General features: G+C 41.5%; 3 protein-coding genes across 18 annotated transcripts; all 3 read left to right on the top strand.

Annotated features, from left to right (window-relative positions):
* Positions 1 to 26,478: 26,478 nt before the first annotated feature.
* LOC127048273 (spondin-2-like) lies at positions 26,479 to 129,943 on the top strand. Of its 13 annotated transcripts, XR_007773582.1 has the most exons (10): positions 26,479 to 26,721; positions 71,532 to 72,017; positions 120,638 to 120,701; positions 121,149 to 121,208; positions 121,380 to 121,606; positions 121,980 to 122,203; positions 122,535 to 122,726; positions 123,213 to 123,387; positions 127,082 to 127,316; positions 128,674 to 129,943. XR_007773582.1 is itself a non-coding variant. In XM_050947926.1 (9 exons), the coding sequence occupies exons 4-9, from the start codon at positions 121,192 to 121,194 to the stop codon at positions 127,258 to 127,260; spliced, it is 1,014 nt and encodes a 337-aa protein (XP_050803883.1). In that variant the 5' UTR covers positions 26,480 to 26,721; positions 47,231 to 47,370; positions 120,638 to 120,701; positions 121,149 to 121,191; the 3' UTR covers positions 127,261 to 128,157. The 13 variants fall into 13 exon arrangements, 12 of the variants coding, with proteins under 12 accessions (XP_050803883.1, XP_050803880.1, XP_050803882.1 ...); XM_050947926.1 differs by lacking the exons at positions 71,532 to 72,017; positions 128,674 to 129,943 and adding an exon at positions 47,231 to 47,370 and having other exon boundaries at positions 26,480 to 26,721; positions 127,082 to 128,157; XM_050947923.1 differs by lacking the exon at positions 128,674 to 129,943 and having other exon boundaries at positions 26,480 to 26,721; positions 127,082 to 128,157.
* On the top strand, positions 129,944 to 142,799 carry LOC127048331 (transmembrane emp24 domain-containing protein 11-like). Of its 4 annotated transcripts, XM_050948072.1 has the most exons (7): positions 129,944 to 130,615; positions 131,125 to 131,341; positions 137,357 to 137,413; positions 138,609 to 138,709; positions 139,570 to 139,695; positions 141,258 to 141,404; positions 142,589 to 142,799. In XM_050948072.1, the coding sequence occupies exons 4-7, from the start codon at positions 138,677 to 138,679 to the stop codon at positions 142,736 to 142,738; spliced, it is 456 nt and encodes a 151-aa protein (XP_050804029.1). In that variant the 5' UTR covers positions 129,944 to 130,615; positions 131,125 to 131,341; positions 137,357 to 137,413; positions 138,609 to 138,676; the 3' UTR covers positions 142,739 to 142,799. The 4 variants fall into 4 exon arrangements, with proteins under 4 accessions (XP_050804029.1, XP_050804028.1, XP_050804030.1 ...); XM_050948071.1 differs by having other exon boundaries at positions 129,944 to 131,341; XM_050948073.1 differs by lacking the exon at positions 131,125 to 131,341.
* Positions 142,800 to 149,650: 6,851 nt separating this feature from the next.
* RNF212 (ring finger protein 212) lies at positions 149,651 to 178,602 on the top strand. The gene is made up of 12 exons (XM_050948045.1): positions 149,651 to 149,762; positions 152,955 to 153,016; positions 158,921 to 158,995; positions 162,196 to 162,252; positions 165,645 to 165,703; positions 166,651 to 166,715; positions 166,813 to 166,873; positions 168,166 to 168,211; positions 170,790 to 170,853; positions 173,567 to 173,639; positions 174,860 to 175,056; positions 178,565 to 178,602. The coding sequence occupies exons 1-12, from the start codon at positions 149,651 to 149,653 to the stop codon at positions 178,600 to 178,602; spliced, it is 909 nt and encodes a 302-aa protein (XP_050804002.1).
* The last annotated feature ends 109,756 nt before the right edge of the window (positions 178,603 to 288,358 follow it).

Here is a 288,358-nt window from a genome sequence, read left to right on the forward strand (position 1 = left end):
TGGTGGCTAATCTCCCATAGGATTTACCAAACCAGCAACAAAAGTAAATTTCTGCTTCACCACACTGGCTAACAAGAAGTCATAAAAGCAGTTTCCTTGGCCATTCTAGTTCTTGTAGTACCACCGAAAACACTAGACTTAGAGATGTGTGGTTCTTTAAAACCAATCTCTTCAAATAAAAGGTTCTTCTGATCCCAAAGTACCAGCCACACACTCAGGTCAATATATAACTTAGATCTTAGCCAAAAATCACGCTGATGCCAATGGTTTAAATCTAAAGATTTATTCAAAGAAAGAAAGGTGAAAGTTAAAATTGGTTAAAGGAATCAAATACATACAATAATTGCAAAGTTCTTAGTTCAGGCTTGTAGCAGTGATGGAATAAACTGCTGGCTTAAGTCAAGTCTTTGGCTGCTTCCAAATCAGTGGAAGGTTCTCAATTCCTTGGTTAGAATGCTTCTATTACTATACATTCATAGTCCAGAGGCTGGAGCAGAAAAGAGGCTGGGACAGGAAAGAGACCAATATTCATAACTTCAAATACAAAAATGATACATGCAAACAAATAGCATAAGCATAACCAGCAAATCATAACCTTTTCATAGACATCTTACATGACACATTTTGTACAAGATTTATTGCAAATAGATAAGCGGTTGCAACAGTTATTTATAATGGTCATATTTTAATCAGATAATGTCACAATCAGTATTAGCTTGATTTGGAGATACTGTGTTAGCCAGCAAAACCCTAATTTGATAGGTGGAGCCAGACCCCTGTGTCTGTCCTGGGAGGTGGTATAGACTCCAAATTATTTCCTTGTTTCAGGGAAGGGGATGACATGGATGTGTTTCTAAATGCTTTTGAAATGGGGTGTGAATTAAATAAAGTGGGGCAGGAGAACATGGTACGATATTTGGCTCCACTACTGTTGAGGATGAAGACATTAAACATTTTCACCCATATGGAAAGAGAGGACCATAAAGGCTATAGGTTGTGTAAACAAGCTTTGTCGCAAAAGTTTAAATTGACCTCTCAAGTGTATGGGAGGATGTTTCAGGGAATTTGACTGACGCTGAGGTGTCATCCCAAATTAGGGGTTACACAAGAAAATGGGGAATTGGTTGGGGACTTACCATGGTTAATGAGGCCTATGAATTAATGGGTTTAGAACAATTCTATAAATTCTGCCACCCTGGCCTAAAATCATGGTTAATAGTCAAAGACTATTATGTGGATAGTTGGCCTGGGTTTGACAGAATATCTGATAGGGTTGGAATGGGATCAGAGGCCAGGGGGGAAGAAAGCCAACTTTGAAGAACTCCAGGAGGAGTGGGGAAAAGTGGTGTCCCATCTGTAGCCAACTGGGATTGTCTACTCTGACCACTGAGGACCACTACGGGGCTGGAAAGGCCAGCTGCACCCTAGCCTCATGGAATTAACTGTGTAACTGCATCTCTGATGGGAGGGAATTGGAGTCACTTAGCCAATCCACCAATGGCCAAGCCATTCACACCCTAAAGCATCACCCACTTGTGACGCTGCACCCTCCTGGGTGCAGATCCCTCTTATCCCAGTGGCAGAGGAAGGTAGTAGTGAATAGGGAGACATTTATTGAATGGAGAGAGACTGGGATTGCTAAGACTACAGTTAAACCCCATGTTGTGAAGCCCCAACAAACATTCCCAGGAATGAAATCTGGGTTAAAGCTCCCAGTGCAAAAGATTGCTAGGTGTCACCCATCCTTCTACTGGTGCCCTATTAGGCCAAAGTCCCAGCAACCCTTCAGCAAGATTGGGGACACTTGGACAAGGAGTTCATGAACATTTGCTGAACTGGAAAGAAGGCCCCATTTTCATACCAAAAGCCCTTTCTTTGAGTCTCTGGAAAGCCCAATTTGAACCTGTCTATGCAAACCTCCCTAGAGATGTTTAGCCTCAATGATTTGCAATGATCATCTGTGTCTCCCCCGCGCCCCACTACTTTTGGTTCCTGGAGGAGCTGTGGTAAATCTTCCCCATAATCATGCATCAATCATTCATAAATGTAATACGGTGGTCCTCAAAGATACTACATGGGGTTGCAATATCTGCCATGAGTACTTAGGCTATCTGAGAGTGTAACACATGACAGCAGGATACATTCTGGTCTCTTTGCTTCCTTAAAGTCTGACTGTCAGTTATACCATCTGTTACCCACTTGTTATATTTCTAGAGTTTTTGTTTTAAATCATCTATTGAGTCAGAGGTTTATTTTTTACAAGTGATTCTGAGCCAGCTCTCGGAACTGCATTGGCACCAACCTGTGAAGCAAGAAAAAACAGGGAGTATGCAATGCAATGTTCTCTGCTGTCAAGGCAGTCATCTAGATGAGTGAAACAAAATTCAGCATTTGCTCATAGTATGTAAAATCTCCAGGTGCCCTCTTGTAATTCTGAAAGAAAATCTCGTTGTTGTATATATGGGTTGTGGCAATCAGCTATGCTGTGCTCTACAAGTTCTTGGAATGGAAGTACATGCTAACTGTAGTTCTTCAAAATTGTGCCCACTGTATAGTCTCTCTTGGGGGATGTGGCCCCTGAAGACATTCAGGGACCTTTCTTAAAACAGTATTAGAAAAAGGCTGTATGTATCATCACCACTAACGTGTCATGGGTAAAATCCTGGCCCCACTGAAGTCAGTGGCAAAATCCCTATTGACTTAAATAAGGCCAGGATTTCACCCAATATATCTCTAAGCACAGTTTAAGCCACTCTGACAAGTACAGAGTAGAAATGGCATTCTGTTTACACTCCTCTCTGAAGACTACTAAATAGCTAAGATATATTTCTAAATAATTTAGTTCCATCAAAACAAAAATTCAAAGCCCTTTTGCTATCTGAGCCCTGGCATCTTCCTGGTGAGAAATAACTTTCAGAAAAAAATACCAAAATACCATGTGATTAATGGTCTGATTTAGGAGGTGTTCAGATGACACTTTGATATAAATTTGGGATAAGATACAGGACAACTGTGCCTTAGTGAAGTACACAGAAAGGAGGATCAGTCATTAAATGGGCAGCCAACTCACTTTTCATGAAGATGTTACCATAATTTAAAATGCTATTTTATTAACAGGCTTAGAAGGCAAGTCTGGCAAATGTCAACACCAGGATGAGATTCCCTGCTGAAACGGGCTCTCTAATTGGCAGAAAGACACTAATCTGTCCTTTAAGGAAACCTAGGGCAGTTGGGTGCTTGACTCAATTGCGAATGAGTCCAGCATTGGTCACTATCTCCCACTATTAACTTCAGTGGGAGATAAGAAAAATCATGGAGCAGGTCCTCAAGAAATCCATTTGGAAGCACTTGCAGGAGAGGAAGGTGATCAGGAACAGCCAACATGGATTCACCAAGGGCAAGTCATGCCTGACCAGACTGATTGCCTTCTATGATGAGATAACTGGCTCTGTGGATATGGGGGAAGTGGTGGACGTGATATATCTTGACTTTAGCAAACCTTTTGATACAGTCTCCCACAATATTCTTGCCAGCAAGTTAAAGTAGTATGGATTGGATGAATGGACTATAAGGTGGATAGAAAGCTGGCTAGATTGTCAGACTCAATGGGTAGTGATCAACAGCTTGATGTCTGGTTGGCAACCTGTGGAGTGCCGCAGGGGTCGGTCATGGGGATGGTTTTGTTCAACATCTTCATTAATGATCTGGATGATGGGATGGATTGCATCCTCAGCAAGTTTGCATATGACATTAAACTGGGGGAGAGGTAGATATGCTGGAGGGTAGGATTAGGGTTCAGAGTGACCTAGATAAATTAGAGGATTGGGTCAAAAGAAATCTGATGAGGCTCAACAAGGACAAGTGCACAGTCCTGTACTTAGGAAGGAAGAATCCCATGCACTGCTACAGGCTGGGGACCTACTAGCTAAGCAGTAGTTCTGCAGAAAAGGACCTGGGGACTACAATGGACGAGAAGCTGGATATGTGTCAACAGTGTGCCCTTGTAGCCAAGAAGGCTAATAGCTTATTGGGCTGCATTAGTAGGAGCATTGCAAGCAGATTGAGGGAAGTGATTATTCCCCTCTATTCGGCACTGGTGAGGCCACATCTGGAATATTGCATCCAGTTTTGTCTCCTCCCCCACACTACAGAAAGGATGTGGACAAATTGGAGGGACTCCAGTGGAAGGCAACTAAAATGATTAGAGGATTGGGGCACATGTCTTATGAGGAGAGGCTGAGGGAACTGAGATTATTCAGTCTGCAGAAGAGAAGAGTGAGGGGGGATTTGATAGCAGCCTTCAACTACCTGAAGGGGGTTCCAAAGAGGATGGAGCTAGGTTGTTCTCAGTGGTGGCAGATGACAGAACAAGGAGCAATAGTCTCAAGTTGCAGTGGGGGAGGTCTAGGTTGGATATTAGGAAAAGCTATTTCACTGGGAGAGTAGTGAAGCAGTGGAATGGGTTACCTAGGGAGATGGTGGAATCTCCATCCTTAGAGGTTTTTAAGGTCCGGCTTGACAAAGCCCTGGCTGGGATGATTTAGTTGGGGATTGGTCCTGCTTTGAGCACGGGTTTGGCCTAGATGACCTCCAGAGGTCCTTTCCAACCCTAATATTCTATGATAAGGCACCTCCTTAGAAAGGCTAATTTAATTACAATTTGTGAATGGAGTTAAAGAACCATTGCATCTGCTGTATTTATTTCTTTGAGTTCTCAGTGATTATGCCGTATTACTTATGAATAACAAAAAAATAAACTTAAAAGGTAGAAAAGAAGCCCTGCTTACAAGATATGAAGCTAATCTTTGTATTTCATGCCTTAGACACATTCTGTTAGGCTGTTGGTTACAAAAGATTGCACAATGATTTAACCAAGCAAAGTTTCTAGCATTTTTTTTGCCATATAGTACAATACTCCACAAAACAAAAAAATAAAGCAAGTTGGCTAATACTGGAATTGCACTGGTGTGTGCTCAGACAGCAGAATGACAAATTATTTTCTTTGACTTTGCTGAAAAATGTGACCCTGATATTTCATATGGGATTTATGTAAACAACTGCAAAATCATCTGAGCCAAACAGAGAGGCTATTTCTTGGAAACCTGCAGGAAATGCACATGGGAAATTCCCATATGCTGTGGCAATCTTAAATACTTCTGTGCTACCCCCACAGTGTGAAAGATTAACCCATGGAACTCAGGTTTTGCAGACTTCTAGTTATATGCCAAGTGATTTGTGTGTGCATTGTATATACAAGTCAAGTAATTAAAACTGTAATTTTCCACTTGTAGTAGTTCATATTTACCAAATTATGTGCAGCATTTCCCAGTGAAATGTGCAAATAACATAGTAGGCAAATATGGAGGTGTGCAGAATGTCAGCGTTTTCAAGCTGCGTACTGTTCTCCATAGTGCCTCCTTCCATTGTATGAAAACAAGTCCATTCACGTTTATACTGCTCGTCACATGCTGTGCAGTGTGTGGCTCTAAAGTTCATCAACTCAATCCCAGATGTTTCAGGTAAGATGTTGGCTGTCATGGAAGTGGGGGCTTGTCCAGGATTCAAACTGGTTTGGACCTCAGATGCTTGGGGTTGAGTTTGCTCTATCTAAAGGAAGTAGGCAGTCAACAAGTCAGCGTGTTACATGTCTCTCTCAGCCTTTTCACTCTGGAGGTCCCCAAGAGAAACGCCCAGTTTCATCCAAGGCATCTGTCACGCTGACTTTTTAAAAGGTTTCTCTCCATCTAATTTCTGGCACCAAACTCATGATCTCTTCTCCCCATTCAAAATGGCTTCACTTTCCCATTCCTTTCCCATTTCTTTCACTGAAGCCAGAGGATGCCCTGAGTCAAGATGCTAGACACTTGCCTAAGGAAAAGGCACTATAAAATATACTATTGGGAAAAATCCTGCATTGACTGACAGACTAACTATACCCAACAGATTTTTTCCACCTCTAACCTCTATGAATATTTTACTAATATATATTATAGCTGCTTGTATAAAACACTAAATATTGCAAAATAACGTGGAGAAACTTGGCATAAAGAATGAGGTGTGCACATATCAAAATATGGAAATATGATTTTGTATTATCTTATTTAGTAGTCGACTAATGGAGTCGCTGTACAATACAGGACATTACAGCAGCTTCACCTTGCTACCAATGTAGGGCTGGAAGGGATCTTAAGAGGTCATCCAGTCCATCTCTGCACTGAGTCAGGATTAAGCATACTTAGAGAGTTGTTTGTCATGGAGATTCGAGAGAGAGAAAGAAGACCTACTAAATGAGCTGGTCTATCCACCTTACCAATGCAGGCTTGTTACGAATAGTACATTTTTTCTAGGAATGTGTCCAATCAGTCTTTTTAAATAATTTGCCTAAGAGGAAATTCCTTCATGGTCCCAGGCAATTGGTGACAGACTTTTGTTTTGAAGCCTGGGAACTGATCTTCTTTATCCAGTGATGAGCTGCTAAAATCTTAACAACTGGTTCCCTGTAAGAAGTTCTGATTTAAGGGATGTGCCACAGTATGTATTTTTTGTACCAATAGGGTTACCATACGTCCGTATTTTCCCAGGAGGGCAGACAGCGATTTAAGAATCGAAAAGCCTGACATGTCCAGGAAAATACAGATGTATGTTAACCCTACCTAAAGTTATTTTTAAAAAAGATGGGCCTGAACTAGAAATGAGCTCCTTTTCACATGTATGGGTCCCTGCCACTCCCTTGGGGTGTGCTAGGGTGACCAGATGTCCTAATTTTATAGGGACAGTCTCAATTTTGGGGTCTTTTTCTTATATAGGCTCCTATTACCCCTCACCCCATCTCGATTTTTCACACTTGCTGTCTGGTCACCCTAGGGTGTGCACATGTGTGGGTCCCAGCTGCTCCCAGCCCCCCCACTCATTGAAGCAGGTGTGCAGGGTTACTGCCCTGAGAACTGCAGGGCACCAGTGGACATGGGGCTGGCTGCAGACCGGGGCGTGGGGCAGGCCTAGCTGGAGGCAGGGAGTGTGACACGGGCTGGCTGCAACAGGGGCTGGCTGCAGGCAGGTGGTGCAGACGGGCTGGCTGTGGTCAGGGGGTGGCTGCGGGCAGGGGATGTGGAAGGGGCTGGCTGCAGGCAGGTGGTGCAGACGGGCTGGCTGCGGTCAGGGGGTGGCTGCGGGCAGGGGATCTGGAAGGGGCTGGCTGCGGGCGGCTGTGGGCAGGGGGTGCGGGCAGGGGCTGGCTGCGGGCAGGGGCTGGCTGGGGGGCAGGTACTCACACGGGGAGAGCGGCTGGGAGCAGCCCAAGCAGCAGGACGCAGCCGGGGACCCACCAGGCAGCAGCAGGAGCCCCAGGGCCAGAGATCCAAGGAGCAGCAACAGGGCCAAGAGGCAGCCCATATGGCTCCTGCAGCGCAGGACCGCCCGCCGGCCTGGAGGAGGAATTACACCCTTCGCAGCCGGAGCCCATCAAAGCTTCCTTCGCAGGGAAGCCAGTTAACAAGCGGTTCTAAAACCGGTTCTAAGTTTAACAACCGGTTCCTGCGAACCGGCTCCAGCTCACCCCTGCCTTTATCCATTTTTATCCCAGTTAGTGGAACTGCAGATAGTCTAATTTGTAAATGTCTAGTCCTCTTTTGAATGCTGCTGAACTCTTGGCCTTCGTGATATTTCATAGCAACAAGTTCCACAAGTTAATTACACATTGTGTCAATTATGTCTTTGAATCATTTTTATTTCATTTAAATGTAACTGGGGTCTTTTTGTCCTTATATTCTAGAAATAGATAAACAGGTGATTTCAATCTATCTTCTCTAAACTGTTTTACATACTTCTATCCTGTTACCTCTTATTTTCTCCTTCTTAACCTAAGCCCTATTTTTATATTTTTTTTCTTGCTATGGAAGGGTTTCCAGTCTGCTATTAATTTTAATGCCCTTTTTTACTGGACCTTCCAAGTTTTGCTTTATCCTTATTTGAAGTGAGGACTAGCAATGAAAATAATGTTCCAGGTGAGGGCACACCAGTGACTTGTAGAATATTATATTACATATTATTTGCCTTTTTTGACCACCATGTCAGGTGGCCAACCTAATTTTTTTTCCTGTATGTTTTGCCAAAGTTTTCAAAAGTGATTGGTGCTTTTGGTCACTCATCTTGAGATACTTTAAAGAAGCATGGTTTTCAAAGGGTGGATGCTTAGCGCTTTCTGGAAACTTTGTAAGGTATCTGAGGTTGAGCACCCAAAAATTCAGGCACCCCAACTTGACATTTGACTGACTATGGCTACATTTGGAGGGGAGGGGAGATTCCCTGCCTGCTTAGAAGTGCCCACACTCGCTCTACTTGAGCTAGCGTGCTGAAAAATAATAGTGTAGCTGTGCTGGCAGCAGAAGCATGCGCTAGCTGCCCCATGAATGTACCCAAGGAGTCTGGGCAGGTTTGTACTTGGGGTGGCTAGCCCATATCATCACTTGCCATGGCCCATGCTACTGCAGCTGCACTATTTTTAGAGCAATAGCTTGAGCAGAGCTAGCACGCCTATGTCTGCAAGAACTGGGAACACCCTCCCTAGCGCCACCTGTAGATGTAGCCTTATTCTGAAGGAGGAATTTGTGTTTGATTACTACAAGTCACATTTTTTATATTTAAGGCTGTGGTAAACATGAGCCTTTCACACACAACCACTTGGCTAGTCAAAGGTTACATAGCATCAAATGACTTGTGTGCGCTCTTGAGTTTCATTTTACATTTTGTAAGATGTCAAATAGTGGTAGCATGCTGTAGTGGTTACTTCACAAGACTAAGTGGTAAAAATTGCAGTGTAATGTAGAAACTAAATTAATTAGATTGCATGGAGAATACACATTAAACAGAGAATCTTCTGAAAAGCGATTTAATGGTTATTGCAGAAGGATCCTTAAAGCTATCCACCCACTGGTTGCAATAGTTGCAATAAAGAACGCAGACAGGCCACTGGTATGAACTAACAGAGAGATAGGCTAAAAATCTTGAAGAATCAATTTGATTACTCATGTAAATGAAGCACTGGCTAGTTAGACCTCATTAAAGCACAGGGTGTTCAGTTGGGTCACCTCTTATAGAAGAGGTATGTTGACTGAGCAAATCACCTAGGGCAACCAGAAGTACTTGAGATTTTCAGAATACTTATGAAGAAAAGCAAAAGAGATGCCACCAGAGAAATCTCTGAAGCTACATAATCAAGATGTATGAAATTACAAATGGTGATATGATGCTCAGTACCTACAGAATTTCTGGACAGTTTAGCTGTCTGACACTAACATGTCTCTACTGAGAGTGTGCAAGCTAAGATTTTTCAGAAGCTCATAACTTGGCCAAATTTGGATAGATTTTTACGGGGACAGCAAAAGGCACATCAATAAATCCTGGGCAAAATGCCTGCCAAATTTCAAGTTCAAGTTCCTGCTTTTTAGAGTTTCTCAATTAAATGATTGATAGAATACTTTTAACATGGGCAAAACAACATATTTTCCCCTAACTGTGTTCTTAGAAACAGCTGAACTGTTTTTTTGCTTTGTTTTCTGGGGAAAAAAAAAATCAGTCCAAGGCAGACACCTGGCATGGAAAGTTTCAGCTCCAACAATTAAAGTTTGGCAGTTACAAGCAACAAAAAAGCCCAGGTTTCAGAGTTGTAGCCATGTTTAGTCTGTATCAGCAAACAATGAGGAGTACTTGTGGCACCTTAGAGACTAACAAATTGATTTGAGCATAAGCTTTCGTGGGCTACAGCCCACTTCATCAGATGCACAGAAGTGGGCTGTAGCCCACGAAAGCTTATGTTCAAATCAATTTGTTATTCTCTAAGGTGCCACAAGTTCTCCTGCTCTTTTTGCGGATACAGATTAACACAGCCGCTACTCTGAAACATATCTTTAGCAGAATCCCTCTTTTTTTCTTTGCGTATGGTCCCTAATTCTGATATATTTATTTGAAGAAATAAGCAAGGGAAAAGCTAATTTAGACAGTATTTACGTAAAGCTATTTCTAAAAAACATTTAACAGTCCTATAATTTGCATACACAAGAGCTTCAAGAAACGAGATGTTGAAATAATCACAAGCCCTATGAGTGAGACCAAAGTGCACCTGTTGTACTGCACTTGGCCTTGGTTAAGTCTACAAAGAGGAAATTGAAGATTTTTATGATTCCATTAAAGTTACTGCTCAACACATTCAAGGGGACGATAGTGAAACATAAAGGGCAGTGTCTCACACATTAATGTTAACCCGGCAATATCATTTATATTGAAATTTGACTTGACTTTCAAGCACCATTTGAAAGGTTATTGCATGTGAAACGGAATTAAGCAATGCAGTCAGTTTGCCCTTTGATAATTTAAAATCTAAATTAGATTTTTCTTTTTCTAAAAGAGAACCTCCCCAAACCCTAGAGCAATAAAAAAGACACAGCTCGCCAAAGAAACACGCAGACCTAAGAAACAGAAATATACAGGGTGCCAGAATCTGATCTCATTTACACTAGTACTAACTTTAATGAGGCTGCTTCATCTTTACGCTGGTGGAGCTCAGGTCAGAGTCTGGCCTCTGGGAGCATAATACTTTATAGCCAGTAAGCTGTATCCACATCCTATTCATTTTCAAAGCCAGCTAGATCTTTCCGTGCTCCATCCCTGGCTGCCCTTTCTCAAATAGTTTCTGAATCTCTCCATTCATAGGACGTTGCATTCTCAGATTGATATTTGCCCTCTATGTGCACATAAGATGGACCAAATAACCCCTGTTCGCTCTCTTACACCTTGAAGTTTTGGCAGGAGTTTTCCTGACACCCAACCTCTTCCTCTCTAAGGTCTCCACTGTATAGTGTCAACAGGTGTATCTGTTTTTGCTAGGCTGGCTAGACGCTTTCAGATGTTGTAGGTCCAGAGCATCCCTGGGTTGGAGGCAACCCAGAATATATTGCATCCCTCTTATCCTGAGAAAGCCCCAGAAAAAGCAACACTTAGAGAAGCTAGTTCAACACCATCAGACTTTTTTTTTTGGGGGGGGAGGGAGCAATGGTGGCATCAGGAAGTCATGAATTTTTTTTACTTCAAATAAGGGGGTCACCAGTCTGAAAGATTGAGCTGCAAGGTCCAGAACCCAGGCCTGTAGAGCTGCCAGGCAGCTAGTAGCTCCAGGCTGCCATCCATAACCAGCTTGTGTGCTACTTTCCATGACCTGCTGTGGACACAGACTATGGAACGTTCTGCCTCAAGGGGTTTGACAGGCAGCTGTCTCACAGCTCCTGATTAGCTCCCTGCCTTGTATAAACACAAGGGGTGGATGTCCTGTAGCTGCTATTGCCATTCCTGCTCTCAAATTCCTGGCTTTGATCTTGGCTTATTTGGACTTTGCCTCCTGCCCCAGATCTTGAAACCAGACTTGGACTTTGACCATTGGTATTGACCCTGGCCTGGAATCTGATGCTGAACTCCTCCGCTATTCCCATCTTCGGCTTTGACCTGGCTCTGGCCCTTGGTCCTGACTGTCCTTATTAGGATCCTGACATTGGCTAAGGTATAGGAAGGTTCTTATTTTCTGATAAATTCATATAAGTTAGTAGAAAAGATCTATTAAATGTATGCAATTCATCTCCCTGCCAAAACTTTTAAAATTGCCATTGTATATGTCTACATCTGTATCTATATTTATCTCCATATATTCAACTTCTACTGGAACTTAAAATAGAGAGCAGGAACCAAACGAGAATGTGGAGAGTCAGTTATAACCTTCGCATCTTTGAGTCAGGCCATGGTAAGCCATATTGACTGATTCTTGTTCCTTGCATCCTTCATTATTGATGGAACTGTGGTCTGTTGTGCCTCTAGGACTCTCCAGACACCTGCTGCATCTGTGGATTTCGTTGTTTCCTTGAGTCTCACCATGCACATGCTGCCTCCAAACTGTTTTCTTAGTCTGATACCTTGTGCTGCATTCTGTGAAAACATATTTAAAAAATAGTCATTCCACCATTTACTTTTGATTCAAATGAATTAGTTAGAGGAAGGAAGAGATAATATCCTCAAGATTATACAGGTAAATTTACATAAACAGGTATACAGAACACATGTGAACTTACACAGCCAAATCACGCAAACAGGAATTACCACAGTGATGTAAAAGTGCATTGCTACATTGGTGACTGGAAGTCAAGTTGCTATTTGGTGATGCAAACCTAGGTGGTGACTTTCTAATTTTCCAGGGGGTGGGGGAGCGTTCTCGACCTCCTGCTCTTTGCCAGCCTTAGAGCACCCATCGAGTCAGCGCCTATGCAAACCTATCTGTAAACAAGTAGGAGTCAGAGGTTAGCCAGGTTATATGCAAAACTTGGTGTGACATTATTATACATAAGTAGGTACTTAATAGGTTTGGTATAGCTACTGTCAAACTCTAGTAGCTTGTGGTCTTCTGTACTAATTCCCTAATTAGCTGAGAAGTAGTAGCTCCAGAATGACGTCTTCTTTGACTCATCTACATTTTTTATCATAAAGTGGCAACCTGTGTAATTTGGGTTTGTTTGTTTTTTTGCTGATGCATACTTAGCAGTATCTTACACATTTGCTGTTTGCCTAGTTCAAGTTCAGCTAGTTCAAGTTTTCCATCAGTTGTTTTAGGAGCTGTGAAAGTGGCTAGAATAACTTTTACTTCAGTCTAGGAGAGTGCTGCAAAGTGCTGCATTATTAAAAATATAATTGAATAACAAAGTGCACTTGGCAGCACAGTCTCATTTAGTGCCCAAGACTGCTATGGCTTGGCTATACTCACTGGCCCTAACAAGTACAACGGAGCACTGACAGCTACCCAAAGCAACATAGACACATGCTCCTTCACATATAAGAAGAATAATGTTCTGCAGCACTGACATCTTGTGGCTGATTGGAGATGACACAAACATGAGAGATCACTTGCAAATGTATCTATGTCCATTGTGTATTCTGCATTCCACAAAGTATGGTGGTGCTTAAAGGGATAAATACTAGGATTTGAGAAACCTACAGGCTGAGAGGCAGCCAACACAAAGATACTGTTTTATTAGTTGACTAAACTGTGTGTGTGAATAATCCTACTGCATGTTAATCCTTTTCACTAATCTTCTCTGTGTGAATGATTCTCTCCAGAGAGCAGGGATATCGCCTGGAATGTTTGACTCAGTGAACACAGCCTGCTGCTCCCTGTAGCTGATCTTTATATTTTTTTTCTCTCTGTGTGTTGAGAAACTGGGACAGAAAAGCCTTCTGCAAGATTCTCTTACTTCAGGAGGAGTCTGCTGTAGTTCCTATCACGGCAGCCATTAGAAGGAGCTCCAAAAATGGACCCTGATTCTGCATCCTGTAGTTAGTGGAAATCTTGGCAAATTAAGGATTTTCCTGCTGAAAACAATTTGCAGTATTGGCCATCATTTTCAGGAAATTCTGCAAATAAGTCTGTACATTCTAACATATTTGGCCATGAATGCCTATATCCACTCTGTACTCTATCTTCTATACAACATTCCTGATACAGCATGGTGAAAAAAGGCTACTCTGGGAGATGCTGGAAAGGAGACATTTCTCCCCTGAGGCTAGAACCATCTGTGGCTGTGGTAGAGCAGAGGTGGACCTTGGCATTTAGTAAGGTTTTTGATACTGTCTCGCATGACCTTCTCATAAACAAACTAGGGAAATGCAACCTAGATGGAGCTACACATACACAATGGGAAATGACCGCCTAGGAAGGAATACTGCAGAAATAGGTCTGGGGGTCATAGTGAACCACCTGCTTAATATAAGTCAACAGTGTAACACTGTTGCAAAAAAAAAAAAAAAAAAAGCAAACATCATTCTCGGATGTATTAGTGGGAGTGTTGTAAGCAGGACATGAGAAGTAATTCTTCTGCTCTACTCTGTGCTGATTAGGCCTCAACTGAAGTATTGTGTCCAGCTCTGGGCACCACATTTCAGGAAAGATGTGGACAAATTGGAGAAAGTCCAGAGAAAAGCAACAAAAATGATTAGAGGTCTAGAAAACATGACCTATGAGGGAAGATTGAAAAAATTGGGTTTGCTTAGTCTGGGGAAGAGAAGATTGAGAGGGAACATGATAACAGTTTTCAAGTACATAAACGGTTGTTACAAGGAGGAGGGAGAAAAATTGTTCTTCTCAACCTCTGAGGATAGGACAAGAAACAATGGTCTTAAATTGCAGCAAGGGCGGTTTAGGTTGGACATTAGGAAAAACTTCCTAACTGTCAGGGTGGTTAAGTGCTGAAATAAGTTGCCCAGGGAGGTTGTAGACTGTCCATCATTGGAATTTTTTTAAGAGCAGGTTAGACTAGTGCCTGTCAGGGATGGTCTAGATAATACTTAGTCCTGTCTTTAGTGCAGGGGAGTGGACTAGAAGACCTCTCGAGGTCCCTTCCAGTCCGACAATTTTATGATTTACGCATGATGGCAGCTGTGAAGTGCCTTGCATTCCTCATTTGGATCCTTATTCCAATTACATGCTTGCACTGTTTTTGAGTGTCAGTATCTGCCTTAAGAAATGAATCCAGTAAAAGAGTGTGAATGAACATCAGGTTAAACAGTGTATTCTGGGGTGAGTTTTTGTTTTTGTTTTTTTGTAACTAACTAGAGGAAGAACCTCAGCACTTTGTTATGGGTGATTGAGCTGGCAATGAACTGAGCACCAACCATTTTACACAACTACAGTGTACAAGTTACCACCTTAAGGATCAGTTCTGCTCTCATACCCTTTGCAAGTCCAAGGAAATCAAAGCAATTGCTAGGCGATGTGAGCAGGAGTGGACCCATGCTACATAAAATCCTGCATGAAACCTATGGATAGAACTGGCTACTTGTTGGGGTTTTTTTGTTTTTATAATTACGAAATTCTAGATAGTTGTGTTTTTGAAAATCCAAGAACAGAGCTAGTTCAGACAGGGGGTGCTATTGAATCACCGCTCCCTCCCCACCAGAATTTGGGAAGCAGTTGTGTAAAGAGTTTCTGGTTTGGTACTTCTCTTTATCTAATGCTGACATCACCAAAGGTGCGTTCCTTTGGATTATTAAATAAATAATCTGTAGAAGCACCTAGAGGCCCCATGTCAGGATTGTGATCCTACAGGGTTAGGTGCTGCACACATGCAGAGGGGAGACAGACTACCTGCTCCAAAGAGCATCTCCTTGCATGTGCTGACAAATGTTTGTGTATTTAAAAAACCCTCTGGAAAATTCAATAAAGACACAACTAGGTCTATGTAAGAGTAGAGGTAGCATTGTTTTCCTCCTCACTGAACTAGTTTATTTATTCCCAGTGAATGAGACTGACACAAATCAGACTGAGAACCAGTAAAATGGGAGCTTTCTACTGAATGTGAGGTGTCCCTCTCAACAGGGTCTAACCAAAAGTTATATATACATTTTACATTTCATTTAACTCATTAAAGTGATCAAAATCTCCTCCACCCAACTAATATTTTGTTTTGGTGCAATAAGTCAAAATTTCAATCTAAAATGGTACTCTCTTATGAGTGGGAGGGGAAATCCCTTTGTAGGCTCTGATGTCACTTATTATAAATAAATATTCTGAATAGATGGTAGCAATCTAGAGTGAAAGCGATTGTTCATTATAATGTGAAAAGTGAGTGTTCTAGAACTAGCGAGCAGCAGTTATTCATACTGATGAATGTTTCCCCCCCCCGAAACATCTTGCTCTGTTATCTGTATATTAAAATCTATTGCACTGAATCATAGATGTGTTTCAAAGAATAAAAAAGTGCGAAGTTCAGCAGGAAACTTGAGGCAGTGTGCTGAGTTTGCAAATTTCAAAATGTCAGCCAACTTAATGTACTGTTTGTCTCTTAAATCTATTACAATGCATTTTAGGAGAGAAAAGATCTTAAATCTGATTCTCTCTCTCCTCTCCCTCCCCCACCGCCCCATGCTCCCCTTCAACATATTTTTCCCCATATTTGATTACAAATATTTCCTCTTAGTTCTACTCCACATTGGCCTAATTTTCCAATGTGCAGTCAGCCAGTGACTCATTCATTAAATAGTAAAGATTTGCCAGTGTTCACCACGATACTTTCCTATTCTACATATTGGGATAATACTGTTTTTTCATAAATTGCTGGGTAGTAAATGTTGGCACAGGCTGCTCGCCATTAAAACATCAATGTAGGTTGAGCCTGTAAAATGTATATGTACAACATTAGTGTGCTGAAATCAAAGAATCACAGAAGACTAAGGTTGGAAGAGACCTCAGAAAGTCATCTAGTCCAACCCCCTGCTCAATGCAGGACCAGCCCCAACTAAATCATCCCAGCCAAGGCTTTGCCAAGCTGGGCCTTAAACTTTTTAAGGATGGAGATTCCACCACCTCCCTAGGTAAAACATTCCAGTGCTTCACCACCCTCCTAGTGAAACGGTTTTTCCTAATATCCAACCGAGACCTCCCCACTGAAACTTGCGACGATTGCTCCTTCTTCTGTCATCTGCCACCACTGAGAACAGCCTAGCTCCATCCTCTTTGGAACCCCCTTCAGGTAGTTGAAGGCTGCTATCAAATCCCCCCTTACTCTTCTCTTCTGCAGACTAAATAAGCCCAGTTCCCTCAGCCTCGCCTCGTAAATCATGTGTCTCAATCCCCTAATCAGTTTTTGCCCTCCGCTGGACTCTCTTCAGTTTCTCCACATCCCTTCTTTAGTGAGGGACCCAAAACTGGATGCAATACTCCAGATATGGCCTCACCAGTGCCGAATAAAGGGGAATAATCACTTCCCTCGATCTGCTGGAAATACTCCTACTAATTCAGCCCAATATGCCATTAGCCTTCTTGGCTACAAGGACACACTGCTGACTCATATCCAGCTTCTCGTCCGCTGTAGTCCCCAGGTCCTTTTCTGCAGAACTGCCACTTAGCCAGTCGGTCCCCAGCCTGTAGCAGTGCATGGGATTCTTCCTTCTTAAGTGCAGGACTCTGCACTTGTCCTTGTTGAACCTCATCAGATTTCTTTTAGCACAAACCTCCAATTTGTCTCGGTCACTCAGGACCCTGTCTCTACCCTCTAGCATATCTACCTGTCCCTCTGTTTAGTGTCATCTGCGAACTTGCTGAGGGTGCAATCTGTCCCATCATTCAGTTTATTAATGAAGATGTTGAACAAAACCGACCCTTGCAGCACTCCACTTGACACCCGCTGCAAACTAGTCATCGAGCTGTTGATCACTACCCATTAAGCCTGATGGTCTAGCCAGATTTATATCTACCTTGTAGTCCATTCTTCCAATCCATACTTTTTTAACTTGCTGGCAAGAATGCTGTTAGCTATCCAAAGCTTTGCTAAAGTCAAGGTATGTCACGTCCACCACTTTTCCCATATTCACAGATCCAGTTATCTCATTATAGAAGGCAATCAGGTTGGTGAGGCATGACTTGTCCTTGGTGAATCCTTGTTGACTGTTCCTGATCAGCTTCCTCTCCTCCAAGTGCTTCAAAATGGATTCCTTGAGGACTTGTGTCATAATTTTTCCAGGGACTGAGATGAGGCTGACCAGTCTGTAGTTCCCTAGATTCTCCTCCTTCCCTTTTTTAAAGATGGGCACTATATTTGCCTTTTTCCAATCATCCGGGACCTCCCCTGATGGCCATGAGTTTTCAAAGATAATGACCAATAGCTCTGCAATCACATCAGCCAACTCCCTCAGCACCCTTGGATGCATTATATCTGGCCCCACGGACTTCAGCTTTTCTATATAGTCCTTAACCTGTTCTTTCACTACTGAGGGCTGCTCACTTCCTCCCCATACTGTGCTGCCCAGTGCCTCAGTCTGGGATCTGACGTTGTCACTGAAATGGGTAACTGCATTTATTTACTGCTTGTGACCACAACTTTGGCATCAGCATTTGAAAGTTTGTCCTTGCACAGATTGTTTAGTTAGAAGATTCAGTACCTTTCATGAGAACAATTCATGAGAATTTTAAATACATTGGCATTAGTACATTAATCTGAGTTACAAACGCTCTGAAAATTGGAGCTTATACTGGTTTTATAGTATCAAAACTAGCAGAACCAGCTGAATGCTCTAATAATTACTCATGGAGGGTTTTGCAAAGATTTACTATTGGTAACTCCTCTCCCCTTGTATAGATAGGGAAACAAGCAGAGAAGTTAAGGAGAGTTACTGAGCTGTCAACTGTGTGCCTGAAGTCAGTTGTAGTTGTTGGGTGCTCATCACCTCTGAAAATCATAGACTAAGTAACTTGCCCAAGAACACTAGAAAGTTGGTGTTAGGATCAGAAACCTGGAATTCTTGGCATCTGGTCACCTAGTCAACCCACTACTGTGCTTCTCTCACAGTATGTTTTTATAACATCTGTCTTCCAGCTGTTAACCGTATGGTACACAGGCAAGTTATAGTCAGTTATCTAGCCAATCAAAAAACATTTAAACACTTCTACAGAAAATAATGTTGCTGCTTTCATACCTTTAGTCAAAGCATATTTACCATTTATAATCATAACTTAAAACAATATCTGTATCTTGCCTAACCATACAAACAGCTGTAGTTTATTTGTTAAGTAATGGGCAAGCAATGAAACAGCTGTTTAAACATTGCACTGGGCTTTTCTTCTCCCAAGCTGAGCAACAAAATTTGCCAGGTCATTTAATCAATTTCATACTGATTTAAAGTTGATAAAGTCAGTCATGTTAACTCATAGATTTGGTAGCTGGAAAGATTATATATCCCTGGACCATAATGCTATATCTAAATCACTTTTCAATTAAAAAAACTTCTTGCTGGAATAACTTTCCTGTAGTTGTAATCTTTGCAACCCAACAGCTGCCCAATTTTTGCATGAGACCATTGAAGCCTACAGTTTAAAGTGCTCGTAATTTGTAAAGCTAAATGATCTTGTGAAAGGATTAATCAAGAGATGGACCTGAATGGTCAATTGTCTTCCTTCCTTGAATTGAGATGAGATGGTTTAATCAATAAATAAACAGTGGAGGAAATTCCATGCTGGGTTTACGGCTTTTTTTAGTTTAATTAGTCACCTGCTTTTTATATAGGTAGGCTACCCAAGCACTGATGGAGGTTTCCCTTACTAGTTTCAGTTTAAGTCAAGAGCAATATGGATTATTTTTAAGGTATGGTACAAAATAATTGATATTTTCAACAAATGAAGTTGGTATTAGGGAATATTCTGCCTTATTAGGAGGCTGGACTGGCTTAAGATCCAAGAGTACATTTTTCCTTGTCGTAATCAAACAACACTCCCTTGAATTTAATGGGAGTTGTGCTCAGTTAAGGACTGTGGAATTTGATGCACAATCAATCAGATTCAGAATATGCACCCATTGAAATCAGTGGCAGGATTCCTAGTTTTATAAAGCCCATGTAGAGGTTAAGCTTGTTATGTGCTATCTGAGTGCCATTATCCTACGACAAATATCCTCTTAGGGGCCCGATTCTGACACTCTTACTGCAACAGGGTCAGCACCCACCTCTCATGAGTGCCCCCTCTGGTTGGGTGTGTCCACAATCTATAAACCAGTCCAGCTCTGGTATGGGGCTTCCTCCCTGGGGATACTATTTTCCTGCAGCCCTACCAAGTCTGAATCCATACTCGGTCCCCACAGCCAGCCAGGAGCTCCCTCAATGCTCCCCTGGTCCATGTCCCTGCCCCCAGTTAGCTGTCCGTGATCCTGCTGCTTTTCCAGCTAAGCACACAGTCCTTTCTTCTCCAGCTCCAAGCAGCTACTAACTGCTGCTCTGTTCTGCAGCTCCTTTTATATTGTCCTCCTGGGCCTTGATTGGCTGCTTCCCCCTCCAGCCATTCTAGTCTGCTTGGAGGACCTCTTCACTGCTCCCTTCCTGGGATGGGTATGGCAGAACCCTGAGGCCTCCAGCAGGGGGCCTTTGGGCCTAGTCCACCCCTCACACTTACTCAACAGGGTTCCTTCCTGAGTACTAAAAGTGAGTAAGGTCAGGAGAATTAGTACTTAGGAGAGAGACAAGTGAGAGAACATTTTCAGAGGATAACAGCACTCCATACCATGGTGATGGGCATGAATGGTACTCACTGATAGGATATCTGTCTCCTGCTCCTTTTAAATGAATACCTTAAAAGCAGGGAACATTCAATCTTTTATTGGTGTTTAATAATATATTCACAAGCTGTTGTGCATCACTCCCCATCAGAGAAAATGATTGTTTAAAATAGTGATTTGGGCTAAAAGGAATAATATAATTGGAACAGAACATTAAAATAACTTTTGACAGGTAGGGCTGGATTCACAAAGGGACTTGGCGTTGCGATGCTCCGCGTCAGACTGCTTAACTTTTAGGTGCCTAGAAAATCACAGGAACAACACGGTGATTCACAAAGCCTGAGTTAAGTGCCCAGGCTCTCTGTACAATGAATGGGGAGAGAGAGGTGCTTAAGAACGGGATCCACAAAGCAGCATGCTAGGGGGGAAGCTGTCTAAGCTAATCACAGTGTAGAGTAGAGCGGAAGAGTGACTTCTTGTGTCTTTCTCACAACATACCTGTTAATGCATCCCAGAATCACGTTTGCTTTTTTTGCAACAGCATCACACTGTTGACTCATATTTAGCTTGGGTCCACTATCACCCCTAGATCCCTTTCTGCTGTACTCCTTCCTAGACAGTCTCTTCCCATTTTGTATGTGTGAAACTGATTGTTCCTTCCTAAGTGGAGCACTTTGCATTTGTCTTTGTCAAACTTCATCCTGTTACCTCAGACCATTTCTCCAATTTGTCCAGATCATTTTGAATTATGACCCTGTCCTCCAAAGCTGTTGCAATCCCTCCCAGTTTGGTATCATCTGCAAACTTAAGCGTACTTTCTATGCCAGTATCTAAGTCATTGATGAAGATATTGAACCGAGCCAGTCCCAAAACAGACCCCTGCGGAACCCCACTTGTTATACCTTTCCAGCAGGATTGGGAACCGCTCTGAGTATGGTTATCCAGCCAGTTATGCACCCATCTAAATTGTATTTGCCTAGTTTATCCATAAGAATACCATGCAAGACCATATCAAATGCCTTACTAAGTCTAGGTATACCACATCCACCACTTCTCCCTTATCCACAGGACTCGTTATCCTATCAAAGAAAGCTATCAGTTTGGTTTGACATGATTTGTTCTTTACAAATCCATGCTGGCTATTCCCTATCACCTTACCACCTTCCTAGTGTTTGCAGATGATTTCTTTAATTACTTGCTCCGTTATCTCCCCTGGCACAGAAGTTAAACTAACTGGTCTGTAGTTTCCTGGGTTGTTTTCATTTCCCTTTTTATAGATGGGCACCATATTTGCCCTTTTCCAGTCTTCCGGAATCTCTCCCATCTCCCATGATTTTCCAAAGATAATAGCTAGAGGCTCAGATACCTCCTCTATTAGCTCCTTGAGTATTCTAGGATGCATTTCATCAGGCCCTGGTGACTTGCAGCATCTAACTTTTCTAAGTGATTTTTAACTTGTTCTTTTTTTTATTTTATCTTCTCATTAGCATTCACTATGTTAGGCATTCCTTCAGATTTCTCGGTGAAGACCAAAACAAAGAAATAATTAAGCATCTCTGCCATTTCCAAGTTTCCTGCTACTGTTTCTCCCTCCTCACTGAGCAGTGGACCTACCTGGTCCTTGGTCTTCCTCTTGCTTCTAATGTATTGATAAAAAGTATTCTTGTTTCCCTTTATTCCTGTAGCTAGTTTGAGCTCATTTTGTACCTTTGACTTTCTAATCTTGCCCCTGCATTTCTGTGTTGTTTGCCTATATTCATCCTTTGTAATCTGTCCTAGTTTCCATTTTTTATATGACTCCTTTTTATTTTTTACATCATGCAAGATCTTGTGGTTAAGCCAAGGTGGTCTTTTGCCACATTTTCTATCTTTCCTACACAGTGGAATAGCTTGCTTTTGGTCCCTTAATAGTGTCCCTTTGAAAAACTGCCAACTCTCCTCAGTTGTTTTTCCCCTCAGTCTTGATTCCCATGAGATCTTACCTATCAACTCTCTGAGCTTACCAAAATCCGCCTTTCTGAAATCCATTGTATTTATTTTCCTGTACTCCCTTCTACCCTTCCTTAGAATTGCAAACTCTGAGATTTCATGATCACTTTCATCCAAGCTGCCTTCTGCTTTCAAATTCTCAATGAGTTCCTCCCTATTTGTTAAAATCAAGTCTAGAACAGCTTCCCCCAGTAGCTTTTTCAACCTTCAGAAATAAAAAGTTGTTTGCAATGCAGTCCAAGAACTTATTGGGTAGTCTGTGCCCCGCTGTGTTATTTTTCCAACATATATCTGTATAGCTGAAGTCCCCCATTTCCACCAAATCTTGGGCTTTGGATGATTTTGTTAGTTGTTTAAAAAAAGCCTCATCCACCTCTTCCACCTGGTTAGGTGGCCTGTAGTAGACTCCTAGCACGACATCACCCTTGTTTTTTATCCCTTTTAGCCTAACCCAGAGACTCTCAACGCTTCCATCTCCTATATCCATCTCCACCTCAGTCCAAGTGTGTACATTTTTAATATATAAGGCAACATCTCCTCCCTTTTTCCCCTGTCTATCCTTCCTGAGCAAGCTGTACCCATCCACACCAACATTCCAATCGTGTATTATCCCACCAAGTTTCAGTGATGCCAACAATGTCATAGTTGTATTTATTTATCAGCACTTCCAGTTCTTCCTGCTTATTACCCATACTTCTCGCATTTGTATATAGGCATCTAAAATACTGGTTTAATCTTGCCTCCCAGTTTTGCCCTGACCCTCCTTTCTCTCTGCCATTATAGCCCATGCTCCATCTTGTTTCCAACCCATCTCCCAGGTCTCCATGTTCCCCACTTACCTGTGGGCTTTGCTCACCTGTCCCAGTCAAACCTAGTTTAAAGCCCGCCTCACTAGGTTAGCCAGTCTGTGTCCAAATAGGGTCTTTCCCCTCCTTGAAAGGTGAACGCCATCTCTGCCTAGCAATCCTTCCTCAAATAGCATCCCGTTGTTGAGGAAGCCAAAGCCCTCCTGGCAACACCATCTTTGCAGCCAGGCATTCACCTCCATGATGCACCTGTCTCTGCCCAGGCCCCTACCTTTGACAGGAAGAATCGAAGCGAATACCACCTGCGCTCCAGACTCCTTCACCAGTACTCCCAGAGCCCAGTAGTCACTCTTGATCTGCTCAGCGTCACACCTCGCAGTATCATTTGTGCCCACAAGGATGAGTAGCATGGGGTAGTAGTCAAAGGGCTGGATAATCCTCGACAATGCCTCTGTAACATTTTGGATACGGGCCCCCGGCAGGCAGCATACCTCCTGAGATGAAATGTCAGGGTGACAGATGGGCGCCTCCATTCCCCTCAGCAGAGAGTCTGCGACCACCACTACCCTACGTTTCCTATTCGCAGTGGTGGCAGCAGACCTCCCAGCCTTAGGGGTGCGAGGCTTCTCCTCCTTTACTGTAGGGGGTGATTCCTTCTCTCCTGTATCAAGAAGAGCATGACAGTTACCTATTACCACAGAGGGAGGGTTCGGAGCAGGGGTGGAGCACTGCCTGCTGCCAGAAGTAACCAGCTGCCAGTGTCCACCCTGAGCCATCTCCTCCTCTACTAGTGGTGTGTCAGCAGTCCTGTGCACAGGGACACAGCTGTCTCTACATGGACACTGTCCAGGAATTGCTCATGGATTCGGATGCTCCTCAGCCTAGCCACCTCCTCTTGTAGCTCTCCCACCTGTTGCCTGAGAGATACCACCAGTAGGCACCTTTCACGTGGATGCCTGCCCCAGCCTGGATATCAGTAAATGGAAATTGCAAGTTACAGTCCCTGCAAAACCACACCAGGATCTGGGTAGAAGCATCCATGCTCAGGTGCTCTGTCTGGCTACAGGCGCAGGTGGAGGAGAGAGAGGCAATGCTGGCACAGGTGTTGCGGGTCTTCCTAACTATTGTAAGCCTCCCTCTGTCAAACTCCCTCTCAAACTCCTCTATCTGCAGTCCCCTGTCTGCTCTCGATGAGGTGAAGGGATCTGAACAGGGATCTGCTACCTCTCAAGTGAGGAACCTAGCCACTGGGCTATAGAGTTCTCATTTGCTCTCTCTTAATATTTAATTAAAGTGGAAAACTCTAGTGGGAGAGACTGAAGGAGCTCCACCCCTGCATATCCCAGTAGTTAGAGCACTCCCCTAAGAGGCGATAGAGCCCTATTCAAGTCTATTGTCCTTATCAGGCAGAAGGGGGAGGCCTTTCACAACCTGATGAGAGCCAACCACTGGGCTAAATGTTACGTAGAAGGTGGGCTTCTCCCCCCACCATGTAGTTCGATGTGGCCTCTGAGCATGCCTGCCAAATTGGAAAATAGAAATTGCTGGACTGGATCAGACAAATAGTCCATTTAGTCCAGTGTCCTGTCTTCAGGAGTGACCATTTCTATTGGAGGAAAGGAATGAAATAGGAACTCTGCAACAGGATATCCTGCTCCCAGGTAATGTTTCCTCCTCCCTCCCAATAGCCAGAGTCTGACTCATACCCTGTAGCTTATTATGAAAAGATGGATACCCATTAGGTTAGCCAGGGATCATAATTCAAAGAGGAGCTTGTCTTCTGCTCTGTCCCACTTCTTGACCTTGGCTAGGGTTGCAGGGTCACATCATGGCTCAGAGCTATGGTTGTCCCACTTCCATGCTCTGGAAAAGTCCTTGTCTTAAGGCTGCTCAAAGGAGAGGAAGACACATTCTAACCCCAAGGTACTAGGGAATGCTCATAAAGGTTGTGGCTTTGTTTTGCCTTTGTCTTAGCCCTAGTTTAGACAGTCCAATAGGAAAACTGAACAAAGTTTAGATAGTCCACTAGGAAAACTGAATTTATAGCATATACCAGATCCCATCAAAAGTGCTTGAAAATGGTCTTCAGACCCCTGAATGTTACTTTGTGTTGGAGCATACCTGTAAATACACAACTGGTTGGTTTTTATCTCTGGTAGTTCCTTTCATATCCTCTACTGGATTTTGATCTCTGTAATATATTTAAGTCACTGGATACCTGAATATAAGAATAACTTCATAAATTATTACAATATAACAATATATGAACACTTAGCACTTCATAAAGTCCACATCATCGCCTTGCCCAAGCACAATGTCCTTTAATCGTCCAGGCTTTACATCACATATCCATCCTAGTCAGGTTATAAATCCCAGCCCACAATAACACATAAACTTTACATTTAGAAGAATGGACCCCAAAGATACTTATCCTTGAAAAACCTAGCTGAATTACGTTTAAGGTAAAAAAAAATTGAAAAACCTAGCTGAATTACGTTTAAGGTAAAAAAAATTTCCCTATCTGTTACAGGGGCACTTCAAAACCAAGCTTATTTCCACATTCATGGAAATGCAACTGGAGCATCTCATCTCTGTTTTGTACTATGTTAGTGTTAGCATTGTTGCAAGAACAGCTTAGGTACAGGAGAGAGTTCCCAGCTGGGGATTGCAAGTAGAGATAGGCGCACGCTAAACTTAGGTGAGACGAAGGCTATGTCTACACTTAAAACGCTACAGCGGCACAACTGCAACGGCATCACTGTAGCATTTCAGTGTAGACTCCCACTACAGCGATGGGAGGGGTCCTCCTGTCACTGTAGTTAATCCACCTCCCTGAGCGGTGAAGACAAATTCTTCTGTTGACCAAGTGGTGTTTAAACTGGGGGTTAGGTCATCTTAACTACATCATTGAGGCGGGTGGATTTTTCATACCCCTGAGTGATGTAGCTGGGTCATCCTAACTCTTTAGTGTAGACTTAGCCTAACTCTGAGAGAGAGAGAAGGGGCTTAGGCTAGGGTTGCCAACTGTCTAATCACACAAACCCAAACACCTTTGCTCTGCCTCCTTCCCCTTCCCTTGCTTGAAGCCCTGCCCCTTCTCTGAGGCTCTGTCCCCTCCCACCATCTGTCACTCACTTTCCCCCCACTCACTCACTTTCACCTGTGACTCTGGGGGGGCCAGGGGTCTCTGCACACTGCCCCTGTCTGCAGGCATTGTCCCTGCAGTTCCCATTAGCCACAGTTCCTGGCCAATGGGAGCTGTGGAGTTGGCACTCAAGGCAGGGCAGTGCGCAGAGACCCCTGGCCCCCCCAGGGTGTGGCAGCCCCTTTCGGTAGTGGTGCAGGGCCAATGCAGGCAGGGAGCCTGCCTTAGACCTGCTGTGCCGCTGGACTTTAGCAGCCTAAAATCTCCCTGTTTGGCTTCAGTAACCTCTGGGACATAAAGCCCGATTCGGGGAGACTACCAGCGAAACAAGGAGGGTTGGCAATCCTACTTAAGACACACCTCTCTTTGATGGTGGCCTCTATTGGCTAGCTTAGGTGACTGCTCACCTAGTGTTCTGGCTTTTGTGTATCCCATTCTCAGATGCATCTCTCTCTATGTGTTGTATAGGGAGCCTATGTGCCAGACCCAGGGTTTGTGGATTCCCATGATTTTCAGGGCACCTAAAAGTTAGGTGTAGCAAAACCGAATCCCCTTGTGGATCTGGATCTACCTCTTCTCAGTTAGTTGTCTTTTTACAGGATCCTTTTCTCCAGCATGTCTTTTTGGGGCTGCCCCTTTAAAATGGGCAGAACCAAGAAGCTGCAGCCATTTTGTTACTGACTGCTGCTTGCTGCATCTCCCTGCCCTCCATCTGGTAAGTATTAACTTCTGTTATATTATTTCCCTTTATTACAGAAAAGGTGGTATGTTTTTACGATGTTATGTATGCTTATGATCATAGCCACATGCATGCAGTAGCATCCTGACTAAATTTGTGTCACTCTTTTATTAAGTGCTAAATTGTTGGTAAGGCAAAGGAACATATTTTAAGGAGCAAAAAGGCAAGAAGTGAAATGACTCCGGGCAGAAGATGATGAATTTTTCAGAAATCTGTCATTGTTATCATTACAGTAGAATCCCACCCAAGACTGAGGTCTGATTGCATAGGTCTGATTGCATATGTGCCTAGAACAATCACATAGTAAGAAATGTTGTCTGCCCTGAAGAAACTTACAATCTAAATAGACAGGTGGGTGGAAGGAAAACAGTGATTTGCCTGAGGTCCCACAGCAGTTCTGTGGCAGAGCCAGAAATAGAAGCCAGCTTTTCTGAATTTCCAATGCTCTAGCCACTGAACCATATTTTCTCAGTTCAGTCCCTGGGGTTGATCGAAAGCACCACTAAGCTACATAGGTATTGCTGGAGAAGGCACTAAGTACAAATAATAGGATCCAGGAGTAGATTGATTGCTGTGTGTGTTTGCTTTTTTGACCTGTTCTACAAAGTACCTCTATTGCATTCCTATGCCATGTTGCAGCAGTTAAGGCAATAGACCTGTTCATAAATGTTTGTGCAATCAAGTTACGCATTTAACTTAACTTAGCTGTGTGAACCTTGTTCTAGAAAACACATGCACATAAGATTTCTATTCTGGCAGTTGGCTGTATTTATTCAAAATGAGCAGTGGCCCACAGGCTTCTGGTAAGTTGCCAGCGCTGCTCCTGAATGGGTATATCTTGGGTATTTTCAGTCTAACAGGATGTAAGAAGAGGTTTATTTGCAAAACTGATTTCAGCTGAGGAACACTGCTATGAAAACTGTACTTTTCTCAGTGGCCCACAACTTTAAAATATACTGCAAATATTGAATAACTTACTTCAAAGGAGATTCATACTTCTTCTAAAATGAAGACAAATAAAACATTGACCCAATTCACATACACAGTGCCTTTGGATTTGTTTTTTCTTTAATAATTAAAAACATGGCTTGCACTAATATATTTTACAAAAGCATTCTGGGGATTCATGAATGTAAAAAAAACAAAAAAAAACTAGACTTGAATAATTCATACTCCAGTAGTTCTGGACCAAGATATTACTTCATTGTTTCCAAGTATGCAGATTTTACTCAGACTTTAAGAGAATAATAAAAACGAGGCTGTTTTATCACACTTGGATTAATCAATTATGTGCCTGAAGCACCGTTGGTAATAAATGATCCATTTTAGCTTAAAACGTTTGTAAATCTATGTTTATTGTAAGAGAATAATAAAAATCTTCAAAATAAAGATTTTTGAGCCATAAAAACAGTAATATATTTATGAGATTTTAAGGCAATAATGTTTCCAAATAAACAGGAGATAGGGTTCCTTCTCTTAATTACTGCTGTTCATCAGATTTTCACTCCCTATTAAGATACTCTTTGTGAAATATTTTTACATTACACTTCATGATGTAATTTGAATATATTAGAATTAATTTGCCAATAAACTACAGGGGAAGTATCGAATCTATCCCCAAATGTTTCTGAGCTCTCTGCTTAGATTGGGTCACATTCCCAAGGGTTTCACATGTAAAGTTTGCAAAGATAAAAATGACTCTTATTAAGGGCCTTCCTCTGCAAAGCTTTACTCAGGTGAGTATTTTTTATATTAGGGTGAAATCAACACCATCTGCACACAGCCCCAGTGCTCATGATCTATGCATATGGAGTACAGTGCAGCTAGCAAAGTCCAACCCAGAATTAGAGTATAGGGCTGCTGCACAGCCCCCTAGAGTAGCTACTCCAGCCTAGGAGCTGGAAGAGTGGCTGTAGTACTTCTGCACCAGTTGCATAGGGTCAGGAGTTTACTGGAGCATTGCCAAAGTGATTCTGTGGATCTTCTGGCCTGACCCCCAGCCTACTTCAACTGTGGGGCCAGAGACCCTTTCTGTGAATCATAGCGCATGGAGGCATCTCCTGTGTGACTGGCAGGGGCGGCTCCAGGCACCAGCATGCCAAGCACATGCCTGGGGTGGCAAGCAACGGGGGGCTTTCTGCCGGTCGCCACGAGGGCGGCAGGCAGATTGCCTTCGGCAGCATGCCTGTGGAGGGTCTGCTGGTCCTGTGGCTTTGGCGGACCTCCCACAAGCGGGCCACCGAATCCGTGGGACCGGGGACCTCCCATAGGCAAGCCGCTGAAGACATTCTGCCTGCCGTGCTTGGGGTGGCAAAATACCTAGAGCCGCCCCTGGTGGTTGGTATTCAGGACCAGCCCATAACATTTTGGTACCTGAGGCGGGGAGCTGAAATGACGCCCCCGTACCCTCTCACTTGGGCCAAAACTTCGAAAGGTCTCAATTCTGCCTTCTTCCTGTTCTTCTCCTCTCATGGTACTGCTCTGCTACCTACACCAATAAAGGAGAACTAAAATTTTTGAACATGGCATTTTAAGTTGTTAAGTAACACTTATATTTGCTGTTCAGCCGTTTGAAAGTTAACTTTTCTTGTCTGCATAGTGTAAACTGGCATTTGTATCTGTTTGAATAATCAAAGTAGTGCTTTCCGTGCCTTCTTGGTTGCAAAGCTTTGAACTGCTTCCTGCTGAAGGTCCACAGTGCGGGCCAGCTTATGCTCTATTGAGATTGTTGCAAGTCCGACCAGCCTCACCTATGTCATTGTGGAACATAGATGTGTTTTTATTAACTTCATCTTGGAGAAGCTACGTTTTCCGCTGGCAACTGTTACAGGAAGTGCTAGAAGTATGCACAGAGCATTTGGAAAGAGGGTGGTCATCTTATTTGTGCACATATATTCCAGAACAGCCTTTGGAGTTGATCTGCTGAAATCTATCTTGAAAAGGCTTTCAATTCATAACCTAAATCACTTGCATCAATATCGCGGATGTTATAGTGTGTCAGCACTGTCTCTACTGCCCTGCATTGCTGGTGTAGGTCTTCTTTATATATAGTGAGGAGTTTTGGAATATCATACAACATCCCAAATATACTGTTTTCCTTGAGCTGCATGAAATGTTCTTCAACTGACTGTATTTCACAATCTAGCACCTGGTTAAAGAATTCAACTTTGAATTGTTGTTTAAGATCTCTTATGGGATTATCCTGTGCCTCGTAATCAAAATGTCATCTTTTTCGGTGACTTGTATTTTTGAATGGGTGGGAAAATAGCTTCAGTCTGAAGTTCCTCTGCCAACTTCTGTGCACTCTTCAGAAACATTTTGAAATCCTTCATCTGACCGGTAGGACTGTAGGTATGACTTTACTTTGTCCAGTTGTTCCATTGCACCAGATATATCAAGGTCAACACCTTGGAGTCTCTTGCTTACAACATTTCAAACAGTATGTCATGCCACAACACTAAGCCACACAGAAATTTGAAGTTATGTATGTTTCTGGTGATTCCATTTCCTTCTACCACTGTTCTCCCATGAACAGTTCCTGTCATAGCATTATCCTCCATAATGGCAACTATGGCATCATCTATCTTCCCAATTTGGTGCTTGATAGACTTTATTGCCTCCACTCGACTTTCTCATCGTGTGGCACTCAGTGGTTTCAGTGTCAGAGAGGATGTTCCCAGATATTGCTTCAAAATTTGCCATTGATGAGTTGATGCAGAGAAAAATACATAGATGCTTTGAATTACATTAAAAAAATTCAGCACACTCAGTAGAAGATGCATCACTGACCACCTTGTTCAATGAATAAGAACTGCATGGGACAAAAAAACCTCGAGGGTTTAACTCTCAGATCCATGTCTGCACTCCTCTGTTCTTTCTTCTCATGTTGGCACAATTATCATAGCCCTGAATTCTCATGTCAGCTATCGCAATTCCCATATCTTCCTGCTTTTTAAGAAGCACATTTGTCATACCAGCTCCTGTAGTCATCAATGTCAATATGTTCTAGAAAATGCTCTCTGACAGCCACCATTACAGGGACATTTTCACTAGGTTCTGTTACAATATACACCATTAAAGTCTTTTGTTCCATATGGCTGATGTCAGGCTTGCAGTCCAGAATAACAGAGTAATATCTTGCTGACTTCAGAACTGCCGCAATCTTCTGTTTGACTTTTGTTGCCAGTAACTGTATGATCTCATTTTGAATTTTTTTTTCCCCAAGGTAGAGGTGTGTGTACATTTCTTGGTTGGTGACTCTTCTTAGATGTTCCTGGAGTACAGCATCAAACTCAGCCGTCAGCTCCACAATTTTAAGCAAGTTTCCATTGTTTGGCATATATAGCTGATCTGAAGTGCCATGCAGTGTTAAGTTTTTGGTAGCAAGCATTCTCACAATGACAATGGGCCTTTTCAGAACATTTTGCCAGTAAAGAGACTTTGATGCTGATCATCTATGGTGGCCTTTAACCTTAGTCTCATCTCAAGTGCTTTCCACCTATGGAATGCTCTCTGGTGATTTGCTGCCTTCTCATGGCATGCCAGATTTCTAGCCAGATTTTTCCAGTCCTTTGTTCTTGTAGAACCCAGTGTGGCTGGAACATTAGAGTGGAAGAGTTTGCAACAAAAACAGTATGCAGCATTCTGGGTTTTTGAGTACATAAGCCATGGCCTCTCCACTCTGTTTCCTGCTACTGGGGTCTTCTGCCAGAAGCTCTGCTAGAAGAAGACCCTGGTATGAATCCGGCCCAAGGTCTAGAACATTTCAGATGATGGTGTATGTGAGATAGTGGTCCTATCATTTAATGCTCTTCAACATGAAAGATCGAGGTTTGATTCTTTTGTTCCTCAGGGCAGGAAAAACCATGGAGCTATTTGGAGGCAACACATTATGCTCCAGGGAAAAGGAAGTACTTTCAGTCACTCTCTAGTTAATTGTTTCATCTCCTATAGGACCAGCACTACAGAGCTTTGAAAGGAATCTCATCTAACCTTCCTTGGCTAAAGTAGGATTAGTGCAGTAAAAGGTGTAAAATCAGGGACATTTTTTGGTTACAGGAGAGAGGGGTTTTTTTCTGAGATCATGGAACTGTTCCAACTTTAAAAATTAAACATTCTTTCTTCTTGAAAATTTGCAAAAATATTTGGCACCAATGTAAAACCAGTGTCCCAGGTATCAGTCCTTTAAAGTAGAGGCCTAAAATAGAAAGATTGATGCAATCTTAAACTATAATATTGCAAACATCACCATTATGATTTTCAGTTCTGATTACAGGTTACAAAACCACTATCATATACCTCAGGGGTCGGCAACCTCTGGAACGCGGCTCGCCAGGGTAAGTTTGTTTGTTTAACGGCTGCGTCTGCAAGTTCGGCCAATCATGGCTCCCTCGGGCCGCGGTTTGCCACTCCAGGCCAATGGGGGCAGTGGGAAGTGGCGGCCAGCACATCCCTTGGCCCGTGCCACTTCCTGCAGCCCCCATTGGCCTGGAGCAGTGAACTGCAGCCAGTAGGAGCCGCGATCAGCCAAACTTGTGGACGTAGCAGGTAAACAGACTGGCCTGGCCCTCCAGGGTGCATACCCTGGTGAGCTGTGTGCCAGAGGTTGCTGACCCTTGTGTTAAAGTATGAATGGATGAAATCCTGACCCCACTGAATGGCAAAACTCTCATTGATTTCCATGTGGTCAGAATTTCATTTAAGGCACCCAGACAACCTTAACTCTGCCCTGTAGTGACACTGGGCAATCATTATACAATTATGATTAAGAAATTTTAGTGTTTGTTGTCCCTGATTAGATAACTTATTTTTAAAGACACATTAGCATTTTCTCTCTCTCATACATTTTCCCCCTCAAGTGTCACTACAGGGCAGACTTGAATGTTAGGGATCTAAACCTTATTAAAACTTTTATCTCTTATATAATATCGGATCCTCACAGTTCTAAAATTTTATTTCTATTTTATAGATATGAATAGAGGGACAGAGAAAGTAAGTCACTGAGGGTCTAAAGTCAGACACCTAAATAAGGGTTCTTTATTTTTAGAGATTCTGAGTATCCATAACTCCAGCAGAGTTTATCAAAGAGACGATCAGTTGCTTCAGTGGGAGGTGTTGGTGCTTGGCACCTCTGAAAAATGCAGGGCCCTTATTTAATCCCCAAAATATGGATTTAGGGCCCTAGCATTAGAATCCTGAGATTTAATATTTTAGCCTAAATGACTTTCCCAAGGGCCATACTGCCTTTGGAAAAGAACCCAGGCATTCTGCTTGTGAATCATCTGTTTTAGCCCTTAAATACTAGCGCCATAACATGAAAAGTTAGGTTAACTATGCTGCTTTGGAGCCCAAAGGTCATTTGGTTGGAAATTTTGCTCCCAAGCAAAGACCACGAAATAAAAAGTACTCACAGGCCCGCAGATTGACTTTATTGGTTCTCACTTGTTTGTTTGGCTTGAATTCTGTAAGCTTCTTCACAGCAGTGATGTGATTCTAAACACACTAAACTGCAGTCAGGAAGGATGAGGGCAGCATGTGTAGCTTTGAGGGAGCTAGCTCGCTAAAAATAGTAGTGTAGCTGTGACAGCATGGGCAGCGGCATAGGTTACGCTCAAGTATGCAGGTCGTACTTGGACAACTAGTCCAAACCACCACCCATGCTGTGTATGCCCACGAGTGCTGCAAATGCACCTCTCAATTGCAGTGTAGACGTACCCTTAGTGTAACTGAGAATCGGACTCTATGGAATCTAGCAATATCTACAATACTTCCTTGCTGTTTTTTTTTCAGTCAAAATCTTGCTAAACCAGTAGCTTGTCTTCATCCAACTGTAATTCTCTGGATTGATGTTACGCTCTGAACTCATCCTTCCCCTGCACAGATCAGTTTTATACAGGCTTCAGCATGCCAAAAATAATTCTTTAATTTTCTATAAATCATGATCATCCATCTGATTTTCTCCAGGTTACTTACTATTTGGCATGTCTTTTCAGATTCTACAGTTGTACAATGGTTCTCTACTCAGATACAAGGGGATGGATGCAATGTGACAGATACTATACAGCAAAGTACTTAGATGTTGGAAAGCTCCCTGGAAATCTCAGGATGAGAAAACTTTTGAGAATAATAGGACAACTGACTCCAGAATGATTTTAGTTATAAAAACTGACAATCTCATAATGAACTTTTTTCATACCGTAAGATGCTTTTGTTAAGGGGTCAATGCTGTTGATTCTAAGTGACCTTTAGTAACAACTATATATTTCAGGGCACACCTATTTATTCTTTTTTTAAATTGTTTTAAAAAACTGAGAAGTCCATACAAACAATCTTGAAAATCACTTTCCCAGCAAAACTCAGCTGCATTTATTTCCTAGCATTTTAAAAAGAAAGGACGACTTGTCCTAAGTGTTTACTGAAGGCGTGAATGCCAGAATTGGAGGATGTTATTAAAATACGCTTTCTCTGGACTTGTCTCTTAGGGAAAGAAGAGAATTCTCCTTGATCAAAAATACCCCAGTAATAAACTTTGAAGACTGAGTTAATTTGCTCTGTGCTGGCACCAATATGAGTTTAAATTATGCGCTTCTCCCCTTATTCCTAGCCAGTGTCCCTCTGTAATTGTGCACTTCAGTCCATTTGTAAATATCATAACTAAATTTGGAAGTATCATTTAGTAACTCTATTTAAAGGTTAGGAAAAAATAAAAACATTACTTAGAGTCATACATAACGTTTTTGTTTAGTTGATTGTACGTGCTCTGAATGCCTTATCTTTCAGTCACTACCCACTTCAGCTCTCAGTTTGAGATATTTGGGATATTACTGATATGTGCTATTGAAAAATTGGCCAAACATTAGTTCCTTTACAAAATAAAGTCTGTGTATGTGTATATATCTATATTATATTCACATAATAATGAATGTATTTAGAGAGGGGAAAAGACACATTGGATCATTTTATCTATGCTCCTGCTTGATCAAATTTAGGACTGCACAGAGGATATTATTAGGGATTCCACTTGATCATATTAGCTGACTTTACCAAGGACACCATAGAGTTAAATGATGCTTCTAAAAAGAAACATGGTCAGTGCATGAGTCTATTATTATTCTTTGTTTTCTGAAGAGGATAATTTTTTGTATTTTGACTTTTCATGGGCTGTTCACAAGTTTTAACCTCTGATTTAGGTATCTGATGTTGGGTTAAATTGAAGAGAGATACTGATTTTTTTTTAATGTTACTATTACTCATGGTGAGTCCATGATGCAACACCTTCCCAACTAGTTTCATCCATACCTTTTCCTTTCTTCAACTTTTGCTACAGATAAGGGGTAATTAAGTAGTTTTAAAGCTCCAAGCAGCTGTTTTTAAAAATACTCTATCTGGTTTTGATTTTTTTCTCCATATTTGTCCATAGCCATGTTTTTTATTTATGTGAAATCATAACCAGTTTTAAATGCATGCACTATGTTGTCAAATAGTGAATAAACATAATCTTCAATGCATACACTTCAAAAGCAGCGTGGAGCAGATCCTCAGCTTGTGTAAATTGCCAGTTTGTGAGTTTGTTTGTAAGTATCAGACTCAAAACAGAGTCTTCAATTATAAGAATAAATCCTTTAGCTCACTAACTATAAATCAATAAAGTATTACAGAAGACCCACTTACCTTTTTGCCAATGTCCTGCCTAGCAAGGACACAAGGAGAAGCACATAAAAGATTAATATCGTAAGGGTACCAGGCAGAGCAAAGATACATCATAAAACATTATAGTACACTTAACAACAGCTAGATTTGAAAAAGCTGTCAGTTATGTAAAAAGCAGAAGCTCGAAATCTGGAAGCCTGAAATAGGGCTAAACGACATATCACTCAACTCCAGAAAATATTCCTTCAACAGACTAAATTCCCATCCAGTGCCCAGGAACAAATCCCCGTACATAAACAAATCCTCCAGCACAACAGGAAATAAGGAACAAAAATAGCAATACATCATTTCACAAGAAGTGCAGATTCCAAGCCAGCAATGGCCCCCGAAGCAGCAGTCATTTTAAACAGAGAATCAAAAGTTTTAAAAAAGAAAGAATATTAGGATCATTGTTTCTGAACAGAGTTGCAAGAAAAATGCCAGCAAAACATACAGGACACACGAATCAACATTTCTAAAGGATGTGTCCTGAATCAGAAAGCATACTATAGTCCAAAAAGGGGAGAAGTTTCATAGAAACGTTCAGTCTGGTACAGATTTCAGTTCATTAGGTAATTGGCTCCATAGCATCATCAAGTACAACTTTCTTTAAGATCTAAAAATCTTTTAGCCTCCTTGTCATTTGTGGTGCATGGATGTGTGTTGTATTTATGGCTTGATCCATCTCTTATTAAAATCAGTGGAAAGACTTCCACAGCCTTCATTTTGGCTGGAGAAATTACAGCATTACTTGCACCGTGGTCCTTGAAGTCCAGATTTAATTTTTTAAGACACTTCACTGCCTTGACAAGAGAAGGAATAGCATCTTCTAAGAAAGACCATTACTATCTTCTTGACAATGTTCCTTGCAGGTTACAAAGTATGGTCTGGTACTTAGATGAAGGGACTTGGAATCAGGACTACCAGGCGTCTATTTGCCTCTGCAAATCAAGCTGCTGAACTTCTAAGTGCATGCAATTGGGATGTAAATAATTGCACCAGAAATTTTGCCCCCACATTTCATTACAGGCAGAGAATTGTGCTGGCAATATTCGAGGCTAGATTGAGAGCTAGCTTAAAAATAGGGACCAAATGGTCTACAATTTGATGCTAAGAACTAATTCTAATTAGGCTTATGATGATGATTTCAGTTGCTGGCAGTAAGTAACTTGTCTAATTATCTTAGTAAATGATGTGTAGTACAATCCTCTAATCAACAATAGCTAAAACAACTGCATCTACTGAAAGAAGATGTATGTTGGCTTATTTAGTTAGGGTCTGTTCCAACTCCTATTGAAACCAACTCTCCATTAATTTCAATGGGAATTGGGTCAGGCCCCAAACTCCACAGTATATAGTAGATGGTATCTCAGCGTTTAGAATCTGGTGTTAGGCTCCTATGCGGTAATTTAAATAATTAATGCATTAAACTGGTTTATCTTTAACTGTGGGATTGTGTTATGACATCTGCATAACAGATAATACCCTTAGTTTCTAAGAGTGATAGTATAACTAAGTGAATGGTTTGTCATGGTAAAGGATACAAAAATCAGTTGAGGAAGACCAAGGACAGGGTAGGCCCACTGCTCAGTGAGGAAGGGGAAACAGTAACAGGAGACTTGGAAATGGCAGAGATGCTTAATGACTTCTTTGTTTCGGTCTTCACTGAGAAGTCTGAAGGAATGTCTAATACAGTGAATGCTTACGGGAAGAGGGTAGGTTTAGAAGATAAAATAAAAAAAGAGCAAGTAAAAAACCACTTAGAAAAGTTAGATGCCTGCAAGTCACCAGGGCCTGATGAAATGCATCCTAGAATACTCAAGGAGTTAATAGAGGAGGTATCTGAGCCTCTAGCTATTATCTTTGGGAAATCATGGGAGACAGGGGAGATTCTAGAAGACTGGAAGGGGGCAAATATAGTGCCCATCTATAAAAAGAGAAATGAAAACACCCCAGGAAACTACAGACCAGTTAGTTTAACTTCTGTGCCAGGGAAGATAACGGAGCAGGTAATTAAAGAAATCATCTGCAAACACTTGGAAGGTGGTAAGGTGATAGGGAATAGCCAGCATGGATTTGTAAAGAACAAATCGTGTCAGACTAATCTGATAGCATTCTTTGATAGGATAACGAGCCTTGTGGATAAGGGAGAAGCGGTGGATGTGATATACCTAGACTTTAGTAAGGCATTTGATACGGACTCGCATGATATTCTTATAGATAAACTAGGAAAGTACAACTTAGATGGGCTACTGTAAGGTGAGTGCATAACTGGCTGGATAACCGAACTCAGAGAGTAGTTATTAATGGCTCCCAATCCTGCTGGAAAGGTATAACAAGTGGGGTTCCACAGGGGTCTGTTTTGGGACCGGCTCTGTTCAATATCTTCATCAACGATTTAGATGTTGGCATAGAAAGTACGCTTATTAAGTTTGCAGACGATACCAAACTGGGAGGGATTGCAACTGCTTTGGAAGACAGGGTCAAAATTCAAAATGATCTGGACAAATTGGAGAAATGGTCTGAGGTAAACAGGATGAAGTTCAATAAAGATAAATGCAAAGTGCTCCACTTAGGAAGGAACAATCAGTTTCACACATACAGAATGGGAGGAGACTGTTTAGGAAGGAGTATGGCAGAAAGAGATCTAGAGGTCATAGTAGACCACAAGCTTAATATGAGTCAACAGTGTGATACTGTTGCAAAAAAAGCAAACGTGATTCTGGGATGCATTAACAGGTGTGTTGTAAACAAGACATGAGAAGTCATTCTTCCGCTTTACTCTGCGCTGGTTAGGCCTCAACTGGAGTATTGTGTCCAGTTCTGGGCACCACATTTCAAGAAAGATGTGGAGAAATTGGAGAGGGTCCAGAGAAGAGCAACAAGAATGATTAAAGGTCTTGAGAACATGACCTATGAAGGAAGGCTGAAGGAATTGGGTTTGTTTAGTTTGGAAAAGAGAAGACTGAGAGGGGACATGATAGCAGTTTTCAGGTATCTAAAAGGGTGTCATCAGGAGGAGGGAGAAAACTTGTTCACCTTAGCCTCCAATGATAGAACAAGAAGCAATGGGCTTAAACTGCAGCAAGGGAGATTTAGGTTGGACATTAGGAAAAAGTTCCTAACTGTCAGGGTAGTTAAACACTGGAATAGATTGCCTAGGGAGGTTGTGGAATCTCCATCTCTGGAGATATTTAAGAGTAAGTTAGATAAATGTCTATTAGGGATGGTCTAGATAGTATTTGGTCCTGCCATGAGGGCAGGGGACTGGACTCGATGACCTCTCGAGGTCCCTTCCAGTCCTAGAGTCTATGAGTCTATGTAACACAACATTAGCCTTAACAAATGAATAGAGATTTGGAGTAAAATTTTTACAACCATCTAGGCTCTTGTGTGCTTTTGGGAGTGCTTAAATCCCATTTTCAAAACAGACTTAGGCACTTAAGAGCCCAAGTCACATCGTAACACAATGGGACTGAAGCTTCTAAATGCCTGTCTCTTTTGAAAGTGGGACCTTTGAAAACTGAACCTTGAATCTGAGAATAGGACAATTGTATAACTGCATTGTCAGACTGATTGCAGATCAAGACTAGATTTGCAACCACTATGGCACTGACAGAGACCAGAGGCGGCTCTAGGCACCAGCAAAGCAAGCAGCTGCTTGGGGCAGCCCATTTGCAGGGGCGGCAGCTGGCAGGGATCCAGCCTGGGAGCTGAGAACCAACAGGGTGCCCTGGGAGCTGTAGTTCCTTGGTTAGCTCCCTGCCTATAGAGCCAGGCTCGGAGCAGGGAAAGAACTACATTTCCCAGCAATCCCTTGGCCATGAACAACAGGAAACGGGGAGGGAGTATGGTAGCTGAAACTTCATGCTGCAGCTTGAGCTCACTGCTAGAGTGGGATGGCACTGGGAATGCGGAACAAGTATCCCAAGGAGTAGAAGGCTTTGGCCCAAATATCCCCTTCAGAAGACATTCCCAGACTGGATTAGAGATACTGGTCTGACCTCAACTTGCAGCCCCCAAAGAAGGAATTGGGGGACTAAATGGATAGTGCCCCTCTCTATCTGAAGTCTAGCAAGGGAGGTACGTGGATCCCACTAGAATTTAAAATTAAAAGTAAGGGAAGGGAGGCTCTACTGGAGCTGGGAAGCTTTAGATACAGTACCAGGCACTTAGGATTTCCACTTCTGAGCCATGGAAGCAGAAATTGACTTTTCCTTTCCAAATTTAGCTAATATTCAGAAAGGGAATCTAGAACCTGCCTTCCAGATTTGAACACCTCAAAATTCAGGAGTGCTCAAGCTCAATTTGGGCAGGTGTTACTTCATTTCTCCCAAATCAAATATACTGATCCACTGTAATTTGCTGTAGAAAAAGTAGGATAAAATTGAGCAAGAAATGCTTCCCAGTGGTTTTTAGAACTGGAACTGCTATTTTCAACAGCCATTGCTTTTCTTTGTTTGTTTCCTTTTGTTTTGTTTAAAAGGAAGACAGTGATATTGCATTTGCAAATTCCCCATAGAAACAAAGAGTGGAACAAAAGAATAATAAAGGCACCTGGACTTTTCCTCATTTATGGAGGACAGTCTTATAAGAGGCATCTAAATATCCTCCAATCACACAAGCTGAAAATGGTTCCACTTTACTACAGTTCTGTAACCATATGGGAACCAATCCTGTCTGTGTTCTGTGCATATCCAAAATTCCTGCTGAATGACCCTCCCTGGGAGCAAGTTCCCAGTGACCCAGGGCTGGGGCAGAAGGAGGATGCAGTTGTGGGGGGAAGAGCTCAGGGCTGGGGCAGCAGGGGCTGTGTCGGGGGGGGGGCACTGGTGGGGGGGAAGGGAGGAGCCCAGAGCTGGTGCAGCAGGGGTGTGGTGGGTGGGGAGGGAGAGCTCAGGGCTGGGACGGCAGGGGGGTGTGGGTCGGGGGGGCAGAACTGGGGTGGCAGGGGGTGCAGATGGTGGGGGAGAGCCCAGAGCTGGGGTAGGGGCAGCCAAATTTTATTTTGCTTGAGGCGGCAAAAAACCTAGAGCCGGCCCTGCCAGAGACTGATCTGTGTCACTGTTCCATACTCTACCGTAATGGATGATTAGGTCAATATTTTCACTCTTGGATGTCTAAAGCTATGCACCTAAATAACAGTGCTTGAATGTCAAAGGTGCATGGGAGTTGCAAGTACTGAGCGCCTTGGAAAATCAATTCACTTTGACAGTATTTAGGTGTCTACGTGTGGTTTTAGCTCCCTAAGTATTTATTAATTTAACATTTTTTAAATATTTGGGCCATGATCCATTCCATTTATTAAAATGATAAATGCTGGACATGGCTGGCATTCTGTATCCTAAAGGTCGCCATATTAACTGAGTGAATTTAACCTGCCTGCACTCAGCATAATGAAGAGACCCAGGAGCTGATGGAAATATGTTACCGCACATTTGAATATCGCATCTAGCACCTTCAATACACGAATAAGCTTTATATTTAATTACATGGTCTCTTTGTGGGTGGGTGTCATCAGGCACCATCTCCAAAAAGCCACTCGTGAGTTCATTTAAAAAAAAAAAGTATTCTTTATTCAACCACAACAGTGAAGTCCTCAACATAAGCATGCTGGTTCAACATCTGTTGTCTCTTTAAAAAGTTTTAAACAAAAGCCTCTTTCACAAAAAAATAATGTTCAAATAGTTGCCGGTCCCAGGAAGTAATGAATGAAAGGTTGCTCAATCCAGCCCTATCTTGGGTTTGGGTTACACTCAGCCTAAAAACACTTGGCTAAATGGTGGGAGGACATAATAGTCTACAAGAATGCACCAAGAATTAGGTCGGTAAAAGGCAGTAATAGGAGTAATAAAATTAAACAGAGGAAAATGCAGCTGAATACTGGGAACTGTTACTCAATGATAATATCAACAATATATTCCTTCTGCTTGAGCCATTTAAAAGTAGACTATACAAAGCCCTAGACGGTATATTGGAATAAATACTTCTGTAGCAAGGGTGAGATGGACTACAGGTCCTACGTGATCTTCATGGGAGTGGAAAAACTAAATGAAAGCATCTGTGGTACTGGCATGATGGATCTCTGTAGAGATCCCCTTAGAGCGAAGGGTTATCAGCCTTGAGACCATTTTCCTCATGCTATACAGTTTCCCAGTATCTATAGGACTGTCCTAATGACTACCTCAGGGCACTGGTTTGTAGGCCTTCCCTCCAGAGGTGGTGCTTTGATTTGATGACTGCATCCCCTGTGTAGGAGAACCAGACGCAGTGGAGAGGATTTTTCAGGAGTTAATATTGCTTTTAGCATCAACTCCTGGATGGATTTTTGGGGAGAAGGGGAGAGAATCCATGGGAATCTTAAGAAGTGTCTGTTGTGGACAGTAGCTGCTCCCCAGTTCCACTCACAGTCAGTTTGCAGGGGTGGTCACAAGGCCTGGGATGGAGAGAGAATACCCAATTGGTTCTGTTCTCAACCTTCTGCAGGTTTAGAACATCTTGTGAGTTAATCCCTCTCCTTTGTTCCTCTTCAGGCTGCCTAGTGGACTGTACGGTTCCACTCAATCTGAAGTATTGGTTTTTAAGGTTCCTTTTGCTAGAAGCGGGAGGATGGGTTAGTGGTTAGGGTGCTAGCCTAGTATTGGGGATTCCCTGCTCTGCCACTGACTCTGCATGTGACCTTTGAGCAAATGATCTACAAATAATTTTTTAAAGGTATCTAGGCATCTAAAGATGCAGCTAGACCCCTAATGCCTGCAAATTCCACTGGATGCCTAGATGAATCTTTAGGTGCCTCATTACATCTTAAAAATCTGGTCTTTAATCTCTTTCTTCCTTTGTCCCCATTTGGCAAGGGGGTAACTATCTACCTCACAGAAGTATTATAAGTATACTCCAAGATTGTGAGGGGCTTGGATGCAATGGGGACTGTATAAGCACATGGGACAGGATAGCTAAGTGCTGTTGGTGCCTGTGAACTGTGCACCCCTAAACTCCAGAGCTTTTCCTGAGCTGATGTAATATCCAACCCCTGTAGCTTCCTTTCAGATAAACACAACCCATTGAGATGTGCTACTGATTTAGGGCCTGATCCAGAGCCCATGGAAAGAGACTCAAAGATTTCAGTGGGCATTGGAGTGCAGCCTTACTGACAGAGGAGAAAATAATCATGCTCCGATTTCCACTCCCTCTGCCACCTCCCGTACTACTTCATTTAGTTAATGCATCCAGAGGGCATGCTGGATCTAAAGGAATGATTGAAGAGGTGACCTGTCTTTCAGTAGAGCTGCTAATTAAAATCATCTGGCTCAGGTGTAATGCAGTAGTCCTGATCAGGCTTCAATTTTATGTGAAGAACAACCTTCTTTTTGTATCTGAAGAGATAATTTATGGCTTCTGCTTAATAAGGCTGAAGTCTGTTTGGAGAGTAAACAATGGTATAATATTTATAGCAGTTTTGTGATTCACAGAGTTCTGTTTTTTGGATTAATTTGACAATATAGTTTCCTATTTAAATACAAAAGTTGACATTAACAAGAAAAAAGTGCCTATGACAGGCAAAATTAAAAAATATGAGAAGGAAAGCTGTCATGTGGAAAATATCTAAATATCTAAACCAGAGCTAGAGAAATCAATACCCTCTAACAGAATGAAGGGAAAGAGCCAGGCTGAATAAGGGATTCGCTACTAAGGTCATGATGGTTTTTGTTTTGCTCTTTAAGTTTAGTTCCAAAAGAAATGGCATTTTTTTAAAGCCTGTAGCTCAGTGTTTAACTATGTATGTTGTGTGACAATGATAAAGGAGAGCAAAGTCTTGCATGGCTAGGTCCTGTGCCCCCACCCCTGCAACTCTCCTTGTCGTTACCTTTCTTTGATTATTGTTGTGCTGAATTATTGATTCGTGCACCGGATGTGTATTCGGGATTATCGAAAAGAGGTCAGTGCACTTTATGCTTTATTTTCCTTTTACTGTATTTTAAGCACAAATACCTTTTAGAAGAGTTTATTGGTAAATTTCAAGGGCCAAATTCCAGAGGTCCTACTCATTCCTTTCTCAGGCAAAAGTAACATTAACGTTTTGGGATAGAACTTCTAGAATGTCTGCACGTGACTCTGCAATCGTTATTCAGTTGAGATGGGTCAGTACCTTAAATCTTATTAAATCCATCAATTTTCAGGGAGGTCTGGATTTGAACCCCGCTTCATTTCCATCCTTCCCCCACCAAAAATAAGACCTCCTGTCCCTATTATGTTGGTTCTGTCACATGCTCAGAACCAGAAAAGGTCACTTTTGTCTTTCTGGCCACAGACAAGAACAGCCTCCTCCCCAGATGGCTAAAATAATGCCGAGACATCCGATCTCACAGGATTTCTGTCACTTTTAGGCAAATTTTTACAAGTACAGTTTGCAAGATTTCAGTGCAATTGAATGGAAGCCTGAACCCTACACCTGATTCATTCTGGGCCTCTGAGTCTGAATTCTACCCTGAAATTGAATCCAATCTAGAGCTGAAAAATGGAAAAGATTTTCAAAGTGGTTAACTGACTCGGGATCACAAGTTTCTAATGGGACCTTCAATGTCACTTGTACTCTTAGTGCTTTTGAAAATCCCTCCCATGTCCCTTCTGATCATCTTTTTTTTTTTTAGTGTTTGTTGTAGCCCATGATATGAAAGAGACAAGGTGAGTGGGGTAATCTTTTATTAGGGTGGTGAAAGAGACAAGCCTTTGACTTCCACAGAGCTTTCCTTCAGGTCTGGGAAAGGTAGTCAGTGTCACAGCCAAATACAAGATGGAACAAATTGTTAAGTAACACATTTTGCAAGAAACCATTCAAAATAAATATGCCAACCTCTTCATGGACCCCCTTGAGGAATAATTTCTGGAAAAATGCAACACAAAACCAGTGATATACCTGAGCTATATCAATATTTTCATCCTCTAGACAGACAAGCTAAGTACCCATCATAATTTCAACAACCACCACCCATCCATCAAACTTTCTAAAACCTCTCACACAGCATCAACTTCAGGATACCATAATCAGCTTCAACAATATAACCCTACAGACTGCCATATACAACAAAACAATGGATCACCACACCTACCTTAATAGATCCTGTAACCCCCCACAAAACACCACGAATTCTGATATCTACAGCCAGGCACTCAGACACCACAGAATATGCTCTGAAGAGAAAATCCAGGATATACACCTTAACACACTCAAAACTTTCACCAAAGAGGACACTCCACCAGAGAAGTAGATTGCATCAGGGATGGGCCATTGAAATACCCTGAGAGAACTTGCTTCAATACAGGGTTAAAAACCCATTGACAGAATACCCCTATTTTTCATCTACCACCCCATACTGCAACCTCTACATAAGGTATCATCAAACAGTTCCAACCCATACTTGAAGGGGACCACATCCTGAAACAAATCTTTCCTGAACCCCCCTCTTCTGGCTTCAAACAAGTCCTACAGACCAGAACATACCAACACTCTGGTTACCTTTCCCAGACCTGAGGAAGAGCTCTGTGGAACTCAGAAGCTTGTCTCTTTCACCAACAGAAGCTGGTGCAATAAAATACATTGCTTCCCATTTTCTTCAGTGGGACATTTTGCCACCTCAGCTCAGACAAATTTGCAGATGATACAAAACTACTCAAGATAGTTAAGTCCCAAGCAGACTGCAAAGAGCTACAAACAGATCTCACAAATCTGGGTGATTGGGCAACAAAATGGCAGATGAAATTCAGTGTTGATAAATGCAAAGTAATGCACATTGAAAAACATAATCCCAACTATACATACAAAATGATTGGGTCTAAATTAGCTGTTACCACTCAAGAAAGAGATCTTGGGGTCATTGTGGATAGTTCTCTGAAAACATGCACTCAATGTGCAGCAGCAGTCAAAAAAGCGAACAGAATGTTGGGAATCATTAAGAAAGGGATAGGTAATAAGGCAGAAAATATCATATATCCTCTATATAAATCCACGGTACACCCACATCTTGAATACTGTGTGCAGATGTGGTCACTCCATCTCAAAAAAGATATATTGGAACTGGAAAAGATTCAGAAAAGGGCAACAAAAATGATTAGGGGTATGGAATGGCTTCCGTATGAGAAGAGATTAATAAGACTGGGACTTTTGAGCTTGGAAAAGAGACAACTAAGGGGGGATATGATTGAGGTCTATAAAATCATGACTGTTGTGGAGAAAGTAGATAAGGAAGTGTTGTTTACTACTTCTAATAACACAAGAACTAGGGGTCACCAAATGAAATTAATAGGCAGCAGGTTTAAAACAAAGAAAAGGAAGTATTTTTTTCACACAATGCACAGTCAGTCTGTGGAACTCTTTCCCAGAGGATGTTGTGAAGGCCAAGACTATAAAAGAGTTCAAAAAAGAATTAGATAAATTCATGGAGGATAGGTCCATCAATGGCTATTAGCCACGATAGGCAAAGATGGTGTCCCTAGCCTCTCTTTGCCAGAAGCTGAGAACGGGTGACAAGGGATGGATCACTTGATGATAACCTGTTCTGTTTATTCGCTCTTGGGCATCTGGCATTGGTGATGGATCTTTGGTCTGACCCAGTATGGCCGTTCTTATGAGTTAGGACTAGGCCCTGTCTCTTTGTTTGCAGACAGATTTCCAGCTGACTAAAACTGCAAGATTATATCAATATTTAGCTGTCAAATTTGTTGGTCCAGAGAAAGCAAATATGTCTTTGGAATGATATTCCTGTGAGAGAAGCTTTCACAACTGCTTATCTGAATGCATGGAAAGATAAATGCCAGGGTTCAAATTTTCCCTCAAGAGAGTCTCTGTTCTTCAGGAAAAATCAAAACACTAGGGGCAGACTCAACAGATTTTATAAAATATGACATAAACTACAAAGAATTTCTAGCAGTGGCTCTCTGTAGACAGATTTATGGAAGATGTAGGAATTGAGGATTAAACTTCTTGTTGGCTAGTGTAAGTCAACCTGATTACTGTGTCCATCTGGAAAAGGAACTTGTAGTAAGGTCCATCTCAAGAAAATTAATCAACTTAAATGGCGCAATGCAGTCTTCATCTTACAGCAGATGGGCAGCAGTGAATGCAAACAGAGATTATGATTTCATGAAAGAATAAGATGCAGCAAGAAAAAGGTACTCTGTGTGTTGAATCCTTCCTGTAGGAAACTGCATAAAGGGAACAAAGTAAATAGGAAACTATCACATTCCAGGGTGCAATCCAGACCAGTGAGTAGTTGTGTCCACCTGCCCTGCAGTCTTGGGTGCCTCACAATGCTTCAATGCTGTAACTCCCAACCTGGGCCCATCAAAAACAGATCACCCCGAGTGTCTTAAGTTTTCAAAACCAAGGTCTACATGGAGAGGGAGTCTATCTTCATTAAAGGGTAATAAATAATAAGAAGAATGGTCTAGATCATCCTCTCCTACAACAAAACCCATGTGGGGGGGAGTTTCTAGAGAAGGAAATATGTGAGCATCCCCCAAATCATCATCTTCTCAGGGGCTGAGGTTTGCCTCACTGTGGAAAATGCCACAGACTCTGTCCCCAAACCTTGTAGATCCCAAGATATAAATGTAGGTGGCCAGGGTCATCCAAATGGTATGTCTGTGTATCCACACCATTTCTGGCCTCCACCTTTCCTTGTAGAAGTCAATTGCTACTCTCCTTGGCAGCTGCTGCTTCAGGATGCAGATGGGATAGGGAGAGGGGTATAGTTCCATGGAAACAATACAGTCTGAAGCAATATTATCTTTTCTGATTCAGTTCCACAGGGGCAGTAGAAGGGATAAAGTCTGTGCTCACCAACCCTGCCCATAGCCTGGACACCAGAGGGTCAGAAGGGGAAGTGAAGGTGCTGTGGAGGTGACTGAGCCCTCTTCCTGTGTGGAAGTGGTGAAATCCATGTGTGTAGAGTTCTCCACATCTGTGCACCTCTGAGGGATAATCTGGGCTAATTATAATGAGTAATTTACACCTGAAAAGTGATTTATAGATACTAATAATTCAAAATTTCTTGTTCTTATATGGCACTTTTCATCAGTAAACACCAAAGCACCTTTCAAAGGAGGTCAGTATAATTATCTCCATTTTACAGATGGAGAAACAGAGACATGGGCAGCTTAAAGGCTTGATTCTGCAACTTGCTGAGCACCAATTTCCATTTTCTTCAGTAGGAATTGAGGGCTTCAGCACCTCAGTGTTGAGCCCAATGTTACTTACCTAAAGTTTAAAAGCAAGTCCCAGGCAGCTGCAGGATTAGAAAAAGGGTTTCCTAGTTTTCAGTCCTGTGCTCTTTCCACTAGACCATACTGGGCCTCTGAAGTGCCAGAAGTGTGGAAGGAAAGGAGGGATTATGACCCTTGAAGCATATAGTGTAACAAATAAAACGCTTGGGTGATTTCAAACTTCTCCTATGTTAAGGAAAATAAATCATACTAAAGCAACTGGAAAGTGTATTATTTTACATTGTATCCTTAGATTCCATACCAAACCTGAAGATGATAAAGCATCTACTACTGAATGATTACAAAAGAGAACGTCATCTAAACACACAGTAAAACAAGCTGAATACACTTATTTTAGACTCTGTTGCTTATATGAAACCACGGTCACCTTGTTTAGCTTGAGTAATTAATCACATAAACAAATTCTTTTAAATGCCAAAGTCAAGTTACTACAAATGCTGGATTTAAAAACTCAAATATTGGTGTCTAGTCTTTCACACCTCCATAGCAGTTACCTATCTTAAATGGAAATATGTCAATATTTTGAGTTAAAAACTGGAAAATGGCTGTCAATTGCTCCCTGCAGTCGATGAGTATACATAGATGAAGCTAAACTACAGTTAAAATAAAATGTAGGCAGTGTTTTAACATTTCTTATGATTCCCAAATATTTCTGTTAAAAAAAAAATCTTTATTTTACTTGGTAGTTCCACAGAAGGATTCTGCTTTGCTAGCCCAGAGGTCTGTCCCTGGAAATCTTTCCTGCTGCTTACTTGGGGCATGCCTTAAGGGTTCCAGATTCCCCCATGCAGGGATAACCCATGTAAAGGTCTGAAAAGGCCATGAGCACTCACAGATTCCCATCCTAATTCTTCTGCTGGACAGAGGTAGAGTTTGTCTTGTGAGGCCTTGTCTGACTACATGACAGTACTTTGTGTTTCCAGCACCATTTTAACCTCCTAGTAAGCCTGTAACATACTATGTCTGTACACACCTGCTTGCAGCCATTCACGAGCGTTATGGGTTGCTTTTGCTCTGAGCAAGGCCAAGCACTGTTTTCCTGCCCATTCTCACTGTATTATTCTAGTGTAGACAAGAAATGCAAGAAAGTGCTGGTGCTGCAACAATGCAGTTGACTTATCTGGTGCTATCCCACAAGGCTGCTGCCTTGACTTTTCGAGAATGTAAAATTATTTTTCTAATACAAATGTTGCAACTGGGCCTCTCCACTCCTCCTCATTTTGTTTTTTAACCATAAACTAACTGAAGCTCATAGAGATGCAGGACTCAATCTCTTCTCTTTGGAATCAGACCACTTCCATCTCAGCATCCAAGAAAAGAGAAGGAAAGTCTTACTTCAATAAAAGTCAAAATCACAGAAGAGGAAAAAGTAAAGCAAAACAAATGAAGGATTAACTAAAAACAAATCACCTGTAATAAAAAAACCCACAAGCTCATAGACTCATAGGTCAGAAGGGACCAATATGATCATCTAGTCTGACCTCCTGCACAAGGCAGGCCACAGAACCCTACCCATCCACTTTTATAACAACCCCTAACCCAGGACTGAGTTATTGAAATCCTCAAAATTGGTTTGAGGACCTCAAGCTGCGGAGGATCCACCAGCAAGCGACCCATGCCCCACGCTGCAGGGGAAGGCAAAAAACCTCCAGGGCCCCTGCCAATCCGCCTTGGAGGAAAATTCCTTCCCGACCCCAAATATGGCGATCAGCTAAACCCTGAGCATGTGGGCAAGACTCACCAGCCAGCACCCAAGAAGGAATTCTCTGCAGTAACTCAGTTCCCATCCCATCCAACATCTCCCCGCAGACCATTGAGCAGACTTATCTGGTGATAATCCAAGATCAATTGCCCAAATTAAACTATCCTATCATAACATCCCCTCCATATACTTATCAAGCTTAGTCTTAAAGCCAGATAAGTCTTTTGCCCCCACTACTTCCCTCGGAAGGCTGTCCCAGAACTTCACTCCCCTAATGGTTAGAAACCTTAGTCTAATTTCAAGTCTAAACTTCCTAATATCCAGTTTGTACCCATTAGTCCTCGTGCCTACATTAGTACTAAACTGAAATAATTCCTCTCCCTCCTTAATGTTAACCCCCCTGATATATTTATATAGAGCAAGCATATCCCCCCGCAGCCTTCTTTTGGCCAGGCTAAACAAGTCAAGCTCTTTGAGTCTCCTTTCATAAGGCAGGTTTTCCATTCCTCGGATCATCCTAGTAGCCCGTCTCTGGACCTGTTCCAGTTTGAATTCATCCTTCTTGAACATGGGACACCAGAACTGCACACAATATTCCAGATGGGGTCTCACCAGCGCCTTATATAACGGTACTAACACCTCCTTATCCCTGCTGGAAATACCTCGCCTGATCCTAAAATCGCATTTGCGTTTTTAACAGCCGTATCACATTGGCGGCTCATAGTCATCCTGCTATCAACCAATACCCCAAGGTCCTTTTCCTCTGTTGCTTCCAACTGATGCGTCCCCAACGTATATCTAAAATTCTTATTATTAATCCCTAAGTGCATGACCTTGCACTTTTCACTATTGTATTTCATCCTATTACTATTACTCCAGTTTACAAGGTGGTCCAGATCTTCCTGAATATTATCCCTGTCCTTCTCCATGTTAGCAATACCCCCCAGCTTTGTGTCATCCGCAAACGTTATTAACACATTCCCGCTCTTTGTGCCAAGGTCAGTAATAAAAAGGTTAAATAAGATCGGTCCCAGAACCGATCCTTGAGGGACTCCACTAGTGACCTCCTTCCAGCCTGACAGTTCACCCTTCAATACGACCCGCTGGAGTCTCCCCTTTAACCAGTTCCTTATCCACCTTACAACTTTCATATTCATCCCCATCTTTTCCAATTTAACTAACAGTTCCCCATGTGGAACCATGTCAAACGCCTTACTGAACTCGAGGTAAATTATATCTACCGCATTTCCTTTATCTAAGTAATCCATCACCTTCTCAAAGAAGGAGATCAGATTGGTTTGGCACGATCTACCTTTAGTAAATCCATGTTGCAATTCGTCCCAATTACCATTGACCTCTATGTCCTTAACTACTTTCTCCCTTAAAATTTTTTCCAAGACCTTACATACTACAGACGTCAAGCTAACAGGCCTATAATTACCCAGATCACTTTTATTCCCTTTCTTAAAAATAGGAACTACGTTAGCAATCCTCCAGTCGTACGGCACAACCCCTGAGTTTATCGATTGCTTAAAAATTCTCGCTAACGGGCTCGCAATTTCATGCTCCAGTTCCTTTAATATCCTCGGATGGAGATTGTCCGGGCCCTCCGATTTTGTCCCATTAAGCTGTTCAAGTTTGGCCTCTACCTCAGTTGCGGTAATATCCACCTCCATATCCACATTCCCGTTGATCATCTCTCCATCATCGCTAAACTCCTCACTAGTCTTATTAAAAACTGAGGCAAAGTACTTGTTTAGATATTGGGCCATGCCTAGGTTATCCTTAACCTCCATTCCATCCTCAGTGTATAGTGGCCCCACTTCTTCTTTCTTTGTTTTCTTCTTATTTATGTGGCTGTAGAACCTTTTACTATTGGTTTTGATTCCCTTTGCAAGGTCCAGTTCAATGCGGCTTTTAGCCTTCCTCACTCTATCCCTACATGTTCTGACCTCACCAAGGTAGCTTCCCTTGCTAATCCCGCCTTTCTTCCACTCCCTGTAAGCTTTCTGCTTTTTCCTAATCCCCCTTCTGAGTTGCTTGCTCATCCAGCTCCTGACCTCCTTGAGCATTGCCTATTACCAGTCATTGTTAGGTTTTTCAGTTACTCATCGTGCAAATCATGGTGTTCACTTGAATATGCTGAAAAGCTGCCCTCAGAAGAAGGTGAAGACAGGGGCAGCTATGAGGCACAAATTCTTACAAAGTTTCCTATGCAGCCAGTTGCTCGCTGACATAAATGGGGCACTGTTTCAACCCACTAGCCTGCAACAACTGGAACACAAAGGATCATAAAACAATCCCAGCACAGTAAAATAAAAAAAGGTGAATCAGAAGAGAGGGCATTTGTAAGAAAGATTTGTATTTTTGTAACTTTTGACTAAGCTTTGTTATGGACCATCTAAGTGCAAGTTGATAAAAAGAGTTTGTTTTCTTAAATGCTTTTAGATATCATCTAAGTTGATACTGTGGGGCTTGATTATTCAGTGCTCTCCTGTTCCCTGTATTATACTCAGAGGTGTACATGGGAAAACTGGCCCTTGGGGTACATCCCCTGACTAGGGTGGTGCCCTGGGAATGACTAGCACATTTATTCACATATGTACTAACACAGTTTTTAGACACACAGGTTAGGCTATCTTTGCGATGTCCTTATTCCTGCATCTAGCATATCTGAGGAGAAAGAGAAAATTGTGGCCCTATATGTCCACCTATCTAGATATCCCCAGTCACCATAGCATCCCATACCTGCCAAGTATTTTAAAATGGACATAATTTGCTCTTTCTTTCTTTGCTCCTATTTCTTTAGGAGAAATAGCTTCATTATTGAATAGCATTGTTTGTGTGTATTCTCAATCTCAATCACTAGCTTATTTCTTGTAGGAGTCAGTTCCACAGGCCTGGTCCAGTCCCTGTGAAAATTCTGTTTTTGTTTATGAAGTGTCCCTTAGTGGCCAATAGTTTCATAGTTCCACTGGAATGTAGCTGTCCTTTGAGAGGAGAGCCGATATCTCAGGTAGCTAGGGTAAAATCTATGAAGGGCCTTGAATATCAGGGCAGAGACTTTGATCCAGGCCTCTGTATTCAATGATGAACTGGTGCAGAGTGAAGCAACAAGGTGGTGCTTACCATAACTTGTGCTGCTAAACATATGGGAAGTTGCCTTTTTAAAAAAAATCACTTAGAGCTTTTTGTGGGTTAGAATTGCAATAACAAAGCCTGGAGCTGATGTCACAAATGTGTGGATCACTGTGGATGGGTCTGTGACTGTATAATAGATGAGATCTTCAGTCCAGTCTCAGACTGAAGTCTGTTTTTTGCTACTGTCCCTATTTGAGATTCCAGTAGCATTAAGGAGTCTAAAAGGACCTCAAGGCTATAGATCAACTTATAAATCTGAGGACAGTTGCCCTAAAAACTAGGGGGTGATACGAATGAGGAAAATTATTTTAAAGGCTTTCTTCTTACTAGTATTCCCTCAGTGTTGTCTGTGTTCAGCTTTAGCCAGATATTATTCGTCCAGGTGCTGATTTTGGCTAATCACTGAGAAATCTGGGAGATGATGCTGTTTTCATATGATATGAAAGAGACAGAGAGCTATACATCAACTGCTGGCCCTTCAGTCCTATCTCATGTTGTCTCACTACCTCTCGCAATGGCTTAATACACATGTTGAATAATACGGAGTAGATCAACGATTCTCAGATCTCAAAAGAGCCACAGTAGTGTGAATTTATTGTTTCATTTACTATCTATCTATCAATCTATATACATTCTCACAGCAAAATAACTGACGAAGTATTATTATTTTATCAACTACAATTTGGTTAAAAACATAGTAAAAGCATCCTGATTGGTTAATAACTAAATCATGTGGTATTTTAATATCCTGTTTTGCAAACTATGATTATTACAATGTTAAAATGGATTACGTTTGTTGTGTTATCCCTGTGACATCTGTGCAATTGATATATAACAATAATTATACTTTGTTATGTAGAACTTTACATGTGAAGTGAAGGAAAAGCATCATTATTTCCATTTTTGTAGGGTTACATATTAATCTCTGCATTTGTCATAAAGCCTGGAAGAGTTTCAGAAATGTTTTCTCAGTTTGTCCATTGAAATGTAAAATAAACAATGAAAGTTCATATATCCTAAAGAGCAGGAAAAATAGAGGACCTGGCTGGCTGAGGGCAGTTAGTAATAGGATACATTATGTAGCTTTTTATCGCTAGGGCCAGATTCTGATGTCATTTACTCCAGTGTCAAGGTACAGTAACTGCGTGTGATTACTCTCTTTACACTGGAGTAAATGACATCAGAATTTGTCCCCAATGTTGCTTGTTTGAATTCATTGCTGCTCAATATTGTTTTAAAATCATTATCAAATGACATCTATTTTCTAGCCTATGTGGGACAAGTTGATGACCTTGTAGAGAGGTGCCTTCAACATAACTAGCACTGTTGATCTCAACAGAGAGTTCAAGGTTTGAACAGACACAGAAAGCAAAGTCCTCTTGCTTGTCATGTACTGATCCTACAAGAAGTGGATTGAGATACACTGGGACAGGTGATGCCATGTCAATTCAGAGTAAAACTGTTGAAGTTTACTGTACATTTGCATTGGTGTTGCTGAGATTGGAATATGTTGATATTAGGGCAGTGCTGGGAACGCATATATTAACCCTGTCCATATGCTACCTGTTCCAGTGCCTTAAGTTACGTCTGTGTTTGAGCTGGGAGGTGTGACTCCCAGCTCTCATAGATGTTACCCTAAGATAACTAGCTCTCTGCCAGCTAGTGCCTATCAACAGTAGTGCATTCACAGCAGCCTGGGCAGTGCCTTGCCACCTGAGAACATAGCTGGGGAGTCAAGTGGGATTGTACTTGGGGTGGTGAGCTCAAGTGCCCACCTGTGCTGCTGCGGACAAACTGCTAGTTCAAGCAGCGCCAGCATGGCTACTTCTACATGGGTGGGAATCACCACTCCCAGCTCATACCCTAAAGTCTTGATGGCTGCCAGTCAAGACCTTTCATGAGCTGGAAACTCACTTAAATTTAAAAGATGAATAAAAATGAATCTGAATCCTGACTGTGGGTCAGAACCTGCCTGGCCCTTACATGTATGTCGTCACCCTGTCCCTCATGAGATTCACTTGAGTGCCAGGCAGAACTACAGCCTGTATGCAGAAGGGCATGGGGGCTTGTAGGCCTCACCCCGGTACAGAGGGAGTTAACTCACCTTGTTTGGCACAGATCACCCCACCCACTTTGCAGGAAGTGCCAGAAGTATAAAAACAGAGCCCTATAGCTCAGTTGGAGTTAGACCAAGGAAAGGGGCAGACATTCCTACCACATAGCTGAGCCACCAACAGAGTCCACGGCTGGATTCAGGAGAAGGTAGGAAGTCTCTGTATGTATAGAATACCTCCCAGCATGGCATATATGAGCTGGGTCTCAATGGCACATGATACCTGCAAGCTCTTAGCTGGTGCAATATGTGGATAATACATTATTTTTGCTTGTACTTTCTCCATTTATTCACTTGCAATGAATCATCATGACATGATTTTTCTGTTTTAAATGCAGTCAGAATGATATTTTCCAGATAGAGTCCAGTTTATATTTCTTATGTGTGTGATGGGAACTGCACTTGATGTTTACTGACTTCCCAAAAACAAAAAACCCCTCACAACCACAACTATCCAGACTGTTATTGCACACAAGTCAAACACGTCTGTACTAAACATGAGTCTCAGCAAGAATGCAAGTGAGGGAAGGAGGATCTGCAGGCACTGCTCCCTGGATGAAGATTATGTATTTGCTACACTATCTAAGCTTTCTTTCCCATGAGCTATAAATCCATGTTAATTGGAGAATTCACAACCAGGAGTAAAATTTGGGCCAAATGGCCCAGAAATATTTTGTGCAGGCAGCAAATTGTCAGTTCCTAAAGAGAATGTGTACTTTAATTTGCAACATTATTTATTATTATTTTATTTATTTATTATTTGCATTATGGTAGCACTCAGAGGCCCAACTGCGATCAAGACCCCACTGTGCTAGGTTCTGTACAAACACAAAAAATGTAGAGTCTGTTTAGACAAATCAGAAAAAGGATAGGACAGGAAACAGTCACAGAAAAGTGACCGTAGGTTGCTAAATACGTGCCATTGTTACTGTAGAACTGGGGGAAAAGAGAAACAACTGTTTGAAAAAAGGCTGCTTTGTGAGGTTTCAAGAGCTTGCTTGAGCTGGATAAACTAATCCTACAATATTTATGGATCCAGTCTGCTTCCCTCTCTGCCTCTGGATTTTAATGGAGAAACCTCAGAGTGGTGTCAGGGGCAAAATAGCAACACAAACACCTCAAAAATAGAAAATATGCCAGCAAACAGACATGGTGTGTATTTCGTAATGTGGACCCCACAAAAGAAAGTGCTTTATGTTGTACTGGGGTGTGGCTGGAACTTTTGGGTTCTCTTTCCAAACTTCAGTGAGGTGCCTTGAGGGCAGTAGATTCTCTTCCTAGGGATGGTTTAAAAATATTAAATGGTATTTTTCCATGAGATGCAAATAAAACAGTAGTAAAATATGAAAAGAGCTTATTATGCAAGGGTGTTACATTTAAAGAAACTGGCTGTGGCTAGAGTCAAAAATTAAGACTCCAAACGTTCCAGAAAAAGAATACCAATTAAAAGGGCACAAAGCATATGGAAACCTCCTAACTCTGGATTGACAGTACGTAACTTCCACTCAATATCAGACAGTACCAGCTTGACTGCCACTCAGGTTGAACTGATGCTGTTGTACTGAGTATCTCCAGATACTCCAGAAACAAAAAACTACATTTGTTTGTATCTATCTTATGCATCACCACCATGGTATTTGAGCATCTTTGAAAACCTATGAACAAAGGGATGCTCCAAATATTATGGCTTGAGCTCATTTTGTATCTGTAATATATGGAGAAGGAAAAAGAACTAGACTGAAAATCATAAGGTGGTATAGGTACATTCTTGGGAGAAGTATGGGATGTCAAAACTAGAGATGAAGTATGATTGTAACCTGGCTAATCTGATAGGAGGAGTAGACTGCAGTGAGCATAGAAAAGTGTTTTAAACCTTAGCCTGCTACAATGATAGGCTTTTGTCTGAGCAAGATTGATCTAAACTACTATAGATTTCTCTGTTGAAACTTTTAATGAACTGGGAATTTCCAAAGCAATAGCAGAAGAAAGCAAAGGTCCTTGATTGCTTCAAAGGAAGTAGTGAGGGAAAGCACACAGTGGAGACTGTTGGTTTGTTTTGATTTTGTTTCTTGGGATATTATGGTAATGGGGTACTGCAGAAAAGGATATGGGTGTTAGAGGATCACAAACTAAATATGAGTCATTTCAAAAAAAGTGATGTGTTAGCAGGAATGTTGTAAGCAAGATACAAGATGTAAGTCTTTCACTCTTCTCAGCACGGATAAGGCCTCAATTTGGCGTCCTTTTCTGGGCACCACATGTTGGGAAAGATGTGGACAAATTAGAAAAAGGCAAGTGAAGAGCATCAAAAATAATTGAAGAAAAATATGACTTATAAGGAAAGATTGAAAAAATTGGGATTGTTTAGTCTGGAGAAGAGAAGTCTGAGGGGAGACGTGATAACAGTCTTCAAGTATGTAAGAGGTTGTTTGAAAGAGGAAAGTGATAAATTGTTCTCCTTATCCACTCAGGACAGAACAAGAAGTAATGCGTTTAAATTACAGTAAGAGAGATTTAGTCTACACATTAGGAAAATATTCTTAACTATAAGGGTAGCTAAGCACTGGAACAAATTACCTAGGGAGAGTGTGGAATTTCCATCATTGCAAGATTTTAAAAGCAACTTAGAAAAACACCTGTCAGGGATGGTGTATACAATATTAAGTTCTGTCCGCGCAGGAGACTGGACTAGATGACCTGTTGCGGTCCCTTCCAGTCCTACACTTCTATGATTCTGTTTGGTAGGATATAAATAGGGTGTAAATTGATACATTTTGGATATACATTCTAAAGAAGTGGAGGTGGTCAGTTGGACAGGGATGTACTAACTGATATGAACTAGAGCAAGGATCGGCAACCTTTGGCAGGCGGCCCATCAGGGACAGTTTGTTTACCTGTAGTGTCCAAAGGTTTGGCTGATCGCAGTTCCCCCGGGCTGTGGTTCACCATTCCAGGCCAATGGGGGCTGTAGGAAGTGACGTGGGATGTGCTGGCCACCGTGTACCAAAGGTTGCCAATCCCTGAACTAGACCCTTTGGGATTTTCATTGGGTTACTATAATTTAACCTGAGAGCAGATCTGGAGGACCCTGGATGAAGTGGGCAGAGAAGGGCATTTTTGTGATTGTCCCTCACTCGGTTCCGCTATGCTGAGCCCTGTCTTAAAATTGTTTGTTTAAAAAGGTCAAGTAGCTGCAAAAATAATCCCTGAATGGATCCAAAGAGCTTTCCTAAAAATAAATAGAAATTAGCTGAAATGAGAAGAGGGGAAATAGGTGTATCTGGTTGATGTATCCCTTTTTTCTCTATAAAAGTTACCTATCACTAACAGACCAGTAAAATCCATGCTAGAGCTATATAATTAAAGATGTAGGTACTCCAATACTAGGGAAGTGAGAAAAGTAGCAGACTCATGAAGTCCACTAGGGAAGGACATTGCCCTGCAGGTGTAATTTACTTGGGAAGTACTTACATACTACATGGCTGGGGACTATAGAAAACCCTAAGATAGAATTTATGTAACAAGACATGTAACCAAATGAGTTAATTATGAACTCTAAACAGGCCACAGTTTCCTCCCTTTCTTTGCACACTGAAAACATCCACTCCATGTGAAGCAGCAGTCAAAAAAGCTAACAGTGTTAGGAACCATTAGAAAAGGGATAAATAATAAGATGAAACGTATCATAATGCGTCTATATAAATCCATGAAATGCCCACTAAGTGCAGATCAAGTTGCCCCATCTCAAAAAAAAAAATATTGGAATTGGAAAAGATACAGAGAAGGGCAACAAAAATGATTAGTGGTATAGATCAGCTTCCTTATGAGGAGAGTTTACAAAGTCTAGGACTTTGGCAAAGAGAGGATATGCTAAAGGTCTCTAAAATATTGACTTGTGTGGAGAAAGTGAATAAGGAAGTGTAATTTACTCCTTCATGTAACACATGAACTAGGAGGCACGCTGAAATGAATAGGCAGCAGGTTTAAAACAAACAAAAGGAAGTATTTCTTCATACAACGCACAGTCAACCTGTGGAACTCCTTGCCAGGTGATGTTGTGAAGGCCAAAACTATAATAGGGTTAAAAAAACAAGCTAGATAAGTTCATGGAGGATAGGTTTAGGATAGCAATACTATACTTGCATTTCATATAGTGGATCTAAAAGTATTTTACTTCTAAACAAGGAAGTAGGTACTAAATGTCTCTGAATGCACACACAACTCCTCTGTGGAGTGGAAAATATCACCTTGCATTCCTCAGCCGTCCTGCCTGCCCATTGACTCCAGTGAGTTTTGGATAAAACCCTGAATGCACTGGTTACGGTTATTTGGTTATATCATATCTGGTTTCTATCTATGTTTTAATCCAACCCTGCTAACTCCTCTCTCTGTCCATCAAACACTGATCTTTTCAAGTCAAAGCAAATATTTTTTTTAAAGTCATAGTTGTGCCAAGTGGAATTCTGACTTCTTGGAGTTTCAGGGAAACCCCCCCCAATAACCTGGATTCATAATTTCACAGTATCGGTTAAAAGCAAACAAACAAGGTTTTACTTTGCTAACCCGTATTCTCACCCACTTCCTGCTTCCTGTGTTGCAAAATCTACCTAATTAACCTCCTCCCAAAAAAACCCCAAGCCCTTAAAAACAAAACAAACATTTCCAGGTCTGTTCTTCTGAGGTAGAGACCGTTGCTCTGTGTGTGTGTGTGGTGTGTGTGTGTGTGTGTGAAATTTAAAAGACAAAATGTCCCTGTTTTGCATTGTGTGCAGCAAACATATCTCAGTGATTTATTAGTAGGTGAGGAAGTAAAGGAAATTTCATCATTAAGCTGATTCTTGGCTCTGGATATTCAATAACTTCCCTGTCAGGGACTTTATCGGGCCTTTTCTCTTTATGGACTTGGTCCTGCAAGGTATTGAACATTCTGGACCCAATCCAAATCACTTAAGCTGTGCCTAGCTTTAAGTACATGGGTAGTCATCAGTGGACCTACTTGTGTTTAAAGCTAAGAATGCTCTTTGTTAGATTGGTGCAAGAGTGCTCAGCATTTTGCAGGCTAAAACATTTTCTTTGGCTTGGGCAATTTTGTGCTCAGTATTTTGTGACGCACCATTTACCTCAGTTGAGTAATTTCTGTAGGAATTTCACAAATCTGTTACTATGCAATGGTATGTGTGAGCTGCTCTTGGCTATTTGTTTCTTTAAACGTTTTTTGAGGCACACTCTTGTAAATCCTTGCTGTTTACATACAGCGTAAGAGAGACAAGGTAGCAGATCATTCTGTGAACCTGAATTTCTGGAAGGGCTGTATATCTTGACAAAAATATAATGTCCGAGTTACAAAAAGTAGTTAATGGATGTTGTTTGTGCTCTCCACATATTGTGCAAAGTGCTGGTCAAGCTGTACTTGACCAGCAGCCAACAAATGGGAAAGTCATTAGTGACGAGATCTGAACTACAACTGCTTTTTGTGTTTACAAAGTTCTGTACAGGATCTGGACATTAACGAGTTGTAAATTGAATGGGAAAATGCATTATGTGTCTCCAGCGTGCAACCAGTGTGAAAATGAAAGTAATCAACATACAATTGATTTAGTGCTCTGCAGGAATCCTGTCCAGCATATGGCTGAAGACTGTAATAGCCATTTGAAAAAGGGACAGTTCTGTGGGGAAAGAACAGAAGCCATCTAGCATAACTGTAGAAGAATACCAATTTGTGAATAGTACACGTACATCTTCACAAAAGCCTGGGAGCTACTTGTACTTTCATTAAAATCAATGACAAAATTCCTATTGATCTCAGAAGGTGCAGGAATGGGGACCTAGGTGCATAAATTATACCCACATCCAAAGCTGATAATCTGTGCTCTGGAAATTCTTGGCAGTGTTACTAGAGGAGTATATTTTAAGGATAAACTGTGTTTTGGACAATCTCTAGAAATTACTAGGCCCAAATAGATGTTTAATTAACAGGGTTGGCGTTGCCTTTTTTCCTCCTATCTAGTTCCTTGAAGAAATTAACACTGGATTAAATTCATCTCTAATTTCAGTGGAATTAGGCTAAAAGATGAATTTGGCCCTTTGTGACTAATTTATTATAATGGAATCTCTGGTTTTTTACCTTTAAATATTTCCCTTTGCTATAACAACAAACTGTTCCCTCTGTAGTCTTGTTCAGTGACCCAGGTTAATCTGTTTGGATGCTCTGTCAAGATGCCAGTGGCATTGTGTTGTTGGAGGTGACATCTTTCAAGTGAGAGTAAGACTGACTTGATCACTGTTAAGCATTAAAGATCATATGGCACTTTTGCATTCTAATCAAGTGGATTTTGATCCATATAGATCAACTATCCATTTAGATATTGAACCACTTGAAGATGTACAGTAAATCCACAAGGAATAAGGGAAGATTTTTGAAGGCACAAATGGGAGATGTGTGTCCAACTCTAAGTGCACTTCATGCTTTTGAAAATCTCCCCCATAATTCAGAATATCCCTCCCTCCTCCCTTCTTCTTAAAGCCAAAAATGTGATTTGTGAGAGAGATGATGCCTGAGATGTGTGAGATCTTCAAAAGACTATGATATTTAAATATGCCAGATGGTCATGAACGTTTGTGACAATATTAAGTGTTAAATATGTTTTCAGGAGTTCTGGCTTGCTGAGCTTGTTTTCCTGGGGAGTTCCAAGGGGGCAGGAGGGAGTGGATGATGCAAATCTTCCAAAAATGGTTATGCAGCCCAATCTTTGAAGGAGAGGAGGCATTGACTAAGTTACCGGTTACAGGAGGTCAGAGATCAAAGACCCAAACTGTGTAAAGATCAGCTGAGCTGCTTGTGATGGGATGTTCACCTTACACTTGCCCTGAAAGGGTTAATGAGGACTAAAAAGAGGTCTAATTAACTCAACAGGCCACAGCAGAGAGGAATCAGGTAGCTAAGTAATCCCCTGACTGAGTGAGAGAGTCCAGCTGAGGAGACTGAGCTGGTCTGGATTTATAAAAGCAGGAAATTGAAAGCTGAGGGGGCTGCTGAGAAAGTCTGCAATCGCTTCTTGGAGGTTACAGGGACTGGTCGCCTACAGTTGCTCCCTAGAAGGGAGTGGGGAGTTAGGATACTGGCAAACCACGAGGAATGAGCAGAGCTAGGCGGTATGGAAGTGGTTCACGGAACAGTAGCAAGGTGCAGGGAATGGAGAGCAATACAGCAGTGCACAGACGATCCAGGAAGTTTTTGGAAACTGTTGGGGACAACTTCCTGGTGCAAGTGCTGGAGGAACAAACTAGGGGCCAGGGAACAATTGGTAGGGGAAGCAGAAGTGGGTGGCAACCTGAGCAGCAGTGGCTATGAGATGGTCGAATTAAGGATTTTGACAAAAGGAAGAAAGGAGAGCAGCAGAATACAGAGCCTGGACATCAGGAAAGCAGACTTTGGCTCCCTCAGGGAACTGATGGGCAGGATCCCCTGGGAGGCTAATATGAGGGGGAAAGGAGTCCAGGAGACCTGGCTGTATTTTAAAGAAGCCTTATTGAGGATGCAGGGGCAAACCATCCCGATGAGCAGAAAGAATAGCAAATATGGCAGGTGATCAGCTTGGCTTAACAGAGAAATCTTCAGTGAGCTTATACACGAAAAGGAAGCTTACAAGAAGTGGAAACTTGGACAGATGACTAGGGAGGAGTATAAAAATATTACCTGAGCATGCTGGGGTGTAATCAGGAAGGCCAAAGCACAATTAGAGTTGCAGCTAGCAAGGGATGTGAATGGTAACAAGAAGGGTTTCTACAGGTATGTTAGCAACAAGAAGGTGGTCAGGGAAAGTGTGAGACCCTTACTGAATGGAGGAGGCAACCTAGTGACAGATGATGTTGAAAAAGTTGAAGTACTCAATACTTTTTTTGCCTTGGTCTTCACAGACAAGGTCAGCTCCCAAACTGCTGCACTGGGCAGCACAGTATGGAGAGGAGGTGAGCCGCCCTCAGTAGTGAAAGAACAGGCTAAGAACTATTTAGAAAAGTTGGATATGCCCAAGTCCATGTGGCCAGATCTAATGCATCCAAGGGTGCTGTGGGAGTTGGCTGGTGTGATTGCAGAGCCATTGGCCATTATCTTTGAAAACTTTTGGTGAATGCGGGAGGTCCCGGATGGCTGGAAAAAGGCAAATATAGTGCCCATCTTTTAAAAAGGGAAGAAGAAGAAACTGGGAAACTACACACTGGTCAGCCTCATCTCAGTCCCTGGAAAAATCATGGAGCCGCTCTTCAAGGAATCCATTTTGAAGCACTTAGAGGAGAGGAAGGTGGTCAGGAACAGTCAACATGGATTCACCAAGGATGAGTCATGCCTGGCTATCCTAATTGCCTCTTATGATGAGATTACTGTCTCTGTGGATATGGGGAAAGTTGTGGACGTGTTATTCCTTGAGGCGGTCGAAAAAGCAAACAAGATGTTAGGAATCATTAAAAAGGGGATAGAGAATAAGACTGAGAATATATTATAGCCCTTATATAAATCCATGGTATGCCCGCATCTCAAATACTGTGTACAGATGTGGTCTCCTCACCTCAAAAAAGATATTCTAGCACTAGAAAAGGTTTAGAAAAGGGCAACTAAAATGATTAGGGGTTTGGAGAGGGTCCCATATGAGGAAAGATTAAAGAGGCTAGGCCTCTTCAGCTTGGAAAAGAGGAGACTAAGGGGGATATGATAGAGGTATATAAAATCATGAGTGATGTAGAGAAAGTGGATAAGGAAAAGTTATTTACTTATTCCCATAATATAAGCACTAGGGGTCACCAAATGAAATTAATAGGTAGCAGGTTTAAAACAAATAAAAGGAAGTTCTTCTTCACACAGCGCACAGTCAACTTGTGGAACTCCTTACCTGAGGAGGTTGTGAAGGCTGGGACTATAACAATATTTAAAAGGGAACTGGATAAATTCATGGTGGCTAAGTACATAAATGGCTATTAGTCAGGAAGGGTAAAGAATGGTGTCCCTAGCCTCTGTTCATCAGAGGATGGAGATGGATGGCAGGAGAGAGATCACTTGATCATTGCCTGTTAGCTTCACTCCCTCTGGGGCACCTGGCATTGGCCACTGTCGGTAGACAGATACTGGGCTAGATGGACCTTTGGTCTGACCCGGTATGGCCGTTCTTATGTTCTTATGATTTTAGCAAAGCTTTTAATATGGTCTCCCACAGACTTCTTCAACTTGCTGGGAAGAATAATGAATTGGATGAATGGACTATAAGGTGGATAGAAAGCTGGCTAGATTTTCAGGCACAGCGTGTAGTGATCAGTGGCTCGATGTCTAGTTGGCAGCCAGTATCAAGTGGAGTGCCTCGGGTCTGTCTTGGGGGCAGTTTTATTCAACGTCTTCATTAATGATCTGGATGATGGGATGGATTGCACCCTCAGCAAGTTCGCGGATGACACTAAGCTGGGGGGAGAGGTAGATTTGCTGGAGTGTAGGGTTAGGGTCCAGAATGACCTAGACAAATTGGAGGATTGGATCAAAAGAAATCTGATGAGGTTCAACAAGGACAAGTGCAGAGACCTGCACTTAGGACGGAGGAATCCCATGCATTGCTACAGGCTGGGGAACGACTGGCTAAGTGGCAGTTCTGCAGAAAAGGACCTGGTGATTATAGTGGACGAGAAGTTGGATATGAGTCAACAGTGTGCCCTTGTTGCCAAGAAGGCTAATAGCATATTGGGCTGCATTAGCTGTAGGAGACTGCAAGCAGATCGAGGGAAGTGATTATTCCCCTCTATTTGGCACTGATGAGGCCACATCTGGAGTACTGCGTCCAGTTTTGGGCCCACACTACAATAAGGATGTGGATAAATTGGAGAGAGTCTAGTGGAGATCAACTAAACTGATTAGGGGGGTGGGGCACATGACTTATTAGGAGAGGCTGAGGGAACTGGGTTTATTCAGGCTTCAAAAGAGAAGAGTAAGGGGGGATTTGGTAGCAGCCTTCAACCACCTGAAGGGGGTTTCCAAAGAGGATGGAGTTAGGCTGTTTTCAGTGGTGGCAGATGACAGAACAAGAAGTAATAGTCTCAAGTCGCAGTGGGGGAGGTCTAGGTTGGATTTTAGGAAAAACTATTTCACTTGGAGGGTGGTGAAGCACTAGAATGTGTTACCTACGGTGGTGGTGGAATCTCCATCCTGAGAAGTTTTTAAGGCCTGGCTTGACAAAGCCCTGGCTGAGATGATTTAATTGGGGTTGGTCCTGCTTTGAGCAGGGGGTTGGACTAGATGACCTCCTGGAGGTCTCCACCAACCCTAATCTTCTATGATTCTATGACCTGGGCTGCTGTATAGAGGGTCCATGAGCCAGAACCTGAGTAGAGGGTGGACCTACGTTCCCCTGTCAGCCACTGAGAGAGTGCCAATGTGAGGCAGTGAAATGGAAGACTGCTGAAGAGTGGGAACCTTGATACACTCCCCCTAAAAGGAGAAACCACAATAGTGACCTAGCCGGAGGGCTGAGTCATGAAGAGGACACTGCGATTCCAGGAGTGAGAGGGGCTGCAGAGGAGAAACTTCCAGGGTGTAACTGTTGGAAGGGGTGTTGACCAGACCTAGCTAATCCCTAGCACCTCCAGGTGGCAGTGCCATCCAGTGGTGAGTAGAGCAACCCCATCACCCCTGACATGAACTTCTAAACAAAAAAAGCAAACCCGGTTGAGAGGTTTGAAAGTTTGACCCCCTACTAGAGTCCTGTTTTGGAGATAGGGGTGACCTCTAGTAAGCTTTTAGGATATGGGTAGGTCTATTTGTTGTTTTATATGTTTTCTTTGTGATGCTTCGCCTGAAGAATAAATGGACTTTGCTTTGTGAAGGCTGGTTGGTAACTGATTATAGGCTGTTTGAGCCTGGGGAGAAAGATTAACCATAGGTGCTGGACTCCAGTCAGACTGCTGGGAAATCACAGTGAGATGCAGTGCCAATGAAGTACCAGTAAGAATAGTAGCATTTTAACCCACTTTGCACATGTGTCAGTGATGACACAAGGTGCCAGGCAAAAGAGTCAGCCCCAGGATGTTTCAGGAAACATCCCCAGATGGAATATTTTAACTTTTCTGTCCCATTCTGTTTTGAATATCTTACTCTGAGCTATGTAAAGATCAGTTTACTTCCTTAAAAACAAACAAGAAAGGTCATTCATTGGTTTGCTGTAGACATTAGCTGTTAATGGCAAATCCAGTTGTAGAAAGAGGAGCTTCATCTTTTCACAGTATATCAATAGTTTTTCTAAAATCAGGATCCAGGAAATGTGTTGGAAAATATGACTTAGCTTTCCCGCCAGGATCCTGCCAAATGATGATATTAGGTATGACAGCTCAGCATAGTAGTGAAAAAGAACTGGAAAATTAGAAAACCAAATTCCCCTGTGTTGTGGGGGTGTCTGTGTATGTGTACAAGTGGTTTTTTTCCCCTCTCTGTATATAAAATTAAAAATTTCTTAACATCTACAAACAACTAAAAAAACTGCTCCTGATTTTTGCACCGTTAAAATCAAGGAGAGCTTTGCCAATGACTTCAGTGAGGACAGGATCAAGCCTTTAGTCAGCAAAAATGCATATAGTGTACTGAACTAATAAGCATCACACATATTCAGTCATTAAAGTAGTTTCTCACGTGTGATGGGGGGAACTTTCAAATGCTCTGTATCAAACTTGAAGTATAAACCTAGAACTATATTACCTGATTCTCCACTGCCTTGCACCTGGTGTAGTCACTTACATCTGTGCAGAATGAGTGTAAAATAAGACCATTATGAGTACACAAACTTTGCACAGATGTGATAACATATGGTGGCAAGAAGTGGAAAATCAGGACCTATGTGTTGCTGGGATCAGGCCTCTAGTTATTTTTCACTTGTATGTCAAGATTTTTCTTGCCATATGTGTCAGTTAATTAAGTTTTTGTTTACAGAAGACCTTGTCCCATGCTCAGATGGGGGAACTGAGACAGAGTAATGAAGGGCCTTCCAGCAAGTTAATATCAGTCAGAATTAGAACTCGGGAGTTCCTTTTTCCATATCTTATGCTCATTCCTTCAAATCCTTAATTATATGTGAGCCAAAGGATATATTTTCCAACTGGTGATTTATGGGCTTTATATTTGTACCTCTAGCATCTTGCCTTGAAAATATATCCCAAATTACAGGGTGACACATTCACAGTCAGCTCAGTGACAATGAGCAATCAGATTGTTGAATAAGGAAAAAGAATATAAAGATAGGGTGTTTACTCAGAATCTGTATTTGTAGCTTTTTAATAAAATGATAGTTAGACACACATCACTGTGTCTAACCTAACCAAACACCATTCTTTTGGAAATTTCATATTTGGACCATAACTTTGGAACTGGCAGTAATCTCTAAAATGGGCAAAACCCAAATCTCAGCTCTAAATGCCTTGAATTTTGATAGAGCTTGAATTAGGCCTGAACTTTGTAGTATGGGCCTATCACTAGTTAGACATAGTAAAAGATCACCCAGTGTTGTTTTCTTTAATCTGTAACTTTTAAAAATAGATTTCCTCTGACCATATTTTCACCTTGATTTGGTACTTTATGGAGAAAACTCTTCCTCTGATGCCAACGTTGTTGTAATGTGCAGAACTGGTGGCAACTTGTCAGCCATCCTGCTATAGAAGAGAGAAGCAAATCATCCAGGTCTCAATCCTGTCATACTTTGTGTACATCCTGAGTACTCTGTCCATAATCCAGCAAAGTAGTTAAGCACATGCTTAATTTTCAGCACTTGAGTAGTCCCATTGACTCCAATATGATTACTTAAGGGTTTTGCTAGCTCAGGGCTAGAGAGCTCAGCAGCGTGCAGGATCAAGAGATTTAGATTAGGGGAGTCACAATGGCTGGTTCTGGTGGCCCCAGAGAGATGCTGACCTCCTGATCTTCATGAGTCCTGCACTTCATGAGGCAGAGAGCAAGATAATGTAGGATGATATTTCTGCACTCTTCTCCCTTGGGGCACGGTTTGTGTATGGGGCTGTGGAGATTACTGATGTGCCGAGGAGAGACTATTGTACATTAGAACTGTAATAAAAAAGAAGCCTGTATTTGGAGTGGCACTAACTTGGCACCATGAAAGGAAAAACTGCAGCTCCACTGGAAAGTATGGAGTAAAGGATTTAAAAGAATAAAATACCCGACAATTTTGCTTGATGTGAAATTCAACTATATTTTCCTCATGCAAAATGAAAAAGAATGCTGGCAATTGATACTGATTGTAGAACAAATTGAAACCATAGACAGAGAATTAAGTTATAGTTTTATGGAAAGAACAGAATGTGTTTAATAAGCGCTGGCAAGAGCCAACAGGTCTTGCACTGTGTAACTTGCAGGGTGTTTTAATTATGTTGAGGTCAGAATATCTGTTTCCGGCTTTAATCAGTTGATTCAGGTCTTTTATTGGGTCAGAACAAAGGTGCAACAGGGGTTTGGTGCATAGATTTATCTAGTATATTTAAAATATGAATTAGAGATAAAAAGGTAACATAGTCTATGGTACGCTAGTGATGCCAAGTTGGTTTATGACCAGACATTTAAGTTAAAGAAATATGGTTACATCTTTGAAAAATATGTTGTCTGAATTCTGAGTGTTGTGCAAATCTTGCGTTCTTAACCAGTGGCTCTTGCTATAATCTTGAGTCACAAAGCAGTTTAGTTTATATTACAAGGTGATAGTTAAATAAGAAGGAAACAAACTTTTCAAGCCCTCTTTGAACTCGCAGGGTCCTTTGCTGTAGGAGTTGAGCTATACTGATATGATTTGTAAATTGTGCTCTTTAATGTATATTCTCAAATACCAGTTCTTTGATGTCAAAGGTGAATTAAACAAGATAAACTCCTTGGTCTTCCTTTGTTGAATCTGCAGTTTTTACCAGTTTTACCAGTTTTTATGTAATTCTGTCTCTTTCTCTACATGGAAGATGGGTAAAGATGTGGGGGAGGGGGAATTGCCTATTTATATTTTTCTTAGTGGTGGACATCCAGTGGTCTGGACATCTCTTGGCACTTAGACCTACTCATTCCATCACAGTGGAGGCAATTTAGGCTTTTAAAAAAATCCTCCCCCACCCCGAGCTCAGAAAGGCTTTGCTGAATTCCAAAATTGAAACTACAAAAACTAGGTCCAAAAAAAAAAAAAGGAAGATTATTGAAACTAGGTAGAAACAAAAGGACCACTGAAGATTATTAGATTAATAGCTTTAAGGTACAACACAGACAAACTTAATTTTATAAAAGCTTTTTATATAGAGAGGGGCTTTTCAGACCACTGCATGCTTTTCATTATGAAATTAAAAGTTATAGGTAAAGAAACCATATTTTTTTCTTGTTGCCAGTCATCCACTGACCTGGACAATACTCAGGGGATGTATCCAGTAGTAAGAGCCAATTCTTACGAAGGGAACAAATATTAAATATATGGCAACATAAGCTCAGCTGGGAGAAATGAAAATGGAATGTATTCATTTACGTTCTCTAATTTTTGTTTCCTTGCTTAGTTTGGAAATCTCCAGTGGGCGTGTTGCAAATCCAACATGCAAAGACATAAGGTTCTCAGGAGCCTCTTGCAGAATACATTTCGACGATCCTATGAGGGAACTTATGGATGCTTGGAAAGGTCATGTAATCATAAAATATCAGGGTTGGAAGGGACCTCAGGAGGTCATCTAGTCCAACTCCTGCTCAAAGCAGGACCAACCCCAATTAAATCATCCCAGCCAGGGCTTCGTCAAGCCTGACCTTAAAAACCTCAGAGGAAGGAGATTCCATCACCTCCCTAAGTAATCCGTTTCAGTGCTTCACCACCCTCCTAGTGAAATAGTGTTTCCTAATATCCAATCTAAACCTCCCCCACTGCAACTTGAGACCAATGCTCCTACTTATACAGCCCAAAATTCCATTAGCCTTTTTGGCAACAAGGGCACACTGTTGACTCAAATCCAGCTTATCATCCACTGTAACCCCTAGGTCCTTTTCTGCAGAAATGCTACCTAGCTACTAGTCTGTAGCAGTGCATGGAATTCTTCAGGACTCTGCACTTGTCCTTGTTGAACCTCATCAGATTTCTTTTGACCCAATCCTCCAATTTGTCTAGGTCCCTCTGTATCAGATCCCTACCATCCAGTTTATCTACCACCCCTCCCAGTTTAGTGTCATCTGTGAATGCTGAGTGTGCAATCCACGCCTTCCTCCAGATCATTAATGAAGATATTGAACAAAACTGGCCACAGGACCAACCCTTGGGACACTCCACTTGATACCAGCTGCCGACTAGACATGGAGCCATTGATCACTACCTGTTGAACCCGATGATCTAGCCAGCTTTCTATTCACCTTATAGCCCATTCATCCAGCCCATGCTTCTTTAACTTGCTGGGAAGAATACTGTGGGAGACCGTATCAAAAGCTTTGCTAAAGTCAAGGAATAACACGTCCACTGCTTTCCTCTCATCCACAAAGCCAGTTATCTCTTCATAAAAGGCAATTAGATTAGTCAGACATGTTTGCCATATGTTCGATATGATCCATTGACTGCATTAATACTGGAGGCTCTCAAACATTTTGAGACCCTTGGAAGTATGAATAGACCCTTGGAGGTATAAGTATCTGATGTTCTCCACTCATTGGTCCAGTGTAGATAGATGAGAAAACTGTCTGTTTTTCTAAAAATATTTGATCTTGAAACAAATATAAGGGAGAGAAAGAAATTGTTTAAGTGGAACTCTTTGTTTTCTGGTTGTATACAAAGTCAGGATCCTAATTAAATATCATCATCTGCAAGACAAACTGAAGATACTTCTTTCATTGACAGAGGTCCCAGCTTCCTCACTCTCCTAACATAAGAAATTTCTGTAAGGAAGAAAAGAGACCAGGTATGGTGAGGTTTTCAGCAGAAAATTAAAAAGGAGGCTTGTGAGCATCTCTTTTGTGACAGCTATGATGAAATGGGAGAAGGAGGGGGCTATTACCTGAAATCTTGAATTAATAAGGCAAAGGAGCAGAGGATTGACTTTTTACAAAGTTTTGGTTGATAACTTATGGAACCCAGCCAGGGGGAAATTAGAGGGTGCCTGCAATAAACACTTGAAGATGGTTTAGACTGAGGTGTAGGTGTAAGCTGAATAAGTCCTCCAAATCCTCTTGTATGTTAGCATTATAGAAGTTTTCTGAGATTTTAAAAGAAATTTTACCTGCTTCAAAGTATTATATGCATGTTGCTGAACTTTCTGGTTCCACTTCATAAAATAAAATCTGTGAGTAATGTCCATACTAGTAGATACCTTTGTCAGAGAATAGCCCACAAAGAATATGGACTAGCAGCTAGCTCACTGAGCTGGAGTTAGGAGATCTATGGTTTGTTCTTTTGTCAGGTTATGTCACTTGGGATTTTGTAAAATGGAGATAATTATATTTGCAGGAGGATTATGAATAAAGCTGGGCAAAATATTTTGGCCAACTTTTTTTTTAGCCACTGAAAATTGCATATTTTGGTTGACCAAAACATTTTGTCTTATGCTTTTTGGACACGTCGCCAGAATGTCACAAGATGTGGCCTATCAAGTCCTTGCAGCCGCACAGGAACAGACCAAATGGCAAACTATCATTATGGCTGACTGTTTGGCTCAGCGTTGAAGAAGAAGAAGAAGAAGAAAACATTTTGTGAATTCATGTTGATGTTGTTGTATTGTTTCAGCTGGAAAAAAATCAGGAATGTTGAAATGATTAATTTTGACCTTTCAGAAATTTATTCTTTTGTTTTGAACACATCATTTGGACATTATCAAAACAAAACCTTTTGATATTTTTTTCAGACTAAATTCACATGGGAATTTAAGTGGCACTCAGAAAATGGAGAAGATGCCCTTATGCCCAATATGCTCTGTGGTTGGCCATTCACCAGGGATGTTGGAGATCCAGGTTTGAATCTGGAGCAGGGGCTGGAACCAGGTGTACTTCCTCTCAGGTGAGTGCCCTAACTACCAGGTTGTAGAGTCATTCTCTCTCAGGCCCAATGACTGTTCAAGTATGTTCTAAAAAGCGGAATTGATTCAACGTAGAGAGACCTACCTTAAAATAGCCAATAATTTGGTGGATAGGACATTCACCTGGGAGAGAAGAGAGCAGGGAAAGGAGGCCACCAACACTGCCTGCTCCTTGGTTTTGTGGATGGTGCCCTAAATCCCCATATGAATCTAGTCTGAAAATCAAAATGCTTTTACTGCAATTGGGCTATAATTGAGAAGGCTTTCATGCAAATAGAGCTCAGATTGTGTGAAGACAGAAGAGGCCACTAGTAGGTAAGTAGAAAGGGGAGTAGTGAAAGACTGAGGTGGGTTGAAGCAAACAATTGGTGGTTCTTAAAAACCTGGAGAGCAGTTTTTCACTGGGTGCCTAGTTGAGGATGTGTTCAGACATTGCTGCTTGTTAAGTAAGTAGCGTTTTGTTCCATTATGCTCTTGTGAGCCCACGGATGCTTTTGCAGGTGCTACCCCATGGGGTTCTGTGACCTTTTGGTCTGCAGCCGCAGCTTCCTATTCTGGAAGGGAAGTTCCAACTTGCCAGTGGCCATGTAAAGCCTTATATGGCCACTTGTGTGCTCCTCCTTTCTGCTTCCCTGGGGTGAAGTCACAGACTTTGTTCCACCCAAACCTTGGAAATGACAGTAAGAGAGGCAGCCAACATCCCTGAATGCTTCCTTCAGTGTCCAAGCCATGGAAACTTCTCGCAGGGGTCACACTCACAGCCAGCCAAGACAAGTTCTTAAAGAGGTCACCTACACATGGAGAAGAGACCTTCTGGGCATATTCTCCCATAGTGCTGATTGGAGGAGGAAGAGTTAAGAACACCTTTTCAATAGTGATAGGAACCCCTTGCTTTAGATAGGCAACAGAAGAGGAAAAGCTCCCTTAAGGAAACTTCGTGACTTCTTCCTCTTCCAAACACAGAGATTGTGAGATTGTTGTCATCAAACCTGTGTAAGATCATATTGATACTGTCAGCTTCAACTTCTGTGGACTCTTGTCTTATGCTCTCTGTGACATTGTGCAGTCTATATGTTTTTATAAAAATTTAATAATGAATATAATGTAACTGGAATATGCTTCATGCAAAAGGTCTTGTACAGTATCATCACAAAGCTTATAATCTACTGAATGTGGTCATCCTATTTGTATAAATGTACTACTCTTGTATGTGAAACTAGAAATATGAAATATAACTCTGAGGGCCTGTTGTAATTATGTAAAGTGTGGGCCATTAATGGTGGTTTGTAATCTTGAAGACTCCCATTAACTAGGACCATTGTCTGCAAATGGCTATGTTTTACCTGTAAGTCTTCCTGTATACTTGTGTGCTGGCAAGTGGGTAATGAAGTCTTGCAGTGACATATGATCATGTCACCTGAACTGGAATCCATCTTTAACCTGATGTCTTCGCATTGAGAAGGAGAGAGTGGCAACTCAGAGAGGGACAAAAGGATTCCTGCCTTATGCAAAAGATATATAAAGGGGTGGAAGAGACCAAAGGTGGAGAGGAGCCATCATGAAGAATCCCCAGGCCACCACCTGAGCTGGAACAAGGGCTGTACCGGGGAAAGAATTGTGCCCAGGGCTGGAAGGTGTCCAGTCTGAGAAAAAAACATAGTGAAGCATCTCTGAGGGTGAGATTATCCGTATTCAGTTTGATTAGATATAGATTTGTGCATTTTATTTCATTTTGCTTGGTGACTTACTTTGTTCTGTCTGTTACTACTTGGAACCACTTAAATCCTACTTTTTGTATTTAATAAAATCACTTTTTACTTATTCATTACCTCAGAGTATGTATTAATACCTGGGGGAGCAAACAACTGTGCGTATCTCTCTATCAGTGTTATAGAGGGCGAACAATTTATGAGTTTACCCTGCATAAGCTTTATACAGGGTAAAACAGATTTATTTGGGTTTAGACCCCATTGGGAGTTGGGCATCTGAGTGCTAAAGACAAGCACACTTTTGTGAGCTGTTTTCAGGTAAACCTGCAGTATTGAGGCAAGTAATTCAGACCCTCGGTCTTTGTTGGAGCAGATGGGAGTGTCTGGCTCAGCGAGACAGGGTGCTGGAGTCCTGAGCTGGCAGGGAAGACAGGAGCAGAGGTAGTCTTGGCACATCGATTGGCAGCTCCTGGGGGGTTTCTGTGATCCAACCCATCACACTCTCAAACTGTCCCCTGAAGCAGAGTTTGGGCTAGACATGAGTGGGGAAACCAGTGGGAGCATAACTTCAGAGGCAGCCGGCTGTTAGGGAAATAAGTTGTGCAGAGGCATGGGGCTAGCCTTCTAATGTACCAGACCTCTTCTGATACCCTGAAATGTGCAGAATTTCCCACTGAATCCTGAGACATCCACACACTAGGAGAGCCACTTTCCCAACTCATAGACTCATAGGTCAGAAGGGACCAATCTGATCATCTAGTCTGACCTCCTGCACAAGGCAGGCCACAGAACCCCACCCATCCAATTTTGTACAACCCCTATCCCAGGACCGAGTTATTGAAATCCTCAAAAATGGTTTGAAGACCTCAAGCTGCAGAGACACCACCAGCAAGCGACCCGTGCCCCACGCTGCAGGGGAAGGCGAAAAATCTCCAGGGCACCTGCCAATCCGCCCTGGAGGAAAATTCCTTCCCGACCCCAAATATGGCGATCAGCTAAACCCTGAGCATGTGCGCAAGAGTCACCAGCCAGCACCCAAGAAGGAGTTCTCCGCAGCAACTCAGTACCCATCGCATGCAACATCACCCCGCAGACCATTGAGCAGACCTGTCTGGTGGTAATTCAAGATCAATTGCCCAAATTAACGATCCTATCATAACATCCCCTCCATATACTTATCAAGCTTTGTCTTAAAGCCAGGAAAGTCTTTTGCCCCTACTACTTCCCTCGGAAGGCTATTCCAGAACTTCACTCCCCTAATGGTCAGAAACCTTCGTCTAATTTCAAGTCTAAACTTCCTAATATCCAGTTTATACCCATTCGTCCTCGTGGCTACATTAGTACTAAACTGAAATAATTCCTCTCCCTCCCTAACGTTAACCCCCTTGATATATTTATATAGGGCGAGCATATCCCCCCGCAGCCTTCTTTTGGCCAGGCTAAACAAGCCAAGCTCTTTGAGTCTCCTTTCATAAGGCAGTTTTTCCATTCCTCGGATCATCCTCGTAGCCCGTCTCTGAACCTGTTCCAGTTTGAATTCATCCTTCTTGAACATGGGACACCAGAACTGCACACAGTATTCCAGATGGGGTCTCACCAACGCCGTATACAACGGTACTAACACCTCCTTATCCTTGCAGGAAATACCCCGCCTGATGCATCCCAAAATCGCATTTGCTTTTTTAACAGCCGTATCACATTGGTGACTCATAGTCATCCTGCTATCAACCAGTACCCCAAGGTCCTTCTCTTCCTCCGTCGCTTCCAACTGATGCGCCCCCAACGTAAATCCAAAATTCTTATTATTAATTCCTAAATGCATGACCTTGCACTTTTCACTATTGTATTTCATCCTATTTCTATTACTCCAGTTTACAAGGTGGTTCAGATCTTCTTGAATAGTATCCCTGTCCTTCTCCGTGTTAGCAATACCCCCCATCTTAGTGTCATCCGCGAACTTTATTAGCACATTCCCGCTCTTTGTGCCAAGGTCAGTAATAAAAAGGTTAAATAAGATCGGTCCCAAAACCGATCCTTGAGGGACTCCACTGGTGACCTCCTTCCAGTCCGACAGTTCACCTTTCAATACGACCCTCTGGAGTCTCCCCTTTAACCAATTCCTTATCCACCTTACAACTTTCATATTCACTCCCAGCTTTTCCAATTTAACTAACAGCTCCCCGTGCGGAACCGTGTTGAACGCCTTACTGAAATCTAGGTAAATTATATCTACCGCATTTCCTTTATCTAAGTAATCCGTCACCTTCTCAAAGAAGGAGATCAGATTGGTTTGGCACGATCTACCTTTAGTAAATCCGTGTTGCAATTCGTCCCAATTACCATTGACCTCTATGTCCTTAACTACTTTCTCCCTTAAAATTTTTTCCAAGACCTTACATACTACAGACGTCAAGCTAACAGGCCTATAATTACCCGGATCACTCTTTTTCCCTTTCTTAAAAATAGGAACTACATTAGCAATCCTCCAGTCATACGGCACAACACCTGAGATTATCGATTGCTTAAAAATTCTCGCTAACGGGCTCGCAATTTCACGCGCCAGTTCCTTTAATATCCTCGGGTGGAGATTGTCCGGGCCCTCCGACTTCGACCCATCGAGCTGTTCAAGTACGGCCTCTACCTCAGTTGCAGTAATATCCACTTCCATATCCACATTCCCGTTTATCATCCCTCCATCATCGCAAGGTTCCTCACTAGTCTTATTAAAAACCGAGGCAAAGTACTTGTTTAGATGTTGGGCCATGCCTAGGTTATCCTTAACCTCCATTCCATCCTCAGTGTATAGCGGCCCCACTTCTTCTTTCTTTGTTTTCTTCTTATTTATGTGGCTGTAGAACCTTTTACTATTGGTTTTGATTCCCTTTGCAAGTTCCAGTTCAATGCGGCTTTTAGCCTTCCTCACTTTATCCCTACATGTTCTGACCTCAGCAAGGTAGCTTTCTTTACTGATCCTGCCTTCCTTCCACTCCCTGTAAGCTTTCTGCTTTTGTCTAATCCCCTCTCTGAGTTGCTTGCTCATCCAGTTTGGCCTGCAACTCCTGCCCATGGTTCTTTTCCCCTTTCTCGGGATGCAGGCTTCCGACAGTCTCCGCATCTGTGACTTAAAGTAATTCCAGGCCTCCTCCACATTTAAATCCACTAATTCCTCCGTCCAATCCACTTCCCTAACTAATTTTCTTAACTCTTTAAAATTAGCCCTCGAGAAGTCGAAAACCCTAATCGCAGATCTACATTTGTTTATCCTTCCATCTAGTTTGAACTGAATCAGCTCATGATCACTCGAACCAAGGTTGTCCCCTACCACCATTTCTTCTACGAGGTCCTCACTGCTCACCAACACCAAGTCTAAAATGGCATCCCCTCTCGTAGGTGCTTCAACTACTTGATGAAGAAATCCATCCGCTATCACATCCAGAAAAATCTGACCCCTATTATTTGTGCAAGTACTTGTCCTCCAGTCTATATCCGGGAAGTTGAAGTCCCCCATAATCACACATTTCCCCTTTGTGTTTACTTCATTAAAGACATTAAAGAGGTCTCTATCCATATCCCAATCCGATCCCGGCGGTCTGTAGCACACCCCAAGCACTATCTCAGGGGAAGCTCTAGTTGCTTTTTTACCCAGCGTGATTTTTGCCCAGACGGACTCCGTCTTATCCATTCCATCGCATCTTATTTCGCTACATTTAATTTCATCATTGATGTACAAGGCTACTCCCCCACCTTTGCCTTTCTTCCTGTCTTTTCTGAACAGCACATAGCCTTCAATACCCGTGCTCCAGTCATGAGTACTATTCCACCAGGTTTCGGTAATCCCTATAATATCCGGCTTCACTTCCTGCACGAGTAACTCCAGTTCCTCCATCTTGTTACCTAAGCTCCTCGCATTAGTGTACAAACCTTTTAATTTTCGGCGTTTGGCGTCAGTGACATTCTTTCCCCCGTCGTGCACAAACTAAACGACCCAATCTGGATGAAATGATTAGAGGAACTTCAGTGGCCTTGGTGCCGTGGATGCTATGCTAACTTTTGCCCACACTGTGGATTTTTACATAGAAGGCAATGGTTGGGCTAAAAATATTTTGTATACATTTTTATTGCATGATTAATAGAACAAAATAATCTAACCTGCGCTAGGAGGCAAACATTCCATTGTTAACTTTTTCACTGACAACAGTAGCTTTTTTTTTCTTGCGGAGCACGGTGTCTCAGGAAATGAAATATTACTGCCACTTGATATGTAGAAAAACTGTAACTGTATATTGGTTGATGGTCCGCTTTGCATGGACATACCAGACTTAGAGAGGAAGCTGTGGACCCCTTAGAATTTGGTTCAGTTTAGATAATGAGATTGAACTGAGAAGCAGAATGCTCCAATCAAGCACTCACATGCCGTGTATAAAGCATGTTTTCAAAAGTTACCATTAATACTAGAAACAGACCCATTTGTGATGAACTCCAGATGATTCCATGGATCTTAATATGAAAACCTGGAAGTAATTCAAAGATTCTTGCACTGTTAAAAGAAATTGTGACACACTTTGGAACTTGCAAAAATGAAAATGATTCATAGCATCTTTCCTAAGTGGGATTTTTTAAAATATTTATTTTGCAGTGGCTTTAAGTACAAGCCAGTTAGATAACAACATCAATTTTAATAAACAAATGTTTGTAGACAAAGTTTGGAATGGAACACATCTGCAGAACAGCATCAAAAGAACAATATTTGAGAGCTTTCCCTCAAACCTTCCCAAAAGGGATTTTATATTTTAATTTTAATTTTTTTACTCTTGAACTGTAAAGTGTTTGAGTGTTGGGCAGACAAACGGCTAATATTGGCTTCAGTTCAGTAAAGATCTGCAAGAAAGAAAGTATTGTGACTTTTTTTTATTGCTTTACCTGACGTTATTTCTCTCCCATCACTCAAGCAAAACTGTGATTGGTCTTCAGAGGATTTTTATTGAACAAAAAGCCTTTAGGAGAGGGAATGAGAGATCCTTGGCCCTCTTCTATCATGGCACTGTTGCCAGATGTTGTGGGGGGTGCAGTGTGAAGCAGCCACAAGGTACCCGAGGATCTGATGGTACATCGCAAGGAGCAATCCTGCAGCCAAAAAGGAGGGAACAGAGAAACTAAGAGGTGTTTTCCATCTCTAATATATTGGATTCCATGATTCATTCTACTAAATACTGGAAAACGTTTCACAGTTCAAAATCTTTCCATTGTCATCAGTGAGTGCATGCTGAAAAAATATCCATAAGCCAAAATGATCTTGCTCAGCCAACTTTTGCATTTAGGAAGGAGTAAAACGGGCAAAATAACAGTAAACACAGACCTCTGCCTTATGTCAGAAATAGGAAAGTTAATTTAAAATCACCTTCTCCTCTTTTGCACAGTTGTGCTTTTCCTGTATTTTCACAAATAGGGACTATCTGAACACAATTAGTTGAACTTTGGCACAGGGCTGAAAAGTTATATAGGTTGCAAGCATCATAGTAAACAAAGAAGATATCTTGTCAATCCTCTGCCAATGCAGGATTGTTCCCTACAATATATTTTCTAATGCTAGTCCAATTTTCCACAGACCAAGTAATCAGCCTTTTAGTTCCAATGGAATCTAAAAAGAAGAGTATTTAGTGTCAATTTTTTAGAACATACGTGTAGATCTCTAGATGAAATTTTCATTTGATATTTTTTCCCTCTGGAAGTTAGTGGTGTGTATGTCTGAGTTTCTAAATCAAACATTACTTTTTAATTTCCACATGTTGAAAAGTAAATTAACTTAATTATGCTGCCTAATTAAGCACTGTTATATTGCTAGCAAATTAGACTTCACATAACCACCCATAGCCCAGTTCTAGAATATTTTATCTTCATTGGAAAATGCCTTAAAAGTTTTGGAAATTTCTTAGCCCTTTCTTAGAAGTGTTGTATCTTAGAAGAAGAGGAGGCCTCTTTGAAAATATTCAGACAAGACAAGGCTTCCTCTGGAGCTTGTCAGTAGGGGCTTCTGAAATAAATTCCATCATACATGTACTTTTTCTGTGGTCTACATCAGTGATTCTCAACCAGGGTACGGAGCCCCCTGTGGGGGCCACAAGCAGGCTTCAGGGGATCCGCCAAGCAGGGCCAGCAATAGACTCTCTGGGGCCCAGGTCAGAAAGCCAAAGCCCCACTGCATAGGATTGAAGCCTGGGGATCTGAGCCCCACCACTCAGGGCTGAAGGTAAAGCCTAAGATATGTAGCTTCGTGGGGGAGCGGAAGGGGGCTGTATCATGGGGCTTTAGGCAGTTGCCCTACTTGTTGCCCCTAATGCCAGCCCTGGCTTTTATATGCAGAAAAACAGTTGTTTTGACACAGGTGGGCCGTGGAGTTTTTATAGCATACTGGAGAGGGCCTCAGAAAGAAAAAGGTTGAGAACCTCTGGTCTACATTATACAAGTAATATGAGCCAATAAGTAGAGAGGGGGCAATAAAGCTTGCATTGGGTGTGTGGGTCAAGAGACACAAAGGGGCCAGAGATGGTGCCCAGATTCTAGGCTGGAATGACAAGGAGGTTGGTGGGATGATCAATGGTGACAAAGCAGGGTGTGCTGGGAGGAGAGTACCAGTTACTTCAGAGAAAGGTGCAAGGATCTCTATAACAGAAAATTGTGGAATAACCTGTGCATTAGGGGAGTGTTTCTCTAACCTCTGTAATTAGTGGCTGATTTATGTTGTGCGGATTTATAGCCCTTACATAAATCATCCTACCCAATGTAACGGGGGATAGTCTCATTATCGTTATAACCGTCTAATCCTGTTCTGAATCCTGCTATATTCTTAACCTCAATGATATCTTGTGGCAGTGAATTCCTCAGGTTAATGTATATAAATCTCTTATCAGTTAACTTTCTACCTTTGTTTCATTGGATGCCTCCTTATTGTAGTGTTATAAGACAGTAAGTAAGAGCACCAGATTTACCTTCTCTACACCATTAATTGACAAGGTTTTATCATATCTACTCTCTAAATTAAATACTTTTCATGCTTTTAATCTCTCATCATCAGTATGAAGACCAGTAGTCTTCATGCTTGTTATCCAGGAGTTCTCAAACTGGGGGTCAGGAACCCTCAGGGGGTCACTAGGTTATTACATGGGGGGTTGCGAGCTGTCAACCTCCACCCCAAACCTTGCTTTGCCTACAACCTTTATAATGGTGTAAAATGCATAAAAAGTGTTTAATTGATGGATGGGGGGGCTTGCACTCAAAAGCTTGTTATGTGAAAGGGGCACCAGTACAAAAGTTTGAGAACCACTGTTCTATTCATTTTCACTGCCTACCTATTGCTGCCATTCCTTTTCTGAGATTTGGTGACCAGATCGGAACACAATATTCTAGGTGAGGGGATATCATCAATTTATATTTTACCATTAGAATGTTCTTATTTTCTATACCAGGGATAGGCAACCTTTGGCATGCGGCCCACCAGGATAAGCACCCTGACTGGCTGGGCCAGTTTGTTTACCTGCAGTGTCCGCAGGTTCGGCTGATCGCGGCTCCCCCTGGCTGCAGTTTGCCATCCCAGGCCAGGGCCACCCAGAGGATTCAGGGAGTCTGGGGTCCTTGGAGGCAGGGGGCCCCCGCTTCGGCGGTAATTCGGCGGTGGAGGGGTCCTGCGCCGGGACCCGCCACTGAAGTGCCCCGAAGACCCACGGCAGGGGGCCCCCGCTGCCAAATTACCGCCGAAGACCCCCCGCCACAGGTCTTCGGGGCACTTCGGCGGCAGTTCCCGGGGCGGAAGGATTCCCCACCGCCAAAGACCCTGAGTGGAAGAAGCTCCAGGGGCCCAGGCCCAGCGAGAGTTTTCCGGGGCCCCCGGAGTGAGTGAAGGACCCTGCTCCAGGGGCCCTGAAAAATTCTTGTGGGGATCCCTGTGGGACTTGGGGCCTGGGGCAAATTGCCCCAGTTGCCCCCCTCTCTGGGCAGCCCTGTTCCAGGCCAATAGGGGCTGTAGGAAGTGGTGTGGGCCGAGGGATGTGCTGACCACTGCTTCCTGCTGCATCCGTTGGCCTGGAGTGGTGAACCGTGGCCAGTGGAAGCTGCGATTGACCAAACCTTTGGCTGCAGCAGGTAAACAAACCAGACTGACCCGCCAGGGTAAGCATGCTAAAGTTTGCCAATCTCTGTTCTATACCATTCTTTATGCTTCCTTATTGTTTGGTTTTTTTTAACCCATCACTCTGCATTGAACAGAAGTTTATTGAGCTGCCACATAACATGAGTCTTTTCTCTGAGCTGAAATAATTAATTTAGAACTCAGTAAGGTATATGCGTAAGTCAAATGATTCCTTTCAATGTGTATTAGTTTGCTTTTGTCAGCAGTGAATTTCATCTGCCGTTGTGCAACTAGTTTTGCCAATTCCTTTTGCAGTCCCTCACAGTCTTTAATCTCAATTCTGTCATCTGCACATTTTGCCGCCTCCTCGTTCATCCCTCTTTCCAGGATCATTAAAAATATCTTAAGATTAGTCCAAGTATAGATCCTTTGGACTTACAGCTATATTTACACAAAAAGAATGTGCATCTTCATTGTTATATTATTAGAAAACATCCACATCTTTACTGATAAAGATAAATTCAAATTTACTGTAATGTCTAATAATATAGAATGATACAATAATGAAAACCAAAATATTGTTATTCACCTCTTAAACATACTTCTAACAAGTAATTTATAAAATCTTTATAGTGCTTTTTTTGTTTTTTTTAAAGCAATCATGCCACAATGAAAACAGTTAAGAGTCATTGAAACTTTCTGAAAAGCTCAGAGATTACTGTCCAAAGATACTCATGCTGAGTTACACTTCCATATTTGTTACTGTGTGTAACATACTGGTATATTGTTTATGTGAATATTCTTTCATCTAGCAACTCTGGAAAGTGAAAAAAGGCAGAAAATCTTAGCGTAAATCTCTCTTGATTGTTCTTGATTTCTCAGAAATCTAATATAGGGGAGTCCTGCTATGTTGAACTTTTCCACAGTGAATTCCCTAGAATTGTAAACTTTTCCTTAAGGTCTACTACCTTTCAGTCTATCCCACCAAATCACAAGTGCTTTGTAATGAGATATTGTTACAGTGAGAAATCATTGGCAACATAGACTGCTTGTCCAAGGAATAATGGACAAATTACACTTAATTAAGCTTTTACCATCTGTTCCATTCCCATTTAAGATTGCAAGAGGAACATATTTTACAATTACGTCAGTAAAAAAATTAAATGATTGGAGTACACAGTATGGATTATACATATTCATTTACACAGTATAACATGTAATGGTGATGTTTTCTCCTTGCTCTGGGCATCTATGAAGGAGAACAATTAATTTCTGACACAATACAGTTGGAGTTATTTTGATGCATTAAGTACATGAAAGACTTTTTTTTCTCTCTAGGTTTCATTGACTGTACATCTTTGTATCAGAGCATCCTGGTGGGATCCTGGAAGCAAAGCTTAGCTTGTTCTACAACATGTAGAGGATTAAAAGATATCAGAGGCATTAAAAACTGACAACTGTAATTTTAATATGCCAGATAAATGGAGCTATTTTGTATCACTTTCTGAAGTTGTTAACAGTTATGCCATCACCACGATTTACAGGAAAAGGACCTGTTTAGAAGGAAAACAAGGATTTTTCCTGCAAACTCATGCCCTGGTAAATTACAATAAAGACTGATAGAGCAGCAATTAAATGAAAGAAAATCCAGTGGCATCATTAAAGTGTGCAGTTAAGGGGAAACTTTGTGATAAATATGGCAAGGAAATCCTTTCCCTTCCATTCTCCCTTTCCACTGTTTCTTCCTCTCCAGGCTTTTAAAAAATTGTTTCAATATTTTAATTGCTATACAACACATACAAAATCTCTTTGCTGCTGTTTTTGAGTTCAAAATAAATTAATACCTGCAGCAGTAATGTACAGCAGATTTATCTCTGAATTAACTTCACAGTTACATTTGATCAAGAGAGCATCACTAGAACCAGTCTAAGACCAGTTGATCTACTTTCCTTGAAGGTTCTCTTTTCTGATCAAAAAGATTGGGCCAGATTCCGAACTTGGTTACTTTCATATACATTGATTGAAGTCCGGTGAAACTAAGATCCAGATTCTTATTATTGTAGCAACTAGGAGCCCTAGTCATAAATTACGACCCCCATTGTGCTAGGTGCTGTACAAACAGTCTGGTCTGCTGTCTGTTAATTACCAGTTCTGCCTATGTGCTTAGTCATGACAGATTTAATACTGCCTTTGTAGTGCTATAAGAGACTGACAGCAACCATTTGCAAGGGGGGGACTCTTCTGATGGTTTCAGGAGGCACTGACTTTAGAATGACTGACTCAGCCATATAAAGAATAGAAGTGGCAGGCCTAGCAGAACAAGACAAAATACATTAGAGAGAGATTTGTGGCAACCAGGAAAACCTGTAATAGAAATGGAAAAGTGGAAAGACAATCAAACCAAAATATACAGAAGCTGATTGCTGGATCATTCCTACAATTTTTTTCTTACTGAAGACAGATTTTAAAGTATGCTCAATATGAGCTATTTTCAATATCTCCTGGACCTACTTTTGGCTAGTACATTTCCCCTCAGTATACATAAGTACTTTTCTTGGGGGTATTTTTGTTTGTTTGTTTGTTGTTTTTTGGAAGAGAGGTGCCACAGAGGCTTATGTTTTTAGCTTAGAGAAGGCACGTTAGAATAAGTGAGTCCTGTGCTTGGCAAAGTCTGTGATGGTCCTTAGATCCTGTAGGAGTTTGTTCCACAGTCTCAGACAGTCCCCGAGAAAACTCTGTCTCCAGTGTAGACAAGCTTTATCATTATGATAGAAAATTCCACTGTGTCAGAGGAGTGGCATTGTTGACCATGGTCTTCATCTCAGAACATAACCCTTTCAAACCAAAATCTCCTGAACCCAATTATTCAATTATTTTCTTTCTGTAAATTACCTTTATGTTTCTGTCTGAGTGCCAGAGACCCCCACCAGTGGAGGCTGCCCCACTGTTTGATGTGTTCGGAGGTTTGGCTTGTTAATTGTCTGAGGAGAGATGGATTAGTGGGCAGAATACAGATGAGGTGGTTAAAAGTTTGTGATAAATACAGTGTATCATTTTGTTCTATAACTTATAACATGGATATAACCACTGTTTGCGGGGGGGAGCACGTGTATATACACATGAGGTATCTATAGATGTGGATTGTTTATGTATGGGTTCTGTAGTAAAAAAGAATTAAACAGTTGTAACTGTCTCTTAGTGGTAGCTGACATTTTGCTGATATAGTACAGAATCAGCCTGGGTCTCCTGTTTGGAAGTAGATAGCCTGACACAGGAAATGCATCCCACAATTGGAATGAATGGAAAAATCAGGAACTTTCAAAATCTTGAAAAGTTCAATTTTTTTTAAAGAAACTTGTTTTATTTAACAGTGATTTAACTGTATAACATTGCTTATTTTGCTGAAGTGAAGATTTTCTTCTAGTGGAAAAATCAAACTTCTTCTTTCTTCCTGTGTAGATTTTACATTTTATATTTAGGAGGTGATAACATTTGGGCCATACTGGCTATAGCTGTTCTTTACTGTGTCTCTTGGGAGTTCAAATTCTGGAATGAAACCAGAGCTGCAGCTGTGGCAGTAACCATGTGGCTTTTCTAATGAGAAACATCTTGCTGTTTTTTCCCCCCTCAGGGTAAACTTGTGCTCTACACAAAAAATAAAGACTCCAAATCATGGTTAGGCCACAATCTGCTGAAATCTTTTATTTGGCTCAAAGAGTGTATCCTTAAATTGGACTTAATGACAACTGTTTTTGGGAGTGGGGGAATGTTGGGCTATGAATGACGCGCTTGTATGTTGAGATGCCTCCTGTAGAAAAATATCGTCTTTCATTTATTCTGTGTTAATCCCCAAACCTCCTATGAAATAGAAACATTTTTTAAAAAAACAGTATTCTGTACGAATACATCATCTTTTTATGCAGATTGTAGATATTTAAATAAGTGGATTTATTGGAAAAAGTTTAAATTCTTCAGATTTAGCTTTGCCATAAAAAATTGGTTAATTTTCTGCAGAGTTTGGAAAGCACATACTGTTCATTAATTCTAATACATCATCCATTGATGGGTTAATTTTGTGTATATGGAATTCTAGACAATTTTGCTTTGGCAGTTGTATTTACTCCTGTAGGTTAATCGCTCGGAAATATTAAGATGAGTTTATGATGTGTTAGCAAAAACCAAAAAAATAGCTGTCAACCACACACTTTGTTTTCACGACTAAATTTATATTTTCTTGCAATTTTTTTCAGTGATGTTGAACTATTAGAACACAGAAGAATTCACTTAAAAGAACACTGTTTTGTTATAAAATAGTACTTTTAAAAATTTCTTTTGTACTACAATTTACTTAATATTTCTGTCTATAATACAGCTAAATGGAGTGAACTAGGTAAACCTAACATAATAGTCTATTTTTGTAGGTTCTTATATTGCCCTCATCACCATATTATCTGAACACCTTCCAGTACATCATTAAACAACATGACTAACATCTGTGATCATTCTCTCTCCCGTCCTATCTTATGCCACAAAGCTAAATTCTGATATTAGGGGCTCAATCTTTCAGGCAAAGGCATAAGAATAGCAAGTGGCTGGAAGATAAAGTTAGAAACATTCAAAATGGAAATAAGATGCAATTTTTTAACCATGTTAATCCGACTTATTTTTCTAGTTCTAAGACATCAAGAAGGCTGGGGTGTTTAATGCCTATTTTGTTTGTCTTCACTAAAAAGGTAAATTGTAACCAGATATTTAACACAATTATTATTAACATCAAGGGGAAAGGAAAGCAAGCCAAAATAGAGAAAGAACAGGTTAAAGGATATTTAGATAAATTAGATATATTCAAATCAGCATGGCCTAATGAAATGCACCCTATGGTACTTAAGGAGGCAGCTGAAATGATCTCGAATCCATAAATGATTACCTTTGAGAATTCATGGAGGATAGGTGAGGTCCCAGAGGACTGGGCAAACATAGTATCTATCTTTAGAAAGGAGAATGCAAGGGACTTGGGGAACTATAGATCAGTCGATACCTGGAAAGATACTGGAACAAATTATTAAACAATCAGTTTTTGAGCTCCTTGAGGATAATAGGGTTATAAGGAAGAGCTAACATGAATTTGCCAAGACAAATCATGCCAAACCAACCTAATTTCCTTCTTTGATGGAGTTATTGGCCTACTGGATAGGGGAAGCTGTAGAGGTGATATCTTAATTTTTAGTTAGACTTTTGACACTGTCCCATGTGATATTTTCATATGTAAACTGGCCTTAAAAGTCTGTGAATCGATAAAAAAGTTCCGATATAAATCTAAGCAAAGGGGGCCATCTCTCAAAATGTGCAGTCACGTTTTGGAAGCAGTTTGGTGTAACAGTTTTTACATGGGAAATGTAAATTCTAGGTTTTATTAGCTGATATACTATTGATTAGCAAGACATACTAGAATTTATCATCAAAAGATGGACGTGCAACTGATTCCTTAATTAGAACAGACGATTATAACTTCATTAGCAAATCATGCATGCACGTTTAGGCTTTGGCCTATATTTAATCATGATTTATTTATGCATAATCTGTCTCTAGGTACTTACATGGCCCCCATTACTCAATGTAATGCATTTATTCTCACAACATGCTTCTGAGATCGGAAAGTACTAACATCTCCATTTTACCCAAGTTATTGAGGTTCAGAGTATTCTATCAACTTCAGTGAACCTGGAGCTGAGGCCCAGAGATTAAGGGCTACATTCCCAAAGGTGTTTAGGCACCTAATGGGACTTTCAAAAGCACTTAAGCAGGTTAAATGCCCACTTCCCATTGAAATCAATTAAATCAACCTGCTTAGGCACTTTTGAAAATTCACCTAGGTGCCTAGCTGTATCTATAGGTACCAAAATACCTTTGAGAATCTGGCCCTAAATCTGTGATGGAAGACGGATGTTTGATTCTCTGATCTAAGACCCAGGCTGAAAGCCTAACCACTGTACCATCTTTCCACTCTACTGCTCTTGAAAACATTGGATTACTCCCCAAGAAGATGTGGGGTTTTCATTTCCTTGTCTACAAAGCTAAATCTTTTAGAAACCGTGTTGGGGAAGGTCAGACCTAGTATCTGGAGCTTGGGGTGGGAGGTCAGAACCAGAATCAGGAGCCCATGTGCTTTTGGACCAGGAGCAGGAGTGGAGCCAAGAACAAAGCTGGAGCCGGCTAAGGCTTGTGGGGTCAGTTACCACTAACAAGCGAGGGAGGTCCACCAGTCCTGTGCCTTCAGCGTACCTGCGCCAAATTGCCGCTGAAGCCACAGGAGCAGCGGACCTGCCGCAGAAATGCCGCTGAAGGCTGGCTGACTACCGCCCTCTCAGTGACCAGCAGGCCGCCCCCGCAGCTTGCCTCCCCAGGCACGCACTTGCTATGCTGGTGCCTGGAGCCACCCCTGCCTAGGAATGACACAGCAACACATGTGGCTTAATCAGGCTCTAGTTGCTTTTAAGAACATCTTATTGCCTTACAAGGCCTGCCAATGTGTGTGGGTTTGTTTTGTTTTGTTGGTCTAAAAAGATGTGGGAGGGTTGACTATAATATCTTCTCCAACCAGCTGTAAAGGAAGGGTTAATATTCTAATTAAATAATGGATTCGATAGATTCTATAGACATTTTAATCTGCTTTGAAGAACACAAAAACAGTAAACACATGTCCAACTTTGAAAATCTGGTCCTACCTTATGAGTCTTATAGCAAATATTCTGATGTTCTAGGAACCAGATTTGAGAGGAAACAAGTGATTCTTATCCCCTCTACTTTCTTGCTTTCCACCCACTCTTTTGCCTCTCTTGCTTTTTAAATAGTTTATTGTACGAGAAAACGAAAACTAAAAATGTCATTTTCTTTTTCTGAATTTATGTGAATCAGATTAAATTAAATTTAAACCTACTGATATGTTATGAGTTTAAAGAGACTGAGATTATAAAGAGGAAAACTGCCTCAGAATGAAAGGGGTGAATATTTCAAGGACCCCAAATAATTAGGAGAGAGCAAAGCTTATTATTTCATGCTATCACATTAATTCATGTCAACATTCTAATTTAATGACAACTTGCAAGAGATGTCACACATTAATGTGAATTACTGTGTCAGCGGAACAAAATTTCTAACCTGAATGTCTCATGTTATGTCACATCACCAATTTATCTGTTCCAGAATCTGCAGATATAATACTGGTTTCAGCGTAGCAGCCGTGTTAGTCTGTATCTGCAAAAGGAACAGAAGTACTTGTGGCACCTTAGAGACTAACAAATTTATTATACTATATATATATAAAATACTATGTGTATGAAATAAACTCTACTAACATTGTAAAGACAAAATCAAGCCTCTATCTCTGAGTTATCTGCTGCAGCAATATGAGTGCCATTAGGTCTCCTCCACCCACTTCCTCAGACACATTGGTTAATATTGACACATGGAAATAATGACTATATGTCAGTATCTACTCACGAGACCTCTGCAGAAGAATTTATAGTGGAAAACAACATTGAGTTTACAGCAGTGTCCTAATAAACTTTTCATGCACCAGAATATCATGCCAGTATTTTAGACATAGAGGATACAAACAGCAGATGCTGAAGTACTTAAATTAAAATCATTGTGTAGATCTTCAGCAGATGCATACAAAGTATCTAGAGGGATTTTAGAAGTAAAAAATAATTTCCCTCTCTAGTTATGTCAATTTTTTCTTTTTTTATTTCAAAGCCCGTGGTTATGATTCCAATTACCATTACTAGGAGTTTACACTATCTTGCTATGTTCCTTCATGCAAGGATTTTTTTTTAACTGACAGCCTTTTCTACTTTTCCTCTTGCTAAATATAAACTACTGGTATTATACCTGTATTTTAATATACATTTTTTACTGAGAATATGTATAATGATGACTTGCACAACATAGTATAGCTAACATGGGAGATATGCTTACATCAACTCTAGAAAATTAATCTGTTTCTAGAGATTTTCCAGATGCCACAATGATTTCTGGTATCATTAGAAGTTTGCCTGCTAGTCAGAATATATAAATTAGAGCAGATGGGATTTTAAAATTGTTTCCCCGTAGTGTTTTCTCTGAAAGTTACAGAACACCTCACTCATTCTTTTAGGATAAGTACAGTAGTTAATGTGCCTTCCGTCTGCCTCATTTGTGTAGCCTGGCATGTGATTTACAAGATTCAAAACGAATATTCCATATTAGTCCCATCTCATAAAAAATGTATTTAAAGTAAAAAAAATACATGTTCTTCCTTTATAATTGATAATTAAACTCATATTTTACTTTGTTTAATCTTCTAACATTTCCTAGATATTAGTCAGTTTGGCATATCTAATTTTTCCATGTTTTAAAACAAATCCTTTCATTAAATTTAAGTCTTCCAGATTTGGAGGCTGTATTAATCTTGCTGTCATTCTTTTCCTAACAGGGACCGAATTGCCCCCCATCTGCAAAGGGAGAAAAATAATTGAAACTCAGAATTTCCAAGGTCACTATTGCTTTGCCATTTGTAAATGACATGGCTATCCTGTACTTGTGACAATCAAACCTTTGTACTGCACAACTCCTTTGAAGAGGGAAATCTAATTCTCATTTTAAAACACTCAATCTGAACAATATTAAAGAAATTGCCACTGGATGCCAGTAACTTTGCAAACTATCACCCAGTTTCTAACCATCAAAGCAAATTAAATGAGAAGCTAGCTAAAAATACCCTTCAACACCACCATATACATCCAACAGCCTAAATCTCTCCTAATCAGGATTCAGACCAGGGCGAGGTACAGAGAAGGCACCTATTCTTTGGTGTCTACAATGGAAGTGCATCCTACTGGAACTGTCTGTCCCATTCAGGGGAACTGATCATCAGATACCTATTCTGCTTTCAAGAGGCTGCAAGAATGAACAGAAATGCTCTTAAATGGTTCAGGATCAGGTGCTTCCTCTCAGACTGAATCCACAGAGTTGTAATGAGTAAAATGTTCCTCCAACCCTATTGCATTCAGAACTAAATTTCAAACCCAGCTCTTTGGGTTTTCCTCCAATAGTACATACATCAGCTCACTCACACATTTTATATTTTAAAAAATTGTTTATCTCCGTCAAAGAGGGGGAGAGAGAGAGAGAGATCTTCATTATGTCTTTATAGTGGGAGGCACTCAGATGGTATGGCTTTGGGTGCTAAGGTTTGAAACTAGGCAGATAATTATTTTATAAAATCCTGTAAGAAGTAACTACAAGAATTGTACGAAACATCAACAACAGATGTTAAAATATCCATCCATTCTTTTGTGTATTGTCTAACATAGAGCCTATCTGGTGATGCTGGGTGCCCTTAACTCAGTCTTCACTAGAGCTTGAGGGTGCCTTATACTTCACACGGTCTGACCCTTAATTATGAGCTCTTTTGGGCAAAGACCTTGTATTTGTAAAGTACCATGTACATCTAAAGCACTTCAGAAATAAAGATAACTAATACTAATAAAAACTTCATGGTGTAACTTACTTGGTGAGGCTTGCTATGTGCTGGATTCTGTAGCAGGAGACGGGCAAATGCTACAATAGATAAGGGATCCTGGAAAGACACTTTGCTGGGTAAGTTCTACATGTTGTTCTAACTTGCAATGATACCTGTCAGAGACAGAGATTTAATAGCATACTCTTATGTTTCCCATTACCACTAACTTCGGTCTACTTGTTTATCTGTCTTCAGAATGTTAGCTCTTTGGGGCAGGGACTTTTATCTTTTTGCCTGTCTGGAACGAACCTAATATATAATAGGCAAAACCACGGACAAATAACAAACTGTGCCTTTCACTCTGTTCATCATGTAACTGGTTTGTAGCGGTTCTACAAATTCACATGCAAACTCCCAGTCACATAATGGGCCAAATCCTCTCCTAACCTGAGCCCCCATAGAATTCTACTGAAATCTTAGCAAAGTAAATGTATGAGTTACAGTACCAGTGTTGAATATTGCGTACCAGTGCATCAATATAATATTGCCCCCATCTCTTTAGGTAGCCACAGAAGCAGAGCCTAACCATCTCTCTCCCATCCAACTGTAAATGGATGACAGATAGCCTGATTGCACACAGTCAAAAGAGGATGGAGTTCCAGATTCCTGGCTCCCTTAAACATGCCACAGCTGTCTGTTCCGCAGAATTATTATATTTGATTGATCCCTTATGTGCCTATAGACTATATTGGTACTTCAGATTTTTTGCCAGCTATTTTGGAAACTGCAAAGATGCCTAATACTTTTCTTCTGCTTATCCCAGTTCAAGGTATGTCCCAAGGTGTTTGCAGATGATGGGAAGCTGCTTGGTACCCACAGAATGGTTGGCAATGAGTGGTTGATTCAGATTCACCCTGGCAGTCTGACTCCCAAAAACTGATGGTGTTGCCAAAGTGCCTGGCAAAGGAAGCATGTAAATAATTCCAAACTATGCAGTTACATCTGTGATATTGGGCTCAGCTTTAGTGACACAACATACCTACTTTTACCCACAAATTACTTTCCAGAGTCACATGTGGATTTAGCACACTATTATTTTCACAGATGTAAGTTTCATGTTAATTAACTTTATTATGATATGGGGGGGAAATCATATCAAGCACAACTATTTCCATATAAGTAGCACTGAATGCAGCTTCCTGTACTTGATGGTTATGGAAGGGCTACTTGGCTGTACAGACAAGGAATGTGTATTTTTATGTGACGCTATTTGTATAACTATTGGAATGGCTATTAGTGTAGAAACATTGATGTTGCTGCTGGGGATGCTGTACAGCTTGAAAAATCAATACTTTTCAAAATTATTCTGCTGTTTGTGTCCTGGTATTTCTGACACTTCCCTAGGGGAGTAATAGGGAAAAAGTCAGGGTGCTTCCATACTTACTCTAATTCACTGAAAGCTGTTTAGCCAAAAGAAATGCCAAAGTCAGTTTCAAGATATTTTAAAGACATTGGCCTTTGGATTGGAACAACAGGGAAAACAATAGCCAAAGTGAAAGGTAGGACATGCTGAGAGAAGACTGAGTTCAATTCATAGTGACTAGCAAGGCCTCTTATAAGGAGACAGGATACTTCAGGAATTCTTGAAAAAAAGGAAGAAAAAATTTCACATCATGACACATTATATTGTGCCGTACATAAGTGGATTTTCCTGGTGTTTGTTTTTCCCCTACAAAATGTGTTAAGAAGAATTAGAAAATTGTTTGCCATTTAGGTTACTTGTATCTTAACAAAAAAAAAAAGGCAAAAGGCTTGGTCCTACATTCCATGTATACACAAAACCCAGATTTATTTTGGTTGCAGTTTTGAGTGCTCACTATCCCTGAAAATTAGGCTATTTGTTTAGATGACTTATTTCAGGTATTTTAGGCACTCAGGCATTTTCATACTGCTCTACATTCATCTAAGTACTAGAGGCGTGCCAATTACATACAAGAGATTTTGGTACCAATTATAGTCCACATGGCTAACTAGGGAGGGGGTTGAGGAAGAGGGCAGTGTGAATCATCACTGAAGTCTCTTTATACAGTCTTTGTGCCTATCCAACCGTAGCAGTTATTAAATATTAATACTTGTTTGTTTCTAGTTATTCTTTTCATTCAAGGATCTCAAAGTGCTTTCCAAACATTTAGAAAGACAAGGTGGGTGAGGTAATATCTTTTACTGGACCAACGTCTGTTGGTGAGAGAGACACACTTTCGAGCCACACAGAGCTCTTCTTCAGGTCTGAGAAAGGTACTCCTAGCATCACAGCTAAATGCAATATGGAACACATTGTTTAGCATAAGTAGTTAGTACATATTCTAAGGGATCTTCAAGGTAGAGTGACCCATTAATACTTCTTCAGTCGTAGGAAAAAAGGGGGATTAGTGGGTTACAGATTGTTGTAATAAAACATATATATAGTGTCTCTATTCAGTCCATGATTTTTAGTGTCTATCAGAATTATGTGCTAACTACTTACGCTAAACAATCTGTTCCATCTTGCATGTAGCTGTGATGCTTGGAATACCTTTCCTAGGCCTGGTCTACAGTGGGGGGGGGGGCGGGGATTGATCTAAATTATGCAACTTCAGCTACATACTTAGATCAACTTACCATGGTGTCTTCACTGCGGTGAGTTGACTGCTGCCACTCCCCCGTCGCTGAGATCATAGAATCATAGAATGTCAGGGTTGGAAGGGACCCCAGGAGGTCATCTAGTCCAGCCCCCTGCTCAAAGCAGGACCAATTCCCAACTAAATGGAGATGGAGCACAGAAGTCGATGGGGGAGCACTCAGGGATCCATCGATTCAGCGGGTAGTGTAGACATACCCCTAGATCTAAAGAAGAGCTCTTTGTGGCTTGAAAGTTTCTCTCTCTCACCAACAGAAGTTGGTCCAATAAAAGATATTACCTCATTCACCGTGTCTTTCTAATATCCTGGGACTGAGATGCCTACAGCTGCATTCCAAACATTTGTTTGTTAAGCTTCACAACATGCATGTTAGGTATATAAGTGGAAGGGACTACATTGCCCAACCACTAAAATGCAGCCACTTCTAAAGTGAAATGCAATAGTAAACAGTGTGTCCACCAGGTTAGGTCAGGAAGTTTAAAAAAAGAATATCCTCTTTAACTGAATCTCAAGGAGGAAATCAGAGGTAGAATATTATCTAAATTACAGTGTGGCCAGGACAACTGAGGTATAATGTGTCTACTATGCAGAAAAGAGAGATGGAATCTTTACTGACAAAAGAAGTCAGGATCTCAGTTTTACATGTCATATGAAAGACAGCAGGCCAGATTCTGATCAGTTACGTTGCTGTAATCCTTGGGCACCTCTACTGAAGTAACTATATTTATATCAGAGTAACTGAATATAGAATCTAGTCCAGCACCAGACAGGCACATTGATTCAGAAATGACTCAGAAGTAAGAACTACTTGGTAAGTTATCAGAACTAATTCCTGCAGCACTTGAAGATTAATTTGGAATTTAAATTAACATCAGTTTCTATTTGCAATATATATAACTCACTGAGAAAATACAATTAATCATAAACCACTTTGATACATTCAGTTTTCATCACTAATAGGCAATGCCATCTTAAAATCAAAGTCAAAATTGTCAGTATTTTGTACTATTGCTGCTTAAGAAATATGTAATAATACAATAATGAGAGAGACAAGATAAGCAAGGTAATATCTTTTACTGGACCAGCTTCTGTTGGTGAAAGGTATAAGGTAGTGCACTAAAATATATTACCTTGCCTATCGTGTCTCTCTCATCCTTAGACCAACATGATTACAACTACACTGAAAGTACAATAACAACAGTTACAAGGAATTATGCAGCCTGTTGCTTTAATGGATAGTCCACTTTTTCCTCCATTTCAGAATTAAACATTGTTTAAAAAAAACCCCAAAACCTGGCAATAAATGCCTGGCATAATTCATTACCTAGAAAATATGACTTCTTCTTTCACAGTCCCCTGATTTTTGTTGGGAAGCAAAGGGCAGTTGGAAAAATTTCCCCAATAATTTTTTTCTGAAGCAGCACAAGTTGTTTTAGCTTAAGCTGCTGGACTAAGATCAGAAACAATATTTAGTTTCTGTTACATGATACTGTAGTTGCTCTTCTTCTTTACCACTTCTAAGACCTTCTCATGTTTTTGAATTTATGACATAACACAGTTCCTCCACTGTCTTATTCAGCTGGTCTCTCTGTTCAGAATTAACAAATGCTCTAACTTTTCTCAATGTATATTGGATCATTTTCATATCCAAGTAAAGCAGTGATGACATATATATATATATATATATATATATATATATATATATTGGCAGAATAGTCTGCCAATGGTAATCACATCGTTTAAGACATATATATATATATATAGATATATAATATGAAGTATCTGAACCTAAACTCCCAGCAGGAACCTCCCACATACAAAATGTATGGACTTTGTCTGATATCTGAATTTTTTTTTTAATATTTGCATATGCTCCAGGACTTTGTTTAGTCCAGTTTTAATGTCTTAAATGATGTGACTACCATTGGCAGACTATTCCAATCTAAAAAATCCAATGGCATATTGTTACCAGTCCTCTCAATTTTTATGAATATCAATTTGAAAGAAGCTGAGATTACAGCATGTTAAGATGCCCTGGTCATTCAGGCCTATGAAAATATCTGTGGGGGATGCTGATGTGATGAAAATTTCCTCAAGGATTTCCTCATGAGGTTTCTCACAAACTATTCTGAGGGGATGGAATTTGTCCACAGAATGGGCTGTGGTTCCCCCCCACACCACCTTCCCCTGAGGACAGAGTACTTTCTGGGATCCTCCTGAAGCATAATCCTAGAAAATTATGTCTGTTAAGATCTCTGATCTCCTTGGCAAATCAGGCCCCCTTTGCAAGCCATCCTCTGGTAATGACAGTCCCCAGAATCACTCTTGAAGGGACATTCCTTGCTGTGGAGAGGGCTTAAGAGAAATGTAATACAGACTACAGGTGAACTGCCTTTTCTGAGTAATCTCCATAGAGCTAGCGAGGAAAAATGTGTGGTCCTCCTGTTACTGGCCCAACCTTCCCCACTTCACGTTCATCCTCTATTCTGTATTGATTTTGATTCTTGAACAGGTACAGGAGGGTCAGTATATAATGGTGCATAAAACCCCCTTTATGCATGGATTAGATCTGTATCTAGATCCTCAGCCTATGAAAGAGCCAGTTAATTTTCCACAGTGCATTATTATTTGAGGTCTGAAACTGAATTGATTTTTTTTTAATATTGATCCCTCTCTTCTATAGTACTATTTAAGACTGGCTTTAAAAAGTGATGGCAACAAACTTAATTAGCCTGTAAAGCAAGAGATGTTCAACAGTGAAATGTGTTGTGGTAATGAGTGGATTAGCAATATAGATTAGCTTTGGTAGTCTTGTGGAGTGGTGCCAAAGAAATAAAGGACTGGCATAGTTTACTAAATAGCATATTTTGTGTATAAGTGGTATTATAAAGGTTCAATGGCAAAAAGGAGGTACAACATGTAACACCAGAGGCTTACTCCATTTCAACAAAGAAGTTTTTAGAAGACGAAACAGAAGTTGTCTACAAAAATACTTAACTTCAGCAACTTTTCTCTGTGTGAATGATCTTACAGTTATTTTCTGCCCTGCTATCTCTCACCACAAACTCATTTTGAGTTATCTTTTTTCCCCCAGACTATTTTGTAGAGTATCATCTCTGATGTACCTCATGAAATGACATTCCTGCCTTAGATTCAACTTGTGAATTTACAAACATATGAGACTTAGAAAGAAGGAAAATCCATTAGCAAGATGAGAATGTGAGAAAAGGGTGGAGGGAAAAAGCTGAACAAGGAAAACTAAACTTTAAAAAAAATTAAAATGATGCAGATGAAAAGCCAAACAATTACCCTCTTTAGCTGGTTCAGTGAATGCGAAAGCTACTATAGTGAAATAAAATAAATAAAATAAAAGGAATAAATTTTCCTTATACCATGCTGTTTGCCACGTCCAACCTAGAAATTATGGACATGAAATTTTTTATTAATCTTTATATCATGTTTACAATATGTGGATGTATGCTATTTTGAGTACCCTGTCAAGTTATTTTAATTAAGTTTCAATGCAAAACACTGAATTCTATCCAAATCTTTTTTCTTCAGTGAACTGTGCAAAACACATCTCTTCTAGTCTTTCAAACACAGCAAATTAAAAAATATGAGAGATTAGTGTCCCATTGGTCTTCACTCAGTTCTGTAATATTTAGCCTTCATCTTTGGAGCCATCTAAATGTTCAGTTCATTTCAGAGTTTTTCTAGGTCATCACAACATAACGCAGGATCTCCTTTTCATGTGATGTGCTTCTTAGGAGGCTCTAGTACTACACCATTATTTTTCATACAAAAATATTCTGCTGCTTACTTCACTCCTATTGAGGTTTTACTGTTTAACTCAGATTGAAGGACTCAGACTGAATGTAAACCTTTTGGCATTGTTGAGTATCCATAGTAGTATGTGTATCCATGGTAACTACAAGAGAAGGTATGGGTGTATAAGTGCTCTTAAGTAGTACAGATTTATGTTTCTATTGGAAGACAAGAAATGCTAGACATTTATAGACTTATTAAAACAGCTTGTGCATATTTAAGGATGTGCACACATTCTTCAGCAGCAAACTGGATTGTTATTGTAAATCTTTAAAATGTGACAATAGTTCAGGAATATGGGTAAAAACCAAAAGTGGATTTCTCATTCTATTGCTTTGGATGTTAGCAAGCAAACAAACCTAAGAAACGGCAGATCTTATTTAATCCGCATTTCCTTATTTTTGTCATATAATAAGTGTTATCATCACTATTTATGTCATTCCGCCTGTTGCTTCTTATATAAGAGGTACAACTATGCCTTCCATTTCATAGGTTCAGCTTATTTTGATCAAAGTAGAGCTTGCACCCTTTAATGTGATCTGCAGCCAGGTAACTGAGGTAGAAGTGATCTTACTGTGTTCACCCATTTTTTTTTCATAATGTAAAAATTGATTGTTGAAACACTGACTAAACACGATATTGGCTATTCTTACAAAGCTGTCCTGGATATTTTAAACTATTTTCTTGTTTTATTGCTATTTTAGGTTTATAAAAATAACCCAATGGTTTAGAATTAAAATGATGACTAGAGTTTAAATGTTTGTTACAGCAAAGTCACAAATTATCCACACATCATTTGATCATGTATTTTCCAACACTGATCTTGCAAAACTTTGTGTGCACAGCAGGAACTGCGACATTGCTGCTGTCCACCACCAGAATGAGCAGAAGCTGTGCGTGGTCACATATAAGCTAAAACACTAGGCATAGTCCTGTGTTGGAATAACCCTTAAACTTCTTGTGTGCCTACTCTCTTGCTCTCAAGAACTCAGGGTAAAAAGAGGGCTGGATATGAATGGAAGATAGGTATGCTGGAGCGAGACTTCAGTTTAAGAAATGAAATATTGTTCTGATGCGGAAGAGGAAAGAAAAAAACCCAAGAAAATATTATATACAGGCAAAAGGATTTCTAAATGGAAGATTTTTTTTCTAAGATCCATGAGGCTTCAGCTGCTCTTTAACTGGGCATAAAAACTGAAGAAGGAATGCAGGCATAGGTTCTGATCCCAGGGCCGTCCTTAGGATTTATGGGGCCCTACGCAGTATTATTAAACTGGTGCCCCTATGCTGGATGGCAGCCCAAGCTCACAGCCTGGTGGGGGAAGGGGAGGAGGGACTTGACAGCAAAGGATAATGAGATGCCCAGCCTGCCTCATGGTGGCGGAGAGTCACAGTTCCCCGCAGAGACTTCCATGCACTCTCCCTCATGCAGAATGGACATGAAGAAAGTACCTAATTAAAAGCACTAAAATTTGGGAATAAAAAATGTCAGTCACAGGTTTTTTGATATGCCCTGAAGTTTGTCAGAGATTTATTTGCAAAAACTTCATAGTAAGGGTGAGTCAGCTCTCCTGCTGAATACAACATTACATATAATGGAATACATGATGCAGCTCTTCTCTGTTTTACATTTTCTTCATCAGTATTTCTAAATTGAATTTATATTTTAAATGTACTCAAATCTTAAGCCAGCATTCCAGATTACTACATATTTAACTCACTGAAACAAAGACATTCTTTTAAATTAATCAGAGAGGTTTAGTTTGTTCATAACAATGTTCATTGCTTTTAGAAAAAGGGAACAGTAATTTACTTTGTGTGATCTCCATAACAAGAGACATGGTTATGAAATTTCACCAACTTTAAAAAAATATGTTTCCAAAGATTTTAAGTATAACAAGAATTTTGTCTTACTAAGGTACTGATTTTGCTGGAGGGTTCTTTTAAAACTAGTTTGTCGGATAGTCAGAAGTAAAGAAAGGGAACTCTTTGTCCAGCTATCTGGAAGGGAAGGACTGTTGTCCCTTTAAGGGCTCTCTTCAGTGGGGAGTGGGGGGAGAGGTGGTGAAGGGATGGACAGAAAGGACAGGAAGACTTGGAAGCACTTTTTTTTTAACTATAGTAATTAAAATGTGTATTTTAGATAAGGGAGGTCTTTTGAAGGATTTATTTAAAAAACTATGTGTGAAGATCCACACATTTAAGGCTAAAGATGATTGTGCATCTAAAACTCTATGCAAGCATTTTTTAGAAATGTGATTTTATAATCTTCACCAGCTCACTAATGAAATATTTTTAAAGCAAATTTTAAACTAAGGTCCTGTAGACTGACATGTTCTGTGTAAATATTACATTAATGCACAACTGTTTTTGTCGGTAAGGTCAGAAACTGACAGTATAAAAATTTATTTGGGCATAAGCTTTCGTGGACATCTGATGAAATGGATTCTAGTCCACAAAAGCTTATGCCCAAATAATTTGTTAGTCTTTGAGGTGACACAAGGACTCGTCCTTGTTTTTGCTGATACAGACTAACAGGACTACCACTCTGAACCTGTCAGTATATACCTTGGGGTTGGCAAATGCCTGTTAAATGGCTTTATTACCCCTTGAATGTCTCTTTAACAGTTTCAATGTTGTGCTAATAGGTCTGGCAGACTGGAGGTTTTTTCACTTTTAACTACTAGATTCCCTCCCAAGGAAGACTCACCAGGCTAGAGCAGCCATCTGTGGGAGCCTGCAGGAAGGGTCAGAACAGGGATAGGAAAACAAGAGGGTGGACACTAAGACCCAGTGGTGCCCCAAATTTTCAAGTGCCCTACGCAGCTGCCTATGTTGCCTATGCCTAAGGACGGCCCTGTCTGATCCCACACAAATTTTCTTCTGCAGCTGCTGACCTACAGAAATTTGGCATGCGTGGCTTTCCAGCCATGAATAGTAAACCCTATTCTTGAGTAGAAATCCACAATTTTCTGCAACTATGGAATGCTGAATTAAGCATTGTGAGAGATACGCTTTCACAAAACTAGAAAGTCTGATTGTGTCTAGCCCAATTGTTATTTAAGGGAATAAGACACAAGGACACTATAGTCAGCAGTCTCCTGACAGTCTAATGCTGGATGAGTTTTCCTCTGATTGATCAAACATCAGTCACCAGTGTGATGCTGTGTATAAGAAAGATGACCATTTGTATCTTTGTTGCTATCACTGTTATATAATTACAACAAATCATGTACAAAATATGTCATATAAGGTGTTGATGGAAAAGTTATGGTTTGCTCAGTATGATTATCCTGTGCGTATGCATGTATAATCATTGTATCTGAAGTTATGAATATTGGCTATATGCTTGTATCTTACACATGTGTTGTATTCCTGGGTGACACCCACTACCCCCCCCCAACTAGATTTACATCCAGACTAGACAATTATGTGCTGATGTCCCATTAAGAACACTTCACTCTAACAATGGACCAATGAAGAAAGTCATCGCACCCAGCAGTGTTCCCTCAAATGTTTTCCATCCATGTATGGAATGAATTTTGTTCTGTGCAGCAATATCAAATAAATGTGTGGATGTGCACCACCAGGAGCAACAAAAAAACCTAGATATAATATATATTTTTAAAAAGTTACTGTAGGGATTTTAGAACTTGCTACTCAAAGAATTAAATTTAAGCATAAGAGAGAAATAAAATTATGAAATGCATAGACAAGTCCAACTAAAATAACACACTTTGAAAGATTAAAGTTACAGAGAATATATGTGCATTGCAGGAAGTACCAAGAAGTAACAAGAATAATGCAAGTATGTGTTGTGAGGTGCGTGTGAAAGAGTGTGTGTGTGTCAGTCAGAGACAGGGTGTATGTGTTTCTCAGAGACAGTGTGTGTGCTGGCTGCTGGGGAAGTTTGAGAGACTTTGCGCTATCTCTTTAAGGCACTCACACACCAGAAGGCTTAGACCACAACATCTGAGCCCTATCCCCTCTCCCCCACACTGCAGAGATGGGGTACATGGATAGGCAGAGGTACGGGAGGGGACACTGACATCAGTGCCCCTCCTTTCCACACTCTGCACAGCAAGCAGAAGGGCCCCGGGAGCAGCTTGCCGGGGGCTCCAAGGCAGAGGCCAGGAGCAACGTGGCTGAAGAGCTGCATGGTGAGCGGGACTAGATTCACTCCTGAGTGGCTGTGTGACCGCGCAGCTTAGAGGAACACAGCCATACAGTAGGTCTTCCTGTAGATGCTTCAGACTCTGAGGGGGCCAATGGCCACCCCCTGTAATTCAGTAAACTATGTATGGATGTGTTATATGCTTATGTGACCCTGGACTCCATCTTGGACAGTAACTCTCCACAATGGGCTGTAGACTTTGTTTGGGGCAATAAATTTTCATGCACATGGCAGAAGATATAAAAAGACACCTGAGACATCTCCATTTGGTCTTCATTTCTCTGGACTGGATATCTAAGAAGGACTGATAACCCCTAATCTGTTTGGGTGATTCCAGAGAGACTTTTGCAAACTAGCAGTTTATTCCATCTCTGCTACAAACCTGATATAAGGACTTTGCAGTCACTTGTATGTATGTGACTTGTAATCACTTGTATGTATAATTGTCTTCTTTTTCTTTTTTCTTATTAAACCTTTAGTTTTTAGTAACTAGAGGATTGGCCTCAGCGTGATTATTATGAGCCCTATTCCAGGCACCCCATCACAGCCAGGTGGAAAAAAAATAGGTATTTGAAATAGTTATAGTTTTGCCTGAGTGACCATTTTGCAAGAGAAGCGTAAGAAAGGGACCATTGGCTGAATTCCCTGAGACTGGACCAAACTAAAAAGCACTTCCACTTGGCAGAATAGGGAGAGATGGTAGCGGGTTTTCTACTATTAAATCGGTCTAATTAAAGTGCTTCTGAACATCAACCTTCCTCCTCATCTAAACACAGAGATTCCATGCCACGAGGTACAGAGTGTTCAGTGTCAGGTGTCTGACTGTGGTGTTGAGTCAGGAAGGAGGGGAAGAGGTGTGGAAGGCCGAAGAGATAGACTATGACATTTGGAGAATCAACATTGTCTTGGCCAAGCTGGCACAATGAGTATCCATTTGGAATGATCTGCTTCAATTTGAGAATAACTTGAAGGATGAGTCGCTTGTGTGGGGAAGGCATGCAGCAGTGCTGATCCCCAATTCAGATGGACGGTGTTGGTTAAAAAGTCTGGACTGAGACTTGCTTGTGATCAAAATTGATGGCACTTCTTGGTTTTTTCTTTTTCTTTTATTGCAAACATGTCAACAGACACAATGTCCCATTCTCTGAAAATGGGCCTCAGAACACTGCACTTCAGGGGCTACTCATGATTCTGGGAGAAATTCCTGTTGAGGTGATCAGACAACTGATTCTGGCCCCTGGTAAGTGGGCAGCCATGAGAATAATGCATAAAAAGCCACAACTTCATTGCTTCTTGACAAAGCTGCTTGAAGTGAGCTTTCAAAGTCTCTAGATGCAGTCTCCAACCTATTGTGGAGATATCAGTAACTGTAGTCTTGATCAGTGGAGGATGGGCAAAGGATACATCCTATTATGCATTGTTTTGATCTGTCCACCCCTCTAGGGACTACAGGATCACCAGTGGAACTCGGACAAAGCTGTCCAATGACTGAGAACTCCAGAGACAGACATACAGATTTTAACCAGCTTTGAAGTGGATCTCCCATGGTGGACTAAATAAATGCTTGTGCCCAGGCGCACAGACTGTAGTTGAATGATGAGATTGGAGGGATAGACACAGGTGATGAATTGTTTGGAATCACTTGTGCAGGGGAAAAACTCTCAAACTTGTAGTCTAGTATGGCCCCAATGAACTCAATTTTTTCTGTTGACTTTCCCCTGTTCAAAATCAGTCCCAACAAATTGATGAGATTCAGCATGAAGTGAAGTTTAAGGACTTGGTCTTCAAACTTGCTGTTACTAACCAATCATCCAGGTATGGGAAGATATGAATCCTCATTCTCCTGAGATAGGCTGTGGCTGCAGTCATGCATTTGGTAAATAGGCATGGGGCAGAGGACTGTGTATTGATAATGTTTATCTGCCATTATAAGAAACTTCTTGTGACTTGGGAAAATCGCCATGTGCAAGTAGGAATTCTCAGATCGAGGTTGGCAAATGAGCACTTTGATCGAATGCAGGGAGGACTGTGGCTAGTGTTACCGTATAGAATCTGATATTTGATGTACTTGTTGATACCTCAGTGATCAAGAATAGGTCTCAGCTCTCTCTTGGACTTGGGGATCAGGAAATAGCATGAGTAGAATCCCTTTTCCCAAAACTGAAGGGTAACTTCTTCTATGGCTCCTGAATCTCAGAGTCTGAATCTGCTGACAAAGCAATGACTCATGAGAGAGGTCCCTGAAGAGGGACAGGGTAGAGGAGTGGGAAGGGGGCGGGGTGGACAAGAATTGGATGGCATCACCTGATCACAGTTCTTAGGACCCATTTGTCTGTGGTTATTGTTTCCCAAGTACTATAGAAGTGGGACAGCCTGTTCCCAAATGGAGGCAATACGGTCAGGAAGTTGGCGACTGGTATGCTGCCCTTGAGAGGACTCACAGACTCCTAGACTCCAGGACTGGAAGGGACCTCGAGAGGTCATCGAGTCCAGTCCCCTGCCCTCATGGCAGGACCAAATATTGTCTAGACCATCCCTAATAGACATTTATCTAACCTACTCTTAAATATTTCCAGAGATGGAGATTCCACAACTTCCCTAGGCAATCTATTCCAGTGTTTAATTACCCTGACAGTTAGGAACTTTTTCCTAATGTCCAACCTAAATCTCCCTTGCTGCAGTTTAAGCCCATTGCTTCTTGTTCTATCATTGGAGGCTAAGGTGAACAAGTTTTCTCCCTCCTCCTGATGACACCCTTTTAGATACCTGAAAACTGCTATCATGCCCCCTCTCAGTCTTCTCTTTTCCAAACTAAACAAACCCAATTCCTTCAGCCTTCCTTCATAGGTCATGTTCTCAAGACCTTTAATCATTCTTGTTGCTCTTCTCTGGACCCTCTCCAAATTCTCCACATCTTTCTTGAAATGCGGTGCCCAGAACTGGACACAATACTCCAGCTGAGGCCTGACCAGCGCAGAGTAAAGCGGAAGAATGACTTCTCGTGTCTTGTTTACAACACACCTGTTAATGCATCCCAGAATCATGTTTGCTTTTTTTGCAACAGTATCACACTGTTGACTCATATTAAGCTTGTGGTCCACTATGACCCCTAGATCTCTTTCTGCCATACTCCTTCCTAGACAGTCTCTTCCCATTCTGTATGTGTGAAACTGATTGTTCCTTCCTAAGTGGAGCACTTTGCATTTATCTTTATTGAACTTCATCCTGTTTACCTCAGACCATTTCTCCAATTTGTCCAGATCATTTTGAATTTTGACCCTGTCCTCCAAAGCAGTTGCAATCCCTCCCAGTTTGGTATCGTCCGCAAACTTAATAAGCGTACTTTCTATGCCAACATCTAAATCGTTGATGAAGATATTGAACAGAACCGGTCCCAAAACAGACCCCTGCGGAACCCCACTTGTTATACTTTTCCAGCAGGATTGGGAGCCATTAACAACTACTCTCTGAGTACGGTTATCCAGCCAATTATGTACCCACCTTATAGTAGCCCCATCTAAATTGTACTTTCCTAGTTTATCTATAAGAATATCATGCGAGACTGTATCAAATGCCTTACTAAAGTCTAGGTATATCACATCCACCGCTTCTCCCTTATCCACAAGGCTCGTTATCCTATCAAAGAATGCTATCAGATTAGTTTGACATGATTTGTTCTTTACAAATCCATGCTGGCTATTCCCTATCACCTTACCACCTTCCAAGTGTTTGCAGATGATTTCTTTAATTACCTGCTCCATTATCTTCCCTGGCACAGAAGTTAAACTAACTGGTCTGTAGTTTCCTGGATTGTTTTTATTTCCCTTTTTATAGATGGGCACTATATTTGCCCCCTTCCAGTCTTCTGGAATCTCCCCCGTCTCCCATGATTTCCCAAAGATAATAGCTAGAGGCTCAGATACCTCTTCTATTAACTCCTTGAGTATTCTAGGATGCATTTCATCAGGCCCTGGTGACTTGCAGGCATCTAACTTTTCTAAGTGATTTTTTACTTGCTCTTGGCAGTTTGTCCAAAGCTGATGGAGGATGAGCTGGTGGTTGGTTGAAGTTGGAACAAGAGGGCCTTCTCCTTTGTGTTGTGTCTCCTCAGGGAGAAGTTTTGCTGCCTATCAGGATAAGTATCTGCCTGAGTACTGCTGGGAATATTGACAGTATTGCTGCTGCTGTTGCTGAGCTCTATAGTAATGATTCTTAACTTCTGTTGTAACCCCTATGAACATACAGTGGCCGAAGAGTCCTTAAAGGAATGCAGCATCTCATTAGTCTTTTTGGAAAACAAGAACTGACCATTGAAGGGTAAGTCCTCTATGCTTTGTTGAACCTTGGGAGCTGTGGTATAGTTCTGTAACATAAGAACATAAGAATGACCCTACTGGGTCAGACCAAAGGTCCATCTAGCCCAGAATCCTGTCTTCCATAGTGGTCAGTGCCAGGTGCCCCAGAGGGAATGAACAGAACAGGTAATCATCAAGTGATCCATCCTCGTGTCACTCATTCCCAGCTTCTGGCAAACAGAGACTAGGGACACCATTCCTGCCCATCCTGGCTAATAGCCATTGATGAACTTATCCTCCATGAATTTATCTAGTTCTTTTTTGAACCCTGTTGTGGTCTTGGCCTTCACAACATCCTCTGGCAAGGAGTTCCACAGGTTGACTGTGCATTGTGTGAAGAAATACTTCCTTTTCTTTGTTTTAAACCTGCTGTCTATTAATTTCATTTGGTGACCCCTAGTTCTTGTTATGAGAAGTAGAAAACAACACTTCCTTATCTACTTTCTCTACACCAGTCATGATTTTATAGACTTCAATCATATCTCCCCTTAGCCGTCTCTTTTCCAAGCTGAAAAATCCCAGTCTTATTAATCTCTCCTCATATGGAAGTCGTTCCATACCTCTAATCATTTTTGTTGCCCTTTACTGAATCTTTTCCAATTCCAATATATCTTTTTTGAGATGGGGCGACCACATCTGCACACAGTATTCTAGATGTGGGCATACCATGGATTTATATAGAGGCAACATGATATTTTCTGTCCTATTATCTATCCCTTTCTTAATTATTCCCAGCATTCTGTTTGCTTTTTTGACTGCCGCTGCACATTGAGTGGATATTTTCAGAGAACTATCCACAATGACTCCAAGATTTCTTTCTTGAGTGGTAACAGCTAATTTAGACACCATAATTTTATATGTATAGTTGGGATTATGCTTTCCAATGTGCATTACTTTTCATTTATCAGCATTAAATTTCATCTGCCATTTTGTTGCCCAGTCATCCAGATTTGAGAGATCTTTTTGTAGCTTTTCGCAGTATGCCTGGGTCTTAACTATCTTTAGTAATTTTGTATCATTTGCAAATTTTGCCATCTCACTGTTTACCTCCTTTTCCAGATCATTTATGAATATGTTGAATAGGACTGGTCCCAGAACAGACCCCTGGCGGACACCACTATTTACCTCTCTCCATTCTGAAAACTGATCATTTTTATCTATCCTTTGTTTCCTATCTTTTAACCAGTTACCAATTTGTGAGAGCACCTTCCTTCTTATTCTGTGGCAGCCTACTTTAGGTAAGAGCCTTTGGTGAGGGACCTTGTCAAAGGCTTTCTGAAAATCTAAGTACACTATATCCACTGGATCCCCTTGTGCACGTGCTTGTTGACCCCCTTAGAGAATTCTAGTAGATTGGTGAGGCATGATTTCCATTTACTAAAACCATGTTGTCTCGTCCTCAACATATTATGTTTATCTGTATGACTGACAATATTGTTCTTTATTATAGTTTCAACCAGTTTGCCAGGTACTGAAGTCAGGCTTACAGACTAGTAATGGCCAGGATCATCTCTGGAGTCCTTTTTAAAAACTGGCGTCACGTTAGCTATCCTCCAGTCTTCTGGTACAGAAGCTGATTTAAATGATAGGTTAAAGATTACAGTTAGTAGTTCTGCAATTTCACATTTGAGTCTTGGTGATGTTCCAAAACCCCTCTAATGATACCTCAATCTGGCACAATTCCTCAGATCTATCACCTAAACAGAATGGCTCAGGTTTGGGACTCTCCCTCACATCCTCAGCCATGAAGACCAATGCAAATAATTAATTTAGTTTCTCTGCAGTGGCCTTATCATCCTTGAGTGCTACTTTAGCACCTTGATTTTCCAGTGGCCCTACTGTCTGTTTAGCAGGCTTTCTGCTTCTAATGTACTTAAACAAAAATTGCTATTACTTTTTGAGTCTTTGGCTACCTATTCCTCAAATTCTTTTATGGCCTTCCTAATTATATTTTTACACTTTATTTGCTGGTGTTTATGCTCCTTTATATTTTCCTCATTAGGATTTAACTTCTACTTTTTAAAGGATGCCTTTTTGCCTCTCACTGCTTCTTTTATGTTGTTTAGCCACAGTGGCTCTTTTTTGGTTCTCTTACTATATTTTTTAATTTGGGGTATACATTAAAGTTGAGCCTCTATTATGGTGTCTTTAAAAAAGTTTCCACACAGCTTGCAGAGATTTCATTTTTGGCGCTGTACCCTTTAATTTCTGTTTAACTAACCTCCTCATTTTTGTGTAGTTTCCCTTTCTGAAATTAAATGCTACAGTGCTGGGTCGCTGTAGTGTTTTTCCTGCCACAGGGATTTTAAATTTAATTATAATGGTCACTATTATCAAGCAATCCAGCTATACTCACCTCTTGGACCAGATCCTGTGCTCCACTTAGGACTTTATCAAGAATTGCCTCTCCTCTGTTGGGTTCCAGAACCAGCTGCTCCAAGAAGCAGTCATTTAAGGTGTCAAGAAACGTTATCTCTGCATACCATCCTGAGGTACATGTACCCAGTCAATATGGTGATGATTGAAATCCCCAGTATTATTATTGAGTTTTTTATTTTCGTATCCCCTCTGATCTCTCTGAGAATTTCACAGTAACTATCACCATCCTGGTCAGGTGGTCAGTAATCTATCCCTGCTAAATTCTTATTATTAGAGCATGCAATTTTTATCCATAGAGATTCTATGATACAGTTTGATTCATTTATGATTTTTACTTCATTTGATTCTGTGCTTTTTCACATATGCCACTCCCCCACCAGCACGACCTGTTCTGTCCTTCCGATATATTTTGTGCCCATTGATTAGCCTCATTCCACCAAGTTTCTGTGATACCTATTATATCGATCTGCTCATTTAATAGGAGGCACTCTATTTCACCCATTTCATTATTTAGACTTCTAGCTTTGGTATATAAGCACTTTAAAAACTTGTCTCCTTTTAGCTGTCTGCCATTACACAATGTAATTGAATGGGACTCTTTTTTATCTGACTGTTTCTGATCAGACCCTGCCTGTATTTTATCATTTTCCATCCTCTCATCCTCACTAGGACAGAGAGATTCTCTATTAATACATCCTCCCCTAAGCGATGTCTAAATCTTGTGCTCCTCCGCACCAGTCGGCTTTCCCCCAGCCCTTAGTTTAAAAACTGCTCTATGACATTTTTTATATTAAGTGCCAGCGATCTGGTTCCATTTTGGTTTAGGTGGAGCCCATCTTTCCTGTATAGGCTTCGCCTTTGCCCAAAGTTTCCCCAGTTCCTAATAAATCTAAACCCCTCCTCCCTATACGCATTGAGACTCTGCAGTTCTGGCCCTGCCAAGAGGCTCTTCTCATTGTTATCAGTGGGGCCATAGTCTGGAGGAAGTGTCCAGCACATCCAGTGCTGATTGGAGTGAGGTCTTGATAACTAGATGATCTTTCACAATGAAAGCCTTAGACTCTTCCCTGGAGGATTCTGGCAATTTATATGTAAATTTGGACACCGCATCCCAGTTGACAAAGTCATATGTTGATAATACATATTATTATTGATTAGCCTGTTGATTAGCAATGCACATCTATAGTAAGGAGATAAAATAAATCTTCCTTTTCATTAAATCTAACCTTTTAGACTTCTTTAGGTGTCAGCTTATGCCTCCCTTTTCACAACCTCTCATTTGCCACTGTTACAACAAGAGAATAAGGGGCCAAATGGGACTTAAAACACTGATATCCCTGCCTGGGGACATAGTACCACTTATCTATATGGTTCGCTATAGGAGGTAAGGAAGCTGGAGTATGCCACAAGGCCTTTGTGGGTTCCAAAATAGTTTGTGTATAGGAAGAGCTACTGTCAAGGTTTTTTCCCCCACTTTGAACTTTAGAGTTAAAATGTGGGGGATCTGCATGGACCCTTTTAACCTTAATTCCTAGCTTAGATCTGGTAACGCTGCCACCAGCCAGAAGTTTGTGTCTGGCACACTTCCGTTAACCCAAAACCTTCCCTGGGGAACCCAAGACCCTTAAAACAAGGAGAAATTAACCATCCCCTTCTTTTCCCCCCAGACTTTCCCCTCCCTGGGTTGCCTTGGGAAGCTTCACACCGATCCAAACTCCTTGGATCTTAAAACAAGGAGGAATTAATCATCTCCTCCTCCTTCCCCCCACCAATCCCTGGTGAGTTTAGACTCAATCCCTTGGATTCTAAAACAAGGAAAAACCAATCAGGTTCTTAAAAAAAAAGCTTTTAATTAAAGAAAGAAAAGGTAAAAATTATCTCTGTAAAATCAGGATGGAAAATGCTTTACAGGGTACTCAGATTTATATAGACTAGAGGGACTGCCCCAGCCTGAGATTCAAAGTTACAGCAAACAGAGGTAAAAATCCTTCCAGCAAAAAGACATATTTACAAGTTAAGAAAACAAACATAAGTCTAATCTGCCTTGCCTGGCTATAGTTACAATTTTGAAACATGAAAGACTGATTCAGAAAGATTGGGAAACCTGGGTGTACGTCTGGTCGCTCTTAGCCCCAAGAGCGAACAACGAACAAAACAAACAACACAAACAAAGACTTCCCTCCACCAAGATTTGAAAGGTTCTTGTCCCCCCATTGGTCCTCTGGTCAGGTGTCAGCCAGGTTCACTGAGCTTCTTAATTCTTTACAGGTAAAAGAGACATTAACCCTTAACCATCTGTTTATGACACGCCCCCCAAATCTCAGACGGTGTGGAACCACACTGGCAGTGATTTCTTCCTAGAACTTTAGAATAAACAGATTAATAAAACACATGCACCTTTATATATACTACTAACTATGTAAACCACAAGAGTTTTCACATTTTAAGGACAATATTTAACCAATTGATTCTGGGAAACTTTTACAGGAGAGTGGATCAGCTACTTTGTTAGAAGCTCCTGAAATGTGTTGATTTTCAAAATCAAAATCTTGGAGAGCTAAACTCCATCGAAGCAGTTTTTTGTTGTTTCCCTTGGCAGTATGAAGCCACTTTAGCGCAGCATGGTCGGTTTGTAGCTGGAACTGCCGTCCCCAAACGTATGGGCATAGCTTTTCCAGGGCAAACACAATGGCGTAGCATTCTTTTTCACTGATTGACCAGTGGCTTTCCCTCTCAGACAGTTTCTTGCTGAGAAACACGACAGGATGGAAGTTTTGATCCAGTCCTTCCTGCATTAAAACTGCTCCTGCACCACACTCAGATGCATCTGTGGTTACTAGGAATGGTTTGTCAAAGTCTGGGGCCCTTAGCACAAGGTCAGACATGAGTGTCGCCTTAAGATGAGTAAAGGCCTTCTGACACTCATCAGTCCACTTAACTGCATTTGGCTGGGTCTTTTTGGTCAGGTCTGTTAATGGGGCAGTGATTTGACTGTAGTGTGGTACAAATCGCCTGTAATACCCGGCCAAGCCTAAGAAGGATTGGACCTGTTTCTTTGACTTTGAGACAGGCCACTTTTGGATAGCATCCACCTTGGCCTGTAGGGGGTTTATCGTTCCTTGACCCACCTGGTGTCCAAGGTAAGTCACTCTGTTTTGGCCTATTTGACACTGTTTAGCCTTAACAGTTAGTCCTGCCTGCCTGATGGGCTCAAAGACTTTTTCCAGGTGTTCTAGGTGTTCTGCCCATGAATCAGAAAAAATAGCCACATCATCGAGGTAGGCAACTGCTTATTTTCCCAGTCCTGCTAGGAGACCATCTACAAGTCTTTGGAAGGTGGTGGGTGCATTTCGCAGCCCGAAAGGAAGCACATTAATTTCATACACCCCTGCATGAAGGCTGACCTCTCTTTGGCGGGTTCATCTAGCGGTACTTGCCAGTACCCCTTGGTTAAGTCTATTGTAGAGATGAACTGGGCACATCCCAATTTCCCCAAATAGCTCATTGGTGCATGGCATTGGATAGTTGTCGGGACGAGTTACCGCATTTAGTTTATGGTAGTCCATGCAAAAGCGTATTTCGCCATCTGGTTTGGGAACTAGAACCACTGGAGATGCCCTGCACTGGTAGAGGAGCGGATTATTCCCATCTGTGGCGTTTTGGATCTCCCATTCTATAGCAGCTTGGGCTTGAGGAGACACCCGGTAGGGTGGGGCTCTAATTGAGTGAGCATTACCTGTGTAAATGGAGTGGTATGCCTGTTCAGTCCATCCAGGGGTGACTGAGAACAATGGGGCGAAGCTAGTGCACAGCTTCTTGATCTGTTGCCACTGCAGACGTTCCAAGGTTGTGGAGAGGTTCCCCTCTTCTACGCCACTGTCACTTTTTCCTTCGTAGTAGACACCTTCAGGCCACTCAGTGTCATCTCCTCCCTGGGCTGTAAACTGACAAACTTTTAAGTCTCTGGAATAAAAGGGCTTGAGAGAATTAACATGGTACATTTTAGGCTTCAGGGTGGAGGTGGGGAATACTATGAGATAGTTAACAGCTCCCAGGCGCTCTTGGACTGTGAATGGCCCTTCCCATGACGCTTCCATCTTATGGGCCTGTTGCGCCTTCAAGACCATAACCTGGTCTCTTACTTTGAAGGAACACTCTCTGGTATGTTTATCATACCAGGCCTTTTGCTCTTCCTGAGCATCCTTTAGATTTTCTTTAGCAAGGGCTAAAGAGTGTCGGAGGGTGCTTTGTAGGTTGCTTACAAAGTCTAGAATGTTGGTTCCTGGAGAAGGCGTAAACCCCTCCCATTGCTACTTCACCAACTGTAATGGCCCCTTAACCTCGTGGCCACACAGAAGTTCAAATTGTGAAAACCCTAAACTGGGATGTGGTACAGCCCTGTAGGCAAAAAGCAACTGCTGCAACACTAGGTCCCAATCATTGGAGTGTTCATTTATGAATTTACGTGTGATGGCCCCCAAAGTTCCATTAAACCTCTCCACCAGGCCATTGGTTTGATGGTGGTAAGGGGTGGCAACCAAGTGATGCACCCCATGAGCTTCCCACAGATTTTTCGTGGTCCCTGCCAGGAAATTAGTACCCGAATCTGTAAGGATGTCGGAGGGCCAACCTACCCTGGCAAAAATGTCTGCTAAGGCCTGGCACACAGTTTTAGCCCTGGTGTTGCTTAGAGCTACTGCTTCCGGCCATCAGGTAGCAAAGTCCATGAAAGTCAGTATGTACTGCTTTCCTCTGGGGGTCTTTTTGGGAAAGGACCCAGAATATCCACAGCTACTCACTGAAGTGGGACCTCAGTTATGGGAGTGCCTGGAGAGGGGCTTTGACCTGGTCTTGGGGCTTTCCCACTCGTTGGCACACCTCACAAGACTGGACATAATTAGCAACGTCCTTGCCCATCCCCTCCCAGTGGAAGGACTTCCCCAACCTGTCTTTGGTTTTGCTCACCACAGAATGGCCACTGGGATGATCATGGGCTAAGCTTAAGAGCTTTCCCCGGTACTTAGTTGGAACTACCAACTGTTTTTGAGGATGCCAGTCTTCCTGGTGTCCACCAGAAAGAGTGTCCTTGTATAAAAGTCCTTGTTCTACAACAAACCGGGATCGGTTAGAAGAGCTGAGAGGCGGTAGGGTGCTCCATGCTGCCGCCCAAGCTTTCTGAAGGCTGTCATCTGCTTCCTGCTCAGTCTGGAACTGTTCCCTTGAGGCTAGAGACACCAGTTCCTCCTTAGACTGTGGACTTGGGCTTGGTCCCTCTGGAAGCAATGTAGGTGATGGGGTTGTTTTCGTTGATGGTGAACCACTTTCCGCTGGTGCACTATGCGATATTTCAGGCTCTGGCTGAGCCTTTTGGGTAGGGTGGTCTGCTGCTTCTGCCAGTTCAGACCCACTGGTGCCCTCTGGCGTTGGAGTAGTAGATGGGTTTGCAAGCACTGGCATCAGTGCTGGCAAGAGTTCTGGTATTGGTTGCTTGGTTGTTCTTCCAGTTCCAGTTCTGGGACTGGATGCACTATGGCTGTTGCAGTCGTTGGCAGGGGGTCCGGGTCCACCACCTCTGTCTGGGTCTCTGGTAACACAGATGGGGCCCTTGTGGACAGCTCAGAAACAGGGATGGGTCTGGAAGCTTGCCTGGCTTTGCTGCGTGTAACCATTCCCACCCTCTTGGCCTGCTTCACCTGGTTGGCCAAGTCTTCCCCCAGTAGCATGGGGATGGGATAATTGTCATAGACTGCAAAAGTCCACATTCCTGACCAGCCCTTGTACTGGACAGGCAGTTCAGCTGTAGGCAAGTTTACAGACTTTGACATGAATGGGTAAATTGTCACTTGGACCTCTCGGTTGATGAATTAGGGGTCCAGTAAGGATTGGTGGATAACTGACACTTGTGCCTTCTTGTCTCTCCACGCGATAACCTTCTTTCCGCGCACTCTCAAGGTTTTCCTTCACTCCGAGGGTATTTGAGAGGCATCTGGGCCTGGGGATCTTTGGTGTGATGGTGGTGTAATGAACTGTACTCGGTTGGGGTTCTTGAGGCAGTTGGCCTTTTTATGTCCCAGTTCATTACATTTAAAGCATCGCCCAGCTGACGGGTCACTGGGCCGAAGTGGGTTGCTGGAGACTGGTGAGGTGGGACAATAGGGTGGCTGGGGCTTTCCTTGGGTTGTGGGTGGGGTCTTGGGTTGCCCTCGGTGATAGGGTTTATTTTCTGTTTGTCCCCTGTGATATTCACTCCCCTTGCTAGTAGCTTTCTTCTTTTCTGCCACTTCCACCCATTTGGCTCCAATCTCCCCCGCCTCAGTTAGAAAGTACATCCTAGATGGGAAGCCCAAAACTATTTCCTCAGGAACCCCTCTAAGACCTGCTCCATTTGCATTAGGAAGGACAGCTCGGCCAGAGAGTTAGCGTTTGCTCCTGATATTCAGGCATCCCAATTCTTTTCAATGTGGTAGGCGTGTCGGGTTAATGACACATCTGGTTTCCACCTTAGGGCTCTGAACCGCTGACGGGCATGCTCAGGTGTTAGCCCCATTCTAATTCTGGCCTTGGTTTGAAAAAGTTTATAATTGTTCATGTTTTCCCTAGGCATTTCAGCCGCCGCCTCTGCTAAGGGTCCACTGAGCTGTGGCGTCCGCTCTATCATGTACTAGTCTGTAGAGATGTTGTACCCAAGGCAGACCCTTTCAAAATTTTCTAAGAAGGCCTCAGTATCATCACCTGCCTTGTAGGTGGGGAATTTCCTGGGATGGGAAACAGTACCTGGAGAAGGGTTGTTAGGGTTGGCTGGTACATCTGGCTTAGCCTTTGCTAATTCCCGGGCCTGCTTGTGGGCCTCCCTTTGGATCTCCAGCTCTTTTTGTTTCATCTCCATAGCTCTCCTGTGGGCAGCCTCTATGGCTTGCTCTTCTCTTTCTCTCCTCTCCATCTCTCTCCTGTGGTCAGCTGCTTTGGCTTTCTCCTCTGCTTCCAGCCTTGTCAGCTCCTGTTTAGTTGCTTTCTTGACACTCATTTTTCTGCTTCCTTGTGCTGCCCGAACCCCTCTGCAGCTCAGGCTGCTTGGTTAACAGAGATTTTCTAACTAGCTATACCCAAGAGATAGAAAGAAAGAAAAAACAATTCACTTGTAAATGCCTTTTGCTGGCCATCTGCTGGCTCACAGCTTGAAGCCTCCTCTTAACAAAGACCCTTGTTAAAAAAACTTAACACCTCTGCCCTCAGGCTGCTTTCCAAGCTGCTAGAAAGGAGAGAAAAAAAATCCTACTGTCTTTTGGTTCCTAGAAATCCCAATGCTGCTCACCATGTCAAGGTTTTTTCCGCCACTTTGAACTTTAGAGTTAAAATGTGGGGGACCTGCATGGACCCTTCTAACCTTAATTCCTAGCTTAGATCTGGTAACTCTGCCATCCGCCAGAAGTTTGTGTCTGGCACACTTCTGTTCCCCCAAAACCTTCCCTGGGGAACCCAAGACCCAAACCCCTTGGGTCTTAAAACAAGGAGAAATTAACCATCCCCTCCTTTTCCCCCCAGACTTTCCCCTCCCTGGGTTGCGTTGGGAAGCTTCACACCGATCCAAACTCCTTGGATCTTAAAACAAGGAGGAATTAACCATCCCCTCTTCCTTTCCCCCCACCAATCCCTGGTGAGTTTAGACTCAATCCCTTGGATTCTAAAACAAGGAAAAATCAATCATGTTCTTAAAAACAAAGCTTTTAATTAAAGAAAGAAAAGGTAAAAATTACACTGCTCTACAGCCCATATGCTTCTGAAATAAATGTAGTCCAACTTTACTAATTCTGGGTCACTGAGAACAAAAATGATGCTTAAAATTGTTGATTGGCTCTAGTTTTCAAGATATGCTATTGGGTCAGTATATACCACCCTTGACTTGGGAATGGTGGAGGATAAGTGAGTTATAAAGGGAAAGGATCTCAATTTAAACCAGAAATGACTACAATACATCTCTGACTGGATCTATGAATAAATCTATGACTGGATTTGGACAGTACTTGCTTTTTAGGCAAAACAATGAATGATGCAATCTGAAGCTGGTATTGCGTCATACATGATATGAATTGCATCATGTTATTCCTAGAAGTCATGGCAGATGCAATCATAACGAAGCTTACATCACTCTGCTGAACAAATTGCCCTATATCAGCTCTAGAAATCATACAGTGTTGTGCTCTCTTATTTGTCAGTGTTTGATTTTGCAAAGGGACACATTTCTGTTTAGCCAAAGTGAGCAGAGATGCCTCGTACTTGTGTGAACAGTGCAGATAACTTCTGCTATGTTTGTGGTGAAGTGACTATTGCATCACAAAAGCGCAGTATAACCACTATGGTTAAGAAAGCCTATCACCTTTATTTTGGCTGCAAAATTGGAGATCAGGACAAGAGGTGAGCCCCACACATATGCTGCAAGACTTGTGCAACGTATCTTCGCCAGTGGTTGAACAGGAAAAGGAAATCTATGCCTTTTGCAGTGCCAATGATTTGGAGAGAGCCAACAGATCATACCAGCAATTGTTACTTCTGCATGGTACCTCCAGTTGGGAAAGGTGTGTCAAAGAAGAAAAAGTGGACTGTGCATTATCCAAACATTCCATCAGCTATACGCTCAGTACCCCACGGAGAAGGACTACCGGTTCCTGATGCACTAGAATCATTCTCACTTGAGTCAGACGAGGAAGAGGAAGAGGAAGAGGATGAAACTTCTGGTCCTGAACCATCAATGTCACAAGACCCACATTTTCTCCCATCCTCTTCCTCTGAGCCACACCTCCTAACACAAGGTGAACTGAATGACCTTGTCAGGGATTTGGAACTACCCAAGAGTAAGGCAGAGCTGTTGGGCTGCAGACTACAGCAGTGGAATCTCCTGGCAGGCTATCAGGGCAAATGGAGCCCATCAATGCTTGCAGACTATTGCTGGACAGTGACAAGAGATGCTCCATTGAATGAATACAAGAGACAAGCCAAGAAGCGCCGAGTAGACACTGAATAGGACTAAACTATGTACATAATAGTTTTTTGCCTTTTGTTTCATAATAAATTTTATTGATATAACCCTTTTGCTGATTTTTAAAGTGTTACATAAAGAGGACAGGTGAAATATTATCATGTAAAGCAACCATAAACACATGAAAAGACCTAGGTTTACAATTTATGATTAAAACTCTACTATCTACACAATCTACATAGACATAAAATGTAAAAACTTAAATATCTTAGAAACAGTAGCCAATCAGTTGTTTTAATTGTCATATTTGAATTCAGCACATCAAAATACATAATAAATAGCACATTTTATCTCTGAAGCAGATGACTTCTCAAAAATTGTAGACCAGTGTTATCTCTGTAAAATCAGGATGGAAAATGCTTTACAGGGTACTCAGATTTATATAGACTAGAGGGACTTCCCCTGCCCCCAGCCTGAGATTCAAAGTTACAGCAAACAGAGGTAAAAATCCTTCCAGCAAAAAGACACATTTGCAAGTTAAGAAAACAAACATACGACTAATCTGCCTTGCCTGGTTATATTTACAATTTTGAAACATGAAAGACTGATTCAGAAAGATTTGGAAACCTGGGTGTACGTCTGGTCCCTCTTAGCCCCAAGAGCGAACAACGAACAAAACAAACAAAGACTTCTCTCCACCAAGATTTGAAAGTATCTTGTCCCCACATTGGTCCTCTGGTCAGGTGTCAGCCAGGTTCACTGAGCTTCTTAATCCTTTACAGGTAAAAGAGACATTAACCCTTAACCATCTGTTTATGACAGCTACCCTCCCTGGTGCCGAAAATTGAATAATGTCCTCCAATTTATGGCTATTCTATTGAACAAACTCGTCCTGAATGCCCAAAGTTGTAGCCATTTGCCTCAGGAGTTCTTGACAACACTTACAATCCTCAGACACAGGAGAAGACAAATCCAGCACTGCGAAATCATCTGGTGAGGAAGAAGATGGAGCCAATCGGATCTCCTGGATCAATACCCGCTCCTGAACAATGGTTCAGGCTGAACCAGTTCAGATGGAGCAACATCAATCTGTGTCTCCAGCTTGGGAGGCGAGATTACCAAAGAGTTTGTTGACCTTGCTCTGGACTGGGCAGAGGATCTCCAAGGCACAATAAGTACCGAGTGTTTAGGGATAACCACCCCACACAATAGGCAGTGCTTAAAACCTGGTGAGGGCATTGCACCAAGCTAAATTCTCCTTAACTAAATGACTACTAACTAAATACTAAGGGTGCTACTGTAACTTACTATAACTATGCACATGCATCACAGAAAAAGTACTGTGATAGCAAAACATGAGCTAAGCACTGGAATAAATTGCCCAAGGAGGTTGTGGAATCTCCATCATTGGAGATTTTTCAGAGCAGGTGAGACAAATACCTGTGAGGGATGGTCTATATAATACTTAGTCCTGCCAGGAGTGCAGGGGACTGGACTAGAAGACCTCTCAAGGTCCCTTCCAATCCTACCATTCTATGCCACATAGAATGCTCTGACTCAAGCCATAGGTGGTGAGAAAGAACTGAGGGGAGTTGGAGTGGTGTGGCCCTTAAGTAGCCATGGGAGAGGTTATGGGGTTCCAAGGGCGCATGTGTCGCCCGAACAGATACTGCTTAGCAAAGTTCTCTGGCTTTTGGCGCACTAGGCATGTGTATACCTTTGTGGAATACACATTTGCAATCAATCAAAGAAGATCATTACATGACACCCATTGGTGAACTAGAATGTAAATACCAGATCCAGGGGATTCTTGTAACCCTTATGCACCTCTGTGCCCTCTGCCAGTCAGCATCAAGAGGTCCTTGGATCACACCATGCACAGATGGCCCTAGCCTCCAGTGAATTCCATGAAATCCATCTACATGTTCAGGAATTGTGGGTACTGATGGCTGACACCTACACTGTTCATTATAAACCCCACTTCCCAGGCAGAATAATCTAGGTAAACTTCATGACAGAAATCTCAGTTTTTCTTCCCACTTCCCATAGGTTTTCCAAGGAAGGGGCAATCAATCCTTACTTTTAGTAGTGCCCTTAAGATAAAACTGGCTGTCTGCAAGCATATTTTGAGTATAAAATGCAGGGTTTAACCTATAAACCCATAATAACTGGAGTTTTGCTACCTGAGGAATAATTGCCTTTATCCCATGCTCTAATGTTTGTGATCAGAGGACATGCTCAAGCTAGATACCCCACAATTTCAATGGGAAGGTCTCCTGGCAGGTCATTTTTCAGGATGTGTACTTCACTCTTGATCAGTCATGCTTCCAGGCATTCGAACAAGCCCTTTTTTCCTAACGACATTTGGAAAGGCAGTGGGGAAAGAATTAAAAATGACTATTAACTGTTTAACTTAAGTGTACCTGGTATTTATAGATTTTTGCACAGAAAACAAATACATTTAGTGATGTGAGTGTAAGTACTTCACTAAAGAATATATATGATTTAACTACTACTAAGATGGTTATCTAGGATTTTTTACTTTGAAGAGGAGACAGCTAAGAAAAATGTCAAAGAAGCTTCCAAAAATCACACCTTCCAGATAAACCACAATATTACAGAGCCCTTTCATCATACAGTGTACAGTATTGTTGACAACAAAGATATATGACGTTCTATTTTAAATGAATCCGTGTTTGCAGGATAGATATGTGTTATTATATAAAATGATTTAATATTTGTTTAGCAGTTTTCACCTACTTATTTGAACATGTACATATGGTATGTGAGAGTGAGAATGCTCTCTGTAAATGTTTGGAAGGAGCATCTGTTAGACAATAAAACTTACAAGGAAATATGCTTCTCATTTAAAGCATTTCCACCAGAACAATTTCAATTTTGGACTCAGTTCATTTTTACAGCTTAAAAGCATTAATAAGTTGTACAGAGAACTATACAGTCATCAGAAAACCTGAGTTGTTGGTAATAATCTGAGATAATTTTAAAAAACATTCTGTGTCTAGTCAGCACCACAATTTTCCAATAGAAACCTGAAGTAACCAGCATACAGGAGCTTCTGGTAATGCATTAAAAAAATCAAGCAACAGTATGGAATTCATTTTGTTAAACTGGAAAGTCTAAAGGTTACGATAACTGTTGGACCAAAGGGACCCTCTTCAGGCATAAATAGCAAGACTCCTACTGTCCTCTCTTGCAGAACAGCTCAGCTGCCAGCAAAAGCAGGTGCTCTCACCATATCTGAGCTCCAGAGGAAATATTTAGTAAGTACTCAAAACTCTTTTAATGAACTACTGTATTATACAACTATTAGTGTTTGAATTATGTTTATGCAGTTTTCTCTAAGGGCAAAAGCATTTAAAAAGCAGGATTTTAAATAACAGTTTCAGTCTGATGCAAGAATGCTTGCAATTAAGTTAATTTTTAAATGTTTTTTCGTAGCAAATATGATCGCAAAGTAACATATTATATTTGTAATGTATTTGACTTTAAATCTGTTCTAAAATTTCTGCTTCAACTTTTATGTTGTTTCTTCGTGCTTTATTTAATTTTAGCTTTAAAATAATAAATGTATAATTAATGTTTTTAAAGAAACATTTACTAGTCTAATTAATTCAAGATTCTAATAAGATTCTAAAAGAAAATCAAAAACATATTTCCTCAAACTCATTACCATGAACAAGTTTAAGATATTTTTTATTTTCCATTAGAAACAGTTGTCCTAGATAGAGTTACAGCTTTGTAACACACTGCATGGAAACTTCAACTCTGTAAGTCCTATATGTTCTTAGATACATTCAGTTTTTAAATGCATTGGGTGTATTTTCTTCTAGTTCAAAACCTATACTATATTAAATTTCATTGGGTTACAGTTATTCAGTTTTGAATCTACAGTGACTAATAAGGCTAACATGGACACTTTTTTTTCTTTCCATGTGTAGGGAAATGGAAAACCTGATGCTTGGCTACAGTTCCTGTAAACTTATCTGGACACTGCTTATAACAATTTTAGGCTATACCAGCTGTCTGCCTGTGGGTGATGATTCTGTTTGCACAGCAGAGGAAATTGCTAAGTACAGCATAGTCTTTGTAGGGAAATGGAGTCAGGCTGCTTTCCCTAAGCAGTATCCCCTTTATAGGCCTCCAGCACAGTGGTCTTCCTTGCTAGGTAAGTGAAGTGTGCACAGTGTCAAGACCAGATAAAACTCTCTACGGTTGTGATTACATTTTTTTGTTTTTTATTTGAATTTATTGAGAATTCCCTTTAGTAAAATGAAAGTCAAAACTAATGTAGCTTGACAGATAAACAATAACATACAGAACTTGCAGCATCCAAAATACTTAGAGTCTACAACTGCTTTCAATTGGCTTCAGTTTTCAATCGGCTACAGCAGAAGTAAACAGTAATAAGTTAAATGTTTTAGAAAATCCTAAAGGTAAATACCCAAATTGTTGCACATCAGAAATAAAACAGAGAAACTGCAGCAATTAAGATAATCCAAAGCAGACTTTTATATTGAGCAATGTGTTCCCTTAAATAGGTGTTACCCATAGTTCTGACTATAACATGTGGAAAAAGGATGAATATGTCAGCAATGGTGTGCGTGATTTTGCTGAAAAGGGTGAAGCCTGGACATTAATGAAGGAAATAGAAGCAGCTGGAGAAAAAATTCAAAGTGTGCATGGAATCTTTTCAGCTCCTGCCATTTCCAGTGGTACAGGACAAACCTTCACGGAATTAGAAGCACATTCAAGGCACTCCTCAGTACGTACATTTACATTTTCATTTTAAGGGTCACTTACTAGTTTTATGCCAGCAGGATGCAAAAGGAGATATTTGAAATGCCACTGATAGTTATCAATATAATGCAAGAAATTGCTAAGAGAATCCACTTTTAAGGAACCTTATGAACATAAAATCAAATAAAAAAGCATACTGGAATATGTTCTTTTTAGAAACCCTCAAATAAAATAGTCAGAAATATGTTTGACCCATTGTCATACTAGAAATCAGACCCTGAAGTTCCTGCTACACAAGCCTGCAGAGACCGGCAGGGGACTGTTAATTATTATGATGTTTTTCTTTCACTTCCTAGGTTTCTTTTATTGTACGAATTGTGCCCAGCCCCGATTGGTTTGTGGGTGTTGACAGTCTAAATCTATGTGAAGGAGATCATTGGAAAGAACAAGAAACAGTAGATCTTTTTCCATATGATGCTGGAACAGACAGTGGTTTCACATTTTCCTCACCAAACTTTGCCACTATTCCACAGGATACTGTTACAGAGGTAAGTGTGTGTATGTTGTGTACATATAGTGCTTGCGGGAGTGGGAAAGAATAGAGAAGCTGAAGCACCACCCTCTGTGACCTCTTATAACAATTCTACATCTACAGCACCCATTATTCCCCAGTCAGTATCCTTGCCACTGCCAGCATTCCCTACTTACTTCTTGTCTCCTCCATCAACTTGCTCCAAGCATTATTGTGCGTGCTGACTACCCTCCATCCAGTATCTCCATCCAAAAATAGCCACAATTTCTTGTGTGATCTCAGTCCCAGAATTCTTCCATAAAAGTTAGTGCGATTATCTTCATGACAAGAAATCACAGCTTTTTTGTGTGGCCCGGATGCATAAAGACTGTGTACTCCCAATTCATATGAGTTTTTACTTGCCCAGAAACATAATTCAGATGTGATATTCTGTTTAAAACTTCTATCCTTACTAACATGGCAATACTATTTCTATCAACTTCCTTTTATTTTTAATTCATAGATCACTTGTTCCTCTCCAAGTCACCCAGCAAACTCATTTTATTATCCCAAGCTAAAAAGTTTGCCACCTATTGCTCGAGTAACCATTGTAAAACTTAAAAGAAACCAGCTGGGTCTTCCTGGTTCTCAGCCTAACCTGACTGCAGTAGGCAATGAAATAGATGACTCTGTCTCAGGTAAGTGGTTAATACTTTGATCAACTAGATCCTTTTGTTCCCATTCACAGAGCAGCAAAGGAGAGAAGCAAAATTTTAGAAAACTTCAAATCTGTCAGGCCATGTGGAAGAGAATATGGTTATGTAGAATATTCCTGCTACAGGTAGCAGCAACTTTTCCCTTTACAAAAGTGCTGCAGAGAAACCGGGGGCATGCCCAGATAAATAACAGCTAATCATTATATTTCTTTGTACCCTTTTCTGTGTGGAACAGCATTAACTATTCCTCTGTACTCTGGATCTAATTCTAATATCACTTACGCCTACATAAATTGGGAGTCATTCTACCAAACCAATGGAGTTACACAAGTGTAAATATAATATAGGTCAGATTAGAATTGGGCCTTCCGGGAGAGAGACCAGAGACCACAACAACAGTATAGGCAATAAACTAGTCCAAGTGTCATAGGAAAAGGATACTGAAAGAAACATGCGGGAGGAGCCTTCATGTCTGGCCAGGGATCCGCAGATTTGGGTTAGATCCACAGCATGTCTTATTCAAGCCGTAGAATTTCCATAGAGCCACCAGTCCTGTGTGAAAGGGATACTCTGTCAGACTCTCTGGGCTGGTCTACACTAGGGGAGGAGATCGAGCTAAGATACGCAACTTCAGCTGTGTGAATAACGTTGCTGAAGTCGAAGTATTTTAGATTGAGTTACCTACCGTCCTAACGGTGCGGGATCGATGTCAGCAGCTCCCCCGTCGACTCCGCTACTGCCGTTCGCGTTGGTGGAGTTCCGGACTCAACAGGAGCACGTTGGGGGATCAATATATCGTGTCTAGATGAGACGCGATATATCAATCCCCGAGATATTGATTGCTACCTGCCGATACGGCCGGTAGTGAAGACGTACCCTCAGCTCCCCAAATCCTGTGCAAATACTAAAGAAAGTGCTTCCTTCCTGTGTGTTCTTACATAATGGAGCAAAGCGATTATATTTACTATATCCTCCTTGGTAAGAAGTATTTTCATAGTGATATGAAATAAGAAAACAAAATTCACTTCACCAGCTTGAATAGAATTATGATAGCAACTGATACCTACAGAACGAGATACCCGAGGAGAGTTTGAATTTTTTACTGAAATGCTCAAATGAAGCCAAGATTTAATTTCAAACAATAATATATTTATCCCATCACAGCATTCTTTTTTTTTAAACTGTCTGTGAATGTTAGTGCTCATGTAGGTGAAGTTCATAGCACTGATTTGACCCAGTCTTAGTGACAAATTCTAAGTATAAATGCTACATCCCCTCTGACGAGGAAAGAAGACGGATGGTAGAGAGCCCCCGGCAGGCTTACTCTAGGCACTCTCTGGTAACTTTCTGTACAGGATTGTAGAAAAGGGGAATGTGGAGCACTTCTTAAGAAATGAGTGCAGAGACCAAAATCCTGCACAGGAGAGATCCGTGGGACACATTCCCTGCATATTCTGTAGTAGCAACCATGGCCCAAGTGCATGCCATCTGCTTCAGATTGGGACTGAAGAGTCTATTTCTCTGGCTTTGGCTCTGTGCCAGGAGTTTGGACCATAATGTGGACTTCGCAGATTTCCTCACAATAAATAAAGAAAGCTTACCTTCCCCATGGTTAATCAAGGCCTGACTTGTACATTTAAAACAAGCAGATTTCTAATTTAAAAAAATGTTTTCTCAATAAACAAGAGCTGATCATCCATCATTCAAATTGAGTGACACAAATCACACATAGAATAATATCCTTTCCTCCACAACGTTTGGGAAGGGTTTACTATTTAATCTGGCCCCAATTCAGGAAAGGCGCTCAAGTATGTACTTAAGTGCTTTCCTTACTAGGGATGGTCTTTAAAACATGCGTAAGTGCTTCCTGAACTGGATCCTTAGTATGCTACTTTGAAGATATTATGCAGGATTCTCATTCTTGGGTCTCAGCTCCATAGCCTAAGACAGATAGGTTTGTCTTGTCTTGAAAGCTTAAGATCCAAGAGTTGGAAGTCACCAATATGGTATTTTTAGATACTATTTATTTAATTAATATTTAATTTTTATTTAATTCCCCATAAATGTGAGTAACTGGAAGTGCTAGCTAGAGCAACATGCTGTATTAACTTCCCCACAAAGTTAGTTAATGTGCCTCAGTGTAGGTTAAAAACTCTCTCTGCCCACACCCTCAGGTGTTCCAATACTGGACATCCCTATAGCAGATACTGTGAATCAGTGGTTCTCAAACTTGAGGTCAGGACTCCTTGGGATCACGAGGTTATTACGTGAGGGATTGTGAGCTGTCAGCCTCCACCTCAAACCCCGCTTCGTCTCCAGCATTTATAATAGTGCTAAATATATTTTAAAAGTGTTTTTAATTTATAAGGAGCGGGAGTCGCACTTAGAGGCTTGCTCTGTGAAAGGGGTCACCAATACAAAAGTTTGAGAACCACTGCTGTAAATCGTACCAAACTATAACAAGTTATGTAATATATTTGTAATACATTTGATGAGATAATAGTCATTGTTTAGACAAACTACATATTTAGTTCTTTTAAGTTTTCTATACAAGTCCATTTCTCTACTCCATTAAAATGTTAGTAATTCAAGAGACATTATAAAATAAGAGCAACACATACTACATCAGAGCAATTCATTGTAAGTAAAGCATTTGTTGGACATTCCTAGTCTGAAGTCTCCACTTTGTGTATATACCAGTAACTTAATCCATATAAAAAACTTACTCCACAGGCATAAGGAAAGATTTAATTACCAAAGGTCAAACCATGTTCCCCATCCACTGAAGGTCTATAGAGATCCGTGACTACAGACATATTTCCTCCTAGCTGCTGAGGGAGAGAGTATCTGTATATTTTCTTCAAGAATTTTATAACTTACATATCATTCGTATATATATTCTGTATGTTTGTATATATTACTTTACAGAATTTCTGATTTATTTGGTTGTAGTAAATTTAAAGGATATTAGTATTAAAAAGCTTTTAGTTATACAATATATTTTATTGGCAAAAGGAAGACTGTATGTCTAAAAGGTGCTTTACCTTTTCTTGCCAAAAGCTAACTACAAGAAGATTTAGCCGTAAAAAGAATTAGCATTTTCTTTACTCATGAGGAAGAATAGAATAGGACTTAAATGGAAAATGAAATGAATAGGAACAATATATACAAAGTCGTCTCAGGGTATATAAATAAACTTGATAAAAATCTTAATCCTGGTATTATCCAGCAAGCCATGCAAGGGCAAATGAGTTAGTAGTAGTGAGATGACAGTAAAATACAATTCTATTTTCAGAGCATGCTCATTTTAAACAGTTTTCCATGAGAAGAACATTTTAAATTCTCAACTAAATAAGTGTTATACCATAACTAATGCAGTACTTCAAACAACCTCTACATTACAGTCTACCTTTTCAGGAGCTGAAAACAGATGTCTTTATTTACAGACAACATATGGCTTTTATTAAAATCATGTTAATTCTGTTTTTTCAAGTAGATCTTTTTAATATTATCTGTAATGTAACTGATAGTAAATTCTTCATGTATCAAAACAAACATCAGCCTTATATTTGTATAAGTAAGGACAATTTGATAATAGTTTTGAACATTTTGCCAACTATGTGTTTGCCTTAAGCACATATTTCTGTCACATCACCTCTTCTTATATATGTTACAGAAACGCCATTGGACTGTGAGATTTCACTGTGGTCTTCCTGGGGTCTTTGCAGAGGTACTTGTGGAAAGATAGGGACCAAAACCAGAACTCGTTATGTACGCCTTCAACCTGCCAATAATGGAACTCCTTGTCCAAACCTGGATGAAGAAACAGAATGTGAACCGGACAATTGTATCTGAAATCTCCTTTCCAATGGAATAAAGAATAGACAATAATCTAGATCATTTAAATTCAGGTTAGATTTAGTTGAATCTATACTCCATGTCAGTCACTATTCCTTATAATTCAGGTATGTTGTAATGTTTTATTGAAATGTTTAATTAGACTGGATAATGTTTCTATTGTTTGATATCAACACTTTTTTTAATTACTTAATTTTAGTCTGACAGTTCTTGATCATTTACAGGGAAAACAAAACAAAATCCACTGAACCCATTCCTTCCTACAAATATTGTGTAAGTTCTTGCAGTACCATCTAGTGGCAGAAAAGAAATTTTTGGACATACTGCAAAGTTCATTTATGTTAACAAATCTTTTGAATACAATCTAGATTATCACATACATTCTTAAATATTAGAATTTGTAGATTTAAATTTGTTTATTTATACCTATAAAGCTAATTATTATGTTGCTGTAAATTATGTTTTATTATAATTTATTGGCATTAATGTTGACTTCTTTTAATCATGTTTAATTGAGTACACTTCTTTGGAAAACACTCACATAAACCAGAGTGACCAGATATTGTAACATAGTTAGGACAATAAAATAACTGTGTAAACTTGTCTTGAATCCTATGCATGCAGAGCAGGAGGTTTGTTTTTCCTCAGACATTGGAAAAATGCCAAATACAAAACTACTCAGCTCAGAAGCTTCATATAAGCACTCAGAAGTCTGTATACTAATGGAGAGCCACTGAACTCAGTTGAGTTGAATCTCTTTTCAGATTTAAAAACTGACTGATCTTTTCTGTGGATCCCTATCAAATAAACTGACTGGGAAATAACTGGTGAAAAATTGTAAAGTCTGTTCAGATGACTATAAGTTATACCATTTTCTATGTGTAGGAAATAAATTTGTCCATGTTTCTCTAAAAGTGTATGTGGATGTGAATTATTTGTTTATGTAAAAGTCACAAATTTTTGAGGCATAAATGAGAAATTATAGATTTGTTTTTAAATGACTCAAAACAGAATTATGTATGGATTTCACAAAACATAATATATCAAAAGCTGTTCCAGACTCTGAGTTTTGTTACTCAAATAGCTAATTGGTTGAAAAAATGATAGCACGTGGGTTATGCAGAGTTTTTAGTTATAACCTAGGAAAAGGATTTTTAAAATATAAGCATTCAACAGAAAACTTTTAAGCTAGTTGGGTGTTCATAAGTCTACAGTGCACTGTCCTAGAAAATATACAAAAATAAGAAAGGCACGCATATGAACAAGAAAGATTTTGGATGGGGCTGGGCAGGTTCATTCTGAAACATGCCATCTATGAAAACCATTTTTGTGCACTAAAAGGGACACTGCACACTGCATTCTCTTTAGGTACAGGAATACTTAAAGGTTCTGACACTTTTTTTTTTATAGGACTCAGATGAGGATCCTGACGAGTCCTGAAGAAATTAGAACTTTTATCAGCATAGTACATACTGGTCCTCCAAACACTGAATAAACAATTAAAACAAATACTCGGCTCCAGTTTAATACAGCTAAGTATTTAAAAAAAACACACTAACTTTTGTCATTTCTGGATGCCTTGCATTCTTCTGATTATCACTCTCCTGTCCTCCATCCCCCTTGTTTCACTTATTCTTGTTTATAAGACCACCTTTTTCTCCATGTTCCTCCTGTGTCCACATTCTTACAGGTCATTAGCTCTCAAATATCCTGATTTTGGGGAGAAAGGAACTTTTCTCAGGTCTCTCTACATTCAGTATTACATTTATGTCCTTTTCCATTCTTTCTTTATTTTCTATACAGAAGTCTTCCTTATTTTCTGTTTTTGGGTTTTATTTTATTCAACTGTATAAATACCTAGATAAACAATTACATCCATCACCAAGGTATCAGAACAACTTTAAAATGTATTAAAATATACCTGTGAAGTATGCATTTATTCTGTTCCCTTGCCCCTTCCCCAATCCATTCTCATTGCCCTTTGCTCCATTTCAATGGGCCATCCTGCTCTGTGAGACATCCATGTCACTGCAAGAGATTAATTCAGCCTCCAGCATCATTCCTATTAGTGGTCCGGACAGAATTTGAACTGTTGACTGATAAACGGCCAAAGGCTCCAAATCCTATTGTCCATGTTTCTGGACTGATGCTGGAACCCTAAGTTGAAACATAATATGTGATGGTTACAAACACTAGGAATGAGAGGATAAGAAGGAACTTGTAATATTTTCCATGGGATCTCATGACAACAGCTGTAACTTATAACAACATGAAATATATAATAAAGGGCATATTTTTCAAGTACTCAGCATCCGCAAATTGGGGCTGGTTTTTCAAAAGCATTCAACCAACACTTCCATTATGACATTTATGTAACCCCCTTGGGGTTTAGAGATCATGGCCCCTTTAAAACCTTGTCCTGAGGCAGAGGGAGTGCTGATTGTTGCAGCAAGAGGAAGTGCTGGTTGTTCCAGGGGTGTGGAGAGAGGTAAAGTGACAGGGTAGGTCTGTCTGTAGTTACAGAGAGAAGGACTATAACAAGCAGGCCCTCACATAGTGAAGCAGACGAGAACCAGCCCGAAGCCTGGGTGGGACAGAGTGACCAACCAGGATTGCCCCAATACAGGAGACAGGAGGAGCACCATGGAAAGGAGGAATCACTTGAGAAGGACAAACCAGAGCTGGATGGGGCTATGAGTACTGGGCCATGTCACCTTGCACTGGACATAAGGAAGGAGGCTGTAGCTCTGTGTGGGTTTGCAGAGAACGGCAGAAAAGGGACCAGAGGACTTTATTGTTGAAAGGTTACTGGTGCCGAAGACGAGCAGGAGCACCCAAGACTCACTGCTGTACTGGTATTCTGCCCAGGGTTCCTGGACTCTGAGTGTAGACACACTGCTTGGTGTCTGTCCTTTTGTATTGTGGTACCACTGGACCTGTGGAGTCTTGTGTTTGGATATAACACTGTTTTACCACTCCCCCTATCTTCCCTCACGTTGTTTTGCTCCAATCACCCTTCTGTAAATAATATTTTCTTTTCCTATATTCATTGTACTATGCTGGTGTGTGTGTTTACACCAGTGGATGTGGAACAGGTGCTCCTGGGCTGGGGGAGAGTTTCCCTGATGCGTTCCTGCACATGCCTTTTGTTGGCCGGAGCTGCCTGAAGAGCAGACTCAGTCTTGGCCATGAGGGTGCATTTATAACCAGGTTTCCTAGCATGCAGGAGATGGTCACTTATTTGTATGGTAAATCTGCTGTGTTGAAGGTTTTGCTTTTCACATACTTGCTGTTTGTGTCCCCAAATCAGGATGAAGGATAGTCCCTTGAGACAGGAAGTGGGAATCCTGAGGTAAATGCCTGTATTTGTCTATTAATGATTGAAGCAGCTATTGTGAAACAAACGTATCCTGGCAAGTCAACTGTGAAAGCACTGTCTCCCAGAATCTTGTGGATCACCTTGTGGAAACTGTAGAGGACACTGATACTGGGCCATCACAAAGATATCCACGTGTGTCATCTGCAGATTGTGACAGAGGCTGCAAAAAATTCTATGGATAAGTGTCCTTTCCTGGAAATTAAGGCCTGGCATAGTGAAGGAAGGAAACTCCATATGCCTCAGAAAACTACTCTCGGTTTTCTTGTGGTTGTTCTTTCCTCACCTCATCTTATGGCACAATCTAGATTCAGGCCAGGCTTTAGTGGAACTGATGGATTATGTCCTGCAGCCAATGCATAGAGGACAGACTCTCATCCTCCTGAACTTTTCTGCAGCTTTGATAAGAAACTGCACCTCTATTATTAGACCCCTCACTTGTGGAGTCTCAAAAGGATCAACTCTGTCTTTGTTCTATTCAACAGCTAAATACAGGCATGAAGTGGACTGGTCAGATGCCAAGTGCCAGCAATATACAGATGATACACTGCTCTGCAAGTCTTTTGCAATATATGATACCACTACCACCAAGATGGCCCACAATTTGAATGACATCAGCTCATGGAAAAAACCCAACAGGTTGAAGCTGAACCCAAGCAAGACAGAAGTTATGTTAATAAGCAGAGGAAAGCATTTTTAAAGGTTTGCAACCACAGTGGAGTGTCTCCTTTCGTTGATGGTACTCCCTTGCTATAGGCCAATTTAGTCTGTAGCTTAGGAATGTTCCTGAATTCCTCACTGATATTAAGATCTCACATAGCAGCATCCACGAGTGGCGCTTTGGATCATCTCCAGTTGCTAGGAGATTCTGTCCCATCCTGGCAAACAATGACCTAATCACAGTTACTCACATTTTTGTCACCTCTTGGCTGGACTACAGCAATGTGATATACTTGGGAATTAAACCTTTAGTGCTTAGTTACACAACATTGCACCGTGTCTGCTCAGCAACACTGGCTACTGCAAACACATCAGTCTCATCCCCCGCTCCCTACATTGTCTTCTCATAGAATACCACATCAAGTGCAAGGTCTCAGTCTTCACTTGCAAGGGGCTCAATGGTCTGGGCCAACAGTAACTAAAAGACTAAAGCTCTGGGATGAGGATGTGATCAACAATTTCATTCCTCTGGCACAATGGAACTTTCTGCAATAAAGATCAAGCTTGTCTGTGCAGGAGACAGAGCTTTTTTAGATCTGGGCAAAGACTAAGGAAGGAACTCCAATAGGCCATCAAAAGCCTCACTACCTTCCATTCTAAATGCAAGGCATATTTTTTCCTTATCTTCTCCATCATAAATGTACCAAAATGTGTGTGTGCAGTGCACAATTGTCTGCCTGGGGAGAACATGAGTGAACCAACTACTGGAAGGGGCTCTTGTACTATGATGAGTGCTGCATTAAGAGGGCTGTGTTGTGAGCTGGTGGGGGGGAATATCCGAGTGTCTGTCTGCTGTGACCATTCGTTTGACTGGATCTAGTTGCAGGGACTGTTTGATCACGTGTTTGTTTGAAAAGTGTGACTGTTTGATCGTGTGGTTGGTTGTTTGAAGAGTGTGAATTGGGAGTGCTTTATTCCAGGTAGGCCTTGAGTGGCTGATTGGAGAGAAGGCTTTGAGCTGAGCCAAGTGCTACGAGCCAGCAGCCTGATAAAAAAGCAGCCAGTTGCGAACTGAGTGAGCAGTGAACAGAGGACAGGCAAATGGAGTTTGCCTGGGAGTTCACTTGAGGGGAGTTCCCACAGAGTGTTTTTGCCTTTCAGACTTCTGTGAGCAGTAAATACAACATCTAAAGAGGCTCTTGGAAAAAAGACATTATGGATAGTGAGCGATCAGTGGTTTTAACCTGCTCAGGATGTGCCATGTTTGTCTTTCTCCCAAAGGATAGAAGCAACTTCGTCTATACAAAGTGCAAGCTGGTCTCCATATTGTAAGAGAAAGTTAAAGGACTAGAGACTGGGTATCAGAAGGAGACCCCATTGACTGGAAGGCATGGGATGCATTGTCCTAGGGATGGTGGTTCTACGAACCACCACTCTCAACAGGAGGAGATGGTGGTAGTTGAGGACTCCCTCCTAAGGAAACTTGAGAAGTATGCTGGGAAACTTGAGAAGTATGCTGCTTGCTTGGAGCTAGAATTCAGGATGTGATGGACTATCTGCAAGGAACGCTACCCCTTCCTACTCCTCCATGTGGGCACCAATGATACTACAAAGAATGACCTTCAGCGTGTCACTGCAGACTATGTGGCTCTGGGAAGAAGGATAAAGGAGTTTGAGGCACAAGTCATGTTCTTGTCCATCCTCCCTGTTGAAGGAAAAGGCCCAGGTAGGGACCATTGAATTGTCATGATAAATGCGTGGTTATGCAGGTGGTGTCGGAGAGAGGGCTTTGGATTCTTCGACCATGGGATGTTGTTCCAGGAAGAAGGATTGCTAGGAAGAGATGCTCTTCCCTCTCTAATGAAGAGAGGGAAGAGCATCTTCACAGGCAGGCTGGCTAACCCAGTGAGGAGGGCTCTAAACTAGGTTCGCCTGGGGATGGTGACCTAAGCCTGGAGGTAAGTGGGGAAGTGGGATACTGGGAAGAAACATGAGGAGGAGGGTGCAACAGGGGAGGCCTCTTGATTCATACTGTATACAATATGATTGTTCAGAGCTCCAATATGAAACTGGATAAAATCCAAAGAGACTCAACAGGCTTAAGTTTAGAGGTGAGAGCAACAAGGGTGATGTCATGGTGGGCATCTGCTATAGACCACCAGACCAGGAGGATGAGGTAGACAAAGCTTTCTTCAGACAACTAACAGAAGTTTCCAGATCACAGGCCCTGGTTCTCATAGGGGACTTCAATCACCCTGACATCTGCTGGGAGAGCAATACAGAAATGCACAGACAATCCAGGAAGTTTTTGGAGACTGTTGGGGACAACTTCCTGGTGCAAGTGCTGGAAGAACCAACTAGGGGCCATGCTTCTCTTGACCTGCTCTTCACAAACAGGGAACAATTGGTAGGGGAAGTAGAAGTGTGTGGAACCTAGGCAGCAGTGGCTATGAGATGGTCAAGTTCAGGATCCTGACAAAAGGAAGAAAGGAGAGCAGCAGAATACAGACCCTGGACATCAGGAAAGCAGACTTTGACTCTCTCAGGGAACTGATGGGCAGGATCCCCCGGGACACTAATATGAGGGAGAAACGAGTCCAGGAGACCTGGCTGTATTTTAAAGAAGCCTTATTGAAGGCGCAGGAACAAACCATCCAGATGTGCAGAAAGTATAGCAGGTGACCAGCTTGGCTTAACAGAGAAATCTTCAGTGAGCTTATACACAAAATGGAAGCTTACAAGACGTGGAAACTTGGACAGATGACTAGGGAGGAGTATAAAAATATTGCTCAAGCCTGCCGGGTTGTAATCAGGAAGGCCAAAGCACAATTGGAGCTACAGCTAGCAAGGGATGTGAAGGGTAACAAGAAGGGTTTCTGCAGGTATGTTAGCAACAAGAAGGTGGTCAGGGAAAGTGTGGGACCCCTACTGAATGGGGGAGGCAACCGAATAACAGATGATGTGGAAAAAGCTGAAGTACTCAATACTTTTTTTGCTTCAATTGTCACAGACAAGGTCAGCTCCCAGACTGCTGCACTGGGCAGCACAGTATGGGGAGGAGGTGAGCAGCCCTCAGTAGTGAAGAACAGGTTAAGGATTTATAGAAAAGCTGGGCATGCATAAGGCCATGGGGCTAGATCTAATGCATCCAAGGGTGCTGAGGGAGTTGGCTAATGTGATTGCAAAGCCACTGGCCATTGTCTTTGAAAACTTGTGGCGAATGGGGGAGGTCTCAAACGATGGGAAAAAGGCAAAAATAATGCCCTTCTTTTAAAAAGAGAAGAAGGAGAATCCAGAGAACTACACACAGGTCAGCCTCATATCAGTGCTTGGAAAAATAATGGAGCAGATCCTCAAGGAATCCATTTTGAAGCATTTGGAGGAGAGGACAGTGACAGTCAACATGAATTCACCAAAGGCAAGTGAGGCCTGACTAACCCAATGAGATAAATGGCTCTGTGGATATGGGGAAAGCAGTGGATGTGATATACCTTGACTTTAACAAAGCTTTTGATATGGTCTCCCACAGCATTCTTGCCAGAAAGTTAAAAAAGTATGGTTTGGATGAATGGACTATAAGGTAGACAGAAAGCTGGCTAGATTGTTAGGCTCCACGGTAGTGATCAACAACTCGATATCTAGTTGGCAGCTGGTATCAAGTGGAGTGCCCCAGGGGTCTGTCCTGGGGCCAGTTTTGTTCAACATCTTCATTAATGGTCTGGATGATGGGATGGATTGCCCCCTCAGCAAATTCTTGGATGACACTAAGCTGAGGCCAGAGGTAGATATGCTGGAGGATAGGGATAGGGTCCAGAGTGACCTAGACAAATTGAAGGATTGGATTAAAAGAAATCTGATGAGGTTCAACAAGGACAAGTGCAGAGTCCTACACTTAGGATGGCAGAATCCCATGCACTGATACAGGCCGGGGACCAACTGGCTAAGTGGCAGTTCTACAGAAGAAGACCTGTGGATTACAGTGGATGAGAAGCTGGATATGAGTCAACAGTGTGCCCTTGTAGCCAAGAAGGCTAACGGCATATTGGGCTGAATTAGTAGGAGCATTGCCAGCAGATCGAAGGAAGTGATTATTCCCCTCTATTCGGCACTGATGAGGCCACATTTGGAATACTGCATCCAGTCTTGGGCCTCCCACTACAGAAAGGATGTGGACAAATTGGAGGGCAATGAAAATGATTAGTGGGCTGGGGCACATGACTTATGAGGAGGCGCTGAGGGAACTGGTCTTATTTAGTCTGCAGAAGAGAAGGGGAGCAGGGATTTGATAGCAGCCTTCTACTACCTGAAGGGGTTCTCCAAAGAGGATGGAGGTATGCTGTTCTCAGTGGTGGCAGATGACAGAACAAGGAGCAGTAGTCTCAAGTTGGAGTGGGGGAGGTCTTGGTTGGATATTAGGAAAAACTGTTTCACTAGGAGGGTGTTGAAGCACTGGAATGGTTTACCTAGAGAGGTGGTGGAATCTCCATCCTTAGAGGTTTTTAAGGCCTGGCTTGACAAAGCTGTGGCTGGGATATTTTAGTTGGGGTTGGTCCTGCTTTGAGCAGGGTTTGGACTAGACGACCTGCTGAGGTCTCTTCCAACCCTAATCATCTATGATTCTATGATGAATGTTATTGTATAAGAATCTGCATAGAATAGAGGTCCACAGTGCAAGAATCTGTTCTCTTCCCATGAAGGCACAACAAAAAGAAGACATCTGGAGTGTCTGAATGTGAGAAGAATATACTAAATTATTGTGCATCCTGCCTAGCAATGCTTGCCTGCGAGGCTGTGTCTGAACATCAATGGCCCAATTCAATGCCCACTGAAATCAATGGGAATATTTCCATGGATATCAATGGGCTTTGAATTGGGCCCTAAAATAGCTTTCCTCAAGCTATGACCATGGCAGCCAACTCACTGCCTACTCATAATGGGGAAGCAAGAGACAGAGTTGAGTCCTGTGGTGACTGAGACCCCAGCTGAGCACAGAGACACACAAGCAGAGAAAGAGGACTGCCAAAAATGTTTGCCTTGTGGTGGGCTGAGCAAAGCCCCAGCAAAAGGTAAAGCTGCATTACACTGCAAAATACATCCTTTCCATGGAAAATACTGTTTTTCTTGAATGATCCTGTGCCATAGAAGGAGACCTTTCCTTGAAAAAGGCGTTTTTGGTCGTTAGCACATACACAACAGAGATCCCTTCTGACAGATGAACAGAAATAATAACACAGCAAAACATTGAGATGTTGCCAGGTAATTCAATAGACAGAAATTATCCCAGAGAGTGCAATGATGCTGGAATTTGAAGCAGAGAATAGTTTATTTTAATCTTTATTTTTCTCTTGTTTGTTGAACTTAGGGGCAAGAGAGAAATTTAAGTTATTTACCACTCCCCAAACAATTTTGATTTCTCATAATGACAACATCTATTGATAGGGACATTCAACTACTTAGTGATCCTGGCCATCTTATTGACTATGAAAGCAGCTATGCTGGATTTTATTTTTAAATACACACATACAGAATACTCAGCTGACCTGTTGGACTAAAAACCCAGCAGTAACTGTCAAAGCTGACAAATACACAACAAACATACAACTCAGAAAAACATGAAGTATGGCATTTTCCCATTTTGGCACTTTCAGTCCTAATGTAGTTCATGTGTGTGTGAGAGGGGGAGAGTGCGTGCGTGCACACATACACAACAAAGTATAAATTAGTCCTATAAAACTTCATATAGCTGAGCTACAAATAAAATTTTGCTCCTTTCATGCTAGGAAGGACTTCAGAAATTATCTTTTTCTTATCTCATTCGGTGGCGCATACACATATATAAATAACTGAAGTAACTACCAGATGTCTTTTCTCACATTTTTTCCCAAAACCATGCCAATAAACAGCAAACAAGGAGTGAGCACAGAGCTGTGCTCATTTCTAACTAATCATTTCCAAAAGTAGTACAATAAGGATACATCAAAATCATGAAGAGCCACTTAATAGGAATTCTTTTGAGCTTCTGGGTTGCTGTCTCACCTGCTTTGTATTTTCATTCAGGGGAAAGAGAGGAGAAATGCATAATAGAAGACATTCCAAGTGATACCTTGATTACTGGTAGGTAGTTGTTGCTACATGATGGTCAATGTGTTTAATATTTAAAATGTTAATCTATGAAGTTCTAATACTGATAGCCTGATATATAATGCCAATGCGGCTGATCCTGCTTAGGTGAATGAGTGGTGGTGATGGTGAGCAGGGCACAAAGAGCATTTCCTCCTTTACTCCCAAAACAAGAGCCAGTCACAATATGGAAATGCACCATAGCCACTGCTCCATGCTAGCCATGAGTGTTACAGTTGTGTCATGTACTGCATGCTGAGTAATAACGTGAGAGGACTCCATGTTTCTGAATCTAAACTGGCTCTTTATTAAGAGAATTAGTTACAGAGTTGCTGTGACAGCAGCTAGCATTCAAGTTATGTGCACTCAGAATGGCTTCCTGATGCCTTCTCCAAACTCTTTCCTTCTATCTCCTCTGCTCATCCCTCCAAGTTCCATGCAGGTTGCTACAAGAGTCCTCTGCACTGACCAGAAGAGCTGGCTGAGCTAAGATGGAAAGCACAAAAGGCACCTATTTCTACAGTGCCAGAGATGCCATTGCAGTATGTGCTTCCTCGGAGGAATTCTAGTTTAGTCAACCATTACTGCCAGGGCTCCTATTACAACATGGTTTTGCCACTCTCCCTCACCAATGTGAGATCTGCATTTTCTGTTTACCAATGGTCAGGACCTCATTCAAGACCTGCTAAAAAAAGGACTATTCCACTAGGTGTTTTATACTGAGTTCATTAAAATCTTCCCAGTTAATGAGAAAGCGAAAAGCCCTTATTTGAGAAGGAGACAGATGCAAGACTGCCAGGAAACCATCAAACAGTTGATAGCTTGTTGTTCACAAGTGCTAGAGGCTGCATGAAAGACAGCCATACAAATGTAATTTGAGTAATGGATACCTGAACTTTTGGGACGATCTGCCATGTACCATGGCTTGCTAACCAGGCCAGAGCATGCAAGGCAATGATAATAAATTGTTACTTTTCTTTCACTAGTGTGTAACTTCTTGCTCACTCAATTGTGGTGCAAAATGCCACAATCTAATTATATGGTGAACTGGAAAAAGTCATAATTCTCTTAAATATGTAAGTTATCTTGTACTTAATTTTGTTTTTATAGTGACTTGATGTGAAATGAAAAAGTGAAAGATATTTAATATACTAACTTGTAATTCAAAGATTTGTATCCGTCTTCTCAGGGAGTTACAAGGTACAGCAATGGGATGTGCATGAACACAGGTTTCTTGAATCTGCTCCTGGTTTGGGAATGTTTGTGACCATTACAACTCCTACTAAGGAGGTAAAACTTAATATTCACATTTTTGGAGGCATTTGTACTGACTCTTCGAACTGGAAGGTCATACTATCTAAGGGGAATGGACAATATTTTTAAAAATAGGTGCCTAAAATTTGGTTCCTTAATCCATATTTAAGCAGCTAAATAAGTGGTCTGATTCTCAAAAGTGCAGAGCACATGTTGGTTGTCATTAAGGTCAATAAGAGAAGAAGGGTACTCAGTACTTTTGAAATTCAGGCCATTTATTCATGTATCTATATGGGTTTAGCACCTGGATTTTAGTCATCTTTTTTTAAATCTTGGTTAATGCTTTTTGCGTTAATACTAGATTTGGAAAAGCTTGCCATCAAAGAATACTTAAAATACAGTTGAAAAAGCAATATTAGTCAATGTTGTTTTGTGTTGACTACTGAAGCAACGTAGTAAAGTCAGTCGCTGTGTATGGAGAAAGGAAGGAGATGATAAATTAAACCAAAAATATTAGATTACCCATCAGGATGCATATACCAGCAATCCACAACTGCCTTCATTGCCACTGAGTGTTCAACTCTTCTGAAAATCAGGCTACTTTTTTATGTGCCAAAGTAAGGACTTAGGAGCTACACTTAAATACTCATTTTTGAAAATTTTGACTTTAGTGTCTATAGATAAGTTTTTAGTTCTCAGTGTAGACCACATTTTTTCTAGCTTTTATTCCCTAAATAAAATGTGAAAGTTAGGTTAATTGTATTTATATTAATAATATAATATAATTAATATTAAGTTTTAAATGTTAAAATATTCTGAGGTATGATGCACAGCATTTTATTTTTATGTTGATATCTGTAGTTCATAAATTAAAAAAATACACTTAACAATTACAGCTACTGTTGTCAAAATTGTATGGTCCACAAGGAACATTCTCTTTTACGTCACACTTACCTGGGGAGCATAATATCTGTTTGCAGTCTAACTCCACAAAGCTTATCTCATTTGGAGGAAGTAAACTGGTAAGAATATTTCTTGAATATTCTTTTTAATGATATCTGTCCTATCTAAACCACAGGCTCTGGAAGACAAATGAACATACAATATAGAGGTCTAGGAGCATAATTAATGACAAGAGTGAAAGGATTATGAAAGTATCTCAGTGGATCCATGTGTCCAATGTTGCTCTTTGATCTTGCAAAGCAATTCCACATAGGTGGACCTTTGGACCTCCTGAATTCAATGGAGCTCCACCCGTGCAGAACTTCCTGTATTATTTTGCTGTGATCAGTGTTTGAAGCCAGAAGAATCTTGCTTTGATGAATTATCTCAGAGATTGGCAAATGACTCTTTAGCCCAGGGGTTGGCAACCATTCAGAAGTGGTGTGCTGAGTCTTCATTTAGTCACTCTAATTTTAGGTTTCACATGCCAGTAATACATTTTAATTTTTTTAGAAGATCTTTCTATAAGTCTATAATATATAACTAAGCTATTGTTGTATATAAAATAAATAAGGTTTTTAAAATATTTAAGAAGCTTCATTTAAAATTCAATTAAAATCCAGAGCCCCCTGGACCGGTGGCCAGGACCCGTGCAGTGTAAAGTGCCACTGAAAATCAGCTCATGTGCCGCGTTCGGCACGTGTGCGATAGGTTGCCTACCCGTGCTTTAGCCAATATATGACATTTCCTAGTGACTGAAAAAGATAATGCTGGAGCTCAGAAGATGAAGAAATGAAACAGACTTTTCTTCATGTCAAGGAGTCAGGGCACAGTCAGTATAATACAGTGCAGATTAATTAATGTTTGTACAGCACCTTGATTATATAAAGCTTCAAAGTCCTGATTAATATGATGAAATGTTATAAGGGGAAAGATTTATCAACACAAATGCAGATACAAAAGCTTACTTATCTGAAAGCTATTACATTTCTGTCACTCCAGTGTCTTTGAGCAATACCTCTATAAACTTTAAAAACTTTAAATCTATGGGAGAGAGCCACACATGAATTCTATATGTATTGTTCTTTATATCACTATAAACCAAGCTAAACTTTGCAAATAACTGGAGAAAATTGCCTTTAGAAGCATATTTAATAGCCTACTGGAAATGCTATACTATGCCAGGTGGAAGACCTAGAACTGATTCTCATTATCTCTGTTTCTGACTTTGCTTCAGCTACAACCTAAGAGGGAAGAGTATTAAAAAAAAGAATTGATAATGGTATCAATTTTTAATTAGATTGGGTAGCCCTAAGAATGTTCATTTTTTGCCCTTTGTTGGACACAGTATAATAAATAGTTCACACTGATCGAATCAATAGCATTAGTATAAAATACAACACTAATAACAAAGTATGTAAATTTGTGTAATTAAAGTTTAAAACCTTGAAATATATACATTTTAAATATCTTATCTCTTTAGTAAGGACATCTATAAATAAGTTAAATACCATTCCTATAAGAAGGCTAAAAAGAAACCTTTGTTATTTATGCCTCACTTTGTTTCTGGGGACTTTTTTTTTTTTAAAATACCCACACCATAAATTCATGGGACTAATAATTGTTGTTATTGTGTTCACAGCGTATCCACTTGGACATTAGAGTTGGAGAACATTTTCTTGATGAAGCTATCGCTCAAGCCAAGGACAAAGTTAATGAGGTTAACTTTAGACTCGGACATCTAATTGAGCAAATTCATCACATATCCAAAGAACAAAACTATCACAGAGTATGTTTGTTCCCTAATAGAAATATGAAAGAATAATGCATGGAAACATCTGGATTTGGAAAGTTAAATGTTGGGTGCCATATTACAATATTTAGTTGTAGTATTATTTTTAATTAAACATTATTAAAAGTACTATTAATATTTAACCAAAATGGACCACAGTATGTAAATTATTACTTAAAACTGAACAATACATATTAATTAGGGTTTGTAAAACACTTTGCAGCTGTAAAGCAAAATACAGTATATAAGCTAATAATTAATTATTAATTAATCTTTATATAATCATCAGTTTTACTCTACAGTACTTTCCACTAATTACACAATTTGGTTAAGTTTAGTTTTGCTGGTCATAACTGCTATAATTCAAGTTGTATGTGCATCAAATTTTCATTTAAATTCTATTTTCACATGCTCATAACTTTGTGATAAATTACTATTTTGGGCTGAGATTCTTGATACTTAATCTCAGCCTAAAGGTGAATTTGTTTTAGAAGGACTGGGTAAAATCCTTCCATAGAATCATAGAATATCGGGGTTGGAAGGGACCTCAGGAGGTCATCTAGTCCAACCCCCTGCTCAAAGCCGGACCAATTCACAACTAAATCATCCTAGCCAGGACTAAATCATCCCAGCCACAGTCCCTTTTGTGAATCTAGTTCCAGGCACCTAGTTGCTTCTTCAGATGCCTAAATACCTTTAAATATATGGTTGTAAGTGCCTTATTGTGGCTCCAATCCAGGTAAAAAATGTCTGTGCATAAATCCATCCCTGTTCAGGAGAGCATGTAAGCATATGTTTAACATTATGAATGTGTTTTAGTCCCATTGACTTCAGGAGGAAGTATGCATGTGCTTAAAGAACTATACTAATGCTCAGCCCAATCTATGACCATATGAAACTTCTGCTCACGCTTTCACTGCAGCACAAAAGCCAACCTTATATAACCTGTTGTTCAGTGCTCAAATTGTGATTTGCAACTCTGATAGTAATATGGATAAGAAGTTCAAACTCTTATTTTCATCAAATTGATAATAGTTAAGAAGAGAATATCGTATAGGGCTTGTTCATTCTCTCCAGTATGTGGACAGATAACACATGCCTTGGTAGCAGGTAGCAGCATCAAGTACTGTACTTAGATTTTTTAAAAGCAAATAATTATGTCTTTTCCCTCTTTTCAACAGGAACGTGAGGAGTACTTTCGATTGACAAGTGAAGAAACTAACAACAATATCCTGCGGTGGGCTCTTGCACAAACACTGATCCTTATCTTAGTTGGATTCTGGCAAATGAAATGTCTTAAAGATTTCTTTATTGCTAAAAAGCTTGTTTAAGACTGATAGAAGTGAATACACTTCTAAATTATTCAACATATAATGCATAATGTCTACATCAATAAAGCACAAAATGCAAAAATATGTACTATTGTCTTATTTACATAAAAAGGTGAAATTAAACTAGTTTTCAAGTAGCTGAATACAATAATCCTCTGGTAAGAAAAATATTACAAGAAAATATGAAGTACATGAATTGCGGGGGGCAGGAGAGAGGAATTGTAAATATACTCTTCTCAAACATCACTCATGCCTCCCAGTCTCAATAATTACCACTCCCACCTCCTGCTCCCCTATCAGATTCACACTGTTGGGTCTCTCCTCCCATTTCTTTCTGCAGAATCTGTTCCCCTCACTTCCTTCTAAAGATTTAGTTTATATCTTAATCTGAATAGCACCATACATATATATATCTAAATGGCATACAGTTGGCAGTCCATCCTGCCTTTTGGCTGTTTTTCAGACCCACCCCAAATAATCCTGAATAATTATGTAAATTATCACAGGTGAGAACTATCCTACTCAGTCTGACTGGATTATAGAATTCCTGGCAATCCCAGGATTTGTGACTGTCAACTTTATATGTAAGATTATTCATACAGTTTCAGTTCTTCAGTGTGTTTCTTTGTTGGAAAACTATTTTTATTTTAATTAAGAGGCCACAGATGTTACTTTTGAATAGTGATCTTAGTGGATTTATCAGGAGCTTTGCAGTGTATGACTTAATCATGTAGTTCCCCTCCAGTTGGATTAACAGATGGGTTGAGAGAGTTGCTTCTATAATTTGACAAGTTTTATTTAGTTATAGTTTATGGAGAATTTGATTTAAAAGCAGAAGATGGGTGGTGTGCTTCTCCCATCACAGCAAACTCCTAGCAACTATGTCCTATTCCCTTCTGTGAAGAAAATAGCTTGTAAGGACATATAGACCTTATATAAAATTTAAAATTATATATTTCAAATGGGTTTCATCCTGATCAGCTTTAAAGTAATTTTTCTCTGTCAAGCTTTTGGGCTTGTGTACATAGCCCCACAGTGTGCTATGGGAGGCAAGGGGTATGAACAGCTGTGTGCAATGTGTCTGCCCTCATGTAGACCCTACTAGCAGGAACTAATAGGAACCTAGTTCATATTAAACTAACTCCCATTGAAATCAATGGTTATAGGTCAGACAGTTTATCTTCTGAAATCAGTGGGAATTAGGGATCTAGGTACTTTTGAAAATCCCAGTATCTACATCTTTAGGTACCTAAATAGCTTTAAAAATGTGTCCCATACATCTTTTAAAAACATTTAACCCAAGCAGTCTCTGAGTCTGAATTTTTTTTTTTTCGGAGCGGTCTCAGACTAAGTCTGTGGGATATGTAATATACTAAATATTCTTAAAACTGGTGATTTATGCACGACTTTTCTAAGTTGATTCTTGCTGATTATGTCCTAATTAAGACTTGATAAGACCAAGTTGCAGGAGTCCCAGGTAGGCCTCACCCCTGATTCGTCCATAAACCTTGAAGGTAGGTACTGAAAAGTGAGTGTGAGAAATTTGTAAACCATAAGAATCAAAGGTCAGGCCAAGAAGCCTCAACTTTCAGATCAACGAGCCATCTGAGGAAAAACTCATGTTCCAAAGTCTCCAGAACTGATCAGCTTAGAGAGAGGAAGTTATGACATCAAGAAACAGGCTATTTCTACCTTTGACCAGTCTCTCCCTGCACCCAAAGATGGTCTACTAGTGCAAAGTGCTGTGTAAGCAGAACATCACCATTTGGCAACTTGTCTGCAGTTCCAGCTCCTACACAATGAAAGTCCAGAAAACACAACCTCTCTATAATTTTAAGTATCCTGTTTCATCCTTTTGTATTGTTTAGTCTTTTGTTTTTAATTTTCCAGAAGCTGTTCCATCCTTTATTTTTAGCACGTGAAAATAAAAGTGTAGTTGTGTGCACACGTGTGTGTAGAGCTAGGCAATTTTTTTTCTTTTACTAATTGTTTTGTAACATAAAAATGCATTTTTGGGGGGTGATCTGAATCTATTTGCCTAATTTGGGTGAAATTCAATCAATAGTTTTGATTAATGTTTTAAATATTTAATGTTTAAATGTTTTAAATTTTTATTTTTATTTCATTTTTAAATTTCACCAGTTTTAAAACAACACACCCACACAAGGTGTGAAAACCACCTGTGAAGTCAAATCAAAATGAAAAACTTACGGAAAATAAATAATTTTGTGTAAACCCAAATGTTTCAGTCAACTCGAAACAAATCAAAAAACCCCAAAGTTTTTTTTTTTGGGTCAACTCAAAACATTTTGGTTGATTCTAAATTCAATTTTTTTCTGTGTGTTTCGATTGAATGAAAACAATTTTTTTTTAAATTGGAGTTTGAATGAAACCTGTTTTTTTCAGGGAGGACCGGGAGTGTTCCAGGCTTTTGGTCCAACCCCCAAACCCAAAAAATTCATTATTTGCTGAGAGCTGTGTGTGTGAGAGCACTTATAAAGCCCACACAAGGAAAGTGCCAGAAAGAAACATTCTCCAGGTTAAAGAGCTCTAAATATTGTCTTATAAAGACACTCATTGAAATTTGTTCTGTGTTTAGAAGTCTAGAGCTATTAGGATTGCCATCAGTAATTTCTGGTAAACACGATTGTTAAACATTGGCTTATTATAGAGTGTTCTGTTAAAGTGTATATTATAATACTTGGTTGGATGAGAAAAGGTTGCCAGGAGTTCTCAAACTTAATTAAACTGCGACCCCCTTCTGAAAATAAAAATTACTATAGGACCATGGGAAGCGGGACTGAAATCTGAGCCCGCCCGAGCTCAGCCATCACAGGGATGGAGGCAAAGTCAAAGCCTGACTGCCTCAGGCTTGTGGGGGCCAAAGCCGAAGCCCAAGGGCTTCAGCCCCAGGCAGGGGGCCTGTAACCTTAGCCCTGCTGAAGCCCTCGGGCTTGGGCTTTGACCCTGAGTCCCAGCAAGTCTAAGCCAGCCCTGGAGACCCCATTAAAATAGGGCCATGACCCACTTTGGGGTCTCGACCCACCGTTTGAGAACCTCTGGGTTAGACACAGCATACTAACTGAAGGCTAAGAAGGAAGTTTTATAATTGGCTCTAAGGTTGTGGTTCAAACATCAGATAATAATTTGCTCTCTGTATTAAGCTATTTAACCATTGACTGACGTTAGTAAAATTCCTTCTTTGGGATTTATAAATAAATGGACAGCGACCTTCTTAGCCTCCCTCTTAAAAGTTATATAAGGATTGATTACATCTCTGGCATTAATTTGATGATTTAACTTCAGTCCAATATTGAGACTACCTGGCTTGATTAGATTATGATATGATAGTGTTTTATTCTTAGTTTAGTTTAGTATTACTAATATCTTAGCTTTGGTGACATGCTTTCTTGTGTTGTGGAAAATCGACCACACAGTTGATTTTAGATCAGACAGTCTGAGGCACCTTTATTGTTATAACAAGATTACAAGTATGATTACAGGGAGAGACAGCGTAACCCCATGCAAGAGGTAGGCTGCTCTGCCCTTTACAATTTTTACCAAGCTTATAAAGGTTAAAACTGCAAAATGTCACACATAACTATACCTATATTTGGGTTATGTTGCTAACACTGCAGATTAATATTTCACCATATCTATTATAAAATATTGCAAATCAGCAAGCTATTTCAACATATTTCATGTGTTTACAGTATCTGATATAAAATATTGTAAATCAGCAAGCTATTACACCATGTTTCATATGTTTTGGCAGTGATTGCGCTGGTCATTTTGTACCCCTCCTTGCGGTTACCTTAAATAAGCAATATTTGCTATACTATACTTGCCTAAAGCTGAGCTGGCACCCAAGGGACCCTTTGTCCCCCTCCCAGTTCCTCTTTTGTCAGTGTTTCATACCCCATTTCCTCATACTTAGTTTCTCCATGCTTCAGTGCTTAGTATGCTGATAACCCTATACGCAGGCCTCGGGATTCAACAAACAAAACTGTTTCTATTTAGCATTTGTCTGTTAAAGCCTGATGCCCGCGCACAGGGGCCTGTAAAACAATAGCAAAGCTCATTTAACTATAAAACAATGGCAAAGCTTATCTTACAAGACGGGGGGGGTTATAGTCCTCATCATTTGATTCTATTTTAAGATTTTTAATAAGATTTAGAAATTGATACTGAATTGTGTTTCTTTCAGTAAGCAACACGGATCCAAAACCTTTGAGAACCTATGCTGGATAGCAGCAGGTCAACCTAAAAGCCTGACCAATTCCTCCTGGTAAGTTTATGGGTCTCACATTTCTCTATCTTATATTCAGAGCAGCATTTAGAGTAGTGATTAGAGATGGTTGAGAATTTTCTATTGAAATTTTTTTCAAACAAAAATGCCTTTTTTTTTCCTCAATGGAAGAAAACCCTAAAATCAGTTTCTACTTAAAAAAACAAAAAATCCTCAAAAATTAAAAAAAAGTTTTCATGGAAAAGTTTACCATTTTCTGACTATCTCTAGTTGTGATTATTGTACCCATCTACTGATTTAACAAGTTTGTCTAGATAAAATTCTATTATAAAATACTACCTATATTCAGCTATTTAGATTGCTTAATTCGCTGAACATTCTAATACTTTTCCTTTTAAAAGAATCATAGAATAGCAGGGTTGGAAGGGACCTCAGGAGGTCACAAAGTCCAACCCAAACTGATTGTTCTATTGTTACACATCACCAGGGAGTTTCTAACATTATATTTTTGAAATGCAGTTATTGAAAGATGTAAATCAGTAGGTGCTTAATAAAATTAAGTAAATAGATGCAATGAATTATGTCTTTTTTCATAATACAAAATATTCCTAAAAAAAGCACTTTTGGAACTGAGACAAATTGCAGGAATTTTTATTTTTGTTGTCTTTTCACCATTAATACAAATGAAAAAGGAATACATATAACTGTTTAGAATGCACTTAACTGATCTTAAATCGCTAACAGTTTCCACCATTATTCTGAAAATTAAGAAAGATATTCTAAAAGTAATTATTTTTTTGTCTCATACATTCCAGGACCTCAGTTCTGGGATCTGTGTTTCCCATGCATATGCTGATATTATCAACAATCCATGCAGCTGAGCAGACCAGTGAAGCGCCTTTCTTAGCATGGTTTAACTGTTAGTGATATCATCAGCTGCAAAAGGAGCCTGAGCTCAGATTCTAGCAGGTAAAAGAGAATGATTCTTGAATATCATTTAAGCCTGATTTGTAATAGAAGGAATACATTTGTGCCAGTACATGATTTATCTGGCCATGTATGGACAAAATCACTATTTGCATGCTCATCTCTGTTAAGAGCTGCACACAGGAAACAATTTGTGGTACCTTTTAACAAGAGTTAGTAAAGAAAAATCACAAAAAAAACCACCCCAGAATTTCCATCCTGTGGGAAATTGAGATTTTGAAATTTGGATTTATCCCAGATAGGGATGAAAAGTCAAAGTCTCAGAATTATGCGCAAAATGATAGATTCCAAAATATTTTGTTTTGACCTTACCAGAGTATTTCATTTTATTAAGGTCAAAAAATGTTCATTTCAGCTATATTATGCTATAGTGCAAACAGTAAAGTCAAATGAGATGATTAAATCAAAATGAAATATTTCAAATGTACATGAATAAAATGTTTTGCCATTATAGAAACAAAACATTTTGATAATTACCCAAAAATTTAGATGAAATTGATACATTCCAGCAAAATGTTTTGATTTAATTGAAAACTGTTCTGTCGGAAAATTTCTGGCCAGCTCTAATATTAACAATCTTATTGAACCCACAAACTTATGAATGATATCGGGAATGCTATGAATGCTATTGTTCTGATATGCCATCAGATGGCAATGTTTATATATAAACCGCCCTGATAGTCAGGCACAGGTGAGTAAATCCATCCCACCTCATCGCCCTGTTAGGGGTGAGGAGTGGATAAATTCTGCCCCTCTCACCACTGTTGGGTGCTAGGAGGAGGGTGGGAAAATCTCTGCCCCTCATCTGGCTGTCCGCCCCTGTGGGGTGGCAAGGTCAGGTAAATTCCCCCTGACCGTCCCGTTGTGAGAGGAGGTGGGTGAATCCCCCCATCTGCTCACCACCTTGTTGGGAGTAAGGAAAAAAACCCTCTTATACTCATTGCCCTTGAGGGGGAGGTATGGGTGAATCACACACACACATGCTCACCACCCTCTTGTTGGGGAGGGATGAGTGACTCCCCCCTAAAATGTTCACCGGCCTCTTGGTTGGGAAGGGTGGGTGAATCCCCCCACACACACAATCACCAGCCTCTTGGGTGGGTGTGGGGGGAGTGAATTCTCCCCTCACACATGCTCACAGCCCTCTTGGAGGGGAGGAGTGGGTGAATCCCCCCCACACACACTCACCATCTGGGAGGGAGGAGCGGTGAAACCCCCCCCCCACACACACTCACCATCGGGGGGGAGGGGTGGGTGAATTCCCCCTCACACGCTCACTACCCTCTTGGGCTGGGGAGGCTGGTGAATCCGCCTCTCACACACACTCACTGCCCTCTTGGAGGGGGGGGTTGGTGAATCCCTCCCCACACATGCTCACTGCCCTCTTGGGGGGGCGGAGTGGGTGAATCCCCCCCCCCACTCACTGCCATCTGGGGGGGAGGGGTGGGTGAATTCCCCCTCACATGCTCACTGCCCTCTGGGTGGGGGAGGGGCAGGTGACTGGCAGCGGGAATTCCCCCCCCTCATAACTGCCACTCACTTCCAACCCCGAACTGCCACCTCTACGGGTGCAGCTGCCAAATGCTGCCTGCAGCGGATGGAAGGCCAGGAGACGAGACAGCCTCCACCGTGGTTGGGCTCTCTGGGCACATTAGCACCCCAGCTCCCCCATTAAGATGGCTGCCCTGGTGTTCTGCAACGTGTGTTTCCGACAGCCCCGAACGGCCACGCCAAGGTTCAGCCTCACCAATTGTGGCCATGTTATCTGCGAGCCGTGTCTTCAGAAAGGTAACAGCCTCTCACGAGAGGGAGACGTGCCCTGTCCCAGGCCACGCAGCTCCCTGGCCTCAGGGCTCAGGCAGAGAGCGAGGGTGGCAGGTCTGGTGGCGCGTTAACCCATCAGGGTCACATCAAGAGCTGTGCAATATTTCCAACTGGCCTCTGGGGTCCTGGAACAATTTATATAGTGGGGGTGCTGGGAACCATTGAATCAAACTGTAAACTCTGTATATAATGGAAACCACTTCAAGCCAGGAGATGCAGTAGCACCCCTAGTTCCAGCACCTATGCTGGCTACACTAGCAAATTAGCTTGTAGCTGAAGGGCAGTGCGAGCTTAATCAGTGTGAAACAGAGCAGACTGGCCACTAGGTCTTTTAATGAGGAGAATGTGCACACTCCTCCTTCCCTACCTCCACCACCCCCCGCAACCTCCACCTTCATATAATCAAAAGATCATAGGGCTGCATGGTATTTGTCCACTGAAATTGAAAAGCCTGAGAGTTTCCTTTTTTCTAAAATCACCTAACATAAATTTCTTACCCTAGGTATTGTTAAAGCAAATATTAAATGTTTTCTAAATTAAAATTTAAAAAAAAAAGAACTAAAATAACTCCTTATCTGACTACAGTGTTAGTCAAGTCTTAATACTTTGGAAACATGCCTTATGCATCCCAAAATCTGAGGCTTTAGTAAAAAGTCTGAGGCAAGACAGATATGGTCCCCACATTCACTGCCTGATTCAGATTAAGGTGCAGACATGCACTGTCTCATTCACTCTGAAGCACCGTTTAATTTTGCTTTAATTTTAGAACAGATATCAACATATGGGATTACATTATAAGATAAATTTTGCTAGTTGCTTCAGACATTTTAAACGCCACTCCAGTATTATTATTATAAATTTTCCTCATTTAAATCATTACCGTTTGAGAGCTGCAAGACCTTTTAAAAAGGGGGAGTTCCTGCAATATTTTTAGACCTCCATGTTATGCATCTGGCCTAACAGCTACATTTTGGAAGCCTTACAATATATATTTAGGAGCTATGGCAGAAGCATAAGGGAGGCAGATGTCTCTTGGAAATATCATGCTCATAAAATGGGATCTACAAAGAGATTTAGGCGCAGCAACACTCAGTGTCACAGCAGCTAACGCTTAGGTGTCTAGAAAATCACAGGAGCAACTCTGTGGTCCACAAAGCTGAGTTAGGTGCTTAGGCTCCTTCTACAACAAATGGGGAGAGAGACACACTTCAGAATGGAATTCACAAAAGCCAGCAGAGTAGGCAAGGAGCTGCCTAAGTTAGCCAATGGGAGATGTTAACCAGAAAGTTGTGTGCTAGGCATGCAAGTCCAGGTCAAGGAGATGCCTGTTTCTGCTTAGTGGTCCATGAACTGGTACACGCTACTGGAGTGAGGCAGCTTAGGCACCTAAGCCTCTTTGAGGGAGTGAGTTAGGCACCTCGCTCCATACAAAATGGCCCAATTATATTTTAAGTATTTATCCACAGTGGAATAGTCATTGGGCCAGAGAGAGAGCCTGGGAATGACTCTCTTGTCCAGTAGTTGGGGCACCTACGTGGTATGTGGAAGATCCTGGCTCCAGTGCCCCAGCTCCAGACACTCTTTCATTATTTATCCAATAGTGCCACAGCTTCAACAAGAGAAACTGAGGGAGTCACCCACATCAGAATATGTCATATCTCAGTGGTTAGAGCATGTTCCACAGAGGATTTGAATAGGGGCACGTATTCAAACCCTCCTTTTCTCCCCAACTGGCAGAGAAGGGGGAATTGAATGGAATCTCCCACATCCTAGCTGAGTACTCTAGCCACTGGGCTAAACATTATAAGGGAGGCACCAGCTTGTCCTGTGTATGCATTTTGAATGGAACCCCATCCTGTCAATGATCTCTGTGTGCACCTGTTTGTCCCTGCTTCGCAAATTCCTCTGAGGCTTAGGCAGCACATAGACTGCTGGGCAGATAGAGGGAGGCATTAGTGCATATGCCCAGACTCTGAAACATAGGTGCCTAGAAAATGTTTACTCTGAAAAACTTTGGCACTGAGTGAATTTAGGTGCCTATGGATCGTACAAAAGCCAAAACTGGGATTTAGGCACCAAAGTCTGAGGTTTAGGCACTGAAGTACCTTCATGGATACCACCCTTACTAATTATTAGACAGACACAAAATATGGCATTTCTTCTGTTTCCTTGTCAGACTGTGATGTCATTTCAACAGTTCTGGTTTTTCTGAAGGTTTATAAAAAAAAACAAAAATTCTTCAAGAATTAGCTAGTGTAATCAGTGGCTTTGTTAAGAGGAAGGTGCCCAAAGTGCAGCCCCAGTAACTGAACATAACTAAAATATGTCCTACATCTGTCCCTTCTTAATAAAGTCTGAGTGAGAAGAAAATTGATAGAGTGTAGGTTTTTACCGGTGTGAATTCACATACCATTTCTACCTGTTATAATACCATTTTTACAATGTTCTTCATCTCCAAATATCATTATAAACCTCGATACTCAACATGTTAGGCAGTAAGCAAATAGCTATTGTATAAATACATAAGACATATCTAGTCAACTATCAAGGAAGATAACGAGTGTATTTAAATATTATGATTGTGTGAATCTATTTAGAATAATTGTTTATGTGTTTAAAATAATAAAGACATATTTTAGAAAATGGTTACTTTTATGCTCAGGAATAAAATCTGATCCTGCTTCTATTGAAGTCACTGACAAAAAAACACAAAGGGAGAAATTCTATTGAAGTCAAGACTTCACAAATTTCACCCACTGAGTTCAGTGGGGGCAGAACTGGGCCCAAAATATCTTAAAGTCATACCTCTGGTCAGTTTTTATCCATCAAATTATTTAAGCATGAACTTAAATTTAAACATGTGAGTAGTCTCATTTAAGTCAACAGAAGTACTCAAACAACAGGATTCAGAGAGACTGCTCTTGTGAATAAAGTTGCTTGCATACATAAGTGTTTGTAGGATTCAGGCCTGGGAGCAATTGCACATTTTTCTTGTGCAACTGTGTCCACATTTTTGAAAAATCAAACTCTTTATATGATTTTATTTGCAATTATGTATAGCCTCTATGATTCTTGATACAAACAAGGTCTAAGCATCAAAACAAGTTGCATATGCTGTATGACATACATCCTATGGCATTCATTTTTATTTTACAGGCAAAAAAGATGAATGTTTGATTTGTAGAGCTCCTTGCCGTACAATATTTCTTTCTAAAAAGGTAAATTAAGGCTTTCATAATATTTGTTTTATACTAATTTGTAGTTTCCTTAACAGTAGAGTTATTTCATTACAATATACTTTTGTTTGTCAGCTGTACATGGACATTCACTAACATTTTGACAGTAGTCATAGTTTCTCTGTTACTATATAGGGTACACTTATGGATTTCTTCAGATACATAGCCTGGAGTGTGTACACCCCAGAAGTCAGCAGCAAATCAGTACAACTTCTTCAAGAAGCAAGTTGGTAACTAACGTAAAAGGTTAGAGGTGATTGTCAAAAAGTAGAAAATTCCATGTCATTATCAGATTTCAGGTAAATTAACCTTGCCCTCCTGTGCACTACAATTCACTATACTGAGTGTGGCCTTTTTGCCCTCCACAAAAAGTGTGCAACCTGCACCGGTTACTCTGGCTCTTGGATTGGAGGAAAAACTCATGTACAGTCCAAGCAGTGTTTAGATATATGGGTATTAGGTTTAGCCTTCCTAGGGTGACCAGATGGCCCACTTTTATAGGGACAGACCCGATATCTGGGGTTTTGTCTTATATGGGTGCCAATTACCCCCCACCGCCATCCTGATTTTTCATCCTTGCTATCTGGTCACCCTAAGCCTTCCTTTTTTTAATAGTCCACTCAACCCTTTGTGGGGATAGAGCTGAATAGAAGTATTCATAGGGATTCTTGCCCTCACTCACCAGAGGATTGTGCAGCCCCCACTTCCTATTTTTGTTAAGATGGGGTTGAAAAGTTAATCCTTCCTCTTCCTGCCTAGACACCTTCTTCTCCTTAACTAAATTCATATTTGGGTTGTGGTGGCACTTCATATTTCCTCCCTGATTAACTACCAGCCAGGTAAAGGAGACACCTTCCTTATGAGGGTAAGGGGGGACATCATGAACATGCTTAGTGAAAACAGCATTCCTACAAACCCATATGGCAATCATGGCCCTGGAATGGAGGCAGAGTTAGGCTGAAATCAGTATTACATGGCTGGGTCTTGTAGGAGGGTTTAGTATCCCTAGAAGTATTTAACAGCAGTTTAACATACATCTATGAAGTATGTTAATAATACAAAGGTAACTCTGTATTTATGAATAAAATATAGAATGAAAAATACTGCTGAACTGGAGAAAGGGCAGGATGATATCACAGAGGCACATTACAGAAAAGTAATAGGGTGTCAGATAAAGCAATCTGGCACTTGGCCAGAATAAAAAACTCAGAGTGTGATTTTCAAAAATACTTAGAAATTCTAATACTACCATTGACTTCAGTGGGGCAGAATTAAGCCAACACTTAGTGCTTTTGAAAACCCCACCCTACATATGTGTAGATATCTATATCAACATCAATGTGTGAAGCTTAAAGGGAAATAATAAGTAAACTAGACTGTGTGACAACTGAAGAAGATCTTTATGGCCTAGGCATTTCTGAATCTTGATGGCATGACAAACAAAAGGAATACTCTATTATTAAGGTCTAAGTCATACAATAAGGATAGATTAGGTTGTAGAGGTGGAAGAAGTACCATTATACCAAAAATAATATAAAATCTATTGAACTAAAATGTATGTTTTGAGTAGAATATGTAAGAATATAAAACTCAAGTCATAAGAATGTAAATATATGATAATAGTTTTACTACTGTCCTCTTTAACAGGAGGAGAGACTTTTCTTTACATAGTCCTAAGCAACACACAAGAATCAGGCCAAGGAATAACAACAGATGAATCACTAAGGCTCATTATAATAGCTGATCGCAAGATAATTAAGTTCAACATCATGATACTAAACTTTCAAAATGGTTTAACTGAGGCTACGTCCAGACTACCCGCCGTATCGGCGGGTTAAAATCGATTGCTCGGGGATCGCTATATCGCGTCTAATCTAGACGCGATATATCGATCCCCGAGTGCGCTTATATCGATTCCAGAACTCCATCAACCCCAACGGAGTTCCGGAATAGACAAGGAGAGCCGCGAACATCGATCCCGCGTGGTGTGGACGGGTGAGTAATCCGATCTTAGGTATTCGACTTCAGCTACATTATTCACGTAGCTGAAGTTGCGTATCTAAGATCGATTTCCCCCCCGTAGTGTGGACCAGCCCTGAGGAAGCTAATGAAAAAGACCCTAAAGACAAAAACAAAAATCGTTAGACTTAGTATGGAGGCTATTTAAGCATACCAAAATAGAGTTAGAGTAGGCATGCATATACAGACCAAAAAAAAAAGGAGGATGCATAATTAGATGGCAAAGCACAAAATGTTATTAGAGCAAAACAGTTATTTTTCAAAAATGGATATCCAGCCCAACTGAAGCCAGCAGAAGGAGACAGACTCTGGCAGGTAACATGTAAAATGGAGATTAAGAAGCATAAGAATTTGAACATCAAATAACCAAAACATAAGAACAAATAAGAATTTAAAAATATATATATCATAAATAGGAAACCTGCAAGAATCCATGGGTCCGCTGAACTACCAGGGAGTAATTAAGACGGGCAGAACATTGCAGAGAAGTTTCATTATTTCTTAGGCCTTGGCTACACTGGCGCTTTACAGCTCTGCAACTTTCTCGCTCAGGGGTGTGAAAAAAACACCCCCCTGAGCACTGCAAAATACAGCGCTGTAAAGCGCCAGTGTAAACAGTGCTGCAGCGCTGGGAGCACAGCTCCCAGCTCAGCAAGCTAAACCCCATCAGCGGCAGTGCTTTGAAGTTTCGAGTGTAGCCATGCCCTGAGCATCAGTTTCACCACAAATGTTGTTGGGAGTTACATGCCCAGGTCACACCCACTATTTTCAAGTAACAGCAATGAATCACTGTCAGGGATTGAGATGCCGTGCATCTGAAGAAATGAGGTTTTTTACCCACGAAAGCTTATGCCCAAATAAATCTGTTAGTCTTTCAGGTGCCATCGGACTCCTTGTTGTTTTTGATGAATTATAGTGAATTCTGGTTCCATTGCAATCCATGGAAGTTTTGCCATTGAAGTCAGTAGGGCCAGGATTTCAATCTTAAATTGGAACACATCAGTAGAACTGGATGGAAGACATCAAGGATTCTAAAGGAATTCAAGAGTGTAATGGCTGAGCAGTTAACAAAAAGATTAACTGTTTCACTAAAACCTGCTACTATATTGGAGGACTGAAAGGTAGCTAATTACTGTATCGTTTAAAAAGGTACTAGTGGTGATCAGAAAGCCTTGCTTAAGTAAATCAGTGGGAATGATAAGTATCCACACACCAAAAAAAAATGGTTGAGCTCCATAATTTAGGGACTTGAGAGGAAAAATGGCTAGTAAGTTTTATGGGTATGATGCTGACCCCGTTGATACTAAGGACAAAACTCCCAACTGACCTCAATTAAATCAGGATAGGGCCCTATAAATGTTCTAAAACTTCTCATTACATTATTTATTTGGGGTAGTTGAAGGGTCACATTTTTCAATTAGTGCATGATTGTCATTTATAGCTTTACATTTCTACTATTTTTGTACTTCAGTCACCAAACTGGTCATTATTTCAGAACAGGCTTAAGTACTTTGCTGAATCAAAGCCTCAGTGTTTATTATTCTGGAATATTATAAATACATCCAATATTGCTGTATACAATAATAATCTAAACATTTGTTAGAAACCCTTATTTTTGATGGTTTGTAAATCTTTTCCTAGTGGAGTTCTTCATTTGCGTCCATATCTTTTAATAGATTTCTAGCATGAATTCAAGAACCTCTCTCTTTGCTAGAACCTTAAATAAATTGTATAGCTTGTCCATAAAATACATTTTAAATATGCATACTGCACTTGTATGAATACGATGGTTGCTTACTGGATGAAATTTTATTTTCTTATATTGGTGAATAAAGGTCATTTAGATTTGCTAGCATGGGTTTCAGTTTGAATAAAAGATAGGTTAGAGTGCATTAGTTTATATTTATATAAGTATACAAAATGTCCACTCAATGAGAACTAGAAAACTGCTTCATAATTTACATCGTAAAACAATAGGGGGTCAACCATGTCATTATGTTAGGAGGCAGTGTAGAGGGGCACTGCCCCAGCAGAAGCTTCAGGAAAGAACATTTTATCAAAGAAATTATATCTCAGAGTCTATTAAATCTTTCTTGACTAGCACTCCTTACCAGCCTCTACAATCTAGTCTGTCTTTCATTTATATTTTATAGGCAAGTGCTCCATTATCCCACTTGTATTTGTCATTCCACTATGTTTCTGTACAGACTTGTCTCTCCCCTAAAAAGTTACAACAGCTAATAAATTTACAGTCACACTTCTTTATATTATCTATTCATCCATTAATTGAAATCCTGTCTAGTTGTCCCTGAACACAGAACCAGAAACATTTCAGAGAAAACTATCATCATATATTCACAAAGACTGTGAATGGCTTGCCAACTATAGAACCAGTTTCTCCTCTCTTGGTTTTCACACCTCAACTGCTAGAACAGGCCTCATCCATCCTGATTGAACTGACCTCGTTATCTCTAGCTTGCTTGCTAGCATATATATACCTGCCCCTGGAAATTTCCACTATATGCATCTGAGGAAGTGGGTATTCACCCACGAAAGCTCATGCTCCAAAACGTCTGTTAGTCTATAAGGTGCCACAGGTTTCTTTGCTGCTTTTACAGATCCAGACTAACACAGCTACCCCTCTGATACTTGACATCATATATTATGTTATTTATTTTGATATTAAGTTCAGTTTATTATACACTACCCCCAAATTTTAAAATGCACCACATTTTCTTAAGAGAAAATACTTAATTGCACTGTAGATGTTTTTTAGTAAAACTCATGAGGTTTCATAATGGAGTAGGGAATAGCTGGGGATTTTGGCACCAAAATAACTATGCGAGGTGGCTTTTTTCTTTTGGCATTCAGGAGACAGCTGACATTTTCTTACTGGGGAATGGCTAAGATTCTAATTTTCCAACTTTTTCGGGGCAGAGCTGACTTAAAATTTGGGGGAGAAGTTACCCACCTCAGCAAGTAGCTGTCCCACTACAAAATGTTTAAAGTATGCTACTGCATCCAACTATAGTGGATAGTCACATTAGCTTGTAATTTCTACTGAAATGCTCAGCTCTGAAATAGTTCATATGGCTATGTAGACTATTTGTCCTTCGGCTTCAGAGTCAGCACCCTTTACAGAAGAATGAAAATATCTCACACTTCTCTCAGAATTCTTGTTTCGGGCTCTTCAGACATAAGTTTTAAATTAGGAAGGGTTTTCTTTGCCACTATGTGGAGGTATTTACATTTTGAACGAGAGCTTAAAATATGGAACATAATTATGCAGCATATTTAAAAATTTCAGCAAACCATTGTGTTATATTAGGGGCCTCACTTACAAATTCTAGGATAAGAAAACTGTCACTTCTTCATATATTAATCTTCATGAATGTTCACTTTTAAATTTTCACTATGAAGCACATTTGTTTAATAGATTATCTATAGTGTTTAAATATATTATTAAAAATTCTTCCAGATTATGAAAAAGATACTGAATGAAACTAGACTTAATCCCTGCATCTTCCTACTGGATACCACCCTACAACTTGTTGCATTAGCATTTATTATCTATGTACAACCATTCAATCAGTTTATGGAACATTTAATGTAATGCTGTATTTTAAAGCTTTTCTAAATACCAAAGGTAAAATTATTAAAAGTCAATGAAATTTAGGCTCCTAAGTACATAAGTCACTTTTGAAAATGGAACCTAAATTCCTTAGTCATGAAGGTACTTTTGAAAATTTTACCCTAAATATGATATCCACTGCATTTTCTTCAGCCACTAATTCTGTCTTTTAAAAAATTGCAATGCTATATTGTAGACATTAATTTTGGTAACATTTAGTTACTCTTTCGCTGCAGACAAATCCCGAAATTCAGTCACTGTTTATGGGAATAGATATGTTATGCAAAAAATATTCAAGAGAAATTACACAGGTGAGTCCTACGAAACTTGTTTTGGAGATTTGATTGCCATCTGTCAATCAGAATCCAGATTTTTTTGTGTGTGTGCTTTTTCTTCTTTAGAAACTGACTTATCTTCATTCCTAACCCATTTTTTCCCCTTTGTCAGTATAGCTGTAGGTCTAGCAGTTCCAGTTTTCCTCATTTCTTTTCTCTGTTTTTTTTTTGTTCTTTTAACTAGTTGATTTTTGTTCCATTTTGTGATTTTTGGCATTTTTGGACTGACCAACTCATTGTGGCCTGATTTTCAAAGTGCTAACCATTTGCAGCTTCTATTAACTTCAGTGTAAAGGGAAAAATTGTATGACTAGTTCAACTTCCACATTTTCTTTCTCCAGTATACAGTTCCAAGGTGCTTAAGAAAGCATCAGGGCTACTGTTTGTGTCTTAATCTCATACTAATTATCACTACTTCTTGTTATTTTAATGATGCATAAATATTTGCAATGCAAAAGTATCAAATATTAGCTATATCAGAAATTAAACAGGTAAATTTAAATCACTGTTGGCACTATATGCTATGGCTAAAAAAAAATACAAACCAAAAAATGTTTCAAAGGGATGGGGAAGGAAAATATGTTGTAGAAACTCATGTGAGTATTTAGATGTTGTCTAGATGAATAGTCTATAGAAAATGTTTCAATGTGCACAATTCAGAATCTATTCAGAAATTTTCAAGACTACAGTCAGAATCAAAATACAGTTATTCAGATGTCGGTTCAATAGTTTCCAGTAAACTCTTAACTTTCTTAATTTCCCAGAAAATGAACACTTTCATGTGACAAAATCCAAGTTTCATTTAGGACATGGCACATGGCCTGGGTACTTAGCCCCACATCCAGATATATTGGAATTCTGTTTTTTATTGTACAATATATTTCTTTTTTCCCTGTAAGAGGCACAAAGAGGATGGTTATTCTTGCTTTTCCTCTATTTTATATTCACAGTCTTTTTATCAATAACATTTGATCAGCAACCCAAGCCTTTGTTTTTTTCCTGTGCCTAATACTTTACTGCCAAAACACCTCATGCCATTTTGACACAGTCACAAGAAATTAGCATATAGTCACTTGTTTCTCTTCCAGCCCAGCTGATATGTACAGTTAACAGTTTATCTTACACCCATTCCCACCATGAGCCTGATCTCACAGACTAGACATTGTAATATTTGCTTATAGAAATAAAAGTACTTATTGGAACACTGCAAGTAACAACTCCAGCACACAGAGACAGGACTGAACGTCCTCCTAGCCGCCCCTCCCCCACAACTATGACAACAACATAATATAAAAATAAGACAACTTAAACCTAAGATAAAGATACATTTCCACCTACGATAGAAGTGCTGTCTGCACTGACCATTACAGATCACATCCTAGCCACATTAGTATTTTGACAAACAGATTTGTCAAGCCCCAAATAAAATGCTATTTTAATAAAAAAGACTGTGAAATTCACTGCTATGTTGTGTGTTCTTTTTACTGCCTTTCAATGAGTTCTGAAGCAAAAACAACATATACCTGACATGGCCTAGTTTTCCAGCTGCTGGAAAAATATATTGTGTTTAACCCAACTGTAAAAATAAAACTGATACTATTGTGTGTAAACTTATACTCTGCTACTTCATATTAGTGAGATTTGCCACAATATGCCAGTTTCCAAGTAGTATGAAATTATTCTTTGAGTTTAGCAAGAGTCACTACTGACTAAAGTAGTATTAACAACTAAGTAGGATGTCTCACTGTGACCAGGGTCCTAGTGGGGGCCAGCTATGGTCACTCAGTTAGGGTGAACTGCAAAGAATGGGGCAGACAATCGCCAAAAAGCTGTTGAATATTCCAATACTTAGATTTACCCAGCCATCATAAAACAGATTCTTTATTACCTCACTGGTTACTCAGATGTCCAAATAACACAGTTCCCTTAAAGTGATCCAGTCCTCCATCTAGGTACCTGAGTCAAATATGACAATTTCTGAAAATCTTATTTCATCATATAAAATAAAAGGTTCTACTAGTCCCAAAGGATCGGACACATTACCTCAGAGGTTATTGACTATTCCAGCTCTTACCCAAATACACGCCATAGCCAATTCTTATTTACTAAACTAAGATTTATTAAAAAACAAAAGAGAGTATGGTTAAAAGATCAATATACATACAGACATGAGTTCAATTCATTTAGGTGCAGATTCATAGTAGAAATGGTGAGATTTGGAGTTGCAAAGAGTTCTTTTAGAAATAGTTCATAGTTTATAGTCCAATGTCCAAATATCATATTCAGGGCAGAGCAGAATAACTGGGACCTTAGCCTTGCAACTCAAACTTCCCTGATGAAGCCTGAGCAGATCTGAGATGACAGAATCAGTACCCAACGATCTTTTTTTCAATTTCATGTCTTTTGACAAGTTGGAGTTCCTCAGGGAACAAAAGGTACTTAAGATGACTTTGAAGGAAGTCCACCACTGGTACTTCTCTATATGAATTAACTTAAAGCCATTTACTTGTCCCTCCACCATTCACAGTACATTTCAAAGAGAGACGAATACTGAGAGATCCCATGTTTACAATTCTGAATTATCAGAATACAGCAAAGACAGGGACTGTTGATTACATTGTTGACCCTGCTCATAAATATGTAAATACACAAAAACATAAACATTATCTCCCCACACGTCTTTTGAGGGTTATTTATTTTGCAGGATGTTAAACCCTTTCTAGCCATGCATCACACTCGAACTATATTTTAACAAGACAAGCTACAAGACATAGTATGTTTTATATTGCCATTTTATTTGTGTTTGTGTTTAGCTCTATATTGAATACATTTTGGGCAAACACTGTAGGAAAACTGCACTTCCTCTTTTTCTCCCTTGTCATTGAACATGGTCTTAAAAACAAACTCAATAAAATAAGTCCACCATCTCCTAGGCAGGCCGCTCCAGATTCAAACATACTCGTTTTACAAGTTTTTAGTTGCCACCCTGGTATATAACTGAAGAGTATTTTTATTGGATCTGGACCTAAATGATATATAAAATACATATAACAAAAAAATGGAAATCACTTCAGTTTCTTTTTCCTTCATCTTGTAGAAATGTACTATAACTGAAGTGATTTCAACTTGTCCATACAATTAGTTGAAAACCATTACTACACAAGTTTTATTTTTAGATTTCAGAATTTCAAGAAAAACATAGAAGACGCTTATTAGCATACTACAGAGGAAAGGTAATTAAGCTTGACTTTGGGTGGGAAGGAGGATTGTTTTGTGTGCCTTATTTCTTTGTTTATATTTAGAAAACAAATTTTGATTGGACTTTCCTACTTATTAAGAGGGGGTTGTTAGCACTTGTCATGGTGTCTGGAGTCATTCACAACAATGAATGCCTACCTCAGGGCAGATTGTCAGAAAACAGGACAGACACCCCAAATTGGTGGTGTAGTCTATAATTAGATTTCACCAAACCAGTAACAAATGTGAACTGCTGACTCACTATATTAGTCTTACCATGGAGTCTCAGACTCCTGAGACTCTCCAGTCTACCTTGCCACCTAAACAAACTGGACATTGCGATGAAATGGTTACTTACACAAAAAAATCACACCGCAGTCAAGTTGCTTCCAGTCCCAAGAAACTAATCACTTTACCCAGATAAGTTTGATCTTACACCAAAGACAATGCTGGTAGCCAATTTTATAGTAAACTAACTAAAGGTTTATTAGCTAAGAAAAGGAAATGAGAGTTATTGAGAGGTCAAAGCAGGTATAATATATGGACAGGTGAGTCACTGTCTATAATTCCAAATGGTAGCAGAGATGTTGTAATCTGCCAGTTTCCCCAAAGTCTCTCATGACTACCCAGAATAACTCTGAGGACCACCAGATGCTGCAAGCAATTCTCAGTTCTCAGTTCGCAGGCTGGATTTTCTTTCAGCCTGTGACCACTCCCCTTACTTCAGTGTTCTTCAGGTATTCATTGATGTTATGAGCAGAGTGATATAAGGTGGAGAGAAGAGAAGTGGCTAGAGGAATTTTTCCCCTTCTTATACTCCAACACTTTTATGTTGGAAAAATCCTTGCTAGATCATAGGGCCAGGCGGTTCCATTGTGTACGTGAACTCCAAGATTTCCTTCAGATGAATTGTAACTTTCTTGTTCACACCTCCCTCCCCCACAGGGAATGTCTGATTAAAGAGGCAATGGCTCTTTAGAACCTTGCTGGCTTTCCAGTGTGCCTTTTTCTCTGAGAAAATGGTTGGTGGGAGTTATCCAGTACTACAATATATTTCAGTAACAATCATATAGTAAAAATCTCATAATTGTAAATGCAGTGATGTTACACACATCTTAATAGTACAATGATGTTCAGCAGATTATGTGTTTTTAAATGATACCTCACAAGGCATACTTTCTACAAAACATATCATAATAACTATATAAAAGAGGTACAGACTGTCACATAGGGTATAGGGTGTCACAGAGGATAACTTGCTGTTGCTACCAGTTATTCCATTAGCAAAGTTTTTTTTTCGGTTTGTTTTTATAGAAACCTGGGAAATTATATAAAAAAAACTATATTAAAAGAACATCATTAAGGTTGCAAGTCAAACACTCCAAAGTTAGGAAATGCCAGAATTAAGCTTGTTTGTGCAACCTTAATTCAACCTATTTATGCATATGCACTATGATAGAATCTTTAATTACATGATTGTGATGGAAGCTTAAACTGCATTATCATGCTTAGTTACTAGGTTGTGCTGTTTGAAGATTACTGCAGCACATCTCTGAGTGCTCGACTCTGGAGACGGTCTATGTTTTTTTTTTTACAATAAAGTTGTTGTTGCTAGTATCCATTTTTCTCTGTCTGTGTGACTAAGCTGACGTGGTGTCAGAGTAACAATAGAAACTGCAGAATTTTATCATAATTCCACATGCATGAGAGAGCTTCATCTTTGACAGACCATCATATTGGAAGGAACAGTGTGCATGATTTCGCATCCCAGCTGAATTTAGTCCGAGAGAGACCAATAGAGTATTCCAGGGGTCAGCAACTTTTGACAAGCAGCCCATCAAGGTAATCTGCTGGTGGGCTGCGAGACTTTTTCTTTACATTGACAGTCTGCAGGCATGGCGCCCCGCAGCTCCCAGTGGCTGTGGTTCGAAGTTCCCGGCCAATGGGAGCTCTGGGAACTAGCCGCCAGCACGTCCCTGAGGCTCGCAGCTTCCAGCAGCTCCCCTGGGCTGGAAACAGCAAACCACGGCCACTGGGAGCTGCAGGGGGACCAGGCCTGCGGATGGTCAATGTAAACAAAATGTCTCGCAGCCCGCTAGCAGACTACCATGATGGGCTGCATGCCGAAAGTTGCTGACCACTGGTATACTCTATTGAGACAGATAGTGAGGCGTTCAACAGAAACTATCAACATCTTCAGTTTGTTCAGAGTTTGAACAATCAACAGAGCAAACTCTACAAGCTGCAGATGCAGAACCAGAAGGAGATGATTCACCTATTTCAGAACTGCCAGAGACAACTGCTGCAAATAAAAGGCAGCTTAGTCACCAAGTTGTTACCCGTTCTGACCATATAGTTAAAACAAACAGTATGATTTAAGAATGGACAGTAAATAGAAGATGGACACATGTTGAAATTTGTAGTTGGTTTTAAAAAATAGTTTAATGGCTTTAAAATTGTTAAAAAGCAGAAAAAGAAAAAAATAAGGGTAGTTGTGGTGGAAAGCTTAAACTGCATTATAATGTTTAATTATTAAGTGATACTGTGTGACGAATACTGCAGCACATCTTTACCAAATGCTGGAGACACACTCCATTCCTTTTTTACCAATAAAATTATTATTGTTGTTCATGTCCATTTTTCCTCTGTCTCTGTGTGACTAATCTGACACACCTAACCTGATTACATACTATTTTTCCATAAGCCCCCAGCCTTAATATGTTCTTTTATTATAGTTTTTGTGTGAATGTTTGATTTCCTAGATATCTGCAAAAGCAGACTGAAAAAAAAATCATATTTACATGCACATGATTCATTAGCAGATTTGTAACCTTTAGAGTGCTTGACTTTGCAAATCTTAATAATGTTCTTTTAGTGTATTTTGTGTGTGTAGTACAATCTATTGTATCTCTTGAAAATTCTTTTTGAATCAAGTCAAAGTACAAAGAAGGACTCTAAAAAACTAATTGCATTTCAGATCTCAGAAAGGAAATCTGTGATAACACTTTTATATTGGGCTTTTTCAGTTATTTCCATTCTTATTCACTCCAATTTTATATCAGGGACAAAAATTAGAAGAAAGATAGAAACAAACTTCCTTTAAACTCTCTTCTCAGTATCACTTTACCAGAGCTTTGTAACATGTCAGTGCATTCTAGAATCAAAATTTAAGTTTATGTCGGCCAAAAAACATGGACATGTAGATCTTCGGAAATAAAATAGATCCATATAGTAATTACTATGCTGACTCTTTCTGTGGACTGGTATGACAATAGTATCTAAGAATAAATGTGATTCAGTCAGTAAACTCTCTATAAAAGTATCTGTTTGACAATCAAACTGTGTTTCGCACAAATGGAATTTCTATGTCTTTGTTTATGTCATATAGATTGCAAAATTAGAAGAATCTCTTAAGAAGGCGACACAACAGATACATCAGATTCAGTGGTAAGAGGCTTAGCATAGCAAAGATAAGTTTGAAGTATGCTTTGTATTTGGAATACCACATGTTTAACAAGAAGTTATATAAATTAAAATACAAAAAGAATCATGCTTATTTGCCTCTCTCTCCTATGATGCATACTTGTGTGAGTAGATGAAGTTATTATTTAGCTTTCTAGAAATGAATGAATGAATGATGTTTTCTGTTATCCTACCTCTTCCCACATGAACATAACATGCCAGGAAACAAGCTTCTTATTTTAACATTAAAATCAATAAGTTTTCTAAGAAGTTAACATTTTTTTGCTGTCCATATTTTATGTTTGTACCAGGTAATGACTTAGATCTGAATGGATGTGCATTTGAAAATTACTTGTGTACTATGAGACAAGCATTTTTGTATGATGTGTACTTTTAAAGTCAATTTTTAAAACTTCACCTTGTTAACTAGAAATGTTCGCAAAAAGTCTGATGGGCCTGGCAAGTTGTGCATGTGACTTACGGTTTTCTGAATAAAGCTTCTATACCCAACAAGGATTCCAGTGGACATTAGAAGTTCAGAAACGCTAACATCAGAGCTTCCTGCATCCCATATGCAGGATGATATGTTAATGAATAAACACATGCATGTCAATATTTTTTCTTGAAAATTTTATTTAAAAAGGCTAAAGAAATTCACAAAACTAAGGTTGCAGAGTTAATTGCAATTATTTGTACATTAATATTGGGCCCTTTAATAAGATAGTCTGCCAGATGTTACCATTAGTAGATATTGCTGTGCATGGAGGGATTGGTGTGGACAATATAATATACATACAATAGACTTTATAGCTAATCGTATGCATTTTTATGAGTAACTTTGGCATGTTAAAAGAGCAATAGATGGTAGTAATATAACTCAGACATATTTTTTGTTTAATTTATGTCTATTGTAACTTTTGTTTTGCATTTAGCATGAGGCCTCCCCAACAAACTATTCAACCGTCAGTTTCCTCTACAGTTAGAAATCCCATTTCCAGTAAGAGAAGTACTAATTTAAAACATTAACTATGAAATATATACCATTGATTGTAACACTGCTCTAACATTCAGTTTAATTACTTTAGTTTCCTCAGCAAAACAGAATGGATATTCTCCATACATACCTCATTCCAACTGCCCATCAACCTCAGAAATGTAGGTACAGATCTATTAATTATCACTGAAAACCTTAGGAACAATGAGAGGTTTAAAATTAGTATTTGTCCAAAGCCTCTTATATTTACTTTGTGTTATTACTTTAGAAGAATATATGTCTTGTTGGATGTGAGTCCAAACACTAATGTGTATTCTAATTTTAATATCTAGTCTCTCCTCAGTAGTGAGACTAAAGAGTTGATGAGAAAAACAGCTATTTATGGTACAGTAGTCAATGAATTCAGGATGCAATTAGTTTAATCTGCTATATCCTAAATATTGTTGTATTACTGGTATAGGTCTCAGTTCTGCAATGTATTAAAGCATATGCCCAACAATAAGCATCTGAGTAGTTTCACTGATTTCAGTGGATCTACTCACATCTTTAAAGTTAGGCATTTACTTAAGCCATGCTGAATCGGGACCATAATTCCCACCTATATTTTCATTTCAATCTTTAAAATAATTTCAAGCCAAATTCTTTATGGACTTATTTCTGTGCAAACCCCACACTGTCTTTGATGTAATTGCACAATTTATAATTCAGAGCAGAATTTGGTCCGAGAGAGACCAATATCACGTCAGAATCTGCATTTCTAATATTTAAGTTGTACATGACAATACAATGAACATTAATTTCTTAAAAAGTTGATCAAGATTTTCAAAAGTGTAGTCACTTGATTTTGAGACACAATTTTTGGAGCTCCATTTGAAGTGACTTAAAGAGGTCTCATTTTCAGAGTGTGGGAGATCAGCACTTTCTGAAAATCGGGATCCCCTTAATGTGTCTCAAGTTAGGAACCTCAAATTATTAATCACTTTTTAAAATATTGGCCATATTTTTCATATCTGATTCTAATGCTGTTTTTAATCTGCTTTCCTCTCATTTATACACACAAACTGGGATTTTCAAAGGATCTTACAAGAGTTAGATGCCCAAATCCCATTAAATTTCAAAGGGATTTGGCAAATCATTCCTTTAGGTGCTTTTCAAAATCCCAGTCATAACTCTCCATGTTTTCACAGCAGAGCCTATCTCATAACCTGTAACTGATAACATTTAAAACAACACGTTTTATTCATATTTCAGGATAATATTATTGCCTATACAAGTGAAGGAGCTGTAAATGAATTTATTTATATTAAGTAAAATAGTACAATAAATACTGCAATAATATATTATTTGTCAATCATGAATGTGAGGATATAACATAATTTTAAATAATATTATTTTAATTAGAATACATTTGTTATTTATTATTACAACATGCACATTTATTTTGCATTACTAGGATAGAATCCATGGAGGTTGACCCTGTACCTTCCCCAATGAGGAAAGTGAGTTCATTTCTATGTATACAAAGCTGATAATCATTGTATAAAGCAACTCTTAGACTCCCAGGCCCTGATTCAGGAAAACACTTGAGTACATGCTTATTTTTAAACATGTGTCAAGGCTGATTCCACAAACCATAAAGAAATAAAATCAGGAACAGTCAACATGGATTCACCAAGGGCAAGTCATGCTTGACCAACCTGATTGCCTTTTATGATGAGATAACTGGCTCTGTGGATGGGGAAAGTGGTGGACGTAATATATCTTGACTTTAGCAAGGCTTTTGACACTGTCTCACACAGTATTCTAGCCAGCAAGTTAAAAAAGTATGGATTGGATGAATGGACTATAAGGTGGATAGAAAGCTGGCTAGATTGTTGGGCTCAACAAGTAGTGATCAACGGCTTGATGTCTAGTTGGCAGCTGGTATCAGGTGGAGTGCCCCAGAGGTCAATCCTGGGGCTGGTTTTGTTCAACATCTTCATTAATGTTCTGGATGATGGGATGGATTGCACCCTCAGTAAGTTAGCAGATGACACTAAGCTGGGGGGAGAGGTAGATATGCTGGAGGGTAGGGATAGGGTACAGAGTGATGTAGACAAATTGGAGGATTGGGCCAAGAGAATTCTGATGAGGTTCAATATGGACAAGTGCAAAGTCCTTTGCTTAGGAAGAAAGAATCCCATACACCGCTACAGGCTGGGAACCAACTGGCTAAGCAGCAGTTCTGCAGAAAAGGAGCTGGGGATTACAGTGGATGAGAAACTGCATATGTCAGCTGTGTGCCCTTGTTGCCAAGAAGGCTAACGGCATATTGGGCTGTGTTAGTAGGAGCATTGCCAGCAGATCAAGGGAAGTGATTTTCCCCTCTATTCAGCACTGGTGAGGCCACATCTGGAGTATTGCTTCCACTTTTGGTCCCCCTCCCCACTTCAGAAAGGATGTGGACAAATTGGGGAGAGTCCAGCGGAGGGCAACGAAAATCATCAGGGATTGGGGTACAGGATTGGCTGAGGGAACTGGGCTTGTTTAGTCTGTAGAAGAGAAGAGTGAGGGGGATTTGATGGCAGCTTTCAACTACCTGAAAGGGGTTCCAAAGAGGATGGAGCTCTGCTGTTCTCAGATAGAAAAAGGAGCAAATGGTCTCAAGTTGCAGTGCCGGAGGTCAAGTTTAGATAATAGGAAACACTATTTCACTAGGAGGGTGGTGAAGCTGTGGAATGGGTTACCTAGGGGGGTAGTGGAATCTCCATCCTTAGAGGTTTTTAAGGCCTGGCTTGACAAAGCCCTGTCTGGGATGGTTTAGTTGGTGTTGGTCCTGCTTTGAGCAGGGGATTGGACTAGATGACCTGCTGAGGTCTATTCCAACTCTAATCTTCTATGATTCTATGAAAAGAGATAAACCTAATTGCATCTTTCTAGACATTTCCCGATCTACTTACATATATGGGGTTTCAAATGAGTAGCTTCTAGGTATAATTTGATGATTTTTCATACCTGGTGCAAGCTCTTACAGCATTGTTCCAGCCATGTCCCTGCTCTTCGGGGAAAATGCAGAAGGCTCTCCTATGCATGCAGTCAGACTTTTTAACCCTTTACAGGTAAAGCAAGTAGAACACAGCTACCAAGAAGAACATTATAGCTAAATGACTGGCTGGGTGTCCATAAAAGGAAGCTACTCTCCCCCCTTTCTCCCCACCTCACATTTATCACAGCATGTTTAAGTGCTTGCATGCTTTTCAAAACAAAGATGTTTTTCTGAAGCACTAGTTGTTAAATTCTAGCAGTTCGTTTCTAATAGTCCATCCTCTGAATACAATAAATAGGGATTTATCATGCCATTGCCAAGTTATATAGCAAAATGCTTGAAATCTGTTCTAAAATGAATCCCAATATGTTAACATTACAAGATTGTTGTAATCATCCTCAATCATCCTTATGCCGGAACTTTAGAGTTAATGTTACACTTAAAAGAAATCTCAACATTTTAAGGGATGCAAATGCAGTTGAGGTATCCAGACAACCTTAACTTTTTGCTGTAGTGGCACTAGTCTCCAATCTTTCCTTGTTCCTATCTTACATAAGGTCTGAACAGTCTTGTAATTTTTTTGTCCTTAGGGTTGATTGTATATATTAGTAACTTATCTCCAGTATTTTGTCTGAGAGTTTTTGCTTTATAGTCATATACGTCAAATGAAAATATCTCTGATGCCCAGTTGAAAAAAGCTATTTTGTTGAATTACTGTAAATGCTGGTTGCCAGAAAAGGATTCTGGGAAGGCTACTGAGTAGATAAATAAGGCATGGAGGGGAAATAGAAATCACTGAATGGGTATCATTTTGAAAATGAAGGCAGCATATATATGTGCTGATCTACTTTCAAACTACATGAATGCTGCATACACCTGTACCATTATGCCTTAAGTCACTATGCATGAAGCGTAGTCTCACATTTGAGCAATATTTATCAAAATATTTTCAATGTTTTACCTTAATATTTTATAGAATATCTATAATGTTAAAGTGCATTAATAAATAGCACATATATTATTCTATTATTAATACCTTTCCATGCACTTAGTCTGAGACAGTGACTGGTCCAACAAGACTGTCATTGATAAGCCCACCTCATGATGGACGTATGGGTAAGATTTTTTTTTTTAAAAAGTACCTGACTAGACATAATGTATTATATATCTATAATGCTTAGTTTTAAGCATATGTGTAAAGTTAAATACATGCTTGAGTGATTTGTTGAATAGGGATGGATTGCTGATTTGAGCCCTCTGACCTGTAAGGAAGGTATTGTGGAGATATCAGTCCAGTAAGAAGGAGCTAGTTAAGAAGCAGAAATGAAGTGGTCTGTTCAGTACTTATTTTTTCTGGCCAGTGGGTGACCTCCCATAAACTAAGTAATGTTTGCTAAACAACCATTGCTAATAGTTGGAGAACAATTAAACTAATGTAGCGCTCAGAAACAGAAGTGATTTACTTGTGGTGCATGCACAGCCTTTTACTTGATTAGTATACTGTCTTATTAGTTATTACAGATTAACATTGTCTTAGTATGGATATTTGATGTGAAAAGGAAAACATGAAGCTTGGTAATGAAAGTAAGACAGTCCAAATTGGAAGCTTCATAAGAGTTGATTTCTCCTAGCACAAGGGTGAGGAGAGAATGGGGAATGGCTATGGCAGGGCAGCCCAGAGGATTCAGGGGGCCTGGAGTCTTCGGCGGTGGGGGCCCCCCACTTTGGTGGTAATTTGGCGGTGGGGGGTCCTTCTACTCTGAGACCCGCCATTGAAATGCCCCGAAGACCCAAGGTGGGGGCCATCCGCCCCCGAAGTGCTGGGTCTTCAGTGCTAATTTGGCTGCGGGGGTCCTTCCACCCCGGAGCGGAAGGACCCCCCACCACCGAATTGCCGATGACGACCCGGAGCGGAAGAAGCTCCGGGGGCCTGGGCCCCTCGAGAGTTTTCCGGGGCCCCCGTAGCGAGTGAAGGATCCCGCTTCAGGGGCCCTGAAAAACTCTCGTGGGGGCCCCTGCGGGGACCGGGGCCTGGGGCAAATTTCCCCAATTGCTCCCCCATCTGGGCAGCCCTGAGCTATGGTGACTTTAAGTCACCTTTGCAGCTTCCCAATACTGGGTTGTTCTGGGGTTGGGCATTGGGGAAGTCCCTGAGGTAAACTGGACAACCCTGGAGGCATGTCTATGTTATGGAAACCTTCCTGGTTTCTACTATGTTTCCCAGATCTTCCGCAGTGCTGTGTCCTGTAAACCCATCTCCAGCATGCCCCTTTCACCTCCAGCCTTACCCCAGCATGCTTCCTTATACCACAGCTTGTGGAGGAGTCCTCAGGAGGCAGCCGTATGGCTGGGTTCTGCAGTTCCTGCACCAGGGTAATCCTCCACCAGCTGAGTATAGAATTTTTAGGGGCCCTTTTCACTCCTCTAGCCATTTTACATGATGTAAAAAAGCTGGAGCAAAGATGAAGACTCCCAGGGCTTCAATGGCATTCCTCATATGTTTAAAGTTCTATACATGCTTAAGTGTTTCACAGGATCAGGGCTAGATTGTTCAGCACCTTGCCAGATTGAGTCCTTAGTCTGTGTGCAGTACACATTATTTTGTAATTGTAATACACATACTTTTATTTCTACTTATCAATAATCAATAATGATTTTATCATCTATTTCATATTTTATTAAAATGTTCAGATCCTCTGAAGCTACATTTTTTCTTTCAAGATGTCGGTACATCTAGAGCAGGGGTAAGCAACCTATGGCACGGGTGCCGAAGGCGGCACGCGAGCTGATTTTCAGTGGTACTCACACTGCCCAGGTCTTGGCCACAGGTCTGGAGGGGCTCTGCATTTTAATTTAATTTTAAATGAAGCTTCTGAGACATTTTGAAACCTTATTTACTTTACATATAACAATAGTTTAGTTATATGTTATAGACTTATAGAAAGAGAACTTCTAAAAAGATTAAATTGTTTTAGTGGCACGCAAAACCATAAATTAGAGTGAATAAATGAAAACTCGGTACACCATTTCTGAAAGGTTGCTGACCCCTGGTCTAGAGCTTTGGATAAGCATTTTGTCATGATGTTTAAATATAAATAAATGCATGAAATGAATTAAATAATATAACTGAGCGTAAATGTAAATAAGAGTCAGCACTAGGCATGAGCACACTAAGCAATTGCTCAGGGCCCTGAGCAGCTCAAAGGGAGCCCTATTCGCTTTTTATTATCTGTTTTCAGCAGGGGAGTATTCCTGTTTAGAGCCCCTAATGGGCTAGCAGCTTGATGGATGCTATTTTAATATTTTAATTAACAACATCAGGAAAAAGAAACTAACAAAAGTGATGGGCCAATTTTTTTAGCCAAAACTTCTTTTTTACCAAAATATGTAGTTTTGGGTTGATCAACATTTCACAAATTAATGTAGAATTTCTCAGATAATTTCAATTGGAAAAAAAAACCCTTAAACTTTTTTTTATTTACTGAAAAACTGCAAAAAAAAATTGGGGTCAACTGAAATAAAATTTTGTTTTAAATTTTTGATATAGTTAGTGAAGTGAAAAATTAGCTATTCACTCAGCTCTACACAATTTTAAGACTATGTTACTCCCTCATACACATACTAGTTGTGATCACTTTCTGCAGCCAGAACCTGCCTAATTCTATCCTTCACTTTTTGTCATCAGTGCTCTCCACCTGGCATAAACCTGTGGTGAATTTGGCCCAAAGTATATAAACTAAGATTCTTACCTTTGTCTCCAAAAAGGATAGTGTCAGTAAAGGGGGGACATAATTTTTAATATTGTTTTTAAACCTATTGTTCATTATAGGTAGTGTTTCTTATAAAGGTTGTCAATCATCGGGACTAACAGCAAGTCAAAATAGCATAGCAGGATCTCTAAGGTAACTAGATACAGCTCATGCTTTTCAAGATGTTACAGTTTTTGTAAAGAGAATGAAATTAAATCTTGCCTTTCCTCGTAATAAAGCTATGCAGTGTAAAGGTTGTATTGTATATTTTGCCTTTCCAAAAAAGAAAAATATTGTGCAAGCTAACTGTAATTTATACATGTTTTTATTCTTGTTGGAGGGCCTGATTTTGAAACCATGGGTTCCAAAATTTGCACAGGCAGTTAGAGCATATATAGCTGTTTGCACCTGCAATCATGATATTTTCACACAAACATCTGTCTCTAATGTAAACAAAGTGGCCAAAATCTTTGTTTTATGTCTCATCTGAAAGGCAACACTTCCACCAGCACAATATTGCATTCATTATACTTGGAATATGGCTTCTGTAATTACTCAGAGAGAACAGTGCTACCCATTGAATCACCTGAACCACTTCCTGCAGGACCTACATCTCGCTTTGAAGTTTCTCATCCAAGTATTGACAGCCTCATTTTTTTTTAACTTGCATGAACTGTGGAAATCACAGAACAATGTGATATGGTTCCAGACCATACAAGTGCATTGCATCCATAGTTTTGAATCACAAGAACAGAAAAATGGCCATACTGGATTAGACCAATATTCCATCTAGCCCAGTATCTTGTCTTCCCACAGTGGCTGGTGCCAGATGCTTCAGAGGGAATGAACAGAACAGGGCAATTATCAAGTGATCTGTTATTTGTCATCCAGTCCAGCTTCTGGCAATCAGAGGCTTGGAAGACACCCCAGAGGATGACTATCTTGGCTAATAGCCATTGATGGACCTATCCTCCATGAACTTGGCTAATTCTTTTATGAACCCAATTATACTTTTGGAGGTGCTTTGTGTGAAGTACTTCCTTATGTTTGTTTTAAACCTGCTACCTATTAATTTCATAGTATTATACATTTTCAGATTGATATTAAAATATATAATACAAATATAAAAATGTCTTTTTTTCCTCTTTCATCACTTTCATCTCTTTCATCACTTGTCTTGTCTGTCAGTTGTTTGAAAAAAATGTCACCTAACAGCCTAACATTCTGATAAATAATACACATGTAGTGTGCAATAACTGATAATACATTTTTCCTTTAAAATATAAACTTTGAGAATTTCTTCAACAATTTTTGAGATCTATTGAAGTATAAAAATGCCTCAGATCTTTTCACTGCACTGATTGCATTAACAGGTCAACACCAGTAAGAATACCACATAGTGGACATTCGTTCACTTCATCATCTGGCTCACAAAGTACTAGAATAGGCTTATGGGATACTTCTGCTTTCAGAACTCCTCAGTTGTATGCATGTACACCACCTTCCTCACAAGCATCTGTAACAAGGCATCCAATCACCATCTCCAGTCTTCTACAGAGGCAACATGTAGGCAAGTAAATTCTATGAATTATCAAAATTAAATTATTTGCCTTGAAAAGTTTTCAAGGTACAATATAAATTATTGATTATGCAACGAACAAGTTATAATTTTGGAAAATTTGGGGTATAATATTAACACAATGTGAGCCTTCCATATTTAGAGTAGTTGAGAATATACCTTTTGTTTTCATTTGTATAATAATATTATAATAAAGATACAGAAAAGCTTAAATCTAATAATTTTAATATTTGCTTTTAAGTGAAGCCCCAGTTTTGAAAAATTCAATCTATATAATACTTTAGTAGATGTTATTGTGATTTATCAGAGAGGTAGCAGTGTTAGTCTGGATCTGTAAAAAGCAACAGAGTGTCCTGTGGCATCTTATAGACTAACAGATGTATTGGAGCATGAGCTTTCGTGGGTGAATACCCACTTCGTCAGAGCTCTGGAAATTTCCATTACATGAGTCTGACAAAGTGGGTATTCACCCAAGAAAGCTCATGCTCCAATACATCTGTTAGTCTATAAGGTGCCACAGGACTCTTTGTTGCTATTGTGATGGCAACTTTAATGTACTTCTTTTTCCCTTAGTTAATCCTTTGAAATCTGTAATTATTCCGAGGCAAAAAACTTGAATAAGAAGTTACTACCATTGACCTTTTTGGCAAATACCCTGAGGGGTTTTAAAAAATGTAATGTTATTTGAATGTAGGTCTACCTTAAGCCCCCCTGGCTAACCCATGTCAGCTGACTTGGGCTCACAGGGTTTGGGCTGTGGGGTTATAAAATTGCAGTGCAGACATTTGGGTTTGGGCTGGAGTCCAGGCTCTGGGACTATTCCCACTCGTGGGGTCCCAGAGCTCAGCCTGCAGCCCAAATCCACACATCTACACCTCAATTTTACACCCCTGCAACCTGAACCCCATGAACCAAGTCAGCCACAGGTGTTTAATTGCAGTGTAGGTATTCTCTGAAAGTCTTGAAATCAACAGCAGCAGTGGCCTTGCCTTCCTGAAGAAGCTGCAGATGTAGATGATAAACATGCAAGAACAAGTGGTTCTATTTGGCTGCGGTTTAGTTTTCATAAATAGCATGCACTTGTTGTCTAGATAGGGTGACCAGATGTCCTGTTTTTAAAGGGACAGTCCATTTTTGGGGACTTTTTCTTATATAGGCACCTATTACCCCCCACCCCATCCCATTTTTTCACAGTTGCTATCTGGTCACTCTACCTCCAGGGGTTACTGGGGCTTCAGATGCTGGGCAACATGAGGTTGTTTATGGTTCTTCTACAGCTGGCACCTGGATAGTAGCAGGGGGAAGCTGGAGCCAGCTTTGGCATCTCCATTCACCCCACCCACCACTTTCCCAACATCACCAGTGGTAACATCAAAACCTTCCTTCCTCCAAAGTTTCAGTTATGGTGAAGACTAGGGAAAGAAAACAGAGCACATAAGGGGGTATCCTGGAAGTAGTTCTATAGGCTACAACAGTGCCATGTAAAGACCTGTTCTCACTTTCAGGTGACATTGTAAACAAGACGTGATGTCATAACTGTCCTACTCAGATCTGAACCTTAGAGTTCGGAACATGAGAAGCTATCATGAAACCCCCAAACTTAATTACCAGCTTGGATCTGATATCGCTGCCACCAGCCAGAAAAATTCCAGTGTCTGGCTCACTCTGGTCTCCCCAAAACCTTCCCTGGGGAACCCCAAGACTCAGATGCCCTGAGTCTCACCACAAAGGGAAATAACCCACTTCCCTTCTCCCTCTTTACCTGCTCCCAGATTTCCCCGCCCTGGGGACCCTAGGATACTCCCTGCTTCAAGTCCTTGAAACACAAGTATCGAGAGATCTAATCTCTCTCCCCCCTCACCCAGAGGGTATGCAAAGTCAGGCTTAGTAAATCTCACACAAAGAGATTTTCCCCCTCCCTTCGTTTCTTAGCCTTAACCAGTGAAAAACACTCAAACAGGTCTTAAAAAGAAAGTTTTATATAAAAAAAGAAAGAAAAAGACATAAAATGGTCTCTGTATCAAGGGGACAATATACAGGGTCAATTGCTTAAAAGAAAAAATGAATAAACAGCCTTATCCAAAAAGAATACAATTTAAAACATTCCAGCAACTACACACATGTAAATACAAAAAAAACAATATAAACCTATTGTCTTACTATCCTCCCTCCACCCAGATTTGAAAACGTCTTGTTTCCTGATTGATCCTCTGGTCAGGTGTTGTTTGTTACCCCTTTCCAGGTGAAAGAGACATTAACCCTTAGCTATCTGTTTATAGACTCATAGGCTCTAGACTCATAGACTTTAGGACTGGAAGGGACCTCGAGAGGTCATCGAGTCCAGTCCCCTGCCCTCATGGCATGCATTATGACATGTGGTCAGCATTATCTCTTGCAAATTGTAACTAAACTCGTTGCCTGGGGAATTGGCTGAAGGAGGACTAAGTGGACTTGTAGGTTCTAAAGGTTTACATTGTTTTGTTTTTGAATGCAGTTTTTTTTGTACATAATTCTACATTTGTAACTTCAGCTTTCATTATAAAGAGATTGCACTACGTACTTGTATTTGGTGAATTTAAATATACTATTTTTTTACAGTGCAAATATTTGTAATAAAAAATATGAAGTGAACACTGCACACTTTGTATTCTGTGTTGTAATTTAAATCAATACATTTGAAAATGTAGAAAACATCCAAAAATATGTAAATAAATGGTATTCTATTATTAACAGTGTGATTAATTGTGATTAATTTTTTTAATTGCATGATTAATCACAATTAATTGTTTTAATCACTTGACAGCCCTATTTGTGATATATTCAAAAACTGAAATTTGGAAATATGACAAGCCAAAATGAAAGAAAGAAGAATTAAATTCACCTTAATTTTTGAACCCCCATATCTTCCAAAAGCATTATGCAATTTGCCCCAGAAATGTCTTCCATGGGCTATGATCTGGCTTGTGAAATGACATATGCATTTGATGGATTCTGGAAAAATGGGTGATGGAGGACTGGGTAGAAAACTGAATTTGTAATAATGGAAAGATATCTTGAGGTTCAGCTATAGGAACAAGGATCTGATCTCAGTTTCTGGTGTAAATCCAGTAATTTAAATGTAGTGTAATAGTGTTTCTCTGAATTTATGCCAGTATAACTGAGACGAGAGTCTTACCCTAGCGTCTTTTAAACAATTAGAATCCTAATTCTAAGTATGGGGCTCAATCCTATTCACAAGTACACTGACTCATTTTTCATGTTCCCTGTAAAATCACTTACCATATTTGTACTTGCATACATAGAAAAAGCTATGCCAAAACTCACAGCAACGTGTTCCTTTGTTTTTATATTAATATTTATAATATTTTCATTTTTTATTTTTATTCTTATTTTTCTTAAAATAGAGTTCTAAAAGCACTTAAACAAGTGAATGAAATAATTCTTTAACTTTATGTAAAAATATTTATACCTTTGTATTTTTATATCTTCCTTATTATAGGATCTACTAATCTTGGAGGACGTTCAGTAGAAAGATAAGCAAATGTCTGCAATCTGTATTGTTCAATAAGCATCTGGAGAAACCCTCCACTAGTTTGTGTACATCAGAAAGTACATGTAATTTCTGTAAAATGTAATATTGGAATAAAACAACAAACAGGTCACCCTGGTGAAAGCACTCTTAAAATAATATTGCTAATTAACATCCGCAGTTCTTTTAAATGGAAATGGATTTTTTTTTTACTGTTCTTAAAATCTTCGACCAAAAATTTATTGCATAAATATTCATGCTTTTGTAACCAGGCATCAAGACTAACATGACTGCATATGCAATAAGAATATCTTTAAAGTACTCTTCTGTTGGTGAGAGCTTATAAATTCTCTGAATCACCAAACTAGCCATGTATATGAGTAGCTGCAAAGTGCATATTTGTTTAAATGTTTGTGCATGTATACACTATTGTGTGCATGCTCTGTATTGGAGATGGGTCTAGATCAAAACTCCAGATCAGAACATCTTAATCTTTGGTGGTATTTGAATCCAGGATACCAGATCTTGATTCCTATTCAAAAGAACACTGTTGGCTTCCACTAGAGAAATGCACAAGTTTTCTGGGATTTTAAATTCTGGCAAACACTGCTGTGCCCATGAGTAAAATGAGATCAGAGATTCAATACTTCACAAAGTCCACCATTGGATTTGCTTGGCACTCCCCACTTGCCAGACAGAGAGTAAAGTGGGAAAAGAGCAGCAGGTACTCTCATGAAGAGACTGGAGGTCTGTCTGCTACCCTGATAAAACACAACAATAATGAATGGGAGTCTGGAGACCAGCAGGGTGCCTGAGTGATAGAGGTCTTTTGAGAACAGCTTTTGGTCTTGGAAGAACACTATTCTTATGAAATTTCCACCATTTTAGTTCAGATGCTTGGTCTGAATTTGGATCCAAACTGCTATCTTGGTTTGAATAAAAATCTCAATTCCAACTTTGATAGCATCCAATTTTAAGCACATCTGGGTCAACCCATTTCAATTCAATACACAATTTTCTATTGCTCATAACTGATACATTAAAAAAACATTTTTTCAAACCAAGCAAAGGCTTCACTGAGGCTTATGTACATAGCAAGTTTCAAGCTACACATTTGAGATGTTTTTATTGCAGACATGTTCAAAAATGTGTGGTTAATATTATGTTAATTTATTTTACAGTAGAAAGTTTTGTCCCCATTCTCCTCTAACTCAAATAGCAGAAAAGATTCCCATATAATTCACCTTCAGGCAAAATTTTATCCCAGAGTGAATGATTTAGAAAGATATTAACACTAAAACAAATGACAGTTAATGTATATCCTTCCAATCTGCTTACAATACCTCTGAGAGGTGAAGTTATAAAAATGTTATTGCAATCTTCCATACTAAATAGGTCTCAATGATTTCCATATCAGATTAGTTCAGATGACAAGTAAAATATATTTTTCTGAACTGTCATCTCATCTCACTGCAAACTCATCCTGGGATCTGAAAGTAAAGCACGTTCTTTCTGGCTTCTGAAAGCCAAATTCTGCCCTTTGTTATAACTGTTGAACTTCATTGCTTTCTGGGGAATTGCACAGATGCAACTGAGGGCAGAACAGAACACAATGACATTGCACAGTTGGCTCTTCAAATGGAACTTACTTGGCAGTTCTGTTGATGTTGAACACACCTGGATAGAATCCAGTTCACTCCTAGAGCTGTTGATTCTGCAGAGCTGACAGTAATTAAAAGTAATAGAAACTTTGTCATAAAATAATCAGCTTGACTCTGAATACACACAGGGAGCAGACTGTGTGAGTAGGAAGGTACCATAGTTACATAGTCATTTTTCATTATAAAAGTAAACTAACTAAACTGCGCCTCAATTGAACTTGTCCCCCTCTACCTTTTGAATGGTAGCACTAGAGCCCTACTGGTTTCCTTTAGTGAATCTTCTTACCCTTCAGAGTTCTTTGGCCCCCACTTGTTAAAAGGCAGCATGTAGTGAGGAAGGCCTGTGAGCCTTCTCTTCCCCTCAGGCAGCAGCAAAACTTTTGGTGCGCAACATGAACTTTCCCTTTTCAACACACACACAGCCTGCAGGAGGCAGCCTGAGGTCCTCTCTTTCCATACTCCTTTTCCCAGGCAGCAGCATAACTTCTATAGGAATGCTCACCCACACAGTTTGAATTTATTTCTTGAGCTTAGTAATACTTCTGAAAAGTAATTTAATGAAATGTGCCATATTGCACCAAGTGGCAAGCATAGGATATTTTCAAAAGACTTTAACAGGGGAAAATATGCCTGGGGTCCCTTACTAAGGTAGTATCTATCTTAGGGTTTTATACTGCTGCTCGTCCGGAAGTATCTGGGTGCCTTCCACATAAAGTCAGTAGCAATAGCTAAGTTCCTATTGGACTTCATGGAGTCCCTGGAACATCTCTCTTTTCAAAATCAAAACACTGATTGGGGTAAGGCTTTGGGAATTTTTTTTTTTACATTGATGTTGATAGGGATTTGGGAATAGAATGGGGTGCTCGGATTATTTATGGTTCTGCTGCAAATTGCTCAATATTGTAAGTTGGTCAAAAGCTATCCAGTCCACTTGGTGGCTGCCAATCCAACCCTGAAACCTACAGCAGTGCTAATGAGTTTAGAGGAAGAGGAAAGGGAAATCCAGTTTGATTCAAAATTAATAAATGGCATTGATAGAGAGACTGCAAATTTTGGGAAATATTCTTAATTGGTGCCTGTTGGTTCAAGATTGATGAGAACTTAAAACTGTGTATATGTGCATTATTCAAGAGTTTATAACTAGGTCATATGAAATTTAAAAGAAAACATTATAGTGGATCTAATTTACAGTACAGACTAATTATTTGCAAAAATAATTTTCTTAAATGGAAACCATGTGTGATGTAAGCAAAGAAAAAAGAGTATCTTAAAGTGGTTAACTTCCCATGTTGTCATTTTTGTTTGTGGTTTTTTTAGCATTATACAACACAAAAATGATTAAAATATTTGAAAGAATTTCTTTTAAAAAAAGAGGAAGGTGTTCTCTGTAATACACTATGCACAAATGTCCAAACACTATGCTCATATTTAAGCATCTCCTATTGAAGTCAATGGAAGTTTAATTTTAGCCACATGTTGCAGTCCTGAGCAGTTTTCCAATGAGCCATAAGTTCCTAAATACAAACATAAATAATAAAACTGCTGAACCACCCATAACTATTGCTTCACAAACATTAACATGAAAACTTATACAGTATTATTGCTCTGGAGATTTCACTCTCCTTCATCTAAAATGAAATTTGCAATAGAGCAATGGTACACCAGAGGGTGCTAAATTACCTTTAAACAAAATAATTTCAGTCATCAGATTTTTGTAGGCAATTCACGGCTTGCTAGTATAAAAGCTGTGAAGTGTTCTGGTCTTCTCAGTTCAGGGAATGTTTAGAAAAAGTTAGAAATCATACAAAGAAAGGCAACACAATGATACAAGGCTTTGAAGATAAAACATACAAGAAGAGACTGAAGGAACTATATTTAAATTCAGAAAAAAAATACTCTGAGAGAGCATGATCTATAGTCTTCAAATACGTTAAAGGTAATAATAGCGATGGAAGCAGAGAATTAGTGACACTGGTAGGGCAAGGAGCAATGACCTGAAGGAGAGAAATATTTAGGCTAGATATAGGAAAACATTCTTAACAGAGTAACTTGGCAATGGAGTAAACTCCCAGGGGATAGGGTCCAGGCACCATCACTGTGGATATTCAAGAATACATGAGATAAGATGTTGGTGGGAATGATGTAGTGTATAGTCTTGAAAAATGCAGGGGTCAGCCTGAATTACTTAAGAGTTTTTCGTCTGACCTGTTTAGCTACAATTCTATGTATTTCAGCTCTTTATTCCTTCTTAAATACAAATTATACAAACGGGCTAAACTGTGTCTTTTTGAGTTTCAGTTGTCAGTTGCAATCGTGGGTGTGTGAAAATGTACTGTACTAGCCATAGGAACATCCCGTGGCAGTTGTGAGCACTTTGAGGGCATGTCTACACTTACCTCCTGAGCGATCGATCCAGCAGGGGTTGATTTATCGTGACTAGTGAAAACGCGATAAATCGGCTGCCAAGCACTCTCCCTTCAACTCCGGTACTCCCTCTGAGCAAGAAGTGTAGGTGGAGTTGATGAGGGAGCATCAGTCAACCTATCGCAGTGAAGACACCGAGGTAAGTAGATCTAAGTACTTCGACTTCAGCTATATTTTTCACATAGCTGAAGTAGCGTAACTTAGATAGATTCCTCCCCCAACGCCCGCCCCAGTGTAGACCAGGCCTGAGGTGGCACCACTACTTTTTGAAAGGAATGTAACGTGCACTTTTTCCAGCGCTGGCTTTCCTTTGCTACTAAATATAGGACAGAGTATCTGAAGCATGGCCCTAACATCACTGCAACTCCTTTTGGATGGGTATTTATTTTGATGTAAGTAAATCTTAAAAGTGAATTTTAAAACAGCACAATATACCCAGCAACATTTAAACAACTATTTAAACAGGAGCAAATTTACTCAGCCAACCAATCAATCAACTGGAAAAAAAAAAGTACTCTTTTTTTACACCCACTATTATAGTGCTACTCTTGGTACCAACACTTCTCTATGCCTTGCATCCAGGATTTTAGCTGCTCCCTGCACAAAAGAAAGAACTTGACTTGCATGCGCAGTTCCCTGAAGTCTCATACTTATCTGAGGTACTCAAACAAAGGTGTGAGCTCAAGTGGATCTCAAGAGCCACAACCCTACCTTGTCCTTCGGTTTCTTAGAGAGACAGGAGCACCTGATCAGAACCTCCCCAGCTTCCTCTTCCTGCTTTCTCTCAATCACACACCTTATTGTGTGTATTTTCTTCCTTTATTTACTGTAGTATAGTTTAGGGTAGAGTGTAAAGTTCAACTATTGATTTTTTTTACTCTACTTTTAGTTTTGATGATGCCAAGGGCACTTCCCATCAAAACTTGGAGTGGAACAATCCAGTAAGGTAAAAATTAGGGCTGTCAAGCAATTAAAAAAATTAATCACAATTAATTGTGTGATTAAAAAAATTGCAATTAATCACACTTTTGAACAATAATAGAATGCCATTTATTTAAATATTTTTGGATGTTTTCTACATTTTCAACTATACTGATTTCAATTACAACACAGAATATAAAGTGCACAGTGCTTACTTTATATTTTTTTTATTACAAGTATTTGCACTGTAAAAAAAAAAAAGAAATAGTATTTTTCAGTACTGGGGAATCTTCCTTTAAGGTAGATTCCACTTCCCAGGAGCAGCTATCAACTGTCTGAGACTTGTCAGCATGGCTACACTGAGCACTGCTAAGGGAGTGGGGCTGAGGATGTCACAGAGCCAACCTGGAACCAGACCTCCCAGAGATCTTAGGAGAGCTATGTTCCCCCAATAGAACAAGGGGGGAGTAAACTCTTCAAGAAGAAGGTTATGGAGTTTTCCTCCCCTTTTACCCACTCCCTTGGGAAGGAATGATGGGGTGCTTATCCATTTTCACTTGGTGGATAGTTCCAATAAACCAAGGGTGTTTTAAATGCGTGTAAACAAAAAAAGAGTATTATTTTTATAACAAATTAGTTTGACATATCATGAGGTAATAGATGTCATTGGGGTTACTGCTTGTGCTACAGGTAGAGCAGTTATTTGCAGTGTCTGCACCAAATTACTCGAGTTTCCCTGTGCAGTTTTCTCACTTACCTTTCTCACAAAATGATATCTTATACCATAAAAGGCATCCTCTCAATTATTTATTATTTTGTAATAGAGGGGAAGTCTGCAGCAGACAAATGTTAAGGCAAGTATTAACTCACAGACAAGTAGCATTTTGTACAATCAAGCTGATTAAGATGCCAAATTGCCACTGCTTCTTTCTGTACGCTCAGGTTCTGCCAGTCACGTCAATCTTGTGAAGAGATAAAAGAGAGTAACTAAACAGGATGCAGCACTTTTTGGCACCATCCATCCATAACACTTCCTTTCTCAGCTAGTACTTAATCTGCCTCTGATCTGAAGAAGTGCAGTTCAGTAGTTCACTCCTTCCATGGTTTCTGAGGCAGAACTCTATTCTGTTTCTTCCCCAGACCAACATGGATAAAATAAAAGTTAAAACGAGCTGAAAGTACTCTACCTGCACATCAGCATTGTGTGCCTTTAGCCCTGGCCTCCTATTCTTGTAGAGACTTAAACAGAAGCCGTCTCCTAATAAATCCTCTCCCACCATTCACCCTGGCCAAGGTCAGGAAACAATTTTGGCTTCTCGAAATCCTCTTGGCAACAAGGAGAGTTCCTAAAAGGAGAAGATATTGGCTGATAATATTCAGGTCAGAGACACTTTTTACTCTACTTTGAATCCTTTCAACTTTCTAAATCTTATCATCCCTGGAGAATTATGGTTCCAAGGGGCTCCCAAATCAAATAGTCCATTTGTCTATGTTAGGCCATATAGCAGTGCAGGACTGACCCCTGCAGCGCCTCCTGCTAGTCATCTTGGGAATTAGCTCTCCCAGACTTGGAGCTCCCTCTGCAGGCCGGTATCCTGCTGCCACTTGGCCCCCCATATCCCTCCCTGGATTCTGGTGCCCCTTTATCTGGGGTGCTGCCCCCTGGCAATACACCCTTCAGTCTTAGGGTCTCCCCACCCCTTATTCCTACCTTGCCTCAGTCATAGGCTACTGACAATCACCAACTCATCCCTGAGCCCTGGGGCAGACTGCAGTGTCAGCCACTCATCATAGGCAAGGGTGGGCCTGGACCTGCTGCCTCTCTCTGCAACCCACTGCCTCTATGGGGCCTTGGACAAGGCTCTGCAGCCTGGGAAGTTGCCAGCCTGGAGCTCCCTAGCCCCTCTGGCCTTTCCCCAGCCCTGCCTCACTCTAGCACCCTGAGCTTCCCAGCAGCCAGACCCCTCTCTTTCTGAAGGCAGAGAAAGACTCTGTGCTCCTGGTTCAAAGACTTTTTATAGGGGCTGGCTGCTGGGAAGCTCAGGTGACCACCCTGCTACAGGCCTTTTAGGTCCCAGAGTGAAAGAAAGATAGTTTCATTGATTCAGAGACTAGTTGGAGGTCATCCACATAGGCCATGAAACTTTGTTTTTATATGCTTTGGGATTATCACATTGATTTTTTAATCCCATCTTCTGCCCATGTGTGGGACTGTTCATCCATTCCATAGAAAAGAGGTTTTTCTGTGGTTTCACACCTGCTCTTTATCAGGGCAGTAGTACCAGTTCTTTCTTTTCAGGCGTAAAATGGTTGTAATGATTGCCAGCCACACTGTGGTATCAGAAACTATGGTTATTTCTCATTATATGTAGCAATGCTGACTTTTTAACAGTGACTACAGTTCTTACTGTATTTGATATTTTCACATTAATGTCTGTGTCCTATCAGGCATCTGATATACTTCTGGTTCCAATCTGCCCTCAGTTATTTGAGTGCAGCTCCAAGTGACATCTATTGGAATTGCACCAGAGGAGAAAGTAAGCCGGTTCTGTGTGGTATGGTGTACCGGCAAGAGCTGGTACACCATGCTGGACTGGACTGGCTTCCCCAGGCTGGTGATTTAAAGGGCCCGGGGCTCCTTTCAGCAGCTAGAGCCCAGGGCCCTTTAAATCGCCTCTCGAGCCCCATTGTCGGAGCCCTGGGGAAGCAGCAGCAGGGCTCTGGCGGTGAATTAAAGGGCCTGGAGCTCTGCTGCGGTAGCAGCAGCCAGAGCTCTGGGCCCTTTAAGTCGCCCGGAGCCCTGGGGCTCCCAGCTGCCTCTGCAGCTGGTAGCTCTGGGGTGATTTAAAGGCCCTGGGGCTCCCAGCCCCAGCCCCAGCCGCAGCCAGAGCCCTGGGGCCTTTAAATCTTGATTTAAAGGCTCCGCCTCTTCTGTTTGAGGCCATGCCCCTGCTCAGGACTCTGGCGTACCAGTAAATTCTTTAACTTACTTTCACCCCTGAATTGCACCCATGCAAGTGGAGATGCAATTGGGTATTTTGTAGCTCAAAAAGAGTTTCACAAGAAAACACCAAACTTCCTGATGTCATTTGAGCTCTGGAATAGTTATCTCCATCTTCCCATATACCCCTGAACAGGAGACCCTTTCTAATTCACACTAATGGCCAGGATACCCATTGCAAATTACTGAATTTTGCAAATTATTGAATAAATGGACAGAGTTAAAAAGCAAGGGTAACGCACCTCAACATATCTAGGACTTTGTGCTTTTTTCACAAGTGTCTTTTAGCTTTCATTATTTATGGTAACAATTCATGTGAATGGATGGCATATATTTTGTAAACACAACAAAGCCTTAATAACGCTATGACACTGCAGTACGCTTATTATATTTTTGTTGAGATGTGGCCATGAGTTTTGTGTGTGTGAGAATTATAGGATGCGCAGATTAGTGAAGTGTGAATTAGCAAAGTCTAGTCTTTAATACCGTACTTTGGTTTGCATATTTTTCATAGATACAGGGTCTTTTACCTGTTTTGGGGAAGGAACCATTTTGCCAGTTGTATGCTTCCTTCATATTCTCTGCTTTTGGTGTAACTGCAACTCTAAACTAATAAGGTAAGTGGCTGTAGTACAGTATATTGAATACTCACACTATATTTTCAGTGCTAAATTGCCAGTGTATAACAATGTCAGTTCCTTGACACAGCACTCTTTGAGTGAAATTATTTAAAGACAACTTTAGAGTCTGTATTCATGAAATATGCATTTTAATTGTTCTTTTATCAGTTTTCACTTTTTTTCTAGTTGTTATAGGAAGTATGTGAATAAAATGTAGGGAAACCTTTTACATGGATACAGGCATACTTAATGGTATTTCCTTTTTATTCTCATGTCAGTGAATCTGACATGAAATAATAACAACATGCAGTCCTCACATTTGACAGAAAAGGTGGAATTATAAAATAAACACAGTCAAATTAAATAATTTTGTTTTTCAAATACTTCATGCATTTTCAGTTTCAGAGCTGAAGATGTATGTATGTGTAAGGGTATGTTTACACTACGGGATTATTCCGATTTTACATAAACCAATTTTGTAAAACAGATTGTATAAAGTCGAGTGCATGTGGCCACACTAAGCACATTAATTAGGCGGTGTGCATCCATGGTCCGAGGCTAGCGTCGATTTCCGGAGCGTTGCACTGTGGGTAGCTATTCTGTAGCTATCCCATAGTTCCTGCAGTCTCCCCCGCCCCTTGGAATTCTGGGTTGAGATCCCAGTGCCTGATGGGGCAAAAATCATTGTCGCGGGTGGTTCTGGGTAAATGTTGTCACTCATTCCTTCCTCCGGGAAAACAACGGCAGACAATCATTTTGCGCCCTTTTTCCCTGGATTGCCCTGGTAGATGCCATAGCACGGCAACCATGGAGCCCGTTCACCTTTTTTTTTTACTGTCAACATATGTGTACTAGATGCCGCTAACAGAGGCGTTACTGCAGCGCTACACAGCAGCATTCGTTTGCTTTTGCATGATAGCAGAGACGGTTATCAATCGTTCTGTACCATCTGCTGCTATTGTAAATTGGCAGTAAGATGATGGTTATCTGTCCTTCTGTACTGTCTGCTGCTATCATGGGTGCCCCTGGCTGAGGTCGGCCGGGGGCGCAAAGGCAAAACTGGGAATGACTCCCCGAGTCAATCCCTCCTTTATGATTTCTAAAAGTAGAGTCAGTCCTGCCTAGAATATGGGGCAAGTGTACTAGAGAACCAGTGTATCAGAGAGCACAGCTGCTCCATGTCAGATCCCGCAGAAATGATAAGATACATGCCATTCACGCGGGGTGCCCCTGCAACAACCCCACCCGTTGCTTCCCTCCTCTGCCAACGTTCCTGGGCTACCGTGGCAGTGTCCCCCCCATTTGTGTCATGAAGTTATAAAGAATGCAGGAATAAGAAACACTGACTTATTAGTGAGATAAAATGAGGGGGAGGCAGCCTCCAGCTGCTATGATAGTCCAGGCAGGACATTAAGCGGTGCGGAGGAGAGGAGCCCAGCATCCCGCTGCTATGATAGTCCAGGCAGTACAGAATCTTTTCTTTGCACATGAAAGGGAGGGGGCTGATGGAGCTCAGCCCCCAGTTGCTACGATGAGGACGGTTACCAGCCGTTCTGTACCATCTACTGGGAATGACCAGGAATCATTCCTATTTTTACCCAGGCGCCCCCGGCCAGCCTCACCTGAGGCCAGCCAGGAGCACTCATGGGCTGATGGTGACGACGGATAGCAGTCATATTGTACCGTCTGCCACCAGGGAGGGGGAGGAGTGGATACTGCTCTTCACTGCTGCAGCATCGTGTCTACCACCAGCGTTCAGTAGACATAGGGTGACATTCAAAAAAGTTAAGAAATGATTTCTTTCCCTTTTCTTTCACGTGGTGGGGGGAGGGAGTAAATTGATGAGCTATACCCTGAACCACGCTGGACAATATGTTTGAACCTACAGGCACTGGGAGCTCAGACAAGAATGCAAATGGTTTTTGGAGACTGCTGTGAACTGTGGGATAGCTGGAGTCCTCAGTATCCCCTCCCTCCCTCCATGAGTGTCCATTTGATTCTTTGGCTTTATGTTACACTGGTCACACAGCACTGTGTAGCCTGGAGATTTTTTTCAAACGCTTTGGCATTTTGTCTTCTGTAAGGGAGCTCTGATAGAACAGATTTGTCTCCCCATACAGCGATCAGATCCAGTATCTCCCGTACAGTCCATGCTGGAGCTCTTTTTGGGTTTGGGACTGCATCGCCACCCATGCTGATCAGAGCTCCATGCTGGGCAAACAGGAAATGTAATTCAAAAGTTCGTGGGGCTTTTCCTGTTTACCTGGCCACTGCATCCGAGTTTGGATTGCTGTCCAGAGCAGTCACAGTGGTGCACTGTGGAATACCGCCCGGAGGCCAATAACATCGATTTGCGGCCACACTAACCCTAATCCGATATGGTAATACTGATTTTAGCGCTACTCCTCTCATTGGGGAGGAGTACAGAAACCGATTTAAAGAGCCCTTTATATTGATATAAAGGGCCTCGTAGTGTGGACAGGTGCGGCGTTAAATTGGTTTAACGCTGCTAAATTCGGTTTAAACACGTAGTGTAGACCAGGCCTAAGACAAACACCTGAACAACTGGTATCCATCACCCCCATCCTGTTCACTAGTGGCCACTGCAGGCATATATCTTCACTTGCTCCTGCAAGTGTGCTGGAGTAACTATTTGAACAATATGACTGTGGCATACCTGAGATTGCACTTTAGGGTAGGGAAGCAGAAGATATATGTCCATGGTCACAAGCTTTCTCTGCCCACATCACAAACCTTTTATAATACTAATAAGGATCCAAACTATGAATGCTTTCCTTGTATTGAGGAGCAGTTACTCTCAACTAGACCCATTGATTTCACTGAGTAAAGAGTTCACAGTCTAGCCAGTGGAAAGGCAGCTGTTTTGAAAACTTTGCAGAGATCTATGTGTGAAGCAGAATGCCATTTCCACCCATGCCTCTTTTGCATTCCTCTGTTGTGGTGCCTAACACCCCTTTGTGCCTCTTTCCTCAGCATTCAAGATAGACTTTCTAAGCCCTGCTACTAATTGTTGCAGCATTAAGTAATGAAAACACTTTCAGCCATCCAGGTACTGGAAACCAGACCAAAGGATGGCTTCATAACTAGTGTTCATATGCACAAACATTTCACTAAATTACAACTCAGCCACTCTTTGTTTGTGTCAATTTTCTTTTCTAAAATATATATCTCTCCTTAAAAATCTTATTGCAATAGATGATGACAGACTTACAAACATTATTCATCCACTCGTAAGCTGTAAAGTAAACACTACAGATATATAGGATGAAAACTTGTCTGCCAGTTGAAACTGTAACTCACATAGTAACCATTTTCTTGACAATAAATTGAAGGAAAATCAGTTCGAAAATTGGCCTTCTAAAAATGTGGTGTTGAGGTAATTGCAAGTCTTCTAAATTGGTTGTTAAAATGGTAACAGAAAGTTTGAGAGGTGGTGAAGGAGGGAAATAGCTTTTTTAAGACCTAGTTGTGCCTGTCAGAACATTTAAAAGAGTAATAGTTTTGTAGGCAATAAACTGGGATCCCTGCTGTGTTTCATTTAGTTTCCAAAAATCATAAATACTGCCTGTTTCCAAAAAGTTTAATTAAGATCATTAATAAAAAAAATAAAAGTTTAAGTAGAATACTTTGAGGTTTTTTCATGAAATGCTAATCAGTATTCTTCTGCTTTACCTAAATGATTACTTAATGGGTATTCAGTTTATTAAACATGCCAGATAGAACATTATCTTACTGCTTTGACCACTTCTAATGAAACATCACCATACTACTTATATATTTTCCCTGGACTGATCATTTACAATTTCTTTTGTGTTTTGTCCAGTTTTACATAGAAGTCAGTCCTGAATTCTACATGTGCCCAAGAGAGTGAACGTTCTAGCTGAGCAAAGAATACAAGACCAACTGTGCTATTAAACACTCAGGGCTAGATGGTGAGAATTAGTATAGCTTAATTAAAGTCAATAAAGATTTGCTAATTAATGCCAAGTGAGGATCTGATATCTAGAAAATGAAATTTACTCAAGGAAAGAGTGCTAGCAAAAGACATATGCACCACTTAATTCCCATGCAAGCCTCAAAATAGAGAGTAAGTGCGACAAAAGTTGTGCATGGGCCTTGTGCTGGTTCTCTGCATAGACTTTGTACCGGCTTCTGCAAAGAGTGAATTTTTCTCAATGTAGAACTCTTTGGGCAGAAATGCTTGGTATATATTTATTTGCTTCTTAACGATTATTTTTATTAAAGAACAACAAAAATGTGTTATAATATCCAAAACATTAATTTCTGTAGAGGTCAACTTTGAGTGAACCATGGGAGTCAGTTTTAGTTGCATCTAAGAACACTGTGGACTTTGGCATCTAGCCAGATATGTATGTAGACATCTTGCCAGATAATTTTATAATTAACCAATTTTCTGGCAACTGGGTTCTTATAACAAGAGAGATAACAAACATTTGTGAGTTGGTAGCTAATGGAGCTTACATTTGAAATGTTTCCAAAAAATCTGATTATATCTTTATAATCTGGTGCTGATTTCTTGGGTAAAGAGTGATTTACTGTAATTTTGTCAAAATGATTTAGTTAGGCTAGAAGAAAATTAGATTAAGGTATAGCAGTAGAACATCCTTTCTTGAGGGGCCAACTATCTACACTACTTAGGGCCCTATTCTGTCACATATACTTAGATCCCACATATCTCTATTTCACTTTTTTTTTAATTGCTATTGTTAATTATTACTTTAAAATGAACTGCAATTTAAAAAGTTAATTAGAGCAGGGATTTCAAAGCTGCTAAGGAAGTGAGGTGAAACTGTTTTTCAACAGAAACTGGAATATTGAGTAAATGAATTTCTTGGAGGAAAGGATCTGTTTGCTGCGGATTTTTTTTGTTTTTTTGTTTTTTGCTTTTTATGAAAAAAACGCAATATCCCATATCCAGAATGTTATTGGTTTTCAGCTAAAAAATTATTTTTTTCTAAGAACTGAACAATCATATTTGGAAAGTTAACTGATTGAAGTTGTAGGCCGGGTTCCTCAAGCTGCCTTCTCCATTATGGCTATGGCTTCACAGATGCAGCTGCGCCACTGTAAACTCTCTAGTGTAGCTGCTCTAAGATGACAGGAGAGAGATCTCCCATCAGCTTAATGAATCCAATGAGTGCTGGTAGCTATATTGGCAGGAGAAGCTCTCCCATCAACGTAGCACTGTCATAGAATCATAGGACTGGTAGGTACCTGGGGAGGTCATCTGGTCCAGTCCCCTGCACTCATGGCAGGAGTAAGTATTATCTCGACCTGTCTGCACTTGCGCTTAGATCGGTATAACTTATGTTGCTCAGGGGAGTGGCTTGTTCACACTCTTGAGTGACATAAGTTACACTAACATCAGTGGTAGTGTACCTACTGTATCTCATTTTCAGTGATAGTTTTACATAATGCCTCCTATTTAAAAATAAGATGGAGCAGAACTTTTCCACAAACTATGTGTTTTGCAGAATTTTCCTTTTATACACCACATATCTTAACTCATCCCTACAGTTCTGGATCCAGGCCAAACCCAAAACCAAAAGGAGTCTGATTTTCAGATCCAGTTCATTCGAAGCCCCGTGTAGAAGAAATCATGCAAAAACAGATGATCCTGTGAGATTTCCAATATTCCAGGTGGCAGAATCATATAAACTCAGCTGATCTTGCAAGATTTCCACCATTTGGACTGAAATTTCATTAGAACAGATTACAAAATTTTGACATCATGGAGCCGGAACGTGAGTTCTGGTTTATTTTAGAATCCAAACTGGAAATCCTGTTATAAACTAACTGGAACACTGTTTCCTTGACCCATCTCTACTATAAATTAAATGGCTACTGTCAGCTCCAGGGGAACAGAGGGAAGATGGTGTGGGCAAGCTTTTATTTTTTTGTTTCTGTCCTTTAATGGTGTTGGATGGAATCCTGTAGGTGAGAATGAATGTGTTGTAATAGGAGATTAAGAAGATGTGCATTTCAGCAACTGTGGGATTGGCAGAGTAAAGTTAATGGGATGTATTACCGAAAGAGGGCAGAGATCAGTTTGTATGGGCAACTTTAACTGTCTTTCCTGGATTTCAGATGTTCAGACATTGCTCAACAAAATCTTCCGCAAGGGTATGACATACCACCAAGCAACCTTAATTCTTCATTAACTGCCATGGGGCTGTGATGCACTGGCAGAGCTATAGGGTGTATGAAGGTTGGGGTGCAGGGGCTGGGGTGAACAGTTGGGGTGCACTGGCAGAGCTGAGGGGTGCAGGCAGGTTGGGGTACACTGACAGAGCTGAGGCTGCAGGGTGCTTGGCGTACAGGGTAGTTGGGATGCACTGGCAGATCTGGGAGGTGTATGGGGGTTGGGGAGCATTAGCAGAACTGGAGAGGGGGATGCACTAACAAAGTTATGGAATGCATAGGGGCTGGGGTGAGCTGGCAGAGCTGAGGTGGCCATATCCGCCTTACCTGAGCCCCTACCCTCTCTCACCTCCTCTATATCCATCCCCCTATAAATCCACCTCCTCTCACTGCATCCCTAAACTCTTATTTGTCCACTGACCGTTCCTCCCCTCCCAGGAAGCATTCACATGTCTAATTATTTTCCACTAAAGACTTTGATTACATTCGCACCAAAATGAAATATGTCACCCATGATTCACAAATTGTAGCAACATCCAGCCAACATGAGTCCAAAACTCCTTTCTCTTAGGTGGTGTTGTGTGATTAACTTGTCCTTAGTTATGTTAATTGAAGGGTGAGCTTACAGCAATCAAGATTCATCCAGTCATTAGGACCTCTCGGTTTAATAGTACAAGACAGTAGATGGAAATTGTTTTTTTGGGGGGAGGACCTGTAACTCAGGAACCCCTTAGTCAAATGATGCCAAATTTGAGTCAATAATGCAACCTTGCACTCCCATGAGGCACACTAAATTTCAAAGCAATCGAGTTAACTGTTCAGATTGTAGAGCACTTGCAAGAATCAAGCTTTAAAGCATATAAAATGGTGGCAATGGAAACCATCTAGCTGTTTTTCTGTATTGGAGCACGCAGAGTGTAGAAGTGTACATTTTCTTTAATACCATTCTCAGTTTGGATCCCCCAAAGGTTTAATGAGTGCCATGCAATACCTTACATAAAACTCAGCAGATTGATGCCATTTTAAACCACAGCACCTCATGCTCCAAAACGTCTGTTAGTCTATAAGGTGCCACAGGATTCTTTGCTGCTTTTACAGATCCAGAATAACACGGCTACCCCTCTGATACTTGACACCATGCAAGGCACTGCATTTAGCCATATGGAGTGGAAATCCATCAACTTCATGAAGAAACTTGCACAAATACAGATAGATGTCATCTTCCTTTCCAAATGCAAACGGATGGACATCATACCAAATGGACTAAAGGTAAAAAATCCACTGCTATCTACATACTACACAGACCACAGTGAGAGATTATGCCATACTCTATCAAAAAAACTGAGGAACCACCTGATCAGCATCCTATACAGCAAACAGGAAAACATCAAAAAAGAGCTCTCCAACCTGGAGACTCTCATTAATAACCAAACTTCTATACAAACGGACTTCACTAGAATAAGACAGGAGATCTACATTACTCACTTCACCTCTCTACAAAGGAAAAAGGACTGTAAGCTGTCTAAACTCCTACCTGCCACATGGGGCCACAACCGTGGTACCCCTAACCCACCCAGCAATATCGTCAATCTATCCAACTACACACTCAGCCCAGAAGAAAAGTCTCTCCTATCTCGGGGACTCTCTTTCTGCCCTGCCACCCCCACCAACATGATACAGTTCTGTGGCGAACTGGAAGCCTACTTTCGCCGTCTCCGACTCAAAGAATACTTCCAGGACAACACTGAACAGTGCACTGATACACAGGTGCCCTCCCACCAACAGCACAAGAAGAAGAACTCCACATGGACTCCTCCTGAGGGTCGAAATGACAGTCTGGACCTATACATTGAATGCTTCCGCCTGCGTGCACAGGCAGAAATTGTGAAACAACAACATCGCTTGCCTCACAATCTAAGTCGTGCAGAACGCAATGCCATCCACAGCCTCAAAAACCACCCTGACATTATCATCAAAGAGGCTGATAAAGGAGGTGCCGTTGTCATCATGAACAGGTCTGACTACCAAAAGGAGGCCGCCAGACAACTCTCCAATACCAAATTCTACAGGCCACTTCCCTCAGATCCCACTGAGGAATACACTAAGAAACTACAGCATCTACTCAGGACACTCCCTACACTAACACCAGAAGAAATCAACATACCCCTAGAGCCCCGACCCGGGTTATTCTATCTACTACCCAAGATCCACAAACCCGGAAATCCTGGACGCCCCATCATCTCGGGCATTGGCACTCTCACTGAAGGACTGTCTGGATATATGGACTCTCTACTCAGACCCTATGCCACCAGCACTCCCAGCTATCTCCGTGACACCACTGATTTCCTGAGAAAACTACAATGCATTGGTCACCTCCCAGAAAACACCATCCTAGCCACCATGGATGTAGAGGCTCTCTACACAAACATCCCACACACAGATGGAAAACAAGCTGTCAGGAACACTATCCCTGATGATGCCACAGCACAACTGGCTGCTGAGCTCTATGCCTTTATACTTACACACAACTATTTCAAATTTGATGACAATATATATCTCCAGATCAGTGGCACTGCTATGGGCATCCGCATGGCCCCACTATATGCCAATATCTTTATGGCCGACCTGGAACAACGCTTCCTCAGCTCTCGTCCACTCATGCCCCTTCTCTACCTACGCTACATTGATGACATCTTCATCATCTGGACCCATGGGAAGGAGACTCTGGAAAAATTCCACCACGATTTCAACAGCTTCCACCCCACCATCAACCTCAGCCCGGACCAATCTACACGGGAGGTCCACTTTCTTGACACCACGGTGCAAATAAGTGATGGTCACATTAACACCACCCTATATCGAAAACCTACCGACCGCTATGCCTACCTTCATGCCTCCAGCTTCCATCCCGGACACATCACATGATCCATTGTCTACAGCCAAGCACTGAGGTACAACCGCATCTGCTCTAACCCCTCAGACAGAGACCAACACCTACAAAATCTCCACCAAGCATTCTCAAAACTACAATACCCGCACGAGGAAATAAGGAAACAGATCAACAGAGTCAGACGTGTACCCAGAAGCCTCCTACTGCAAGACAAACCCAAGAAAGAAACCAACAGGACTCCACTGGCCATCACATACAGCCCCCAGCTAAAACCCCTCCAACGCATCATCAAGGATCTACAACCCATCCTGGACAATGATCCCACACTTTCACAGGCCTTGGGTGGCAGGCCAGACCTTGCCCACAGACAACCTGCCAACCTGAAACATATTCTCACCGGTAACTGCACACCGCACCATAATAACTCTAGCTCAGGAACCAATCCATGCAATGAACCTCGATGCCAACTCTGCCCACATATCTACACCAGTGACACCATCACAGGACCTAACCAAATCAGCCACACCATCACTGGTTCATTCACCTGCACATCCACCAATGTGATATACGCCATCATATGCCAGCAATGCCCCTCTGCTATGTACATCGGCCAAACTGGACAGTCTCTACAGAAAAGGATAAATGGACACAAATCAGACATTAGGAATGGCAATATATAAAAACCTGTAGGAGAGCACTTCAACCTCCCTGGCCACACTATAGCAGACCTTAAGGTGGCCATCCTGTAGCAAAAAAACTTCAGGACTAGACTTCAAAGAGAAACTGCTGAGCTTCAGTTCATCTGCAAATTTGACACCATCAGCTCAGGATTGAACAAAGACTGTGAATGGCTTGCCAACTACAGAACCAGTTTCTCCTCTCTTGGTTTTCACACCTCAACTGCTAGAACAGGGCCTCATCCTCCCTGATTGAACTGACCTCATTATCTCTAGCTTGCTTGCTAGCATATATACTACCTGCCCCTGGAAATTTCCACTACATGCATCTGAGGAAGTGGGTATTCACCCACGATAGCTCATGCTCCAAAACGTCTGTTAGTCTATAAGGTGCCACAGGATTCTTTGCTGCTTTTACAGATCTAGACTAACACGGCTACCCCTCTGATACTTGACACCTCAATAGTGTTATCTCTAGGTTTGGGGAAACAAACGAAAAAGCACCAGAACCCCACCATGTATATATTTTTTTAAATGGGTATTTTATGTGGGGCTTACATCTCTCGAACCTGTGGCTCAAATGACTCCAAATTTGGGTTATTAACCCTATTCTGAACCCTTCTGAGACACAACTAATTTCAAAGAAATCTGACTCAGCATATTGATTTTAGAGGACTTGAAATGTTGACATTTAAACAGATATCATGACGCAACCTTAACTATAGTGACCCCCATGCCATTTTGATACATGGTTACGTAATTAGACTGTGACTGCTATAATCAGTGTAAAGGCAAAACATAAGCTAAGTACAAATTGTTGCGTAAGAGTGAAATTAAGATTTCAGTGCACGTCTTGTATTGGATATCAGCATGCAATATGTTAAATGTAATTGTCTCTGAAAAATGTGTTCTGTCAGGGCAGTCGCCTTACCTGTTACTCCTTAACAAGATTAAGTCCTTATGCAAAGTGACAGTATTATTTGCTTAGGCAAAAGTTTTCTCTCTTTGCAGTTTTTGGCATATCCCCCTGGGGTTTAACAGTGGGGAACTGAGACAACTAGTGTAGATGTAATGCTAAATTAGCCAGGGTTAAAAGTGTGCCAAGGCCAAGCAGAAACAAAGTGTTCTTTTTTGCAAAGCTGGCACATGTGGCTAATTTCATGTCAGTAGCACCCTTTAGCCATCTGGTAGATACAATATTCCCTGTATTCACGGCTGTGTCATTCTAGATATTAAATGTCATTTGTTGTAATAGGTGTACTCTTATCATAATATGAGGGAGACTTTGCATTCTTTAACGTAACAAACCCCACAAAAGCTGTTTAATTATTGTGAAATAGTTCCCAGTGCTGATTAAGCATGTAAGCGATTGAACACAAGTTGAAAATTAAAGACCTTTAGACCTTTGTTTAGCAGAGAATCATACTGTAAAATCCATTTTGGGACCATGTCTGATGTCTACTTTGAATTAAGTAAAAGATAAAGGGCCAGGCCCTCAGCTGGTATAAATTATTATAACGACTGTGAAGTCTCTGGAGTTACTCAGATTTACGCAAGCTGAGGGCCTGGCCTATACTGTGGAATGATGGCTGATTCATGGCTGTGTTACTCCAGTTTTACACTGGGATAAATCCACTGATGAGTCAGTCCCTGAAAGTTTATTAAAGTTCAAACTGACATTCTGTGACTGCTAAATATGGATATTGGTTAGGATCTAACTCGTGATAATAAATATTATATTAAACATAATTGCAGCAGTTTTTCCCATTGTTATTTTAAATCAAACTTGCTTTGGCTTAAACCTCATTTTGTATTATGAGCTGAGACATGCTTATTCGATATAGATTTACTTGTTTATGGATGTTAGAAACGATAGGTCTGGCAGCTGTGTCAATGGTATTAAGATGAATGGATTTTAATTGACATTTGCATTACTATATACAAAGAGAGGTGTTTATTATCAACATTATCAGTAACGTGCACTTCACTGTTTAAGTGTTGGTTGACAAATGTTGCTCCCTCACACTCTCTTTCCCAACACCATTCTGCACAAAACCCGAATAAACTTAGGCTATGTCTACACTGGCAATTGAACGACAAAATGTTTGTCTTTCTGAGGTGTTAACCCTTCCTCCCCCAAAAGACAAAAGTTTTGCCGTGACAAGCGCCAGCGTGAACAGCGCTTTGTCGGCAGGAGTGCTCTCTGATTTAATTGGGGAGTGGTCCTGCTTTGAGCAGGGGGTTGGACTAGATGACCTCCTGAGGTTCCTTCTAACCCTGATATTCTATGATTCTATGAATGCAAATGCCACTTGTTGGTAGGAGTTTTTTGCCAGCAGGTGAGCTGACAAACAGTAGCTACACTGCTCAACTTTTAGCGACACGGCTGTGATGACACAGCCGAGTTGCTAAAAGTTGTGTAGTGTAGACATTAGCCTTATAATCTTTCCCCCCAAAAACCCTCTATCTGATTGCCCCATTCTTTGCCACTGCTCACAGCCACCCTCCCAGTCACTGGGGAGTGGTGGTTTAAGAAAAGTGATGGGCCCAGTCACTAAAGTTTTGTATTAAGATCTGTTGGACTACAGTAGAGTAAGGAAAAAAGTACAATTAGCAGTAATTAACAAGTGATAGAAGATTATTCAGGAGAACGACCTGTTGTGTCAGTGCGAGGAGGAAGAATGTGATAGTACTAACATATCGTATGTATATTGTATGTTGTTTTATGCAATATTTTAATTCCCAAGATATTAGAGAGACAACGTGGGTGTGGTAATATCTTTTATTGGTCCATCTTGTCTCTCTAGTACTGCATATGGTCATGCCAGTTAATAGGGAGATATGAAAAGAAGAGAGCCTGGAGATCACCACTAGGGGGAAAATGGTACATATGGGTAACACAAATATCTAAGTTATAGTAGTAAGAATTTTTTTAAAAAAAGTTTTGGAAGGAATATAAACATTCATGCTTTGGGGCGTAAACTAATCTCTAATTAATTGGGGGTTAGGAAGGAACTTTCCCTGCAGACAGGGTATTGCATAACTTCTACTACAGGATTTCTTGCACATTCCTCTGAAGCAGCTAGTGTTAACTACTATCAGAAACTACTATGCAGAACTAGATGGTCCACTGGCAGTTCTGGCCAAGAGTATTGTAGTTGTCATGTTCCTGTATTCATCGCCCAGCAAAGTTTGAACTAATCTAGTCTGAGATATGGAATGTTGTGAATTCTGATGCTCGTTCGAATTTTAAATTTAAACCCTAAACCATTTTACGCATGGAACATGATGCATTGATGGAACCAGTTTAATTGTAATATGAGCTGAGCAAGGCAAATTAAACCTCTAAACTCTTTCTGAACCTGGATATTAAATGGAGGGAAAATACTGGCAACATTTATTAATGTCCAAGCTTAGTTTCATACTGGCACCTAAGAATCAGACATACCAGAAAAGAGGGTCTTGTTTTAAAAAAGTAAAACATCCTAAGAGTTTGATCAATAAGCACAGTATATTCTTCGTAATACAGAGAGGCTGAAAGTTGTCTAATTAAAAAACATACAGTTAAATAGTAGGCTAGATTCTGCCCTCTTTTATACTCTGAACAAACCCGCTGACAGTTGGCTGGATTCTGATAGAGTTAAATGGATGTAAATCCAAAGTAAGTAACTTCAGTTAAATCCATGGAAGTACTCTAGAATTACAGCAGGGCTTTGCATAAAAGATAGCCAGCCATAATCAATTGTGCAAAATTCTGTGTCGGTTTAGTGATATGTACAAGGAGTAAGACAGTAATAACTTAACTCATGATCCCAAAGATGGAAAATTATTGCGTTAATCCACTGTGTCATATTCATCACGATAAGACAGATAGAAATATCACAACTAGTTTCTGGGCAAGTAGTATATGAAACTGCAAAAAGCAGGAGAGTTTGTAAGGCATTTTGCTCTGAGGGCTAACACCTTACTGAAATAAGTTTCTTAGCCCAGTACCATCATGTCTAAAGAGACTTCTGCAATCAACCAGTGAAGCCAAAAATGTCTTTGAATGTTGAAGAATATCAACTGTAACCTTATATTTCACTCTCAAAATATGGAGAGTGATTTATCTATTTGAAGAGAAACGAAGGAAATTTACCTCACTACACCCCACAGATTATCTGTTTCCAAATGCTACCTGTATTCAATAAAATCTTACAGAATTTATTTTCCCCTCTTCTGTATATCCGTGGTTTTCTTTACTACCTGCTAAATATCACAATTTTTTTTCTTAGTGTGCAGGTTTGTTACTATTCTGTGGTTCCAAACCCTCTAAAAATTTCACAAATGAAGCACTGAACCTGGGCTTAACTATTCTGACATGCAGACTTGTTACCTGTCGGCTCTGTATTCTTGGGGAACCAGGGCGCAGTATCCAGCCTGTCTGACTCACTAAGCCTCTGCTTGAACCAAAGCTGATCAGAAGAAAGACTTACAAAAAGCAACAAAAAGGCAGTGGGAGACACACCTAAACCCCTCTGGACCAGGGTGACAGGATTAAGGCAACTCCCCTAGCCTCATTTTCTTCAAAGATGGGACAGGAAGGCATCTCCATTAGCATACAGAATGGAGAACAGAAATTCCAAGGCAAGAACCGCACAGAACTCTGGGACCAAAAAAGCAGGGAAGCACTGCATGATGGGGAATCTCTGCTCCAGATGTTAATGAACCCGCCTGCACACACCCAGCTCAGTGCTTATCAGACCAATTCTAGTAATAAATCCTTTACTGGTATCCAAAATACTGAAGCAGCCTAATTGCATTGTGAGCTCCCTTGATTGAACATCACCCATAACCAGGAAGATCAGTTCCTATTGTCTAGCCTGAACAAAAATACTTTGGTATACTCCCCTGAGCCATCAGTTTACCCATAAACAAATTTAGTGTTCTCCCTTGAACTACTGTTGTTTCCCTACAAAAAACCCTACCCATGCTCAAGTAAGTGTTCTGATACCTGGATCCAAAATCTGCATCAATTCCATTGGGACTTCTTTGAGCAAAGGGTTGGACTAGGTGACCTCCTGAGGTCCCTTCCAACCCTGATATTCTATGAATCTCCTGACTGATCGTGCTGAGGGCTCTGCCTGTCTCCAGCACTCCGGACCCTCAGCTGCCACCACCACCTGGGAACCCCAACCAGTTCAAGCTTTATAGAGTGGTGAGAACCCAACTCTCTCTCTCTCTGTTTCTTTTCTACTCTAGATATAGCTTTATAACACTGACTTGTGTGATCAGGTCTAGTTTTCTAAACTTGGCTTTTGTAATCACATTTAAGCTAGATTGCAACTGTTTTGTTTGTTTGGCTCTCCTTGTATGGTTATTACCTGGCAATAAATAACTTTTATGGTTAAGCTGGTTGCCCACTCCCCCACCATTTTCTGCTTTTGGCTTCCCCATTTGCTCTTCAGCAATGCTGCTCTTACCTAAGATAAAGATCCCTGCAGCGCCCAAAAATCCTGTGGGGTTTGCTCATCAAGTGGGTTACTACCAGAACAATTGTAATATGAAAGTGGGGATAGGGGTGTGCTGAACCTGTGGCAAAGGAGGGTGGCAGATCAAAAGTGCTGCTCGACCCAGCCTGCTCAGGCGTACTCTATTCCGGTGTAGTGCCTGCTGAGTCCAGGGACATTTAAGGGGTCAGCTTGGGAGTGCTGATTGACCCAGTCCGCTCAGATGCGCCGTGTTAATGTGTGTGTGTGTTTGTCTGATTCTGGGACTGGAAGAACCCACTCCTGGGGAACCTAGGTCCTGCAGGATAGCTTCACTGGGAGGGAACTTGAAGCAAGGAGAAGTAGAGCTCTGTATGAAAACCCAAGTGACACAAGCAGTACATTGATAGAATTACAGGAACCCCCCAGGAGAGTAACCCTAATAAATGAGTGTACCCCAAAGCAACTGGCAAATCTGGTAACAATCTGACTATATTGTCTCCTATAACCCATACTTGAAAACCTTGACTGAATCACTAGATGTTGAAAAATAATAATAAATTGCAGTGGAGTTATCTCTTCCTTTTTTTTAAAGTGATATTCAAGAACAGGTTTGTGAACTGGGCTAAGTCATTACTTAAAGTATCTAAATTAATTTTCACTACAAACAGCTTTGGAGTAGGAACATTAAAAAAAAACCCAACAGCCTAGTAGCAGGATGTTTCAGAGGCTATGCTTCAGGAAATGAAGTCTTTTACTTCTAGACACCATTGCCAATGTGTTTATAGGTTGGCAATGATCAAAGGGTTGCTGTTCAAGGCCTATGACAAGTGACTTAGGGTACATCTACACAGGGATAAAAGACCCGCACAGCTGTGGCTGGCCCGGGTCAGGATTCGGGCTCAGGCTCCATATCTGAAAAATCTCTATAAACGTTTGGGCCTGGGCTGCAGTTTGAGCTCTGGGACCCACCACCCTCATAGGGTTCCAGAGCTTGGGCTTCAGTTCAAGTGATTTTTCAGCCCTGAAGCCCAAGCCCTGTAAGCCCAAGTTAGCTGATCCCGGCCAGCTGCAGGTTTTTTATTCCTATTGTAGAAATAGCCTTAGTGGCCTCAGTTATTAATGCATAGACAGACAACACAGAAGCCATCACCACAACAAGCATCTTTGCATCAGAAATCCATATGGGGGAAACATGAGGGAAAATTTTATGTTTACTTGGGGTGCTAAGGACAGGAATCCTTTAATTCCTGGTTTGATTTGTTTTAGCTACTATATGATGGGGGCATTCAGCAGGAACATGATTTGAGCACAGATGATCTCTTTATTAATTGGTCTTATCCCAAACATTTGATTCCAGCTATCTTCACAATGTTCCACAACTGTACTTAGTTGTCAGTTAGCTGTAATATATGTGTGGAAAAATCATAAGCTTTGCCATAAGCTAGTTGCATTAATTGCATGTGGAGATGGATTTTTCCTGTCTTTTTTCATGGCCAAAGACATTGGGTCAGATTTACACTATGTGTAACTCTTTTCAGTAGAGTTACCCCAAGAGTGACCTACTACATATTTTTAGACTGGTAAAATAATATTGATTGCTATAAGTTTGGCTCACATTATTAAATTAAATATAGGAGGATGTAAACTGATGGCATAGGCTGCCTTTGTCACTTTCTGGCAGAGCAAGCCTCATGAAAATGGCAATTTTGCTGAAGCTTTTGTAAGCAATCATTAAAGTTGCCAAAACTTTTAAATAGGCAGTTTCAAAATTATACTTGGGATATTTTCCAAATGTATCTGGCATAGTACGGAGCTTCACATTAGACTTATAAAGCTGCATGTTCCAGAAAAGAAAGGAGATCTTTCATTTACCCAGTGGGCACTTTTATCATTTCATATGTCATCTGTTGTACTTGCAAGAATGTTTGTTTCCCTCCAAGGAAAATAGTTGGATTGATGTAGCAAGGGATTAGTGAGTATTATGATTTTAGAAGGCTTTTATACCACAGAACTTTCTTCCTACCTTGGTCAAAAATAGAGCTGGGTAAAAATATTCTCACCAGTGAAAATTCATAATTTAATGTGGTCAAGAGAAGAAGACATGTTTTTCATGACAATGAAGTGCAACTTTCATGAGAGAGACAGCAACTTGGTTTGGAGAAAATGGCCAATTTTTGTTCAGAGTGCAATTTTGCTGTTTTTTGCTGTGAGACATGGTATTTGCTGGCAGAAAGAGCAACATTCTTGTCGGTTGAATTAATGAATATTTGCAAAAGCATCAGTATTTATTGCAGAGAGGACGGTTGGTCTTATGGTTTGTGGATTGCACTGGGACTCAAGCAATCTGGCTTCTATTGCTGGCTGTACCACTGGCTTCCAATGTAACCTTGGGAAAGTCAATTAATCTCACTGTTCTTGGTTTTTTCATCCTTTGTCTGCCTTGTTTATTTATGGGAGTGCACAGTTGATATGAGAGCTAGATGATGTAAAATTGGTTAGGTGATGGGAGTGCTAGAAGTGCATAATTAACTGACATGGGTGTAGGGGATGGGCAGATATGAGGCTGGAGGGGAACAGAATTATTTGGCATTTTGGGAGAAGCTGGAACTCCGTCACCTACAGGGAGCACTTTATGTAAACATATATAATGTTATGCAAAGTAAAAATCTAGCGTGTGTGGTTTTGTTTCGTTTGTTTGCTTTTGTGACAAGGAGTTAGTTAGCAGGTATGTAGGCTCCAAGTGAAGATCTGATGGGAAGAGGTATTGTGTTAAAATTCAAATGAATCTGTTTAAAGGATAACTTATTTGAACTTGGTAAACTGTGTCTATTTGGAGAAAATCAATTTTTTTCAAGGCCTCAGATATGTATCAAACAGTTTAATTCCCTGGGTTCAGTGAATACTATAAACAGGTAACAATGAAAGCCATGAAGTTTTATATACAGTATCTGGCTTTGTGAAGGAGATTATGTTTGCACATGTGTTCTGTCTATCCATAGTAAATGACATATGAGAAACAGAGTTTTAATGGTTTCACAGATTATTTATTACAGGAGCAGAACATCATAAATTTGATAAGCAGACCTCTATAATTTGCCAGAAAAATGTAAGAAACACATTGCTGCAATTGTGTTTGTGCTTTATTCACTTGTGTGGAACAGTTTTACTTCACATTTATGGGAAATCTCATTCTGAAGGTGGATCATGAAACAAGATGTGTTTCTGTGCATGTGCATGGGATATTTCAAGTATATGTAAAATCACAAAACACTAGTATTGCCAGGAAAAAAGACAGACTGTTTTACAATTAGAAATTGCAAACTGCTCCTGAATTAGCAGCTCTTGGCTGTTACTTCTTTCCTTGTCTTGCACACCATGTAGAAAAATAAGGAACCCAATAGTAAAGCTAAAAATAAAAAGCTGTAAAATGTAAAGGACTCGATCTGTACTGTTGATGCAGGGTCCGTGAAAACAAACCTATCAGGCATAATCCTGCTCCCTTTAAATTCAGTGGGAGCAGGAGCAGACCATAATGATTTGGGGCCCAATCCTGATGCTTTACATGGTCAAAGGTTTAGTTCGAGGGTGTTGTGTAAGACTGGGAACTTTATACTCTGTTGCCTTTTAGATTTTGTAGGTGAATACAATAATAATGAGAAAGGGTCTCATAGTCTAGCTAAAAGCAGCGCTGGACCATTAGCTACCGTACAAACATATTTGCACAGCCCTGTATTTGGTAAAAAATACAAAATCGTTACTTATAGGTAAAGATACCTCCAGTCCTTAAAGGTGATGCAAGAAACACATATAAATTAGCTTTATGAAGTGTTAATTATACCTAGTTCCACAAGATTATTATTTCAGCTGCTATGGAGAGGATGGAGGAAAGGAACTCAGGAGCGCTGTGCAAAACTACCACTTCGTGAGTATTTGCAAGTGAAAAATACATTTGCATGTACACCCCTACCCCAATATAATGCTGTCCAAGGGAGCCAAAAAATCTTACCGCATTATAGGTGAAACCACATTATATTGAACTTGCTTTGATCCACCGGAAGGCGCAGCCCCACCCCCACAGAATGCTGCTTTACTGCGTTATATACAAATTCATGTTATATCGGGCCGCTTTATATCAGGATAGAGGTATACTTATACATGTGATCCAGGGTGAAAATTGCTATTCAGTACAATGAAAACAGCTGCATTTTTGGACATTTTGTTCATGAAAGGATTATGCCATCCTCAGGAAAGGCTTCTTGGTTTTCACAGAGAATATTACATCCTTTCACTTAACCAAAAACGTTTAATTAGCTCAATAGCTGTTTTTATGTAACATAACTATGACATACAAGATTCGCGTTTAAAACAAATGCACACACAGATGTGATACAAATAATATAAAAATTGATTCATTCCTTTTTAATTCACAATTATTGTTTGATGGCCAATTATCAGCAGTAACCAGGACAACTTTTTCATTTTCATCATGCCAGGAGATAGCAGACTTTTTTCTCGGATGAGAACTTCACTTTCTGGTGAGAGATTCATGCCTTTTGTGAGGAACATGGGAATTTTGATAATGTTTTTATGAGTCTTATGTATACCTCAGTTTCCCTCTGTGCTTTACATTGCTATGTACTGAGCATAAAGGGAAGAGATGAAGTATTATATTCACATACCAGCCTAGTTGAAGATCAGCGTCATTAACAAACTGAATAAAGTCTGCACATGTAAATAGAGGATCCAGAAGAGACAATGGAAACCTGCAGGGCTGGGACATTCACACCTAGTGACCCACAGTCCAGAGATTTCCCCCCATCTCTCTTCAAGGAAACAGAATAAACCCCCCAGGACTGGAGGACAGAGAGGAAAGGTTTCAGGAGGCTGTTTTAAGAGCTGAGCTCTAAGACACTCAGGGACTGACAAAAAAAGTGACGGAGACTCTGGGCTTGTCTACACCACGCAGCTTTTAGCGACAAGGGACACAGCCTTGTCACTAGAAGTCAGAATGTGTAAATGCTCTTTGTCGATACTTTGTCGGCACCTTTACCGCCAAAATATTTCCAGCCCCGCGAGCAGCATTAGCTTTGTTGCAGGACAACGCTTCTGCCGACAAAGCCACGTTCACACTGCCACTTGCATCAGCAAAACTACTGTCTTTTGTGGGGGGGCTTTTTAAGTATCCATGAAAGATAAAAGTTTTGTCGACAACTTTGCAATGTAGACATACCCAGAGAGAGGAAGCAAAGATGGTTCCTAAACCTTACGTCAGCCTGAACTCAGTTTTATCCTCTCTTCTTGTTCCATACTACCACAGTTGAGATTAACAGACAGAGAGGATTCAATTTAGCGCTGCCACAATGGAAAAGAGAAGGGGCAAGCCAAGTGTCAAACAGGCCATTCTACAACGACGTTGATCAAAGGGGAAGTGGTGCTACCAGACATTAATGTTTAGAGCTCTGTGAATTCAATTTGTTGAAAAATTTAAAAAAATCGTTTGGGTCAAACTGAAAATAATATTTCTGGCAAACTGAAAAATAAAAAGAAATTTTGGGGGGGGGCAAATGAAAAGTTTCATTCAATCCAAAACAAAACATTCCTTTAAATACTGAGCATTTTTAATATTTTGAATTTAATAAAATTGAAGAAAATTTCAAAATGAAAAGTCATTTCAAATAAAAAAACTTGAAATGCCTTGTTTAGAAAATGTCAAAGGAAAATGGATACTTACCTAGAACCTGGACTCTCCTGGGAAATAATCGTCCCTCACCACACAATTGGAGAACATTCTTTGAATACTAAGGATTGGGAAAGGGTTAAACTATGACCTTACTAGTTGGCCATTGCCCTAGTACAGGGGTCAACAACCTTTCAGAAGTGGTGTGCCGAGTTTTTATTTATTCACTCTAATTTATGGTTTTGCGTGCCAGTAAAACAATTTAATTTTTTTAGAAGGTCTCTTTCTATAAGTCTATAATATATAAATAAACTATTATTATATGTAAAGTAAATAAAGTTTCAAAATGTTTCAGCTTCATTTAAAATTAAATTAAAATGCAGAACTCCCCTGGACCTGTGGCCAGGACCTGGGCAGTGTGAGTGCCACTGAAAATCAGCTCGCGTGCCGCCTTTGGCACGCGTGCCATAAGTTGCCTACCTCCTCCCTAGTATTACAGATTTCTGAAGGCCAGTTTCTATTTTGGAACTTATATAGTCACTAAGACTATTATTGGTGGAATTGTAAAGTTAGATTTATAAAAATGATTTTGTAACAATGTATTAGATCTGCTAATAAATAAAAAATAATAAGAAAAGACGAAGGGGCTGCTGACAGCTTTCTCTGTGAAAACCCACTGATTTGGGACCTTCTTCCCTTGGTCTATGAGAGCAAATATTTCTTGATCTTCTGGGCATGTGGTAAAGCTGATATTTTAGGATCATGGAAAGGCTTGTTGCTTGAGGGCCACTGGTTAGGAGTTGGCCTGCTTCCTCATTTCTCCTTTGCTGCAAGGGTAGGTTACTTACTGCTGCATAGTTGGGGTTACTGCTGGCTTTTGTCTATAGGTTTTATTGACTGTATTTTTAAATAGTCATCCAGAGTCCCTAGAGCTCAGGATAGGCCCCTTTTTTGTCTGTCCTTAGAAATCCAAATAAATAAAATGTAAGAAGCTTTAATATTTAAACAAATTATTTCATGACTAGACATTTTACTACAAAAAGAATATTGAAATGTGATTGTGATGGATTTGGAGCTGCCCTATGATTATATATTGACACTGTATGTTGATCTGGTTATTTGGATGTTTACGGTAGGAATATACTGGTTTAACTCATTAGAGATCTGTCTGAAATACAGGCAGGAAGAAGAAGAATGGCTCAAGATAGCCACATATCAGCAAACACTTTGAGTTCTTATGAGACAATGCCAAAACTGTTAGCTTTGCTTCTGCCTCTGTCTCCGACCTACCTAAAAAACTGGTTATGAGCAGATCCCCCAAACACAGGACAACAAAGAACCATATCAGGGTTTAAAGAACACTGTCACAGCAGGAGAGGGAGTCAATGGGTGGGGGATTGGGGGAATGAGATTGGACACAGGAATCTGCTGGAGGTGGCTGGAGAAGATAGACCTGTACAGGTCACCATTTTGATATGGTCGAACTCTGGGTAAGATAGACATGATTCTAGTTTGTTTTGAAGTCCTTTTTTAGCTAACTGTTTGTTCCTAGGGCTAAATAAACAACAGTTTGTTTTAAGAAGACTGTTCGTTCACCATATACCTCTTGGCACAGACTTCCCAAGGGAAAAATCATAACTCGGTTGGAACTCCAGTTAAGAACAGTGGATTGTGATGGGGTGCATTCTGCCTTTGCAACTCCCTACTAGGGACCCTACAGGCCTACTGCTCCACCCCAAGAAGTAATGAGTTGAGAGGAAATTAGCAGAGAATGAGTCCTCCCTGATTGCTTAAAGAGGACTCTCTGGAGCAGCCATTTTGAGAAACCACTGAGACCTGGTCCTCCAAGGGCTAGAGAAGCTAGAAGAGCTAGGCCAGATAAAAGGAGCTGCCTGGCCTTAGGAGTTCAGTTCCTGGCTGGGATCAGAGGGGGGAAGAAGGGTGCTTCTCCTGGCCAAAGGTGCCCAACATTTAGACACAGTTGATGGCTGGCTGAATTTACATAGCAGAGATTGCAGAGAGAGAAGGATCTGCATACATTGTTCCTGAGATAGGGCTGGAGATAAAAGGGCCTGGTGGGAAGAGGCCCAAGGAAATAGCTGCAGAAAACTGCAGTTGAGTAATATGTAGCTACTGTTTAAGGGGTCCCTTGGCTGGAACCTGAAACAGTGCATGGATTGAGTTCCCCTACTGACCACAGGTAAAGTAACGTAAACACCAAGAAGGGGACAGGACTTATTTTGGAGCCTGAACAAATGGCTGCATTAAAAGGGTTAAGGCTGGGGCTGAAGACCCTACTGAGGGCAAATAGATTATCTTTTTGTTGGACTCTTTAATACCACAGAAAGGGTTAATTCAAACTTTATGGCTTGGTTGGAGTATCACATCACTGAAGACCTGCTATGGTTGGCCGGCAGCCTCCTGGGGGCAACAGGGTCAAGAAAAGGACACTAGTACCGCACCCAACCTCTCAAAGTGCCTAAGAGGTGAGTGCCCTTTTATGTGGATGCACATCATAGTCTAAGGGTAGGAGAATTGTGGAATTCCACCTCATGATGGGTAAAGACCCAAAGCCTAAAAGCTGAAGGGGTGTACTCAGAGAGACAAGGAATGAAAGGGGACGGAGGTGCAACTAGCCCTGCCACCATAGCAGTAAAATAATATAATATTTAACAGTTATTAAGCAAAGTTATTTTACTGACGAAACATGTACCAAAGCAAAACCCAAACTGGACGCTTACTTACTGGAATCACAATTTTAGCAATATGGGAGCTGTTATCCATATATAAGTAGATACCAAATGTTTTTCCTTCAGACATCCAGCTCACTCATCATGGCCTTCCTTTCTCCTGACTGAGGATTGGATGTTACTCCAATATGCGTCAACCCTCTTTCTTAACCAATCATTGGGGTCACTCGTTAGCCACAAAATTCACTTCCTTCAAATTCAGAGGCAAAGCATTCTATATTTCACAATTTAACCTGGTTTCTTACTGAGTATTTGGGTATCGGGTTGCTGTTCTGATGGGAACATATGTCCTACAGGGAATAATAGTAGAGCTTTATGATACTCTTTATACTGCACTCCTCTTGCAATAATGTAAACTGAGAATAAATCTGTTGAAATCAACAGACTTACACCAGTGTAAAACAGATTTAAGAGGCGAATAGTGTCCAGTGTAGGGAGACTCCAGCTGGTTTGAATTAGCACAGCTACAGTGGGTGCATTTGAGTGACCAGATTTACTAGTCTTAATTTTTAAGCCAGGGTTTCAGGTGCTTTGCATCACCGCAGCAGTACAAGGCAGATACTGTACTGGTGAATTTGGAGAGCTATCACTGGTTCTGGTGGCATTCCCCATTTTAAGCATTTCTTTCAACTGAGTAGAATCTTTTAAAAAGGAAGAAATGTTTTGAGTTTGACTTCCACCATATCCATGTAAGTGAGGCATTACCGAAGAAATCCTGGAATTTAAATACTAAACTCTATGACTGATTCTCATTTACGCTAAGGCCCCTTTACGCTCCTCTGGCAGTGTTAAAGGGACCTTAAAGTGAGCATAAATATGTTTACACTCTTAAGGCCCCTTAATGCTGCCAGAGTGGTGTAAAAGGGCCTAGTGTAAGTGAGAATCACACCATAGTTAACAACATTTGGGCTCTGGGGTTTGCTACACCCCTACCTCCTCCTGCCCTGAAAACACCTTTCCTTCTCTCTATCGTAATCACCAGAAACAATGAGTCTCATGGAGATGATTGGAAAAAAATAAAAAAGGCGAGGGAAAGAGAAGGAACATTGTATAGGTCAATATTCCTGTCAAAGGCAATTATCTCCTCCTGTTTTGTTTGGCAAAGAGGTTTTAGGGTGGTGGGGGGATACTTTAAGGACATGTTACATGAATTTTTAATTGCATTCAGAGAATTTTTCCTCCCATACAAAGGCATCATGTTCCTATAACCATAATGCAGCACTTACTATGGAGATGGCCAAATATTGCACATAATCATTTAGGTCATTTGCAAATAAAAGGCACCATACTCTGTGTAAATTTTTATTTTAGATACTCTTACAACATTTCTATTTTATATTTTATGAAAGACCCCCTGGGGCTGGTTCATTAAAACAAAACTGGCCTGTTTTCCTATGGTTCCTGCTGAGAAACAGTCTTTAATGTGCTTCTGTGCTGTTAAAATTAATGTGCTTTTTCTGGCTACTTAGATAACCATTTGCTTATTTTAACCTATTATTTATATTGCTTTACAATCATTCGCTGGTTTGTTGCTGTATTCACTGTCTTTTTCTTTCTTTCTTTCTTTCTTTTTTTTTAATTTCCTGTTTTTCTAGTACTATTTAGATAACAGGTTGCCAGCACCCTTCCATTGTGCTCATCACAGAACATTTCTATCTTCTCCCGCCGCACCAGCTTTTTTATTCTTCCCTCATTCATTGCTCCTTCTACTCTGCCTACTCTGTTCAATTATTTTTATATTATTCCCACCACATTGATATCTGAGCACCTTCTTCTCCCTCTCACCCCTCCTCCCGTGACCCAACTCATCCTTCAAATATCTGTCCTACTTCTGCACCATCCTTGGGTGATATCTCATCCAGTTCTGGCCTTCTCTCAATCCCCCTCATTTCCAGCTCTCTCCCAATAGCTTTTCCCTTCACATCACCAGTCCCATCCCCCTCCTCTTCTCTTCCTCCCTCTGGAATGCTGGGTTCATCTCCATCCACAGCCTTTTAATGTCTCTCTCTCTCCATTTGCTGGCTCTCACTGAAACCTGGATCTCCCCACTCCTGACTCCATTTCTGCAGCTGTCATCCTGTCCCCTTCTCCACCAAATCATCACCAATGGAACAAGGTTTAGGCATCAGGCTTCTCCCCTTCTGCCACTTCCAGCTGCTCCCTTCTCTCCCCCCCTCACTTATTCTTTTCCTTTGAGCAACACACTCAGTCTTTCCTCTCTCTTCCTGCTTCCTGTAGCTATCATATAGTGCACCTCTGCTCCTGCCTTTTGGCTCTCAACCTCTAGCTCTCCCTCTTCTACTTCTCACAGTTCCTAACCTTCATCCTTGATAAATTCTGTTCACTGATGCCACTTCCTTCACCAGAGTTCCTTGTTTGTCTTTCACCCTGAGCCAACCTTTTGTCTATCTTGTCTATTAGATTGTAAGCTCTCTGGAACCTCGTCCTACCATGTGTTTGTACAGAACCCAGTACAATGGAGCTCTTACTAAGATTGGGTCCACTGGAAATTTTCATGTTATCCAATCCAAAAAAATGATCACTAATAATGTATCATGATTAGTATTGTCACCAGAGATGTTCAAGATATTATCCCACGACTTTCACTATACACATTACAGAGCCTATCCCTGTTCTTCTAAGCCATGTAGTCTTGGCCATTTGGTTAATGAGTTTCTTATTTTCTACAAGATTGTAGAGTGCTTCAGTAAGAAAATAAAACAAAACCCCTTTTTTGTGTATGTGGTGGGATCCCCAGGGAACAACCTGGGACTGGAACTGTCCAGTCTGGGTTTTCTCTCACGATATTTATATAGTGACAAGCAGCAAACCCCTCCAGGCACTGGTATCACTCAGCACAATAGCATGTGGATCCCCACACTCAGCTAAATTGCAAGAATGCTCCCTGAGCCACTCATGAATCACTCAGAGAAAGGCACCAGCAAATCTCCCAAACCCCCAGCCTTGCACCCCAGAACTGTACCATCTTGCATGTGTCAAGCCTGACCCATGTAATTTTTTTACTCAGTCTGCTCCTCCCTCAATGTGGAAAGGACACACACCAGCCTTTGTAAACTCAGCTGAGATTTCCCAAGCACATCAACCAAAACACACTGTTTGAGGTAAAATATAAAACAGATTTATTAACTATAGAAAGATAGATTTTAAGTGATTAAAAGTGGTAGGCCCAAAAGGCCAGAGATAGTTATCAAAGAAAATAAAAGGTAAGTGCAAAGTTTAAATCTTAAACCTTATTAGGCTAGACAGTATTCGGATCAAGCATTTTTTCTCACTGCACTGGATGTTGCAGGTTATAGTTCTTAATACACAGGCTTCCCCTTTAATCCTGGGACTTGTCTCCTCAATTCAAGTCTTTGTCTTTCCAGCATTCTTGTTGCTTCCAGCATAGGTGAGGGAGGAGAAAGGTAAAAGCACGATGCCACTGTCTGCTATTTTATATCCTTAGTCCAGGTGCCTGGAAAACACTAGTCCAGACATGTCCTGGTGGGCTTTGCTGAGTCACAGAGTTGAGCAATCCCCCACTATTTGATGCTTGCACAGCTCTCTTACAGCCTTGTAAACCCCTTGTTTACAACTCCTCTGCTGATTAATGGTCATTTAACACCCTCTTGGGAGTGGATCACCTCCTTTGTTGTCACTGGAGAACTGGCAGGAGACAACTCACAAGCTTACAGCATATTCAGTAACAACCATACAGCAAAATCTCATAACTTCCTGCACACTGATGATATACATATTTTGACAGAACAATGAGTTTCAGCAGATCGTAGGCTTTCATATGATATCTTACATCATGCCTTTTATGAAATATATCATAATTGTATGATGGGGTGAATATGGAGGTTCCAGGGTGCTGCTTTGAGGTGCAGAGTACCACAGTGTAATTCAAGAAACTTTTTACCTACTTACTAGTTTTGATCTGTGCACTAATATCTTCCCTTTGCTTAAGAGATATCATGGCTAGTGGGTGAAATGGTTTTGAATACTTTGTGATTTTGTAGTATATGTTTCCCATCTTTCCTATTTTCTCAAGTCTCCCATCAATCGTACCCTCTTTTTTTCCTAACAAACCAGAAAGTACCGTCACTCACATTCACTACCTCTCTACACTTCATTACTTCTTTTTCTTCTTAGCATCTATACGATATGCCTCAGCTGGCACAGGACCAAGATTCATCCTGGAATTTGGTCTGCTGGTTAGATCATTAGCTTACTCAACCTGGGCCAGGTACTGATGGGGAGCGTGACATGAATGCTGATCCATGCCCCCCCACCTCCATTGTTCAGCTGCTATCTCCAAACTCCTCAGAAGCACTCACTCACATATTCACTTACTCTCACCTCTCCCCAAACTGCATGCACTTATTTAAATCAAGAGAAGATGTATGCACTTATACCAAGACTGAATTTCATCTTTTATCCTTATCTTGATAATTGCCCTGTTTGTTCCTCTGAAGTATCTGGCCACTATCATAAGACAGGATACTGGGCTAGATGGACCATTGGTCTGCCCCAGTATGGCCGTTCTTTTATTCTTATCTGAATGGGAAGATACAGCAAATTACCTTTCACATCACTCTGAATGAACTGCCAGCTCTTCCATTCACTCACTCTGCCACCATTTCAAGGGAACTGAAGTAGAGGAGTTCAAACCATTCCACTGTGACTGATAGAAATCAGTTGCTCTTTGCATGGTGGCTTTCTTACTGTTGCCTGTCTGAAATGGAGTCATATGATTCCAGGACAGTGAAAGGAAATCCTGCATGAGTGACTTGAATGATAACAGGTTCACTTTCTTTGGTGCAATTGATAAAACATACTGTTTGGCGGAGGGTGCACAAGTGCCATCTGGAGACTGTTTGAAAGCACCTGCTTCTGTACAAGGCCACCAGCTGCCATTCCATTCATATATATATATATATACCTACTTCCATTGTCATGCTCAGTGATCGCTTTGGGGATTGATTTCCTGATGCAATCTAGAAGCGAAGAAAACCATTCTTAGTATGCTTCTTTCATAATATGCACTGTCCCTTTCTGAGTCTCTCTGTTTTCCTTGTTCTTCAACCATAAAGAGCAAAAACATGTTAAAGTATTTAAGGCATCCAGGAATATTCTGATTACCTTTCCCTAAGTGCACTCATTCTGACCAAGGAACAAAGAAATAATAGACAAAGGTTTTCCTTGTGTGCAGGAGCAGAAGGCCACGTCCTGCTGATGTGGGATTAGAGACCCATTCCAAAATGGTAGTGAATTCTTAAACTAGATTAGATGAAGAAAGCACCTGAAAATAATATTAGTACCTGGTGATAGTACTGAGAGCCTCATGACAAGAAAAAATGTCCAGTGTGTGTCCAGTCATCATGCTGAACTTGTCATTTATTCCGTTAGTTAAATTCTAATGAAGAAATGTGATACTCACCAGTGGTATTACTTCCTCCCCCTCTTCCCTCCCCCGCAATCTGCTTTTTGCTGGTGAGAGACACAAAGCATCCTAAAATGAATCATTTGTGTGGTCTCTGTGTCATTACCCAGGAGATAATCTGGACACATGGACAGTTGTGTCCCCTCAATTCTCCAATTTGGAGTGCCTCTTACACTTCGTTGTAAGAGCAACCACTTGAGATCAGCTCTCACACAGCCTCCAGCATGTAAATCACTCCCAGCTTTCTCGAATGAGTGATACTTTGTAGGGCAACACCAGCAAACTCCCAGTCTCAGATTTTCCCCCAGAAATGTGCATCTTATACTGCACTGCTCTGTCCTGGACAATACAGGCTCATATAAAGTCCATCATCTCATTCATAGAAAATGATGTGCACAAATCTTGTTAACTCAAATGGAGTTTCCCAAACACTTCAATCCAAACACACTGGTTTAGATCAAACAAAAAACCAAGTTTATAAACTACAGAAAGATTTTAAGTGATTACATGTAATGAGGCATAAAGGTTAGAAATGGTTATAAGAAAACAAAAGGTAAAATGCAATTAGCACCTAATTTTGCAAGCTTAATTAATTTAAAGGAAAAGGTTTCACTCACCACATGCTTCATTGGCAGTCTCACTGTCTGGATTCCTTTCAGCCAGGACCCATCCCCTAGTTCAGTACAATTTCCTTGTCCTTCAGGTTTTGTTGATGCCATGAGCAGAGAGAAAGGGAGGAGTATTTTGGGCTGTCATTTCCCTTTCTTATAGTTCTCTTTGAAAATTATCTCCAGATGAGGTTCAGGAGTCAGAAAGTCTATTGGGACGAAAACCTTCAACTGTTTCTTTGCCAAAATGTACATTTCTTGCTCACGCCCTTTTTTCTGCCAAGGAATGGCCACTTAACCAGGTGATAGTTCATTTGATTTTGTTGACATCTGGCTGAGGTGTCAGTTTTGCCTTTTGTCTCCAAGGAACTGGTTTGTGCCTGCTTTTCTAAACCTGGAACATATCTCAGTAATGTTATATAGTAGAATCTTATAACTTTATATACAATATTGCAACACATATTTTACCAGGACAATAATAATCAGAAAAGTATGAGTTTTCAAATGATATCTCACACAACATACTTTGTACAAAGTTTATCCTAGTTTTGCAAAAAGGGCAAACATAGCAATACAGACTGTAACAAACATCATTTTCCCATAGTAACTCCATCATAACTGTTGTTTGACCAAAGAAAGGAAAAATGGGTTAGGCCTACAGAAAGTAATTGCAAGCAATAACCTTTCTACAGAATTCTATAGGTAGGATATAACACTCTGTTAAATTCTAGAAAAGGTTTAAATCAGGCAGTGGAATTTAATAAAGAATGACATCCTTTTTTTAAAAAAACTTCCTCTGGAAAGGATTTCACTCCCAATATTAAATCTTCTTGGTTTTTACAATAGTTTCTAACGACTCCTTTTGGTTCTTATACCTATTCACTCCTAGAGGACTTTCTATAATCACTGGATTTCACTGGCACCTCCAGGACTGGCATGGATGCCATTTCATGAGTAAGCCAACATGACTTTCTGGACACTGCGGAGGTCAGGCTGGGCTATCTCAGGGAAGATTGGGTATGTCACTGTTTTGATGCACCCTGAGCCAGATCTTGAGTGTTGCTGAGTAACTGCAATTTCCATTGACTCCAAGGGTTGGCCCTTGATTTCCTCCTCCCTGAAACATAGGAATCTCCAGTAGGATAGGTTGTTGCATAACAAAGATGTGTACTTTTTAAAAAGATGGTGTGAGCAGGGATATGATGTCAGAACAGTATGTTTTGTAACCAAGCTCTGCCCTGTGCTTTCTGTGTGTGATACCTTGCACAGGTCCTATAAACTCTTCCCTGAGCTAGCCTATTTGAGAAGGAGACTGGAAACAGTATTTTGTTTATTTGTTAATTATTTATTAGTGTTTCTGTTGTATGTAGAAGCCCTAGTCATGGAATAGTAGACTATTACACAAGGTGCTGTACAAACACAGACCTAAAAGGTGGTCGCTGCCCCACAGAGTTTACAAGGCCTGGTCTACACTATGGGGTTAGGTCGAATTTAGCCACGTTAGGTTGATTTAAAAATGAATGCATCAACACAACCAACCCCATTCCGTTGACCTAAAGGGCACTAAAATTGACTTCTGTACTTTTCCCTGGTGAGGTGAGTAGCACTAAAATTGACTTTGTTGGGTCAAATTTGGGGCAGTGCGGATGCAAATCGATGGTATTGGCCTCCAGGAGCTATCCCAGAGTGCTCCATTGTGACCGCTCTGGACAGCACTTTGAACTTCGATGCACTAGCCAGGTACACAGGAAAAGCCCCTGGAACTTTTGAATTTCATTTCTTGTTTGGTCAGTGTGACGAACTCAGCAGCACAGGAGACCATGCGGTCCCCCCAAAATCGTAGAACGTAGAATGTTTCTACATCCCCCCCATCATCTCCGTCCCTGAGATTATTGCAGATTAGAAGGTGAAAAAAAAGGCACTCTCGATGACATGTTTTCCGAGCTCATGCAGTCCTCCCGTACTGATAGGGCACAGCTTAATTCAGTGGCAGGGGCCAAGAAAGAATTAAGTGAGCAGGCTTAGCGAACAGGAGCTGCTAACAGGGAGTTTTGCAAGGGAGTTCTCCAGGTGAAGGAGGAGCACATACAGCATCTGTGGGGTAAGTGACTGTCTGCAGTGTTTGTGTTTGTGTTTGTGTTTGTGGGTTACTGGCTGTGTGCTGAGCTTGTGTTTGTCAGTCTGTTTGGTTTGTTTGTTTGAAGGACCGTGTGCTGTAGCTGGCAGTTGGAGGCGGAGCTACCAGGAAGGTTTGAAAGCTAGAAGCCTCTGGTAATTGGCTGAGCCTTAATCAGTGGGCGGGGCATTCACTCAGGCCAGGGCTTTATAAAGCTGCACACAAGCGACCAGGGAGCTTAGCGACCAGGAGCTGCTAACAGGGAGTTTTGCAAGGGAGTTTGGAAGTGGAGTAGGAAGGGAGCGGGGGTCCCTTGTCGGTCTCCTCTGCGACCCATTGGTCCCCCTGAATCTATAAACCAAGTCACATCCAAAACCTTTCTGTTTACAGCAGAGCGGACAGGGAGCTGCAGACGGGAATTTGAGAGAGTTGGACAGAGGAAGGCTTACAATGGTGAGGAGGACCCGCAACACCTGTGCCAGCACTGCTTCTGTCTCCTCCACCTGCGCCTGTAGCCAGACAGAGCACCAAAGCATGGATGCTTTTACCCAGATTCTGGTGTGGGCTTGCAAAGACTGAAATTTGCAATTTCCACTTACTGATATCCAGGCTGGGCGTGGCATCCAATGTGAAAGGTGCCTACTGGTGGAATCTCTCAGGCAGCAGGTGGGAGAGCTACAGGAGGAGGTGGCTAGGCTGAGGAACATCCATATCCATGAGCAATTCTTGGACAGTATCCATGTGGAGACAGCTGATGTAGCTGTCCCAGTTCACAGGACTACCGACACACCAGTGGAGGAGGAGATGCCTCAGGGTGTATCTGACACACCAGTGGAGGAGGAGGCTTAGGGTGGACACAGCCAGCTGGTTACTTCTAGCAGCAGGCAGTGCTCCACCCCTGCTGCAAACCCTCCTGCTGTGGTAAAAGATAACTGTTATGCTCTTCTTGATACAGGAGAGAAGGAATCACACCCAACAGTTAAGAAGGTGAAGCCTCGTACCCCTAAGGCTGGGAGGTCTGCTGCCACCACTGATGAGAAACGTAGGGTAGTGCTGGTTGGAGACTCTCTGCTGAGGGGGACGGAGACACCCATCTGTCACCCTGACCGTTCATCCCGGGAGGTATGCTGCCTGCCAGGGGCCCGTATCCGAGATGTTACAGAGGCAATGTCGAGGATTATCCGGCCTTCTGACTACTACCCCATGCTACTCATCCATGTGGGCACAAATGATACTGCGAGGTGTGACACTGAGCAGATCAAGAGTGACTACAGGGCTCTGGGAGTACGGGTTAAGGAGTTTGGAGCACAGGTGGTATTCTCTTCGATTCTTCCTGTTGAAGGTAGGGGCCCGGGCAGAGACAGATGCATCGTGGAGGTGAATGCCTGGCTGCGAAGATGGTGTCGCCAGGAGGGCTTTGGCTTCCTCGACCACGGGATGCTATTCGAGGAAGGACTGCTAGGCACAGATAGCGTTCACCTTTCGAAGAGGGGAAAGGCCTTATTTGCGCACAGACTGGCTAACCTAGTAAGGAGGGCTTTAAACTAGGTTCGACGGGGACAGGTGAGCAAACCCCACAGGTAAGTGGGGAACATGACCTGGGAGATGGGTTGGAAACAGGAGGGAGCATGGGCTATAATGGCAGTGAGGAAGGAGGGTCAGGGCAAAGCTGGGAGGCAAGATCAAACCAGTATCTTAGATGCCTATATACAAATGCAAGAAGTATGGGTAATAAGCAGGAAGAACTGGAAGTGCTAATAAATAAATACAACTATGACATTGTTGGCATTACTGAAACTTGGTGGGATAATACACATGACTGGAATGTTGGTGTGGATGGGTATAGTTTGCTCAGGAAGGATAGACAGGGGAAAAAGGGAGGAGGTGTTGCCTTATATATTAAAAATGTACACACTTGGACTGAGGTGGAGATGGACATAGGAGACGGAAGTGTTGAGAGTCTCTGGGTTAGGCTAAAAGGGGTAAAAAACAAGGGTGATGTTGTGCTGGGAGTCTACTACAGGCCACCTAATCAGGTGGAACAGGTGGATGAGGCTTTTTTCAAACAACTAACAAAATCATCCAAAGCCCAAGATTTGGTGGTGATGGGGGACTTCAACTATCCAGATATATGTTGGGAAAATAACACCGCAGGGCACCGACTATCCAATAAGTTCCTGGACTGCATTGCAGACAACTTTTTATTTCAGAAAGTTGAAAAAGCTACTGGGGGGAAGCTGTTCTAGACTTGATTTTAACAAATAGAGAGGAACTTGTTGAGACTTTAAAAGTAGAAGGAAGCTTGGGTGAAAGTGATCATGAAATCATAGAGTTTGCAATTCTAAGGCAGGGTAGAAGGGAGTACAGCAAAATAGAGACAATGGATTTCAGGAAGGCGGATTTTGGTAAGCTCAGAGAGCTGATAGGTAAGGTCCCATGGGAATCAAGACTGAGGGGAAAAACAACTGAGGAGAGTTGGCAGTTTTTCAAAGGGACACTATTAAGGGACCAAAAGCAAGCTATTCCACTGTGTAGGAAAGATAGAAAATGTGGCAAAAGACCACCTTGACTTAACCACAAGATCTTGCATGATGTAAAAAATAAAAAGGAGTCACATAAAAAATGGAAACTAGGACAGATTACAAAGGATGAATATAGGCAAATAACACAGGAATGCAGAGGCAAGATTAGAAAGGCAAAGGCACAAAATGAACTCAAACTAGCTATGGGAATAAAGGGAAACAAGAAGACTTTTTATCAATACGTTAGAAGCAAGAGGAAGACCAAGGACAGGGTAGGCCCACTGCTCAGTAAGGAGGGGGAAACAGTAACGGGAGACTTGGAAATGGCAGAGATGCTTAATGACTTCTTTGTTTCGGTCTTCACTGAGAAGTCTGAAGGAATGTCTAATATAGTGAATGCTTACGGGAAGAGAGTAGGTTTAGAAGAAAAAATAAAAAAAGAGCAAGTAAAAAATCACTTAGAAAAGTTAGATGCCTGCAAGTCACCAGGGCCTGATGAAATGCATCCTAGAATACTCAAGGAGTTAATAGAAGAGGTATCTGAGCCTCTAGCTATTATCTTTGGGAAATCATGGGAGATGGGGGAGATTCCAGAAGACTGGAAGGGGGCAAATATAGTGCCCATCTATAAAAAGGGAAATAAAAACAACCCAGGAAACTACAGACCAGTTAGTTTAACTTCTGTGCCAGGGAAGATAATGGAGCAGGTAATTAAAGAAATCATCTGCAAACACTTGGAAGGTGGTAAGGTGATAGGGAATAGCCAGCATGGATTTGTAAAGAACAAATCGTTTCAAACTAATCTGATAGAGTTCTTTGATAGGATAACGAGCCTTGTGGATAAGGGAGAAGCGGTGGATGTGATATACCTAGACTTTAGTAAGGCATTTGATACAGTCTCACATGATATTCTTATAGATAAGCTAGGAAAGTACAATTTAGATGGGGCTACTATAAGGTGGGTGCATAACTGGCTGGATAACCTTACTCAGAGAGTAGTTGTTAATGGCTCCCAATCCTGCTGGAAAGGTATAACAAGTGGGGTTCCGCAGGGGTCTGTTTTGGGACCGGCTCTGTTCAATATCTTCATCAACGATTTAGATGTTGGCATAGAAAGTACGCTTATTAAGTTTGCGGACGATACCAAACTGGGAGGGATTGCAACTGCTTTGGAGGACAGGGTCAAAATTCAAAATGATCTGGACAAATTGGAGAAATGGTCTGAGGTAAACAGGATGAAGTTCAATAACGATAAATGCAAAGTGCTCCACTTAGGAAGGAACAATCAGTTTCACACATACAGAATGGGAAGAGACTGTCTAGGAAGGAGTATGGCAGAAAGAGATCTAGGGGTCATAGTAGACCATAAGCTCAATATGAGTCAACAGTGTGATACTGTTGCAAAAAAAGCAAACATGATTCTGGGATGCATTAACAGGTGTGTTGTAAACAAGACACGAGAAGTCATTCTTCCGCTTTAGTCTGCACTGGTCAGGCCTCAGCTGGAGTATTGTGTCCAGTTCTGGGCACCGCATTTCAAGAAAGATGTGGAGAAATTGGAGAGGGTCCAAAGAAGAGCAACAAGAATGATTAAAGGTCTTGAGAACATGACCTATGAAGGAAGGCTGAAGGTATTGGGTTTGTTTAGTTTGGAAAAGAGAAGACTGAGAGGGGAAATGATAGCAGTTTTCAGGTATCTAAAAGGGTGTCATCAGGAGGAGGGAAAAAACTTGTTCACCTTAGCCTCCAATGATAGAACAAGAAGCAATGGGCTTAAACTGCAGCAAGGGAGATTTAGGTTGGACATTAGGAAAAAGTTCCTAACTGTCAGGGTAGTTAAACACTGGAATAGATTGCCTAGGGAAGTTGTGGAATCTCCATCTCTGGAGATATTTAAGAGTAGGTTAGATAAATGGCTATTAGGGATGGTCTAGACAATATTTGGTCCTGCCATGAGGGCAGGGGACTGGACTCGATGACCTCTCGAGGTCCCTTCCAGTCCTGGAGTCTATGAGTCTATGAGTCTATGACTCTATGACTCTATGAGCATGAAGAGCGGAGGCAGGACACAATGCTGAGGCTAATGGGGGAGCAAAAGGACACGATGAAGTGTCTGTTGGAGCTGCAGGAAAGCCAACAAGACCACAGACCCCCACTGCATCCATTATATAACACCTACCCTCCTCCCCATGTTCCACAGCCTCCTCACTCAGATGCCCAAGAATGTGGGACGGGGGTGAGGATGCTCTGGGCATCCAGCCACTCCACTGCAGAGGATGACCCAAGCAACAGAAGACTCACAGTTTGATTTTTAGTGTGGCTACAATAAACCATGTGGCCTTGTCCTTCCCTCTTCCCCCACCCCACCCGGGCTACCTGGTCTGTTATCTCATATTTTTTCTTATTAATAAAGAAAGAATGCATGGTTTCAAAACAATAGTTACTTTATTTCGAAGGGGGGATGGTGGTTGGCTTACAGGGAATTAAAATCAACAAAGGGGACAGGTTTGCATCAAGGAGAAACATGCACAACTGTCACACCGAAGCCTGACCAGTCATGAAACTGGTTTTCAAAGCCTCTCTGATGCAACAACAGCAGTGATGGTGAGCTGAGTGGGCTCCATGCTTGCCATGGTATGGCGTCTGCATGGATAAGCCATGAAAAAAGGCGTGAAATGATTGTCTGCCATTGCTTGCACAGAGGGACGGGCGACTGATGACATGTACTCAAAACCATCTGTGACATTGTTTTTGCCCCATCAGGCATTGGGAGCTTAACCCAGAATTCCAATGGGTGGTGGAGACTGTGGGAACTATGGGATAGCTACCCACTGTGCACTGCTCCGTAAGTCGATGCTAGCCACAGTAGTGAGGACACACTCCGCTGACTTAATGCGCTTAGTGTGGACACGCAACCGCCTGTATAAAATTGATTTCTAAAAAGCAACTTCTATAAAATCAACCTAATTTCGTAGTGTAGACATACCCTGAGTAGAAGACAAAAGACAGCAGATGAGTATAGTCTAATCCAACCCAGACTGATACTAACTGAAAGTTGTTACTGATGGCTGTTTAGTAGCTTATTGCCTCAGTCAATTCCTGGTTAACTATTGTCCGCATCTGATAGCTGACACTCTTATTAGCAGTCCCAGTAGAGTTATGAAGATTGACAAGCCTCTTGCCCCTAGAAGTAGTCCCTTCAGGCCAAGTTTGACTTACAGAGTTGTAGCAGTTTGTGGAGGCCTGAACTGCTGCTTTTCAGAAGACTGAGCCACAGCTGAATTGAGATAATTCTCTTTGTGCATTTATTTTTCCTGTAACAGATAGACATTTGTTTATCTCTCCATAGTTTTCTCGAGAAAAGCTAGTCACTGCCTCTGCATTATAACAACAGAAACTGAATGTTTGAGGTGGGTCTAAGATTCTAGTTGTTGGTCTGTGTATAAGGCACCTACAGGTACTTCTAAGGATCAGAATGTTTCACAGGCTTGCAGAGTTCCAGGAAAATTTAGACTTGAAACACAAGACTAAGAATCCATTTAGATGTTCTCTTCCAGCAGATTTACGGGTAACTCGCCCATATTTGGGGAAATTAAAGGATGTCTCTCTAGCCACTTCTTTACCTAAAGTAGTAGTGGTCCTAAAGAACTTGACCAGGCTGTTTTCTCTTTAACATAGAGAGTCTGAAAGAGAAAGTGGAAAGAGGCCATGCATAGGAAGCCTTCAATGTAGTCTAGTTTCATTCCCACACAGTGATTTCTGCCAATTTCCAGACATTCTTCAAAATGTAGCTGAACATTTATTTCAGAATGATATAATAAGCAGCATCATTTTTCTCAAACACATGAGCTGTGGGTGCAGACAACAGATGTAAATGAGCCTCTTCCCCATTTTTTTCTTGTCAGGTGGCTGGCTGAGTTATAAAGAAATAAGTTGGTCTCTCCAGGTTCATTAAAAAAAATCTGCAATATTTACAACTTGTATTGCAGCAGTGTTTAGGTATCCCAGTGGCGATCAGGCCCCATTGTGCTAGGTGCTGTACAAACACAGAGTAAGAGAGAGTACAAGAGTTTATATTTTATATAGATTTTTAAAAAGGATGTGAGGGGCAACAGACACAGAGAGGTGAAGTGGCTTTCTCAAGGAAGAGGCGACATTTGGGGGTCATGGAAGGTCAAATCCCCCCCCACACTCCCCGATTGGCCTGCCAGGGGCAGGAAAGAGAGAGGCACTCTGTCCTTCTCCCTCTCTGCCTCCCACTTGGCATGTTCAGCCACTTTCCTTGGCAGCAGGATGGGTAGTGGGACAGAATTGCTTCTGCTTGAAAGACCCTGGCTGGGAAGCAGCGGCAGCCCGCTCCCTGAACGGGCTTGGCTGCTAGGAACGGGATGAGCGAGCCAGAAATGGGGGGAAGGGGCATCTGGCTTACCCAGCCCCTGTCCTCAGCAGCTGGGGCTGCAGAAGGCCAGCCCCGAAATAGGCCCTGCTGCTGGGGACAGGGGCCGAGTCCCCTGCATACTTGGCCCCTGTCCCTGACAGCCCATTCAGGGAGCGGGCTGCTGCTGCCTCCCAGCCAGGCTCTCTCAGGCAGAAGCAGCTCCATTCCACTAGGAAGAGTGGCCAAATGTGCGGGGGACAGGCACAGGGAGAGAAAGTACGAGGAGAGCATAGCATCCCCAGACTGGGCAGAGGTCGGTGGGGCTGTCACTGGACAGTGGACATGTGGGGTGATCACATGTCCTCCCCTTTAGATTGTGGGCCCTCCCAGTATGGGAAGGCACCATGCATCTGTGGTCTTCCAGGGGTCAGGTCTGGTACTAGTGGTCTGGTACTAGTCAATATTTTCATTAATGACTTGAAAAATGTAACGGAAAGTCTGCTTATAAAACTTGTGGATAACATCAAGCTGGCAGAGTTGCATGCACTTTGAAGGGCAGGATTACATTTCAAAATGGGCTTGACAAATAGATGAATTGGTCTGAAATCAACCAGATGAAATTCAATAAAAACAAGTGGAAAGTACTACTCTTAGGAAGCAAAAATCAAATTCACAACTACAGAATGGGGAATAACTGGCTAGGCAGCAGCACTTCTGAAAAAAATCTGCGGGTTATAGTGAATCACAATGGAAATATGAATCAATAATATGAAGTGGTTGCTAAAAAGACTAATATCATTAAGGGGTATTGTTATAGGATGTCTACGCCTGGAAGGGGTTAACATGGTCCTGAGAGAAAGCCAGGTTTAATTGATAATGAGGCCCAGCTGGGGAATGGCTGGGTCGTGATTATAAAGTCAGGAGGGTTCTAGCAGAAAGGGGGGCTTTCCTTAAGGATACTAAAGTGAGTGAAAGACTATTTTAAAAAAAAAAGTAGGGGAGGCTAAAAATTGAATGAAGGAAGTGGAAGTCGTAGCCTTGTGAGAAAACCCAACAAAGACAAAGCAAGGCAGCTGCTGGTAGAGAGTCTGCAGTCAATCTATGGGGGACAGAAGAGGTAGGAAGCAGTCCGTGGAGGCAGCAAGGAGCCTGAGAGAGCAGACCTTGGCTGCCAGCTACAAGGTCCCTTGGCTGGAACCCAGAGTAGAGGGAGGGCTGGAATTCTACCAGCCACTGAGGAAGATGGGGTGAAACCCCCTGAGCTAAGAGGTGTAAGGACCACAGAGCCCAGAGACAGACAAAAGATCTGCAGTAAGGTCATAGCTTGGTTGGACTTTCTGATACTCCAGAAGGGGTGGACTAAAATATGGCCCAGCTGGACGGCCAAGCTGCAGGAAGAAGAGCCCACTGCAATGCTGAAGCAACCGTCAGCAGGGGGCACCATACAAGGAGAGAGCCACTACACCCCACCTGGCCATAAGGAGGTGCACCTGCAGCGAGTGTACCCCTTCAGAGCTGTATTAACAGGAGTGCTGTGTGTACGAGATGGGAGATAAGTGTCCTACTCAGCACTGGTCAGGCCTCAGCTGGAGCATTGTACGGTTCCACGTACTACACTTCAAGAAAGATGTGGACAGATTTGGAGAAGTCCAGAAGAAAATGACAAAAAATGATAAAAGGGTTAAAAAAATAGCTCTATGAGGAAAGGTTAAAAAACTAGGGCACGTTAGTTTTGAAAAAAGAAGGCTGAGAAGGGACCTGATAACAGTCTTCAAATATCTTACAGGCTGTTGTACAGAAGAAGGCCATCAATTATTCCCCATGTCCACTGACAGTAGGAGAAGAATTAATGGGCTTAATCATCAGCAAGAGAATTTCAGTTTATATATTAGGGAATTCTTTCTAACTATAAGGATAGTTAAGCTCTGGAATAGGCTTCCAAGGGAGGTTGTGGAATCCCTATCACTGGAAGCTATTAAGAAGAGGTTAGACAAACACCTGTCAGGGATGGTCTAGGTTTCCTTGGTCCTGCCTCAGTGCAAGGGGCTGGACTTGATGATCTCTTAAGATCCCTTCCAACCCAACATTTCTATGATTCTGTAAGACAGGATGCACTGGGAATCTCGAAGGAGGGACTTCAGTGAGGACAGGGAGGAAGTTTAGTGAACTGGGATGGGCAAGGCATTCCCTATGTAGTGAGTGGCAGGGAAGAAGAAATGAAGAACAAGGTACAGAATGCAACAAGGAAATGGAGAAGCATAGAGAAAGGAATGGGAGAACAAGGTGAATAGGACATCAAAACTGGCATCATTGGTGGAATAGAAAGTACTGGGGCACAGTAAAAGATGAAGAGTAAAAATAAACATGTACAAATTGTTAACAGCAAGAAAAATATTAGGCCGTTTTCATTTAAATAAAGGGCAGATCTGGAGCTCGTATAAAACTACCACCCAAAATGTCTCTCGGGATAGTAGCATCATCCCCCCTGAAGTTACACAGCTTGCTTCCCCTGCAATTCCAGCTGGCCTAGAATTCATTTTGTCAGATGTGCAAGTAAATGAAACCCAGTGTAGCCAATCCTTTCAGCTTCAGCCCCGGTACTGCATTTGTCTGTTCTTTTTGGTACGCTGACAGAGTTGAAAGTGACTTGTTCTGTGCCGTGTTAAAGCAATGGTTCACACATGTGTTGCAGAATGAACAAGTCACTGTCTGATCTGACTTTGATAGATCCCACTATTTCTAGGTTGAGTGTTTCATATATTTTACATATTACAGCACTGCAGAAATATTTTCTGCAGGATGTATGGTAAAATGCTTCTGTAAAGGAGTGCTTTTGGCAGCAGGCGTATACAGAACACTGACAGCTCTCTGAAAGTACCAAATAGGGTGACCAGAGGGCAAATGTGAAAAATCGGGACAGGGGGTAGGGGATAATAGGTGCCTATATAAGAAAAAGCCCCCAAAATGGGACCTGTCCCTATAAAATCGGGACATCTGGTCACCCTAATACCAAAAGGGGAGCCTATGGCATAACGAGGGGAGATGTACATGTCCAAATGAATTCCTGGTGTAGTTCCAATGGAGTTACACCCAAGAATTAATTTAGCCTAAGACTTTTGGTTTACAGCATGTGCAAGAATATTAATTGCTTTGTTCCCTATGATGACATGCACCGTGGGCTTGATCCTTATGTCCCCTGAGCACTCTAAACTCCCACTGAAGTGCTCAGAGAATGCTGGATGGGGCCCAGGTCTAGCACGAATAATGTTGCCCATGACCAGCAAGCCAAGAGGCAAGTAGTTAAAAATGTGCACACAAGCAAATCCAGTGAAAAATGTGTTTAAAGGTGTTAAACGTAAGTAGAATGTCAAGTGTTGCACTGTAATGAGCTGTTTCAAATTATTTTATAGACATCAAATATTTTTCTAACCTCTTCCCAGGGCACTATAATAGTAGAAACAAATTTCTGTACCCTCGGCTTTTTCTTTTGCTGTACCCAACTTTATGCCAAAATCCAAGTAGAGAAAATGTCTGCAGTGTGATTCCATTAACTGAAAATACACCCTCTCCGAGTCCCTGTAAATAGAGACATGGTTTTAAGATCACAGGTACACCAGTGTGCTGCAGAATCATTCAGGTCAGCTGATCTGACTGGCATTTATTTCACAATCAAGAGCTCTTCCCCCATCTATACTGCTCTAAGGCTACGTCTTCACTACCCGCCGTATCGGCCGGTAGCAATCGATTTCTAGGGGATCGATATATCGCGTCTCATCTAGACGCAATATATTGATCCCCGAATGCACTCCTGTGGACTCCGGAACTCCACCAACGCGAACGGCGGTGGCAGAGTCAACAGGAGGAGCCGCAGACGTCGATCCTGTGCCGTGAGGACGGTAAGTAATTTGATTTAAGATACTTCGACTTCAGCTACGTTATTCACGTAGCTGAAGTTGCGTATCTTAGATCGATTTCCTCTCCTAGTGTAGCCCTAAGAGTAAATACTACTCTTTATGCAATGTGGCTGCACAGCGGAGCAGTGCTAGTTGTGACAGAAGTCCCCAAATCATCCTGCCAGTGTGAGGGAGGGGACTCTGCACAGGGCCCAAAAGGAACATGCTGGACAACAGCAGCTGTGCCCCCTCCCAGGAAGTGAGTGCTCCGTATCACAGCATCTGCACTGGGCAGTATGTGGGCTTAATTGATCAGAGCCCAAACTAGCAAACCACACTCTCTAAGGACTATAAGGAGCTAGTCATTCTGCTAGCTGGATCCTTCATTTAGTGCTATTTAGATTGCTATGGTGGTTGTGTTTCCTGCCTGGCTATTGTGAGGATGCAATGATGGAAAGCTGTAGAGGCCCCATGACTTCTTTCTATCATATCACCCCTCTGCATCATAGGGAGGGATTTCCCCCTCATATTGCAAATCAATGTCTGCTGAGCAGCCCTGTTTATAATAATATTTATACCACGGTAGAGCCCAAAATGTACTAAGTGCTGTACAAACACATAGGAGGATAGAGTTCCTGCCTCAAAGAACATAGAAGAAGGGAAGGGAAAGGGAAACAACATTCAAACTAAAGCAATCAGTGTGATTGGAAAATGGCTTGTTAGATCTCGCTCCTTCTCTCTGCAAAGTAACGTGTAATTAATAAAAGGAGTGATGCCCCTCAGACTATCTTAGCAGGCAATGTTCTTGGGCATGGCAAATTGGTAACTTGATTAGATTTTTGTTTCACATTGCAGCTACTTAAGCTAGGGAAAGTAGATGAATAAACGGACTGTAGCTCAGCAAACCTTGGACATGACCTGAATAACTTCAGATTCTGGATCTGGGGCCAGCTTTGACATTTGTACTTAGTTCCATCCTGAGACTTTGAGAAAGCAAAGGGAGATAACTCTGGTCAAGTAAATTCCTAAATGGGAAGAAACAAGGCAATTTTTATATGTGAGAGACGACAAACTGGTGAAATTTTAAAAAGCACAGTAAGGAGAACCAAATCTGCCTGTCCTCACACTGCTAGGTACACATTGTATGTGCTAAATTGTTCCTGGTACTTTTGCTCAAGCAGCTGTGATGTTTGTCTGCCCTTTTATTTAGCATGCTTACTCTGTGAAATCAAAGCACCTGTCAGAGAAGTGGCTTGTTTTACAGAATCAAGGCCTATTGAAATATTGCAAAGGAAAAGATTTGTTTCCATTGTTAAGATAAAGATCTTTTCTTAGCAAGCGGGAAGACAGTGGGGGGAAAGCTTGAAGTATTGACTTCTTCCCTGCATTTCAAGCCAAGTTTGAAATACATCCACCTACATGTACAGATTTGATTAAGAGATCATTTAAACCACTGCCCTCCTGTTCCTGATTTATTTTTAACTGTAAAAGAAAGAAAAATCCCCTTATGTTTGCTATTGGGCAATTAAAAGAAAGAGCTTGGCTGCTTTCACCAAGAAAGTCTAGGTTGCTTTGATGGTTGCAGTGAGAACTTTTGATCTTTTGTTGATAAAACAAAGTTTGGAGGACATATCAATGCATGTTTACATAATGTTTCATTGCTGAAAAGCTCCACTGCTGGTGAAAAGACACAGCTGGCTTTAAAAGAGGGACACAAATATAAGAAGAAAGAAGTTATACAAGGAATTTGAGGTTTCAAAGGTCATTCCTAGGTTACAGAAGATCATGACTAGGGTACATAAAGGCTGAACTAGGTTAGAGAAGAGTGCAAATAGCCTAGGTTATGCCGACTGTAAGCTGGTGGAGTCTCCCTGTAGTTCCAAACAAACTATACCCTCATTGTAAAAAGTCAGTCATCCCCCTTGGGGCTTGGTTTTATTAACAAAACAGTAATTCAAAAATAACATGACATAAACCCCAAGCTAATCCTTCTCCCAGGCTTGGTTGCTGCTAGTGCTACTTTTCCATTGGCCCCGTCCCAGACCCTAGCATCTCTCCATGGGCTTTTCCAACCTTCCTAATATTCAGGCTGGAGTCTAATGAGCTACACGTGCACTAGTGAGTCAGTAATAATTAACCTGCAGCTCTCTGCTTGATTCCAATCCCTGCTAATAGATTTTTGCCCCCGTTACACCAACATATTAGACTATGGAACATGATCTATTAGTATACAGAGAGTTTGTGATGAATAGTCCTCTAGATAAAGACATGAGAGCGGGCAACACTTGTGGCGAACCTAGTTATGCTCCAACTTTGCATGCAGTGAAATGGAGTGAAAACCCTAAATTGTTTCAATGTGCTTCACTATTAGTGGAGTGAAAGTCCAGTGAAGTTTGACTCCATTATAAGCGTATAGCACAGGGCTCATCTTATTAGAATGTAGCAATAATCACCTACCACACTGGTGTTAATGGGAATTGCATAGCCTAGGCAGCTCTGAAAATCTCAGCCGTAGTTTTTACTGTCACTCATTTCAGTTTCATAACCTGAGGGTATGGCTCCACCACAAGCAGTGCTGTGACGCTGCAGCACTGTGATTGAAGGGGTGCTGCTGTCCTGAAGGACAAAATGAACTGGAATAGGAAAGGGCTTTCTGAGTGTAGGCTTTGTTACTGGTGCTTCCTGCTTGAGGAAGACTTTCGGCCCCCGGGTCTGTTTTTAGCACCTGAGTGTGGGCTGTATGGCCCAGTGACTGAATACAGGACTGGATGTCAGGGACTTGTTAGTTTTATACCTAATTATCTCATTAATTAGCTGAGCAGGTCACTTCACCTCTCTGTAGGGAGACCAAATGTCCCGATTTTATAGGGACAGTCCCGATTTTTGGTTCTTTTTCTTATATAGGCTCCTATTACCCTCTACCCGATCCTGATTTTTCACATTTGCTCTCTTTACCTCTATCTGCAAGGAGGACTCAGCTCCCTCACCAGCATCTCCCGTTGGCTATTTTAGGTGGCTCATGGCCTAGCATGCTGTCTTATGTGGATCATAGTCTAAGGCATCTATCTCTGCCCATTCATTGTACAGGAAGCCTAGGTGCCTAACTCAGGCTTTCTGGATCACAGTGTTGTTCCTGTGACTTTTCTAGGTGCCAAAAGTTAGGCATTGTCCCAGAAATGTTTGAAGCTGTTTATCTTACAGTTTATTTGTCTTAATTCCACATCTTGTGGAGAAAGGGTGGGGTCTTTCTATAGGAAATCAATGCTGTTCAAGGACATTCACTTTGCAGGGCAGGAAATATCTCAGGACAGGTGAAAATGTAAGGCAGGTGTAAGGCCTCAGGCCTGAAATTCTTTCCAATTTCACACATTTTATCCCTGATCATTTGTAGAAATTCCCCCTTTTTTCTATCAGTTGTTCCCTTCTGCACAGATGGGGAATGCTCTGTACCTGGACCATTGGGCCTGGTCTATGAGATTTTAATTATTGAATTATTTTTTTGGTACACAGCCCAAGTGCTTTATTGGTATTGTGACTTTCCATTGACTTTGGGTGACTTTGGTTCAGGACATACTTTGTACACATTAATGAAATTGGTAATTCTGATTTGAACCTGTTTCTACTGATTGTGTGGGACTTGTACTGTGATTGTCAATACTTCATTTTTTTCACTGGGCATTCTGTTAACATAAGCAGTCAACTGGGCTATTCACAAAAACAACAACAAAGGTTTTAGCATGTTTGAGGAAAAAACGGGATGTGTGGAGAGACTGCATAGTTCATGATTCACCCTGAGAACTTGTTACACAAGTGGCGATGAACAGATTTACGTTGGTGAACAGCGAAAGACACTGAATAATTTTCCAGTCATAAAGAAGGATAATTTCACATTTCCTATAAGCACATGAATGCAGTCCTTTTAGTGCTAGTGTTCTGCTACATCTGTATACCCCATGTTGAAAGATTCATCAAATTATATAATTCTTACCTTATATTCAGGCAAAATCTCTGACTTCACTAGGGGTTTTTTTAGTAAGAACTAAAAGATCCTATTCGTTATATGTTATTCTGATATTTGAGGATTGATTTGGAGTCTCCTGTCTACATCCAGCTAATATTAGTCTATTTTAAAACATTCAATATCAAAAGGAGTCAGCAGAATTGGAGCATCGGTCTCCTCTCCAAAACAAGACCCCTCTACCAAGTTAGCTACATGAGCAGCTCCAGTAATTTAGCTAGCAGAGATAACTGTTGTGCATGTTTGGCACCATTAGCAGAAATACACACAGATAAGTATCTCAGACACTCCCCAGTTAGGACAGAGCTCCTCTCGTACTCTTGCTCATAAGAGAACATCTGGTTTCAAAAGACAACAATATTCAATGATCTGCATTTGATTGGAATAGGGGTGTTTGTTGTTACACAGACTAGCTATGTGCGTTGCTTAGTGGTGATGAGGGCAGCCTCTTCCAATTTTCCATGAGGTGTTAGCTTGTTGCCCGGATTATTATTTATTATTTCAGTTGTAGTAGTGTCCAAGTGTAACACCAACAGACCCCAGTCATCGGCGGGCGGGATTGAACCTGGAGCCTCGTGCATGAGCCTCTGCTTCACGAACTAAAAGCCAGATGACTGCTAGCTAAGGCTGTAGAGCATACTCATTAATCTCTCTCTCTCTCTAAGTGGTCTCGGTGCTACTAGATGGGACAGAACACCACACCCAGAAGGCGTGAGAGTTACACAAACACTCTAACTGGGTATCAGGGCCCCATTATACTAAGCATTGTTCAACCAAATAAAACAAAGTCCCTACCTCCAAAAACCTCACAATCAACGATTCAAATAATAGGCAACAGATGAATAAGCAGACAAAGAGAAGGGAGGAAGGTGGGAGGACAAGGTATCTGTAGAATCAGGTGTGATTGTATATATATTTTTGTTTAATAAAAAAATAATGTATGTTTTGTTTTGCTGGTGAGACGAGCTTATGTGTGGTTCATATACTTAATCCTGTTGTGTGGCTATTATGTTGGATGATCAACTGGTTTTCAGCTCTTTGTATGGGTATTTTGGGTTTGGTACTATTAGTTAGATCTAAAGAAATAAATTGGGCTTTTGGTATTTGTGATCCAAGGACCTCTGTGCCCTCTGTCAGTTGGTACCTCGCAGGGAAGCCAGGGAATCCTATATCTCTAAGGATGCCATGCAAGGTCTCTAATGAAAGCCTGTGTCACCCTGGTCATCATAATCATTGCAACACATATCTATGGATGTTATGTAAGGAGATTATACACTGAAAATTATATTCTTAAAGCATGTGACTAGGGACTGGTCACCCGCAAAGGGGAAAAGCAGGCTGCTTTTTCAGGCAAGAAATGTTTATCTGGCTATCTGTTTTCATTTAAAATATTGTATGGTTCATAACTGGTATCCATTTACAGTCTAAGCTGAATGCTAATGAAGGATTGTGAAAACTTCAGAGAGAGGAAATTAACAGGAAGAAGTAAACAGGGGTGGGAGGACCCTATTTTGAGGTGACCTTCAAACTTCTGTTCTGGTATATTTTGGGGGTACAGAGAGGCATCCTGGCATCCTTCACCTAAGGAGTAAATTGACAGTGAATTTGCTTCATGATAAAGGGATCTCAGCCAGGCTTGGTTAAAAAGGCTGAAGAAAACTTTCGGTGAGAGATTCTCCTGTCTAAAGAGACACACTTGTTAGTTAAGTGCAGACTTTAGAACGCATGTTATTGTTTTGATTTCGATGTAATCACTTGTTTTCATCTCTCTCACTGGTTGCATTTGAATCTCTGTTCCTCCTTAAATTTCCTTTTTGTTTTGTAATTGAACGTGTGCTGTGTGTAATACCGGAGCTGTGGTCTAAGGTTAAACTAGGTATACTGTTCCTCTGGGAACAGAGGATCTGGGATATCTCTGGGTATCCAGTGACTGGGGGCTAGCCACCAGAGTGGGACACTTCTGAGGGACTCATGGACTAGGATGCATCTACTATGAACCTGCAAGGCAAAGACGGGGCTGGTGTAGCCCAGAGAAGAGTGTTTGAGAGGCTGATGGGCTCAATGTGTTCACTCCCTAACACCCAGCCAGCACGGTAAGACCACCCCCCCCCTCCCCCGCAATGGAGTCAGGTTGTAACAAGGAGACTCTTTGCCCTGGCTGCTCCAAGAAGCATCCCAGTATTGCAAAAGGCTCCATTGCATTTACAAAATTTTTACTCTTCAACAGAATTTTCCATGGGTAGAAACTCCTCTCCAGAGTCATAAACGTTTGCGGATGATTCCGAATTTCCTTGCTCTGCTTTCCCCGATATGCCTGGTTGGATGTGAGCAATGTGCCTTACAGTGATCTGGGAGGTCTATGAAAACATAAAATTTGTGTGAGTTTGGTTCAGTACACAACCTGTTTTTATGGTGAAAAGTCCTATTGCCCCTGGGATAAAGAAAATTTTCAGATTCCTTTTTATAAGTTGGTCTGATGGATGGCTTTTGATCCTGAATACTCTATTAGGTGCCATTTTCATTTCCATAACCTGTGGTTCCTGTAATTTTCTTTGCAATTATTTGTACAGCTTCCAAAGTAAATGTGGAAGAAAGAATTGAGGCTAGCAGCCCGAAAGTTAAAAATGCACAACTGATTGATCATGTGCAATGAAACTGATTTTTGGCTAGCTACTCTTGCCAGATTTCCAGCAGACAGACTCACCAAGCTGTAATACAGACTCCTCTGTAATAAAAATAAGCCAAATGAACATCATTTTATGCTGGGATCCATTTTGACTGCCTAAAGTAAAACCTACCTTGCAACAATATTTTAACTGTATCGTCAGTCTCTTCTAACCACGCTTTAAAGACATGAAAGGCCTGATCCTGCTTCCACTTACATCATAAATCAGGAGTAACACCACTGAAGTCAATGGAGAGATTCTGGTATGAAATTGGATTATGGGCTTGAATCAAAGTCCATTTAAGATCAATGGAAGAGCCCACACTGACTTCAGTGGGTTTTACATCAGACCCTAAGAAAGACAACACAAGTGCTCTAGCCTCTCTTTAGATGCTATTTACAATCTGCTATTCTTAAGGGAGCAATGTGCCATTGAGTTATTAGTATGATGGGAGATTTAAATGGAAATCTGCTATATTTAATCTGTTACAGCAACACTACACTTGCCTTACAATGATTCATGACAAGTCAAGAAAGTACTGTACGTGCAACAAAAATGTGTCATTCTGCATTTTATTGTTCATTAAATCTTTATAAGAGAGCGTTTATTGTTTTGGGGTATTCTTACGTTATTTTGACTAATTTCTTTATGTGGAATGATTAGGGTGCATTGCTGAATGATCATGCTTTGGTCTCAGAAGCAAGCAGATTTTGCATTCAACCTTTGATCCTGTAATCCTTACTCAGGCGAAAACCCCAGTTGCTTTGGGAATTTGGCCTGAGTAAGGAATGCAGAATAAGACTCCTGGGGCCTGCTCCAGCTCCCAATGAATCAATGGCAAACCTACATCTATATGCAGGATGGATCAGCTTTGTCTAAGAGGGTCTGGGTAAATCCGAATATGAGGTGAGGGTTGGATTAAACACTTAACACATCCTGTTTCTGCTTTGTTGCCAATCCCCAAGTCTCTTCAGCACTTTTCAGCTTTTACAAGTCCTTTCTTACCCCCAAATTCATAATCCTGGTGTTTGGTGTGTGGACAACATTCCCTTTGCACATGGTCAGTATTCAACCAATAGTGAATCTCTTATATGTGATTAGAGATACCGGGGTACATCAGCCAGCTCCTCAAGGATGGGTCACTTGGTTCCTTCCATTGTCTCTGGCTGCCAGTCAGCTGGGGAGATTGCACTCTCTATGCTGGGACATTGGTGAGAGGAACACCCCATCTGGCAATGGGGAACAACTCACGGATTTCCCTCCAGGAGACAGGGTGGGGCTCAATGCTGTGGATCACTCACTCAGAATTTCATGGTTCTCTCTATGAACACCAAATCAGAGCAAATTTCTCTGTGAACACCAAATCAGCTCCGTGTCCTGAGGAAACTTGAGTCAACTTCTGGCCCACATGCCTACAAAATAAAAATATTTCTACCAAATACTATTGTATACTTATCACTTTTATTCCCTCCGTTAACTTGTGTAACTGCCTTTCAACCTCAGATCGACTGCTACTCATGAGATATTGTCTTCCCTACACATTGCTCCCTCTCTGATCTTGCTATTGCCATGTTCCCTCTCTCCAGCCACAGCCAGTTTTCTTTCAGTTCAGACTACTGCCTCTTGCCATCCACCTGCCCCTCCATCTGGACCTTCTTGGACCTCCAACCCACTGATTTTCATTATTTCTCTCCTATTCTCAGTCCCCTTCTCCCACTCCTCTGCTGACTTGCTGGCAACTCCCTGGACTCCGTCCTCTCCTCTTTTTTGCACCTTTTTTCCACTACAAAGTCTGTGTCACTAACCCACAATCATGATTCATTCCCAGCATCTGACTCCTTTGCTCCCACTTTGGACTAGTCACTTATTCTCTCCATGCCTCACTTTCCCCATTTGTAGAATTGGGATAATGATACTTACTTCTGTCAAGTGCTTTATAAATGCTATGAATTTAAATAAGTAGTTTGTGCTTTAAAATGGTATTGTGGACTGTACTATTGGGCAATATAGCACTTCTTTGAAACCATTTTGTGCACCTAGGATTAAGGAAATGGTTTAATCCCTATGGCCCATTCAATCCATGGCCTCTCTGCTGAGACTTCCATCGAGGAAGCCAGTTGTGAGGGTGCTTTTTGTGATGAAAACACAGGAAAAAATTGAGTTTCCATGGGAAGCTTACAAAACTATTTGACACTTCTTTTTGTTTCAATTTAAGATGTCTTTTTAGTATTGAAAAACCAACATGGAATGATATTTTAAATTTAAACAAAAATGTTTACTTCAAATTGATATTCCTATTCAAAATGTCATTTCATTATGTTTATTTTTGTGAGTTTTTTTTTAAAAATGTCTTTACAGTTGAAACCCTTTGTTTAGAAACTTCCGGTGGGGGAAACCAATTATTTTTGTCAATTTGTTTTTTCTATACAAGAAACTTCAGTTTCAGTGGAGCTGTATGCCGCTGCTGGAAAACTTTCTCCATGAAGAAGTTGCACCACTGCCAGTGCTATTCTCCACTCCATGGCTCAGGCTTATGTGTGTCTCAAGTCAAGCTGTTTCTTGGCAAGGGTAATTGCCCTCCAACATTCACAGAGGACTGCTTTCTCACTGATCTTTGTGCTTGTCATCGTCACATTGCCACTGAGTTTGTGGCAAGGAATTGTTTAAACTTCCTTGTCCACCTTTGTAATGTTAGCTTTAGCACACAGTTGATCGTAAGGACTGAAGCCTCTCACCTCATAGGCTGCATTGCTTTCCACTGAAGTAAAAATCCATCACATGCCACAAAATGGAATTTAAAAAAAAGTCAAGTCAAAGCTCTTAATCCACGGTGGGTAAAAATTTAAAAACAGCTTTTAAGGCTTATCCACCCTAAATTTTTTGCTAAGGCTAACTGAGCATGCAGGGAGAACCCTGGCTTTTAAGCCAAAAATGTGTGCAAAAGGAAGGGATATTTTTTAAACAATAATCTTTCCCCACCAACAGGCTGGGAAATGGTTCTTTTGTTTTCTAGACACTCTACAGGTAGGCTAGTGCCAGCAGAAGAACACCCTGGACCTACTGTCTTAAATATTTTATTTTATTTTATTTTATTTTATTTTATTGTATGTTGACCCCTGTACCTGGTATAGGCCCTGATTTTTTTGTATGCATTTGTTTAAAGCTTTGTTATTTTAGCTTGCAAGAAACCTCAACTCCCTTCATGAGAGCCCGCCATACCACGTCAAACAGCTGCACAAACAGTTGACGCGGGAGACTTACCTGGCTGCTACTGTATTACTTACCCATTTAGCGAAGTGTATCCAAGCCATAGCAGCAAGATGTTGACAGGGGTCCAGCTCCCTCCTCCCTCTTAGTTCCCAGACACAGTTTGTCAGAAAATAACCGTCCAGAGTCTAGTCTGCAGGCAATTTGATGGGTTTATTGGGGCTAAACAAGCAAGCATATTTCGAAGCCTTTCACACCAGTTGGGCTATTTCCATATGCTGATAGAGTTTTCCTTGTCCCATTCCCCAACGAGTATTCTATACACCGATAGAACCCCCTTCTTCTCCTGACCCCTATCTCCAAACACCGATGAAGCTCCCTCTTTCACCCCCATCTTCTTGGCAAACCTAATTATACTTGTAGTGCTCCTTTCCTGGTACCACCTCTTCCAATATATGGTCATATTCTGTTCTGGGTGGTCTTGAGTCTGGGATCGACAAGACCACCTCTTTTGTACCTGATGGGAGAGGTAAAGATGGGGGTTACTTTGGGCCATGGTTACTATTTGGGAGACCTTGTGTCTCCTTCTTACACCCTTCCCACCTCTCCAGCTGCTTAGTTACCATAGCAACCCCTTGCTCGATTAGCCCCTTATCTTCAAGGCTACCAGCTATGGGGGGAAGGAAAAGGGGAAGGCAGCCTTGTGCTTTCACTTACATTTTTTGCTTGCTTTTTTAGCCTGTTTAAACTAAAAGCAAGGCCAGAAGCAAAATTATTATTGTTTCGTTTTTACCCTATTTACTTGACATTTTTCTAACAGTGCCAACAGATGCTGCTGTTGCACAACTGCATGGAGTTAGGCGAAGATCTACATAAAGGGGTATCGTGAGGCATGCCTACTCTATAGCACTCCCTGCTGGCTAAGCCTGGCACTGCAGGTGTTCCCTGACTCCTGCCCAGGGCTTTCTGTCTCCTCCAGGGGTTAACATGACTCAGCCTTCCAGCTGGGTCACTCTAATATCAATCCTCTTTCAGGGTAACAGACCCACCAAAAAGTCCTAAACAAACAGAAGGTTCTTTTCACCTATTGTATTAATTTCAGTTGACTAAATAGGCCCAAAGAGTCACAAGTGTTAACATGACACTGAAACTGTCTAACATTAAACAGTTTTAAACAAGGGTCCAGATTTGGTATACAGAAACCTCCGCCTTCTTAGTACCATAGGAAAAACACCACTAGATAGCCTTTTAACCTTTTTATTAAAGAGACCTCCAAAATGTTAAAGATCTGAAATGAAAACTATTTGTTAAATAAGGCTTTTATTTTAACAACCTCTTTTGTTTCCTTTTCCTGTTGCTGGGGAGGGTTTTTAAAATGGCACCCTCCTTTCCAGTTCCCACCTCTCCTGGGGTATTTAAAGGATATTTAAAGATGGTAATGACTCTCCTTTTTGGAGAAAAGAAAAGACATTATTTGAGCTGTGCCAAAGCTGCTGCTAAAGTCTGATATCATTTTCTAAAAGACAAAAGAAGACCAGCACACACGCTGGGTGAGGGAAGAATAGCAAAGCTGAAAATGTGGCTTCCGGCTCTGGTGTTGACTCTCAGGCTACATCTATATGACACTACTTATAGAGGCGCAGCTGCGCCAATGCAGACCTGCTGCTGTGGCGCTTGTGATGGACACACTCTTGTGAGCTCACCCATCATCTTAATTCCTGTCTCTGCAAGAGGAAGCAGCTATGTTGGCAGGAGAAGCTCTCCAACCAACATAGCGCTGTCTACACCAGTGCTTAGGTCGGTATAATTACATCGCTCATGAGGTGTAGATTATTCACACTCCTGAGCAACGCAAGTTATACCAAAGTAACCTGTAGTGTAGGCAAGGCAAAGGTGAAAGTAAGCCGGTACGGACTGGACCGGCTTCCATGGTGGTGATTTAAAGGGCCCAGGGCTCCAGCCACTGAAGGGAGCCCCGGGCCCTTTAAATCCCTGCCGGAGCTCCAGCAGCTGGGCTTGGGTGGGGATTTAAAGGGCCCAGAGCTCCATGGCAACCAGAGCCCCAGGCCCTTTAATTTGCCCCTGAGCCCCGGGGCTCCCAGCCGCCTCTGCAGCTGATAGCTGCTGGGTGATTTAAAGGCCCTGGAGCTTCCAGCCACAGCTGGAGCCCCAGGACCTTTAAATCTTGAAAGGTCCTGCCTCTTCTGGTTGAGGCCCCGCCTCTTCCAGTTGAGGCCACACCCCCACTCAGGACTCTGGTATACCAGTAAATCCTTTAAGTTACTTTCACCTGGAGACAAGGACTTACCTGAGACCCCACAACTGGAGAAATGCAAGCATGGAACACACTCTGAGACCTGACAAATTTGTACTATTATCAGGCTGTTGAGGGCATTGCTTTTTTAGCTGCCTCTCTGGTCACGAGCTTATAGCACTATTGCAAAATGTAGTCTTGGCCAGTTAAGCTAGACTCTTATTAGATAGAGGGATGGAGATAGGCAAGAGAAGAAATAAGTTGGGGAAGGAAAAGGACATATGGGAGCAGAGTAGGGTGGTGGTTGGGATTTAGCCAAAGTAGGTGGTTATGGTGGCCCAATCTGGTCAGGACATATCTCGGGATGAGGATAATGAAGGCCCACTGGGTTATGGTAGATCCCGGGTCCTAGGAGATGGTGGGGGTGGCAGCCATGATGGTAAAGCACGCAGCAGTGGTTGTTGGCAGACTGCAACTTCTTGATTTCCTCTCCCTCCCATTAAAAAGTATTTTCTTTTAAGGACCCAAAAGGGAGTGGTGAGTGGAATAGCCCGCCTGCTCATTTTGTGTGCCAGTTAGCCCTAATTTCCAACACACCAAGTTTGGTTCACGGATTTGTGGTCCCCCTGTTTCCTTGTTTACCAGGCAGGATCTGAACACAGTCCTTGAGTTATATCAGTAGGCCCTCTTGTTTGTGCTAATCCAGTGTGTCTTCCTTTTGCACCTTTTCCCCATCAACATTTGTTATAAGTTGTTGTGACATCGTATGAACTTGTGCTCATACTTCTAGTTAAGTTTATAATTAGGGTAATTTTGTAAGTCAGTTATTACACATCCCCAGCTGGGCTCCTCTTCAGCCCACTTTCTGGGCTCCCTTTAAGTCTCTCCACTCTGGGACAGACTGACTCCTCAGCGGCTTCCCTTGAATCCCTCTCACAGTCTCACTCCCTCTGGCTCTGGGATAGAGCTCTGACTCCCAGGCTCCTCCCTGACCCTGCTTCAGGGCCTTCCACAGGAGTGGGAGCCAGCCTGCCTCTGCTTCCAACCTCAAACTGAGTTTTCTCAGCCCTTGGAAAGAAACCATCCAGCTGATCAGGAGTGGATGGGAGTGGTGCCTGTAGCTAATCAGGTATGTCTGAGCCCAGCTACCCTTAGAGGGCCAGCCAAAGCGTGACTAGGGGAGGGGGAGAGACGAAGGAAAGGAGAGAAGGGGACAGGGACAGAAGAACTAAAGGAAAATATAAAGAAGATTCTATAGAATTAAATCATGGTAAGAGCCAAATCTTGTATTGTTGCAGAGCCAAGTTTTCAGCCAAGCTCCTTGAACAGTTCCAAGGCCTGAATGCACAAGTGTAAATCTTGCATGTGCAGCCATAACAATTAGGATAACTGGGTCTAGTGCATCCAAATTCTAGCACACAGGCATAACACAGTAACAAGGGGCCATTCAGTGAAATTGAAAGGCAGCCATTTTCAAATTGCTACACAGGAAATTGTTTTTACGTGATGTAGAATTAGCCTGTGGAACTCACTGCCATAAGGATTGTCCACTTAATCCGTAATGAGAACATGTCCAGTTATTTTAAAATCTTACCTAACGTAATATGAGGAATAAAAACTTCAGGGAATAAATCAAGCACCGAATAACTGGGAATAGGGCAAAACTTCCTGTATGAGCAGGTGATTCCACAATTGTTCACAGAGTTTCTTGTCTCTTCTTCTAAAGCACCTGGTACGGGGCAGTTTCAGAGGCAGGTAGGACAGCAGATGAGATAGACCTGGAGTGACCAGATGTCACAATTTTATAGGGACAGTCCTGATTTTTGGGTCTTTTTCTTATATAGGCTCCTATTACCCCCCACATCCATCCTAATTTTTAACACTTGCTGTCTGGTCACCCTAGACAGATCACTGCAGATTACATAGACCATTTGTACCCTCAGAAATATCTAACTCTATTACAGTGGTTAGTCCTATGTTTCTGTGTAGAGGCTGGAATTGTTCACGTGTTTGCACCTGTAATGTGTGGAAACATATAGGTATACATTGAATTTTGTGCACGCACAAGTGGAGGCTTGGGGCAGCAAATCAAGCCCTTATTGTATTGATGGGAGTTTTTGTTTGAGAAGTGCTTTTTCGCTGCTGACTCTAGACAGTGCTTCCTTGTTAGTTTTCATGCTTTTCACACAGTGCATTTTCATGCTTTTCACACAGTGTAGCTTGGGCAACAGAGTGGTTGCTGCTCTGGCTGCTTGTCACCCTGGCAGCACCCAGAAAATCACCACCAGAGTGATTGCTCAGCTGTCAGCGTGCTGCGGTCTGATTTGCGAAAGCTATATCCCTTAGTCTATTACAATGCAATCCAGATTGTAATATGCTTTCATCCCTATAACTGCTCTGGCAGTAACAGGCTGATGTCAACTGTGGTGGCCATCAGAGCAGCAGCAATGGGGTTGCTTAATGTTACACATCACCCATCACTGCAACTATAGTCAGCCAACAGATTGTCAGCAAAAGGAGGCTGCTCAGTGATCAAGATCAGCCAGAGTGACAGCCAACAAAGCCACAGCATGGAGAACTGCTTAGGTCTCAGGAGTATCTTTTAGAAAAACACCAAATGCTGCCCAGTACAACCATGATGAATGCTGCAGCTGAGGAGTGTTTTATAGGCTCGCAGTCAAGTTTTCCAAGAGGTCTCTGCTTGGCCTCAGTGTGCTCACCAACACCTAGGTGCTCTCTGCATGTGGTGAGTTGTGTGAAGCCAATTGAGTCTGCATGAACTAAGCTCATTTGTCAGGGGAAGCCACTTCTTCAGAATATTTCCATGGGAAATATTACCCCCTCGCTATGTTCCCCCAAAATTCAAACTCTGTAGACATCAGTCTTTATCAGCAGATGGATGCACAGAGATCTGCCAAAGTGAACTTGTCCATCTATCTGTGTGTATTTGCTCAACAGCTGCTGGGACAATAGTGCAGTGACTTATCCTTGTGGTTCTCAACGCTTCGTCCTTGCTGGTGGTCCTCAGTGATGGCTGATCTCATGGAGTTAACTCTCAGCCTGATGTGCAGCTGCTAAAGCACATAGGAGAATAGATAAAAAAATATATTAAATATTTTCCTAATGCTACTTTTCTGCATACATAATTGCTGTTGTTGCCACAGAGATGCGGGGGAAGATGGTCTGGGTCAGATTTATGGACATCAGGTCTCCCATTGGCAATCTCTCTGCTAAAATGGGGACTATATTGTGGAGAAATAGGAGAACCCATGTCTCATTCAAATGCAGGGAGGCACAACCACAATACACATAATAATTGTAAAGTCAATGGGGCTTAAGTCCATGCTTAAAGTTAAGAATATACTTAAGTGCTTCCTTGAATGGGGTCCTGAATTAGGCCCTTTATTCCCATGAGGCAAAGCTGAGCATCTGCCAAGTACCCATAACTCCCATCACTTCCATGCCCCATACCTCTGAGCACTTAGTCAGATTTGGTCTATTAAGGGGCCTGATTATACAAGGTGTAGAGTGCCTTCTGACAGATGCTGAGTGAGTGCCCTTAACTCCCACCAGTGTCAGTGGATGTGGGGAGGCACAGCATCATGCCAGGGGCTCTGGGCACCTGGCAAGATTAGGCCTACTGAAAGGAGAGGAAAGAGCTCATAAGAGAAAACATTGTGGAATACAGCTGGGTTTTCAGGATTAATAGATCTTCATCTTTATTATCCACAATTCTGCCCCAAGCCTGCACTTAAAGCTGACATCAAATCTTAGAGCAGAAAAGATGTGGCACAGGTGATAATTACATATTTTCACTGGAGAAAAAACATAGACAAACGTAGACTGCTGACAGGTGATCAAAAAGTCTCAGAGACTATCACACTCATGTTTCCTGATGTTGAGATAGATAGCTTTATCTAGATTGGGGCTACTCACAGTGTTCTTGCTCTGCTATTCATATCTTCCATAGAAGGAATTTTTTCTTCAATTCCAATCCATCAGGAGCAAGTAAAGATCTTTATCAGCTAGAAGATAACAGCTGATGTCTTCCCTGCTGTAGACGGTGAAAGTAATATCCTACATAAAGGAGCAAGGGAATAGCAGCTCCAAGTAAAAGGTGGAGAGAGAAAGGAGGGGGTAGATTGTGTTTCAGGTGTAAGTGTAGAGGTATTGTATTTCGCTGGGTAATGATGTCCTACACTGAGATAAAGAGGAGAATGAAGCTTTTTATACTGCCCTCCAGGATATGTCAGAGCTGTAATACCATTCCCATTGTGTGTGGGAGAGCTGCGGACAGAGAGGCAACATTTGTTTTTTCTCTCTCAACTTATCTAAAACACCAAGGGAAAAAATCAAAACTCTGTGAGACCAGACAAGACTTTTTGAACGTGAAGTTTGTTTTGGCTGGTTTAAATGGCCCCAATTAACTCAAATGATAAATTAAACAGTTATAAGTCAACATGACCAGATGTCATTCACCCAAGTGAAGGAAATTGCAGAACTACTAAAAAGAAAATGTGAAATTGCAGAACTACTAATTGTATTCTGTAACATATTGCTTAAATCAGCCGCTGTACCAGATAAGTGCCAGATAGCTAATGTGACACCAATTTTTTAAAAAGGTTCCAGAGGCGATCCTGACAATTACAGGCTGGTACGCCTAACTTCAGAACCAGGTAAATTTGTTGAAAATATAGCAACGAACAGAATTATCAGGGGCACATATGAAAATGACATGATGGCAAAGAGTCAACATGGCTTTTGTAATGGGGAATCATGCCTTATCAGTATACTAGAATTCTTTAAGGGGATCAACAAACATGTGAACAAGGGTGATCCAGTGGATATAGTGTAGTTGGACTTACAGAGAATATTTAACAAAGTCCCTCATCAAAGGTTGTTAAGCAAAGTAGGCCATCATGGGATAAGAAGGAAGATCCTCTCATGGATCAGTAACTACACCTCTACCCCGATATAACGCTGTCCTCGGGAGCCAAAAAATCTTAACGTGTTATAGGTGAAACCGCATTATATCGAACTTGCTTTGATCCACCGGAGTGTGAAACCCCCTTTCCTCTCCCCTCCCCCGGAGCGCTGCTTTACCTCGTTATATCCGAATTCATGTTATATTGGGTCGCATTATATCAGGGTAGATGTGTAGTTAAAAGGGTAGGAATAGTGGAGACGGGTAAATGACAGGGTGCCCCAAGATCTGTACTGGGACCAGTGTTGTTCAATATATTCATAAATGATCTATAAAAAAAGGGGTAAACTTTGAGGTGGCAAAGTTTGCAGATGATACAAAATTACTTAAGATAGTTAAGTCCAAAGCTGACTGCGAACAGTTACACAGAGAACTCACAAAACTGGGTGACTGGGCAAAAAAATTGCAGATTAAATTCAATGTTGATAAATGCAAAGTAATGCACTTTGGAGAACATAATCCCAACTGTACATACAAAATGGTGGGATCTAAATTAGCTGCTACCACTCAAGAAAGACCTCTTGGAGTAATTGTGGATAGTTCTCTGAAAATATCCACTCAATGTGCAGCAGCAGTCAAAAAAGCTAACAATGTTGGGAACCATTAGGAAGGGGATAGTTAACACAGAAAATTTCCTCCAGTGAAATTAATATGCAGCAGGTTTAAAACAAACAGAACGAAATATTCTTCACACAATGCAGTCAACGTGTGGAATTCCTTGCCACAGGATGTTGTGAAGGCCAAGAGTGTAACTGGGTTCAAAAAAGAATTAGACAAGTTCATGAGGATAGGTCCATCAGTGGCTATTAGCCACAATGGTCAGGGATTCAACCTCATGCTCTGGGTCTCCCTATGCCTCTGATTGCCACAAGCTGGGACTGGATGATGGCACGGATCCCTCAATAATTGCCATCTTCTGTTCATTTACTCTGAAGCATCTAGAACTGGCCAGAAGGTAGGACACTGATACAGATGGACCTTTGGTCTGACCCAATTTGGCCATCCTTATGTTCTTAGTTTCTTCCAGAGGAAGAAAAGAAGTCACATTTTATTTTGTTCACTGATGTAAACAATGAACTATTAATTTCCATTGCTGGCCCATGAATAGCTTGAAGCATGAGTTTCTGCCACAGTTAGGGAGTGGCCCTTAGTCACTTCTATTCACTGGGTCACCGGTCAACAAAAGTGGTGGCTTGCTGTCTAAGGAATCACCTGGCAGAGCACCAATAGGTTGCAGAGGAGCTAGTCTGGTTCTCCCAGCTTCAGAGACAGTCTTACAGATCTGCCTTAGTGAACTCATTTTTTATTGTTGTCTCTAATCTGTCTGATGCTGATTAGGCTACATTCTTCCCATAGCGTCTGGGTGCTATATATCTTCTCTTCTCCAGGGTTACAGAAACCCTGAACAATGCGTTTGTTGTGACATGACCAATGTTCAATCAGCAGGACAGGATGGTTTAGTGACCCAGGCCTGATCACCCCGCCCACCCTTGCCTACTGCCCTCCCAAAAACCTTCAACCCAAATCAAACCTAAACTTTCTGGAAGGCCACAGCATTGTTTTGTTTGTTTGTTTTCTTTTCCTCTCTCTCTCTTACATTTTACTTTTGAAAATCTTTTGCACTGCCAGGTTCCAGATAGAATTGAAACCATTGAAATGCGGCACCATGACAGAGTTTTGTCAAACAGTATCCAGCAGGAAGAGGAAGAATGATTGGAAATCTTGGGACAAGCTAGCTTTACTCTTCATTAGCAATCTCTTTACTCCCCACCACTCAAATTTGCAAATTTGTTTAGGTCTTCTTCAAGGATTTGTGAAGCTATTTAATAAGACTAGACCTAACACTAGTTGCCACCATATTCATTACTGAGGGGTGTTATGCACCTAAATACCTTTAAAAATCTTGCCCTAACTTGGTCTGTTACAAGAAAATATAAAGACTTAGTCTGGCTACATAAATCTTTAGGGCAAAATTCTCTCTAAACTGCATTGAAGCTGTTTCCTGTATTTTCTGCATTTCTGTTATTAGAGAGCAACCATGAAAGTTCCATGCACAGATCAAGTGCAGTATATGCATTAGAGATACACAGGGGGTAAAAGCTTAGAGACCTGATTCTCCTTGCACTTCTCTCACTGACTTCAGTGGAGTTACACCTGATTTAAACTGGTGTAAGTTAGAAGAGAATGAAACCCTGGGAATGCAAATCAGAGGACAATGTGGCCCTTATTAATATTTGGGAAACATTCCATACTTTTTTTCATTCCCACATCCTCCTCTTAACTTCTCCAATTTTTGACAAACATCACTTCAAATTTACCCAGTCACTGCCCACCTAGTCTTCTGCTTTTTCATTTCACAAGTCTCTCTCACTCCCAGTGCAGCCATCTTATAATAAGCCACAGTCTCAGATGAACCACTCACAAAGCCAGAAATTCACTTTTGAGCTTTTCTCCCTTTACCTACATAATGTCTCCTTCTTACCTTCAGAAAAGAGCGTATTCTCATTTTCCCTAAGCTACTATCTAAGGCTGGGTTCTGTTAAACCTGTCACCAAGTAATTCTGCAACCTTTTATCAGGCTCCTGGATGCCACTGAGGTCATGCTTAGCTAGTCTGGTCATTAATTTATATGAATTGAAAGCAAATTCCCATATACTTTCACTAGGATTGTGGGTGGGTGAGGGTTGTGTTAAAGAAAATCCATAGACTTCCTCCCACACGGTACAGGAGTTTTAGCCCCAAATAATACCTCCAAACAACCTCCATGCACAGCCTCCATGCAACAACCTCCATGCAAACAACCTCCATGCAACACCTCCAGTGTTCTAATAGTCTTAGGGAAAGAGCAAATTACTCTCTCCTGCTCCTAACTTCCTGATTAACAAACTGCGTCTCAGATCTTAACATATCATCTATTTCATTTAACGTATTTATTTTATTTTGGGGGGTTGAGGTTTCTTGGAACGTCTGCAAGTAGTGCCTCAGCAGCTAGGCGCTTTTTTTCCTTTTCTTTTCAGTTTAAAATATTTCTACTAAATTCTAGCAACGAATAGATTTCAAGAGAAAAGGTCATGGCTTCCTTCAAGTAGTACCCCAACCTTGTGTTAATGTGCCCCTTCTACAATATGTGCGTTCTGTCAGAAGGCTGGATTCAGAGTAATGGGTCTATTTTTATGGAATTTAAAGATTTTGGACATAGATACCCTACAAAACACTTCTTAATTTCCCAAGGCTTCTTACTCATCTCTATCTGCAATGGAAGACCTCAATTCAGTTTAAACAGGACTGCTCATAGGTACCAGCCTAGAGTACCTGCTGAATTGGGGCCTAAAACCTCTTGCTCTTAGCACCAAAGCTGTGAAGTGTTTCCAAGGACATCTTACAGAAGTGGAAACTGTAATATCCTGGTTCTCACGCTTTAAGTGTCTAACGTGCAGTTTTAAGACAAGACATATTAAAATTGTTCTGAAGGATAAATGTGGCCTTCTGATAATATGAGGGGAAGGTACAGGAAGAAAAATCTCTTTTGAGTAGTGGTCCCAAACCTGGCAAAGTGCTGCTGCCTCCTCCATATGTGTTTTCCTTAGAGAGAATCACTACAAGGGCCACTTCCAATGGTATTTCACTCACTCATGAATCAAAAAGCTTTTCAATGAAGATCTGAGGCATACTCAGGGGTGTGCAGGGAAGGTATGCTTCTACCATGGATTGTCTGAACTGGTAGCCCTTTAGATCCACTTTGTACAGGAACAAATGACAGGGACAGGATTCTCAGCACAAAGTACATCAGAGAGAAGAGGCTGAGTGAATCAATCTTTCACTCTGTTTCTTGTGCCTGTGGTAGATCACTATAGCCTTCTCCATAGTTAAATGGAGTTTTTAAAAAAATCTACTTACATTTAGAAACGCATCACCTCAGCAGCCTGGTAGATGGTTTTGTAGCCGTTCATGATGAGATTTTAAAATTTGTCATGTCTCTTGCATTCCATCCCTCTTCCCTCCCCATTTCATGCTCCCTCTCCCCACTTCATTAACATTGCAGCTAAATTGCCAGACATGTAAATACTATTTTCCATGTTACCAAATAAGTACAAGCTCGAAGGAGGAACATGAATTTAATTCCTGATTGGCAGCGTGTGACAGGTAGTTCTATTACAAGGAATTAGCATTTCACTCATTCAAAACAAAAAGTGTCATTGCCAACAATTTTTTGTAATTGTTCAATATCCTCAGAATCTGACATTCCTTGTACTAAGACTTGTGCATGGTAAGGATTAGCTGTCATGATTCCGTCTTAGTGTATTGTTTCATAGAATATGAAATCTGCTCGCACATTGGTGATCTTTATTTCTTGGTGGATAAAGGCTGCACCGTTAGAAAGAGAATGAAATATCTTCTCTAACAGCGAGCTAAAAAATTAGATAATCTAAAATGACCTTTATGGGGAACCAGAGCCCATTCTGATCTCAGTTAGGGGTGATGTGTGAATTCCATGCATTAAGGAGAGAAGTTCAGACTAGAAATTGGACTGTATTCAGCAAAATGATAGTGCGATTATTTATTCAATATTTACATTGTAGTAGGGCCTAGAAGCCCAAACTGAGATAAGAATAAGAGCTGGGCAAAAAAATTTCGGCAAATAGCTTGTTTTTTTGGGGGGGAAATTGACAAAAAAAAGTACTCTTCAGGACTCTGATACTGTTTTCAAACTCAACCTGAGGTCAATGAAGAGTTTTGTCCAAAAAACAACAACAAACCCTCAACCCCTTGAGAAAGTTGAAACATTTTCTTTCAACTATTTAAAAACATTTTATGTTGTTTTTTTATTTTGAAATATTTTGTTTTGAATTTTCATTTTGAAATGGCACTTTATTTTTATATTTGGTCAATTTAAAAAGTCTGAAAACATCTCAAATTGGCCAAAATGAAATGAAAAAACTCAATTTTTCATAAATTTTGAAAAAAATAGTTTCCGTTCAAATCCAACTGAATTTTTTTTCAGATTTTTCAGTTTGACCCCCCAAACTGAAAAAAATCCATTATTCACTCATTTCTAATCTGGACCCCTTTGGGCTGAGCACTCCACAAACTCACAGTAAGAGAGAATCTTAACACCTAGATAAACAGTCTGAAATCTATATAGACAAGAGACAAAGGAAGGAATATTAACCTTATTTTACAGATGCAGAACTGAAGCACAGAGTGACTTGCTAAAGAAAACTTATAGCAGAAGCAGGAATTCTCAGTCCCAGTCCAATACTTAAACCACACGACCATCCTTTCTCTCGCCTTACAACAGATATCTTAAATCACAACATGTGAGTGAATAACATTTGAATGATGACCACCCTTTGCAAATTAGACTGGACTCAACTTGTTAGGCATCTCAGAAACTGGGGGGAAGATCTCTCTTTTCATTAGTGAATATATGTAACATGGGTACATGCCTAAAAATATGTGGGTCAAAAACTCCTTCCAGTCACACATGTAGAGCCCTGACTTCAAGGAGATTGCTGGGGTGTAATTAAAGGAAAAAATCTGACTGTGTATCTGTAAGGCATCATACCTACCAATGGTACTAAATTACCAAATTAAAAATATTGACTTTGACGGAGTGTGCTGCTGAAAGCTTTGAGGTAAGAAATACCAAGGGCTTTATTCTCAGAGCTTCCTACGCAGAGCGTAACAATGGCTCCCTAGAAAAATAAATCCAATTTACAAAGGGCACTTCAAAAAGCAGGTGGATTTACATCCCTACTTCAGAGCAAACCTCAAGGCATTCTTCCAAGAACATCTGAGTGCCTTATGAATTTCCATGGTGCTTTGCCTTTGAAAAGACTAATCACTACAGTATTCAACAATCACTATTTTTACCCACTCAGCAATTAGTGCATGCCTCTGACTGGCTATATGTGAACTGGACAACAATGTGCTCTCTCATAGGCTTATGTGTTCTGCAGTTTGGCTGTTCCACTTATCAGTCAGAAAGAAGTTAAACTGATATGCTGAGGTTTACACTTCTGTCTTATAGCATCCATCAGTCTGGTACCTATGGTTATCAGTCACTGGCTTTCCAAGCTAGTGCACAGATGTGAAGATGCTCTACATATACCCATAACCATAATAGAGAGGCAAGGGAGTTTGCTGTGATTTTTTTTAACACAAGGCACATGGTTATTTCTTTTACAGCAATAAGTTAACTGAACTTTGGTTACACAGTTTGTTCGGGTGATAAGTACATCTCACAATATAGAGATTATTGAGGCGAGTGCCCCTTTAAGATTTCAATTCAGACATTACTGGAATCTTAAGGTCTGCTAAATTGGTCTAGAAATCTCAGGTGAACGGGCTTTCTTGTGATATTCTAATGATTTATGTCAGTTGTTGCCTCACTCCTACAAACCTCTCCCGGACAAAACTTTCTTCCATTGAAACCAAAATGTTTTGTGGAAACGCATTTGTTTTGACAAAACTTTGGGAAGGTATCTGAGGTCCAGGGTGGGAATTTCTGGCCTGAGAACACACAGAAAAGTCTGGAGGATAGTTCAAGTCCCTGACCTGAACCAAGCAGAGCAGAAACCTGAACCTGGCTCTCCCAAATGCCCTGGCACTGCACTATACAAGCAATTTTTTTCATTACATTTTTTGAAAAGTATCATTCGCATTCCACATCGGAATCAAGACAAACTTCAAAACCTTGAACTTTTTGATGAAACAGTCTTGTTGTTTTGCAGCTAGCCTGACCTGTGAGGCCATGTAGTCCATCTACCAGCCTGTACAGGATTGTTCACAGGGGTATATTTCCTAGTGCTTTACCCAGGTAGCATATGGTGGGGAACCTTACATTGTGAATAGTAAGGGAAAACCTGGGGGCTGTCCAATAGGCCTAAACTCTGTAGGGCCAGGACAGGGATCTTTTTTCCAAGCGTGGGATTGATTCTGATGGATAACAAACCTCAACTTCTGGTGACATCTGGTGTGAAATTCTGTCCTCACTGAATCAATGGCAAAGTGTCATTGCCTTCAATGGCCAGGATTTCACTCCTAGAATCTAGGGCTACGTCTTCACTACCTGCCGTATCGGCGGGTAGCAATCGATTTCTCGGGGATTGATATATCGCGTCTCTTCTAGACGCGATATATCGATCCCCGAACGAGCTCCTGTCGACTCCGGAACTCCACCAACACGAACGGCGGTAGCGGAGTCAACCGGGGGAGCCGCGGACATCGATCTCGCGCTGTGAGGACGGTCGGTAATTCGATCTAAGATACTTCGACTTCAGCTACATTATTCACGTAGCTGAAGTTGCGTATCTTAGATCGATCCCCTCCCCTAGTGTAGACCAGCCCTAGGTGAATATCCCGTACGGTCCTATTGTGTCCCTGCTCCGTGATACGTCTGTGTGAATGCAGTCCAACATTGTGCTGTCTTTTTGAACTCCCCTACTGCATTGCAGACACATCCGTTAATCTGTTTCATATCACCTGTGGGCCTCTTGCCGCTATTGCTTGCCTGCCTTTTCCTTCCCACTGAATAGAAGGATGCTATATGTGGGTTGTTTTTTTTAAATTGCCATGAATTGCCTCACTTCTCTAAAGAGTCAAGCCTTATGGGGAAGCTTTGTTTTAGGAAAATGTAATGCTCCCCAGTGCACAAGCCCCAAATATCCCCTTGTTTACTCTCTTGGCATATATTACCAGCAGGATCTTTCAATACAGCCTGGCATGCAGTGGCCACTTAGCGCTCATTTCCTTGTGTGATTCCGTCCAAGTATCAAACCCAGAGGACAAAAGTTTAATCTTCTGGCACTAGAACTAAATGTTGCACCCTTCATCACAAGGGCATCCAGAGTTGAGAGGAGGAGGCAGAGAAAGATGCTTTCTTGTGGATTTCAGAGCAGAAAACACTACGCTTTTTAGCAGTAGACAGAATGGGTTAGAAAAAGGGGGCAAGTCACTGTTATGTCACCATGAAATATATAGTAGGCTAGAATGCTGCTTAGTGTAAAATGTAGGTTGCCCTAAAGCCATCTGCACAGTATCTCCCAACGTCCCTGCCTTGCTGGATAACAGATGGGGGAGGAAAGTTGTAAGGAAAAGATTAGAGCAGCTGGCTTATAAACAGGAGTACTAATAATTGTAGCTTTGCCCTTGAGATCAGATTTAATCTGAGGGTTTTGCTTGTGTGACCAACTGTCTTGTGTATAATGCCGACCTGGGGTCTTCAAGCCCCTTCACAACAAGAGATACCTCAGTGTGATAAAAGGGCAAACATCACCATCGTGTGGTGCTCCAGCAATTAGTTAGTCATTATACTACAAGTAATTTGGTGGTGTGACAACATCCATAGCAAAGGATTTGTACATTAAAGACAGATTTGTCTAGCTGCCCAGAATTAAATATGTCACTATCATTATTTCTCTCTCTATTTAGGTATGTATGTTGCACCAGTCACAATATTATCCAAGTATTTTATGTTGGTCTAAAGGGCCTGTTCAAAACCCTTTGAAACATTAAGGTGAGACTCTTTCTCTATGAGTGTTGGGGTCAGGATGGCAGGGAAGTGTCAGCAGATTGGCTATACAAGAAGGCTCCAAACCCCTGGCATGCTTTGGAGGGGATCTCTGCATTGATCCCATGTAGGTTGGGTTGGAAAGTTGTACTGCGGGTAGACAGAGGATCTGAGATAACATGGTTCCAATAGGCCTAGCCTCACCATCTGGTAAGCATTGAAGAGGGACTGCAGCTATTGTTTCAGCCCATAGACTGGAGTAGTAATAGTGGGAGGAAGAAGGTGGTTTCAATGCACCCCTGTCCCAGCTGGGGTTAGATTTTGCCCTACCAATAACACACACTGTCATGCAGCTGGATTTATGAGGCTGAAGTGAATTCCACCCACCCATTCTTTTTCTACTGCAAGAGTATTTGTGCTGAGTTCTGTGGCTGCTGGGTAAAAACGACTACAACAAGGTCCTTCAGGGGGCCAGTTTCCCCAGCAGAGAAAATGTGCAGCTATTGTTCTGTTTCTGAGTCTTAGTATTTTCATAGAGCCTAGGAGCCCAGTCATAGACAAGGACCTCACTGTGCTAGGTGCTGTGCAAACAGAGAATATAAAAGATGGGTATTTCTGAATATTAGCAGATACTGTATTTCCCTGTGACAACTATTCAGTGCCCATATTTACAGGAACACACGAATGGAAATCCTACCTTTATAGAAAACCAGAATGTTACCAGTAGCATACTGTAGATCACACCACACGAACCATATGCAAGTTTCCAAAGCGAAATAGCACATACATAAAAGAAATGGAACTTTACTTCTTGTTGCCTTTAACCAGAGCTCTGGTGCTTCTCTCTAAGCCCCTTGAAGTCATTGGAAAGACCACCATTGACTTAATAGGCTTTGGAGCAGGCACTATGTATGTAATGAGTTTGCAGTCTCCGTCAAGTTCCTGGTGGTTATAACACCACATCGACACTATGTGGTGCCCTTATAGATGGGGTGGGGAGGGGGATTCTGAGGATTTCCAGTGTTTTCCTTCCTTTAATTCCTTTCCCTATCCTTGGAGACCTTTCATCCTGGGGACTCTCGCAGCTCTATTCTTACTGAAGCAGAGAGTCTCAGGTTTCAGTGATTTACTGAACACAGGGCTCCCCGTATACTGACTAGCAGTGGGGTTGGGTGAGGATGAGTAATACAAAGTGACCTCTCCAGGCTAGAGGCTGTAGTAGGAAATGATGGACAAGCTTGGGCCCTACACACACTTATACCTCACCTGTCATGGTGGAGAATCTATCTACACTGCAATGAAAGACCCACGGCTCCCTGGCTCAGCAACCCCAGGCTTGAGCTGCACAGCTATAAAATTGCAATGAAGATGTTCAGGCTCGGCCTGGGGCCCAGGTTCTAGGACCCCGTACGAGGGGAGGGTTGCTGGGGGTCACTACAATTTTACAGCCAAGCAGCCTGAGCCCTGCTAGCTGGAGTCAGCTGAGCCAGGCCAGCCATGCCTGTGCTACAGTTCTTTGTCTCAGTGGAGGCCTACCCTGAGACTCCTGGTGAGTTGGGAACTTGATAAAATAGCTTGTCTAATTTAGACCTCCCATAAGGAAGCAGCACGAATTTTGCCTTTTGGGAATTAGCAGGCCAAACTGAGAGCATGACGTAATTATTTACAGTGCCAGGGAAACAGGTGAAACTCTTATCCAAGAAAACTGGACAGCGTGGATGTTTTCTCTGCATTCCCCGGCAGCAATGTAACTGTATCGCTGATCAAAACAAAAGGAGTTTGGACAGGATTTGGACTTTCTTCCCACAAAGAATAATATGTTCCCTTCTGGGCTTTTCTTTCTTTATAAGATTTCAAACAAAGATTTTCTTTTTGTCTATTTAAGTTATGCTGACAATAGCCTGATAGCAAAGAGTGCCTTTGTGATGGGCAGGTTAAAATCTGGGCCAAGATCTTTTCCTGTATACAGCCCTGAGCCTTCAGTTATGACTTTTTTTTTAAAGGGCAACTTCAGGATGGACTAGGATTTATATCCCTGAAAGGAAAAGGCCAAGTAAAACAAATTAAATCTCTGCATTAGAAAAACCACAATATACTGTAGGCTGGAGGTCTGCATGGAGAGACGTTTGCCCCTTGTGAGCAGGAAGCAGAAGAACACATACGATCTTTCTTTGGAAAAAAAACAAAAACCTTTTTAGTAAGCTAATATATTAATAGTAACTGTATGTCCCGCTGCTGAGCATCTCAAACGTCTCTTTATCAAATGTTTCCACAGCCAGCGAAGGGAACCTTTGTGGTTTTTCCTTTTGAGAAGAATGGAAACATGTATAAATAACTGGCTAGCATTATTGCCTTTTCATACTGTTTTTTTAGACCGATATGTCTTTGATAATGGTGTTTATACAGAGGCTGAATACTAGTAGCTTTGTAATAGAGATTTTCTTTTTTTGTGCTGGGAACTGGCTTACACATTTTCTGCTTTTCTGAAGTGTGTTTCTTTTGGCTATACTGGCCTCATAAATGTGGCTTATTTAGAATAGACCTGGCAGTCTGGGGCTGCTCTTGAAAAGGCCAAGTTTAGCGTTTTAAGCATTGTCATCCAAAGACCAACACAAAGGCCTCTAATGCATTTTCTGCCTATGAGACGCATTTCCCATTCCAAGGTCTTTTTTTTCTCTTTCTTTTCTTAAAGGGCCTGCCTGGGTTTTCTCTATTTGAAGAAGAAAAGAGCTTTCATTGAGCTTATCAAGGTGTTTGGCTTCATTTTGTCAGCTCTGAGTCTTGGGGGGGACAAAGGTACTTCCGATTGTCTGCTAAGAAGTTACACAAAATGGCTTGCAGGTGAGCATAGCAGAGCCTGAGATTACCGCATCTGCTGTGGCATGCCTAATTTAAGAAATATTCCCCAGCATTCAGAGCAGTAATAGCTGTTTAAAAGAGAGTGTTGAAATCAGAATGTCATTCTTTTGATCAGGAACAATACAAATGCCTTTCAGAGTGATCACACACAAACTATTTAATAATGTAATTGCTACTGGCACTTAAACAGCAATTTCATTGCTATCACTGCCTCTCACAGGGAGCTGTGTATTTTCTTTAATGAAAAAAGAAACCACCTCTCTTCCCCACAGTTCCTCCATCATTTTAGGCTGTTGTTGCCTGAGACACAACTGATCATGAGAACCCAGGTGTGGTGTGGGTGCATGAAACAGGGTGGCAGGACCTTCTAGTATGTAGCGGAGAGTTCTTCCCAGAAAATTCATGGTTTAAACACTGAATTGCTTTCAGAGGAGCCACTGCTGGGTTCTTCTCCAGATGCTGTGGAATCTGGAGGGTGGGAAAATACAGGCATGCTCAGTTAGGAAAACAGCTTTGAGTATAAAAAGCTAAACCCTAGTGCAAATCATCTTGCCCCACAATCCATTCAACTCTCACAAGTTAGTAGACACCTTCCTGGGTCACTCCTTGGAACTTTGTGCTGTCATCTGGGCTACCCCTTATGCATGGAAATGGCTCCGTGTTAAAAAAAAATCTGCAAGACCACTACATTATCCATTTTCAAAACTGTCCTTTAAACCCACATATGCTGTGATAAGCACAGAACACTGAATAATGGTGTGCTGTGACTGCTGCATATTACAGTAGTCATAACCTTGTGCTTCTCCTATGTGTTATTTTACAGGTAGACTGTAAGGGCTAGAGTCACAAAGGAACTTAGGTGATGCAATGCTGAGCATTGCAATGCCTAACTTTTGGGCATCTAGAAAAATCACAGGAACAACAAGCAATGAACAAAGCCTGAGTGAGGTGCCTCAGCTCTCCGCACAAGGGCTGGGGAGAGATGGGTGAGCAAGGTGCCTCGCTCTTTGTACAAGGGCTGGGGAGAGATGGGCAAGCGAGGCACCTCGGCTCTCCACACAAGCGCTGGGGAGAGATGGGCAAGCGAGGGGCCTCGGCTCTCCGCACAAAGGCTAGGGAAAGATGTGCAAGTGAGGTGCCTTGGCTCTCTGTACAAGGGCTGGGGAGAGATGGGCGAGCGAGGTGCCTCGGCTCTTCGCACAAAGGCTGGGGAGAGATGGGCAAGCGAGGCACCTCGGCTCTTCGCACAAGGGCCGCAGAGAGATGGGCGAGGGAGGTGCCTCGACTCTCTGTACAAGGGCTGGAGAGAGATGGGCAAATGAGGCGCCTCGGCTCTCTGTACAAGGGCTGGGGACAGATGGGCAAGGGAGGCACCTCGGCTCTCTGTACAAAAGCTGGGGACAGATGGGCAAGGGAAGCACCTCGGCTCTCCGCACAAAGGCTGGGGAGAGATGGGCGAGCGAGGCGCCTCGGCTCTCCACACAAAGGCTGGGGAGAGATGGGCGAGCAAGGCACTTCGGCTCTCTGTACAAGGGCTGGGGAGAGATGGGCGAGCAAGGCACCTCGGCTCTCCGCACAATGGCTGGGGAGAGATGGGCAAACAAGGCACCTCGGCTCTCTGTACAAGGGCTGGGAAGAGATGGGTGAGCAAGGCGCCTCACTCTCCGTACAAGGGCTGGGGAGAGATGGGCAAGGGAGGCGCCTCGGCTCCCCACACAAGGGCTGGGGAGAGATGGGTGAGCGAGGCGCCTCGGCTCTCTGTACAAGGGCTGGAGAGAGATGGGCGAGCGAGGCGCCTCGGCTCTCTGTACAAGGGCTGGAGAGAGATGGGCACTTTAGACTGCAATCCATGAAAGCCAGCTCAGTGGTAAAAGCATCTTCCTGAGACGAGGGAGATCCCTGCTGCTGGAGTCACAATCTGAGCAGGGGAGTAAGAAAGTCCTTATACCCCGGCACTTCTACTCTGTGATACTCTCTCACCCCCAGTGAGCAGGCTCTCCCTTTTATGCTGTCTTTACTACATAGGAATTATCAGACTGCATCAAAACCAGTGGTCCATACAATTCAATATCCTTTCTCTGACTGTATCCAACCCCATAGTAGGTCAATGAGGGTTAATCTGCCTCTCATGAAAGTCTCCCTAATCCCTAATAGTCAGATATTGGCTAAAACCCTGAAGCAGAAGAGTTGATAGCTTTTGGGATACCAGTTTTAAGAAAAAAAGCTTCCTAAGCTTGAAAGTTTCGAGATAATTTAATGCAAGTCAGTGGGGAAAGCTCTGGGCTTTTCCACATACTCTTTCTCCTCTGGGCTCACAGTTTCAGACGTTTCAAAATCAATTGTGACTTCGCACTGGTGACTCCTATGGTGTTGTGCAAGCACAGAACTGTATATGTGTAAAAAGCCGTGTGCGGTGAGGTATGCTATGGGAACACCTCTATTCCCGAGCTTGAGTCTTCATTGCCTTTAGGAAGTGGTGGGTTTGTGAGCAAGCTGCCACAGCCCCCTCCTCAGAATGCAGCTACAGTATCATGCACCGCATCTGAAGAAAAGACATTGAGAGAAGTTTTCTTTCTTCGGTCTAGCTTTGGAGGATGAACAGTAAAAGGGCTAAGGACAATGCTGAGATTAGGCGACTGTTGTTTTAGCTCAGTGGCAGACTTTAAAGCCTTGGCTGGAAGCCCAGCTACAGGACCAGATGTTTTGGTCTTGTGTTTCCTTTGCAATGGTAAATAATGGGAAAGGAGCTTTGTAAATGAAATGGAGACTCTGTTGGTTTAATTTGTTTGTCATTTCATCATTACTCATATCATCAGAAAATATCACTGCCAGAAGTTCAAACCAGCAGAATAGAAGTTCATAAGGGAGCTGCTAATGGAATCTGTTTTTTCACAGGTGCACTCAAGTTTTGTTTTCACTTCTCAGATGTTATCTTCAGTAACTTGCACTCTGAGAAATCGGCATGAATTGTAACAATTCACCAATGCCAGATACTTTACTGGGAATGCTTTTGTTGTGGTGTAATGTTATTTAAAAATGCTTTCCCTTTGATGAGCCTGGATATCAGATTCCATTTAGATTTTTACTTATCAATAATTTGTGACACCCTGGGCTACACTGTGTGATTTGCACACAGCCCTGGGTTGAATGTGTTGCAGAGCTGTACTATCCCAGCAGAGGATTGTGCCATTTAGCACTTTTCCTCTGGAAGTCTCCAGAAAATAACATTTTGTGGAAAAACCAACATTTTTCACTCCGTGTTCAAATAATTCTTTCCTGGTATTTAAGCGGTTAACACAGTCTTCAACAGAAAGCTTATTAATGCACTGAACATCTTCCATAAAGTTCCTTAACAATAGATCTCTTGGTATAATGAAGTACGACATGCAGTACGTTCAAATTTATTATTCTTTAAACGCCTCCAAATACAGAAATAGTAAATATGGCTGAAAACTGAGTAAAAATCTGGTTGTACAAAAGCAGAATGACACTTTGCCTCTGAACACTGTCTAGATTATGTTTAGCATGACATATTGAACTTCATAGACTATAAGGCCAGAAGGCACCATTATGATCATCTAGTCCAGCATTTCTCAAATGTGGCCTCTGTGGCTGCATGAGGCCACCAGGGGTTTTTCCTGCGCCAACAACAGCCTCTTGGGCAGAGATGGGGAGGGGGTAAACCAGCAGCCTCTCCCTGCTGCAGCCAGGGACAGGCTTCAGTTCCCTCCTCCTCTCTTCCACCCCACCCCACCCCAGCTTCAGCTGCAGGGCTCCGATGGTGGGCTCCAGGCTTCATAAACACACACCCCTCCACACCACTCTTCAGCAGGGTGGACCTTACCAGGCGCTGTGATCAAGAGTCAAGGAGCGGGATGAGCCTGGGGTGCAAGGCCATGGAAGGAAGCGCAGGGTAATTTGGGGGGAGAAGCAGCAGGACCCAGGGGGCGATGGGAAACCCGGGGGAGGCTGTGGGGGCCAGGGGCACCAAAATAAACCTGTACATTATTTTTATTATTGAGTCTGAAAAAAACAAACAAACAAACAAAAACCCTACATAATTAAATTACAATGGTTTGGACATGTATATGTGCATATTTATTTATTTTTCCTAAAGTTAATTAAGTATTTTAGGAAAATTTGTCAGAGTGCCCACCAGCAAGAATTGGTGGCCACACTCTGAGGTCACCAAAATTTTTGTTGTGAGAAACCCTGATCCAGTCTGACCTCCTGCATAACACTGGGCATAGAATTTCACCCACTAGTTCCTGAATTTATCCATGTCTGGTGGTTGAACTAGGCGCCAATTTTATGAGTAAAGACTAAGTGATGGAGAATTAATCTTATACGTAGCTACATTCCCAATTATTAATACCCTTAGTACTAAAAACTTGTGCCTGTATTTCTATCTAGCTTCATCTCCCAGCTATTGCTCCTTGCAGTGTCAGGGATTCATGGGAATCAATGACCCAAAATGAAACACACTGTCCCTTCGAAATTTCAACGGAAATCTATAAAATAATTCACACACCCTGTGAAAAGGGATGGAACAGTCATTTCTAATGAGGGGGAAAAGGGAGGCAATCCTCCAGTGGGCAAAACTCACAGCATTTTCTCCCCTCCAAGATTCGTCCCATGGGTTTTTCTCTCTAAAGGGAGCAAGCCCTCCATCACCAACCTGCCTCCCTTACCAGAGCTGCCCAGAAGATGACAATTTTGTTTCATGACCATTTTTGAGATTTTGAAATTTGCTTTCCTTTTGCATTGGAACAAAACCAAACCCTTTCAAATGTCTGAATGAAAGAGAATTGTCAAAATGTCTGTTTTCTGATTGAAAAGCTCAGGTTCTCTCTCACACCCTGGTCAGAAGTTTCCTGAGAGCCCTAGACCTCAAAAACCTTCCCAACCAACACCTTGTCAAAACTGCTATATCTCCGTCAAATATTTTAACTTCAACAAAATACCTTATTGTGATGAAATTTCACTCTGTCTAAAATATTCCAATCAGCTCTATCCCCTACTTTATCCTGCAGTGAAATCATGGTTCTCTGTTTATGATGCCATAGTCCAGTATGTCATAAATAATGACATGAGTATGGGATGTGATTGTCAGAAATTCATTGCTAATGGGTGTCATAGAGTGGACTGAGCCTTTTAAGAGGAAACTGGTCTAGTGCACCTGTGCTTCGTTAACAGCCTCTTGATGGGGGCTGATAGAGACAGCTGGTCTCTATTGATGCATCCATTCTGCAAAATGGGCAGGTACAAGGTTGAATCACTCATCCAGGAGCATACCTACATTGTCAGATGAGCTAGCTAGCTTGGGATCTTGCATGTTTCCTAATATAATGTGGACAATAGGGAAGGCTGGGTATATCTGTGTGCCTGGAAACATGAAGAGGCTGCAGTGCAGACACCCTACAAAAAGCCAGAGGAGGCTGTAGTGATCTGAGGCTCCTGCAGGAAACCCTTGACCAGGTGGAAGAGTTGGGGCCTGGAAGCCGGAGCCAGAGGAAGATGTAGTGAGACTGCGGAGAATGAGTGAGGGCAGCTTGTGGAACAAAGGCCCTGAGACCCCAGGTGAGTTGCTCTAGGTAGGAAGGGCTGGGAGTTGTCTGCTAAAACAAATATCAGAGGGGTAGCCATGTTAGTCTGGATCTGTAAAAAGCAACAAAGAGTCATGCATCTGATGAAGTGGGAATTCACCCACAGAAGCTTATGCTCCAATACAGCTGTTAGTCTAGAAGGTGCCACAGGACTCTTCGTTGCTTTTTGCTAAAACAAAGCAGACACTGAGATGTCAGACAAGTTTCCATGCAGGTAGGCCTGGGAGTGAGATTCTTGCTGGGAAGATCCTAAGACAGTACCTCAGGGAGGAGCGGTTTTGCCCAGCATAAGGTTGGGGGAAGAGTCTTTTCTGTTTATTTTGAACTTTATGCCAATAAAGCCAGACTCTAAGAAAGGATCTTATGGAGCAGAGAGAAAAGCTTTTTGTGAGTGATCAAGGAGTCCAAGAGAGGAAAGTGAACCAGGGTGCTGCAGAGCCAACTTTCCCCACCAGGGGGAGCTCAGGCGGCATCTAACTCTTTTACAAACGGCCAGAGTCATCCCTGGTGTAACACTGAAATCAATAGAGTTGGAAACAAGGTGAATTTGGCCATATAATTTCACTGAAAGGTCAAGCAGGACTAGGAGAAAAGATGAAGTGTGATATGGGAGTGAGGAGAAGGAGGGAAACTACTGTAGTTTTAAACTATTTGTTTAAACTGCATCAATCCAGAAGACAAAGCTTCCCACGTTGTTTTTAAAAGTCCAGTTAAATTGTATTTTCTGCTTTGGTTAGTGTAATGGTATACACTTGCTTTCATATCTTTATCTATTTTGTGCTTTCATTGAGAATGAACAGTAAGTTTCAAAATACAGCAGATTATATGGAAGGCCAAACCTTTGTGGAGCACTGTGTTGTAACAGAATCAATAATTAATTAAATAAGTATGTACTTCCAACGATAGTTAACACAGTTGATAATATCCTAAAAGTTTGACTCAGAATATACAAATACTACAATCTTAAAATCGCAGGAATAAAATACCGTATTGCAGATCTGAAAGGGGGAAAATGCTGTAAATGAAAACCAGAAAAGAAAGTTTAACATAAGGATATATGAACTTGCCCAAAGCCATGTACTGGCAAATGTTAACCATTGCAATATGATAGTCTGTCATCTCTGATCCTGATACAGTGTGGCATCTTAGGTGTCTTACTTTAAGGTACACTTTGACTAGGGCCTATTGTATGGTCGATATGAAGCACGGGATTTTTCAAAAACACTTAGTATTGCCCTAGTGCTGCCTCTGTAAAACTTTCATTAACTCTTGTGGAAGCAGAGCCAAGCTGACTCAGAATGCTTTTGAAAATCCCACTGGCTGTTTAGTTCCTGCACAAATTTAGTGACAACTGGTATTTAGCAAGATGGAATATTGCAGATGAGTATAACCATTAGGGGTCTTGGAGCTTCCTAATTCATGTAAAATAGGAATGTACGTTCAGATCAAGTCCTGTAGATACCCTGTGTGTGAGAGGACATTTGAACCTGCCGTCTATATCAGGGCCGCCCAGAGGATTCAGGGGGCCTGGGGCAGGGCCGGGTCTTCAGCAGCACTTCAGTGGCGGGTCCTTCACTAGCTCCGAGTCTTCCACTGCACTGAAGGACCCACCGCCGAAGTGCCGCCGAAAATCTGGAGTGGTTCGTAGGGCCCCTCTGGGGCCCATGGCCTGGGGCAAATTGCCCCACTTGCTGCCCCCTGCCCCCCTGCTCCCCCTCCCCCACGCCGGGTGGCCTTGGTCTATATAACATTTACAGAAGTGGTTTTTATTTACTGATTATATTCATCTCAGCCCTGCATATGTTGCGTGTTTCCTTAAACCTGGATCCCACATTGGAATTTGCTAGCAAGGGTTCTTGTGCCCATTTATCAATTTCAGAGGCACACACAATTGGTGCCGGGGCCTATGCTAGTGCATGATTAGGAGTTTTGCTTGGAAGTTACAAAGATAATGTAAGCTGTGCAGCTAATTTACCTTTGGCTTTTTTAAGGTTTTTTTCCCGTTTCTTTGTAACACTAACTCCCATTCTTGAAAGGGAGCTAGAGTTGCACCAAACTAGTAATGCATCAGAACTGAATTGACCAACTCTTCTCTCTGTTTGGCCCTTTTGTACCCAGGGATGAGGCCTGCCATATCTTTATCTGATTCCTAGACTATTGACTCTAAATGATGGTATTTCTGAAATAAGAGCATGCAGTGTGGTCACTTAACATTGGCTGTCACCTGGATATTTTGAGAAGTACGCATTTAAGTATGCATTTAAGGTGCAACCAGTAAAGAGAGAGACATAATATGGCATTAAGTCACAACAGTACAAGCATGCTCTGTGTGCATGGTGAGACTTAGACACGAAGCTGAATGCATTCAAGTAAGAAGTGTAACCATGCACGTGCTGGAATAGCTACTGCTAGCAAAGTTTGGATTAGTAATTCTAATTTTCACTTAAAACCAAACATTTCTGAGTGAAAGATAAGGAATGTGATGCTGTGTATCCTTTCGTTAGAAAAAGGGTTTCCTAATAAAAGGGTATGAAAATTATTTCTTACTAAAACAATAAGAAAAAAGTTTGTGTGAAGATTGTTTCCCTGCAATTTTGAATGTAGTTATTCTTTTTTCATTATTCTCCCCCACCCATTGATTTATTTAAACTAGTTTTGTTCGCTTTTGTGAACAATCATTTAACTCATAAACATTTCAAAAAGTTTGGAGAAGAGGCCTCCTTGTTAAATTTTTATATCCTGGTTTTTCAATTAAGGGCTGAGACCACTCTTTCCTACGGGTCTCTGGAACTCCCAGGAGCTCTCCAGCAAAACAAGACTTCACATTCTTGATGAAGCAGGGAACGAACAACAAAAATATTCTTTAGGCATTTCCAACTAAGAAAAAAGGCCATAGATTCCCTCCTCCACTTGGTCTTTCAGCAGAGTCAATTAGTCTTTAGTAAGACAAATGCCCAGAAACTTCCCAGAGTTTCCATAACTGGGAAAATGTTTCTTATATTCAAAAATAGCTCAGAAGGCTAATTTACTAACTCTAAAGCTATTTGTGTCCTGGCTGGCAAATTAAATACTGAGTTTTTCTTCTTGATGTAATCTGAAACACCCAGAGACTCAGACTTTATAATGGAAACACTGACAAGCCTTTAACTACAGTGGCCCTGAGACCTCTCCAGCGATTTAACTACAGCTACAAGCCACTAACTACTGCTTCACTGACACACCAGCAATTATACCTAATGTATGTATCATCACTATGGTACAACTACAGCATTGTACACTGGTACACGTTGCCATTCCTACAGTTTTATGGCCAGTTACTGTATCTGAGACTGCAGCTTCATATGAGGTCCCAGAAAGCCGCTGTGGCGAGAAGGGCCGATGCAATCCTTGGATGTGTAAACGGGAGTAGGCGTAGGGAGGTGATTTTTACCTATGTTTACAGCTTTGATTCTGAGGCCAGTTGGTGTTCACTTCTTAATCAGAATGTTTAATAATTGGTGAGGGAGCAGAAAAGAGAGACAGATCTGATTTGAGGGCTGGAGACAATACCTTACGATGAAAAAGCTCAGTCTGCTTAGTGTATCCAAACTAACATTGAAGATGACTGAATAAGTGTAAAGTATCTTCACTAAAGGGCTCCTCAGTTTAGCAAAGAAAGGCATAACAAGAAGCAATGGCTCCTGAAGTCTTCAAATGAAGACTAGATGCCTTTCTGGAAGATATATATTACCGAAAAACAAATTAGTGGGCTCAATAAAGGGGTGACTATGATTTGTGTTATACAGGAAGTCAGACTTGATAATTTAATCGTCCCTTCTGGCCTGAAAACCTGTGAATGAAAGGCAAATGGGAATTTGTCTTCCTTTTCAACTATTTTCTTAGTTCATGTAATGCTGACTTCCATTCACAGGTGCTGGCCTAATGTAATGCAGATGCCAGGTACAGACTCTGTGTGTTTGCACATGTTTGAACAGTTGCACAGGTATTCTACTGTATTTAGTTCAGGATTAATACAATAAATGGAGGAGGAGAGTTTTCTATCTGGGGATGAAGTTTAATTTTAAAAAAAAAGTTCAGTGGATGATCAGATAAACTTCAAGGGCCAGGCCTCTTATTTTTAATTTATTTCTTTGTTGAAGTTGGCCGGGGGTGTCATAACTGTCCTACTCAGATCTGAACCTTAGAGTTCAGAACATGAGAAGCTAGCATAAAACCTCCAAACTTAATTACCAGCTTGGATCTGATATCGCTGCCACCAGCCAGAATTCCAGTGTCTGGCTCACTCTGGTCTCCCCAAAACCTTCCCTGGGGAACCCCCAAGACTCAGATGCCCTGAGTCTCACCACAAAGGGAAATAACCCACTTCCCTTCTCCCTCTTTCCCTCCAGGTGTTCCCTCCCTGGGTTCCTGGAGAAATATACAGATTCAAGCTCCTTGAATCTAAACAAAGGGATTCCACCTTCTTTACCTCCTCCCAGATTTCCCCGCCCTGGGTACTCTAGGGGATTCCCTGCTTCAAGTCCTTGAAACACAAGTACCGAGAGATCAAATCTCTCTCCCCCCTCTCCCAGAGGGTATGCAAAGTCAGGCTTAGTAAATCTAACACAAAGAGATTTTCCCCCTCCCTTCGTTTCTTAGCCTTAACCAGTGAAAAACACTCAAACAGGTCTTAAAAAGAAAGCTTTATATAAAAAGAAAGAAAAAGGACATAAAATTGGTCTCTGTATCAAGATGACAATATACAGGGTCAATTGCTTAAAGGAAAAAATGAATAAACAGCCTTATCCAAAAAGAATACAATTTAACACATTCCAGCAACTACACACATGTAAATACAAAAAAACAATATAAACCTATTGTCTTACTATCCTTGTACTTACAACTTGGAAACAGAAGATTAGAAAGCCTGGAGATTCCTGTGGTCACTCTCAGAGCCCAGAAAGAGAACAGACCAAGAACAAAGGACCCACACCCAAACTTCCCTCCACCCAGATTTGAAAAAGTCTTGTTTCCTGATTGGTCCTCTGGTCAGGTGTTTCGTTCCCTTTGTTAACCCTTTACAGGTAAAAGAACATTAACCCTTAGCTATCTGTTTATGACAGGGGGGAGAGAGGATAATATCTCATGATCATAGTTCTGGGTATAGAGACCCCTACGATGAGTGAAGCAAAATAGAAATCCCCATTGATTATTTCATAAAAAAGAGCATTCTTCTTCGAGTGATTGCTCACATCCATTCCAGTTAGGTGTGCGCGCCGCGCGTGCACGTTCGTCGGAAACTTTTTACCCTAGCAACTCCAGTGGGCCGGCAGGTCGCCCCCTGGAGTGGCGCCGCCATGGCGCCCAATATATATCCCTGCCGGCCCGCCCGCTCCTCAGTTCCTTCTTACCGCCGTGTCGGTCGTTGGAACTGTGGAGCGCGGCATAGCTGTCCTCCACGTCCCTAGCTCTCCTCGTTATCTATCGTTTATCTCTAGTACTATTGTTAATTAGATTGTTAAGTGTAGATAGTAGTAGTTAAGTTAAGTAGTTGTAAATAGTTCTTCGCCGGGGGGCTTAGCCCTTCCCGGCACCCGCCACCGGGCTCATGCCTGGTTCGCCGGGCTTCAAGCAGTGTGCGGCCTGCAAGAAGCCCATGCCTACCAGCAATCCCCACGACGCGTGCCTGAAGTGCCTGGGGGAATCGCGCAGATCCGACAAGTGCCGCATCTGCAAGGCTTTTAAGCCAAGGACAAAGAAGGAGAGGGATCAAAGACTCCGAACTCTCCTTATGGAGGCGGCACTTGACCCGGCGGCTTCGCAGGCCGTGATCTCAGCGCCGGCACCGGATCGTACCGGCACCGAGAAGACTCCCCGGCACCGACCTTCTCTGGCACCGGGGACAGAGCCAAGGCCGTCAAAGTCTATTACTCCGGCCAGGCAGACCCGACTGGAGCGCCCGGCCTCAACATCGGCCGCGGCGCCGCCGGCACCGTCGACTCCGGGCCCGGCGGGTCCGTCGAGTCCGGTGCCGCCGAGCTCCCCCATGAGATCTGGGGTTGAGATAGTGGTCCCATCCACACCGGAGACCTTCGCCTCGGCTCGGGACCTCATAGCCCTGACTGAGCCCACTCAGCTGCCACCCCCGGTACCTCCGGTGCGGGTCGTGTCCAGAGGCAAGCCTATGATGTCGGCACCCTCTCGGGACTCACGTTCACGATCCAGGTCCCGATGCCACGGTCGCTCCAGATCCCGCCGCCGCTCGCAGTCCCGGCACCGCTCCCCTCAGCGGTACCGGTCGCACTCGCGGCGCCGGTCGACATCAAGACGATCGTGGTCGGACTCCAGCCGCCGATACCGGCACCGCGATTCCAGGAGCCGATCCCGACGTTACTCGCCGCACCGGTCGACCTCCCGGCACCGAGCTGGTGGCAGGTCCCGGTCCCGGTCGACCTCCCGGCACCGAGCTGGTGGCAGGTCCCGATCCCGGCACCGAAGCGGCGCCCGGTACCGGTCCAGATCCCGGCACCGTGACAGAACCCGGTCCCGGTCCCGATCCCGGCACCGATATGACTCCCGGCACCAGTCCCCGGCACCGAGACGTTCCTCCGTGCCGACCCGCGCAGACCCTTACCATCCAGGGTCAGCCCCGCCATGGCCCTCTAGACAGCCGTCCGTATCTTCACAAACGGACAGCGGGTATGCGCTGGGCACCGACCGGCAGGCGGCACTGTTCAGCGATCCGCCACAGCAGGACCAAGGCCCCCAACAATGGGGATTCTGGACACCCTGGGCATACCATCAGGCCCAGGGCCCCCAACAGCTCCCTGCTAGGCCGGCGACTGCGGAGCGCAGGGCACCTGAAGCCTCGTTGTCTCGCCCCCCTCCCTCCCCGGATGGGGAGGAAGGGTCCAAGCAACAAGACTCCGCTTTGGCTCCTGAGGCAGAGGCGAGGGCCGAAGGAGACCCGCCGTTGGATAACGTCCTGCATCAGGACCTGCTATGACTTGGCCCATGTCCCTACGGGCCGTGTGACTGCGCATTCTACCAGGGCGCAGGCGTCGTCGCTGGCTTTCCTCACCCGTGTGCCCATCCAGGAAATCTGTCGGGCAGCGACCTGGTCATCGGTCCACACCTTTGCTTCCCACTACGCCCTGGTCCAGCAGTCAAGAGAGGATGCGGCCTTCGGAACTGCAGTGCTCCATGCCGCGACTTCTCACTCCGACCCCACCGCCTAGGTATGGCTTGGGATTCACCTAACTGGAATGGATGTGAGCAATCACTCGAAGAAGAAAAGACGGTTACTCACCTTTGTAACTGTTGTTCTTCGAGATGTGTTGCTCACATCCATTCCACACCCGCCCTCCTTCCCCACTGTCGGAGTCACCGGCAAGAAGGAACTGAGGAGCGGGCGGGCCGGCAGGGATATATATTGGGCGCCATGGCGGCGCCACTCCAGGGGGCGACCTGCCGGCCCACTGGAGTTGCTAGGGTAAAAAGTTTCCGACGAACGTGCACGCGCGGCGCGCACACCTAACTGGAATGGATGTGAGCAACACATCTCGAAGAACAACAGTTACAAAGGTGAGTAACCGTCTTTTTTCTTTCTCTTACTGTACAGAAACTGAAAATTCCTGTCTGTAGATATATTGAAGGGAGAGGGTGAAAGTTTTCCTCTAGTGCACCTTAAGATCCAATACTCAAAAATGGGGCAGAGGGCAGCCTAGTCTGTCTATTAAAACACTGACAGAACTAAACAAAGCTGTATTTTGGACACCTGCTGCTAGAGAACTAACCAGAGAAATCGGCAGGGTAATGAAACAGACACTGATCTGACTGCTGTATATGAATAGTGATAAACTACGCCACTGTAAGAAATTAGCCAGGAGGTAGTTTGTGCTTTGGAAAAGTATGTTACAATTAAGAATTTGCACTCTCTTTGGAAACATGGTGCGTGTTTAATGCCATGCACAGGAGACTGAGAATTCACCGCATGCCGTGCGTCTGGGGAGACCTATTTTCAGATTGCAAGCAAGGAATGTTTGGAAAACTGGCACACTTCTCTGACTTTCTTTCAGCAAGAAAAAATAATTAAAGAGAACTTTCCTAAATGACAAAATAAGCAATATTCAGCGGACTTCTGTCTAGTATTTTCCATGTACCAGCAGGTTATCAGAGGAAATTTACTGACTTTGGATTAATATCGTTATTTAGTGTTTGTGTTATGGTTGTACATATAGAAGTTCTAGACAAGGTTATGGTTCCATTGTGCTAGGCACTGTGCAGCCATACACTGAGACAGTCCCTACTCAGAAGAGTTTGCCATTTAAATAGACAAGACAAAGGATGGGAGCAAAGTATTATTCTCATTTTAAAGATGGGCGACTGAGGCATAGAGAGGTGAAGGGCCAGATCCTTAAAGATATTTGCCATAGCTGCCTAAATACCTTTGAGGAGCTGGGCTAAGTGACTTGCCCAAAGTCTGTAGCAGAATTAGGAATCTAACCCAATTTGCCCAGTCACAGTTCAGTGCTGTAACTGCAAGACAATCCTGTCTGTACTGAAGTACAGTATAAATCTAGCTGGCCCAATTTCCCCATGTCACTTGGCTGTATTGACATGACAGCAAAGATTGGAGGAGATCTAGAGAGAAACAACAAAGTGGAGTTAGGGTTTGGTGGACTGACCTACAATAAGATTGCAAAAAGGGTAAAATACCTAACTATTGTGGCCCACGAGGAGGCCAGTCCTGCAAACCAGTACTGACCTGACCAGTCATTAAAAGTTCTACTGAAGTCATTTGGACTATTTACCTGTATGTGAACTTGCAGTATCATGACCCACACTTTCAAAGTGGTCTCAACCCAGCTTCTAAATTTGCACTTACAATTTTATGCACATAATTTTTTCCAGACAAACATAATGTGTGCAAATCAGGTGTGATTTACACAAGGAAATTCCCACTGGGGTGTGTGTGTGTTTGTGTGTGTCTGTGTGTGTGTGTAGATTGAGGGACCACTTTTTAAAATGTGGCGCCAGGGCCGGTGCAACCATTTAGGCAAACTAGGCGGTTGCCTAGGGCGCCAAGATTTGAGGGCGCCAAAAAGCGGCGCCCTCAAAAAAATTTTTAAATGGTTGCAGCCGCTGCTGCTGGAGAGGCAGTCTGAGCTGCCCGCGGCAGCAGCTACCTACAGCTGGCAGCCCAGGGCGCCCCCGGGATCAGTGCACTGCCGCGGCAGCCCGGCAGCCCAGGGCGCCCTCCGGGGTCAGGGCGCTGGCGCGGCAGCCCGGCAGCCCAGGGCGCCCTCCGGGGTCAGGGCGCCGGCGCGGCAGCCCAGGGCACCCCCAGGGTCAGGGCGCCGGCGCGGCAGCCCAGGGCGCCCCCGGGGTCAGGGAGCCCCTGGCAGCCCAGCAGCCCAGGGCGCCCCCCGGGTCAGGGAGCCGCTGCAGCAGCCCGGCAGCCCGGGGTGCCCCCGGGGTCAGGGCGGCAGCCCGGCAGCCCAGGGTGCCCCTGGGGTCAGGGCGCCGGCGCGGCAGCCCAGAGGTTTGGGCTGACGGCGGCTGCGCTGACCCAGGGGAATCCCTGAGCTGCAGGTAGAGGCTCAGAATCCCTCTCCCTCCCAGAGCAGGGGCTCCAGCCTCTGCAATTTTTCTCATTGTCCAGCAGGGGCGCCGGCGGCTGGGCAGAGCTGCTCAGCTCTGCTTAGGGCATGTGGCAGGGGCCCTGTGACAGCGGCGCAACACCAGGGCTTCGCTTCTGGAGGAAAACCACAGCTGCCCCCTGGCTCAGCCTCCACGTCAGCCCCAGTGAGGGGCACGGAGAAGAAAAAAGCCTCAGCAGTGGTCTGGTGGAGCGGAGGAAGAAAGAGGACCCTAGTGCTCATGAATTGGGCAAGGTAAGCAAGTGCCTCCCCATGGGTCAGCCTCAGGTGCCTGTGCTCCTGCCCCCTTGGTCCTTAGCTGGTCCCTGCTCCTGCTCCCCTTGTGCCTGGACAGCTGGAGAGAACAGCAGCCTGCAGAGCTGAGCTGCCCCAGTGGCCCCAGGCACTCCCCTGACCCCATCCCCCCCACAGACCTGACCCCTAGCTCCGAGCCCAGTCCCTCTGAGCTGGAAACCCCCTGACCCCATCCCCCCCAACAGCCCTGACCCCCAGCTCTGAGCCCAGCCCCTCTGAGCTGGACACCCCCCTGACCCTATCTCCCCACATCCCTGAGCCCAGCCCCTGTGAGCTGGGCACCCCTGAACTCAGAGCCCAGCTCCCACCCAGCCGTGGGCAACAAACAGCACCACCCCCAGGCAACGACAGCCCATTGATACCAACCATCACAATCATCCATCATCTGCCCATTATGTAATTGCAAATGGATACAGACCATTACAGCTTTTAATGTTTTTAAATAATGTATTTAGTTTATTTTCAAATTATTACAAATTAATTTTTGAATGTATTTCACTAGTTATTTTTTACATTTCCTAATACATGTTACTATAGTATTGCAAATGTTTTATGGAAGGGGCCCCCGATTTTGCTTTGCCCAAGGCCCCCTGAATCCTCTGGGCAGCCCTGTCTGAGTTTTAAGCCCTGCTGCTGTGTTTTGCCTGCAACAGGCAGGCCTAAGCCTGTGAGTGACCGCCATAGCAGCTGCCTGAAGAAGTGCTTGGGGGAATCATGCAGAAGGAGCGTGATATTTGTTTGAGTTCTCTCCTCATGGAGGCTGTGCTCCACTTGGTGCAGGACAGCAGTCTCAGCAGGACTCTAGGCCCAGCACCTTGCCTCAGTTTGTAGATTTGTAGTGCACCCATCACCGGGCTCAGTCTGGCACCGCTACCCCTCACCAGTGCCCAAGAAGCAGTCAAAAAAGTTGGATGGACTGGTTAGGTTAGTTGTCATGCTGTTGCTGGGCCAGTGTAGAGACCACTGAATGCATAATATTCCTCTGTGATGTTCTGTCCTGAGCACAATTGGCATGTTATGAGGTAGTGCCTGTGAGGGACAGGTGTCTGTTTATGTATCCAGCCATCATGTCTTAGGTCTTCTGCGGGGGGAGCTACTCCATCCTGCTTTCATTGGTGACATCTGTGATGCTCTGGTATACATCTATGAAGACAATACTCTGACAGGATCATCTGGCAATACATCACGAGTTGATGCAAAGGCTCTTACAAAAGCCATTTCTAGTTTCAAGTTTCTTGTTTCTCTTGTTTTGTGGTATGACATATTGTTTGAGATCAACATAACTAGCAAACAACTTCAGGCAAAAGAATTTGATATATGTGATGCCATTAATCAACTTGGAGAAACCAAGAAGTTTCTTGTGGGCCGCAGAAGTGACGCAGCCTTTGAGAAAACATTGGTAGATGCAGGTGAACTTGCGGACGAGTTGGATGTACCGGCACTTTTTGAACCAGATCCAATCCGTATTAGAAAGAAGAGGAAGCAGTTCACATATGAAGCAGATGACGAACCTATTTATGATCCGAAAGAAAAATTCAAAGTGAACTTTTACTTTGCAGTCATTGACACAGCAATACATTCGGTTGAAGAAAGATTCACATTGATGCAGCAAATTAGTTCAGTATTTGGCTTCATATATGATCTTTACAGTTTGCAAAATAAAACACCAAAGCAAATTATGGAACATTGCTTGAATCTGGAGAAAGCTTTGCAACATGGTGAATCCAAGGATATTGATGCCTTTGACTTGTGCAGTGAATTGCAAGCTATTTGCAAGACGAGTCCAAAGGAGTTCATCACCCCAAGATGTATTGAACTTCATATGGGAAAATAAGCTGACAGATAGTGTCCCTAACACAGTTATTGCTCTTCGCATCCTCTTGACTCTCCCAGTTTCTGTGGCCAGTGGAGAGCAAAGCTTCTCGAAGCTCAAGTTGATAAAAACATATATGCGAACATCAATGTTGCAACAAAGACTTGTTGGGCTATCTACCTTGTCAATAGAACATGACATTGCTCACAACATTGACTTGGAGGAACTTGTTTCTAAATTTGCTAAACTTAAAGCATGGAAACATAAATTCTAAATTATAACATGTTACTCTGTGACCGTGTATTGTGTATAATGTATGTGATTTGGGGGGGGGGAGGGCGCAAGATGGAATTTTCACTTAGGGCGCAAAATATCCTTGCACCGGCCCTGTGTGGCACTGTATGTATAGCTGGAGTGAAGAATCACTATAGCATTGATATGATAACCATCTGCAAATACAGGAAGGGTGTCAATGTTAAAGTCTAGATTCTACCCACAGATGCCTGCACAGTGCTCCCATTGACTTCTTGTACAGTAATATAAAACTGTATGTGTTAAATGTGTGGGGAATGATTTTCTGGGGATTGATACGACAGAAGATGAGGAAGTGAACTATTGGCACATAGTTAGAACTGACTGAATCCCATGGAAATTCAGAGATGGTTTTTATTACAAATTTGAATCAGGGTTAAGCACAGACATAGATTCTGAGCAAAGAGAAAACTGAGGTCTTAGCAATAGCATCATTGTTTGGGTCCTGAAGATGTTCTGGCGTATGTTCTGTTTTCATTGATGCGTCCCTAGGGACAGTAATAACATTCAACTGGGGCAAGTTCTTGCTGTTCAGATTTAGGTAGCCTATACCTTAATATTATGACATCTTGCTACATACCTATGTAGATAGGTGTGCTCAGACCCCTAAATTGTATCACTCTTCAGTGAATATTAAATATTTTCATTATTTTTAACTATAGGCTTGTCTGTGGCTCTCGTCACTGTAGTATCTATGCACCTGAAAAGTGACACAGGAAGTCTGTCAGAGCCAGGAACAGAATCCGGCTCTCTGGAGTTGTAGTCTGATGTCTTAGGGTATGTCTACACAGCAAAAAATCCTTGCAGCAGCGACTCTCAGAGCCCGGGTCAACAGACTGACTCAGGATTGTGCTTCAGGGCTGCAGATAGCACTGCAGACATTTGGGCTCAAGCTGGATCACAGGCTCCAAGATCCTCCACTGAGTTTCAGAGCCCCCAGGCTCCAGCCCGAGCGCAAACATCTACACTGCTAGTTTTAGCCTGGCAGCATGAGTCCCATGAGCCTGAATCAGTTGACTCAGGCTCTTCAGACTTAGTGGAGTTGTTTGTTTGTTTCCCTTTGGCTGCATAGGCCTCCTCTGAAGCCCCAACACATTGCTAATTTTAAGCTCAAAAGTAGTCCCATTGACTTCGATGGGGCTTGAAGTTAGGCAGGTCTTTAAACACCTTACTGAACTGTGGCCTTATCCACATTGTTAATTAGTTTAAACACTGCATCACTCTAACACAGAGAAATTGCAACAGAACCGTTTTCTGCTGGAATTTGCAGTTCTGCTGAATTCTAAATACTTCACAAAATCAGGTCAATTTTGCCCAAATTTCATTTTGGAAGTAATTCAGAACTAAATAGTTCTGTCAATATCAAGACAGCTCACTCTGACATTTTTGGAACAAAATATTTTGATTTCTTTTTCATTTTTAAACAATTTGTCTTTCTAAATATTTTTTTATTTCATATTCTATAATAATATAAAAAAGGTCAAATAGAAGTGAAAGGATTTTGTCAAAACAAAATGTTTTGATTGACCCAAAATGATTTTTTTTCATAATTCTCCTTCACCAACTATTTCAAAATTCTCAGTTTTTGTTACAATTCAGAATGAAGACAGATTTCGAAATCTCAAAATCCTTCATGAATGAGAACTTCCTTTTCCACACAGTTCTATTATAAAATAATGTAGTGAAAACACTAGTCAGTTCTCTGCTGCCACCCAACAGCTCACTGTATCTAGCAATATGCAAACTTTGTTCAGGTCACACAAATCCATGTAGCCTGGTGGTTAATTGGTTCGACACTGGAAATTATTTATGAAAAATAAAATTGCGTAAGGGCTGGTAGGTTTGGGGATTTTTTTTCTTTTGTTTTCTTTAGATATTTTTTCTCCCGGTAGTTAATACTCTACAGAAACCCTGTTTCATGTGCACTGGAAAAAATCTATATAAATATTTTATTAGGTTACAAATAGGGCAAGGTCACTAATATTTTTCCTCTAGAAATGGGGTTTCCTTTGTTCCCAAGACCTTGATGTAAAATTTGTTTTGATCCCATTGACAATAATAAAAAATAACAATTTTTAAATAATTATTGACAGTATTGGCGAAGGAACAAAATGCAGGTGCCCTCTTATTTTCCAGTATCTAGCTGTCCAAGAACAAGGCTTCCTATGGGTGACTTGCTCTGGTTAGTATCAGAGCACTTCACAAAACACTGACAAACCTGCAGGCTTTAATCAATCGAAGTAGGTGAATGGAAAATGACTTGAGGTTTGCACATCTGTAGACTTCAAACCAGCTAGGAGCTTTTTAAACAGTAGTAGGCTTTAATTTAACAGGGTTTTTTCGAAGGGTGTTACATGTCCAAACCTGCTACTGGGCTCCTAGCCCAGCTGTTGCCCACATGACACCATTATAAAAATGGATGAATTTTGAGTTAAATTACAAATGGATTCCTAATTTGTTTCCCTTTTATTCTTTTAAAGTATTTTGACATAAGGGAGATAGATAGAGCACCATGCCTACTTTTAATATATGTTATGAGTGCTCACAGGTTGTTACAATACACTAGCACTCGCCTTACTTTATAAAGAAAACCAGACCTAAGGGCAAGATAGGTTTGGGCTTTGCATGTGTGCAAGGGAGGGGACAGCACAGGGGCCAGACCCCTTTGCACTCTCTGCACTTTGATGATCTCAGTGACTGCTCCCCCAGATACTCCCAGGCGTACAAACTAGCTCGAAAGGGCAGGGAAGAGGCTGGCCCTCACCCTGGCCCCTTCCCTACTGAGGAAAGCAGATTGCACCATCCTAATAGATGGTACAGAGCATGCACTCCCATGTGTGCCAGAGCAGAACTGCCTTTGGAGCTGTGTGAGGGTTTGCACTGTCCCAGGGGTAGGCCCCTGTTGTACAGTCTGTCCCAAAAAATCATGGGGGGAAGAAGGGGGTTGGAAAGCAGAGGGCGATGCAATTGCTGTACTAGAGATGTCCGCCATGCCAGTACAAATGTACTGTTTAAATAGTAACGGACCTTAGCCATTGTCTTCCATAGCAACTGTGGGGTCATCCTTGATCCTCTGCTTCTCTTACTTCCATTTTCTATGGCTGTCTACTGCCAGCTCCATACTATGTATGTCACTGCCTCAAATCCCCTTCTGCTGGGCTAATGAGGCCCTAATACATAGCTGTCAAAATTACAGCACTCTCAATGGCCTCCACATATTTCCAGAACTCAGCATTTGCAAAATGGTGCTGCCTGCTTTCTCAAAGAAGCACAACAACATTATCGGTAGCTTCAAACAACTCAGCTGCCTCCTTGTTCATTGTGGGATCCAGTTAGAATACGATCTCTTTTTAAAACGTTCACCACCTGTGGAAAATAGGATTTAGCCTGTGTGCGTGAGAGCAGCATTCTGCAAAAACTTAACCTTGTGGTGGCTGCTACAACGTCCCCATTTACCACAGTTACTGCCGTTTGGTGTCTAAAGTATTGCAGTTTCCACCATGCTCACATCAGGAAGTAAGTGCAATAACTGTTGGTAGATGTTGACCTGTCTCAGGGTGAGCTGGCCCTTTAAGGGAGTTGGGACTCTGTCTTACCTGTGCCAGAGTTAGCCCAACTTCCCAGGTGAAGGGACTGAGTATACAGGTCATGTGATAGGGTGAGCATGTGACTAAGAGCCAGGCCTGCTGGGAGTTTATAGGGGCAGCCTGTCTGGTTCAGAGAGGACTCTAGGGAAGGTCGAGGGGGAACTGTGCGAAAGAGTGGAGGATTAGCCAGGAAAGTGCCGTGAGGGGGCCTGGCCTGGGTGGAAAGGAAGGGGCCTTGGGAAGAAATGTCTGGGCAGTTACCTCTATGATGAGGACAGCTTAATTAGTTAGGGCCCCAAGGCTAGAAACCTGTAGAAGTAAGTGGGTGTATTTCACTTAAATTAGATGTTTTCCTGCCTCATGACACCCAAGGCAACTCAGTGCTCCCACCACTGTCTCGCTAGTGCCATGTTGTTTGCTCAACTATAATCATAAAGGCACAGCCCCTTGGTTAGTATATTTATAGCAACCTGTACCATGTATGGGGTTCCCTTATCTGCTGCCTGAGGGATGTGTCTGGTAGGCCGGGGGCACCAGGGTTCCTGCCTGTGCTGCCCCCTTGAAGGGTGGTACAGCCAGCTCTGTCATCAAAAGGAAGAAAGGATTGGTTAGTGCCCACAGGAAGGGCAGGGCTCTTGTGGAAGAGGGCAGACCTTGGAGGAAAAGCATTGCCTGACAAGAGTCTGGTGCGCTAAACTGTGTCAATGTTTCCTTTGGACTCTTCACTCCAGAAGAGCTGAGCTGGAGGGGTAAGTCACTTCCTGGTGGTATAGCACTGAAGCTCCTGTATAAGAGCAGCACATCAGCCTATAAGCCTGTGGGTGACTGCTGAGAGGGAAAACAGGTGGTGATCGTCTGGGTGCCAGACCAGGTAAGTGCTGGATATGACTTTGTAGTGACTGCAGAGCAGTCTATAAACTGGGGATGAAAGAGGTGTGAACCACAGTAAACTGAACAGCCCCTAGCTAGCTCTGCCTTACCCAAGAGGCACGCCTCAGAATTCCAGCCATCACTTTTATGTTGTCACTTTTCAGAGCAAAACCTGCAAAACTAGGAGCTGATTTTCTGAGTGTTTAGATGCCTGCAGCTCACACTGACTGCAACTGGCTTAACTCTCTGGAGAGCAGGTTTAACTAATGCACTTGACCCTTGAAATTCTTAGAGCAGGATTGGCTGTTGTTATTTTTTTTCTAAAGGATATGCTCTAGCAATTATTATGGGGAAGCTGGAACAGGAAGTCAGACTAGATAAGCACAATGGTCCCTTCGGGCCTTAGAATCTATGAATCCAAAATCTTAAAGAAATTCAGTGCAGTAGTTTCAAACTTGAATGGCTTTGTAGATCTCATTGAGGTCTGAAATCAACCCATCTGAAGACTATTATTGTAGCCTACTACATGTATGAATATATAAGAAATTCCAGTTTGCATTTCAGTGCATGTCCTTAAAATCGTGCCAGCTACTGTTTTTGCCATTATTTGTGATATTTACGGTATTCCCTTTACAATTGTGAGAACTCCCCAAGTAGAGTGTGATCCTTGTGTGAACTTGCCCAATACGCACAAATCACATCTAAAAGAAACACTTTCAAAGAGGCAGCAGAAGTATTTTTAAAAGGAGAACTAAATAGTGTATGCTATATTGACTTCACACTGGCGGAGAGTGTTTTGGGCTAAGCTGTGCAGCTGGGTGTGTTCACTTGTCTTTATAAAGACCCCGGGGACAGTCATAGTTCACTTGGCCCTTGCTTCAAGTACTGGCATAATCAATATCACCTAGGATCAGAAACTGAGACGTTCAGGGGGCTCCACAAGGGGAGGAGTGGCAGGGACATCTGAAGACAGAATCAAAGAAAACCTTCATCGAATCTGACTTCTAATGGGATAGTTCATAGTTGCATTGTTAGTTGAATTTCTTTGTGCTCTGCGCAGCACAGCTAGCGGGTTGGTAAAAGGAGCTCTTTGTGTTTTACATGGGAGAGCATTGCAGGAGGATTGTTTTTGGAGGCTGTCCAGCGAGGGGAGAAGGGAGTGGAAATTAAAGAAATCCTGAAAATGAACGATGCAGCCATCCTAAAAGGTCAAACATTTGGTGCAACATCAGTTTCATTCAGCCATGCAAATGCACCCAGGCAGTAGTGCTGCCAGGGCTGACGAGTCACTTTCATGGGCCACTGGACTGGCTTTTCCCCCAGAAACATCAGCACATCCTGGGCCATGGTTAGAAGCTGATTAGCGCTAAGATCATTCTGCCTGCCTGGTCCAGTCTCTGACTAAGGGAGTTAATCAGGACTTGGGGGTCATGCTTTGCTTGGCAAAGAAAGAGCTTCATGGAATGATCAGAGGTCATCCATACAGTATAGACATTTCAACAGCCCCTGTCCTGAGTGGAGCAGATCAACAAGAACACACAGAACCAGAACCAACACTCTGCTTTGGCTGCTGATCGATCTTGGGTTCAGCTCAACGTTCCAGTCCTTGTCTTCAGTGCCCATATTGGACTGATTCACTTAGCAGAATGGCTGTTAAAACTAATTCCCATGTATGGATCATTGAAGTGGTTGCTGTGTTAGCTTCAGTGTTATTTCAACTGTAACAATGTGTAAATGTTGTTTAATCTTCCCTTTTTGGGGTGAATTTGTTGTTGCCTATTCTAATTGCTATAGCGCCCAGAGTTCTTGTAGCTTCTCAAGTCCTTCAGGTCTAAAACAGCATAAGGAACTCCCTTCTCTGGAGTACTTTGCCATGAGAAGAGAAGATACTCTTTCCTTTTAATCAGCACTCTGTGAGGTGAGCCACTGCAGATAGGAGAAAATAAACCAAAGCCACCTGAGGGGACATAGACTAGGAGAAGATTACCTCATGAGAAGCTGCCAAATCAGACTGGGAGCCCAGACTAATGGTAGCAAAATCAGATTAGGGATTGGCCAGGAAGAAACCATGCTAGATTGGGATAATTATACGTCTCTTTTCCACCATCTCAGCAAGCAAGAGGGTGCCTGGATTACTTTGGCCAACAAAGACTTTGCTAGCTCTTGGCAAGCTGATAAAAAATGCCACCACTTTCCAGCAGCACTTGATTTTTCATCAGTGCCATAAGAAGATTAAGGTGGATTTTAAATACACATTGTTTGGGCACTGCAGGATATGCTGATATTTTTCTGGAACATTTAAAGGAGACAAAACTTGCCATGAAAAGAATTCCATCTCATGCAAGAGAAAGAGCCCATCCTGAAATTCCACATAAAGCTCAAAGCTTCAACTCGGAAGGTTAGAAACTCCTGTTATAAATGCAGGAGAAACATTACCCTGAGAAGAGCGTTTTTGATAGCCCTTTATTAAAGGGTAAGAGTTGGAGGCTAGATCATGCAACATACTGAGCCCTCCTGTGAGAGGCTGAAGCTGGTGGAAGTTGAGGGCTGTAGGAACTGCAAGGGGTGGCGGGGGGGAAATTGGTGAAACTTTTTTCAGTTAAAATCATGTACCATCAAAACCAAAACTTAGATACATTTTTTTGTGCAATTTTCACAAAAGTCTTGTTGAAGGCATCTTGGGTCCAAGATGGGATTTCTAGTCAAAATAACATGTCACCCTGCACCACCCCAGTGATGAGGGGACTCACCTGCAGATGTGGGAGATTCAAGTCCCTGCTCTACCTAACTAGGAGCAGGGTCTTGAATGTGAGTCTTCCGCATCCCAGGTGAGTTGTTCCCTAATCACCTGGCTATTGGCACTTCTGTAGTGGGTTGGTCTGTCACGCCTTTTTGTGACATTTCAAAAGGTCTCGTTTTTGTTCTGCATCAGAACAAATTTTGAAATGTCAATTTTTTTTCCAAAACAGACTTGATTTCTGGTCAGACTTATTCAGAACCCATAAGCATCCTAATCACCTGGCCAGAACAAGCCCTACAGGAGCAAACAGATTCTAGTATTTAAACTACTTCCATGATCTGAAGAAAGCTATTTTGCTCAACATCTTCTCTTCTAGACTGGACTCCCTGCTGTTCCGTGATCTAAAGGAACACTTCACTCTAGATGAAAAATTACTGTTTCAAGCTCCAGCTGGATAAGGCAAATGGAATGCTGGCAGGAAAAGGGGACGCATCTGGAGAAACAGGCAAGAAATATCACCTTGGCCTCTGAGGCATCTCTGCCTTCAAATATCAAAGTAATGTGGAACCATGCAGTCATAAGGGACTCTTCACTTATTCAAGGAAGACCAGGTAGTAGTAGTGTCCAAAAGCTCTTGGAAGTTCGAGACTATGCCTCCTTATCTGGGATATGGACCTAACCACACTGATCCATACGCTTGCCACTTTAGTCTGAACTAGTCTCATCTACAGACTTTGGAAGTTTCACCAGCTCCTATGCTAAGTGGAGTGGAACAACAAGAACACACAGAACCAATATTCTGTGCTTTATTTTGGCTGCTGATCAGTCCTGAGTTCAGTTCAAAGTTCCAATCCTTATCTTCAAATTCCTTAATGGACTGATCCACTTAGCACAATAGTTGTTAAAACTAAAAGGGGGAAGGATTGGGACCTTTCCCCTCCCTGACTTAGGTAAGCAATATGCATAACTTTCCCCTCCTGGGCTGGTGCAATGAGAGCTACTTCTAAAACCACCTCTTCTCTTTTCCGTGGCAGCTGCATCTAAAGGAAAACTAGTCCCATGGAAGGCAACCACCAGAGAACAGGCTTAGACCAATTCTTACAACCTTCTGATCATGACACAAGACTTCTGTCTTTTGTCAGGCAACTCCATTAGCTGAATGGTCAAATTACAAATCAGCCTTTATATAGTGGCTTTCGTTTCCTAATCTTAACATCTCCTGTTAATGTTCATGAACTGCTTAAGTATCAGTCAGTAAAATGGTCACTGTTTTGAGTTAACAAGTACAGTGCCATCCAGATGAGGACATTTTCTTGTCTAGAGTAGAAAACAACAGTGGGTATTGTATTAATTTAGATGAAATAAATGAGCCCAAAGTGTTCAAATAACCCAGTCACTGTCCAGCATTAAAGAGTGTTAAATAGTTTGTTTGGTATACAGAGACCTCAACCTGCTTATTTTTTACCATGGCAAACACACCATTAAATATCTTTGACCCTTTTTTTAACAATACAGAAAAGAACGAAAAACAATTAAAGCAGTTGAAATGTAAAGCATCAAAAAAGGCTTCCATTTTAACAACACCGCTTCTTCCCTTTTCCTTTAGCTAGAAAGAGTTTTTGAAGGAAGCTCCCCACCTCTCTTAGATGGTAACAAAATTGGTGATAACTGACCTTTTGGGGTAAAAGAGAAGTCATTAGATGAGATGCTCTGGAGCTGTTGTTGTTAAAGTTCAATCCCATTTCATCCCAGGCGGTGGTTGGGATTCAGACAGAGCTGGTAGACGTGGCAATGTCATCTGGGTCCCTCTCTCTATTCCAGTCTGGTCAGGGAAACCCGTAGAACTAGGACAAAAAAGGTCCAGGTTCTCAGGAGATAGTGGCAGCCGTTATGGTAAAACTCTCTCCAGTAGCCTCTGTCTGTTCTTCTGTTTTTTCCTTCCTAAATTTGTTTCTTTAAGGACCGAAATAGGGAGTGATGGGTGAAATAGCCCATTCCCTCACTATTTTTTCCACCAATTATACCTAATATCCAACACACTTATTTTGGTACATGAATTACCAGTTCTACTTTTTTTTGTTGTTTTTTTTAACCGGTCATGGTTTCAGCATAGTCCTTGAATCATATCAACAAGGTCTGTTTTTTCCTTTGGACTAACTTTTAGTCTTTCTGTCTGGTTTTCTTGTGCCTGTTTATAACATTCATTATTGAAAGCAACTTGACCTACAACATTTGTTTTAGGTTATTGTAGCCTCTTATAATACCTAAGATTGTATACTTTTTACAGTTAAACTTAGGGTAAACTTTTAGGCTCAGTTATCACAACAGTACATATTGACTGTGTAATGTCATTTATTGTCTTATCATTTTACAGATGGAGAAAGCACTCTTCTGTTTTGGAATAGGCATTTAATCTGGAATTTGTTAATTTGGGGGCACAATTCCATGTATAGAAACCAAATTCTACTCATTACATTTTGGAATATAAAACTACAGATTTCTACTTCCATGAAAAACAAATTTCCAGATCTAGCATTTTCTATTACTTTGAAGTCCTTTCTTTATTCCCACAAAGAGCTTTAATTTTCAGTCATGGTTATCCTTAAAAAAAATGTTGGTTTTTGAGACCCTGTAAAGGATATGGTACTGGTAACATTCCGGCTGGAATGCTAATGGCATTAGCTAGTGAAGGCAAAATATCTCCTATTCCACCCCCTCACTTCCTCTCAACTTCAACTGTATTTAATACAGTATCTGCCTTTTACTTCTAGGATTGAGTTTAATGGTGAATTTTTAGGTAAACTTTTCCAGCATTATGTTCCATTGGAAACAAGTCTCGGAAAGCTCGCCGATTCCCAGCAGCAGTTTGATTTAGCAACATGTGTGACTGCCTGTGTTAAGTCTGGTCAGTAATAATCTTACATTTCAAGCATCTGTCTTCCAAAAGGATTCCCAAATATTTTTTAAACCCCCCCTCAAAGCTTGAATCTCAATGAACAAGGGGCATTGACTCTCTAGCAAGCACCCCAAAAGAGCAGAAACATGCAAAAATGAAAACCGCATACAAATAGGATATGCTTGGTTTCTGGCTGATGATAGACTGGGCTGTCGTAAGGTATTAGGGTCATGGGTGTGACATGAAGGAATCTCCTCAGACCAGCCAACAGCAACATTGCTGTTCCTTCATTTCAAATTTAGGGCCATTTCACTTCTACTTCCCCCACCCCTGTGGAAAAACTGACAGGGAGAGAGAAGCCAGGAACATCTGAGATGACCATTGCAGTTTACAACTAATTGCCTCCTCATGGGGGGAGTGACTTAGTTACATGAGAGGCAGGAGACATCGCCTCCAACTGTACAGGTGCTGGGTATTGGCTGGGAAAGGACTCCACAGCCACAGGAGTATCAGAAGACCGTTCTGTTTTATGCTGTTCTTCTGGGGCTTCCCTTTCAGAAGGGCTCCTTTTAGGTGTTATGGTGCCATTGGCCAGCCGCATCTCACTGAAGGGGACACAAGCTTTAGGGCAGAAGATAGTGCTGCTATCAATACCAATCCCATCCATGATATCCATTGCCTCCAGAGGGGAGAATAATCCTACACTAACAGCTCTCCGCCTGGTTCTCTCCTCCCTGGCCACCTCGAGGGGCATCTGTGGATTGGATTGGGGGTGGGGGACATCTGTGGAGGTGACCCTTTTCTAGGGGTGTTCTGCTAAGTCTGCCTCAAAACTGCTTGCTTTAGGGAAAGTGAGACTGACTTTCATTGAACTGACTAGTCACAGAGCAGTTGGCTTGTTTAAACTTTGCAGGGCAGGGACTTTCTCCTATACATTTGGAAAGTCTCCAGCACCATCACTGCCATCATACTAATAATTAAAGCTACAGAAGGGAGAGCAACATTTCTGCAGCTTTGGAATATTTTGCAATGGTCCGGTTCAAGCAAAGTGAGCAACCTGGCATTGCTCTCCAAAGATACTTGATAGTATTTTCTAATACCAATATGTTTTCCACTTAATTTCTCTCAGGTGCTTTCAGATCTCTGGGGGAAGCAGGAAGCTTCCTTTATAATAGGCTGCTACACAAGAGCATATGGATTGCTTAAAAAAACTTTTCATATTTATCTTAAATATTTGATATATTTTCTTTCTGAGGAAATTCTGTTTCTGGTTATGCCAACTCAGGGGAGGAAAAATGTACTCTGTGGAAATAATGTCTTTTTCCTCTTTCAAGAAAAATTAAGGTCTAGAGGTATGTCATTTTGAATTATGCAGTTTAAATTCCCCCGGGCAACATTTTACAGGGGAAAAACATTGCCAGTTGCCAGTTCTCAGCCTTGCGATGTCTTTATTGACTCAATGTATTACCATATTTCTGTTCTTTTCAAAATAAAACTTTCCATGAGTGAAGCTAACCCCTCACTTTCACCAGTACAGTTTGTGCTGCTCAGATCTACCAAATCAAATTTCTTTTACAAATAGGAGTCAAAAGTCATGTGTAATCTTTCTCTGTAACTTATTAAAGGTTCTTTCTCCTGTTAACAGTCTCCTCAACAAAGCCATAAATTGCAGCCCCATGAGTTTTAGATGTGTACATTTATTTCAGTGGAGTAGTTCTATTTTCTCTGGTGTCTAAAAGGTGGCAATTAATGTTAAACTGAATGTTCATATTTGATTTTGGGTTAGCACAGAAATCTGTTTTAAACGCACCAGTGACCAGATTGTATAAAGGGTGGTATTTGGCACAGATATAAATTAACTTCAAAGTCTTTCCTCCTGTGAATTCCTCTTGGTATTTCCTCACTGTGACACCGCAGATACCATGGATTACACGTGCAAATGAGACTTGGACTTGCAATGTCATGGGATATTGTCCATGAATTTCCATGGCTTTGAGGGAATGGCCGCAATAGAAAGAACCAGTTAAGACTCACAAAGGAGGAAAGAATTTTTGAAAGTTTATTGCTCAAATTCCCTTTCCTGCTTAGCAGGTGCACACAGCATAGGACACTCTACTTTTTGTTCCTTTGGGCTTTTACTGAAGGTGAACAGGTATCTTTCTACAGGCTGGTAATAGGTAAAATATACAGAAGTCTGGTGGTCTATGGGAGTCCTAACAAGATCTCACACATACAATTTTAATTGTAAATTAATTGGAGAATTGTGC

This window comes from Gopherus flavomarginatus, chromosome 3 (assembly GCF_025201925.1).
Source record: "Gopherus flavomarginatus isolate rGopFla2 chromosome 3, rGopFla2.mat.asm, whole genome shotgun sequence".
NCBI lineage: Eukaryota > Metazoa > Chordata > Testudines > Testudinidae > Gopherus > Gopherus flavomarginatus.

Bases quoted from the DNA above. Each gene is read 5' to 3' on its own strand.
- LOC127048273 (XM_050947926.1), top strand. The intron at 121,607-121,979 runs GTAAGTGAAGTG...TCCCTTAAATAG, and splicing joins ACAGTGGTCTTCCTTGCTAG to GTGTTACCCATAGTTCTGAC. The intron at 122,727-123,212 runs GTAAGTGTGTGT...TTTAATTCATAG, and splicing joins CACAGGATACTGTTACAGAG to ATCACTTGTTCCTCTCCAAG.
- LOC127048331 (XM_050948070.1), top strand. From the start codon at position 137,284: ATGAAGAGCCACTTAATAGGAATTCTTTTGAGCTTCTGGGTTGCTGTC. The intron at 138,710-139,569 runs GTAAAACTTAAT...TAACAATTACAG, and splicing joins TTACAACTCCTACTAAGGAG to CTACTGTTGTCAAAATTGTA. The intron at 141,405-142,588 runs GTATGTTTGTTC...TCTTTTCAACAG, and splicing joins AAGAACAAAACTATCACAGA to GAACGTGAGGAGTACTTTCG.
- RNF212 (XM_050948045.1), top strand. From the start codon at position 149,651: ATGGCTGCCCTGGTGTTCTGCAACGTGTGTTTCCGACAGCCCCGAACG. The intron at 149,763-152,954 runs GTAACAGCCTCT...TTTATTTTACAG, and splicing joins CGAGCCGTGTCTTCAGAAAG to GCAAAAAAGATGAATGTTTG. The intron at 165,704-166,650 runs GTAAGAGGCTTA...TTTTGCATTTAG, and splicing joins CAGATACATCAGATTCAGTG to CATGAGGCCTCCCCAACAAA.